The following is a 260,216-nucleotide window of genomic DNA, read 5'->3' on the forward strand; positions in this document are numbered from 1 at the left end:
CTTGCATCAAACCCAGTAATTTAGCCCAGGATGAATGCTGACATGGTTGGTTCTCTATCAGAAAGAATCAGACACAGTAGCTTTTTAGGAGAGCACAGACACTCCCTGTAAATCTTTAAAGAGAGAGAGACTTTGTGTCTTGACTGTCTTATTGGAGCTGGGCTACCTCTGATCTTAAAAGAAGAATTTAAACTACCCACAGTCCTCTCTTTGATTTTCAATTTACATGCGCTAAGTCTTGTAATCAGAGAGATCTGTGCTGTAATCACCAGTACGGCAGAACAAGACGGACAGCATTTGCCATAAAACAGGCCATAAATCAATCCAAATTTTGTGCATTTCCTTCGCTTCTGTCACGACTTGCAGCTCAACAGCATGTTGATGTCACTTCCTCTGATCGCGTTAATTGTATCGTCAGCTACAAAGGCGTAACGAAGCTTTAATAGAAAATACTATTCATAACGTTAACCCTCTACTGCAGAATGATTCCCCGAGGCAAGGAAATAATTTCTTGACACACTGGAATGTTAACAGAGAACTGAAATCTTGCAGAAAGAAGCTCTAGGTTTTAACCACAGAAAAGTGAAGGGTTTTTTGGCGCTAATTGGTGCAAATGTAGGGCTCTGAAAAGATAGTTTGTGTATGCAACCGAGTGCTGCACCAGCCACTAACTGTTTGAGCAGTACATGATAAAAGAGCAAGTTGAAAATGTAATTTGTAGGATTATTCCTGTGAGGCCCTTAAGAGACACTGGCCTAAATGACTACAGTAATGCATCATTATTACCAGGCAGCAGTGAGCGGTAGATTGAATGTGAAATCTAATTTTACTCAACTTTGTTTGGGGAAAAAAATACATATCTACATGAATTTAGCTGGATTCATTTGAAACATAGTGGGAAGGGCTCACATTACTGACTGTACTGAACTTATTGTTATTGCTGTTGATATTTATGGCTAGGTATTTGAACTTGCTTCAGCACTTAACCCATCAATATCATTCATGATCAAAGCACAAACGGAATCTCAAATAATGCGGTGTTCGTTTCTGGACATAATGTTCACCTGACAATCTAATAAATGGACCCATCTAGGGACCAAAACATCACAAGAGCTTTTCACACTGTGCTTAACCCTGGGTTGTCGTCGCATTTAAAACATTTTGCATTTATGTAATTTAGAAGCTGAGTTCTCACGTTTTATAACGGTTTTTAGGTGTTATGTTTATTTCGGCACCATTGTGAGCCTCATATGGCCACGTTTACACAGCAGTAGAATACGGTTGTCAGTACCACATCTGAGTCTTTAATACGGTTACATTTACACACAGAACGGTTATTTAGGGACAGACACGCGTACATTTTCAAGACTCACAACCATATTCTCAGCAAACATGCGCTGTATGAACAAAACAGAACTGGACAACTAACATTAGTTATTTGTCGCATTGTGCAAGTGCTTGTGTGTCTGCTGTGTGTTGCGTGTTTTCATGAGTGATTTCGATAACCAGAAAAAGTACAAAGTAAAGAAAGATCCCAAGATTCTGTTAACTTGTGGTTTAGATTGACCTAGGGTTGACAAAAGCCCTATAGACATTGAATGACATCTGACTTGGTCCAGAACACCATAGAAACTGCATAACAACAACACCCTTCCCTGCTAAAAGGTGAGTATTTTTTTCAAAGGTCAGGAACTTTCCGCGTTAGACCTGGGCACTAAGAAATGCAAAACACGACACATTCGATAGTACTCGCATATCCAAAACACAAAAAATTCACTGAAATAAGTTGATGCAACCTTACTGCATTATTTGCAACTCTGGTTTGTTTTTGATGTATTAATTACTAACCAATCTTATTTTTGTACGATAGCAATTCAGCGCAATGTTCACCATAGCCATCTCACAGTAAAGTTTGCAATGGCTGATAACATACATTAAATCTAACAAGTTTTCTAAATGACGTCTTTAGTAAATGAATGCGTCACAAAAAAAGCAGCACAGCTTCTTAATGATCGGCGTTCAACACTAGCGCCCCCTCCTGGACTGGGAGGAGCAGTCACGTCCTAAGTCACCAGACTATTTGACTATTTATTTATGGTACCCTAGGCCACGATAAAAGTACAGACAGCAGCAGGTCCATGCAAAAAAAAAGGTCCTGGGAGAAATTGTTCTAGGTAATTTTGGTGGAAAAACAGCTATTGTCTTCAAAATGTAAAAAGCTAGCTACTAGAAATCTTTATATAATGAGAATCCATTCTGTGTTGTCCCACAATACAGCTGTGACTGCTCCTAAGAAATTATGATGGACCACTTTGTCTTTATCCCTTTCTGTATTGCTCTCATTTTGTCTTTAAAGCATTTATGTGTGTATTCAGTACATTGATTTGAAAGCAACTTATAATGGTGACAGGATGTCAAAAGCTGTCAGACAAAAACAGAGGCAAATTTATTTACCAATATTGCAGTGTTTTGTTCTGCACCATTATGACTGGAAAAATGGAAAATGTTGGAAATAACTTGTTTTGATATGAAGTAGTAAAGGTAAGAAATAGCAATATTCTTTGCAGGCTTTTGTTTTCTGTTTTACACCCATGACATGATGGGGAAAAAACAATTACAGCTATGAATTAAGGACTTGTTCCTGCAACATATTAATTTGTTTTTCCATTTTAGTCAAAAGTGGCCATGCTGTACTAATTTGTTTTCTTATTTTAAAGTACTAAACTAAAATGAGAGAGCAAATTAATAAGTCATGGAATTCTTAATTTGCAGCCACTATATCTTGTTAGTTAGTTTCCACTAAGAAAAAAAAATGTGAGGGTTAGGTCTGAGTAGTTCTGCTAGTTTATTCACTTCTAAACGGGCATACCACAAATATTGATGACTTCATCCTGCGCTTGATGGGTTTTTGTCAAACCAAATGCTCACTAGAATAAGAACGCCTGGTAACACTTTATGTTAAGGTGTCCTTGTTACAGTGTACAATGTACGCATTGATGTGGTTGACAGAATTCTACTGTAAAAATACGGTAACAACATTTTAGGTTTTATTTATTCATTTATTGTTTATTTCTGTAATTTCATTAATAGATATAATGTTAATATACCAACCTATATTTTTTTTCTCTATTCTGTCACAGATTGGGTTTTGGTTCCTTGCCACAGTCACCTCTGGCTTGCTTAGTTGGGGACGCTTAATTTTTAGCGATTATCGATTTGATTACACAGACCGTCTATGCGTTTAAGAAAATATAAAGTGTTTAATCCTGTAATTATACATTGCTATCATTTTCATTGCTCTCCTATTTGATACTGTGCAGTGCTTTGACAAAATGTATTTTTAAAAGAGCTATATAAATAAATAAAAAAGTGATTGATATTAAAATCTGTTTTGTACCTTTGAAATACACTGATAACCACCAAAAGCAGGTGCTGATGGGAAAGTAACGGGATGAAGCAAAAACCATCACAAGCAGCTTTTAAATAGTAAGATATATAGAAGGTGCTCAGTGTCATTCAAACAAACACTAAACGCAGTCATGGTGATTAAAACTAAAATATGCAAAAAAAACATTCATTTAACAACAATAGATGTTAGATGGTGAACATTAGACACTAATAAACATAACTGATAAGAAAAACTAAGAAGAAACAGTGATTTTAAAGAAATGCAATGCAGGGAACTCTGGGAACGTCAATGTACAGTTATCCCCGTAAATTTTACAGGAATATAACAAGTTTTACTGTAGCATTTTCAGTTAAAATCATGGTCATGAATTACCTACACTTGTACAATGTAATTTTGCACACTTAATTTTTATTACAGTAGTAAAGTACATGTAACCTGTGTAAAAAGGACGCCTAAAAATAAAGTGTTGCTGAATGTTTTACTGCAAATCATATGCTTGACTGCAACATATTTAAATTCTCATGCTTACTAAAAAAATATCCCTCGCAATGCCTCACCCAAACCTCCAGATTCAATAAAAACATTTTTAAAGTATTCCTAAAATGCTTTAAAGTAGTTTTTGTACAATATTTTGATAGTCACATATACTAAAGATTCCTAGACAAACACAATTAGAGCCGAACATGAGCCACCATAAATCAGCCTGTCCATAGCAGAGCCTGCACTCAGGCCATTAACACAGCGCTTTCATTTCATCTCGCCTCACATCTCTCACACACACACAGCCGCTGATATACACTGGTTGTCCTGTGGGGTGTGACGCAGACTCGCATCTGTCCCCTCACGGACATCAGAAAAAATTGCTTTAGTGAAGTCTCTAGAGCTCATCTGCTTCTTAAGATGAAAGCACAGAGCTCCTGAGAGGAATAGCAGAAGCAGAGCTGGGGTTTTTTTATCAACATCAGTGTGTGCAACAGTCCCGGCGGGTGTCGGGTGTCATGCTATTTGAGGGTGATTAACATTCTGACCCGATTATTAAAAATGATTAAACTATTTATCTTCACGAGGTCATCAGAATAAAGCTTGCATACCTGTGTATAAGCCCTGTTATGTACAATAGTGTGCAGAATGATAAAATTGTGCGTTTTGATTCAAGGGGCGAGAAATGACGAAATAACAATGTAACAGCACAAGCTGAAACAAAAAAGATTTTGTATACACTCGCAATACCTGGAATACAATTATAACAGCTTTGCATTGTTTGTGGGTGATGCATCCTTTACCTATATACTGTAAATTAGATGTTTGCCCCAGCCAAAAATTATGCAAAATGAGCTGATTCACACTGGTACCTTGAATGTAAAAGCATGATGTTATCACAGTAAGATTTTGCAGCTGAGCCATTTGCATTTTAATAGTGTTAAAAAACTAACCTAACCCCTCTGTTTCAAAGCTTGCTGTCTACTGCCTACATACAGTAGGTAACTGAGGAAGCTCATAAGAGACATGCAGTAGGCAGCTGCAGAACCTGGTTCTACATGTTCCTAGGTCAACACCACTGAAGACTGTGATTAGCCAATTTGGTTTGAAGAACCGTTTTATAGTTTTTGTGAAGTTTAGGCTTACAATTAGTGTTTGGTGCTTGTACAGCAGTGTCATTCGTCTAACATTTCCTCTGATTTTAGGCATTGCTAGACTAAATGTTGACCCAGGAACATGTTGAACTCAGCAAAATCAGGACACAAGTAGGCAGCCACGCATGAACTGCGCAGATGACTAATAATTGATTCAATAGAGTCTGATGTTAGTATGTTGCTATGCTAACAATATAATTTAATAAGCAATAAGCATATATAGCACATTTATCAAGAATGTATATATATAGTTGTAAAATGCGAACAGATGCATGTATATTTAAGAAAAAATATGTTATGTTTACACATTAAACATTAAGTATATTAATATATAAATGAATAAACATACTGTGTGTATATATATATATATATATATATATATACTGCATGTGTTTGTTTTTTTACACACTTCCCCCTGTATGCAGTTTAGGTCACAGGATTATTGAATTGATTGTATTATTTACTATTTACATGTGTTTATTTCTATGTATGTAAGAAACATTATTGTCAACATGAGTGTATATCAAAGAGAACAAAGTTGCCTTTTCTAAATACTAAGTGCCAGTTGAGGGGAGAGTTGCTATGGCTACTACAGCGCGTCTTCAGTAAATAAAAAGGACTGCTTGACTCTTTTCTCTCTCATTCTTCTTTACAGAAAAGGTTACTAAAATGGCCAAATGTCAAAAATGTAATGTACATTTGTAAGTAATGGATCTGTTTCAAAGTTCCTTACCAGCTTTCACAGAGGATACAAATATACAATATGCTGTTTTTACTTTCCTGCGATCCTGTGTCTTCTATATAAGTTGTGTGAAACGTTGATAAGATTTATTTAATTGTTTATTGAACTATTTATTTGTTGTCATTGAGTATTTGTATATGTTAATACATTTATTTTCCTGATGTAAAATATTGTGTTAGTTGAAGTTTCATGCACTTTGATTAAAGTCAACAAAAAAGACTGCTTGATTAAAGACAAACTCTTGTCTTCCTCATTCTTCTTTACAAAAAAGACAATTCTCATCTGTTGAGTGGACTTTCTGTATTCCAAAATATATATAATGTAAACAAAAATCGACAGCGCTAATACAGATAGACGGTTATGGGACTCAAAATTATGCTTTAATATAATAATATTGAAACTTGTTATCATTTATATAAATGTATTTGTAATTACACATTTGTAACAATGAAGCTGAAATAGAATATTAAAAATATTATTTAAAAAACACACTACTTTAAGTGTGCTGTAGTATGTTAGTCAACACATCAAAACAAGTGCACCTCTTTAAAACATGACAAACTATGTGATTTAAAATGTACTTAAAAAATAAACATTTTGAAAAATAGACATTTTTACAAAGCATACTCTCTATGTAGGAGGCCCTTTGTTTAACTTAACTTAACTTTAAAATATACTTTTTAACATTTGAAGTATATTACAAGTGCAGATTTAATATCTCTAGCCCAGTGTGCCTAAACGACTACCGCCCTGTAGCACTCACACCCATCGTTATGAAGTGCTTTGAGCGACTAGTCCTGTCACATCTGAAGGACTCTCTCCCTTCCACACTGGACCCCCACCAGTTTGCCTATCAAGGCAATAGGAGCACTGAGGATGCAGTCTCCATCGCACTGCACTCCATACTCACACACTTGGACAATAAAAATACTTTCGCACGGATGCTGTTTGTTGACTTCAGTTCAGCATTCAACACGGTCATACCCTCTAAGTTAATCACCAAACTCAGAGATCTGGACATTAACACCTCACTGTGCAACTGGGTTATGGACTTCCTGACCAACAGACCTCAGCATGTTAGGTCAGGCCACATCTGTTCCACTACTGTCACCCTCAATACTGGTGTACCACAAGGCTGTGTGCTGAGCCCTTTCCTCTACTCCCTCTTCACCCACGACTGCAGACCTGTGTTTGGATCTAACTCCATCATCAAGTTTGCAGACGATACTACGGTGATCGGTCTCATCAGCAACAACGATGAGACTGCCTACAGGGAGGAGGTCCAGCATCTGGCCACGTGGTGCAAAGACAATAATCTACTCCTTAACACCACCAAAACCAAGGAGCTCATTGTGGACTTCAGGAAGGTGAGAAGAGGCACACATGATCCCATCCACATTAATGGGATTGCTGTGGAGCCAGTCTCATGCATCAAGTTCCTGAGAACCCACATCTCGGAAGATCTGTCCTGGACCACCAACACCTCCAGCCTGGTCAAGAAGGCTCACCAGCGTCTTTTCTTCCTGAGGAAACTTAAGATAAACCAGCTGTCCGCAGCCATCCTGGTGAACTTCTATCGCTGTACAATAGAGAGCATCCTAACTAACTGTGTCACAGTCTGGTATGGGAGCTGCTCTTGTAAAATTGTCTATACATATCCTGTATATCCTGCTCTTTTTTGTACATAACGATCTGTAAATTGTTTACACATACTCACTGTAAATTCCCCCTTCTCATCTGTAATTTAATTTGTACATATTTATCACATATTTATCTTTGTAATTTATATTTGTACCTATATCCTGCACTTGCTGCTTATTGCACTCCTGGTTAGACCTAAACTGCATTTCGTTACCTTGTACTTGTACATGTGTAATGACAATAAAGTTGGATCTAATCTAATCTAATCTAATCTAATATATTTAAGCGTACTTGTTTTCACGCTATTCCAAACTCAGCTCAATTTTTTGGAAATCTGTTTTTGGCTAAAAGGAGCCATCTTAGAAGGCTACACTTTCTGTTGTGAAACCAAGTAGTTAAAAGGCTGTCTAGGCAGCTCTTTAGGTTTTGGAACAAGAACTAATACGCACAGTATTTGATATTTGATCTATTCTGATCATGTGAATATCTTGATCCTACAGGTAAATAACAGGGTCTTACGAAGGATAGCAAAAGTGTGAAGCTAATGGGGTACACACACTCCCGTAGAGTAGAGGTGGGTGTGTGTTTGCTGCTGAAGTGCTTCAGTAATAAGAGCCAAGGGGGTTCATGTGTTGCTGCTCTGAGTGAGAGGTGTGACAGCCAGGTCTCATGAATAGTGATGCTAGACAGCTGCTCATTAACAGGAAGCCTGTCAGCCGACAGACTGGAACTGCCAACACACGCAATACACGCACCTCCACAAACAGCACACACACAAGCTGTTCGCGATCCCTTCATCTCCCTAACCTGTGGCACCTCCTGAGATGGATCCAGGCTCCTTGACTCTGAACTGACCCTGGAATGAGTCAGACTCAGCCTTTGGCATTGTTCTGCTCCTCAGCGATTGGCTTCTTCTCACCTCAGTCTAGCGCAGTAACCCTCGCTCGCTAAAAACACTCTCTAAGACTCGAGTGTTCGTTTATTCATGCCCAAGCCCACACGTCTCAGAGCGTTAGAGAGCAGCACACACGTACGGATACCTGAGGCATGAAGAAAGAACCAATAGGTCCTCGCATGAACGGCGCTGACAGAAATTTTCTATTGTTGCTTTATTGACTGAGACATCCACTGCATAATTACAGCTCAATATGATCCCTAGGGCCTGTTTCACACCACACACATAAGCATGCATATTTTCTTTGGGCATCCATATGAACTGCTTATGTGAGCGTTGCTGTATAAGCATAGGTGTACAATATATAGAGTATCAGTGCTGAGCGTACTGGATGTTTTGTCATATGCAGCACTCTAGCTAAACAAGCTGCACAAGCTGCTGAAATATGGGCAATATAAAATAATGGAGCGGGACACTGACCTCAAATAATAATACAAACTGCACCGTCTATTCAGTAAATCTGACTTTTGAGTTGTTGTTTTTTTGGTTACAATGTGTGTAAATTAATTGCCAATAATGATCACAAATATAAAAAAGCCTACTGCCTCGAGGTTAGATTATTATAATACTTTGTTGGGTGGTTGTTCTGCACGCTTCAGCTGAGTCTTTACTAAAACTAGGAAGTATAACCATATTAGCCTGGTTCTGTCAACACTGCATTGGCTCCCTATCAAACACAAAAACCTTGTTAATTACTTTTAAAGCCCTGAATGGTTTAGCTCCTTAATATTTGAGCGAGCTCTTATCACATTATAGTCCTTCATATCCGCTGAGTTCTCAAAACTCTGGCCATTTGATAATACCTAGAATATCAAAATCTACGGCAGGCGGCAGGTCCATTTTTTTATTTAGCATCCAAACTCTGGAACAATCTCCCCAACTCTGTTCGGGAGGCAGACACACTCTAGTTTAAAGATCTAGATTAGATTAAAGATCTAGTTTACACATAACACACTAATACACATCTGCTAAAGGATTGTTAGTCTGCATTAATTAGACACAATGCACAATGCACTCGTTACATCATAAAATGAATGGCATCTATGCTAATATTAGTTTGTTTCTTATTCTGTTCCTCAGTTCATATCCAGATTAAATGGTGGATCAGCACCAATAGATGACCTTCATCAGACACCAGAAGACCTAAATGAGCCTTGAGGACAGATCAAGATCAATAAGTCCTTTACACAACCTGACAGACTGAACTGGAAAATAAGTGCTGATCTGAGGAGAACTGGCCCCCAACTGAGCCTGGTTTCTCCCAAGGTTTTTTTCTCCATTCTGTCACGGATGGGGTTTTGGTTCCTCGCCGCAGTTGCCTCTGGCTTGATTAGCTAAGGACACTTAATTTCAAGCGATTATTGTCGATTTAATAAAAATTAAGTGCTTAATCTTGTTATTATACATTACTATCACTCTATTTTCCTATTTGATACTGTGCAGTGCTTTGACATAATCTGTATTGTTAAAAGCGCTATATTAATAAAAGTGATTGATTGATTAAAAAACAAATACCGATGTACCACTCCCATATAACCATTTACAATTTAAAGTTGTTACTGAAAGGAATACTCAATTTAATAACAAAGAAACCACTTCAGTTTCTGTATGTTCTGTATTTTGTTAAATATGAAATCACAATATGACCCTTCCGTTGCTTTCATGCTGCTTCTCTGTTTACACGCTGCTTATGCATGCGGTGTGAAACAACACAACAGAAACAACTCAAGATGAGCCACAAAGATTCCTAGCGCGTAAAGATAGCTTTTTATTCAGGGGTGTCGACCAACTCTTTTCCTTCACCCTCCCTTACTTTTTCATTTTGTATTTCTGTTAACTCTAGCTCTCTTTTACACACAGATGCTACGAAAATGGACCTTTTTCTCAGATTGATTGTAGCCACTGACAGAAGAGTGAGCCGAACGGCCCCTTTGACCAGACTTGGCCATCAAATAATACAGATATGAACGTCAGTGGAATAATTGAAGAAGGTGTTTTATATGTAGAAGACAGAGAGGGATGAAGTGGAATTGAATCTCAAAGAAAATGAGAAGGGGGAGCGAATCTCAGGAGACAGGCGCACAAAAGCTCCGCCATGTTTGAAGAAAATAGAGGATAATTAGAGTGGTCAGTACCTTCCCTAGACTGGAACACTTCAGTCTCTCTCTCACACACACACACACACATATATGCAATCGTACGCAGCAAAAGATAGCAGATTCTACACACGCTGACAGGCATAAATCAGTTGGCTTTTGAAGCTCCCATGAGCGGTTTATGAAACCGTCTACAGTGAATACATATCACTCTGAGGAAAAAAAAAACACTTTAGTGCCTTCACGTCTCTCTTTGACTTTCTCTTCAAGGGGACCAATTTTAGCCAATTTTGCTAAAACAGGAGAGCTCACTCACTCACTTGTGTCTTCCCTCCCCTAGTTCAGCTGTTGTAAGGGCTAAAATGGTCTCTTCCTAGTTTCTCCATCACAATTGAGGGGTAGAGAGAGCCCCACGCTGGCACACGGTCTGGAATGAAAGAAAACATTCTGTCTTCAGATCGCCTATTGATCCCAACACCAGTCCCCACCGGCCTGTCCACATGACAGTAACTAGTCTCCATGACAACAGCATTTCAGATGCAGATCCTTGTGGGCCCCACCTGTGAGAATAATAGCCCACCTATTTAGCATATAAGCATACATTTTTAGACAATATTTATCTCAGAACATTTATGAATGCAAAATATTTAGGGTTCTTCTTTAATGAAATGACTACTTTTATGTGTTTGCATTTAATTGAGGAAAACTGACAGCAGCAGAAGAATAAATTACAATAAAATCAGCCAAGTAAGAAAATATACTGTTCCCAAACAAAGGTTATTTAATGATTCTTTGGAGCAAAGAAACCTTTCGGTACCAAAAAGTTTTTTACTAGAGAGTTTTCTGGAGATTCGAAAATTTCTCAGTATTATATTATACAGTAACAGTCAACAGTTACGTCAGGACTAGGACACACTTGTACGTATGTTTCTCATAATCTTAAAAATGATTATTTTCTTTTTTTTTATTAAAATGCTTTGACAATCTGCATTATAGAAAAAAAATGGTGACTTGACTTGATTTGAAAGGTACTTGAAATTGTTGGGTCATAATATCTAATATTTTTACCTACAACTGTGCTTACAACCAGACAAAAAAAAGAGAAAAAAAGTAATGTACGGTCCTAAAATTAATTAATTTATTTGTTCATTCATTCAGTGATTCATTTATTTATTTATTTGTGCAATCCATAATTCTTTGAGTCAAATAATAATGCCTTGGGTCAATCCGTAATCCATCTGTATTATATTCTGACGACTGATGACTGTACTACTATTTTAAATAGAGCAAAATAACAGTGCCAAAGAAAAGAAAAAATACAAAATTTAAAATGTAAAATTTACAAAATGTCCTTCACAGACATTCCCTCAGACCCTGAAACACAATTCAGTGCGATGCAATACATAATTCAATATATGGCTAAAAGACTTGTGGAAAATCAGTATGGAAAACTCATTCATATTAACAAGGTACATTAGGCCTTATTTTTACAGACTTTTCTTAGAGTGTATTTTCTACAGATCAGCAGTTCCAGGTATCATCTACAGAGGAGCAGCGTGAAGCCCTCTTGGGTTCTCTGAAGCATCTGTACATCTGTCTGCCGGTTAAAACCTAAAACGTGTCTCCTTTGGCATCTACTTTTGCAGCAGCCTCTATTTTTGAGCGTGGGTTTATGCTTTCTGCTGATCTCAATTCAAAGGTTTGACAACAGAGGGACAGCGTGTGTGGAAATAAGTCCATCTCTGCCCTCTCCTTCTCCTCTAGGCCTAAATCCCTCAGTATCGATTACCCTGCAAGAGTGCAGGTAAGAGAAGATAAATAGGAAGTCAGTGGCCGTGAACGCTCCCCTCACTCACGATCACGCGGACAGCAATGGAATCATTTTCCAGCACTTACAGCCTCCCGCTGATGGGAGCTCGAACAGCCCAAATCCTAACCTTGATTCAAGGAGAAGCACCAGGACGTCCTCCGGTTACGAGCCCTTCCTTTAACCCTAGAGTCTGAGACCCTGAGCAGAGAGCTGATCAGCAGTCACAGAACCACACAGCGCTCTATACACAAGGTAAATAACGGCTGATAGCCCGCTGCGCTGGGGGCAGTGAACCGATGCACTCGCTCTTTCCCTATTTCTCTTCCTCTCGCTGATTTCTCAAAGCCGTATCTGTATCAGGAACAGCAAACTGAAAAGGCAAATTGCTTTGTCACACCCAGACATGCTTGACTACCCTGAATAATTGCACTGCAGCGCTGAAAAAGAGCTGTTTTCCTTTTATCTAATGAAGCCCTTAAGGGGAGGGGAGGTGCGGGTTGTGTACGAATATGTATTGGTGTCTGTATGAGAATGAGAGATGTAATGATAGCACCCAGCTTCGTAATATGTCGATCGTCCGGCTGCAGGTGACGGAGAGCCCTCTGGCATGCAATAATGCTAGAGGGAATAACGGACAGCACCGGTCTTCGGACAACAAGCCGTAAGATTCGCTGATGCTTCACTCCACACACTGATACCTGCAGGGCTGCTGAGAGAAAGATATAGGATCGAGCGAGAAAGAGAAAGTGAGAGAGAGAGAGAGCGATGCCAGAGCCAGGGGTTCAATCAGACCACTGTGGCTTCTTGGCCAGAGGTGACTGTCGAGTATTCGCTCTTAAACACAGAGAGGAAGAAAAAGAAAAACAGAAGTGTGAATGACCGTAAGGGACTGCGTGCAGGGCTAATGATTGCGTACAGCAGGATACGGAGTTTTTACATACGATTTCCACATAAGGACGACTGTCAGAAGGGATCGAGCTGATACTTAGATTTATATACTGTTAATTTATATTCAAATTTATTCAATTATTGAACTACAGGGGGATGTGATTAAACCTTAAAAAAGCTGAAGTCGTGTACGAGCGGATAAAAGGCTGGGTTTGCTCATTATTTTAATGTATGGCACTGTTCTATGTGGCGTATCTGTTAATTTTATGGTTTTGAAGTTGCAACTGCTCAGAATTATGATCAAGACATTTCCAAATACTGACAAATATTTAACATGGACGCCATCACAAAACAATGTTTCATGTAAATGAATAACTGTTTTGTTTTTAGATAAGATTGTTTATATCCCTATACTGCCAATAAATCCACAGACATGCTGCTGTGAGTATGTAAGAAATACTGTAGCTGCGCATAACATATAGGAAACAAACTCTACAGGCTATGAACAACATAAATGAAATCAGCCCATAGCAGACATCTAGACATTTTGCATTTATTTTTTATTGCATTTGAATATATTTAAAAATGCAATTTGTGTCTGTGTGGTAAAAGCTGAATTTTCAGCAGCCATTACTCCAGTTAAAAAAAATAACTTGCAGTTTTTTTGGAAAATGTGATACATTTTTTCAAGAGCCTTGGATAAATGTTAAGTTCAAAAGAGCAGCATTTACTGTCACTTTTGATCAATTTAATGCATCCGTGCTGAATTAAAGGATCAAAACATCCTGGCTCTAGGCTTTTGAACACTGTACTGTAGTCAGCAACTTTAACCTGCCATCTTATAATCAAAGCCATTTGAATTTATGTGAATCGTTAGAAGCAGAGGTAGTACTTTTTATACGTAAGGTGGCCCAGGTTGCTTCAGAGGGTCCAAGGAAAATTAGTGTATATAGTGTATAGAGTGAATCACAACCTAACACTTTTGACATTTCTTTCATTTTTGTGTATGTAACTTCACTTTGAGTTTAGATTATTTTTTCCACATGTCTAGTAAAAAATATGTCACCCTGAAAGAATAGAAGTAAAATGTGACAACATATCCCATATAGACACATTGTGTAATGGGTTATAACATGTGAGGAGCATGTGATATTATAACAATAAGACAAAACTCAAATAAATGACATAGTTCAAACCCACGTGAATAAATTTCACATATTTTCACACAGAAACACATTTTGAGACTCTGGTACAGTGGTACATCATGGGTAGAATTGATAGTTCACATAACCATTAGTTTTAATGTGTTAAATGTGGTCTAATTGTACTCATGGTACTATGACTGCACAGAAATGTATGCTAGGCTAAATTTGGAACGGCCTCGTCTTGCTCATCTTGAAATACAACGTCTAACGTTAATTTGACTCAACTTGTGTAGCAGTTGTTCAGGAAACCTAAACTTGACGGGAAACCACTTACTGTACTTCATAGATGATGCACAGTGGATGAGAAGCAACATCTTCTCACATTCAAGGCAAAAATCCAACATATAATCATTGAATCTAATCACCTCACAGGTAAAACGTTTACCTTAAGAACGGAAAAATTGGCATCAATGAGTTTTACTGTAAATACATTGTGAACGAAAAGAGCAAGTATCTCTCTAAGAAGCATATATTCAGTCCACATAAAAACAAATGCATTACTGATCCATTATGTACATTAACAACAATGTGGGACAAATATAACACAATCTGCAACTACCTTTGAACTTGTTATTCTGTATCTTGTATCCAGCACTGATATTTTCTTAGTATTGATTGTTTATAATTGAATAATGTTGAGTGTATGTCAAAAAAAAAGCTTATTTCTCAAGAGGTGAAATGTGATATCATTTTTGAAACTGCCAGCAGTCTCTGAAAATATTCAGAGTATCACAATTAAAGACCAAATTGTTCTTTTAAGACTTTTTTTAATGTTTTTCTGTGCTTGCACTTCAACTGGGCATCTTGGCTTGATGTGATACAGAACCAGCCAAATCAAGCTGCTCTTCAAACTGAATGTTTAGAGTTAACTTAAATAGAGATGTCTGAGATATTAGTTTAGTATTGGGCGTTAAAGTATGCTGATAGTCAGGAACAACTGATTTTCCATCGCATTCCATGCTAGCAACATTACAGTCATGGGTTCAAATCACAGGGAACGCAAACACTGCTTAAATGTATAGTACTTTAAATGTGGAGTCAATGACGACATGTCACCTCACCTGACTTATTTCAGCACAGGCTTCGTGTGTGATACAGTAAAATGTTTGTCACAACGCAGATCAGACTAAAATAACCTGCAAATGATGAACGGTCTGCAGGAAGGAATAAAGCGCTCCAGGGCGAGTAGTGAATAGTGTAAGATGCACAGTTCTGCAACTATCAATCATCACAAACAGAGTTTTTATCTGCATGGAATAAAAGTTAGGTTCACTAAACACTAAAAAGTAGCATGTTTCGGTGTTCCCAAAACAATGTATACAGCCAAAATCCGGAACAATATGAGGATGAGTTAATGATTTTTGGATGAGCAATCCCTTTAATTAAATTTTTATTCTTTTCTCCACAAGTTTTTTTTTTCTTTTAATTCAGGAATGGATGACTTTATATTAGCTGGCCTTAACTACTACGTACTTACATAAAATAAAAGGTTAGTGACAGGTTTGGTGGTATGGGTAGGCTAAGGGTGGGTTAAGGTGTAAGGGATGGGTAAAAAGAGTAATTATAAATGTAATTACAGAAATTAATTACAGATTTAATTAAAAATAGTTAAAAAAATTTTTTAAGGTAAGTACAACGTAACACAATGTAACTTGCATTGTACCAAATTATTAATTTAAATGTAAGTGCACAGTCCACTTAATATAAAGCGGGACCCAGGAATGAATTTTAACTCCTAATTAATCCATGAACTGATCACACTTGTATTGATTAAAAGTTTTAGAATAGTTGAAAACCAATTTCAGTTGACAGCACACATTTACAACTGCCTAATAAAAGCCTAAATTAAATCAGTTAATCATATAAAGCGACTGTATCTCTTCGCGAGACTTTAATTAAAACGCTCAGTTCATATGGATATGTTTTACAATGCCTTTAGAACACTTTTGGAGCTTTTAAGTTTTTATCACTTGGCACTTCAATTGAGAGCTAGAAAGATTCATTAAAAATGTCCCACTTTGTGTTTTAAAGATTAACGAGAGTTTGTAACAACAAGCGGGTGATTGTTTAGGTGAACCTACCACCTCGTTTCTCGTCAGTTGGAGTAAAAAGTGGCACAGTTTACCCCACCCTCCTCTGCCTTTCATTTGCACCCTGATTTTGTAACGCCCCAAAAGTGTCCCATTCCTCCCGGACTCTGCAGAGAACAGCTGAGAGTGAGAGCAGAGGAATTCCTCCATTAGAGTACAGCGCTGTCAGCCAGCAGGGGAAGTGCATCATAATGACTGTTTAATTACTCTCCCTTTATCTCTGGGGTATAAGAAAAACAGGAAATTTTTAGGGAAATACGGCTTCTTTCCGGGCTGATGCCATGTGTTCCGGGGCAGGTTTGCGGATTGCTCCGACGGGTTTGAAGCGATTGTTCCATAGCAGTGCTGTAATTAAACCATCAGTGACAGTTTGGAGTATTTAACTTCATAATGAGCCCAAGTGCGTGGAGTTCAGTGCTCTGCGGCTAAGCTCCTGTAATCGCTACTATCTGCTTAATTATGTAAAACCATTCTTTTATCCCCCAGCCCCTTTCTCTCTGCGTCTGCTCATACCCACAGACTCATGAAAAAACATACCCGACTTCGACTAACCTCTAAGGACGAGGCTTCACTTCCGGGGAAAACCAGGAAATTTCTGTTGTTTACCCAGTCTGCCTGTGAATCAGGTCTTGCGACGCCAGAGAGGGAGTGATGTCATAATCTCAGGAGTCTGTTAATGGCCCTTGGTTTACAAATGCCGTTGCTATGCCAACACTAATAGCCTTTTACGGAATCGTGTCATATTTGCATGAGCAATTCCCTTAAAAAAGAAGGAAAAGCATGTAATTTCACAGCACAATGACCTTTATGACCATACATCTTCAGATGGCTATTACTGTTACCCCACGTTCGAGACACAAGGGCCGCTATGGCCTCCGTCTCAACTTTGACAAGGGGGGCCACTGTCTGAAGTCCTCCGACACCAGCACACATTAAAATGACATTCTCTGGGTTGTTGAAAACACTGGAAGCCCATTCTGAAATTAAAATTAATGGGGGGAAAAAAAAACATGAAATGTCTTCTGTTTCAACGGAGCAGAAAAAAACAACAGGGAGAATTGCCGACAGCAAATAACTGCAGGTTTCGGTTGGCAGAGAAAACTGGGAGTTATGCATTTTCTCGTATCCCATTATGCTTCTTTCTGCATCCAATTAGACACAAATACGGGCTATCGAGCGCGGCCCGACAACTGTCTCGTCTCTAGACTGAATATGCGCCTGTGGTGTTCAGAAATCATGGCTCTAGATTGAAGCGCTGTGATTGTACTGATGAACGGAACAGTCTGGTGGAGTCCAGAGTCTTTCCTTAAACAATCAATCAGTCAGCAGCGGCAAACTCACAACACGCCTTATCTAAGTGCAGATATGTGTTGTTTACTCATCTGAGTTCATGGCCATACAAACAACGCATCACAGTACTTCTCTGTGAACTTTGTTTGCCCTTGCCCCGGTTGCCTTGGTTACGAGCAGGTACTAAATGTGCAACCGCCCAAGGGAGGGTGTGAAACGCCATGTTTGGTTCTGTCTGCTGCTGGCCGACGAGCAATCTGCCTCTCACACCTTCTCCTGCTGGGGCCGTAATGGACATTGCTATGGCAACAAACCACTCCTCATACCTCTTGCCCCATAGGAGGGCAATGGCTCAAAGACGTGACCAGATTTGGGCGTTTTATGCCCCAAATAAGAATCTCCATCTGCCGGTACAGTGCTTGCAGATGGGACTGAGGAATGACCAGTCGTCTGAGAGTGATGCTGCGAGGGAAATAACTGTGAGCTGCGCTGGACTGATGCTGCATTCCCATCAGAGTTAGATGTTTGAAAATCCTACTCGGTATCACCTGCTTCTGATCTTATAGCATTTTGTTTTCTGATGCTGGGAAGATGATGTATAAAGAGGCAATGCTGTCATTTGTTTTGTAAGTGCACTGCCGTCAACAGAGAAGGTTATTTAGCATGCTTTAGAAAAATGTTGTGTGAACACTGACTGACGCATTTTTATTTTATATGATTTTTTTGTGATTAGTTAATTAAGTGATTATTTAAGGAATACTGTTGTAATATTCATAGACCTTTTGATGTTACACACCTGCACCAAAGTGGGGTTTAAAAAAAATTCTCATAGTTTCAATATGCAATAACTTAATAAAACACCTTGTTTTATTTTATTTTATTTTATTTTCATAGGTTTTGTCTTGTTGGGTTTTTTTGTTTGTTTGTTTTGTACTATATTTGAATAAAGTTATATTAAAATTTTTGGGTTTTATTATTTTTAATAATTCACTTAAATGTAAAAAAAAAAAAAATTATAAATATAATTCAATTCAATTATACATGTATAAGGTATATATTTGGAGTTTGTGACAGTTTTTGTTTTGATTTGTTTTGTTTCTCCTTGGATGCTGGCATATTGCATATTGCTACTGGTTCAGAATTGCTGTTTTTTTTCTTTTCTGTTCTTTTCCTTTCCTTTTAATAACTGTTCAAAAGAAATTGCCTCTGGTTCTTTGTTAATACTTTAGGCACTGAAGCCCATTTACATCCCATAAGTAAAAATCCATGCAGTAGTAATAATCTCATAATTAGACATAATTATGAGATACATGTCAAAGTAATATAATAATTAATATTGTAATAATTTTAACTTATATCATATACTTATTTATACTTCTGACTTTTTATCAGCACTGTTACTTTTCATGTAATTTTTTCAAGCCGACTTTTTAATCAATTTTGTCATAATTTTGAACTCCCAAAGCATGATATGTTTTTCCTATGTGACAGAAACGGGCTTCCATAAATGTTCTACAGCATGCTGAAAATATATCCACATGCTGGGCCTCGCTGAGAGTGTTTGACATTTGCTTGGGAAAGTGGAAGTGACCGGAAGAATGCTGATGGTGCTGACACACAGTTAAGCTGCTTTCACATGAGGACTACACAGCGGCTCAGACATCTTTCAGACTCCAGTGCGTCTTTCTACCGTATCACGATGGGACCAAAATCAATGCACAGAAATTTTGAAATGAACAGTTATCGATCTGTTCCAGTTTCAACTGTTCACTCCTCCTTAAAATCACTACGTTGAGGCAGCCTGTTGTTGGATAACTAGTCCCCTTAATAAGAATTGTCCACTTTGTGTGTGTGTCATTTGGAAAATAATTAAGCTTTAGGCTTTCAAATGTTGATATTTTGCTAATGGGAACAACGACTGGTCAATACGGACTTCTCTGAAGCTTCCTTTTAAATATATGCAAAATCACACACAAGCACATACTAAGCTCTAGACATTGTGTCCTGCAGCCTTCAGTGTACAAAAAGACTATCTGCCATTGTTAAGGAGACAGAGAGAGGTGTTGAGAAAAATATAGATGCTTTAGCTCCATGTTCTGTTCATAGTGTGCAGCCAAGTGTGCAAAAACAGAGAGAGAGAGAGAGAGAAAGAGAAAGAACTCCTGATTTGGCTCTGCGCCTCAGAAAACATAAAACTTTTTCTGCCCACTGTGTGTGTGTGTGTGTGTGTGTACAATAAAGTTGCTTTTGTCATGCATATTTAACAATGCAGATAGATTTAGCAATCTCATTTGTGTTATCTGATATGCATCAATGAAGACTGACACTGAAAAACCGAAAGTTTCTTAAATTATATGCACTTATATCACTACTCCACAAAAGCAAAGAAACTCCAATCTCTGCATTGCAGTTTCTCCAAACTGGCATTTCCTATTACAACACTAAATATTAACTGTCAAAGATTTATGGTAAAGGCCTGGGACCTCCTCATGAACCTTGATTGCTTTTAAACAAGAGCGATCAACAAGTAGGCCTACTATGGCCATTATATATTGGCTTATATTTCCTCATAATTCATAAATAATGCACTGGGAGTGGCAGGCATTTGCACCGGAGTTTGATGCAGGAGCGTGCGTTCTGGCATCTTTGTTTATTAATGCACATTCATATTGCTCGCGGGCAAAAAATATAATCCACCCCATCAAAACCAGGACGATCAGAGCCCTACCACACACTCCACAAACATCCAGAGGTTCAGCTTCTCCTCCTCCTGTCTCTCAACATTTTTTATTCTTATTTATTTATATATATTTTCCCCAGAGGGACGCTTCATCTTACTGTGAAGAAACAGTAACAGCACTGCAGCGAGTAACATCGATGCAACTGATACAAAAGTATACATCGTACAGTACGGTAAAGACGTTGTTAGTTCTACACCATACTCAGCACGTCCAAACATAAATGCAGTTGTCATGTGTGTGTGTGTGTGTGTGTGTGTGTGTGTATTTTAGACTTTTCTGAAGAAAATTATGCTGGCATGGGCAAAACTCAGCAGTTTACCAGTGTGCCACGTTATAATATAATGGTGTTGATGTTATAATGTTATTACATTTATAATACTATAACATTTTACAAAGTATTTAAGGCCATGCGTCAACCCCCAGACATGATGATCTTATTATGATGGATCTCTTATAATATAAAGGCAGATATTTGTTTTCATATATCTGATCCAGGACCACAAAACAAGCCATATGGGTACATTTTATAGACTATGAAATTTACAAAATATCTTCAAGCATAAAAGAAAAATTTATACTATTACGATCATTTTACCCATGCAGTGTATTTTTTGGCTATTGATACAAAAGTGCCTGTGTTACTTATGACTGGTTTTTATGGCCTGGGGTTACATATGAAGGCACATTTGCAAATTAAATATTTTACATATTTAAAAATGTTAAAAATAACAGTAACATCAAAATATTTTAAATAGTAAGATCTTTTTCTGTTTTTTTTATATAATTGGTCAAGAATAAGTAAAAAAAAAGCTGAATTTTCTGAAAAGTTGTACTGCTTAATATTTTGGGGAATTTTTTTATCAGGATTCTTGCATGAACAGAAACTGTGTATTTAAAACTGAAATCTACATAAACTCTATATACACAATTACACATTTAAACTGTTACGTTTGATCAACTTAATGCCTCCTTGCTGGATAAAATGCTTAAATATCCCTGAAATTTACTTTGGCTCTGCAAGGCTTCAGCGGGCAGCAAATCTCAATTGAAGTGCTTTAACTACAAAAAAATAATAATAAAATAATTACTCAACCATTTTTGAATATTGTCCATTTCCCGTGGCCACGCGGCAAGCTCATGGGAATCCTACATTTCCTAAATATTGTAGCAGTCTGTAGACGGCCTCCGCAACTAAACAACAACTTCTCTCGGATGAATATTTAATGTCTGTTTATTTATTTATTTGTTAAGTAGCCCTGTAATAACTGGGATAATGTGCAGTAAGCTGGTCATTATCGCAAAATAACCCCCTTCAGGGTGATACAAGACACCTCTTGATCAGCCCGTCGGAGTTCTTTTGCAATAATGACCGGCTGACTACGTAGATTATCCCTTACTTAGAGACGACGCTAACTGTCAGCAACTCTCTTTCACATGCAAAGCGCCGCTAATGCGCTGCTCACAGTCTAATCCAATCATCAAACCGCCTGTATCATAATGTCACAGCTCTCCTGGGGATATGCATGTCATTTCATCCCCCATCTCAAAAATCCATTGTTTGTGCAACAGACTGGGCTGTCAATACAAAGCCTCTTCTTTCACCCTCTCTCTCTCTCACACACGCGCGCGCGCGCGCGCTGGAGCGGCTGGGCTGCATCTCGAGCAGGGCATCTCTTTGATTCCGCTCCCAGAGCGTCAATGTGTGCTGCTCCTAGCGTCGGAGCATCGCAAGCACATTAGTCACCTTCCAACCTCTGCAACTCGAGCTCAGGCAGTCGATCCCACTTCAAAAAGCCTGCCGAGAAGGGAACTGCTCGACTTCATTTCCCGCGCCCGTTTACAACGCTGACCTCTTGGTGGCGGTCACAAGCGAAAGATAGGAGACTAATCAAAAAACACAAGGCGGCTCGTTGTGCCGTGGCACAGTGGGGGTAATCTGCCTCCGTGAGCGGAATAAAGCCCAGCGCGTGCCGCCTGTGATGTGGATCGTCGCGCGCGCTCGACAGAACGTTGACAGAATCCTGCGCGGAGCTTAAGCGAGGCGGGCGAGCTCTGAAAACGAAAGTGCCCGAGTGCTGGTGGTGGTCGGGAACGCTGTCATTTCGAGAGGAATGCATCTATTCAGTGCCATGTTCCTGCTGCTGATGTTATCTACTATACCCTGCGAGGTAAGATGCCTTCGTAGCGCGCGAGATGCTGCTCAGCGCCACAACCCGCGTCGCAAATACGCATCGTTTGCGAGACGCACGGCGGCTTCTTTGATTATCAGTTTCTAAACAAGCGCCGAGTGCACTAATTAGCTCGTCGGAGGTTAATGGCCGAATCGCCGTTGAGTTGCGCGAATGAATCACGCAGGGAGGATTTTCTAAGAATCCGGGAACTCGATTAAGAGGGCGACAGACGAAAAGTTTCGCGATGAATCGTGGTCCTCCTCGAGCCCGAACGCATCCTCGCGGACGGACCTGTGTTTGCTGGAGCGCTGCTCGTATCGTCACAGAAGCACTTGTAAGAGCTCTTTTTGTTTGTTCGCCTCGAGTGTGAGATTTCCTCGCGCTGGCTGACGAGAACTGAAGTGACAGATGTGAATTGAAGTGAAGGACGGCGCATTACCTGACCTAGAAATATTCAGGCAAAATCAGACATGCGAAAATTTCACGCGGCTACTTCAGTGGGACATTTTCAGACTCGCCCAAACTGCTATGTTATTATTAGTCGTTGCCGTTTAGGTGTCAGCCGTCAATTATCAATGGCTTAACTATCAATGAATTGTGTAAAGTGCGCGTTTACTAAAGATTCAATGAAAAACTATGAGCACGTTGGTGTGGACCGTGAACAGAGCTCCGCCAATGGCGTTCGTGTTGGCTGAAGTCTCCTCGGACATTTCAGTTGATTATTACCTGTGCCACAACTTTATAAAAGCTATTTTAACTAACAGTTCGACTGGTCAATATTCGGTTTAATTTTTGATGCTGCAATAAATAGTAGAAGAGGCTGGAGAGTGCTGTGAACAATTGAGAAGGTGCTACAGAGTGACATCACCAACATGTTGTAGGCTGCATCCACAGTGTGTTTTAAAATATAATGGTTTGGATGTGAGATAAAGGGTAAATTAAGATTTCTGTTATTATAATTTGTCGCAGAATGATGCGAACGGGTGTTAAATGACAGAACTGGTGTCATCTGACTGAGCGTATGTGGATGGTTGTACAGTAAAAATGTCCAATGTACTTCTACTGCATTTGCACTTATGGGACACTACTACTACACACACGTTGTTAGAAAAGCAAGCCTTTGTTTTTTGATTTTGCTATTTTGTATTAGGCCTTACATGTTTACCATTTTGGAATTTTGGAGTGAGGTGAGAATGGGTTAGGGGTTAGGAAATAATGATTTGGAACAAGTAAATTTGATTACCGCAATACATTCATACAACAGATTTAGAACGTAATTGTTTTCTGTTTATACAATCAGCTATAGGTAGGGTGTCACAGCAGCACACGTCAACACAAATTTACAGATTTTTCAATTTCTGAAATACCTTGATTTGTAGCAGAATGAATTATGCCAAAGTTATATATATAAAAAAAGTGTTAGAACACTCCCCGGTCTTCCATAAATTTGTTAAGTTCTGCATAATAAATAATTAAGGCATTTTCTTGAAACTGTGTTTCTGTGTTACCACAGCTCGGTTGTGTTTTATTTAATTTTTTTGTCACTGGTGTCTAGTACGAAAAATGGTAAAATGTATAATTTGATACTATTTCAATTATATTCTGCTTTAATCACATGCTATTTTAATATGCTATTAACAGTAAAAAAAATAAATTCCGAATAGAACCCAAAAGCATGTGACTTCCCATTATGTGGCGTAATTAGAGACTGGAGATGATGCATTTGATTAGATGTAACCTGTGTGCTCTATAAAAGCAGTATGTTAAGCAGTCTGCGACTGATTTTAATATTAGAGGAAAGGAAATGATACGGTACAAGATGTGTGCACAGTTTGCAAATTTGCTAGTGCTGCTGTTCCAGACATACATTAGGATATGTAAATGCGAACGCATCAGTAAAAGATATGAGAGTCCTGTAGGCATGCATAGGAATGTATATTTCTGTTTCTTCACCACAAACTTCTCATAATTGGCCCAAGGGGACAATTTGTTGTAAGTGTTTGCATTAAATATTAAATGGAAGAGAGAAAAAGTGGCACCACCCATCTTCCTGATGTAGAAGTGTAGATATAAAAAATGGATGAATTCTTCTGGTGTTCCTCTATCCTGCTAGGACTTTTTCGCATGGGATGCAAAGGAACATTCACATGCATGAACCCACAAACATGCAGCCTTGCAAACCATGAAATATGCAACATGTTTAAATGAGACAGATGCACTTGTTCGCTCACGACTTGTGTTTGTTAAGTACCCATAATTCCCCAGGGCCCTGACGACCAGTGATACAGATGGGCGCCTACTCAACCTTGATGATCCCCTTTTATGATGGGGGTTACATCGCTTGCACATTTAGCACACTTCACACGTCTGTGCATCTCTGTGCATGTCCACATGTACGTGTAAATGCTCCCCGATGTGCATTGTGTCCTTAAATAAGGACAAACAGAGGATCAAATTCTATTTAGGCCATAAAACTGGATGGAACCGGGTTTAATTAGACTCTGTGAAACGTAGAGTTTAAAGCAGAATGCAGATTAGCAACAATAACAGTTTAACAAATTAAAAGCTCGTTTTGTTCTCAGCTCTCTGCGATGATTCACTCAATAATCATTAACTTGAATCAGCTCGCACACCTTTATTGCTACACTGGACGCAAAAGGCATTTTTGCTCTTTTTCCCCCTCCCCTCGGTTCATAGCGCATTGTATTATTTATAGGCAAACCTATTCAGTCGGTATCAACAGATGTGCGTTTATTAGGGTCTCATCTTCTTAATTAGTTTTGAGTGGCTGCTCGCAGTCGGGATCGGACATCTATTGAACGCTATCATTAGCGCCGCTCAAAGCGAGGGCTACCGCTAGGGGCTAACACACAGGCATCTTAAAGAAACTTTAATTAGTTTATTTTAAAACACTATTACACAGACTGACATTTTAAATCCACGCGTTTAAGCGTGAGTCATGTACTGTATATGTTGACAGGAACGAGCGACGATTCCGCAACCACACAATGACAGACATTAACCACAAATCTGCTCGCAATCAACATCTTCATCAAATGTAATTAGCTAGTGCGTTAGAGGCAAACACGTTAGCTTAGATATGCAGCTCAAGGGGCCCACTGGATGTGTCTGATCATTCCTTGCTTTAATGGCATCACAGAGCTGTCATGAGAGCATCGGATAGCTCCTTTCAGCTGGAAGGCAGAGTGCTTCCATTTGAAGCCATCCATCAATGAAATTATCATTTTAAAAAAAAAAAAAAGAAACGATATGGGAGGCTCGGTGGCCACACTCTGCCAGCCCCCAGAGACGCTGAGAGATGCAAAACCATCACTTTTAGCTTGCGAAATGAGGGGGTTGTCTGTTTACTCACTATTTAGCCCTGTTATATCAAACTCTCTGCGGGAGAGAGGTGCTAATTGGTTGCAACTGCGAGACAAAACCCTCATAAGTTGATCAAAATCTGTTCGCGGCCCGTTTTTTCACTTTGTTTCGTAAATACACCAGAGACGTGCATCAAAAGCAAATGGCTACAATTGTTTAATAAGACCGTTTTAACGCGCAGGCCTTTGAGAAATAGAGAAGCCGCTTGCAGCGGAAAGCCGCCCAGCTGGAGAGAAGTGAAATAATGTGCTTCAGACCCGCTGTTCGCTAGAAACTCTCGGCTGTACTTTGGAATTCACTTAAATGCGGTCGTTTAATAATAAGCTAGGTAGGAATTGGCTGCTGCAGCCCCGAGATTTTATTAAAAGGGAAATATGAGATAAAATGAATAATTTCAGTTAAGCTGCAGTCTGATGTAATTTCGGCTCCCCTTGTAGGAGGTATTAGTCACGCGGGGTCAAGCGAAGCTTCCTCTGGATCATATGAATGGGTGTCATTTTATTTACACCAAGTACCTCGGACATGTGTCGGCTTGTGAAATAATGTCCAGTTCGAATAAGCAACTGGTGGCAGCATGATCCAGTCAGATTTGGACAGGACAGAGTGTTTGCATGGCACTGAACCAGAGCAGGCCGGATACGAGCAGCTGCCCGGAGAGTATCACTACTTTCGGGGCACATGCCGCCTAAAGGAAGCTGTGCAGTGAAAGCCCATTCTTTGAATTATGATTGGTCCAGTCCAAGTCAGTTCGTCTTGCCCACCAGCTAAAAGGCCTATTATACACCCATTTGATCAGATGTGAGATAATGTGCACGAACCTATTAGGCCTCCTTTCTAAAGTTAGCTTGGCAATGAAAATGGTCTCATAGTAGATTTTGGCTGTTGAGAGACTAATAAATATCAGGAGCAGTGATGGTGCTCTTGGATGGCGGTCAAAAAAGGGCAGTGACGCGCACAAAGCTTCAGTCGCCTTTCAGATCAAGGACGTGCAGGCAGGTCGGACAGGATGTGCTCTGCCAGCCATCGGTCCGACTTCCAAACGGGGAATTAGACAAATGAAAAGGCCCAGGACCAGCAGCATAAATCTCTCAAACAGTACCCCAAGCACGGACAAGAGTGGCCAGCAGACCCACTGCTGCTCTGCATCCTCACTAATGCCAGCAGCTGTCAACTTGAAACTCTTGCATGGTTTCCCACTGAAGCTAGATGGGAGACCTCTTAAAGGAACACTCCACTTTTTTTAAAAAAAATAGGCTCATTTTCCAACTCCCAAAGAGTGAAAAAGTTGAGTTTTACTATTGTTGAATCCATTCAGCCGATCTCCGGGTCTGGCGATAGCACTTTTAGCATAGCTTAGCATAGATCATTGAATCTGATTAGACCAGAAGCATCTTGTTTAAAAATGACCGAACAGTTTAAATTTTTTTCCTATTTAACTCTATTTGACCCTTCTGTAGTTAGATTGTGTGCTACGCCCGACAGAAAATGTTATTTTACTAGTTATTTTAGCCTAGAAAATGCGAATTTTCATTTTCCGCCAGGCTTAGTACACCCTTTTTTTTTTTATCTGTGTGATCTGCCAGGACCTTGCTCGCTAATCTAAAGCGGGTTAAGGCTAAAAGGGATACAGCTAAAACTACTGGGCATGCAAACACCAATATAGCGTTATATTTTGTCACACTGTATAACAATAAAATGTAATTTAACATTTCAAATAAAGATTCATTGATTACATTGTTATGCCAGGGTCTAAAAGGGGCTGTTAAAATGTATTTTTCTTTGAATCATTCAAGAGATTTGTTCAAAAACGCTGATTCATTCAGTAATGAAAAAAGCAAATTGAGTGAGCCATTTAATCATTCATAAATTACATGTGATTTTGTTTAGTTGTCTTTTCTTTATATTCTTGAGAGAACCGCAAAAAAACAAACATAATTTATTGAGAATCAAGCAGCTCTATTTTGCACACAGACAGCTTTTAAATGAATACGGTTTTATGTAGCCTGCTGATTTTTGTTGGTATTCAGCTGCAGCAGTGTTTGATATTATATATATATTATTCAATTATGTTTGATATCATTTTTTAATCAGACTGGAATCGAAACTAGGAAGCAAAAAAAAATTCTGAATCAATAAACAGAATAGATGGATTTGATCAAATTCAAACACTACCCAGCCCACAATGATGTTGGGGACAATATAAAGGTTTTGTCCTTTGGAAGAGATTTTAATCTGTCGTGACTCTCTGTGGTCATTAAACATCCCAGTGAGTGTCTCAGAAGATTAGGGGTGTAATCCTGGCTACAGTTGCCATTTGTCCTTGATCATAGGCTGACCAGATGTTTCCTATTTTCTGGGTACATTGCTCTTTTTTGGTGTCTTGTCTCTGGTTTTTATAGCCAGTCTGAAACAGCTCACAATCAGAAGCAACAGATGTGCTAGAACAGAGTGGGGTAACTTCAGTCCTAGATTGTCACAGTCCTGCAGAGTTTAGTTCCATCTCTAATCTAACACACCTGCCTGTAATTTTGGAGCAATCCTGAAGGCTTTGGCTAGATTTTTTCAGGTGTGTTTGATTAGGGATAGAGTAACTGCACAATAACCTGTCAAGGAATGAAGTCTTCCATCCCTATGCTAGATTTTCCACAAGCTTGTTTTTTTTTTTAAACATACATTGTGTAATTTCATTTTTTTGAGACTCACTGAAGAGAAGACAAATTAAAAGTAACAACAACAAGGCCGCTAGTGACTTGTCAAGTTGCTGTGCACACAAGGCACACAAGATAAAATATAAATGATTAAAAAAGCCTGATAGTTATTACTTGCCAGTGTCAGTGTATTTGTAGATTACTTGATTAGAATCACGAAATAAATCATGCGATGAATCACATTTGAATTACATATTTGAATTAATTTAGTTTCACTAAGGCCGGGACAACAAGCCGGTGGCCGGCCGATATCAAGCCATATTTTAGCGTCTGTCATTCTAGTTTTTGAGGTGTATAGTTGGTGATAGTTGGACTCCTATTGGCAGATTTCTGGCAAATTGAACATTTTCGAAAACCGAAGCAAGCAAATGACCAAATCTAGAGGATCTAGAGCATTCTAAAACGCAAATAAAAGACTTCTGCCACTTGCTGGTATGGAGAGTTTTTCCTCTTGCTCATGTGCCAGACATGCTATATAGCCATTGACTATAGTTTACATGCTATGTTCAGTTAAAACACATTTTTCGGCCCAGAAGTAGACAATGTGAGTCAACACCACAGTCTGTTTGTCCACATAGGAAATCAGTGTTGCAACAAGTGTACATTGATAAATGGCATTTAGACGACGTGTTAACTATGTGTGAGTGTAACTATTAACTATGTGTGAGTGTAATAAATCATAATCATGATACTTCATTTATTAATTTACGTTAAAATACAAACAACTGGAATGACCTCCAAGCCTGACCGCTGACTTGAAATGCTTGGTTTTCATTCCAGAAACTGATCACCTCGTTCTGCTGCAGAATATAAATAAAAGAAACTACTAACTAATGCAACACAACCTTCCCTCCATCATGTGTGAGTGTTCTTCTGCATATGTATGCGAGGGCACACTTGAGCCATGCAACAATCACAGTGGAAGGTGGACGCAGAAAATAATGTTAATATTTTCACATGCGACACATGCGGGGGCGTCTGCTCATAATGATACTATAGTTGACATCATAATAATGTCACAGGCGGCGCATGAGCCGCACTAACAAGCAATGAGAAATGAATAAGCCCCCCTCCCTTTGCCCACATTCAAGTGTTCCCATTAACATTCAATTGTAATGCATTACAATCAGGTAGCGTGCGCGGATGCATGGCTAGATGAGGCGATTGAATAGCACAGCCTACACTGTGAGAGGTGGCTGATTAGGACCCACTGATGAGTCTGTATTGTGTGTGGCACAGCGGAGGGGTCGAATGTGGGCAGAATGCACGCATGTGTGTGCGTGCTAGTCCACATGTCCGGTGTGAACAGAGATGCTACCGCTGTGCGACTGTGGTGGCGTTTGTGCTGTCTGAGGAACACGAGAAGTGCGAGATTAGATTCTGGGTTTTGTCCCTCGCATGACAGTCGCGCGAATACCTGCTGCTATCAATATTTATTTCTTTATCCACATAAGAGCAGGCTCACAATGCGTGTTGACACTTCTGTGGGTCCTTACAAACACACAGGCCTCGACTACCAGCACAGAACTGTTTAGATTGCAGTTGCCAAGGAAAAGAAGAAAAACCCGCGAAATGTTTGCAGTTTTAGCATTGTGGGTTTTGGAGTCATGAGTAAAATAAGATCTGTTGTTAATAGCTCCTACTTCAACATTTCGTGCACACACAGCACATCAAGTGCGAATATTTAAACCTTGTTCCAACTAACAAAAAACAAAACAAAAACAAGCTGATTAAAATCCTATGCTTGGTAATTATAAAGATTTATGAGCAATTTTTGTAGACTTGTTAGTTCTGATTGTGAAAAGCACAAGTGTACCAGAGTCTGAGTAAAGTCAGTAAGTTTTTGATCAGCTTTTGAACATCAAATAGCATTTTTGTGAGGAAAAAAAAACAGTAAACAAATCCTTTCAGAGACAGAATAGCCAAAACACAGCACAAGGTTTTTTTGATTTACATTGCAGCTTGTTCCACAAATAAATATCTGCAGAACACTGATTGGCGTTTTCGAACCAATCAGTGTTTTCAATTGCTTCACCAAACTTGCTTTAACCCATTGGGAGCTGTGTTTAGGGCTTTAGTGTTTATGGGTGAGTCTTTGTTATTTTAGCAAATTGGCTAAAACGATTGAATAGAGCACATCATTTGAATACACCCACTGATCGGGAAATATGATGGTTATGCAGAGATACCAAACCTGAATATTCTGCCCACATAGACAGGAAGAGATCGTCAGAATGATATAGAATAATATTTTTATTATGTTATATTTAGGAGCTAGTACATGTTAAATATTTGTAAGGTTTATTATATATCTTCTGTAATGCTTTGCTAGAAAGGTGCTTTACATTTTGTGCATTAAAGTATTGTATGTAGTCCTATACCTTTTAAAATTGTTCTTTTTTTGGCATCAGTGATTACGTGAAGAGCCATTCGTGGAATATTCATGGTATATTTATGGAATATTTTCATCATTCCAAAAGCTCTTTATAGTGGAAAAGTGTTTTTATTATTATTATTATTATTATTATTATATGATTAAAATGTTCTTTACACTTAGAAAAAGGTGGTTCTTTTTATGAATTATAGAGCTAGAAATTTACTATTCTTTGGCATCGCAGACAAACCCCATTTTGGCAAATTTCAATATCTAGATTTAATGGAATAAACATTATGAGATACAACACAATTTTGTTTTCTGGTGAGCAAATAAAAACATCCGGAGAATACATTAAGCCAGCTAATCTGATTAAAACTTCCCCTTTCTGCAAAACAATTCTTGTCGTTCTGTGTACAATAATCATCAGATGGCCTTTGAACAGTCTGAGGCGACCATTTAACTAATGGATTCAGTATTTCTCTTCTACTAATTATTGGTAATGACTGAGTTTTTCCACTCATTGTTTTTCCACATGTGTGTGATTGTACCTTTTGGGGTAATCATTGGAAAACCTCGATGTGAAAGACGCTCAGAAGCTGTTAGCGAGTGAGGGTTTTATGAACGCTCGGAACATCTGCTTGGTGATTCTTTGACAGGTGCAGCGTCATTGTGGCAGCATGTTTTGGTAAATCTGCAAACTCTCACCTCCTGCGTCCTGATTCAAACCTAGCCCAAGGACCAAACAGGGAAAAAAAACATTGTCCTCATTCGCTAATGTTTCTACCTGAAAGCATGTTTGTCCCTGTGTGACACCACACTCCAGCAGGGCTCAGGGGAGCGACGGCCTGAGCTGACCACGCCAGGTGTCTTGCCCGAGCTTTTATAGGCCTCTAGGTGCCTCTGTGGATGTCGACGATGTGCAGATGTGCGTGTTCGACTGTCCCGCGGCCTAATGGAGCACCTAAGCACACATCCTCAGATGACAGCTTGAGTGAAGGGTCTGTTTCCAGCTCGTTCCCCAGGCGAGACCCCCGGGCTCTTCTCTGCCGCAGAAGGCTGTAACATTAAAGCGCTACAACTCAATCCGACCCCAAATATCTGTCACTTCCCTTTAACAGCCAAAATAAAAAGCCACTCTCTCCTGTGAGGAAAAAAAAAAAAAACCAACACAGCGTGGTCGGGTTGACATTATTAAATTACATTTAGTACAGCTGGTACATGAAATTCTTCTTTTAGTTCTGCTGAATCTGTTCCGTCACCCGAGCGGCAGATTAACAGAGCATCCTGTTCGAGCAGCGTGTCATCGTTTTCTGCCTCTCTTTCTCTCTCTTTGTGTCGGGCTACGGCTCTGTCAGCTTGGTGGCGTGAATATCAGGCATGCGGTATCAGGTCTGCCGGGCTCCCTCGGCTCTGTGGCCTTGACTCTAAGCGAAAGTGACATTTTTCTGACAGCCGCGAGAGCAGCCAGTGAGAGGCCCATCCTCCCCTGCTCTGGCCTACTATTACTGTACACACTAGTGGCACCGCACATCGTGACCAAATAAAACACGTGCACTGATGCACCCTAACTAGACAGCACACAGCGAGCGAGGGCAGGGTCATCTACGGCCGGTCTCCGGGAGGTTATGGTAATAATGGGACGGTGGGGCTAACAGCCGGTGGGATCTTGCATCGGCCGCTTTGCGTTTGCCTGACGTTGGTGTGTTGTAGTTACTACCTTCTGACCGGTTTTCCTGTGCGACCTTGCTTTCCACCACCGAATGAATCTTTTATGAGCTCTGCGATGTGGGTTTTCGGTGTGGAAGATTGGAATATAAATATGGCAGGTGCACACAGAGCCTCAAGCGGTGTGATATTAAACTCTTTATGCTGGGAACGTGCCGGATACGTGTCACCCCGCGACACGCTACACATATATGTGGTACTTATTTTTATGCGTTAGGACGCTTTTCTTTGGCACGATTTTCTTTGGCAGTGGTATCTATGCAACCGTCTCGTCTTAAAATAAAGCAATCTGCTTTTCAATTTGGTAACAGAACAATGCGCACTGTAATTTGCTCTGAAAACTCTTAGCAACAAGGCTTGACGGTACTAAATATATTGACAGCGTGTTTTAAGCCTGCTGTCTCTTTGGTGTCTCATTTGTGTCAGTCTGCATTATGTTTCGTACTACAAATAAATGTGGCCATCTGCTCGCAGTGAATTAATATGTAATATATGAAGCCCAGCCGATGGCAAATGCGACACACTACAAGGGTGCTAAGCTAATCGAGAGCGAACTCTTACGGAAAGGTCACTTTTACTCTGTCAACCAGTTCTGCTTTTGTATGTTTTTTTAATAATATTTGACACGGATCGGATCTTGTCGAATACGTGTAAACAGGAAAAACATGTTTTCACATGTTATTTGGGCCACTTTCAAACGTGAAATTAATCTGATGTCATCTGAATCTGAAGTTTTATGCATGTTTATGTGACACCAGATTAAATCTGGTCTGAAATTCCTGCAATTGATGGCAATGCAACCGAAGAAGTTTGGGGTCGGCAAGATTTTCTAAATTATTTTTTAAAAAGAAGTGATGCTCACTAGGAATGCATTTATTTGATTAAAATACTGTGAAATATGAAATATGGTACAGTAAAAAAATATACTAATATTGTGAAATATTTGTATATTTTAAAGTGTCATTTATTTCAGTGATGCTAAAGCTGAATTTTCAGTATCATTACTACAGTCTTAAGTGTCATGTGATTTTTCATGATGAGAATCATTCTAACGTGCTGATTTTCTGCTGAAAGATCAAGAAAGTAAGTGAGTAAATGACGATAGAATGTTTGAATAAACTATTGCTTTATTGTGAAAAGCACAGTTCGGATCATTTGGTACTAGAAGAATTTCAGAGAAATATTAGTTTTAACATTTTTGAAACTCTAGAAGAGTCATACATGAGATTGCTGGGGTCTGTTTGTATTTTGTACTTTTTTTGTATAGTAATGGCTCTCAATCTCAATGCAATTATTCACAAAAGTAAATCATATGTGAAACCATTCATACTTAAATGCGTCAGTTTAATGGAACATTTTTACGAGAGATTGGATTTGTAAAGATTTATACAGAAATTCGCTGTGCTTGCGCATTACGAAAAAAGGACCTTTGTAGTGAGGGAGAAACAATTGAGATATTAAATTGATTTCATTTGTCATTTTCTTTACACTAGCAACCCATTCCCCTGTCTTTTCTTTCTTGATTCCTCCCTTTTTTTATCTCCCCCTGTCCCTGTTTGTTGTTTTTCAGAGCATATTTCCCTCTCGACACCCTCAGGTGTGACAAAGCAGCATCTCCTGCAGAAAGATAACCTGTCAAAGAGAGAGCGAGCGAGATAGAGAGAGATTCGAAGGCAAGCGATGCAAATGCCGTGGAGGGAGAGAGGTAGAGAGAGGAGACTCTTTTTTATCGACATGTTTGTTCTGCCATAAGACAGACAGTCAAAGAGATACGGCGGCCACTCCGGGTGCCGGCGCTGTGGCAAACTCTTAGACAGGGCATTGATGAGGAAATGTTCCTCCCTTTCCCCGTTTCTCTGTGGCGGTGCTTGAAAGCGGACTCAGAAGTGGAATAGCGGCAGTGGCTATACCTGAGCCGGGCCCTGTACTGGGGGAATTTCTTTTCAAAAACCAAGAAAGAGAAGCACTGTCAGCCCTCATTTGATATTCTCAAAGATAACAAGCCTCTCCTGTTTCCACACAGCAGCACAACCTGCTCGCTCTGATACTTACTCTTGGGACTGACGTGGAGCACATGAAGTGCACAGACGTTACGTGTTTGAGAAGCAAGCATGCTGACGCCAGCACACGTGAGCCGCAGCAGGAGAAAAGCTCAAGACATGTCCACGCTGTAAAACATTTCCACCTGATTCATAAAAAAATTGTGTAGAAAGTATTTGCACTCAGAAATTGCTGGCACGTTTTACTGTCAAATTTAAAGGACATTTAAAAGTGAAATTTGGAAATGGAAAGACTGAAGTATGTTGCTAAAATGTAAAAAAAAAAAAAAAAAATTAAATAATTAAATTATTTTAATGAATTAATGTAATTCTACAGAATTAATCCAAAGTTAGAGATGGAAACGTGTTTAAAAAAATGGTTTAAAATATTTTTATGCAAATTTTATAATATCCAAGGTATATATTTCAAGTAACTGTGCAGTTAATTCTGATACAGAGCTTTAGAATATTTGTCCGCTCCTAAATTTGTCACTACAAAATCTGTTTTAATAATAATGATTTAATTAGAAGGGTTAAATTAACATTTGCTTATAACTAAATTGTGTGTATATATATATATATATATATATATATATATATATATATATATATATATATATATATACATAATTTAGTTATAATTGCATAAGTGCCGTAAAATTTTGTTTATTTCCCTAAATATGAGGATTGTGTCACCCTTATAGTCATGACTTTTTTAGTAGTGACAATTTTATGGGATAACACTCAAAACCATAGTGACAGTAGTGACAATGAAGATGTCACTACCGAAACGCCACCAAATTTTTTTATTACTGACATTTATTTTAGATACTTAAGAACCTAGTTAAATATGCTAATCAGCACATTGTTAGCTAGCACAGTTCTGAACAGTGGTACACATCTAAAAACTAAATGTTATGGAGTAACTCGCAAAAAAAAATGTGTTCAGTTGCAGTAAAGCTGTTGTGGATCTGCTTTCCCGAATCACTCTTTTAACTGGCACAGATTTGCAGAAAATGCTCATTTTATGACAAAGGAACATTTTACATTTAGTTGCGTGCGTTGAGGAAACTGAAATATTTTTTTCAGAATTCCATGATGAATAAAAAGTTCAAAAGAACAGCATTTATTTTAAATAATCTTTTGTAATATACTGATTAATGAAGTAATACATTTTGTAATATAAATGTGTTAAGTGTCACATGTAATAAAAATGTAATATTATTATTATAATATAAAAGAGACCTATTTAACACCAAAATTTCAAGAAAGTCCGCTTTCTTCCTGCAAGCAATCAGACTTATGAACGGCTGTGTCTAACAGCTGTATAATTTATAAATATATAAATCTGTAACAGAAATGTAATATTGGTGAATTTTAATGACTCCGAGTCTTTCATTTTCCCTAATATCCAGAGTCTGCACCAGCCCATACGAACTGGGGGGATTCTAGCCGTGTCCCCGTTTGAAATGGAGAGTGGGAGATTTTGTTCCCCTCTGTAGAAATTGGTAATCTTTTATATTATTATTACAGAAACAATATAAATGAAACGTATGATAAATGAAACCAAAATGTCAAGAAAGTGAGTAGACAGATAAAAAAAACTGATTTCAATCAGAAGATTTGCATCTTTTGAACAAAAAAAAAAACTATTCACATTTGCTGCATGTGTATTCACAACAATTTATTATGTAACCTTTTTGTTACATCAAAAAAAAACAAACAAGGGAATTTCAAGTAATGTTAGTACTAATTAGACAGTCTGCAAACTCATTGGCTTTGGTATGTGGAGAATTTGCTTGCATACATTATATGGACTCCATGGCCTTTCAAGATGTGATGGTTCAAAGTAAAATACTCTCCATGTTTGAAATGTTCTGACTTATTAATATTCTTTAGAAATGTTTGTCCTTCAGTCAGGAATATATATTAATTTAATGTAAAAGATAATTTCCTTCATTTCATTTGAGAGATGATACTTGCATCAAGTGAACTGGACCATTATAAAAAAAGTTTAGGTTGCATAACATTCTTTTTAGCTGCACATCCTCGAATATCAAATATTTCAGCACCTCCAACCCAAAAAATCTTCCCGCATTTCTGTCAGATATACATTTTTAATAAAACGGCAATATCGTAAGTAACTTTAAAGACCCTATGAAATGAAAACGCGAGGGGCCATCTAAATGCTAATGTACTGATCATTCACCCCTGCATAATGCATGAATTATTAAACAACAAAGATTTTTTTAAACCTCACAACTTTTTTTCTTCATTTATTTATTTTTTATTATTAGTACAGTTACGTGATTGCGCATTATAGTGGACATCATACAGGTAATGTACGTTTAAACTGTAACAAAATAATTAATAGTAGAGTAACTGAAGAACCGTGATCGATACACTCTTAAAAATAAAGCTGCTTCACGATGTCATGGAAGAGCCTTTTTTGTATGAATGGTTACATAAAGAACCTTTAAGGTCTTTGTGTTCCATAAAAGGTTCTTTGTGGCGACAGATGGTAAAAAGAGATGGTTCTTTAAAGAACCTTTGACTGAATGATTCTATGTGGAAGCAAAAATGGTTCTTCTATGGCATCGCTTTTTATTTTTGTCATAAAAACCACAAGGACATATAGAGAGCAACTGTATGAACGAAAGAAAACATGCCTCTCCGAACCAATTGTTAGACTCTTTGAATGTATGCTATTTCCTGCTGTGCTTGAAGTGAAGGAGGCGAAGTCCATCTGGACAATGTGTGTTACTTTATTTATGTTCTTAACAGACACTTTCCTGCCAAAGCACTTCACAAAGCACCTTTTACAAAATGCGCACGTACAGTGGGTAAATGAGTAAACCATCATCATACATCATTCACTGGTGAGATACCAACTAATAGATAATGGTTCAAAATAGCAGCAGCATTCATAATAAGTATTCATACCAGAACGTCCACTTTCTTTCTGCGAGCAGTCAGACTTACGGATGACTGTGTCTAACAGCTGTATAATTTATAGACATATAAATCTGTAACAGAATTGTAATATTTGGGTGAATTTTAATGGCTTTGAGTCATTAATTTTCCCTAATATTCAGAGTCTGCACCAGCCCATACAAATTGAGGGGAATCTAGAGGTGTTTACCATCGAAATGGAGAGTGGGAGATTTGGTCTCCCTCGGTAGAAATCGGAAAAGCACAGGGACCGAAGTGACCCTAACACCTCTAAAGTCTTCTTAAGGTCCTCAAGTACATTATCCTCCAGGAAATGACATCACTTTGGTGGGAAAACATCAGTATGAATACTATTAGCAATGATTCTGAAATGCTCTGTAGCATTGGATGGATTTTCCCACTTCAGTCCTGTTTGATAATGTTACAGAAATCAGATGTTTAATTAGGAAACTCATTTTAAGTTGGCACCCTTTATGTACAGTATATGGACTAACTCTCAATCACTAAGCAAGTACCAACTTCCCGCATCCTGTGTATTTCCTTGCTATGGTATAAAAAGTTGCAGTCTGTTAAATCGCAACACAAGCTCTCCTCTCCTGCGCATTTCATATTGTTCTGTTTTACACACAATGTTGGAACGCAAGACAAATCGGTTAATTTCAGTGCCGAGCAGAGGAAGAGTGTGCAGACGTGCTGAATCCATAATCCCGCTGAAGGGATTCTCGAAAATATAAATGTGAGTGAAAAGAAAGCGAGAGAGAGAGAGAAATAATGGCAGAAGTTGGAGAGAATGTGCCTCTGGGGTTATTATCTTAAACATCCTTATAAAGAACAGAGCAATAATTAGACCCCTATCACTCTGTCACTTTGATTTTCTCTCGCTGAATAGCACTGGCACTCCTTACAGTTTGAGTTTAATTAGAATTATATCGTTAAATCAATACATGAACCACAATGGTTCAACAATAGCATGAGAATGTGTCTTTTTACTGTAGGAAACGCTGTATTGAAAGGGGAACCAAACACAGTGGTGTGTGATGGACTTGTTTCCATGTAAAAGGCATCGATTTACCGTACACTAATGGCGTATACCGTTCCTAACTGTTTTCGTTTCAATGACAAAATGATCTGTATTTGGCTAGAATCTGGCTGAGATTCTGGATAGGGCTTAAAATGGATATTTTTGTATCCGATCACCAACAGGATTTGTTCAGATTCGCGGACTGTTCAGTTTACATCAGTAAAGCCACTCATAGTATGAATGAGCCATTTGAATCATTTTATCACACGATTTGTAAAAACAGTAATTGCAGAACGGCATTTATGTGTTATATTTATGCGTTTGACTGTGTACATATCTACTAAGAAAGAGCGTTTAAGCATGGCGCAAAAGACAACAAAGCAGATCTAACGTTTTTTTCTTCCTCAGTTTTTATTTTCAATTCATATTCACGGCATTTAATTCGCAAGTGTAACATCTCTACTCCCTTTAGCCTGAGTGCTTGAGATACCAAAACATGTTATTGTATCCATTGTATATTATTTTTCATTTAATAGCGCAGCAGCCATTTGAAACTCGGCTTCTGGTGTCATTCACTTTCCGCTATTTTTGCTGCACAAAAATAGCCATTATGCTGCTTGAAATGGAAAAATGTCATATTATTTAAATGTATAATTGTTATGATAAAGACACTCTTTTGTAGGTCAAGTAGTTTTACCATTTACTGTACTTTGCTATTCTTCTGGTTACCCCGGACCAGCTAATGAAGCTGGACGTCTTGCACATTCACAGAAAAAACATTAAGATTTTTTTTGTACTCTCAGCACATTCGGATTTCTGAGATGCGCACAATTAAAGAAGACAACGCGCGAAGCACAATCAGATCACACTTCAGAATTTATTTAATGTCTAATTAACTAAAGTGTACTCCAACTGGCAACAATGATTCACCATTGCTATGTAATTTCAAATATGTTGATTAGAATATTCCCTTCCTTCTTGTGTTTATCTAACAGTCAAATCGGTCTAACTAAATGTTTTTCTTATTCTAGTAGAATTTCTTTTTTGTTTTTAAACCATTATTTGTAATTTTATACATTGTGGGGTTTTTTTACGTTTTACTGGTGCTACTTTTTACACTGGTGATACATACAACCTTCATTCTGGATGCGATCCATCGCAAATAATCGTTTGACAGCGCTACATATTTTACATATTATTTTTGACATACAGTACATACTACACTATTTAGACCATATTCATATTTATGTCATTCTGAATATATTCAGAATACATTTATTTTAAATAATTAACATTTCCCCTTCTTCTTACGTAATTCGTATATTCTTTTATAAAATCATACCTATATTAATACAGCAGCAGGTGTATTACAGGTATCTTTTTTTAACATACTGTAACAGTTGATTAGCTACTATTTTTATTTACTTTACAGTTGCCTTCATTTCAGTTAATTAGTCGACGAATCCTCTGTAAACATGCAGGTGTCATAAAGGCCGCAGCCAAGGTGATGGTGCTTTAATTTAAGTGAGCTAAACGCTCACTAACAAGCTCCTCACAGATCATCACTTCAGCTTCATTCCAGTCTGAACGAGAGAAAAACTGCGGACGTCTGAGTGGGCGAGTTGTTTACTTTGTAATTAGTCCATCCATTTTCATTTAAGTTGATTTCTGAGCTAACTGTGGACATTACAGGGCTTTATCCTATATGTACAAAGACAACGAGCCCATCACCTCATCACCGAGGTTCCCCTTTCACCCACATGGGTGTTGGACAGTGCTAGTTTTTAATTATTTTATATTTGTACGGTCAGCTATTTTTGCATACAGTATTTTCCCCCTTGCTTCTCCGAGAAAACGCCCATGGAGGAGGGATAGAGAGCGAAATCGAGTATGATAGGGATCCTCTGATTTGATGAATGAGGCGACCGTGATGCATGTGACATTTCTCTGAGATTGAGCTTCAAGGCTTTGTCTCCCGCTGATTGCCACGCTCTCCGAGCGATACGGCTTCACTGCGATCCAGAGGTGCAAGAAGAGCAGCGGAGGAGAGAAAACACAGACACAGGCAGACAGAGGCAGAGATTAGATGTAAGCAATGACAGCATCCGAGCCATTACGCTGCGATGACGGACGAGAAAAACCCAGAAGAATTCTCGCAGAGCAGTCGCTAGCACATGCAGCGCGCCCGATCAGGGCTGCCTCGCATTCTGCCATCTTAATTCTGAGCTTGTAGCAAGCAAGGACAGATATGTCAGCACTCTGCCAGACTTGGGGGGGGGGAGGTGAATATGTCTGCCGCAGGAGGAGGCCCCCCCGGCCACTCAGACGCCCTCAGAATTCTCCTCTCGCTCTCCACACCTCTCTCCCGCAATCTGCCTGCTGCAGCCGTGGAGAAGTGGAGTTTGACAGAAACAGAGACAGAGAGCTCCTCGCAGCTTGACGTACACATTTTTCTCGTTAGGCTTGCCGGGGATCGATGGTTGCAGTCGGGCTGATACCTTTGTTGGTGCTCCAGCTTTCTGGAAAGCTTTATTAAAAATGAGTGACAGAACAGATCCTCTGCCCGTCTTTATTTCTTCAGCGGGTCAGCCGTAAACCGCGGTAGGAAGGTTGTAGCCAGCCTCGGGCCTCTCGAAAGTGTTTGTTTGGTGTGAGGGGGCTATGAATAGCTTTTATGGTTATGGTTAAAGCATCGGTTTACCTGAAGATGTCAATTTGCATGGCTTCATATCGTTCCTAACCTGTAGGACTTCCTCTCTTCTGAGGAACACACAGAATGTTGGCAGAATGTCTGTAGTGCTCTTGTTCATGCAACTCAAATAAACAGACACCGGGGCTGCTGAAATGACAAAAATGTATCATAAAAATTCATAGAAGCGGTCCGTTTCAAGTCTTCTAAGGCCATATAATGGCTTTGTGTGGGGAGAATATGTTGATATAGACCGAAAATCTTCCTCTCCACAGAAGTTTGCAAATCTCATTCGCTGGTGTACACATCTGAACTTGACAGAACATCCATTTTGTCCAATCTTACATTTGTGCATTTGGGTTTAACTTTAATAAAAAAAAATGTTTGTTATGCGCTTTTGTCATTCTCATTTATCTATTTATATATTACTGGTAAGGTTTTTGGTAACACTTTGCTTAAAGCCTTTATGTAAAATGCATTATAAAAGTAGTTTTAATACATTAACTATGTCTTGTAGTGCAGCTTATAATGCATTGTAAAAGTTACAATGAATAATTGTAACCACAGTTAATACATTATAACACATGCATTTAAAATGTGTTCATAATTTTTGGTATTACAATGTATTAATAATTATGAATCATTATTATTATTAATAATAATTATAAATAATTATATCCTCCAATAACACTTTCTAATGCATTATATATAAAGGCTTTAGATAAAGTGTTATTTAATTAAAGTTTTATTAATATTAATTATAATTTAGTAATATTTAATTTTTAATTTGTCTTTTATTTTAATACATTTTTATATATTGTATAATTTATTATTAATAATATAGTCTTTATTAGTAATTCTAGTGCTTGAACTTAATTTTTTGTTTTCAGTTAGTTGCAAAGGCAACAGTTCTAATTTGAGATATTATTTAAATTTAATTTTACATCAGCTTTTTAAATGAAAAATATTTTTTAATTACAGTAAAATGTTTATTTTATTACATTAACCCTGGTCAAAGGTCACGCTAAGCTTTTATTGGGTGGGAAAAAAAGCCAAAGTGTCCATCAACAACATTCTAAATAAATAAAAAAGGGTGGAAATTTATTTTATGAGATATTTTATAACAGACATTGACATTTTCTGATGAATATCCTTTTAATTGTGCGTTAAAGAAATTGAATCCATGCAGACACATTACAAATAACATATTCAGTATATCCGCACCATTTTCCGCTTTATTTCATACAAAGCAAATAGAACGAATTGAACGAATACTGCACTTCCTAATCCTCTCACATATTTACAGAAACAAACCCCATGCAGGTTTGACCGAGGTTAGTCATTAGACTAACACATTTAACAAATGTAGCACACCAGTGGTTCCAGTTTACTTGATGCTTCAAATTGCCAACAGAACCTGAGAGGGTCTGCAAACAGACATCTTTTAATGAGGAAACATGGCACGAAGTGTAACATATTAATAAAGGGAAATTTGTCTTCAGGGAGGACTCATTTCACATTCCCTGCATTATTCTGAATGGATTAGCAATGTGATAGCATGCTACGGAAGCAAAGCCAGGATCTCATTGTTATGGGCCATGGCTCTTCACCTAAGTGCGCTGCTAATACACTGAATAGAATGAAAAGCTACAGGAGTATTTGCCTGGCATTTGAGAAATGTGAAATTGCTGCTTACAACACTGCAAAAAAGACCAACTTAGGCTAGCATGAGTTCGCATGCTGGATCAAACTGGTTTATGCCGGGGAACCAAAACACGCTAGTATGAATCAAAACATTTTTTTAGGAAAACCGGTCTATTAAAGAGGTTTCAGATTCACGATTCAACATCAATGCAGACGTCTTTCCATCCATTGATTTAACAGGAACAGAATTTCTAATAATTCGTTTTTTATCAGCTTGTAATGTCATATGGCATGACTTCTCAAACACTTAGCATTTTATTTATGAATATATTAATTTTGTGATGTTAATTCATGATGCATCCGGAGACATTGCCACAGTCTTCATGTCATTCGAGACAGACTGGATGATAACGAAATCGGATCTCTGTATGGAGCAACGGCTGCGCGCAAACAAAAATCTCACTGGATTATTATAATTAATGGCAAAACGAATGTTTGCGAATGCAAACTGATATTTCCTACTGACACACTATACAGAAATAACTGACTGACCATTTTTAGCTGGTGAGAAAACACTAGTGTTCTAATAATTGTGGCCAGCACTGTATTTAAAAATCTTTTTGAAAATAATGGATAAAATATGCATGCATGTAAACAAACATGTTACTAATTATTACTCCGTTACATCACATAGCATTTTTAATGTTTTATTCTTAAAAAATGTATGGTAAATTGGTAAAACTTTATCCGAAACCAACATTAATATATTTTTATTCATTTTTCTTTACTCTAATATGTCACTGGCCTGCGAGTAAATATATGAACTGTGCAAAATTACAAGGTCATTGAGCAAGAAAGGATAAAGAATGTTTCTGCGTGTAACGTTTTGATGACTATGCAAACTGTCCTCTTCATCACATTAAAACCAGCCTTCTATTTTGCTTGCTTTTTTTTTTTCTTGTACTTTCCCCTTCTTCCTTTTGTTTGTGCAATCACGAAACGGATCAATGAGCTATACATGCAATTACTAAACGCCACCGGTGGGACATGGACCAAAAGAGTCCTACAGTAGCTGTGGGATTAGTAGGACAGGAGGAGTGAATGGAGACACGCATTTGACTTAGTACCATCCCTGCTTGCCTGTTTATCTTCATCTTATCTAAACTGTCACTTTATCACTTTTTTTTTTTTTTACGCCCACAACTGAAAAACTGGCATGTTAATGCATTTCACTTGTGCACTCATTAGTCACTGTAATCTTCTGTCCGACAGAACACACAAGTCTAAATGTAACCAACATTATTTCTCAGAAAGCAAGCCGTGTGTAGCAATAAACACGTTTCTAAATGCCAAACTAAACATGCAAATCCTTGTGGAAACCACAAGCTCTGGACACATTATTCATTTTGAAATTATAGAAGTTTACTCTACACTGCATTGAACGTAGAACATTTCCCATTAAGGCGCTGGTCCGGGGATGTGTTGTGATTTATACGTCCGTTGCTGTTCAAGTAATTACAGCAGCCTCCTCATTAAATTATACAGTCCACATTCACATTCATAACCTGCAGAGAAGCAATCTCTGGAAGAAAGTTCGCTGGTGTTGCACACCAGAGGCGTCTCTGAATCTGCATTGACCATCACTTCCAAACACCTTTCGGTCTCCTAACAGCCGTTTGCACCCTCACAGTAACATCATATAAACAACGACGGTTTAATTAGTGGGATTTATCGGTTTCTTTTGCCTTGCGTTAATGAGCACTCAAAGAATGCACTTTTGTCTGCTAGGGTCCAGTAGGGTCTTTCTGTGCCAGCCTCTCGACTCCTTTTAGCTCTGAAACAGTGGTAATCTAATTAGTAATTAGCATATTATGAGCACTTTTATTATCTTTTACCACAGAAAACTATGGTTGTTTATGGCTGGTTCCTGAAATGTCACTAGTCTTTCACACCCTGAGTGCTTTAGAGTATATACATGCACTGTAGCCCCACAGTCTGAGGAAAAAATGGCTTCTGCGAGACAGGGATTGGCACACAATCTTTATGGCCCACTTGATGTCACCATGTTTGATGTCCTGGAGTGAGCTTTTTTTTTTCCATCCATAGAATGCTAGAGGCCACTGACCCATTTTTCACAATCATACGCACTTATCCAGACATGTTTTGCACAAACAGAATATATGTTTCTGTGTTTTTTTGTACTTCGCTATACTGTAGGCTAGAAGGAATTCAAAACTATGTTTACATGTAACCTGTGACCCTGCTGCTGCTGAAGCTTCAAAACAGTCTGGTGGTATTATGAAACAGTATTCTGTACATTTACATTTTTATTTTTTAACAGTAATACAGTACATGCACATGAGGTATACATATATGTATCATAAATTTGCCATTTTAAGCTGAAGTGAGGATGTCTATACTTGAACGTGGACTTGCAATCCTTGGTAAATCCACTAATGCAGTGCAGGTGCTACGCCAATGGACAAAAAAGAGGAAAAAAATCTTTCACCAAATGGGTAAGCCTACCTGAATGACTCCACTGGCTAAAAGTACTTTTAGCAAATACTGTATTTAGAATATTCACCATAAACACATTTGACGCTATATTATATAGTATATAACCATATTTGCAGATTAAATACTGTCAAATTAAATACTTTAGCTTAGTTAGCTTACCGAACTGTTGCTTGTTAGCTTCATGTAATGGTGTTAAACTATACATTTAATAGGTAACATTAAGGACTATATATATGCCACAACATCGCACTGGTATTGTCGAAAGTTTGGAAACATTGATGATTTTTAAATGTTTTCTTATCTAGTACCGTATGAATTGGAAAATCTGCAACATGTAATATGGTGGCTCCAGGCCGGCTCAAGTAATGCAAGTTCCGTCTTTTAAATTAAAGAGCCAGTTGCCACTTGGTAAAGGCATCACTGTTTCCATAGTAACCGAAAGCTTGCGCTTAGGAATGCATATGCATATTGGCGGGACCAGCCTGAAATATGCTTTGGGACATGTCAGACTTGCTGATTTGAAATATATTATTTAAATGTGGCCAACAGTTTTTATACTTTCAGCATTTTCCCATTCAAGACTGAGACAAGATTTCATGCTAGGACCAATGTAAGCAAAATATGGATTTGAGGTATCAGCCCCAAATATGTTCATCCACAATGGGCCGATACGAATCTGACTGGGCTAATTTAAATATTGCCGACAATGGCCCACACCTCAAGCACATATCATTTGCCCTACCGTTAAATGTTAGCTGGGGAGTTGGTCTTGCCAAAAATAGCTGTCTGGTGAAATTGCAAAGTCTGAAGCTGCTCACTGAATTGACTTTCCTTGAAAGGAACTTTTGTATTATCCTTTTTTCTTTTGATCAGGTTTTGTGTCACTGTAACCAAAAATGTTGTTGGTCTTTATGAATGCCTCTTGCTATGGTATTGTTTGGATGCAGTTCATAGAAACAACATTCAGTGGGAAACGAAACAAATGATGCTGCCTCTATGGGAAGTTCTTTAGATATTGGTGGTTGCCACAACATACAGTGAGCCTTTACTTCTTCTAGAACCTGATAAGAAAGATAGGAGCTACAGTTGTTGGGGATTGTTAGACTTGTCCATGGTTTTTTAGATTGATATAGGAGGTTTTTCACAGCAGTGGGACCCTGTGAGTTCAGCAAGTATAAGTTCAGCAGTTCAGCACAAGGCTTTCTGTTGCCTACACCATCTGATCCTGAGGCTTTGTGGATTTCTGCTGCTTCGTGGATAACGCATCTGAAGGTTTAAACAGAGCTTACAAGCTTTGTGTAATTTCAGTTACCTGTCATGCTAATTGCCAATAACGCTGCTGGTTCATTTAACTGTGTGCCGCTTCGGTACGGAAAGCATCTGCTGAAACATAAATGCAAATGTAATGGGGATGCCAGTTTAATGTGATTTACCCAGTAGAATGTGTCAACATGTTTGCTGTTTTTGGCTCAACGTTCCCGTAAAAACCAACCATATTTATAGTTAGGTTTAGGATTGCATTTAGGAGCTTGAGTATTCATCCATATCAGCCAGTTAGGGTTAGAGATAAGGTTAGGACTATGATTGGATGCTAGTAAGGATGGTACACGGCAAAAAAAAAAAAAAAAAAAAGAAAAAAGATGTTGATTCAGGAACACATTCTGCTTGGGTAAATCAAGTCGTGTGAGAAGAGACTGAATGTTGCCGGGTCAGAAGGTGGGTCAGTCTACCATAGCAATTGTATGGAATTAAGTTGACAGTTCAGAAAGACTTTTTCTTCAGTATCTTGAGTGTTACATGCCGTCTTTTATTCTGCTTGCTCACAGCAGCCATTTTCAAAGTCCAATCTGTTATTTTTGCACCTTTCCGGGTCCAATGTGAACAATTCCCCAGGGTTTATTATTGAGGGAGTATAATCTTTTTAAATCAAATTTTGATTCTTTTTTTTATATGTTATTAAGTATGGTTTACTCTTGGTATGTAAACACTGGCCATGAGGAAAGTTTTTTATTATGAGCTTCTGAATCATGGAAGACAGATCCACATCTTTATGTTTAACCATGCTTTCATTTGAGTCTCATCAAAAAGTGTGCTTTTTTTCAGTAGATCAGATGCGCAATTACATAATGAAGTTCAGTTTTCACACATTTTACATAACCCTATATTGGTATCTTCTCCGTTATCACAAACTGTTTTTACATTGGCAGCTTTTGTTTCATGGAGAATATTTATCATTTTATCATTCTGAATGTACCGTTTTTACGAATACTAAGTAATCAAATCACAGATGTGTATTATCTGTTGTATACCTTTACATCAAATGTCCTTTTTTAGTTTTTTTGATGATCAACCTATCCTGTTTTTAATTTAGTTAAGTCGTCTTGGGCACTTTTTAGTAATGCTGCATAATGATTAATAATCACGAATATTCGTTCATCAAATAAATGTTTGTTGATATTTTCAGGTGATCAGCACCGATCGGTGTGGAGAGCATGGCTGCAGAGATAAAGTAATTCTCTGGGTAGAAAATGTGTCATTTGTCCGGGAGAATTTAAACTCTTTAACATTTAGTATAACCCATAAAGGTCAGCTGTTTTTAATGAAAAAACATAAAGAGATTTTAGGTTTTACATTGGCCATTCATTTACACAACAACAGTGTTTAGAGGGCCTGAAACTGTAAAGTTTTATACTCTGTATTAACTATAAAAACATGGATTTGTAGAAATGGAGACATCATGCATATTCAATGTAAAATAAATGTGTACATTTTTTCCATGCAAAGTACACCACAATACGGATTGATTTACTTAAAAAATAAACATATCCTGCAATTGTACAGTTGGTTTACAAAACGGGTAAAGTGTGCTAAATTAGCCTTTTTTTTACAGTTATGTGGTTAATGTTGTTTGTGTTGTCTCGTTTTAGCAAGGGGAAAAGGGGTCGTTAACAAAAAAAAAAAACGTGTTATACATGCATTTTTACGATATGTGCTAGCTATTGCCATACTGTATGGGCTTCAACGTTATGGATGAAACTGCAGACCGCTGCAGGCAAACATTGCAGGTCATGAAGTCAATGTTGGCTTCCAGGATGATAACTCACGTGACAACTTACTAGATACATTTTCCTCTGTAGCGCTAAAAGCACTCCCCTCAAGCGAATTATTATCCTAGAAGCTGACGGTCACAATTGACGTGTTTTTTTTTATTCAAAATGCGCTAATAATCTGATTATTAGGCTCCATGTAAGCACAGCTACTGAAAAAGGACCTTTTAAGTCCCATTAGCAGCAAATCCTTGGCTAATGCTGCACGTGTGCCTAGTTCGACCGATTAATTGAAAAAATCGAGCATGAGCATTGACTTAAAAGCCCCACTGGGTCATAATACTTTCCCAGAATCTTATTAGTACAGGTGCCACGTGTTACATATGGGTAATAGCTTTCCAGAGCTTTTTCCCTTGGTCTAATGGTTTATAGTCACACAGTATATGCAGAGGAAGAATACAAACTGTGTTTAGTTTCCAACAAGCATTTAGTGATATCTTGAAAACCTACACATATCATTACCAAAAAAATCATTGCTCATTTTGGCTATACAGTTTGTAGAGGTTCACTTCAGGTTATTAACACCATGTTTTGTTTATTTTAGCTTTATATCTACTTTATATCTGTAATAGTTTGGAGAAGTAATATTACACCAGTTCTTATTCAGAGAGACGTTCATTATTTTTTAAACCCGGTGTTGAGTTGCTGTGCCAAGAATACCAACCTGCTGCCCGTATAATACACTCCCTAAAAGTTTCAAGGGCCTGCAAGCCAGCTTGGAAAGTCTCGACATGGATTGGCGTCACCTTTTGACCGTTTACAGGTTAAAGGTTTACTTGCATTTTAAAATACAGCGCCATTTAAAGAGAGCGTGGCCAGCTCAAATGTGGAAGTATAGCTTTCATTCAGCTTCAAACTGAAAAGCCAATTATTTTCAAAGACGGTGTCAAGGCCAAACCCAGAAGCGCTCAGACAGGCATTTAGACGACGCTCATAACCGTGTGGGGTAACCTCAATTAACAAGCCTTCTCGTGGCCTTGCTCAGGCTTAAGACACCCAATTTTCTGTCAGTAATTAGTCAAATTACAAGAACGGAGGGGATTTTTTTTTTTTTTCATTTCCCACCACAGAACGAATGTTTGATTAGTTCAGATCAGCGGGAAGGGTCAGCGTGTCGAGTCAGTGTTCACGGGGAATGTTATTCACAGAATTAATCTCCGTGGCTGTGGGTGTAATTGGGTCATTGAGGCGCGGAAAATGCGAACGGTGATCATTGTAATCGGTTGTGAGATGAATGTGCACAGCATCATTAACTCAATGGGGAGGCAAAGCAGTCTTATTCTCACCTAGAGAGACGGGCTAGTACGCCACGGCTACGGTTTAAAGATCTCTTTCTCTCCGTGCCTATTGACTCATCGTGGCATACAGAGGGACCGGTCATAAATAGAACAGGCCAGGATGCTATTGCTATGGCTCTGTGTCCCCTCACAACAGCAGCGTTGAGCCATATTGGCAAAGGATGTGAGGAGAGCAGACTGCTTGGCTCTATTTGCAGTTATGTTCTGCCCAAACCACTGTGTGCATGTGTGAGCTGCTGCATGCATGTGTGCAAGGTTAGAAAAACATCTTGGATAAATAACAGTGGCGTTTTTATACTCCATAAGGGTGAAATAATTTCTCTGCCACTCGTGGTAACAAGGGAACTTGTGGAAGTAATGACTGGCTATATTTGGAACAGCAAGCTACCGTGCTAATTATATTACTGTATGCATAATGTGCAAAATATGCTAATTTTCTGTATGCATAGTATACTTAGATGACCTACTGCATTTGCAGTATCCCAAAGGACACACTGCGTTAAGTGCTGTATCCCAGAATGCAATGCAGTCAACTTGACCAAGCATTTCTAGTAACATTCATTTTAGATGTGATTTTTTTCATTTAAAACTAATATTAAATACGTAGCTACGGACGCACTATGTATCAGAACCGTATCTGTTTTTAATATTGTACATTATTGTTGTTTTATTTATCGAATAGATTTGATGATTGACGTATTAGCAAACAATTGTTCATATGCAATTTCCTGCTTGTACATTTTTAGATCACCTTTGCTGTCATTTAAAGCTTGTTTAAGGTTTAAGAAAAAACACTGATTGGATTTTATTGAATATCTGTTTTCATTCTGTTTTAGTATATTATTTTATTTTATTTAATACAGAAAAAATACAAAATATACTGAATTCTTAGTAGTAAAGAATTTGTATAAAATGAATCTATATCTGCTTATCGTCATCATTATTTATGAGATGGACTCCACTTGCTGAATGAAATTAAAGTTTATTTTTGCATAATGCATACACTTTCACCTTCGATTTCCTTTTTAAAATTGAAGGAGGGCGTGGTTAATGATGTCACGCTCATGCCCAAACCGTAAATCAGAGAAGATTTGGATTAAAGATTACAAAGGCAAACGATGTTTTTTTTTTTATTTTGTGGATCGACTGAAAAATAGCAATGAAAAAAACGTGTTGATTTTGATTTCACACGGACGTCAAGTTAACACAGTGACCATAAAAACTATTTGGCAAAGACACTGACAGAATCCGGCCATTATGTACTTTACATATATATCAAACAAATACGATCAATTTATTAGGAAAACAAAAAAGACAACAAGCTGAATCTGAAATACTTCTGGTTGACTCTGTACATTAACCCGGGGTAGGAGAAAGTATTTTAACATCAGAAAAATTACACACTTTAGCTTTAAGCTTCTACTCACACCCATCACTCATAAAAGGAAATTACACACCGGCATCCCTACAGCATCGGCTCTCAAAACCTCTTCTGCAACCAAAGTGCTTCATCTCACAGAACATCCTGTTCCCTGCTGAGCACCAGCTCAATAATGCTGCCATTTTAGACATATTTATCATGGGAAAGGTAACGCTGGCATAAAACAGGAAGACAAGTTTAACCAGCCAGTGGCCTCAGTCATCCCTCATTCAGCACTGTCACTGTGTTTGTAGCACATGGATAAATGCGTAACGGGCCTACATCGCCGTGCTAATATTTCTCAGAACACATAATGGGAGTTGATGTGTTCGGGGTGCTGCGACGCTGCAGGATCCAGGGCTGGCGGTGACGGGCTGCATTATTTAGCGAGATTTGGGCAGGAGTTAAGTGCTGGCGCAGGGAAAGCGAGATGGACGTTGCATGTTACGTGCACGGTGGTCTCTCGAACGGCCGCTGCACAGCACGCGCTCTCGGGAACCTCTGTTGTAAATCCCACGCCTACCAAGCATTTACTATCCGTATAACTGATCTGTATGCAACAGCCGTGGCACGTACCTGAGCTGCATGCAGATGCATCGTGATCGTGTGAGGAGAAATCTACTGTAATTAGGTTACGTTCACGCCAAAATAAAAACGCAATTTTTGGTTGTGGGCGAGTCAGCGATGATGAATGTATATTTTTGTGTCGATGCCCGCCATTAAAAACGATCCGGCACTTGATGATGTGGGAAACAGTGCCTCGTGTAGTTTGAGGTGTTTGCAAACTGAGAGTGGTGAATATTTGATGTGTTGTTGGCTGAATTCGTTGTGCGTGTGCAGGTGTAGGAAAGCATTTACAAGACAGTGACTGTGGTCTTGGACATGCCGAGCAGACACATTTATTATGGCACAGGTTCTTGAATAGTAAAACGGTGTCCTTGGAGAGGTTCTGAGGCCGTTTGGTAAACTCTAGGTCTTTACTGCCACCTGCAGGCGGCCAGCAGCACCGCGCTCTGCAGCTGAACTTCATTTAAATCGTGCGAACTGATTAAAAATGCCCTTTAAACCAGAAGCCCCGAAGGCAAGCGCCACAATCACATTTTAAATGAATGCTTAGCATCGAGCGCTCGATAAACACGGCAGTCCGCGTTTGAACAGGTGTGTGTGTGTGTGTGTGTGTAAACGCACGCGAATGCGTTCTTAAGACACGGGAGTTTATGCGAGACCGCGTTAGTGTGTAAGAACATGAGTAAGATCATTAATGAGGATGGGAGCGCTGTGGACATAAATAGCAGACTGAGAGGCCTGCGGGGCAAGAATGGGAGAAACTCAACAGCAGCTCGTGACTGCAGCACAAAATGTACGGCCGTATAGAGCCACATAGAGCTTGGGTTTGTAAATTGTGTTTACAGGTGTGTGACTCAAATTGCCACATGCCTGCATACAACAGCAAACATAGGCGGATTGAAAGATGTCTGCATAAACCAAGGGGAAAAGATTGGGCTGGTTAGCATTGGTCACTCAAAAGCCCACTATTATTATTATTTTCCTACTGACGGCCATTTAATTTTTGACGCACATGTTCAGTTCAAATGTAATTGTAATATAGTAGTTATTTTAGCTGATTCTGTTTGAGGGCATTGTTAAGTGAAAAGAGCGAACATTTACTTTTAGAAATTAGCTTAGCGGTCCCAACAACTAACAGCGTTATTCTTCTGCTGCATGAATGTAAACAGTGTTGTGTCTGATCTCATTTAATGGCCGAGATACAAGCACGCTGATTCTACCTGTTCATCGAAGGAGAGTGAAAGAAAGGACTTACCTGGAGTGGCCATCTGTTGAACAACAGCATCCTCTAGTGGACATCAGCTCAGAACAGGCTACTTTATAATGCAAAACCTCATTACCACAGACTGTCTCATAAAATGTATTCGATACTGAGAAAGACAATTTTGTGTTTACTTTAATGATTAGAAGAATGAGAAGGCTGTTTGTTCTGTCTTTACAAAATCAATTCTCACTCCGATACATTTTATGAGGCTATCAAACACAGGCCCGGGGTAATAATATACTGTGGCACTGGAGAATGCAGCAAGTGCACATCTGACAGTATTTGGATATTCAGTGTATTTCCGTATCTAAATAACGTCAGATGGACTGTAAGCATCTCTATCTTAAATGCGTGTTTTTGCTCAAACAGAAGTCTAACGTAGCATTGATGAAAACCTTCAGTTTGGTGAGGTTAGTGCACTCAGGTGGGTGAAAATGATTCGGCCTACTTGAAAACCTACACAGAGAAACATTGTTTTTGGGGTCATTTAAATGAAATGTGTTGCTTGCGCTCTCTTTGCAAGATAGCAAAGCTTGTGAAAGCTGTGGGTGAGGTATTAGATTTGTATCGTGACAGTTGCAGATCAATTTTACTGATTTTTACATGTATGGCAGATGCTTTTATCCAGAGCATCCAGTGCATTTAAGCTCTACATTTTATTTGTAGGCTCATGTGTTTTTTGTGATTATGAAACCCATTACATTATTATTGCTAACACCATGCTCTACCAGTTATATTTATACATATGATGTTTATGCTAAAGATGAAAATTTATACAAGTCTCTAAACCTGATGTGTCCTTAATGGCACACGATTATTTAACAATTAATGTGAAATAGCAATAGTTAATTGTAGCATAAATGTATATTTCAGCCTTTTTTTAAAGAAGGGGCTACTTGTACAGTGCCTTTTGATTTTATGGTCATTCTGCAAATAATTTCTACAGAAGATAAATAGTTTTATAGAAAGGACCTTCTGATTAAATAATGGCTATTTTTATGCCTGGGTACATGTTTACAAATGGCTTGTTGCCAGGGGAAAAACATGTTTTAGTGTGATTTATTTTACTGAGAAATCAGGTCATGCTGTTCAGTGTAACCTTTGGATTCCTATTGATGTGACACAAAAACAAACACAACAGATCTAGAAGCCTAGCAGCCAACAGGATGGGACTAGTTATTACTGTATAATCCACAGAGGGCGTTAGATACATGTGTATCTATGTTATGCTGTATTACACCAAGGTGGGTGTATAATTAATATTCCAAACAGAACAGCAAGACTAAAAAGCCAGGTTTGTCAAAAAGTAGTCTCATGCCAAACTCAAAAAGGAGTATTAAAAAAATATATTTACCCACATAGTATCTTCAATGGGCTTCAAAATAGTACCTTTAAAATGTCACAGTAGTTGCAGCACTCACATACAAACACATGATGGCAGTGTTGTGCTGATTTAACTCTAGATGCATCAGGTGAGTTGAGACCACACAGGGTCTCAGGCAGCTGTCACTTTTCATTGATTGCTGTCATTACGCTACAAAACTCACTCAACGTATCTGTGAGAAAACACCTGAGGTAAATAACTAGTGAAGATAAAACAAGCTATTTAGGTTATTATAATAGAGCATGTTGTTGTAAACAAAGAGTGAAGAACTGTGACATTGTGCGTACTTGATACTACTTCAGGCTTGAATGACACAGTTCTCCAGCAGTCCATCGCTCAAGGTTAAACGGCGTCCACGTGGCTCATCTGTTTAATTATGTGACTTATGTGGCTCCAGGCTGGAGATGATCGGAGAAGGCGAGAGTGGCCTGCATGGCTGGGCTGCTGATGGACTGCAGTCAGCTCTGGTTAGCGCCGAGTACCAGCTCCGTGCCCATCCGCATTCAGATTTCCCATTACTCTTTGATTAAGGGAGTGTCAGACCCACATATGATTGATGAGCTGTCGGGGGAAAAGCCGCCGACTGGAACGCCTCATCCTCTTCCTCATTAAACACTCCAGGAGTACAGCTCCTCTTCTTCACACGCATACAAACAATACACTCGTGGAGAGGGATCCTAATTTAGCTCGAGCTGTGAGCCGCCTCTGTGTGGTTTTGAGGGAAGACAAACCCTTCAAACAGCGACGGCTTCAAACAGCTGATTGTTGCACAAAGATCTGGGGGTGTGCATCTCCCCTGCCTCTCTGATTTTTTTTCGTGCTCACAAAAGAGAGGGATCAAGAGGCGCAGAGGAGCCAGAAGAGAGGAAGAAGACGGAGGGATGGATGTGGAACAAGGCTGGAGAGAGGCAGGGGAGGGGAGGGAAGAGGAAGGGAAAGAGAGAGAGAGAGAAAGAGAGAGACAGATGCAGCCAATGCGCAGCGCGGCATCTTGAAAGAGCAAGAGAGGAGAGAAAGAGAGAGAGAAAAGAAGGGAGGGAGAGGGAGCGGAGGAGTGCGAGTCGGGCACTGGCAGTCGCTCTTCGGCTGAAGAATAACGTGTGTCGTGCATCGCTGTGATGCCATCGGATCCGAGCGGCTGGTACGTGTGAGACTCTCTTGTACACGTGCAGCCGATTGTCCCTTGGCTGGAGGAAGAGGGAGGAGGAAGGTGCATCAGGTTCGTGTCCGTTCTTGCGCGCTGCATCTGGACCCCGGCGCCAGGGAGTGTGGGGGGGCACTAGGGCCAGGCGGCCGGCCGGGGGACGACATGAGCGTTCCGCTCCTGAAGATTGGCGCGGTGCTCAGCACCATGGCCATGGTCACCAACTGGATGTCCCAGACACTGCCCTCACTGGTGGGGCTCAACGGAACCACCATCTCCCGCGCAGGAACCTCGGAAAGGATCGTCAGTGTGCGTAAACCTCCACTTTTCTTACTCTTCCTGTCTGTTTATCTCCCGGCGTGTCTGTTCGTTCAACCGAATAAGCCAGTAAGTCAGGACCTTTTGTGTTAAAGAGTAGTTACTCTCCTCTGTGGTTACTGACAATCCTCAGAGATTTGCTAAAGGGATTTCCAGGGTGAGAGGCAGGTAAATTGAATGCGTGTCTGGCTTTTGGGGGTTGGTTACAGAGGAATTGATAGCTGCTGTGGGTGAATGATTCTCAGTGGGAGATGATAGACGAGGAAGTTATACCCGGTGAGATTCATGACTCCTGTGAGGATATCCTCACTTGGCAGGGGGAGAGGAGTTAAGTGCCTCATGACTGATGTCCAGGTCAAATAGAGACGGGGAGGCAGGATCGTCTCCATGAGCAATGTCTCGTCTGCTAGAGATGATGGTCCCAAGACATGAGGTTAGATTGTAATAGCATTTGAGCCAACTCTTTTATTCCAAAGAGGCACCATTTCTCTTTTTCCTACCCCCTTATGTTCTGTTTTTTAATTAAATCCACTGTACTTTTTTTGTGAGAACTGTGCGCTCTGTCCATAACAGAATTAAGTGCCTTGTGGGAGAGAGGCCGAGCCTTTGGCACTGTCAAAGCTGTCACATTTAAAGTAAAAATACAGAAAGAGAAGAACAAAATCCAAGTATGACTCTAGTTCTAAGCACCTTGTTATACCTTAAAAGGTTGTTAAGTAAGCCACGGCTGAAATCTAAACCTTCACAATTCTGCCAGTATCCGAGTAATTATATTGCATGTGCAAGTGTGTATGCTTTTGTTGGGTATTGAAAAATGGGACCAGGTGCGAGTAGGTGGAAAAGGGTGGATGGAGAGTGAGATGTGATCCCTGTAACGTTTTCTGGATCATTAATGTTGAGAGACCGCCTGGGGTATCTGCTGTGTAGTATCTGAGCATCTGCCCCTCAATAAAAGCTGTGCCTGGCCTAGCTTATGGCCAGGGATGACGCTCCATCTGGATGAGAGAGGAGACGCTGTAGGGGTCGTTTGGGTCGGTCAGGATGCATAGGCTGATTTCCATCTGTCTTAGAAGAGGACTCTACAGAAACTGTCTATCACAGCTTGGTCTAACACATTCACACTCGCTTTGGAAGACTGTTACTACTCACTACAAGATAAAAGCGGTGGGGATGAAGGTTTCCTTTCTATAGAGCTGTGTGGAAAGCTGTAGAAACGCTACAGTCAGTGCCAACACTGCTTTACATCAAGCCAGATTATACATCTAGTCGTGTGCTTGTGGGCACCCAATGATCGTGCCATAAGAGGGTTCTTGAGTACTATACATCCAAATGCAGCCACTAGGAGTTAAGCTCGGTTTGTGGGTAAATGAGAGGAAGCCAAGCAGGAAATTCAGAATTGGCTCCCTTTCAATTAATGAATGTAAATTGAAATTGAATCAGAATAACAGGATAACTGCAGTTGTATTAGGTATAGTGTTCTCTCTATCATTCAGCTTTCGAATAATTATGTGTTTTTAGCTTTGTTTTGAAAATATACCAACCTTGCTCTATCAAGCCAATGTTCAAAGTTTATATTAACAAACTGTGCTTCATTAGTCAAAAATTATAGTCGTATGAACGTCATTTGCACTTGTTTAGAATCAAATTTGAACTGCAATTCTGGATCCTATTTGCTACTTTGATTCAAATTTAATCCCATTCAGGGCGTTCTCAATTCAGGGCTAAACGCTGCACAAATCTACAGCTCAGGTTAGGTGTAAGCTCCAGAAATTTGATAATGCATATATTAAATAGCTGTAAAATGGAAACTACTTGAAAATGAGCCAAAATTGTCCGAGACATTTATTTATTTAGCTAAAGTGGCACCCATTGAAGCTCCGTTATCGGTAGTCATCATTACCCAAAACACATTAGCAGTTGTGAACTCCCCCTGTATCTCATTTCAAGCAATCACTTTAAAACATTGCCTCACTTCACCTCAAGGAAAAACCAAGGGGAAATTAGCATACGAAAAAAAAACAATCTTCCCCAATCTTTCCTGAAGCGAAGGCCTTCGTTTTTAGATTCGAGGCATTAGACAGATGTTACTCTCATGCCGGGGACTAATTTATTCTCTGTGATAAGTGTGAACCCATTCAAAGTGATCTGGCTTTGTAAAGACTCAAAATCTAATCTCAAAAGCAGCTTGCTCACAGTCAGAAAGAGAGATGCATCCCTCTGTTCTTGAGATGAGGTGATGATCATGTGAAATGAGGTGTGGTCTGTGAAGCAGAGTGACTGATGGACTCGTAGCAGGCTGCAGGGAAGCAACTTGTCTTCCATGCTACAATGAGGATCTAGGACCCTCTTGACTGTCCAGTCTACCGTCATGTCAGTGCTGCACGTTAAGTGTGCTGTATTCCATCAGCTCTGAGCAACAATCACACTGCGCTTCACTTGCTCTTTTTTGCCCTTCTCAGCTCAGCTGCTAATTCATGTGAACTCGTCACGTGTAAAGATCATCACTACACTTAAGAGGTGAAGTGTGCAATTTCTCCACTACTAGTGATACCAAACTGAAATTTATAAAATGCTGTTCAACTTTTCCCACTGCCTTTTCTGCCCTACCCTAATTTTCTCGCAATATTCAAACAGGTAATCTCAGCCGAAATTCATGGAGTTGCTTAAAAATTAAGCCGATGTTAAAGGCATAGTTCACCCAAAAATGAAAATTGCCCCATAATTTACTCCAAAATCATTCTAGGTGTTTTTCACTCTTTTTTTTCTGATGAATAAAATATTATTTATATTAAAAGATGTCCTACCTAATGGCAAAAATGGCAAAAAGTGCATTCAAGTGATACATTTGTGTAAGATAAGTATACATATTTAAAAAAATTTTATGTCATACACACGTTAATGGATATTTTTCTTTCACAAACACATCGCTTCATTTCCCTGTGTGGAGTACTTTTATGATGGATGGATGAACTTTTTGGGGTTTTAAAATCTCAACCCTCTATATCTAGGGTGGCTTGAAGATGAGATACTCAAAAAACCATGACAAATTCCTTGTAATGTAGGTTACACTTCACCTATAAGTATGAAACTACCTTTACATATGCACAGCAAGAGCAGCAGCAGAAGCCAGTAAAGAGGAATGTCTTAATACAACAATGATTGCTGGGTAAAGATTTTGTTCCATGTATGCGTGTAGGCGAATGTTGTGGCAAATACCACTGGTTCAGGGGTGAGTCTGACACTAACTGTCTCCTCGATTATGAGAAATAAATGAGAGGCGAGTGAGAAGCCGTAGGACAATTTGAAACAAACGTGTAACGAACACAAACGCTTAACAAAGCCACATGCCCATGTGGCTGATAAGAGCTGCTGTTTCTCATTTTCATGGGACCAAAATATTAAAGGAACGTCATGGAAACCGATATGCATAAATAAGCACCAGAAACAACATTCTGCTAAACTCTACTGACTCTTTGGGAATTGGAAACATGCAGCTTTGGATTTATTTTTATTTTTTTTCGTTGGAGCGGCTCAGATCTGTCTGTTATGAAAGCACCAAAACACAGTTCTGCTCAGCTGTTGCTGCCCACCAGGGATCTCTAAATGAGAAAGTGAGGTTGAAGCACTTTGGCTGCTGTCGCCACCACACACACCCACAGACGACAACATTGAGATTTACAGCCTTAGAAGGGACATCTAATCAGACTCACCTTAGTCTTCACGTTTATTTACTCTTTCTGCGCTGATACAAAAGGTCAAAGTATTGCTGATAAGCCTCGTTAGCCCCTTGTTTGTAAGATGTTGCTGCCTTGTTTGTTACCACCTGACTGTGAAAAGCTCATTTGTCAGCTTTCCGGTTTTTCAAAAATAGCTGGGTATTTTCGACCGCACTTATATTTACAAGCATATATATTAATTTTAATAAAGCCAGTGTTTGGCCAGTGCACAATGTTGATTTGGAGTGTTCTTAAAAGCATATAATGGACCTTAAAATGTTTCGTTTTTTTCTCCGTACTGCTGCCTTTGAGTCAGAGCTCAGGATATCTTAGTCTTTTAATGACTATGTTTGTTACTGTGGTGAATCAGCCAATCAGCGCTGCCATGACATCATTTTTTTGCAGCCCTAGAGAACAGATTAGGTGATTAGCTTTAAAAGTTATGCGGTCCAATAAGCTAAGATAAATGCTGATATCTAATAGGTTTCTCAATTTAATATACACTTCATGGTTCCACCTCAGAAAGGTGCTGATTAACAAGAAACTACTCTTGATGTCTTTGAAGAAAAGCTAAAAGACTGTGAGCAACCTTCACATAAATATTAATATTCCTGTAGTTAAAAAAACATAAATCACATTGATGCAAGACCCCATCAGTGCCTTCACTGGCATCTTTGCAGATACGAGGAAGCAGAACCTTTTCAGTCACATTATCAATACCATGCTCAAAATTGCTAGCTGAATCCTTTATTTCCAGAGGCAGAAGCAGGGCAATCTTTAAGAGCACAGGAAATTGAGCATCTAAATGCTCTCAGAGGGCAAACAGAGTAATATCTCGTTCGTCGGTTTTATGCTGCTCTATTTTTGTGTCTTAGAGCTTAGAGAGAGAACACTAGAAATTGTGTGTATGCAGGACATTCATGTTCATTTGCATCAGCATCTGCTTTACAAGAGTACTGGATATTTAAAGTTGTTCTCGAGTGTTATGAAAGTATATTATGACAGAAGAAGCGCTCAGAGCCATGGCAGAAGCTCACATCCATGTTTTTGAGTGGAGACAGATGCCAATGTTGGGCTTCAGGGTAATATGTAATCACAAAGCTCCACTCCAGAGCCTTATGTTGATAAAAAAGAGAGAGAATAGTAAAAAAAAAAAAAGGTCAGAAAAACGAAAGCACACTAAAGGACATCTAAGGAGAAAAATAAGGCAATTTTCTCTCTCCTTGTTACTGTGGAAACCCGGGTTCACAGAGCACCAATAAAGGTCTTTCTGTAGAAAACAACTCTTGGCCATCTCCCACACGCTTCTTATGAAAGTTGTAATAGACTTCCTGTCACTTTCGTGAAATGGAGCCTACAGATTTACGATCTCATTTACGCCCAGACTACAGTGCCGCGCTCAGAGCTCGGTCTAATGAAAACCGCCCTAGGTTCAAACCCACAGACGTCTCGGGGGCCAAGTGTGCAGCTGTAATTAGTTAATCTTTTCCGTAATGTTTTAATAGCGACCTCAAAGTAAAGGCCAGCTGGAGATCACGACCAGAAGTGGTGCGGTGAGTGAGAGGAAGCCCAGAGAGGGGAGGTGACCCGAACTTCCTGTTCTCAGTGCCTATTGATCACCTTCCGTTTTCGCAATTGGACGTCGATACCTGGGTGGCTTCTTCTCAGTAGGGAAGGTGTGGGATGTGTGGGACGGTTTCCAGCCGAGCCGGGTCTGAAGATCGAGGCTGGTAAAGGTCGAGCTGTGTGTGGGGCTCACAATGAGGGCTGGGCACGTAATGGAGCTGGTGTCAGGCTTTGGCAGCGGTTCGGCTGAGTAAGAAACTGCCACTCTAGGTCTGAAATTAGACCTCGGCATCTTCCCCCTCAGCAGCTCTCTGCTTTCACTCAGCGCTGTCACTCTCTCTCTCTCTCATTCTGTTTTTTCCCGCTGTTTCTGTCCCTCCTGCTCACACAAGCACTAGCTGCAGCAGTTTGTTATCTATTGCCCTCACACCAGGTTCTTTCCTCCTTTGGTCTGTTGTTCTGGATCTCACAGTGAAGCTATCAGTGTGCTTTTCTCCATGCCTTTCACTTGACATTTTTGTGTTGGAGTACAAAGGAGGTGTAGGTTAAGTAAACTTGGGTCTGTGGGACATCAATTAAGGCTCTCAACTTGCCGATTGTTCCCGTGTGGTCCCTAGCTCAACATTCAGCCAAGATGTCATCCCTAGTGACTGAAATGTGCCAAATTGATTTATGATCTCCCATCAGTTCTTGCTCTGAGTGCTGCTCTTATCCTTGTAATGGCTCAGAGCTCAAAACAAATTTAGGCTCCCACATAGTGTTCTGTCCAGGTACAACAAAACAGCTTTCCAGTGAAAATAAATCTTTCTGTCCACTAAATATGCAGCACAATGTAACACACTTAATAACTGATTAGTTATTAATCTGTTGAATATTTATTTGATTTATCGGTTAATCAGAAAAATAGATTTTAATTTAGACTAATAGAATTTTTACATTCTAAATCTAAAACCCATTCTAAAGCAGAAGTAAAAATCACTAACTTAAAAATTAACTACTATTATGAGGAACACATATATTCAATGTGCAGTCTATTACAAGTCACTTTACTGTGACTACAGTTAAATTTTAAACTTGCACAATTTCTAACAATAAATATTTCAGCAAAATGTATATTGTGGTCTGTTTAGGCTGTTTATGAAGCATTAAAGGGGACACAACACACAGTTTCACCCAATCTTGAGTTAATCTTGAGTAGTACTGCATCCTTCATATCTTCAAAGAGAGGAATCATGATCGTTGTCCTTTATCACTGGGACAGCTCCATCTATCAGTATCAAATGTGCAAATCCTGGGCCGAATAAAACATTTCGTCACCAAAATAAGAGGAACAGATAAACACTTGCAAAACTCTGGTGCTGCATCCACTGTTCATGTAACACTAGGTTCTTTGGGAAGCTGAACAAGGTTATCTTTCCCTCACATACAAAAACACCATCCTGTGCAGTGCTGCCGATGACGTTGATGGGCGTCGTCTTGCCCTCGTTCTCACGTGTGTTTCTCAAAAGCAACTATGGTCACAAGTTCCTTCTTTACTAATAGAGTTAACTAATGACCACAGTTAGCTAACAATGCTTTTGGAAACACAGCCCAGGTCGACGAGCTCTTCCGGGAAAAATTCTGCCCTTTATAATGTCATGAAGTTCCATGCTCAAAAAAAAACCTTCCAAAACTTATACGAACCTGGAAGGAGTGCACTGAACACAAAATTATTAAGTTATATTTTGAAACTTTGGCCAACATGAGCATCCAGCTCTTTAACGGTGTAGATTACACAGAATGCATGAAACAGACCCCCTCCCGCCTTTTTAATATAATGCATTCTCATGTTTTGGGCAGCTTAGATCGTGCAGTTTTCCAGAAGCAGCCAGTCCGTGTCCAGTATTTGCATTTTGTTTATAGAAATGCATTTTTCATTTATATAGCTGTATAGTGACATGACTGGTGGATGTTTTTTTTTTTGCATGTAACACAGACACAATTTGATCTGTTTGCAATTATTTTGTATTTTCAGCTGATAATTACAAATGATAATTGTTTTTATCAATGCAGCCCCTAATTACGTGCCATTGTAGAAATGCTCTAATGCTGCCTTTAGATGCACCTGAGAAACTCACAGAGTCGGTAACCCTGTTGCAACCCAGACACTGTATCATCTGGAGTTTCCCACCCGTAAATAGGACTTACATGGTCACTCGTGCACGAAACTTCTAATTGCGATATTTCAGACTACACTTGAAGAGCTGTCAGCCGCATAATTGCTGTCAGCCATGATTAATTTATTCCACAAGTGACTGCGTCCAATAATAGAGGTGCAAGTGAGTCATGTGATTCAACATGGCTGCCCCTTGAGGTGGCCCGCTTAATGTAGAATGCAACTGCTTTGATTCGGCATTATCTCAGGATTTTTAACTAGCTACTATTAATTTTCTTTTGTATTACTTTTTAAATTAGTATCCATTGATGTAAAGAAGGATTTTGTACGAGTGTGATTTGACTGCAGACAGGGTCTTCCCTGCTCAATGCGACAGAAATAGAAACCAAGCAGCTGACAAAATCTCTTTCTCATCATTTACCATGACCCCAGCAGTTTAGGACGACAACTAAAATGAACACTGAAGGCGTACCATATATTGCTTTCTGCTTGATCGTGTCACACCTGGTTAGGATACGCAACATATAATGAGCAGCTCCATTCACTTGCTCGTCTTCTTAAATGCCAGCAAACAAACTGTGCACTACTGACAGAGTAATTTGATCATTTGCAGGCTGTTAAATGCAAATGAGAAGTAAAAAAACAGACGTATGTGGATACACTCACCCTGCGGTTTACGGATGACAGCTCAACCATTACTAATTAAACCGTGGCTCATTTCATCTGACCTGTTTGTTCATAAATAACTGGCCTATTCCGTAACATTCACCCACATACAGTGCGAATTCTAGATAGGATGGCAATATCTGAATAAGGATGAGATGCTACACCCATCTGTGAGTGATATAGGGCATGTGTGTCTGTGTGTGTGTTTGCGTGCCCCCCGTTCTCTACTCTGCCATTAGCAGTAGATGAGAGGAAATTACAGCAGAATGAATTGGTGGGTGGTAATGAGTCCAGGGGTGATTCTAATCAGTTCTTAAATTAAAACTCAACATTTATGCAACATTAATGAACAGAAAGCATATTTATGCGAAAGCGCTGCTCCCCATTGGCTTCCCGACTCATATCTTCCACCCGTCGGATGGGCACACGTGCCACGACGATGTTTAACATGTGAGGTGCATGTACCGCACCGATGATTGATGCGACAGTTTTATCCGCTCGAGGGGCTGCGGGCGGCAGATTGGCGTATAGATTGAGCCGGAGCTCGACGCTAACCGTATCTGACGTGCTCAGACACTAAGCCGCAGGTCCATCGGGACGGGAATGAGACTGATGATGAAATGTTAGCGTGGTAATACACTCGAAGAGCGCATTCATTCAGGCCAGGGCGAGACACGCTTGGGCTAGTTTCACATCGGCTACGAGTGGTCAACCGAGCGGGCCGTGTCTCGGAGACGAACCGGCAGAGCTGTCTGTGTTCATCTGGCGGAGAAGGCTGGATTTCTGTATCGGCTCACCTGGGAAAATTCCATCCAGGATGGCAGTGCAAGTGTTTGATGATAGTGACACGAAGCACAGAAAATCACTGCTAATGGAAGCGAGGGCCCTGCTACATTCAACAGCCGCCGAATGCCAGATTGGACAGGAAAATGGCCATTTGTAACAGGTTGTGGCATTCTTATGCAAATCAACCTGTACTGTACGAGCGAGAGGTTAAGCGAACGGGAGAAATGAGGCTAATGACTTTGAGCTACACCAAACTTGTCAAATCTGAGGGTGAATCTGAACCTCTGGGAACCGTGTGTGTGTGTGTGTGTGTGTGTCAGGTAATTGTATGTGTCTGCCTCTCATGCCTTCAGGCTTTGCAAGCACCTTCACCGAACTGAGATGGGAGACTTTATGTGTGTCGTAATCTACTGGGTCAGAAAAAAAACACAGTTTGGTGTATTTTTAGACCTTTAATCTTTAATGTCATTTCATTGTGGTTTTTTTTGTTGTTGTTTCTTTTGAGAGAGAGAGAGAGAGAGAGAAAGCTAGGTTGTTACTGAAAATAGGGAGCCAATGCTACGTAAACGGAAAAGTGCTCAAGGGGAGAGACAGAGATGGAGAATAAATTGGAGAAACGGATACCGAGAGAGAAATGTTCTCAAGCCAGAATTAATCAAAACAACAATCAATTTTTTGCCTGCATCTTCAGATTCAACAAACCGATCAAATTGAAAAGACAAGCGCCATTAGATGGTTCAAATGAATTGCAGCTCCACAACGAATGAATACAGACCTTCAAAGGGATCAAACATTTGACTAGTGAAGAATTTAAGTCGAACGAAACACAACTGACGGTCAAAATCAAGAAGGCTTGAGGAACAAGAGTCGTTTTTAACGGAGAGTAGCGCTTTCAGACGAGCAGAAGATGAAACATGGCTTTGCTGTTTCCCAAAATAAAAATCACTTAAAGTTTTCCTCAAACAAAATCTCTGTGATGCTTACAGAGTAACTCATCAGAGAAATGATACAACTGCACCACAACATAAATGGCAGCAAAATTATGAAGTAGGAAAAAATGTTTTAGCATAATAATTGTTAGTTTTTTTGTTTTATTTCACAACTTCACGTTCAAAAAGCCATACATTGCTCCATCAAAATGGAAAACAAATCAACATTGAATGCAAGTCACTGCAGACACAACAGTATGATTTTCTGTAAAGCTGCTTTAAAACAATGTGTATTGTAAAAATTGTGATAATTTGTATTTGCTAAACCTGTATTCTTTATTGCCTCTGCACCTAAATTTACAAATCAATTCCTTTTGATTTTGTGAAATTACATTTGCCTGGCAGGCTAATAAAGCATTATTGAGTTGAATTGCCGTAATTTGAATTAAATTGAGTGAGCGAGAGAGTGAGAGATTGCTCAGGGACGAACGGAGCTGAAGACACAGAAAAAAAAGGGACAGATGAGAACGATAGCAAGGTGAGAAGAGGACAGACTGTGGAGGAAAAGGAGCGATGTGGAGGGAGTGAAAAAGGGAAGGAGACAGAAAGAGAGCAGAGAATGGCAGGGATTGGCAGGAGTGACAGGATGTGACAGTGAGCTCATGGGGCGGCTGCTGCTTTACTCTCCAATCACATAGTCTCTCTGTCCACTCGGTCATTTAATCTGATCGGGGAAGTGTGGAGAGAGAGAGGGTGAAGCGTGAGAGTGAAAAACACTGAAGAGGGTAAGAGAGAATGAAAACGGGAAGGTTAGAGCAGGAGACATTTTATTGCCGTTTTCTTGTAAATGCAATTTATCTTTAATGACATCCTCTATTGTTCTTTTCCAGTCCAGCTTTATTCTTAATTTAGTCATTTAGTGAAACATAGAGCTGCTCAATAACAGTCAATCACAATTAAATATAATCATAATGATTAATCATGATTTCATCAGATTGATTGCACTTTCACATATGCACAATTGACTGCGAACCATATAAAAGAAAACATGGCTGTATTACAATTAAATTTAAGCAGAATACCTCAGTAGAGATCGCTGAAGTCCAAATTGTTGGCCAGTGTTTTTAGCTCATCTGGGTTTTCTCCGTTATAGTACAGCGAGCATGTGCACATGGTTGCCAGGTTGGGAAGATTAAATAAGCAGAAAGCCAAATAAATGCATCGAATAACTGAAAAAGCTTTGATTGGAGGTAAACTCTTGAAATCCTGCCACCGCAACCATGAAAGCCTTTGGAGGCTTGTTACCACTGTAAGTTAGCACAAATGCCAAATTAAAATACAGTTCTCATGATAAATAGCCAGTAGGCAAATATTGTAGACGATTATGCCTAATAAATCGAGAGAGAGAAGCAGAAATTGTGATCAAGATTGAAATTCATTGTGCAGCCGCAGTAAAAGCTGAAATCACCAGCTTCACAGAGATAGCTAATTGTGTTCACTACAAGTTAAGCTCAATCAAAGGCATTTGTGTCAATGTTGATTACCACAATCATTAATTTCCACTTGTCCTTCCTGGCCTACAGTGAGGCACTTAATGTAAAATGGGGCTAGTCAGCATACAATAAAATATTCAATAATATAACCGCAGGAGATAAACAATGATTTAAGTTTAAAAATTGCTTTCTAATTGTTGCCAAACCAGCACCATAAACCCAACTATAAAAAATATTTAAACAGCTTTATAGCTCAATTAATACACATTTCTTAATAGAAGAATTCATGTAAGTGCCTTTATAAAAATATAAGCTTTACATTTCTGTTGTTTGCCAAAAATGTCCACCATTTACTTCAATAAATACCTAATTATCACGTCTTTTAAAGGAAACTATGAAAGGTAACTTAATATTCAATATTACTCCACAAATGTTAAAATGAGTTAAAATTTGCACAGAATGGTTTGTGTGAGATTTAGTTCTACAGTATGGATGGAAACAATCGAACCAAGTCCCTAATACAATAAAAAGCAAACATCTGTGTGTGTGTGTTTGTGTGTGCGCATTTGAGCCTGTACATGGTTTCAAGACATCCATCTCCGGACTCCACCCCCAATGAAAGAGCAGCTTTATCGATCCAAAGCAGCTCTATTTCCTCCAAGTGTCTAAGCTGATCAAAACGGCCTCCTCTCACAGATGCCACATTCTATTCCGCTCATGCATTTTGTTCTGTCTTTCTTTCGCTATCTCTCTTTTTTCATCTCCGTGTATTTCTCTATGCAGGCCCTGTATCCGAGCCCAGAGGAAGGCTGGCAGATCTACAGCTCGGCACAGGACGCAGATGGGAAATGTATCTGCACAGTTGTGGCTCCTGCACAGAACATGTGTAATCGAGACCCACGCAGCAGACAGCTCCGTCAGCTTATGGAGAAGGTGACATTCGTCTCTTACATGCACAATAACCTAAATGACACACGCTTGTTAAGAGCAAGTCCTAGCTGAGCAATATTTTGTACATATTACGCGGTCATTAAACATGGATCCAAACATTGCATAAAACTGTTCCCCATTAGAGAAAGTTTCTGAAAGTACATGATGTAAACAACCGCCTAAAAGAGGACGCGTCCTAAATACTGCTGTGAAATTGGATTCATTCTGCTGAGCCAATAGGGTGGGGTTTTTTTTACTAATCATGCTCATTAGACTAAGTCCAGGCAAAGAACAACTGAAAAAAAGTGTAAAGTACCTCCTAAATCAGAAAATGGAGCACTCAATGCACAGGGCTTTACTAAAAGCCTCACATAAATTTTGCCTCTACATGTGAGTAAATGATGTCCAAATATCATCTGTGGAACACAAAAGACTATCAAACCCTGCTGACTACATACTGACTTCCTGTGGTAGTCGGTGATGGCGGTGATACCAGTATTAAGCCAAAACATGTAATTGCTCACCGTGGCACTGTCCCTCACTTTTGTTTTGATTTTTTTCAGTAATAAACATAATTTTGTTCAGTTTAAAAGGCACTGCTGTTAAAACGGCCACTTAATGTAGAGCTGACTGACAAGAAAAATGAGGGAAAAAAAACAAGACGATGACCGATGAGTTTTAAAACTAAATGGAAATATATTATTTGAACTGTGTAATTTATAATTATTATATTTTTCCCATTATTTTACATCAATGTGTATGCCAACCATGCCTCCAAATTCGTTACACGTTTCATAATTATTTGTTGTAAAGTCTTTAGACTATACTCACTTTCAGTAGCCTATAGGCCTACCTAAGCTATTTAAAGGTTGGGCTAAACTTAAGAAGTTAGGCTATTAGTTGTTTTACAACTAGCATATGGTGTATTTTAATTAGTTTTTTTAATAAAAATCTTCTACACTGGATCTTGATTTTGCTTTTAATTTAAACATGAAAGTAAAACACGCACAGTGCTTTTACAAGCTATTTAATCAAAGGAAAATGTGAACGTAAAACTAAACGTAAACTAACAAAAAACAGCTGCTTGATGCCGAATTGCCTCAAGTTTAAAAGTGAAAGCAAAATGTGTGAGGCGCTTTTTCCAAGCTATTTTAAAGCGAAGGAAAGTGAGGGAAAGAGGGAAAACTCAGTTGCATTAAAAACAAGCAACTGCTTGACGCACAATTACCGCCGATTTGAAAGTAAAAAGTGCATATTGCTTTTGTGTTGTAACATGCTGAGATTTCCTCACTGTCACAACCCTAGTGTGAACTAAAAAAAAGATGGAAACCCTGCTAAAAAAGCAAGTGGTGGTCTTGTGTTGGTCTGTTTGGTGGAACTCAACCTTGTTAACACAGTTGATGAGCTGGTCAACCCAGTATCAAACACACAATATAACCTAGTTAGGTTCCATATGTAGTGTGAGGGAGGAAATTTGAAATATGAAAAGAAATCAAGGAGAGAGAGATGTTTTGCTACAGAGAAACTGCTGGGTATTGAGTCTGCTGATATGCACAGTTCAATCGATTGGCAGTTAAATGCAGAGTGTCCGCCGCATGTGTTAGACTCTCAGCCAGTTGACTGGCCCCCATTTCCTCCTTCCTCACCAAGCCCTCAGTGGTTTCCAGCCTCATCTGTGAACAGCAGCCCATTAAGAACCACACGTCCCCATCAACATCACGCTCACTGAATCAGAGAGAGCTTTGGAATCACACTACAATGGGAAGCAGCTGTTTGACTAGCTAATGAGCACAGCTGATGGAGGCAGAGATGAAGAGCGAAGCAGAGAAATAGAGGCTGAAATTAAAGCAGCTTGGAGAGGGATTCCTGAGAAGACAAATTTGGGACTCCAGACAGAGTGAGTCAATAAGGCACATGACTCGTAGTCATGGCCAATCTACCACAATATAACTCTACCTCAAATTCTGCCACAATCTCTGCCTCACCTAGAAATGAAAATTCTGCCATTAATTAATTAACCTCATGTCATTTAAAAGATACATTCTGAAGAACACTTCAACTGTTTTTTTTTTCTTTTTAATTAAAAGTCATTGGGGTTTTCATTGCAAAAAAGCATTTTCAAAAGCTCCAAAAAGGACACAAAGGTAACAAAATTCTGGTATTCTCAAGCAATACAATTACTTATATTTAAAAGTACACAACTTATATATCAAATAGGAACCTTAAATGTCAACTAGCATCAACTTGGTCACTTGACTAGATTGATGGTCGAAATTTGTCACCATATTTGTTGTGAGAGGGAATGAATGGATCATACAAATGGATGTGTTTATCATCCAAAATGATAGTGATACTTTGATACTTTATACTCTGTAATACTTCATGGGCAGAAACAGCTGAAATATCTGCAAAATATCGACATCAAAAATAATGTAAGTATGAAGTCATTTACAAAGCTCCAAATAGAATTAATAATGAATCCATTAATTATTATTCACTCTCAGAACAAATCAAAGCATTGATTAACATAAGCATATACACAAACTAAAGCATAACCTCAACATCAAGCTTTATTGGTTTTTATAGTCATGTGATATTTGAGGTTTACGTTGCCATATTTGATGTCATCTACTTATTGGTCAATGTATAGTGTATATGTTTTGATTTGATTTGAGAGTGATTAAAGAGTCAGTCTGTTTATCACAATCACTGTAATCACTGTAACATCCGTTTGAGAGCTTGAAAGTTTTCAACCCTCACAATACTGTATAGACAGAAACAGCAGACACTTCAAACTATCTTCTTTTGTGTTCTGCAAAAGTATTAAAGTCATAAAAAATGGAACAGCATGAGGGCCAGTAAATAATAACAGAATTTTCATTTTTGAGTGAACTATCCCTTTAAATCTTGGCACAAATGCTATCTTAAATCCTGCCTTGCCCCTCTGTCAGGGTCTAAACACCTTATCTACAATCGTATGGCAACATAACTCAACCACTCAGACAATAAAATGTGTGTGTGGCTATGCCAGCAGCTGTGAGGCACTAATGCTCCTGCCTAATAAAACGCAGACTAATGAGGACACCTGGGTCAGTCCTTCTCTGAGAGAGATGTGTTCAGAATTAAACTACCACCACCCAGCCTCTTGTGTGTGTGCAAGAGCGTGTATATGCTCAATTCTCCTGAGCAGTCAGCGACATGCATGACAAACAATAACTGAATGCAAAGTGAATATGTGATCCCACCTAACCCTTGCCCAAGTCTAAACATCCACAATCCTCAGCGCTAAGTGTGACCATTGGGTCTGACGGCTATGCAGATCAGCTAATTAGACAAGAGCCCTCATGCACATCAGTGTGGACATGAGGAGAATACCTGCATGCAATTCATGTCCTTTCTGATTCTCTTAAGAGCAGCCAGGAGGAGAGTGTGAGAATGTCTGTGTGTGTGTGTGTGTGTGTGTCTGTGGCCTCCGGGACTACGTGGGAGTATGTAGGAGCTAGAAGGTGTGTGTGCTGATCAGTAATCACGCTCCCATCTCCTGTGTGTTGATGTGGGCAAGATGCTCAGTGGGCGGTCTGAATATGTAGGACGGCTGATTTGAACTACAACAAATAATAGGCGTCACACTGTTGTGTCCTCAAAAAACATGCCCTGTTGCATCACACTAATTTGATTTTGTGTTTTGTGCTATTTAACAGGTTCAGAATATAACTCAATCCATGGAGGTTCTAGATCTTAGGACGTACAGAGACCTGCAGTACGTGAGAGACACAGAGAACCTCATGAAAACAGTGGACGGTAAACTGAAGACTGCTTCTGAAAATCCACGCAGCCTGAACCCCAAGAGCTTTCAGGTACTGAAGCATATCCAGCCAGCCTAAAAAACAACAAAACACATTAGGGGTGCCCTTTCTTCTCACAACGCCTACACTCTACCTACCCACCCTCAATGTTTGCATCATTGTTATTAAAATATGTTTCAGATTGAGTAGAACAAGGAGAACTTTCAGAGATTTTAGGAGACTATTCTTAGATTTATGCAGGGAAGGGGTCAATCAGTCAACCAGAAAAGGTCAAAACTAAAAGGATTTTTTAATTTTTTAAAATGAAGCAAAAATCTCTCTAAAAAAAAAATAGCTAGATGCTGGATCTTAATGTTGAAACAAATATGCAAATCAAGGACATCTGAATACCCCATTAATTCATAAATAATATCAAAGTGAAGATTATTGTAACAGTGCATGAGTGGTAAGTGTGTGTGCGAAGAAAAAAAACTAGAGTCAGTCACAAGTGCGCCTCTTGCGGTTAGGGGAGTAATTTACGCTATAGCCTTTACCAGCTGGACTCCATTAGATTCACCACCTATTCGGATCATTGCACCAGTGCAACTAGTTCAACTTTGCCTGTTCTGAGCAAAGCTGGATCCCGGTGACGGACAGTGTGTGAGATGGGTGTACTAACAAAGAAACAGCCTTTAACATCAGTCGCAAGTGCGCCTCTTGTGGTCAGGGGAGTAAGTTTAATCCACATCATTTACCAGCAGGACTCCACTAGATTCACCCCATCCAGGTCACGACACCAGTGCAAAAAGTTTGGCTTGTCCCATTCTGATCAATGCTTGAACCGGGGACATGACATGGCATGAGAGGTGAGCTTGTTAAAAAGACTGCCATCTTGAGATCAAGGGAGTGAGGTTTATCACACAGCCTTTAGCAGCCAGCCTCCAGTGTATTATTTTTTGAATAATAATTAGGTAACATGACAGAAGACTGAACAACATCAGTGCATGCTAAATACTATTATATATTTTTATTTAGTGACATTTAAAACTCTTTCCGGCGCCATTCCCTTTACATGAAATAGACACTGACACTAACCTTCAATACCTCTGATTTTTGGGTTTAATTGAGACATACCAAAAGGTCCTCTGAGAGATTTCAAATGCACCTCAATTATTTATACCTAGAACTTGAAGCTTGTTTCAGTAATGAGTGTATGTGTGCATGCATACAAAAGGTTATGCTTTTTTTTTCTTTTAGCTAGCAGCTGCTTTCCCAAAGGCTAAGATTCAAACCCGTTTATTATTAAAGCTTTTTATCCCTTGAATACGAGAGTGTGCTTGTAGTCCTGCACAATCACAATAGTAGAAGGACTCGCTACCAATATACAGAGGACTAAACGGAGGAGCACTCTTTTAGATGATTAACATGTAGCCGTCTGCAAAAGAGAGTGGAATGGAAGCCACAGACACTCTTCCCAGGGGTATCACTATCATTCAGAACGCACCACCACCACTTACCCATCCACCCCATTCTGCTGGGGTGTGAGTCATCTCACCAAACGCTGCATAGAAAATTATTCCAAAATGTTCCAGAAATCATTCCTCATCTATCGATACATGTTCAAAGTCCCATAACCCCCCTATCCCCTCTTCTCTCTGCTGGAGCTGTGAAAAATTTGCGAGATGTGCCAGTGTTAAAAGCACTATTTCAAAGAGTGGGAGTCTCAAAGCCTGGCTTTATTTCGGCGAGGCTGCTGATGAATGTGGAGAGCTCAAAGTCGCCTATGGCAGGGCGGGAGATTAACGAGACTAAATTTTTGTGTCTCGGAACAGGAAAATGAGATTTATGATGTGGCGCCGCAGGGCTGAGAGCAGCTCCATCACCAGATTTACGATAAACTTTAACAAGGAGGAAACAGCCCCTCCTGTGGTGAGCATGCTTTATTGATACACCTGCTGTTCACACCCCCTTTATTGATATACCTCAGCCTATGCCAGACCAGCCAGTCCGCATGGCTGCAGTAACTGATTGCCCACAATGAGCTGAGATCAGCCCTCAAGTTTTAGCTCTTTCATATACGCTTGGTCACGCCGAGGTGGAGAGCTGACAGGTTCTGATGAGTGGGCCTGTGTCACCACGTTGGACAAGAAGCAGATTGTGAGAGATTGCAAATGCATAAAATCAATATTTGGTTCTTGTGTGAGGATGCATTCAGATCCGGGGCAGGAGACCGGTCATGCGAGATGAAATATTGGAGGTGAACGTGGTGAATAGTTAATGAGTGCCCATCTAAATTCCTAAACCTTTGTGAGAGGGAGATTAACGCTTCTCATCTTTCCCAACCACCATTTCACACCTTCCTTCATGTGTTTACTTCAGGAGTTAAAGGACAAGGTTACTCAGCTGCTTCCGCTGCTCCCAGTGCTGGAACAGTACAAGGCAGATGCAAGAATGATCCTTCGGCTGAGGGAGGAGGTGAGGAATCTGTCTCTGGTACTAATGGCAATTCAAGAGGAGATGGGAGCCTATGACTACGAGGAGCTCAGGCAGCGAGTGCTACTGCTGGAGACTCGTCTGCACTCCTGCATGCAGAAACTCGGTAAGAAATCTAGCAGCAGTGGGTTTGAGTTGATTTTAGTAATCAAGAAAAGGCAGCAACCAATCTACTGACTGTGGACACACAGTATGTGACCTATTACAGCAAGAAAATAGAAAGAATTTTTACTTGTTGGATTCACAGCGGAGGACTTGTTTGCCGTGATTATTTTTGGAGTTATTTTAGAGCAGCTGCAGTAATTTCCTTTCAAATGGAAAAGCAAAAGCAAAAGCAATGGTAGGGGAGACCACATTAGGCCCAATTAAGTCAAAATGTGCTTGCTGTCCTATCAGATAAGCAATTTAACGTTAGAGCGTTAAAAACAGCCAGCTAGCAGGCCTCAAACCGAAACGTCCAAAGTTCACTTGGCTGAAAGAGTAATTGGCTTTCAGATGCATGATGAGACAAGCTCGTGTTCTATTTAGGGTAAAACTGATGACTTCACAAGAAAATCCAAAATGATGATATAACGGATATTCGTTCTGCTCCATAAATGTCACTTTTGGCAGTTTAATGCTGACTGGTTCATTGGAGTTCCTCTGAAGCCGTCGTTCATATTGTTCCCCGTGTTTTATCACCAGGTTGCGGGAAGCTAACTGGCGTCAGTAACCCCATCACCGTCCGCGCTTCAGGGTCAAGGTTCGGATCCTGGATGACTGACACAATGATTCCCAGCTCCGATAATAGGGTAAGAATGACCATGCTGCAACACTCTTATCACTCCATCACTGCCACTGCTATGATGAGCCGCCTCTCCCCGGAGACACACACTCACACACACACACTGTGACTGAGTCAGTGTTTTGGTACAGTGAAGCTGCTCCTCAGCGGTGAGAGCTGAGTCACTGATGGATGGTTCTTCTACCATTTTTCTCCCTCCCACCCTCTCTTTTCTTCTCTATCATGTTCATACTCACTCTCCCACACTTAATTCTTCTCTCGAACCTTACGTCTCCTGTCAAAGCCACAGTCCTCATATTAATTACTTCATCAGGGGGTTGGGTATTAACAACCTGTCTAGGCAAATGTTTCACCAATCAGTGCCCGGTATTACTAGCCGCCAGAGGCATCATCAGGGGGAAACACACAGGAATGCGTCCTGGGCCCAGTGATGAAAGGCAGCGTTACACCAAAACCAAAAGTTTAACTTATCTTAAATAAGCACACCTGATTCAACAGATCAGCTTATTAGTAGAGACTGGATTGGGTGATACTGGGGTCATGAAAATGCTATATTAATACAATAGTTCTTATGCCACTTTATAGGCCTTGAACTGTTAAATACACACTTTTAAGTGTCTTTGCAAGCATCCTTGTAAGCAAGTGAAAGCAAACAGCTGAGAAAGAAAATTTTGGATACGGGAAGCTCTTAAAATGACAGCAGTCTAGAAATCAAGTATACTATATCTATCTCTGTACATGTATGCTAGCATATGCATAAAGTCAAACGCAGAGCCTTTCAAAGTATACTTTATTTGATGATGTACATGTACGTGAAAATATGCTGTCGACACATGAGCTCCAAAAGGCTTCATCCATGTCTAGTGTCTGCTCCATTTTTGCCTGTTATGACCGATAACAAATATTTTTTAACTCTGTTACCCATACCCTCTCACTCATCAGACCATCTGTTGTTGTTGCAGTCTCCTCTGTTTAGTTGTTGTTGTTGTTTTTCATCTCTCGTTTTGTTTTCTACTCTGAAACAACGGACAGTTGCCACCTTGTGAAAAAACTGATTACTGCAAAATAACTCCAAATGCGCATGTGCATAAAAAATAGCATCACGCACACTGTACTCTGTCACTCACGGAAACGTTAAAAGCGAAGTTTACTTTGGGCTTAACATTCCTGTTGTCTGTCATTGATGTTAATCAAACTACAATTGAGAGAACATATCTAATTGCTTTAGACTAAAGCACATTTGTAACTACATTGAAATATAAATTTCTCTAAAATAAAAATATTCTCATGAAATAAAAGAGATATCCAAAATGTGATGTCAGTGTGTCTCCAGGAACGATGTTGAAAAACCCTAAGTTATAATCTATTCATAGGGTCCATTTGCGAAAGGGCCTACCGAATATTGTCCATGGGCTACATTAGTTTTAGCAATAGCTCTGCCAATCTCGGTAGAGAACAGGGTTGAAGAGTTGAATAAATTGTCTCTTTTTAAATTCATGAGAATGAAGTCAAAATGGAAGTAGAATAGCAGGTAGATGAGTTTAATTCAAAGACAGGTAATCTAGACAGGTAATCTATCTACTGTCCTCAAATTTCCACTATAAAAGGACTGACATGGAGAGGACAACAGGCAGTGATAATCAGTTATTCTGTTTTAAGGGGCAAGTCAAAAGTTCATCTTCAACGCTACAGTCCTTTATCTTTGGCTTTAATGATTGCATCACTCACCACCATCAATCACCGATCACGTAAAGTGGCAAATAAATCACCGCAATCAAGATAACAGTCATATCAATCCGGCAGGCATCTGAACACTCACTGTCCCTAGATTTACAGTGTCACATACACAGCATTGCAGGTTAATCTAGTAACGATCCGGACTCAAGCATCCAAAGCACAACATGTGCCATTCTTCTCAGAAGGGAACACAGAGGCGGAGATGGGCAGACCACAGTATGACCGCAGCTCCACTCGCCGATCTACAGGGACTCGTTTAGCCCACAAAGAAAATGCTATACTTAATGTTCCAATTATCCTGCCTGTCCATAAGTCACCTGCTCTCCTCCTCTCCAGTCACCACGCAGCCCCACAGTATCCTAAAAATAAAAATGCACTGCATCTCTCTGTGGAATGAGAAATGGGGGAAGAGGCAGGGATGGAGACTGCATGAGGGAGGGAGGGAGGGAGGAAGGAGGAGAGGCGGCAAAAGATAGCAGGGGAGCGTTAAATCCTCGGAGGGGCTTCATTATGCAGGAGAAAGAACATAATAACCATCCTAAATAAGCTGACTGTCTGAAGTTTCATTACGATGTGTTAATAAAGAGTGCACAGCGCATGGCTTGGTAAAGATGGGGGCACAGCATGGCTGTTGTGTTGCTGATAGATACTTTAGCCTTATACAGTGACGGCGAGTAAGGAGAAGAGAGGCAGAGAGAGATGGAGAACTGCTAACAGGATTGATTTCCTGTGAATGTGGAGTGGAAAAGGGCAGAGAACAACTGCTGCAGCCGAGTGCAGAGCACATACAGCATCTCCACTCCCACACAGAGAGCAGATCAATAGATTTGACAACACACACACACACACACACACCTAGACCGTGCACAGCGAGAGTCACCGCCGGTTACACAGGAAGAAAGGCTCTGCTGTCACTCTCTCAAAAGTAAGTCAGTAGATGGCGTCTCTTTTGATGTACTGTACTTTCATCCAGGTATAGGCTCTTTCTATTCCATTCTCGGCACAGAAATCTCAGCTTTCATTTTTAACCTGATTCCTTCTGATACATAGAGGTCAAAAAGTTCACGAGTAAAAATGCTTCTATTTTTCATTCTTGTCCAATTTAATTACTTGTAATTAATATCCTGTATGTACCCATTTAGCTTTAATGTCACCAGCAGTCAGGTTGCAAGAATGCCACAAGTTAATGTATAACATGATGATTCTTCAGCATGACAATAATCTAAAAAGGAAGTTAAAAAGGTTTTCTACAAAGGAGGTGACACGGTCATGAAACATGGATTAGTGACTAAGAAAATCCTTTTTTTTTACATTTGACTATACACTTTTATCCTAATTAAGAGATTTGTGTAAAAATTTGCTGATTTATTTAGCTTTTATTTCTATATAGTTACCATTTTTTATTAGTTACTCATTTTATTTTTAGCTTTCAGAGATTAATTTCTGTTTTTCATTTTAGCTTCAGTATTTTAGGTCTGCCAAAGTTAAATAGTATTATTTAAAAAATCTGTTGCATAATTTAGTTTCAGTTAAATTGTTTCAGTTTCTCTGTGTCGTTTTTTTATTTTTTATACTGTTAACAAAAATATCTTAAATGATAATATCACTGCATATAATAACACTATGGTACATACATAAGAATATGGTTCAGCACAATGCAAAAAAAATATGATGCACGCCTCAGTTTCCACAGTGTTCCACAGCAGCAGAGGTGATGAGGGAACATGCTTGAGAAAGGAAAAATCTATCTACATATAAAATTATTGTTCACTTTCTAAATAATATTTTTTTCCACTCTGTGACAAGCAGAACAGACAATAAAGTTCAAATTAAGCATCACAATACAAATGTGGCAAATTCACTTTTTTAAGTGATGCACTGCATCGTTCAATTTTATGCCAATTTTACTATCCCTAATACATACATTTTAATTGTCAAGTCAAGTCACCTTTATTTATATAGCGCTTTCAACAATACAGATTCTCTCAACACACTTAACAGTATGAGTGTCAGTAATGTATTAAGATTAAACACTTATTGAATTATTTCATTATTGAATTTAGAGACATCATTGTCCAGCTCAGTTCAGTTTAAATAGTATCTGTGCAATCAAATCAATGATAATCACTGGAAATTAAATTGTTTAATGCGTTCCCTGTCCATCATCACCACCGCGCTTCTACATTCTGGACTATGCTATATGCTATATGTTTGTTTTTTCTTACTTCCTTCTCTCATGCATTTTACATTGAATATCTTATTCTGTCTCAGGTGTGGTCAATGGACGGTTACTTTAAGGGACGTCGCGTGCTGGAGTACCGCACAATGAACGACTTCATGAAAGGCCAAAACTTTGTGCAGCATCTCCTGCCCCACCCTTGGGCTGGTACAGGTCACGTGGTCTACAACGGCTCCCTCTACTACAACAAATATCAGAGTAACATCCTCATCAAGTACCACTTCCGATCCCGAAGCATCCTGGTGCAGCGCAGCCTTAGTGGCGCGGGCTACAACAACACCTTTCCCTACTCTTGGGGTGGATCGTCTGACATCGACCTCATGGCCGACGAGAACGGGCTATGGGCCGTCTACACTACCATTCCCAACGCTGGAAACATCGTCATTAGCCGCCTGGAGCCACAAAGCCTGGAAGTGCTTCAGACGTGGGACACGGGCTTCCCTAAACGGAGCGCCGGCGAGTCGTTCATGATCTGCGGCACGCTCTATGTCACCAACTCCCACCTGGCCGGTGCTAAGATCTACTTCGCATATTACACCAACACCTCAACCTATGAGTACACAGACATCCCCTTCCATAACCAATACTCCCACATTTCCATGATGGACTACAACCCCCGAGAAAGAGTGCTCTACACTTGGAACAACGGACATCAAGTCCTCTACAATGTCACTTTGTTCCAAGTCATCAAAACAGCTGAGGACTAGGTCATGCAGACCTTACAAACACATTTGCTTATACACAAATGTACACACACTGATATGCCTACACACATATACACACACATTTATGTGGAGGAGGACATGACTAAAGCTTAGACTTTTTAACCGCATTCCAAACTTCATAGAGTGCTATTATTCATCTAAAGTTCTGAGGAGAGCAAGATTGGTACTGGTACATAAACTGAGCCTTTATTTTCTTTCCTGTGATGATTCAGCATGAGTACTTTCTTTTTATTTGTGGAAAAAGAATAAATAAACATCAAACTTTACCATTTTCAAGTTTCACCTTTTCATTTCTTTTTCCACCCATGATGCCGTTGGTTAATAACGGCCGCGTTCCGTAGTCAAAAGTTTGTTCGCCGAGTATTCTTTGTGAAATCTTTCACAAAGCCTTTTTCTAAACTCCAGCTGTAATATAACTAGAGATGAGCCAGGCTCCTCTTGACTGCCTCGGGAAGTGAATCCAGCTCCTGTTTGGTGTCAGCCATCCTGAGGAGAGACGTCAGTCAGGCGAAGCTCCGTGACATGAAGGGCTGAAAGGTGAGGTGGCGGAGGAGAAGAAATGAGAGACGGCGGAAGAATGAGGAGGAAAAAAAAAAAGCAAAGCATTCAGTCGGACAGATGAGGCCCCGGGCTACAGTGATGCCTGCTGCTGCTGTTGTTGATGTTTGCGCCTGCCAAGTTACAATCTGTTTCCATGTTTCTTTCGAGGCACGCCTCCTCAGCAGGCTGTGTAAAAAATATTAAATTAGAAACTGTGGGATTGTCCAACTACCTGTTAGATGTGTTCTTTATTTATATGAATATTAATATACTTCCTCTGTCTGGCTTGCAGGTTTGTCTGAAAGATCAAAATGTTGAAAACAAGCCAATAAAGTTCAATTTTAACATTATGGGCAAATTTTACTAAACAGGGTTAATTAACGCAAGAGCGAAATTTCAATTTCAGGGCCAATGTGAGGGGAAATTACTGCAGGCGATTTACTTACAATGCGCAAATTAAAGAACACAGACACAACATCTGATTTACTTATCGACCAATGCAATATACAGAGCTCAGAGCAAATTTGCATAGTTGTGAATAAACCAGCCTAAGTACATTGAAAAGAACCGGGAATTGGGGCACACATTTAAGGTTTGCTTTAAGTTTAAGTTTAAGAAGCAAATTAAAAATAACAATAATTTCCCTTGGCAAATGGTCAGCTTAAAGCAAAAAAAGCAATTACTTCAAAAGGACAGAACAAACAATGGTCAAACTAAATGGCAAAACAATAAACCTTGACTAATGGTATGATATAACTCCTTCAGCAGTAATAAAAGTGAAGGTAAAATGTTCACCTTCACTTGTCTGACTTCCTGTCTTATACAAGTAACAAGGAAGGAGAAAATCATGCAAATTCAGCAAACTGAGAGAATTTTTAGATGCCACTCTCCTCTTCAGGAAACTAGTTGCAAAAAACAGCTGTGCATAAATCTCAGGTCCGTTTCACACTGCATGCAAAAGAAGCATGTAAATGACGCAGCAGTACATTTTAACAGGACTGTAGAACTACAAAGAAAACAGAGATTTTGTGAGTTACCGCATTGATTTTTTTCCTTTAGTAAATTATGAAATGACTGGTGTTGGCCTTTAGGAATAATCATGATCGTTTTGAAAGTGAATTTGCAACCAAACGGTAATTAACTGACACGGCATGAAACTAAATCTGGTACAGTATACTGTATGATCTATTGTGTTTCCCTTTTTTACAAATATTCCCACAGTGAAAGATAATAAAGAGAAAAAGTGATGAAAAGTAGGGAAATTCATTGTCTTCGCAAAAATACACAGAGAAAATGTGAGTGAGAGAAACAATACAAGTGTAGTCCAGTGCAATAATTCATGAGGTATTGATTATTAAATCAAGTAAGCAGATTATAAAAGAACTGTGTCTGTTATCTTTCTTAGACCAGAATAAAAAGAAACTGCCACAACCCCACAAAATAACACTTTAATGTTTCAGTGCGTCAAAGTGACATACTGTGATTCTTTATTTGCAGGCTAACCTCTTACAAAGTCGAAATGTGCAACAAAAACACATTTGCATCTACATCTTCATTAAACCTGGTTACAAACATTCTCAGACTCTCCTTAAAAGAAATTTCTAATGCATCTCGGGTGCATTTACTGTATACCAGGCTTTTAATGTTAAATGCCATTCGGTCATGATCCGATCCCCCCAAAATGTATGTTCATCATCTCTAAAAGCTCTTTTTCCAGTACGTAAGTAGTTCACTGTTGTTTTATAAACTCCCTCATAAAACCCTATATTGCTTACAATTGTGCTGGTAAATACTTACCTAGTGCATTTTCAACATATTTTCTTCTTAGATCGCACAAAATGACTTCACCTGAAGTGCTACTTAAGCGTACAGTGTGCGAGCTGAAACCTGTTAATAAGGCCCATTTTCATGTGGTATAAAACAGGCTTTATGCAATTTACAAGGTAAATAATGGGAAAATGATCTGATGTGTGTCACACTGCGGTATCTAAGACTGGTGAAGAGTTCCAAATAATTGTTTCATTTGTATACGTACAGGGAATTAAAGCTTTGATGCAGCGAGGCCGCTAAAAATAGAAATCGTGCTGAGAATGCAGCAATGCTTTGAAGCCGAGCAAAAGAAATCTAAAGAAAGCTGTACCCTCTCCGTTTCTTCTCCTTTCTCTTTCAGGCACAAACATGCACCTAGGCCTCATGAATCTTGATTGTAGGGGGAACAACATTAGCACAGTCACATCTCTTATTTGAGTGCCTCAAATCAGCAGGCATCCCTTCTGAATAAAAGATGAGCCTTTAACTGCCTCCGTTGCATCTACACTGCGTCCTTCTCTTAACACTGCTCCAGCAGACTAGTGGGTAGGGACTACAGTAAACTTTCAATGGCATAAGCAAAGCTGTCTGTTAGAATCCTGCTGAATGTCTGTTTAAGCGACGGACATGATGCGATGGAGAGCGATGGACTCACGGACACACCACCCTTGTGATCGTATACGTATACTCGCGTGTCTGTGCGAGTGAGACATCGGTGTGATTCACACAACATCTTCCGCTTCTCGGTGAGGCTGCAGCCGGCCCAGCATGCACTTCTGTTTAATTAAGACTTACAGCCCAAACGGCAGGCATGACAGCTGTTTCATACGCAGCCAATTAAAAGAGCCGCAGGCCCTCCCTTTCACTGCAGTGTAAAAACACTCTGTTACTGTAAAATGGCACACTCTCCCATACACCCTTTCTTCTTCTCATTTCACATTTAAGAACAAATGAACATGCAGGACCCGCTCACTTTGTGGAAATGTGAGTAAAAATGGCAGTTTCTGGAAGGTTGTAGGACAACTTTCACTAGAGGTTGCATTAGCATGTTGCTAAGCTAAAATAGACATACAGCACTGACAAATATTGAGCCAGACAGTTTTTAATTAAAACTGAATTTCATTTGGCTTTCTTTAGAACTACATATTATTGTTGTAGCGAATTAAAAATAGTTTTCTTGTTGCAAGCCTGTTGAAAAAAACAGCATATGCATATTACCTAACCAGCACATGCAGTTTTTAACAGAGAATGCATTCTGAGATTGATTACCCTATTAAAAAAAGTTATGTTAAATATGTTTTGAGCAGTTTAAGCAGGTCCTTAGTTGGTCATGAGCTGGTTTAAGCTTGTTATGAACTAGCCCTAAGCAGGGACCTGAGCTTATGACCAGCTTAAACCAACTCATGAACAACTAAGGTCCAGCTTAAACCATCTTAAAGGTAAGGGTAAGAATTAAATATTCACAGCAGATTTGTTATTTGGCTGAGCCCTATTTGTACCTTGTACTGAAGCTATACATTTCAGTACCCAAACTTGAAACAAGTGGAAGTGAGCTGCAGTATTCAAAAAACAGTTTAATGGCTGCTAATAGAGTGTTTATGGCCAGTAAAGTCATGAATATATCGGGCCATTCACACAGAATGTGTTTTTGCACGGGCAATAGAATGGGAAAAAAATGAGAGACACTGCCTTTAAGGAGGTGTTTCCTCCCATGCCTACTTGGAGAAAACGCCCATGCTTCATAACGCCTATTAACATAACAAACCATTACTGTTACAACTCCACCTGGCATAGTGAGAGCACTTTATCATCCAGCATCACTAGGTTTCAGCGTTGAAATATCAAACATAAAGTGTCATATCTGACTCCCCTTCAATCTTTCTGCCTCTGATTGAAATAAATTTGGCGCTCTCAAAAGTGTGAACAGCTGTTTCACCTCCCCTTGAGAAAGAGGTGTAAAAGAGGACATACGAGAAGAAAGCAGGTTGGAATACGTTTTCATTCTCTTCCTTATCTCCCACGAGACGCCCCTTCGTAATTGTCCTCGTAATTGCATTTTTTTTTTACTCACATTGACTGGTACACCCAGCTCTAATTTCATTACATGCTGATTTGTGAAAGACAATAAAGCAGAAATATTTTGCAGTGAAACCACAGGTCATTTGTCTTTATAACCCTTCTGCTTGGACACGCCACACTCCACTAGAGCAATAAAACCATTACGGCTGGTTTAATATTATAAGATTATAGTTAAATCCGGATTGACGTCATAGAGGCGATGCTGCAGGTGTGTGGGTCAGAGAGGTGGTTGTGGTGTCTGGGTCAACTCGGAATCGCTTCAAGAAGAAGAGAACAAGATGAAGACAAGTTCATAGTGAGATCAGGTGGAATAAAGATGCACTGAGCCCCCATAGCGAGGGGAAAAAAAACCTTGCTGGTATGGCTGCTGATCGTTATCGGGTAAGAATAGGGTAAGCTAGGCAAGCAGCCGTAATAGGAATCCAGCTGCTCAGCCAAGCCGTGCAGTCGGTGTGATTAAACCAGTGGCAGGGCCGGAGCTTCACAAATAGAACATTCATAATCCGCCCGTGTCCGTCTCAGACAGTATTACCTCTATTTCGCTCACTCACAAACTCAAATTCTGCCTCGACCAACAGCTGCATTAAATTTGTGAGCAGACTCCATACTGTCAACTATCGAATTTCCCATACCCTCCTCTCTAATACACCTCTCTCTCTGTGGGAAATCTGTTTTCTGATGGACTGCCTGTTTTCTCCCAGAACCCCTCGAGTGTGCCATCTGTGCTCGTGTTGTTGTGGGAGTCTGCGTGGGTGTGAGGGGGCTGCATAGACGGGCACAAACTAACCTACACCAACAACAGGGCAAAGCACTATGTTTTCAACAGATTAACCAACACTTTCGATAGGGAAAACAGTCTCTGTTAGCCAGGACCAGACGTTATCTGAAGACTTGTTTTTAGTTTTTTAAGATGACTTTGTCAACATGAACTCAAATTAATGAAGTATTCATCCACACAAGTTATTCTGGTACCAATTTATTTTCATAGTCCACTTTAGACATTCTATAACTTTGTAAATACATGTCAACTAACTCATTAATTTGCAACTTCATGTCATATAGCGCTCATTTAAGTATTAGTAGACTGTATGGTTAGTGATTGAATGTCTATGGACCATTGATGTAAAGTGTTAGTGTTATTCCAAAGACAATTATATTTGTCATGATTTTTTATCTTAAAATGTAATAACCTTTTCAGCCTGGAACACAACTTTTCAGCTGATCCAATCAATTTCTGATGGATGAAGGTCCATCTTGTTTTTCTTTTCTTCGTGCATTTCTAGTTTCACTGGTAAATATGTAAAATATAGATGTGAAATGCAAATGTTGGGTTGCAAATGCTGTTTTATGTTCAGTGTGTTCAAAGGAGTTACTCTAATGTTATTGCTAGCTGTAACCAGGATCAATTTATTCAAAAATATGTAATGGACACACAAGAGGTAGGAAATTGTTTTTGACTGACAGGTTTTCAAATTCTCTAAAAATGTAGGTAGATTAATGTTTGTGCGACTGCAGACTCCGTGTGGACCTTCATATTGCTGCTGCTTTCTATGAATACAAAAGCCTTTTAAAAGTCTCTGAAGCCTCTGTTGTTTTTTTCCGTGAGAACTATCACATATGCTAGATAAAACTAATATCGTAATGGGGAATTCTAGAAATATTTAAAAACTATTTAACCATGTTCCCCAAGTTACTGTAAGTGAAATTATTAGAAATTATTAAAAACATTAAAAACATCCCAGTTCTTGCATGGCCAGCATATCCAAAAAAGAAATGTGTTAATTAAACCCTCTTTTAGCGATCCCAATGCTCCAAATAGTAATTAAACATATAAAATTAGCTTTATTTGTACGTTTTCTGAGAGGAATACATTTTTCTCTGCTCACTTCTATGAGGTGTATTATTGTGAAACATGGCTTGGCAAAATTCACAAACATAAAGCTGTCTTACATGAACGTTTAGTTAATGGTTGGGGGAAAGTTTGATGTATAACATTATATCGGATCCATGCATTATGTCTTAATAGACTGTCTTAATAGACTAACTGTCTTAATGTTAAATCAAACATTAAAAGAAAAAATGGAATGACTCATTGCGCTTGATTAAACTAGGCCAACTGTTTATTTGTGTTTTTGTTCTTCTTTTGCATTGACAACGATAAAATAAAAAATAGCTATATTAATAATAATAGTAATTATTTTCAAGAAAATAATAGGAGGAAAATCAACATTGCTTGGTGATTTTGCTTTGGAATCCTCAGAAAACTTAAATTCGATATTTCTCAGAATCAACTCTGCTGACTCTATTTCGTTTAAACTCATCATTTGCTCAGTCATTTTTGTGTCAGATTCCAACAAATCATATATAATTTTGAAAATATTTTAAAGTAGATATATTATGCCCCTTTTTACAAAATGTAATATAAGTCTCAGAATGTCTGTGAACCTTCAGCTCAAAATACCCTACAGATCATTTATTATATCATTTTGAAAATGTCTATTTTGAGTGGAAGCCGAAACATTCTGTTTTCTGTGCCTGTTTCTTTAAATACAAATGAGCTTTTGCTCCCCGCCCCCTTTTCCAGAATAAAATTGGAAAACTAAAGACATCTTTTGGTTCTGATTATCATGTTTATCGTGCTAAAATCATTTTAAACTGTACATTTTAAACCATATTAGTTTAAAGTTCTGATATACCATTTTATGATATAAAAGTCTGATATCCAGAGTGGATACATCCAAAGCAAAAGGACAGAAAGCAGCATGTGAGTACTAAACTAAGTTGTCGTACACACAAGTTTACATTTAAAACATTCGTTTTGTCTGTGAAGGTAAACAGCTGGAAAAGAAAACATGTTACATGTGTGGCAGCAGCAATATACAGTAAATAAATTAATAAATCCATTGTTCTCTTTTCTCCTCTGAGGCTGGGACTCTAAACAGTGTTCTGTGCTCGTCAAATTTTGTGATATGTCGCCTAAAATTGAGAATGTGAAAAAAAATTCTGACTCACATTGCTAACACGGGTTGCACACACATATGGCTCTCTTTCAAATCACTAAAAGGCTGTCATTCATACAGTTATTCATTATCTCACAAACGCAGTTATAATTAATGAGGTTCTCTACGGTGCACAGTGAATCTTATCTGCATCATGTCTACACTTAATGAGAGTATTCGTATGGAATGTACCTAAACAAAAACTCAGGCAATTTAAGTAATAAGTGGATTCTGTAAACGCCTTAGATTTGCTGTTAGGTTCAAGAAATCAACAGATATGTCTGTGCAAAACCATGTTGAAACAGAAACCGATCTTCAGAGCGCAAACCATGACGCTGGATAGTTTGCCAAATCTGAAATGCCATTATTACAGCTTTAACTGAGGGTGCTTTTGATTTAGTTTGAGGGGACCCTCAAGTACCCCCGTAGAACCGGGCCTGACTACACACCTCACAGGCAAAAAAAGCTTTTAAAAGTTTGAGTTTCGTTACACTTCGGTTCACACTTGATGTGTAGAAAATGAGGAAGCGTGAAGCTCGCCTTACTTTGGCACCTGTAACATTACTTAAAATGAAGTTGTATCCCATCAGTTTTAGTGTCTGCAGGAAAAGTCTGGAGCTCTGAAACAAATGACCGGCCTTTGTGAGAGCTCTCAGTGTTTCAGTGTGATTGAGTTGTTCTCTCTGCCGGAGGATTTGGAGCAGTCACAGTTCAGCAGAAAGAGAGTCTTTCCTCTCACACTAGCCCTGAGATAAATGAGAGACCTGTTGGAGAGCAAATTAGAAAAAAAAGACAGTCTGGATAGTGCAGCCACAGGCAGAGATAAGCAGGGTAGAATTCGAAGAGACAGAGAATAAGATAATGTCTAAAAACAACACAACAACTAATTTGCCTTTGCAGAGGAATACGAATTCATAGAGGCTAATCTCAGGGGCATCTCTTTAGATGCACATGCACTGAATTCATACCGTATTCCTTTTGCATTTTGCTGCTGTATAATGCAGGGGTAGCGAATGCAGCTGTCCCCCAAGTCGGCGCATAAATCTTTATTATGTCTTTGGATTCAAAGTGTCAATTCACCACACTCCCCATACATAATATATCAAAATATACATTAAAAGACAAGTGTCTGCAAGTTTATAAGCTCTGCCGGAATTTAAAACTGTATAACATCTATATTACCGAGAAGCTACGGGATTATGCTTACGTGGCAGATATCTGACACTTGATTCCCAGAGCGAAGAGTGTGTTTCCCACCATTACTCCTCCAATGTATCAAGGGAAAGTCTGTTTCCGAGCTGAACAAACAAAACACAGCTCAAGGGGCAGGGAAGGTAATAGGTGATGACTGCTCGCCCTGAAATGCCTCACGCGCACAAATTCATTAATATGGAAATTGGGGCGAGGCCACAATCACGACGCCTTACTGATCTTGTTATTAAATTAATTTCCTCCAAACAAGCTGCTGGCGCTGCTGAACTAGTCAATGGAGATTCCTCTTGTCTGTGAATTTCAATGAGCCCTATCAATTTTGCATTCATCACAGCTAGCCAGTGTCACCGGGAGAACGGCACTGCGGTCTCCAGCCTGTCACCACATCCCAACACGCTGCAGTCATCAGTCCAGAGCTCGTACGTCATTCGTCACCGCAGCATGCTGACGACGGGCCACGCAAGACCCCAGAGGCCCTGTTCCCCATCTTTCAGAGTCAGCTAAAGATTCCACTCACGTCTCAGTCTCACCCACTCTCAGACAGTTGGTTATTTTCCTGACTTCGTTGAGGGATGCCGCAGTTCTGTCTCTGAGAGCCCATTTCCCAGGCTCTTTAACGCCAATAGAGTGATAAAAGGGTGTCAGAATGGATTCCATGCCATGTTGAGAAAGATCAAATACCATTTAGAGCAACAGGTCTGCTGGTAGAACTGGACGCAGGCATGTTTTGTAATTAGTCCCCCTGCTGAAAATTCTTACATGGCTGGTTAGCAGCATATGTTGGGTTATGGATGCTGGAAATCTCTGATGGCACACCCACCGCCCAGTCTGTTCATGACCGTCTGATACATAGTCCACATAAAAATTGCCAGCCATTTCTTGATCTGGCAAGCTATATGACTGCAACTATACTAGGAGTTACAGAAAAGTCTATTTTAAAACCAAATGTAGTAGGTCACAACATTTAAAAAAGCTGCAACTTACAAAAAGCAAGTGTTTGCGCTGCCTTAAGTTTAGTCAACTCAAATACCCACGCCGTCAAAGCTGTCACTTACAGTATTACAACCTAACATTTCAAGTTGGCAATGCACAATAACGTAGGCTTTTGAGAAAGAACTCAATTATGAAGCCCTGCACATGACATCATCCACACAATTTAATTATTTGTTTCATTGTGTTTTCGCACTCAGTATAATAATTTGATCCCTTGGTTTCTTAAACTGTGCACACAATTTTAATAATTTGCTCCCTTGTGCTAGGTACTCAATAATTGGTCAAACTTAACAATCATTTTTAAGTAATTAGAAAGGTATTACATGTATTTAAACTTTGCACTGTTGGTATTACATCTACATAATGTTTACGGCTAGTACTAAGTTACCCCAAACCCTAATCCTAACCCTAACCCCAAACATATAGTGAGTGAATGTAGTTAATTACTATTACTCAGTACTTAAATGCATTCAGTGTGTACTTTTAATAGTTTTTTAAAAAAATGTAGTAATTTGTAAGCACAAAATAATAATTCATTCTACTTCCAGTCCGCATTCTAATAAACAGTAGATGCCATTCTCTTATATTGGCATCACTTAAAAGTAAAAGTGGATACAGGTTTATGAGAAGGACAAACTAATATTTTGAGCATACCATTTACTTAAAACGAGGGAACAAATTTGAAAATTGTGTACGATTTATTTTTTTTCCACTGCAAGTCACATTGTAGCAAGTAAACGTAGTAAAGTTCCAGTTGTTACTAAATGTATTATTTTAAAGATATGATTTTTCCTGTAATGAGGGGTTGTATTTTAGGAGATACTAACATTCCACTATACTGTATAATATAACTTGTTCTTGAAAGAAGCAAAATGCTGCATGAAATATTTTTCTAAATAATGCCTGTCTAGACAGTTGGTAAAGGTGCGTTCAGGGTGCAGTGTTTATTATGTATAAAGCCTCTTCTCTGTTTAAACTAAGCATTGTGCCAGATATCAAAGTCTTGTCATCAGCATTACAGCAACATCACCTCATTAGGCCAGTTGCTTGGAAACAAATAATGCTTATTATGTGGGGACATTTTTGTGTTTTATGTTTCTGAACATCTCTAACATAGTGCTGGCTTAATGTTTATGTGTTAACACAGACGGGAGGATTTTTTTATTTGGGAGAGGAGGTGAATTGTATTCATTAAAAGCAGGGAATTCTTGCGTCTTATTACAAACTTGCGCATACAGATTTGTTGACTATAATAAGAGAGAGATTTTGGCACAGTTGTAGAATTTTAAATAATATGATCCTTCACTCGGTCCAAAGCTTTATGTCTTTACTTTTTTTTTGTGACAACACACAGACAAAAAGCTGCTTTTGTCCATACAATGAAAGTCATTGGAGTCTGAAAGCCCCACTGTTAAACCAGACTGGCTGCATGCTAACTTCTCTGTCTTGAATTTCTGTATGTTGGACACTGCAAGTGGCCACAGAATTGTGACACTGCGATGACAGTTGCGTTCAGAGATTATTGCGTCGTGCATGTATAAGACAACTGTTACTCTGCTTCCTGTGCTTGCCTTCAGGTGACCTTGGGCAGTAGCTGCTGGTCTGGGACAGCTGAAGCACAGTTTGCAATCGTTAGAGCAATTACTACAAAAACAGAAGGCCACAGGGAGCAATTACACACTCGCTGTTTACTCTCCTATGCTAGAGGCCAACGGGATCGAGGGACTGCTGGCAGAAAGAAAGAAGAAAAGATGAAATCTAGCGAAAGGGCAATGAAAGAACAGGCGATAGGGCACAGGAAGAGAATAAAGAAGGCGGACGAGATGAGTAAAGGGAAACATTTTGCTGGAGGCAAAAAAATTAGGAGAAAACCACAGGATCTGATATTCGAGGGGAAAAAAGGAAATCCGATAATCAACATTGTCACACTGTGCAGCTGGATTAAAAGCTGTTTTACATGGTACATGGTGACCCAATGTTCCTAGTTTATTTCAATGAAAGAGAGACAGCAGATGGAACTGAAAATGACAATATTTGCTAAGAAAGACTCCTCAGTGTGAAAAGATGGAAATCTAAATCACACAGTCAGTTTGGAAAGGGTTCAAACATGCGAAAGAAACTGGAAAGTTGAAGAATCTGCGGGACGTGGAGCGATCTTTCTAAAGAACAGTGCTCAGTTTAACTGTTCAGATCAAACAAGTGACCCATGAAAAACCGTCACAAAAAAAAAAACGTAGATCATTCAGGATAACACACACAGTATTAACAACCAAGGGTTCCCCAAACTTTTTTTTCATACATCCTGCAAGGAGTGCACAAACTGTAGCATACCACTGTGTGTGCGTGTATGTGTGTGTGTGTGTGTGTGTGTGTGTGTGTGTGTGTATATATATATATATATATATATATATATATATATATATATATATATATATATATATATATATATATATATATATATATATATATATATATGAGCTATTTTAAGCATTCCCATTATTTTAAACCTTCCCATCTTTTAATTTGATGCATTTTAAGTAAAAAATACAATTATAGAATAAAGAAACATTACATAACATAATATTACAGTGAAATACAAAACCTACAGCCAAATGTCTTTAATCTTTATCTGAAACCTGAGAATGATGTGATGTTTGTAAATGCTGGTACAGCTTTAGTTCCTCATTTTGTGTGATGCCACACTCTGGATGGATTTCAATCAGACAAGCTCATTGTTTTGATGCTCTCTTCTATCTGTCAGCACTGATGCTGGCTTGGCTGATCCAAAGGTTGTCCTCAGCAAGGCTTAAAGAGGCAGAGGTGGAGGAGGTCAGCACTCTCACTGGTGACAGAAAGAGATGTACAGCCCCTCAATCTCATCTCCGAAAAGGACACAAGACTCTCTGCTGCAATCACAGGCTTTAAATCCATCTCTCCATCCTGACCTTTCCCAAACCGCACGGAGAAGAAGAGACGTGGGTGGGGGCGTCAGGGGGGGATTAGCAATAGCCTGGAAAATCTTCATTTCCAGTTTCAGTGATTCAAACAATTGATTATACCACTGTATCTCCTCAAGAAACGAGAGAAAAAATGCAAAATGCCTTTCCAATGGACACAGCAGTGCTCCAGCTGAGCACATAATCTCAGAGAAACACCCCAAAAAAGCATTTAGATAAACATCATGGATGCCATTTTCATAATTCATTAGCTTTTATTTGCAACTCAGCTAGAGTTACTGTGGACACCTGTGGTGGGGAAGCTCCTGATTGGGTGGGTGGTTGGATGGACGGATGGGAAAGGAGAGGGAGAGTCGACTACAACTATGGCTCAGTGGAATGAAAACTCGTTCTGCAGGGCAGAGACCCTTAGTGGCCATACATCAGCTTGAAACAAAATAAAAGATTTAGCATTCTGTCCTACTTACCATCAAACATCCTGGCATTCCCTTGTTATTTTAACAGCTCCTGGTTCAATTTTTAATGTAGGCATATGCTTATGCTAAAACCGCACCCTGCTGCTTTCTCTCGCTCTCAAGTTCCTCCAAAGACAACAAAATTCCCATTCCAAACCAACTGAACCAACTGGAAAAAAATAAAAATAAAAAGATTTGGGGGCCAAGGATCACATGCGAGCTGCAGTGTGACATGATTGCAAAGACTCACTGCTGGTTCTGGAGGTCAAAATATCAATAAAACAGCAGCAGAATTATGGACTGGGTTTTTTTTGGTTGCTGTAACTCAACTGGTTGAGGGTGGCACTAGCAAAGCCAAGGTCACGGGTTTGATTCCCAGGGAATACACAAACTAATAAAAGGTTTACCTTGAATGCTCTGCAAGTCGCTCTGGGTAAAAGTGTATGTCAAATGGATGAATGTAAATTTATGAGAGACTCGGTCTTGACATGCGAAGAGGAGCTCTCCCGAAAGATGAAAGACATTATATGGTGAAAGCTCTGGCACTCACACAGACACATACCACACATTTCTGAATGAAACATTCTGATCGATTTGACAGAGCGGGGAGATTCACAATGAACGCATTTTACTTATATTTTGTCATGTATTTCGGAGTGAAACAGAATATTCAGCTAGAAAAAAGATTTTTTCCCCATTGATAATTGATTGCATCATAAAGTTACACACCAGATCTGATTGAAAGTTGATTGTGGTGGAACGCTCTTCTGAAAATCTACTCACCCTCACACCATTCCTGTATGACTTTCTTATTTTCTGTGAAATGCATTGAATCCATTGAAAAGATGATGTTTTGAAGATATTTTTGGGGTAAATAATGTCTATGGTTATAGCTGCATCATACAAATTCATAAGATTTTCGCTAAATTGTATGTACTGTCACTGGGGTTAAGACAAATATGTGTGAGGTTGTATGAATTTGTACAAATTAGCCACCTCATAAAATGCATACAAATTGGTACATACTCTGCATGTAATTGTTAAGCCCATTTCACACAGAGAACAATAACTACAAAAATCGATAACTATAAAGATAACAATATGAGGATCCAAGTTTTGATATTTTAAACTGACATTATGATAAACAAAATCAAATCAGAGAAAATTGTTATTGCTCAACAGGTGGTGCTACTAACAACAAGTTTGTTGCTTATAGTATCCTGAATGCAAAATATATATTTTATCCTAAATACAGTATACAGGATAAAAGTGTAAGTATAAATGTGAGCCTAAATCACAAAGATCACTGGTATTGGATTTGTCTCCGTAATGAACGACAAACCGCTCTACTGTGTACTTTGCACTGTCATTTTTATAGACGCACTAAAGAAATGTGCTGTTGCATTAATGCTGATTTCTCATTTTATTGTTGATGAAGATTGAAAACTAAGTTGTTGAGGGAGACTTGCTTGACAAGCTTTTTGGCAGCGAGGAGAAAAAAGCCATTTGTGGCAATGAAAACAGAACAAAATGGAGGCAAATGTGACAATCAAAGTAGCAAAAGACACATCCCTCCAGTTTGGCACCAAATGCGGGGCGAGGGATGGCAGAGAGGATGAAGAGGAAGTGATGAGGGGCCCAAAGGAGAAAAGCGCCTGATGAAATGATTGCAGGATAGAGAAAATACAAAAAGAAGGAGATGGATGCTAGAAACACGAGTCTGTGGCACCAGCATGCTCTGCAATCATCATACCCCTCATTTCCCGCTATTCACCACCTATATTGTCTCCATCAGGAGCATCACACACACAAACACACTTACACACACAAACAGTAAAGAAACTCTCATTGCAAGAAGCTGGACCTGATTACCTATTGTGCAGAGTTTATTATTGAAAAAAAAAACGCACACACACCCTAGTCTTCCCGAGCCACATTAGCCTGGTAAAGAGAGACGCCACCAAAAAAAGCCAGCTGAAGAGTGGGAGGAAACAGGCGGCCTGCAGTTTCTATGGAGATTTCAAACTTGATCATTCAGCTACCATGGCGGGCTCAGACAGAGCCATCGAAGGTCATCATTTATTATATCTCTCATCAGACTGGTGTGTGTGAGTGCGTTCGAGGGAGTCAATGAGTTTGTTAATGTGTGACGAGATGCGTTAGAGAATCACATTGAATGCACAGCTCTGTGTACAGTCTATGAATTGTGCTTACCACGTATGGTGACTTGCGTAGCTTGTCTTCTTTGAGGAGAAAGACTGACAATAGTGGATGGAAGGGAGGGGCGATGGATGGGAGACTGAGAATGGGAAAAGAAAGGCAGAGAGGAGGAGGAGGATGAAGGAGAGCTTCAATGATGTCACTCAAACGCCGGGGATTCATTAGTCAGAGAGCAATGCAGCAACTCAGCCAGGAGATTTCACACTGGGATTTTCCATTTCCTCCCACCTTTCTTCGCTTTCTTTTCCTGCTAGGTTTCCTTTCTTGTCTGTGAACCTGGCGAGGGTCAGAGCTTCAAAATCGAGCCTCTGTTGCTCTGTCAAACAGACACCCAAATGGGTGGCATAGTTTGATTTGAACATTCAGAAGGCAAGTCAAGGAACATTATAACTTTTGGAGCTTGCCTGGAGGAGAGTGGAGTAAGATCAGATACTTTTAAATACAGGAGTAATGTGAACACCCATTTTCATAACATTGTTTGTGCAGGCTACAGTCAAAAAGAAAACACTGCAATCATTTTTTATTTGTTTTTTCATTTACTGTATATGTCGGTACAGAGTAAATTGTGATCAGCAGTGTTGAGTACGTGGGTGAAATGGATGACTGGTCAGACTTCCAAAAGGACAAATCATATGAGACTGTTTAGCTTTTTAACTGCCAGATTGTTTTGTGTTTTAAATACAACAGTCTTTTTACGATTATGACTGCAGACGGAAAGCATGGCAAGACTAGTCAGTGATCAGCAAAAAAGAAGTTCTTGAAAACTGCAAGTGAACGATAGGAACCACCGAACACTAAAAAGGACTGTGCTTAAACAACAAAAAACTACTGCAGCAAAGTGAGAGGAAATTCAATATTCACCCCGAAGATCCTGTTTCCACAAAAACTGACCACAGAGAGCTTCACAAAGTCAACATCCACGAAAGAGTTGCAACTGATACAACTTTATTCACAGACACCAATCCTGAGAACCAACATCTGCCCTTCTGATTCGACTAATATTATTAAACCACTGTGGCCAGTTTTGGAGGCTTGTAGCTTCATCAAGTGTTAAAATACCTTAACGATAAAAAAAAGAATGTGTTTGTGTTATTTTGCTCAACTCCTGTGTGTTGTCATCTATAAAAGAAAAAACCTGACAGATGTAAAATGAATGTTGTTGAATGGTGTTTATTACCCCTGGTTAGTGTAAGCTGAGCTGTTTGAAATGGATCCAACTTGTTCCTTATTTTACAGTACATGTAATAAAAAGGGAAATAATTTTGAACACTTTACTAAAATATTAGGCAGAAAAAAACATTCCTTTATGCCAAAGCTACACAACTGCACAAAGCCTTTACTAAATAGAAAGCAATCTAAAATTGTTAATGTCATATTTATTTGTTTATATAAAGCTCTCCTCCCTAAAAAAAAAAAAAAACCCACAAAATTATGCGACTACATTTTTCACAGCTTTGCCGGTGCGCAGCAGTCTGTGATAGGCACCGGTGAAAAATATGACTCATTTTATATCATAGTAACTTTGTGGGTTTAACAGGTGTATCTTATCCAAACTTAAACTTGAAAAAGAAGTCAGAACATTTTTTGTTCTGAATTCTTCAAGAGTGTTGCAATCATGGAGCGAGACGCAATGTGTGCTGCTGCATGAACCGAAAAAGGGCGCCTACACTCTAGAGAAAGCTCTTTGATCGATAGAAACACGCAAGATTCTTTTAGAGGGAATGGAAAGAACTAGTCTGTGTCAGTTTGAAATAACTTGAATGGATTTCTAAAAACAAAACTGGACCTTGCCCCTTCATTAAAGTTTGATTTAAAAAAAGAAAGAAAGATGCAGGATTGGAGGGACAAACTTTTTTTATTCATAAATAATAAACCTATGAACCAAAGCAAGAACCAAAGGATGCAGAGTCAGTGTGTACATATATATATATATATATATATATATGTGACAACACAACAGAGTGAATGGCCTCTTGAGGTCTCGACAGAAGAGCACATTCTCCCTGAAGAGCACATCTGAAAGCTACCGAACCCACAAAGCTCTCCTGCTGCTCCGACACTCTTCGCGGCAGCAAACAACACCAGTGCAAATGGTTTATTGGCGATTGTTCGCTTCAAAGCGTATTGTTGTGAGCTACAAAGGCTTGAAAGAAGCTAGAGAAGCAGAAATAAAAATGGGAGGCATCTGTTAGCGGCAGATGAGTGAAAGATTGAGGTCGTCCTCCTCCAGATCCTCATTAAGTATTGAGGCTCCAAATCGGAGTCTGCAAACCCTGCCGTTCCGCACGGTGTCAAATGTCTGATCGCTATCTCCAGCTGCAGGCTGAGGAGTCGAGCACAGGGACCTGTGTAGCTCAGAAGCCCAGTGTTCCTGTCAGACTGGAGCACAGACAGCCCGCGAGTGACTGAACAATCACAGACAACCTCAGCGCAGACTTACGCGCAATTTCCTTTCATGTTATACATCGAAATTCTCCCCTCAAGGCAGTTCTTCCTGGGGGGATTCTGCCGAGGCATTCAGGCTTGTTGTGTTTTTGACAATGAACGAAATGTTCCTCTGGCGCCGTCAGTAGCGCTCTCGCCGCACGTTACCGCAATATCACGGTCTTCATCACGAATATGTTGTGGCTTGAGATCTCCGCGGCGCTCGCCGTTTTTTATGGCATATGGCAGCTAATGTATTTCGCAGATATTGAATGGCACTGCTCTCTGCTGCTTCTTTATAGGTTAATTAAAATTTCATATTCGCAGCTTTTTATCGCCATATTGGTGTGCTAAATGGCAGATATGAATTATCGTTAGTCCCCTATAAGCTATTTATGAGAAAGCTGTTAGTCTGTGTGCTAGTGGCTTGTCGGTTGTGAATAAAACGCTCTCCCATTGAATCGTAAGTCCTTCTAATGCAATACTCCGTCCTATAGCAAATCTGAGATCGAGGGAAAAAAAGCCTTGGATGGTGAGCTGTGAAGGAGCCTGTAGATTGGACAAGCTCACTTAAGAACAAAGACCTTTAGCGAATGAGTTGGTGATTTAAACCTTAATGAATGAGTGAGTGCATTGCCATGTTTGTCATTCAGTTCGACATATCAATTACTTGCAGGGAGCACGAAGCACTGCACAAACGAAATAAAAGAAAAGAAAAGAAAAGAAAAGAAAAGAAAAGAAAAGAAAAGAAAAGAAAAGAAAAGAAAAGAAAAGAAAAGAAAAAAAATAAAATAAAAAATAAATTATCTACATTGTTTATAGGTTTATGGTCACAAGTCATGAACATATAATATTTAGATTTTCCGCTTTGGTAGATATTTAGTTCAAATCCACCACTAGTCATTAATCTACTCTCGTCACCAGTTTGTTTGTCGGAAAAATGGACATATAATATTTAGACTTTCCGCTTTAGTAGATATTTAGTTGATATTTAGCATTATGATTGGTTAGATCACCTGTCTTACTCCCTGCAATGTGACAGTCGCAGAATTTTTTTTATGGATGCTGGCTTGAAATGATGATGTTGTTGAAACAGCGTTTTCATGGTGAATACTGAGGTTCCCTGTCACTTTTGTGTTGACTGGATAATTGCGCTTGCCCCTTATTCGCTATTCTTTTTTTTTTCTAGCCTTGCCATGCTTTGCGTACGCAGTCATAATCATAAAGACTGTTCTTTTTAAAAACTCAAAACAACTGGGCTGTTAAAATTACAGCTGCTTCTGCTAAATAGGCTCTCATGATTCGTCATTTTTGGAAGTCTGACAAACCACCCAATTCACCAAGCACTTGCACTAAACACTACTTCACTGGTACAACAAACAGCTCTAAAAGATTTAAAAACAAACTGTTAAAGAAACACTCAGCCCTTATAAGGGAGTGTTTTTTTTTTTACTGAGCATGGCCAAAATGCCTGACAAAACTAATTAAAAAAAGGCACTGAGCAATGGAAGCGGGCCAAATTGGAGTCCATCTCAGAGCAACCTTATTTGGCCAGTGCATTTCCCGGAGTGCTTTTCTGCCTTCAGCAGGATACAATGCCTCATTCTCCACCCCCCGCATTCACCTTTACTCTAAGCGAAGCTTCGGGGTCAGAGTTCATTGCTGAACACTGGAACACCGGTATTACTAAAACACCAACCGCAGGGATGCCGGGGTGCACCAATGCTCGACCGTTCGGAACAATACAAAACACCTCCCCTGTACGGACTCCCGACGGGATAAGCGTCTCATTCATTCCGCCTGCCCAGGGTCATTATCGCTCATGCGCATACTCTGCAAATACTGCATGCTTGCTGTCAACATTATGACTCCCACGGAAATGGAATCGCTTCTTGCTTTAATTACACTGGTTTGCAGCAGTAAATGAAACACATAGCCCATTCTCAGAGCAATGCAGCCACTCACAGTGGAGATCTGCTTCCCCACACAAACAGACATACACACACACACACACACACGCGCGTGCCTCTCATTACACGCTACGCGCCAAGAGAGCTGGTGCACGCAGGCAGGTGTGCTGCGTTCCACACTGCCTCCAAGGAACCAGCATATTTAATTAACCTCCCAGCTGGCCTTCTACCTCTCCCAACACACACACACAGCAGACATATGCTCCTTAATTACTATGCACATTTCCGTGACTGCTAAGAAAACAGTAGATTGTAGAGTAGATAGCGACAAATACTCAACATGCGGTTAAATATGCATGCGTTAATTAATATGCGCGCTAGCTTCTGCGGTAAGAAGCCAAGGTGTGCATAGTACGCCTCCCGTTCTATAATATAAAGTTTGCTTTGTAAATGCCACGGTGCTCACTTGCATACTAATAAGATAAATTGTACACAGTACCCCGGAAGCCCTAATGTTTTTATATTCTCCATCTGTATACCAGACCTTTTTCATCCTCACAAGATGTTATTGATGATCCCCATTTCTATTTGTGCAAAACTAGGTCTTCTGCAGTAGACTGGCTTTGCCTGCGCACAGGTTAGCCTAATTAAACGCCGTTATAAAATATGGATGTTCGCCTTATAGTTAAGCTCCTTCTGTTTCGTATGGTAATGCGATTAAAGTGAATGAGAAGTGGGGGAAAGTCATCAATAAGAAAACAGGGGATGAGGCGAGCGCTTTTATGAGCGGAAATCAGCAGGAGTAGAGGCCGTGTAAAGCAGGAATTAGCCTTTTAAAGCTTCTTCCTGAACCACCATGCACTTAAATCAGTTAGCGGCAACACAGCGCTGAGTTTTCATGAACGCCTGCAGCATCTGACCTCACATTTACATTAACATCTGCCGCACTTCCCTCCGAATGACGTTTATCCATTATCTTTCAATCATTTTACGACAGCTCTTATAGTAGCTGGGGTGAAGCTAGTTATCACGAGGCATTTGTGATTAGAGATCAAATATCAAAGCGTCTAAAATATGGATTTTAGCACTGAAAAGAAGCAGGGATGGCGATTAATTATTTTCTGGTGTTCGTATAGTTCGTATTCGCAGATTGCTTCTTTTTAAACGAACTGCTTAAATTGTTTCATAATCAAACAGCTACAGACTTTGATCAGTAATGTTCTAACCCAAAAACGAATGACATGCAGCAAACCCGTGGGTCCCTAACATAAAACCATGAAGCAGGTACTACTCAAAAGGACACAAATTAATAATTAATGAAAATTTTGTAGCTGAATAACCTAATGATGGTTAATGAATTAGTGTCATTCCCCTTGCCTTAATTTAGCCTTGCTCTGCATGCATGCTCTGAGCAAAGACACTGAAAGTGTCCAAATAAATAAATAATGAAAATGTGACAAGTCGTGGGTTCTTAGAAGGGTAATCTTTGCATTCGTGTTGCTTTCAGGTGGTTTTGGACTTTTACATCATTCTCAAGAAAAGATTAAGTATTTTCATTACATCTTGAATGTAAGAGGACGCATAGCCTCATTTTAAGCAAATTATTTATATATATTAGTTCTGTCAAATGATTCATCGGATCAATAAACCATACAAGTTTTTGTTGACGTAATATATGTGTGTGTACTGTGTGTATTTATTATGTATAAATAAACATGTATGTATTTATATTAATTTAAATATATTTAAAACTATAGACATTTTTCTAATATATAAACATGGATGTATAAATTCACAGCATACACACAAATATTACGTAAACCAAAATGTTTATTTTGAATGTGATCATTGAATCATGATTGTTTGACAGCACTTATATGTGTGTGTGTGTTTGTGTGTAAGATATTTGTGTAAAATGCACAAATATTTTAATTTATTAATTCAGTTTTGTATGGGAAGGGTAGCATTACATGACTTTTGTCGGACAAAAAACATTGAGTACATGAGTTTTAATAAAACAATTTTCTTTATAAGAAACCATAATAAAAGCTTGTCAAAAGGTATTTGCTGTCACATTTTTGATTTAATGCATCCTTGCTGAATAAATCTAAATAATCTCTTAAAAAAACAAAAAAACAATCCCAAACTTTTCAAGGGCATGCAGTGTACGTATTGTATATTTTAGTTCGAATAAAATAAATGACATAGATCCACACACCAAAAACAAACAAACAAAAAAATATATCACACCATTCACCTTTCTGAATTTTTTTGTTAAAAAAGTTTCAAACTGGCAGGCTATAAATTGCGCTGCTGTCAATCAGCGTACATATTGTTTTTTCGTCGGCTGTGAGTGAGAAGATGAAGATGGATTCGCTGCAAGCACCAAATTGTGTAAGCAGACTTTGTTTTCAGTGAACATATGCCAAATTAAGTCTATTTTTCCTATCACACTGGCAGTTTGTTTTTGGTTAGTGCCCCCAAACTCCACAGACTGCAGAAGCCTGAACCTTCAGGGGGTGTAAAAACAACAGAAGCTTCCTTATTCTGTCCATTTTTCACAGTCTTCTTACAGCCAGCTGCACAGGGACTGACCCGGGCTATACATGGATTAATGCTAATTAACACGAACACTGAAGGAGAAGTCGAAACGACTTGCTTAGACATTAAATGCCGTGCATTCAAAAACTTCTCAGGGGCCAAATTAATAAAAATGAGCAGCAATAATAATGTGCTTTGCGAGCGAACGAACGGTGCGTCGCGTTTTTGCTTCTCGATTCGGAAGAGAGCGAATCCAAAACATTTGGCACCGAATTGTTTGTTCTGCTGCCAATAACGCTGATTTGAATTTTAGCGTTAGTCGGAGGACAGAGGCAGAGAGGGGAACGGGGCAGGGAACGAGAAAGAGAGGAACGTGGGAGCAGGGGCTGGTAAGTACAATCAGTCACAGATGAGAGTCATTTGTCTCAGTCTGAGAGGCACTCATTCAATTATTCCCTAACTGTTTACTCTGGTGGGGAAAGAGACATGGAGGCAGGAGTATTGATTCATTTATTTTTACACCACACCATTAAACCTCAATACACAAGCAAAATAAGATTGAATTAAGGCTTCTCACTTCCTCTGCAGCCACGGCCGAATTTAAGGTAGTGCTTATCCGGCGGTCGCAGACTCCCTCGCTCTCTTTTTCTCCCGGCGCGTGTCGGTGCACGCTGTGAGGGATAGCAGTAAATCGTTAGTTGTGAGACCGCCATAAATTGCTGACTCACGTAAAGAGATGGTGCCCAATTACACAGCGGGACTACCTGGCACTCCGCATCTAATTGAGCTGCTATTTGAGCTTTTCAAAGTAATTTGTTATTTCAAAGATTTTTTGTCCGTCTTAAAAGTGTACAAAGCGAGCCACACAGCCTGAGTTGAGAAGCCAGAAAGGAGCTTACTGACAAGTAGCTTTTACAGCCCAAATTAAGTTCTCGCTCGTGTTGGCAGCAGCTCAGGCGCCCAGCAACGTTTGCTTTCTGTTTGTGCCCTTGCATTACTTACAAAACTTTTCCATCACATAGTCTCCGCGGCTAAGAGGTCCCTCATCGTATGTGATATGTGGCCAGTGAGCCGTGCGCCTCTAAGTATAATTACTCAGTCCGGCAAAGGCGCAAGGCAACAAACCCAATTTGCCAGAAAATGGAGATTCTAAATGGAGTATCAAGATGGACGTCCAAATGGAGGGTAATAGAGCAGATGGGCTATGATGGGATTTGGAGTGCAGCGCCGACAACAACAACAACAACAGGAGGCAGAACAACAGGTTTGTTAAGCAAGTGTAACGGGAACAGACCCGTGCAGGACTGCTTTGCTCTCAGCAGCTATAAACCAGTTCGATTATAGCAAACACCACACAGCATTTTGGTGCTGGAATTTGATCTGCGAACTCTCTCAAGAAGAAAAAGAGGGAAAAACTGGTACCTTTTCGAAAGGTACACCTTTATTTCACCCAAATAGTGCATGTGCATAGGCACATTTCAGCACCTTTTAAAAGGGTGCCACTCCAGTGACAGCTTTTGTACCAAGAGTGCTGAAATTTCATATAGCAGCTTGTCACTGAGGCAGTAACCTTAAAGTACCTTATTTACACATTAAAGGGATGGTTCAGCCCAAAAAAAAAAGAAGAAAATTATTTACTCACCATCAAGCCATCATAGATGTTTGTGACTTTCCTCTTTCAGATGAATACAAATGAAGTTATATATATATATATATATATATATATATATATATATATATATAAATAATCACATCCAAATGTTTTTCTTAAGGCAAGGTAAGTTTAATTATATAGCACATTTCATACACATTGGTAATTCTAAGCGCTTTATATAAAAGAAAGTAAAATAGTAGCAATAAGAAAAATAATAAACATTAATAATAATAATAATAATATGATATTTAAATTTTTTTAAATTAATTTAAAAACAACATGAAATACAGTGCAGTCAGTTTGTAGCACAGTGATCATTCAACAAATGTCTAGATTGAAATGTGACTACTGTTTTAGTTCATCTGATCTCTTCTGGAAGCTGGTTCCAACTACAGGTATAATAGCTAAAAGCGGACTGCCCTTGTTTTGTGTAAACCCTTGGTTTTTCTAATTGACTCGATCCTAATGATCCTAAAGTCGTCTGTTGGGTTTATATTCAGTGGCGTAATAAATGTTTGTGTAATGAGTATGTTTATTATGTATACATAAATACAAACACATGCACGTATATTTTTAAGAGAAATATTTTTCGTTTAAATATAAGCATATAAATTGTAAATGCATATTTAAGTAAATATTTTCAAGATTTATACTGCATATGTGTGTTTAGATATTTAGTGTACAAGTTTACACAGCATACACACATACATTATGTAAACGAAAACATTTACTTTGGATGCTTGACAGTACGACTGTGCAGGACGTAGGCATAGCATAAGCTCTGGTGACAAATAATGAGCATGGAGGAAAACAGAAAAAAACAAGTTAAAAATTAGAACTAATGTCACTCTCTTAAAAGCACATTTACAACAGTTAATGGAAGCTAGACATGAAGGTTTATAAAGTTGTAAATATGAATATTTTTCTTACACAAATGCATTGATTCGCTTCAGAAGGCCTTTATGTAGAGCCGTGTAGAGCACCTTTATGATGAATGGAAGCTCTTTTTGGGCTTTAAAATCCACCTTAAAAAGATCCCCTAGAAAGGACCCATCTCCTAAAATATAAATGCAGCTAAATATTTTCATGTAACAATGGATTTATCTTTTATTACCTATGGATTTATTTTCACATCCAAAGCAAATTAATAAATATTAAAATACTATTAATACGAAACTGAAAATGTAATGATAGCATATCTTTTTAAAAGTACATTTTTAATTCTATCACCAACGTATACTACTTCAAAGCAGCTTTTAGAGAGCTTCTTACAACGGCTGCTCACAAAATTGCCTTACAATACTCAGTGAGAAAGGAGATAAAGGTGACATTGGTGAGGAAAACTTCTATAGAAAGACACAACAAAAGCAAAAACCATTCATGAATGCAAATGCACGCTGAAAGGAAGGACAGAGTAACACTTACAAATATATTCACAAAATTAAAAGCAGATTTGTTTGTGTTTCTTGCCACGGAATAAAATAATCCCACCGTTTTCAACCAGTCTTTAGAAAGCAAAGTAAAAAATAAAACATAATTTATTTAGGTTTAACATATTTACCTGATATTTTAAAGTCTTCACATTTTACAAAATTGACTTTCCGGTCACATTGTTTTTGGAGAAACCCCAATCCCTTAGGACCCCTTGACTCCATTTCGAAACCCCTGCTTCAGCATATTAGAGTAGAAACTGAACTAAATTAGGAAACGCAAAAGATGTCTGATGTTATAGAAGAAGAAAAGCAATGAAACTATCCATCTTCTCAGCAGGCGCCACTTCATCAGTCAAACCACGAATGCTACATAATAAATGGGAAAATTTGGCCAGTGTTGTGTAAGCTGACTAGCACACAAAGATACAGACACATTACTGGAACTTAACAATGAATTTCGTCGGACAAAATCGTAATAAAAAACCTATTTCTGTCTGCAGTCTGGAGTATTTTGTCTGCGGAGACAATATTTGCTGAAAGTTTGCACACACTAAAAGCCTGCTGTGGAGAACGGAGTTATAATTCACATCACAGCAGATGTGCTCTCCACACTTGCCTGCCAAGAGGTATTTCCACCCGTTGTTATTTTGCCACTCCCCTGTTACAGCCTCATTTATAGGCTTTCCTGCTCAGGTCAGACCGGCGGCCATCAGGGTTGTGCCGAGGGACTGTCTGTCCACACCTACCAACACAGCATCTTCTGCAGAGGTGAAGTACAGGAACTTGTCTGATTGAGAAGGAATAAATGTTTTTTCAGGGTCAGTAAAGGAGCGATGATGCTTGTGGACATTTGGGAATTAATCAGTAGCACTACAGGCTTTATAAATCAGCGTTTTAAAGGCTATAAACACTGCCCTTCCTATAAAATTTGTGTTCAGTGTTTATTACTTTTTATATATATATATTTTATATAATTTTTTTTTTTGGAATGGCTAATATAATTGTGCAGTATGTGTTGGTCAAGCATAGGATGCTGGAGTCAAGTCACATTTACCAAAAGGCAATGACAGTGAAAAGAACAAAATGGAAAACAAATATAGGAACAAGTTGCAAAATCCAATCGATGTGAGGCTAAAAAGCTCTACAAAAGACAACTGACAAAGACAATCTTAATTTAACTTCATTTTGATTCAAAGTCGATTTAATTCGGTGACGATTTAGTTCAGTTCAATAGCACAGCAAAACCCATCCAATGTAAGCAGAAGGAAATACTGTTCGAAGTTCATTCAATTCAGTTTAATTGCACTGTCAATGTTGCGTGGTTGTCATTATCCAGCTCAAATCAGATGGTGTCAGTGCAGAATATTGCCTTTTTAAACCCCAACACGAGTAGCAGATGGCGTGCTGTTGCCACAAGCTTAATCAGAATGACTTCACTGTTAACAAACTGGTTAACCTACCTTAAAGGTGAGGGCAGAAAAAAGCTTCAGTATAGATAGCTTCATAGCTTGCTTGTCAGGTAAATGTACCTTGTTTAAAGAGATAGTTCACCTAAAAATGAAAATTCTGTCATAAATTACTCACCCTTGGGTCGTGTCAAAACTCTAACACCTTAGCTCATTTTTGGAACACAAATTAAGATATTTTTGATGGAATTTGAGAGCTCTCTGCCCTAAAGTCATTGTTTTTGTTTTCTTTGCACACAAGTATTCTCATAGCTTTTATAATATCACTGTTGAGCCACTGATGGATCCTTTCAACGTAGTCCTACTCATTTCTGGGCCTTTAAAGTCCAGGTGAACCAGAAGTTTGCAACTGAGTTTATTTCCGTATTTTGATGTGTTGTTTTGCGAAGGTCTTACAGGTTGGACCTACACAAGGCTGAGTAATTAATGGCAGAATTTAAAGGATGTTTAAACATTTTCACTGTAAAAAAAAAGACAAAAATACTGATTAGGAACATTATTTTCTGGTTACAATGGTTCACCAGCTGGGACTAGATGATCCAATCTGCTCTTTCCAAAGAAAAGTCTCTTTCACGTCCACAGAAAAATAGTGCAAATTCAGCTACTTTGAAGAGCTCCTTTCACACCTGCAAAAGCAGCTTTATTCTTCCATTCAGTGGCCAGAAATTTAATATAGAAGAGAGAAAAGAATGAACAGACATTTTCATAAAATCGTTAGTCATTTCCTGACCTCTCTGCACTATTCCGTTCTTTCTCAGTCCCAAGGGCACCAGAAGAGATTGAACAGCAGATTTCAATCATACTGTATATGTGTGTGTGTGTGTGTGTGTGTGTGTGTGTGTGTGTGTGTGTGTGTGTGTGTGAAGTTGGTGAATGAGATGGGTAAGGAGATAGTGGAAGTGCAGAACAGGGTCTTTGGGGTAACTTGCTGTGCTGGCAAACCAGACTTTTGATAATAAATGAGAAAATTCATGAAATAAGATTTGAATATAAATGCTTTAGATGACAGATGGGTGATATGGGTGAATTCATCCAGAGTGACACGACATTTAATACATTTCAAGAACTGTTTTATGTATTTATCAATGCAGTGATTATTCACAGCAGATTTCCACACCGATAGCCGCAGCATGACCTTAATTTGATAAAGACCATTTCAAAGAAAGAGGGTTTGCAAAATCAATTGCTGAAGACTTCAAGAAAAGTGCCGCAGAAGCATCATGAAATGCGTCTGTACTATTTCAAGGCTTTTGAAGCGATACAATAGCACTGAGTGAGAAACAGAGCAAACTTATTACCGGGGCTTTTCCCTGAAGATACAGTAAGCAACTGAAAACCTGTTACCAGATTGAGTAAGTGTAAGTAACACAATATAGCACTATCAAAAACACAAAAAAAATCAGTTTTAAGGGTTTCTCCAAAAAGGTGTTTACATGCAGAACAAAATAGAGGTATTGGGCAAAAATCTATATGTGCTGATCAATTTAGCTTAAGCTGTTTATGACCTTAACCCAATTAAAAAAAGCCCTGTTAAGTGTTAACATGACCTTGCGCGTTAGCAGATTATTAAGCATTAACACCGTAAGCCTGAGCATGTAAAATTGAGACTCAAATCTATCCGAATCGTGAATATCTCATTGAGAGCATTTGCCACCTGGATCAAGTCCAAATTCAACTCAATTAACTAGAGGCATTGTTTCTTTTCAGTGAATAGTGACTAAAATGAATAGTTCACCCAAAAATTTAAATCCTGTCATCAATTACTCAGCATTATGTCATTCCTAACCCATAAAAACTTTGAAACAAAAATGATGTGAAACAAGCCACATCATCTTTTACCACATTTGATGCGCTCTATTTATGAGCCTTAATCATTGTTTATATTTGAATAAATTAAATCTGTTCATCATATAAAGCGATTGTGTCTCTATTGGAAGACTGGGAATGAAAAGCTCTGTTTATACTGATTATGTTTGCTAGTTTTTATACTGATTATAAGATCTCTTGATGAACTTTTTGAAGAGTGAAATGGGTTTAGAAATGGAAATGGACAGAAATCTCTCAGGTTTCATTAAAAATATCTTGATTTCTGCTTTGAAGATGAAAAGAAAGTAATCGGAGTAAATTATGACAATTTTCATTTTTGGGTAAACTGTTTTTCCACACAATTATAATGTTTGTTTTTTTTTTACTTTTCTGTGCAGTAGTTTAATTTATTTAAAATTACAATAACAGTCACAATTTTAATTTAATTTATATACAATTGTAGTCCCAATTTACTATAAATGTTTGGAAAAAGGCAAGCACATTCTTCACAAACACATTTCTTATTTGTAATGTTATGTTTGAATTGACATGGAATGACATTGGGAATGACATGGTGTGTAAATAATGACAGAATAGTTTGTTCCCCAAACAGTCACAAAAACCCACTCTGATGACAGAGAATTTCATTTGTGTCACTCAACAGTCAGTATAAATATATCTTCTGCCCACATTCAGAGAACAAATCAATCGATAGTTTCAATAAGCTGTCATTTCCTTATTCACCAACGGTTCGATCTTCTTAAGGCCGACACTCTCTGTACCACAGTGCTAAACTTACAAGCGATTCACATCACAAGCATAATTATGCGCAATGACGAGGGAGAAGGAACATGCTCCACACAATCATCCCCAAACATGAAAATCCAACAGGCACTGAATCTTGAATGAGCCTAAATTCAAAGTCTGCATTATGCATTTACCTCATCCTCATCCGACATGTGATGGGAATCCAGCAAAGCTTTGATGAGATCAAAACTATAGTATCTCCAGAGTACCGGGAAGCCTTTTCTTTTCATATGAATGGTTTTCTAAAAACTACATGGAAAGTTAAAGCAAAAAAATAAACAGTATTAAGCTTCTTCGAACCACAAGGTGTCCAAAGAATTAAACAATGGCGCCTGAAAAAATGTCATTCCTTGTATGCGTGAAAGCCCTCGATTAATAGTGTAGGAGCGCTAATTTGAATGATTGTTTGTCTGCGTCCGTTGGGTTGTGTGTTTTAAGAGCGTGCCCCTGCATGCATCTCGGCTCTTCGCTCAATATGTGATGGACCTCATTGAAAAGGCAAGCTGACAGCCATGTTTAATTTCCCTGCAATAACAGAAAATTGAACTCTCCAGGAGGACCGCCGAGCGAAAGAGCTTTTCATCACACGCACTGTAATGTTATAATATCGGCGCACGTCCCGCACATACAAACACCACACACCTGCGTTTCCCTCTCAGACGTGCTCTGGAGCTCGCTACAGCAAAAGAAATCGAGACAGGAGAGGACAAAAACAGCATTAGCCGTCAGAGCATGGGAAAAACAAGGACACGAGGGCAGCGTAATCGCCGAAATGTGTCAGAGGTGACCTTCCCCCACCTAAAAGAGCAGCGAGAAAAGCCGAGAGCGATTATTTTGTGGAACAGAGATAAAACCATTAGGCCATGGAGATGAGACCCAGCTTTATTTGTTCCACGTCCAGCTTTCCCCCAGTGCTGTATACATGTGTCGGAAGGGGTCATCGCTGATCCCAGGTCTGTAATGAGGCTAAAAACATCACCTCCGCAGTACAGCTAATGATGCGCTCGCACTGATCCAGCTTCCGTTGCTAATCGTGTTTCAGGCAGACGAGCGCAGCGCCTGATCCTCACTCGCCTCCAAACAACAACAACAACAGTAAAGGAGGAAAAAGATAAAAAAAAATACCCCCACCAACTATTTTCTGAAACTCTGAGCCGAGATGAAAGTGTTCAGGCTGTTGATGCAAATGCTAAGATGATGAATATTTATGCATATTTAGATGTAACAGAGCATGTAGGGGAACGCCGTGGAGTTGTGCGCCTCCCTCACCCTCCTGAAGCTGAAGGCCAAAACATGCGTCAAAAAACGGCGGCGTTTTAAAAAAAAAACACACACACAAGCAGATCAGTGTGCCGTCAGAGAACCATGGGAGCCGGGTGTTTGTTTAAACCTGAGTCAATAGAGCCGTTCAGGAACAGTCCTAAAGGGAGAAATACGGCGTTCCTGAATAAAACACTGAAAATCGTACAAGGAACGAACAAAAGCTGCTGTAGAGTGGGACAAAATTATATCAGCTCCATGTGCTCTGAGCACCGCGGCGCAGACAAAGACACATAATCCTGCTGTTAATTTCGAAATTTGGGAGCTGAGAGGGGAGCCCAGCACTGACATAATAATAGAGGCATTTCGCAGTGGCTGTTTAATAAGATAGGGCAGAGCTGACTCAGACCTCCTGTTTCAGTTCAGAAATGGACTATGAGTAATGGATGGGATACATGCTGAGATCTATAAAAATAGTCAAAGCGTAAACGTCATCTGGGCCAGTGCGAGCTGCATCTTTTAGTTTTGTTGCGATGTGGTACTCAACCTCGGCTAATTCAGGAGCCAAGCTGACTAATTTCTTTTGTTTGCGAGAGGCACGTGCTTAAAGCGCGCTCTAAACGTGCCCTGAATATTCCCTCTACGCTCTCAGTGTTCTGTAATATCTCTGGTTCTGTTTTTCAGCATTGTGACAACATTTACAATGAACTAACAAGCATATTAGTCAGCCCAAGCTATACTGATGGGAATCTCTTTGTCTGAATATGCTTACGTTCCAAATATCTATGCAGGGTTTTTTTTCCCCACCAAAATGAACGCATTGTTATTTTGGGATATTTTTGTGGGAGTTATAGAGTATGGTTGTATTTTTGTGCATTTCTTGCTTCAGTGAAGTAAAGGTTTGTGTGCGTTTTATTTTTATTTTTTTACAACACAACAAACACGAGAACCAGTACAATTTCCATGGAAAATGGAAAGTTATATTAGGAAAGTTATAAAAGGAAAGTTATATTAGGTTATAATAAGTGCATTGAATCAACTGATTAATTTATATGTAAATACACAGTATTTAAGGCCATCTAAAATAAAGTGGGATCAATCGGTCTTTGTAAAAATTAATAAAAAAATTTTTTTATTAATTATATTAATTTATATTAAGTTATATTGGGTTAAATATAACAACCTAACTTGCTGGATAAAGATAGCATAACTTGTGTTCTGTCCTATATGTAAACAGTGTCTGGGTTAAAAACAAATTGTGGTATTTTTAACCCATTTTATTTTACATTTTTATTATTGAGCGCAGTGTGTAAAAAGCAGCATCTCACTACACTAATGTTCTCTATGGTAGAGTAAGATGGGGTAAAATTTTTTAAAATAAAAAAGTTAACAGTTAGGCCCCAGAGATAAGACGCTGCCCTCAGAATTGGGGCAGAAAGCTTTTAATATTTAAGTTTTTTTTTTTTTAAATTGGACTGCACAATATTACAGAAATATGCAATATGCAATACCTTGTTAATGCACCATATAATTTACTTGTGTAATATTAATTTACATTATTGTTAATATATATTTAACATTTAACTTTATATAAGCAAAGTGCAGCACGTTTCATGATTTTATGGCACTAATTTGTTCGCAGCAGGTGTTGACCTAAACAGATTTTTGCAAAGTTTTTCGTATGCATATTATGATTTGTACATTTGCAGTATTTCAGTAATTGCTCTATATATCATGCTGTTAAATTTAATTCTCATTAAAATAATTTGAAATATTTTTTATGATGTACATTTTAAACATCAGATCTCTATTTTGACTGGGTTTTTGATTTGTCTGGCATTAAGAAGTTATTTTTTTCTAAAATGCAGTAAGCTTTACATTCAGTAAATTTCCATTCATGACACCTTTTTTAAAAATGACTTTCAATTACGATGTATAACAAATAAATTGGCAAATGTTTCCATTAACGAATTATGATGCATTACAACTACTTCCTAAATACGCTACAATTTTGTAGTACACGGTGTTCTTCCCAGGAGATTTCTTCCCATTCATAAACATTTTGTCCCAGGCCTAGACATGAATCCGAACCAATTTTAGCCTGTAATAGGAATAGAGATCTCCCATTCCATTAAAAAATTGCTTACATCACAGTAATCTACAGTTCTGCTCAGCGAAATAGACAAGAGCTGGGCAGCTTTCCATCTTAAAACACACACACATATTCCAAACACAAGTCCACCCACTAACGTGCCTACTTAGGATCGCTACAGGGCACAGCAGCGTTCCCAGGCGAGTGTGAGATTGCCTTATCTGGATGAGTGATAGCATCCGAGACTATATGAAGCCTGGTGCATGTCCTCCTTTTTTTTGGCTGCACAGCCGGCAGCTACATCTGCACATGGCAATTTTATCACTGCTGCAACCTTCATAAAGCTTGTCTGGGAAAAAAAAAAAAAAAAAAGACTTGTCTGGTGATAATAAAAGCATGTTTTGGAAAGTTGCAAAATTGTTTGGGGACTGTATAATCTAAAAGATTGATGCCATCCCTTGCACTTATTTTGGCTGTTCCCTTTGCCTTCTTTGGCAGAGAGGAATATGTTTACTGCAGCAACAAGAAAAACGGCACGCGGTCTCTCAAAATGCGTAAATCGTGCGTGGACACTTGACACACACATTTATTTTCAATCTGCATGCATTTGTAGCATAACATTTTTTTTACATTTTTAAAGAAATTATGCCTCTTGTGACACAAACACGTTCGTGGTACAAGATTTTAAAACCGCAGGATGCAAACAACAGGTCAAGCTGAGGTCACATGATCTACAGAAGGCCAATTAAAGAGCTGTGAACATCAAGTCTGTGCTGAATGAGAGAGAATTCCTCTTGAGATGGACTATAGCCTGCGGTCATAAATGCCCAGACTGGATAAGGTCCTCAAATTGACGTCTGATATTTGAGTCCTTCACCAGAGAGCTTCGTTTGATTGACCAACACTGTAGGACTCAGTCTGCCTGCAGGCATTAAAAAAAAAACCCTCTTCACACACACCTGCATAGGTGAACCTAAAGAAAACAAGCCTACGTCATTTCACCACAAAATCAAATGTCCTTGACAGAATTTCCGGGATTCACCAGTAAATGTTGATTTGTAGATTGAAAAGCTTTATGACTGTATCGCTGCACATTGTTTCTCAGTTCTGTTTAATCTAGTGCAAATCTCTAAGTCACTTGAGTTTTTGGCTGAATTCAAGCGCTTAACACTGGTTCTTAGAGCATTGTTTGGTGAGACATCAACACCGCATTGATGATTGAACTTTGAGCCGAGCAGATAATTGGTCTGTGTTACCATGAGTAGCGCTGTTTTGTTCCACTTTTGGTGCACAAAAATATATATCGAACATTTATCAATCTCTTGATATAGATAAAGCAAAATCCAGCCCTAACAGCTACCAATGTGTCAAGATGAATTAGCATTTTTATTGAGCCTGTCTAACTAATTTTACTGCATTCGTGTTGGTCTTTTAAAGTCACTTGAAATTTTTTATAAAATGCTGCAGTATTTATTTTGAATGATTTATCCATACACATCATTAAGGCCATGCACACACTGCATTGCAGAAGTGATAGCCATATTTAAATTTTAGTTTTGTATGTACTTAGCAAGCATAGCAAGACTCATTATGTATATTGAGTATATATTTTATGTATTTTACTACAATTGTCAGAGTCATCATGTTTTGTTTACATCTGAAGGCACTCTCAACGGGTTGCCAATATTGACACATGTCCTCTTCCACGCAGTTTAATATATATATGTCTTATGCATTATTTGATTCTCATATTCTGTAACATGCATTTTATTTTCGTGTATTTCTATATACTGTATCTCATTTAAATTGTTTTTTGAGCCTCTGCCCGACACATTCTCACACAGAAACCGTTGCCCGATCCACTGAATTCATTTTGCACTTGTTGCCAGTGGATAAAGAAGCGCTGGTGTCTAAACGATGAAATATTCTCTCATGCAGCCTAAATGTCAGTGGTGCAATGCAGTGAGCCCCAGGGCTCTAAAGAGGGGCTGAGAGAGTAAGACAACAAGTTAAAGGCAAGAAAGAGAAGATGGGTAAAGGTGATAAATGATGTAACTGCTGGGTTCATCCGTGACACACCACACTAATGCACAGTGTAGAAACCCTGAGACAACACATATGAAGATAGATGCATTTAGTCACTTACATTTATACTCCAAGTAAACACTTTTTGTTACTGAAGCCATTTGCAATGAAACACACAACTCATTCTATTCTAGTCATCCAATTAGGAGTGCATTAGTTTGTGAGTGCGTGTGTTATGAATCTACTTTTGATGTTTCCTGGAACTCCTTGAGCTACAAGGATCTACTCCAACAAATTCTCATTAGCAAAACAATAGAAATCTGCTAACAAATGGCAAAATTAGCAATGGGCTGGAGAGGCTCAGACATATGTTTGCGTCGAGCTGGAAATGGAGAGCCAGCTGCTGCGGCAGGGGCTGATGGGTAACAGCAGACAAGCCAAAAGAAGAGTGTTTGTGCGCAATGGAGGAAAAAGATTGACATTATCTGAAACCGAGATGAGCATATGAGAAATAACAAGTCCCTCCAGCCCCTCCTGTCTCTGGTCATGATATCAGACTGCCAGAGCTGATGATTCCATGCTTGGCTTCCGTCAAGTGCCTCTCCACCAGGTGCTGACATTTCATCCGAAAGAATTAGTCTACGCTTTCCACAACACCAATTTACCTTCTTGATAGAGTGAGTATGAAAACAGGTCTTGACCCACAATGTGTGTGCATCACAATAACATGGCTCAGTAAAATAACTGACTAAAACAGCAATGTTGCTAACATTACTTTTTTTTCGGTAGAATGCAAGAAGCTCAAAACAGTGTGTCCTTCACATAAGTAACTCATTTTTTTGTGCATTTGCATTGCGCAGCCTAACAACGAGCGAGCGGGGTGATAATCAATCACACTCACCTAAAACATCCTCTTTTTGAAGTAGTATTTGAAGAGTCAGATAAAGTGAATCAGTTTGTTTGGACAAGTTTCAAACTGGTTCAAAGAAAGGTTTACCAATTCATCTGAGTCCTTTTGCTGCATCTCCTTTATTCACTGAAATGCACTGGACTGTTAGCATCTCGCTCAAAAAAAGAGTTTATATATTTTTCCCACTTAAAACTTAACGCTTTTGTAGTTACATTGTATATTAAGACTGATGTATCAAAAAACAAATAACATAAGATCATTATATCAAATCACAACTTTTCATTTTCCGTCGGTCTTATTACACAACGTAACTACAGAAGACTGAAGTTTTAAATAGTTCATTTTTCAAAGAGATGCTAATTTTTGGCTCTTTGTCTTGCTATGGATCACCTGCAGGTGTGCCAGTGCCATGGTTGCCAGATTGTGGAGAAATAATAATGAAGTCCCAGTAATGATAACAACATATTTTTAGAAATCATTCCGAATTTAAACGATTAGTCCACAACAGAAATATAAGCTTAATGATTATGACACGGTTTTTATAATAACAATATTTCTTCAAGCTAAAAGGAATGATAAAAACATTGACAGTCAATCAGTATCCATCCTGCTTTTTAGAGCTTAAGCATTTGGGCTGCAGGCAACACAACTGCTGCATGTGCTTATAATTTACCTAAATGTTGTTATATAGTTTTTGTTAAAGGCATCTTTATGGTTATCATTCCTCGTGTGAATAGGCAGTGTAAAATGTATCCTTTTCAAAAAATATCTGCAGGATTTGAAACTCTCGACATCTGGCATCCCCAAGAACGATAACTTGTGGTGGCTTGTTACCAATGCAAGATAATGCAAATGTCAAGCTGAAAAAAAAACTAAATAAAAGGACAAACAGCCAGTTGGCCACTATCACACACAATAACCTTAATCGATGGAAACGATAATTAAATTAGCATTCAGGCCTAGTTTCAAGGTAACAAACTAAGTTTGTAAAAAAACTTAAAACAATAAAGACTCTCTTTGTACTTCCAAGCTATTCATATCAGATTCATTCATATTCCACGTTCGAAACAAAGAGGGAAGTTATAACCATCTACCCAACAGCAAGGTTAGGCATCTCTCAATTGCTAGCTTTTGGCAAAGCCACATGGACTTCTGCAAAACTATCATTAGCATATCCACCGCTGTGCATGAGGGCATCAGGACAGACCATTTGAGCCTTATAAATAGTGCAGTAGGTCAGTGCGGCTCTATCTATTATTTTTATGAAAGAAGAAGTGAGGACTAACGAGGCTGCAGGGTTGGAAAGGGCTCAGGAGTGGAGCTCCAATGCTGTCAGGCCTGATGTTTTCATAAAGCTCATCTCAAAGAATGCGAGCCGTTATTCCACCTCTTGAGATCATAAAAACAGGGATTATATTAATTTTCTGTCAGCCTGAGTAAAGTCTTTGCACATCACAGATTGATTTTTGGTCCAATCACGGAAGTCAAATAAGCTCCTGTGAACTTTAAAAGAGCACAATGTGTTGTATTAACAGTTTTCAGCTAGGTTTTCTTTCTCTGCTATAAGAGAAGTTAAAGAAGAGTTGACCAGAATAGAACTGTCACCCATCTTCACAGAGAGGAACGCTGATTTAGATGTGTGTTGGTTTGACAACATAAAGACACAGAAAACACAAACAAAAAGGACAAATGAAAAGTGAATCACACTGGCTGGACTACAAGCTGAAAGAGAGGTACAAACGGAAAGCAAACAAAAAAAACATATGAACGGAATAAAAAACAGTAACCTCCACACGAACTTCCTGCCACACACAAGGGAGAAAAGATGCCTGAAATAACTGTTTATATAAGTGGGAAAATAGTGCATTAGTAAATTATACAAGAATTTTAAATAATACTCAGTGGATTTCTATGGAAAGGCTGTTCAAATAATAAAAGTATGAGTAACGCTAATTAAAAAATAATAAAACCCACTTAAAAAAATAATCAAACCTATTTTTCTCAAGAGTTAAAAAAAAGTAAATAAAAATATAAATTTGCAATTACAAGAAATGAAGTTGCAATTACGAGAAAATCGTTATTATAAAATTCTAATTAACAACTGTTAAGTAACAACTGCGTAACTCTGAGATATAGCTGCAATTATTAGAAGATAAAAATCACAGTTATCAGCTACTTGTTTACTCTGAGGAAACACATGGATGCTAATAATAATGTTTGCATAAATGGCTTACAATAATGGTTAATGGTTCTGAAGTACCGTAAAAGAAAGACAATGCGGAAAAAAAAAGGATGGGCAGCATGGTACAACTCTGTAATTGATCAAGCCTTTAAATGGCAATTGATTTAGACAAATTGGTGCTAGTGAAAGTGTCTAGAAGGACAAACATCTCTGAAGGCCATCAAAGGGGAGTATTGCTTCGTAACATCATAAAATGGCAATTTCAGAGCTTTGTCAGTGTTGTGTGACACTATTCAGCAAAAATTCAATAACTTCAATAACACTGCCATGTTGCAGCGAGTAGACTCTGCCACAAGAATGAGCTCATTTCAAGCCACAGCCTGCCACAGATCGATCAGATTAACAGTCATATCAAGGCATACGGTGGAAAAGTATTGTGCATGTCATACCATATGACAAATGAGTCACGCTGAAAAAAACGAAGACAAATAACTACAATGAAAACAATATTATTCTTCTCAAACAACTACAAACCACACAATTATGTCTTTTAAATCAAGATCTCCCACCCACCTTGTTCTCATCCAATATATGACATTTCCCTGTAGAATTTCCCTTCTTTCAATGTAAAAGGGCATGCACATTATCTCTCAGAAGGTTCGCAGTAATTAAATGTAATCTTTTTTATCATGAGACCTATAAAATAAAGATGTCAAGTGCAAAACAATACCATACAGGGACAGAATATAAGGCATTACAACACAATGAAGAAAGTAATTAGCCTCTGAAAACATTGAAGAAGTCAAGTTTGTTATACTTAGAGCTGTTAATTTAATATGATAATTTTGTGTTAGTGCATACAGAAAAAATTGTGAATTAAAATCATTAACACATAGCAGTGTTTCAATACTGAATAAATCCACATATTGAACAAAACAAATAAGCAAATGACTCAGTCACATGCTTTGTTTTTGAATGACTAATCATTAAAAGAGTTACGTGCAGCCACCTACTGGCGGCTTTAGTATGATATATAGCATATCATTTCATTTAGAATTTTAATAAGAATTTATTAGTGATTTGTAAAAACCATTAACAGCACTATTTGTCATTCTAATCATAATGTAGTATACCTAAATACTTCAAATGCAGATTCTGAAAGCAATATTATTGCCAGATTATAACATTAAATGTTTATGTATACTACATTATATGTTAAATTAAAATATTCCTTTCTTTTAGTTTTTTGTAATACATGTTCAACGCTTTTTTTTCCTTTAAATCAGGCATCTTTAATTGATGCATTATAAATTTGCAATTCATTTTTATTAATTGGTATATCATTAACCGATATTACATCATTGACATTACATAATATTATATTCATTTATTTATATTCTATCAAGCAAATATAATAATTAGGATTTCTAGGCAAACTGATTCATTAATAATTGGCATTTAAATAATTCATAATGGTGAAAATGTAACGTCTTGCAGCTGTTTGCCTTCCTTCTTAACATCAGCTGAATACCGCAGTCTTGCGCTCTAAAGAGACTCAATCTGGGGCGTTGCAAACACACCCACGGACAAGAGTGACTAATCTAACAGGAGTCATACACTGTTGTGCTTATTAAAGCATCTCAACCGGGACGGGGTCAGAATATAAAACTGAGTGCATTTTCCTCTGCTGTACTACATTAATGGAAACATCAACATACACCAAACAGCTGCACAAAGCAAGGCAGCACAGACTTTGCTTCATGGAGCATGAATAAAGAGGCTGTTTCCTTTTCTTCTCTGAAATACACCGGCCCTTCTGGGTTTGGAGTGGCCCATGACCCATCGGGCCAGCGTTCAGCTCAGAGGGGCCATCCATCACTGGGCCAGGGCTGGAGCCTGGGGATAGATTTGCTCTCCCCCAGCTGACTCATCTATCAACACTGGCTCCCCTGCATACTCAAGCAACCTGGAGAGGCCCAGCAAGGCCAGGCAATGTCACACTCTTCCAAACCTGCCAAATGCCTTGAGATAAGCACAATGAAAGCAGCGACTAGACGCTGCTTTGCTGCTTTCCTCTAATGAGACGTTGGGAGTGTTGGGTATTCATATACTGTATATTTGCATGATTTATTGCATGGAAGAATGGATGTTGCTGAAAAATGACCGGGACAAATCTGCTAGCTAATATTTCTGAGCTGCACTATTTAAACACAATCCTTAATTCAATTTTGTTTGATTTATAGTTAAAGGCCCCATATTGTCAAATCTTTTTCAAAAGTGAGGTCTAGATCAATCAAGAGTAAACTGCACACAGCCTGTATAAAATAGCTGTGATTTTTCACAAGACTCCGTAAAATGTGACGTCAGATCTACTCAGTCAACGCCTTCAATCATCACCCGAGCACCGCCCACCGTCCATTACTGAGCAACAACAACATGGAAACATGTCGGAAAGGTTAATTTAAACCAGATTGGCCGAACTCTGCACTCACTCCAAGGATCTGACAGGATTGTTACTATGAGGTGAATCATATCTAAAGTGTAAGTTATAGCAAATGTCTGATTTCACAGTATTCGAAAAACAATAGGTGAGAAATGCCCGGATGGCCTACTGCTTCTGCCTGGATTTTGCAGTACGTATAAGATGGACACTTTACTATTCCATGAAGCCACAGAAGTGAAGGCGTCATATTCGGAAAAAGGAAGCGGAGAAACCAGACATGCGTTTGGTATTGGTAATATTTTAGTATAGGAATCAATTTAATATGAACTAGTAGCTTATTTTCATGTCTATCAAAAACATATTGGGTGTTTATTAGTTCTTATATAGCACAACTACCTTACTATAAATAAGAGGCAAAAGTCATAGTTAATATAAATACTGTACATTAAAGTAACTTGACATTATCATTTAAGACCAGTAATAATCGTTTTCATTTTTATTACATAATAATGGCAATATATACATGTCAAAGTTGAGCTGTATGGGAGGAACTGGGCCGTGATGTCCGTAAGAAGTGTCCAACCGGTATGTGTCATCTTTGGACAATCCTTTAGAAGGCTTGGAGTAATATATCAAGTCAATGTTTGAATAAACTGACAGTTCGGATGCCCAGATTGTGCAGAGCTGTAATAGCTGCTAATGGTGGACATTTTCTATGTATTATGTACATAGACATTTTCTATGTTTCTATGTATCTTCAGTTCACCTCACTCATTTTCAACAGGGTTTAGGTCAGAGGACTGGAATCCAATGTTTGGATTACTGTACGGTTTGAAGATCCTAACATGGCCTGTCAATAACTTGTTGATTTCTTTATATGTAGGTATTTGATAGAATCCATGATGCCATGCATCTAAACAAGATGTCCAGGACCCCAGTGGAAATATAGAAAACAAAAATACAGCAGTATATTTCATTGTACACATGCGGTACGTTTTATCACTTTGTTCACCGAACTTGAGTGTTTGCTGCAAAAAAAGCTAATTCTTTAGTTTCATCTGACCATAGAAGCCAGTGCCATTTTAAGTTCCAATCTTGTCTTATAACTGAATATGCTGAAGATTGTTTTTGAATGAGCTAGGAGAATTTTTCTAGAAATCCTCACAAATAACACCTTTTTTTATGTTTTCTGACCCCGGGACTATTTTCTACAATTCTCCAGCTGGGGTCCATGGAGTCTTTAGACACTCAAACTCTCCTTCTCACTGTGCTTTAGGACGATATAGACACAGGCGGTTTTCTAACATTCTATGTTGATTGGAAATTCCTAATTACTGCCCTGATGGTGGAAATGTTAATTTCCACTGCTCTTTTCTTAAAGCCGCTTCACTAATTTGTGAAGCTCAATTATCTTTTGCTGCGCATCAGAAATATGTTTTTTTCTCATGTATATTCATGTTCACAATCACCCTGGCGTGCTCTAAATTGTAAATATGAATAGAAATATTCTACTTATAAGAATTTCTAGGGGTGCCAATAATTGTGCCTAATGTGTATTTGAGAAAAACATTTATTTCATAATGAAAATTATAAAAACTAAAATGGGGAGCCATTTTAAATTCTTCTTATCCAAAGAAAGGTTAGATTTTTTTTGCGTTTTTTTGTGAAGCATTAACAATGCAGATTAATTTTCACAGCCTTCTTTGATCATATTTGCCAAGGGTGCTAATATCAGTGAATCAGTGAGTGGCACTTCATTGAAATGTTTTTTGTTTTTACTGAAAAACAAGCCAAGAAGAACTTCTGATTAAAAAAAAACTATTTTTGCAATCTTCTCTTTCACATGTTACCGTACTATTTCTGAAACACTACAGGAACTATCAGTAGCTCCAAGAGCTAACCAGAAGCGATCTCTGATGCAATCAGCCTGAAAGATGATGACGAGGAAGCAGAGAGCAGAATTTGCATGTGGCTTAACTCAAATCCAGCTCATAGCCATTTAATGAAGGAATGGTATCGCAAGGTTAATGACGACGCAAAGCCATTATCACTGTGCTGCTCTGGGCTGCCATGGCGACAAAAGGTCTCGGAGTGTGTGTGTGCGTGTGCGTGTATAATGTTGGCACGACAATGTGTCCCCAAGTGTCAAAAGAGAGGATGAGAAAACTATACAGTTGTCACTGTCGGATGACACCTGTATACACCCCCCCAGCACCCCACCCCTTTGACTGACAGCAAGAGGCCAGCACCGCTAGCAATTAAAAACTTTAATTAATCAGAGCTATTTAAAGATGCCCATTCATCCCCCTCGGCAGGCGCACAGACGAGAACGAAAGATAAACGGCAAAGCTCTCCCCCCTTCCCCTCCCTCTTCTTCTATCCCTGCACCTCTCTCTCTCATGCCTCCATTCTGATCTGCACGACCGGAGTGACACAATATCAGCGGCGAGAGATTTCTACGGCTTAATAAAGTAACTATATTAATCTTTAAGAGCTCAGCTGGATCATTGGAGGTCTGTAATTTGTGGTGCTTATTAAAGCAAGCGCAACTATTACTATTGCTCGTGCTTAGGGTGAGAGATTTGAGCAAATCGTTTGTGCTATAGACGTGAACAATACTTCAAACGGTTCAGCTCGTGGAGGAGAGGTGTGTTATTAGTTTTCCAATCGATCAGGCATACAATTTTTACCTGGTGGAGGATAAAGCAGGTGAAAATCCTATATCGATGGAGGAAAAAAAACGAGACATAGCTGGAGACCATATCAAAGAGACTGTGGGTGGGATATTTTGACCACCTAGCAACCGTCCAGAACTCCCTAGCAACCACCTATCAGTCTGCACTTTAGCTCGCAGCACTTATATTTTCTAAGAGAAATTTAGATGCTAACAGTTCAACAGCTGGTAGTTTGCAATTAAGAATTGTAGAACTATTTTTTGAACAATCAACATGCGTGTGATCTTTTGGAATTCGGGTTTTGTCACAAAGCAATGGTTTTGATTGAGTGGTCTCTTCAGCTTAAAGGAAAACGCTCTCGGGTCAAAACACAGTATGTGGGTGGTTCATCATTTACTGGCTGTCATGACTCTCAAATGGGACGTATAGTGACTGATGCGCTCAAGGGCTGATTTGTGCTGCCCTGTACGTGGCACGGCTCACAAAGCATAGTCTTTTATCTCTGCTCCCTTTAAACAGGGACTTCATGATGAAACTACTTTTTAAACTTTAATCAGCATTGTTAGGCAGCGAATTAATTGCTTGTTTTGTCGCAACTTGCTAATGAAAATGAGGGTGATATGGCACAAACATGAAAACACTGGCACTGAAGAGACAGATGCATTAAGAACATTGTTAAAGGTCAGACATTACCCTTAGCACAAAAACTGTGATTTTACTTAATCCATTAATTACAGTTTACCTGCAAGCACATAAAAGCCTTAATGACATTTTCACACCAGCTTAAATCCAAATTAAAAACTCCATTAGCCTAATGTAGACAGATAGACAGATAGATAGATAGATAGATAGATAGATAGATAGATAGATAGATAGATAGATAGATAGATAGATAGATAGATAGATAGCCAAACAGACTGAGATAGATAGATAGATAGATAGATAGATAGATAGATAGATAGATAGATAGATAGATAGATAGATAGATAAGAACAGACTGAGATAGATAGATAGATAGATAGATAGATAGATAGATAGATAGATAGATAGATAGATAGATAGATAGCCAAACAGACAGAGATAGATAGATAGATAGATAGATAGATAGATAGATAGATAGATAGCCAAACAGACAGAGATAGATAGATAGATAGATAGATAGATAGATAGATAGATAGATAGATAGATAGATAGATAGATAGCCAAACAGACAGAGAGATAGATAGATAGATAGATAGATAGATAGATAGATAGATAGATAGATAGATAGATAGATAGATAGATAGCCAAACAGACTGAGATAGATAGATAGATAGATAGATAGATAGATAGATAGATAGATAGATAGATAGCCAAACAGACTGAGATAGATAGATAGATAGAGATAGATAGATAGATAGATAGATAGATAGATAGATAGATAGCCAAACAGATTGAGATAGATAGATAGATAGATAGATAGATAGATAGATAGATAGATAGATAGATAGATAGATAGCCAAACAGACAGAGATAGATAGATAGATAGATAGATAGATAGATAGATAGATAGATAGATAGATAGATAGCCAAACAGACAGAGATAGATGATAGATAGATAGATAGATAGATAGATAGATAGATAGATAGATAGATAGATAGATAGATAGCCAAACAGACAGAGATAGATAGATAGATAGATAGATAGATAGATAGATAGATAGATAGCCAAACAGACAGAGATAGATAGATAGATAGATAGATAGATAGATAGATAGATAGATAGATAGATAGATAGATAGATAGATAGATAGATAGCCAAACAGACTGAGATAGATAGATAGATAGATAGATAGATAGATAGATAGATAGATAGATAGCCAAACAGACTGAGAGATAGATAGATAGATAGATAGATAGATAGATAGATAGATAGATAGATAGATAGATAGCCAAACAGATTGAGATAGATAGATAGATAGATAGATAGATAGATAGATAGATAGATAGATAGATAGATAGATAGCCAAACAGAGAGAGATAGATAGATAGATAGATAGATAGATAGATAGATAGATAGATAGATAGATAGCCAAACAGACAGAGATAGATAGATAGATAGATAGATAGATAGATAGATAGATAGATAGATAGATAGATATAGATAGATAGCCAAACAGACAGAGATAGATAGATAGATAGATAGATAGATAGATAGATAGATAGATAGATAGATAGATAGATAGATAGATAGCCAAACAGACAGAGATAGATAGATAGATAGATAGATAGATAGATAGATAGATAGATAGATAGATAGATAGATAGATAGATAGATAGATAGATAGATAAACAGATGGATGAAAGACAACATTTACAATAGCTGTTTTGTTTGAAATGTAGTACTGAAGGATAATGTTTGTATACTGCTGTTCATAAGTGCCTCATTCTCTAGTTAGGAGACTAATGTTGTGTGAAAAGAACATTCAAGAGCTCTCTCAAATGTTCAGATAGGCAATTCCATCCCTGAAAATATTCAGACGCTGTGATACAAACACATAGCGGAAATTGGTCCATTGATAAGCTGTAAACAAACCACTCAGACATATACACAGTTACCCTATGACAATACAAGAACAAGTGCAGCCACGAGTGTGACATCAAATACATCAGACATTTATACATAAAGAGCACACATGGACACACACACACACACACTTACACACCTCATCGCCACCAGCAGCTCACTCAGTGAGTCACACATGCTGACAAGGAAATGGACAAAAAAAATTGAAAGTGCCAAAACAATTCATCATTCTCCCTTGGGAACGGCCTCCGTCATGCTCATATTTCTGCTCTTTAGTATATGTCATGTTAAATCAATATTTTGAGTGCTCATGTGCCATGTTTTATTGAAGTTAAAATCATTAGTCGTTTATAGATTATACACCAGAGTAATACATGAAACCTCCAGACTAGACGTATCAAAATTCTACAGCAAAAACATCATTAATCATTCCATTAACAGAAAGCAGGTATTGCCTCCTAACAGATTTGGCTGTTATTCCATCTAAGCGCAAATAATTCTTGCTGCATGAGCTACATTCAATAAACACAAACCTTGGGGACATACATAGTCTGTAGCACAAATAACCTTGCAGTAAAACCTACAAATATTATTATACTGTGGCATTGTACTCGTCCTGACTTAAACTGCTCTGCAAAAAAAAAAAAAAAGGGGTTTTTGTTTACCGCTAAAAGTTTTCTTTTTTAAATTCATTATATATTTTTTAAATCAGGTTTATTTTTCCAACCCCATCAGGGATTTTTTCGTGTTTTATGCACGAATCTTGCGAAACGCTGTTGGATTTATGCATAAAGCAATAAGAAAGCCAATTAAGCTGTTTAATGTTTTACACCTCGTATTATATTTGTAAACTCACCTTTGACTTTTAGATATTTACAAGAGAACGAGACAATTATTAAAAAAGAATTATGTTTTTCCCTGAATGATAAGGAAAATTTAATCAGTTGTTATATGTATTTTTGCTGAGTACAGAATAAACTTGAATGCTGGAGCTGATGTTTTATGTATCTGCTTTTATAAAGTGCTGGTCTTGCTCTTACCAGTGAAAGAGTGATGGTTCCAGTGGAGGGGTGGCTTATCTTTGTGAAGAGCCTGTTCCCCAGAAAGCACTTCTTTAGTAGAGACCTATCAGTTTCAGCCAGGTTGGCACAGTGTTATGGTAAAACTGACCTTTAATGTGTTTTCGAGAGCAATGTCAAAGCATACAAATGAGGTAGTACACCGCCTGAGGAGAAAACAAAAGAGACACAATAAAAGCCTAGAACAACACAATAAAAAAACACAAGGAAATTCAAAAAGCGTGTCAAACTGACTTTTTAAGATAACTGCAAATAAAACCAGCGTATATCTATTACGAAGCCACAACCTTCTTGAAAGCGAAGAGCGCGATTATTGAGTCCGACGGTTTCGACTGTTTTCAAACACGTTTCTCTGAGACTCCGAGCCCCGCCTTAAAATCACGCCATTGGTTGACTCAATGTCGTTTGCCCGCGGTGGCCAATCGCGTGACTGGAAATCGCGTCTGACTCAAGCGAGCAGCCAATCGCGTGACTACAGGAAAACAAAAAAAAACTCCTTTAACGTGAGTAAAATCAGAACGTCTGTTATTATATAATATTAATTATAGCAACGTGGTTATGCATAAAATCAAAATTAATAGAATTGTATAGAATGGATACAATTATCCTACACGTTTCTCTGCTTAATTGTATTTAAAGCGTATTCTTTGACAGGAAATTCTGTCAATTGGTAAAATCAGGCAATTACAGATCACAGAATCCGTTGCTCGGATCATTGGATTTTGAGTCACGGATCGGATCATTATTCGGATGAGCAAAACTGTTTATTTATTATTTAAAAGCTTACTTTAAGGATTTCTATATCCCAGCAGAAACTAACTACTAAAGTCAAGAAAAAATGCATAAATTACAAGCATAGATTAACAGCCCTACAACAGCATAGGTTTATAGAACATTACAGCATATAATACATGATTATAGCATATTATACATATATAGCATTATAGGCAGTATGACAGTTACAGTGGTATTCAGGTGCAAAAATGTAAAAACTTCCCAGAAGATACTTGCATGTTTCCGGAAGTCAAATTAAGCACAGTTTATCTGATCGTCAAATTTAAAAATGTAAACATCCAAAATCTCGTACTCAGGATAGTACTAAATAAATAAATAAATCATGCATTTTGTATAATCTCTCTTATTTTGTTCATATTTTTCACAGATTCTGCAAGGGCTGCCCAAACTTTTGCATACTGTATATTCAGATATACTTCTATATATTCAGAATTACAACTATATATTCAGATTTACATTTACATATTCAGAATCATAACTGTATATTCAGATATACTTCTATATATTCAAAATTCCAACTATATATTCAGATTTACATTTACATATTCAGAATCATAACTACATATTCACATTTACTTCTATATATTCTCAATTTACATTTATATATTCAGATGTACATTGATATATTCAGATTTACATTGATATAGTCAGAATTACAACTATATATCCAGAATTTACATTTATATATTCAAAATTATAATTATATATTTAGAATTGCAAATATATATTCACTTTTATTTCCACACATTTAGAATTATAACTATATATTCAGATTCACTTCTATATATTCACAGTTAACATTTATATATTCAGAAGTCCAATTATATATTCAGATGTACTTCTATATATTCTGATTTTAATATAATTATTCAGTTTATTTTCATATGGCCTACAAATGAGTTTAATGCTTCTTTATGTAAGCTAGAGAACGCATGAACGCAGAGTATGATTTAATGCATTACAGTAGGCTGGTGTCTGTTTCTAGCAGATGAAAGTGAAGCTACTTTGGTAGTCCTCCAACCTACTTAGCCTTACTTAACATGGGTTTTCATGTCAGCGCAGTAACAACAGCTGCTTTATTGAATAGGCCAGCCATTATCTTCCTTTTCAAGACTACAAAGTGGAGACAAATTCCAATTAAGTATGTGTTCTGATACAACATAGGGGATGAGGGAGAGGAACAGCCCGGATAATTGGGTTAATTGCAAAAAGCATGCAATTAGCTCTAATTGAAGTAACTAGGGCTGTATTCAGAGGCACTGATTCGCTGCAGAGAGTAGCTACGGAGTACATCTTTAACAATGTCTTTTTAAAACAATGGTAGCACTGGTAGATGCGCGCTGCAGAAATCATTTACGACGGCCTATCAAATGTCATGTTTTGGGCAGATAATGAGATGTAATTTTAAATAATCCTCAGGGCTCCAGACACAAGGGAATTAAAAAAACGGTGCCACAGGTAAGCTGCTATCAAGAATCCAAGACATTAGACCTCCGCTGTGTCCCAATTTGCATATCTGCCCCGAATAATAAGATCAGGATGCTGCTGTCTCAAACGTAGTATTTTGAAAAACACGCAAAAAAAAAAAAAAAAAAAAAGGGTTTGTGATGGTGAAGTGATGAGGAGTGAAACCGCAAAAGCAAGAGCCGTCTCTCACACACACGCGCCACACAACTTTTAAAATGTTTGCACCTGAAAAGTAACAGGTCTAATGGATTTAATCTTTTGAATTTTTTTTCCAAACGTAAACAGTGCGTGACAAGGCAATTTTATGATATATTAAGTACCAGTACTGGAGCACTTGGGTTTTTTTTGTTTACTGTTTTAGTGCAGCAGAATGCCAGTTTTATACAGTAAATGAGTAGCATGCATTTTTAAACTAATAAAAGGCCTAAATGAACGAATGATCTTACGTGACAACGGAATGTGTTTAGAGACGGCAGTCTTTTCCTCTTGGTAGATGTACAGCTACAAAACAAATGCTAACATCATCATTTTCTGAGCAGCAGACAGGATGTCAGAGATATCAAATATAAAAATCCCACATCTGGACTGAATGGGATGTAACATTTCTAGCTACCGTCACATAATTAGCCCATTTTTCTACCAGCAGGGTAATATATAGCGTGTATAAGGCAATTTATTGCGTAATAGCGTAATATTAGCCAAAGGGTTTATAGCTGCATGCCATTGTGACATAAGAGGCTATGCTGAGTTCAAAATTGAACACTAGCCATGTTTAACGGTATAAAACTCAGTTTGACATTTTCTATCCAAATTTGATGAGCGAAAAACTTGATTTCCGTGAAATCACTGAAAAAAATATTGAAACAACTGCTCGCTACAAAAAGTGGTAGGCACAAGATCACAGCATTAAGCAGCTTACACGGAGTATTAAGTTAAATATTTGCATATGTTTAGATCTGGCGCCCTCTAGACATGCGCTGATGCTGATCATGTGGAAGAAGCTCAGTGATTCTCATTGATTTCACAGCCGAGAATTATTTAATCATTTCTAAGAAGCCCCTCTCTGTTCAGTCAGTACAGCGAACATAACTGATGCTGCTTCATCAACTCGTATGTACACACACACACACACACACACACACACACATATATATATATATATATATATATATATATATATATATATATATATATATATATATATATATATATATATATATATATATATATATATATATATATATATATATATATATATATATATATATATATATATATATATATATATATATATATATATATATATAAATAAATATATATATATATATATATATATATATATATATATATATATATATATATATATATATATATATATATATATATATATATATACACACATATATATATATATACATATATATACACACATATATATATATATATATATATATATATATATATATATATATATATATATATATATATATATATACACACATATATATATATATATATATATATATATATATATATATATATATATATATATATATATATATACATATATATATATGTGTGTGTGTGTGTGTGTGTATATATCGTTGCCATACTAATAAATTACATATTATTATTTAATTCATTTATTCATTTAATTTTCATCAAATAATTCATTTTATTTTTTTGCCTTGAAAGCTCAACTTCATTGTGAATCCTCACAGTCCTTTACAGGCTAACCCTTGAGAATACTAAAACAAACACTAAAGGGTTCAGCGGGCTCATTCACGGAATGGCCAAATATTGATATTTAGACACCTGGATCTTGTGGCTTTTTGAAAAGGCCATTTCTCCCCCTCCCCCTCGCTCGTCCCATTCAGATTCGCACGTCCGTCAAAACATCACTCTCGGAGGTTTGTCAGTCACACGACCTTGACTGGTTTTAGATTTACGCTAGAAATACGTGTCTGTTTTTGGTCTGTTATTTAAAATACGTTACAGACGCACGAGCAAAAAACGACGAGTACCAGTTTATATTTGCTGTGGAAATGCTGCCCCCTGTCGAAACCTTCCTAGTAAACCAACGAGCCGCGAGAGGTCATGATTTCACGACTCTTCTGTTTCTCACCAGTGATAAAATATACGTTTATTAAACATAATTACGAGCATAAACGTATGTAGTTTAATCAGTTAGTAGAAGTCAACCAACGTGGTGTCGCAATGATGCTGGTTTTCGTTGTTGTTTTTTTACAGCTTATTTATTAGCAAAATAAAGTGTGTGGCTAACAGTACTTAAGCTTTAATAGCGGCTAGAATTTTCCCCTCAGGTTTTAGAAGTGAGTGAGAAACTGAGCACCATTTATAAAATTAAAAATGTAAACTTTATGAGAAGGTCTTCATGTTGCTGCATCGTCGTACTCCATAGAGAATGAAATCCTTTTGACCAGATCTACCACTTTAAATAAAACAGCAACTTCCTCTTACCAGCAGGCGGCACTTGTCAGCTGTGGAAAACAATGGCGTTACGATCGCCGCTTAAAATCACGTTTTGATTTTAAGAATTTTTTCTTTGCTACGTTATGCACGTAACTGCTGCTACAGATACACCTCCCAAAATCTCTTTCCATTGAGAATTTCACCAGAAAGAAAACAGGACATGGTGTGAACTTAGAAATGTGCTTGACATTTATAAAGACAATAAAATATTGTATTCTGAGTATGGTACATACACAAAGTTGAAGGCACCTTGACTTAGCCAAACATTAACAGTTCTGCCTTGGGCTTGTTCCAAAGACAAACAAAACAAATGCTGAACACATTGGCTCGAACCCTTGCATTTAGAAATCTATTAACTATACAATCTTTATTCATCAAGAATAAAAAGCCGGTAAGACAAGTGGTGTTGTGATGCCTAAAATATATTATTTCACATATTTATATATGAAACTCCTAAATTTGCTTCTGTCGCCTAAAATAGTTTTTCCTTAACTGCGAGTACACCGTGCATTGTTGATCTATCTGAAATAACAAATGTGTGCAGTCAACTCTTATACAAATGTGATTGATTGTTTATTATACAAACACTTATTTATATACTCAATAAATTATATTCTTTTATTTCAACAAACTATTTATTGTACTACATATCCTTAGATTTGAGAAGTGTGGCTTTTTTCTGCAGACGGCGATTTTGATTGTCATAATTTTGCAGAGCATGTCAACTTGTGTAACAGTCCTAAGTAAGTTTTTTTTTAAAAAAAGAGGGAGTTATTTAATAGTACTGGGGCGCTCGGTGTTTTCTATACACAAAAATGTCACGTCTTATTGACTCATAGATGTGGTAATCAATGTTACTGCACATTTAAGCAAGCATATGCAACACTTACTGTTGTAAAACATAATTTTTGGCCACTCGGATCATCAAAGCAAATACTTCAAGTTAAAACGCTGCTGGATCTCTTCCAGCGGAGATAGTTACGCTTTTCGCTCCAGATGCAGAATCACATCATCGAGTTGCAGATGGAAGATCTTAGTGAAGGACACACTGAGTGGATCACGGTCAGACAGAATATCTCGGCTCTGCTGATAGTCTGCTATCGAAAGTCACCATCACGCAGAGACACCACAGGAGCTGATGCGTCTGTTGAGCAATAGCTGCGTTTACATGGCGTTGTTTTTCATGCAAAATAAGGAGAAAAATTATTCCAACCTTCTCTACCTCATTTACTCCCATAATACACACCCTGAGATACTCATTCATCCTTAGAGGAGGAGTGTGTTAGCTCATTGTGCAGTGATTTCCCCCTTAAATTATCTCTCAGAGAGGAGCAGCAAGCCATGTTAGGACATAATGAGTGGTAATCTGAAGCTACTCATAGTGTTTGGTATAGTGCGTCTCTGCTGCAGCGGGTGGAGAGGGGATGAGGTCATTTATTAAGAGTGATGGTAGCATAAGAAGTTGGGATGTAGCCCTCGTCCCCGTTGTTCCGGCGCACTCGTGTCCATCCGTCGCCCTTATCCTCCTCCACTACAGACAGCACCTCCCCTTCCTGCATGGAGATGGTTCCCTCGCTGGAGCCTGCAGACAGATGGAGGAGAGTCTTAGAGGGAAAGAGGTGGGTATGATATTCGCAAACGCTCAGGCAAAGCGGTGTAATCATACCTGGGAAATTGTAGAGTGCTGTGCATTGCCCAATAGGTGCGGCGAGTTCCTCTTCCTCAAAGTCGTCATCAAATTCAGTGTAGATGGCCTGGGTGGAGTCTGTGTCATCGGAGATAGCTCCAGGACTGAAAAGAGCACAGGAAAATTCTGATATAGAAACCTGTATAAGACAGCTGGCATTTGCCTGTATTCATTTCAATTCTAGATTTATATCTGCGCATACCCACATTACTAAGCAATTTTGCAAACTATGAAAAATATAATGTTCCCCTGTCTTTTGAGAAAAATAAAAGAGAAAACCTTTAGACTGGCTCCAAATGGCCCCCAAGTCTAATTGTGAATTGTAAAATGAACCGTAGGACTGTAGGCTAGCGACAGGCTCACGTTCAACGAGATGGAAAAATACAAGGAACATTTTGACTTCTAAAGCTTTTCAAGGGTTACTCCACCTCAAAATAAGAAATTTGGTCATGGACCACTCACCCCCCACGTAAAAGCTTTGTTCATCTTCAGAACAGCATTTAAGATATTTGACTCAAGGCCCAGAAAAAGATGAAAGACATCATCGGAATAGTCCATCTGCCATCAGTGGTTCACCATTATATAACTTAAATATAACAACTTTATTCAACAATTCGGCACCATAGCACCATTTTGGAAAGTATCCACTCAATACTTCATGCTTTGATTTTTTACACAAACACCGCATCTCTGTATCGCGGCTCATTTTGTGTCAATTGGATACTTTCCAAAATGGGGCTGTGAGATATTGCAACTGTGCCAAATTGTTGAATAAAGTTAATGGTTTTCTTTTATTTTATTCGTACAAAAAGTATTCTTGTCGCTTATAACGTAACACTTGAACCACTTACTTTGTTGGACCTTAAAAGTGTAATGAAACAGTCACAAGCCTCCTGATTCCTGATTTACATAAAACATCTTAAATTGAGTTTCGAAGACAAACTAAAATTTTAGTGATTAATTTTGGGGTGGACATATTTCTTTAGATTTCTGATTTAAAAATCTGTTTTATGATCTACATTGCACGTTTAATCTTATCATCTTATATAATATAAGAAAAAAATAAATAATTTATATATATATATATATATATATATATATATATATATATATATATATATATATATATATATATATATATATATATATATATATATATATATATATATATATAAATAAATAAAAGCATGTAAACCTCTTATTCAGAATAAGCTTAATCAGAAAATCATTCAGTTTGTTGAAATGAAACTGACCTGCTAGGGTTATGAGCACCGTTATTGTTCAGAGAGTGTGTTGAGTATCGTATCGAGTCTCCACGGCCCCCTGCCTCTGCGAGCCAGGACTACAACAAACCATTAATACGAGTGTGTTAAGAAAAGCCTTTATGAATCATATAAAGATTTACAAAGGGGATTAAACTGAAACCTCATATTTGTTGAGTTCTCCTCTCAGTCTTTCCATGTTTTGTGCCGTCTGAGTGATCTGAGGTGCCAAACTGGCAGGATCTCCCATCTGAGGGTTCTTTTCATACACATCTTTCATTTTACCCAGAGCCTCGCTGCACAGAGACATAAATATATTTAAGATAGCAAGATCTCGAATCTTGATCGTAACAAAAGAAAGACAAAAGAACAAACAGATATGGTTACATGTGGCACTCAACGCCACTGATTCCTCAGAGACCTGAAGAGCTTCGTAAACAAAGCCCAGACCCCGGCAACCCCCGTGGATTCAGCTGTGGTCGGTTGTCATGGCGATAGTTGTCGGAGAGACGGCATGGCAGGCGACTCACCTCTGATCCATTTCCTTCTGCAGCTCCTTGCTGATGTCATCGATCTTCTGCTGCAAGCGTTTTCTGCGCTGCTCAGGAGGAAGATGGGTGAAGCCCTCTGTGTCCACAGACTGAGGAGATGGGCAGGGAGATGGCGTCACTCACAAAAATGTACACAAACTAACAAACAGCCTCCCCTCCAACACCACAAGCCAAGCAGTGACAGACGTGAACCAGACTGTGACCACAGTGAAAGTTCAGGTTTGCAGAATGAAAAGTTGTACTGTAGCAATTCACCACCAGGGAAATCAAACCGCATGTTATAACTGTTGCACTTAAACAATACAGACTGAGTGCTTTAACAAGATTTGGCAACACGTTTATGACAAGTAAATCAAGAAGAAATGCTTAAATAAGTGAAAAAGTTAAGTTTACTCAAAGGAATGGTCTGGGTTAAATAAAATTGCACTTTTTGAATACAATCTGTGGCATGTTGTCGACATGTTGCAGACAGTCATTTTTTTTTATTAATATTTTGATGTAAAGCTAAAATATGTTACATGGAATATTCAATAAAATGTTTCATATTTGCTCAAGTCAAAAAACCCATGCTTTCAGATTCAGACTACTTTTCTAGACAGTCTGACCAATCATAACGCTGAACTTGTCATTTTTGTCTGAGTAGACTAGCGATTGTGGACAAACTAAAGTTTGTACTGATGTCTTTCTGCGGTTGAAACAAGATACCTTCTGATGTTCATGTTTATTTTGTGGTATAACAAGCAAATATAAAAAAATGGTCCATTCACATGCCACTTAAACAGAGGTACTACAGCAATCAGTCATGTTACATTAAATAGTCACAAAACAGTGTCTGAATCTCTTAAAAAAAAACCCTGAAAGCTAAGGGTCGACTGATGTGTACAGAGTTTGTAAACAGTGTGTTACATAGGTTACATATAAAAAAAAGGGACTGTATGGCTTAATAGAACGTAAATTATGTCCCTTACTGAAATATGTAGAGGAAAACCCAGGAATGGTTGATCACAGCAAATGAAAGAGCTTATAGGACCCAATGGATATAAGCACAGGCTTAAACCAATTGCCGTTCCACAATAAGCTTATATGCCCTGGATATCAGTGAAATTTGTGATGAGAAACTACTCCAGCAGCTGCAGCGTAATAATAAGCGTGGGTATGTTTACATGATGGCATAGCATTTCTTATCTCAGCCATTTGTAAGCTCTACTAACAAAGTCAAAAGACATCAGAGCTAGTGGAGAGGACAAAGAAACGTTTTTAGGAAGTTTTATTCATCTAGTTACAGGCATCTTCCCATTATTTTATCCGACTCGTAACGCTAAGAAAATGGCTAAGAAAGTCATACATCGCTTTCGTGTTGTTACCCTTCCACTGAAAGATTGTAAGGTTGGATATTACGTTGAGCAGTCAGGGTTGGTAACAACACTAACCTAATGCTGGCGTGAATAACGTAAAAATGTAATGGCTATACAATCAAAAATGACAGTTTCATATTTGAGCATTTACTCACACGGAGCTGCAGACTTGCCCCATAGACATCCACTGTACGGGTATTGCCATTTTCTGTTGTTTTTACAAACCCGAGATAAATGAGGTCAGTAGACTTAAAGGTCCATTTAACCCGGAATATTCCTTTGAGTAACCCTCAATTAATTTAAACCACATGCAAAGATTTATCAGTGCAACTTTAAAAAGATATTCAGTACAGTACACCATAACAGCCTGGCTTCGGCATCAGTGCATAGATTCTTTGTTTTGCAGTGTCTGGATCCCTGGAATGGCTTGTCACTGTTTAAAAGCCATGATGGATAGTGTACTGTAAATTAACCCAGAGGCTGCAGTGCCTTTCGTTAAAAATGGCCACCTCTACAATGAATATGAAAGATTTTCTATCATTTGCTAGTGACTGTGTGGAGGTGGTCATATGTGAAATCCTCACAGACAGAAAATTTTCTGATAAAAAAAGGGGGAGCGAAATATACATGTACACGGCAAGTACGGCCCACACCACTGTAAAATGATTACCGTGAGCTTCTCTGGAGTAAACTGAGGAAGAGAGATATAAACAGAGTGTTTTATAAGCTGGCATCACACTAGCCGATTTCTTAGAGTCTCTCATGCAGGTCACTTCTCTTTTGTTCGGGACCACATCTTACAAAAGCAACTCACAGTTACAAACACTAGTTTCAGGGTCTCAGCTTTATGGGTGACCTACTTCGTCATTAAATTCAACTGTAGGATCCTGAAGTATCAGTGCAATATCATGGGAAAATGAATCACGATACATGATTGCATTGGCACAGCCCTAGTTAGTTTCCAGGATCCATGTGTCAGTGAACGTTAAGCTCTGATTCACTGACTTGCTATTGTCCTCCTCAAATCTCATCCAAACAGCACAAATGCTGACTGTCGACTGTGATTGTGTAAACATGCATTCGCCCTAAACTTTCATGACTAATAAAATAAGAATGCAGAAGCAGAACAGTCTATTTTTATTCAAAATAAGTCATGTTTTCACAGAAGCTGACAAGCGCTTCTGGCACACACAAGTATACTACAAGCCCCAGAGGGACAAACACACATCACACTGACTTAAAGAATGAAGTTACAGCATGCACTACATACTAATTCAATCTGACAACTTCTTATATTTCCATGGTGCCCCTGTTCTTATTTCAGGAAGCTTAATGTTGATTTGCTACCAATATAGGACACTGAAATGCATGGGAATGAGAGAGAAACGTCAGAGGCAGTCGTTTAGTTAGCTTTCCTACTCATAAGCAGAGCGAGACAGAATCACTGACAGAAGAGGGTGAAAACCATTTCAGCAACAGGTGAGTTGGCTAGTTGTGACGCCAGCCTTAAATGTGTGGCAGGAAAAGGTGAAGAGGTGGTGTTGTCGTGACTGAAGATTAGTAGTGAAAGAGCTACTTCATTGTGACCACTACTCAGAGCCAGATCAGAGCTGCTGAACGCCCTAAAGAGACAGCAGCAAACAGGTTTAGTCAGTTTGCTTGATCCCTGACCTATCACACTCACCGTTCTCTTGAGGGTCCGGAAGGAAGAGATTCGGGGTTTGACTGTCTTATTGATTTCCTTCAAACAGTACGACAGGGGGTCCCGGCCAAACTTGGGGAGGGGGTCCGTTAGCGGGCGAGGGGGGGGGGGGTGTGGAGAAAGGACTGAGTGAAGACGAGGGCAGCTGGGACAGACACCAGGCACAAACCCACAGGTACACGGGGACAGGATGGCAGGAGAGGGATGGTGGGAAGGACAGGGAAGGGTAAAAAAATAAAATAAATAATAAAAACACAAATGACAAGGGAAAAGAAAGAGACACCATCAAACACCTCAAAGCAACATCAAAACAGCAACGAGGACAACACTGGAACAACCTCAGCAAGAGCCAAGAGAAGCAAGACAAAGAAAACCCAAATCCACAAGCCCCAACAACCAAATGAAAAAGCAAACAATGGCTCCATCAGAAATAAATTCTTGGACTTGTTCAATAGATTGTATGGCTTTCAAGTGATGTTGGAATGATCGTGAAGATGAGATGAATGTGCACGATTGGCACCACATGGTGAAGCTTATTGTTATTGGTCAAAATTTGATTTGCATACCGTAATAAGTGTGTGTACCATTGATAAATGAGTTATAAAGCTTTCCAAAAAAATTGAGGTGCCAAGAGTGTGTGGTGGATTACCCATTATTAACTAAACAATTCCAGAAAGTCTCATGGCAGCAAATATATGAATTAAGGCATATATTACATATGGTGATCTTCATATCATTGTGCTAATGCTAATAAGGTTCCTGTGTTTTTCAGGAAAAAAAAAAATGCAAACATTACACATACATTTAATTCCAACCAAAACCACTTGAACGCACATCTCATAAAATTAAAGATGGGCAAACTAATAAGAAATTGCCAAGAAAATTTGTGCTGTTTGCAGAGTAAGAATTGCCAAATATAAAAAATAACTTAAACATAGCTGCTATTTTATTTTCCCACCCCATTATGGATCTAATAAGTGGAGCCACTTTTTGCCCAATCAACATTCAGAGGCATCTGCTGGACTACATAGCAACAAAAATGCCTGAACATGAGTCCTAAAATTCCAGTGAATTTGCTAAGCACACAGCTCTTTTCAAGAACCAAGTGAGCCATCTACAGCGACATCCTTAAAGTTGAAACAATAGTTCAGTTAATTTCACAAAGAGTATTTGAAAAACAAGTAATGCTCACAACCTGACACAAAGAATCTGGCTAAGCTAATAACTAGCACAAAAAAAAAAAAAAAAAAAAAAAAAAAAAAAAAAGTATAATATTATTAATATTTAGACTAACCATTTCTTAAATATAAGAACTATGGCAACAAAGCAATATTTAACTTAAAATTAATGTTCAATTCTATTTTTAGGACATTTTTTAGACCCCCTTCCTGAATCAGGCATGCATTTTTTTAATGTACAAATAAATGCAGCTTTGCTGGGAAGAAGAGAATCCTTTGAAAACATTAGCAATTAATTGTAACGCTATTATGAGTGTTATAATAAATATATTAATAGAGCTGTTGTAATTATTATGATCGTTTTAATGCATGAGCAGCTGACTAGTAACAATGTTTTAGTGCAGATTTGGACAGCAGACCCTTCCTCTTCCCATTGGTGACATGAGATAGAGTGCTAAATGGTCTCTCGCTGTCGTTGCTTGTAATGATTGTAATATCTTTCTCGGGCACTTTTGAATGCCTTTACACTGCCGACATGTTTGCTGCATTAGTGTGCGCTTATATTTAAATCACATCACATCACATCACTGCTCTGCATAATTTATTCTGTCTTTTCAGTTATTCACATTTATTCACATTTCGTTTGCCAAACATTGGGTGCATCCCTAATTAATCATATGGAATTATCTATTTTTCAAATATATCAGACACACATATTTAATTCTGGGATTATTGTTGTAGGATAAATGTGATGCTGCTTTTGTAGGATAAATGTGATATCCGACACACAAATTTCATTCTGGGATTATTGTTGTAGGATAAATGTGATGCTGCTTTCAATCATGAGTTAAACAGCTTAAATGGCAGCATAATATTGTTCCCTACTTTTTCATTAGGGGTGCCTAACCTGTAGACGAGCAGCTTACTAAGTGGAAGTTTCGCTCTGATACATACAAGTATAAATATTAAATTAAGATTTGTACCAACAATTTACCACAAATTTATGGGTAAACGAATGAAAGCATTGCACTAAAAAGTATTTCCCCACAAACTGGTTTTAGCTTCTCAACATTGTGACTGTCTCAGCCGGAAAGGAAACATGCACAGTGAGCAAAAAGAGAAGCAACAAGGAATGAAGGACGATGAGTAGAGGAAAAAGGAAGCAGATTTGCAGCCCCAGTTAAAAAAAAAAAAAAAAAAAAACACACACACAAAACAAAAAAAGATGGATTTGTACAATGATTAGGACAGAAATTAAACAAGATGACTAGACAGTTAAGCTGGCAAGCGCTAAGGCTCATGTGAAAAAGGCCTACTGTGGTGAAGAAGCAGGAAACTAGATTATTGGAGACGCAGGAAATGATGTTATTAATATGAAGGTGAAGTGTTCCTAGAAAACACTTTAGACCTACATAGGCCTCTGGGACAAAGAGAGATCCATTGAATCCTAGGCAGAGTTCTGAATCATCACATGACTGAGGCGAATGTTTTAGTAATGCTTTGCCTCCAAACCTCATTTTAAGAGGATTTTTCTCCTTAACAACTTAACCAGATGCAACCGAGCATCTATCCTGATGGCACACAGTGCACAAAGGTGTCATTGTGATGGGACTGAAGGATATATTATACAGCATATAATAGCAGTAGTGTATGTGTGTTAAGGCCCATGGCAGAGGGAGAAGTGTCCCAAAGAAAAGCACAGACGCAGCAGAATGAGCACTGGGTCACACGCTGAGCTAAACAACAGAGCTGGGGCTTTTCCATCCCCACTCACAGCCAAATAGCCATGCAAAGGGTGCATACTGGAAAACCGTAAGGATCTGTGTTGGGTATGTCAGAGTGATTGAGAGTAAGGGGTGAGAAAGGGTGAAGGTGAATCGAACCATCATGCATCTTTTAACTGTGGCAGGGAGACAAAGAGTGCTTTGGATCTAATACCTTTTCTAATCAGACCACTCAAAGACTTGCTCACAAATTAATCAATGTCTTGCCCTCAAATCTTCTCAAAGTCAGTCAGTTACCTTTCAGACTGTGCCTTTCTTCTCTTATCTCATAGTAAAGAAGTGTCCAATGCGGCTCCTGAAAGGCCACCTTCCTGTAGCTTTATTCAACTTGAACCAATTATTCAAGGTTGTTAGAATCTTCCATAAAAGCACGTTGGAGCTAAACTTAGGATGGTGGTCCTACAGGAGCAGCAGTGAACATCACTTCAGAGTTAAGTACTGTAGAACCTTGCTGGAAAAATATTCTAAGAATCGCAAATGGGTTCTAGCTGGTAAAATAATAGTCATGGCTCAATTAGATCATGGGTGTCCAATCCTGCTCCCGGGGGGCCACCTTCCAGCAGAGTTAGTGGACAGAAACTCTGAAGGATGGAGCCCTTTGCAAACAGAATTGGACAGAAATTATTTACATGGTTGATCAGATGGACTATTAGCAGTTGAGACAGCAGTCTACATGGTTAAAAGATCAGCATGGACAAGCTGATGGGATCTGCTTTGGCAACCATTGGCATGGATTTTCCAGCAGGGTAAAAGACAACTTCCCATCTCCATACAAAACAAACCATTTCATGTAGTGAAGCCTACCTTGCTCTTCTTATTGAACAACCGGAATGTTTTATTCTTGTTCTTGCCCAGCAACTCTAGAGGACCTTTAGGAGTGCCCAGGCTACTGTCAGAGGAGGCCCGGTTGATGCCCTGACTGTAATCCTCAAACTCCACATCTCCTGGTCTCTCGAAGCCAGACTTGTGCTGCTCTATTAGAACCACAGAGTCCTGAAATAAGACAGAGAAGTGTCATCTACTCCATGTGTAGGCTTGCAGAGGATTGACTGCTCTTTTAAAGTGTCTGGCTTAATGCAAGGTTGTCCGATCCTTCTCCCAGAGGGCCAATGTCCTGCTGAGATTAGCTCCAACCTGCCTGATCACATTTGCCTGGAAGTTGATTAAGCTGGCTCAGGTTTGTTTAATTAGGACTGGAGCTGAACTCTGCAGGATAGTGGCCCTCCCAAAGCAGGACTGGACACCTGTGATTTATTGAGAGCAGGAAACATAAGCGATTTTCTTAAAAACACAACAGAGAACTCACATTCCTCTCGTTGACATTTGTGCCAGCTCTGGTTATGCCCTCCAGACACTTCCCAATGATGGGCATGACATGACGCTCCGTGTCTGCAAACAGGATGTAACCCTGCGCCAACTTTTTGATGCGCCGTTCATCCATGTCCTGCAGCCTCTGCAGTGAACAAACATTCATACAGATATCAGTATGCGCTCAGCAATGGATCATTCCTTCGGTAAGCTGAGACGAACAAATGTGTCTCAACATGTTAGAACTGAGGCATGTGCTTCTTACATTGAAAATAAGAGGCATGTCCGTGAAATAGAACTGATTCTGTTCTTTGTTGTACTTCTGAAGTTGTGAAGCGTAGTCGTTTTTACACTCCTCTGCTATGTGCGTTCGCATATGCGCCTGCTGTTTGGCCTACATTAACATGCAGAAGTACAGATAAAGTGAAATCAGACACAAAGAGGAAGGAGGATATAACAATAATGCATTTGGATATGATGGAAATGAGATGGTGGGATGGGAGATGTGTGTGCCAGGGTGTGGCAAGACCTGTGAAACAACAAATACCTTTTCCACGTCGGCTTTGGTAGCATTGAGGTCCTGATCGGTTTTCTCTGCATACTGAGCAGCCTTCTCTGCTTCTCTCCACTCCCTCTCAAATCGTTTTTTACTCTACCATGAAAATAACATCCAGCACATGAATAAAAGCATTTACATACACAATGCTGTTATTTGCAGCCATTACATGGGTATTTCTCCCCAAATTAAGACCATGTCAGCATTTCCTTTCAGGTTTTTCCAAAGCTATATCACGTTCTTTCTTCTACACACATATCACTACTGACTGTGACAAATAAAACAAAAGCTTTTGGCACCACTGAATTCAAGCCTGGTTCTTATTTCACTATATAGTGCACTATGTGCCATTCAACATACAGAAGAGAGTAAAACTGTATGAGTTACTGATTTTTAGATGCAGTTGCATTTGTAGAGGAAATCTAGAAAGCATTTGATTAAAGACTGAAAAGAATTTCTAAATTGTTTGTCTAATGCATATTTGATTTACTAAAATTTCAGTTCCCACAGACCATCACTGTAAGCCTAGAGATAACTGTAAATGTAACATAATATTTACCTAATTTGCAGTGTTTTATATAAACAAAAAAGAAGAATGAATATTCTGTTTAACATATTATTATATTATATATTTTGTGTTCCTTAGAACACCATATGGGTTGGGTATATATGATGGTGGGAAAGGAATGTACAGTTTTTTGGGGTATTTAAAATTTGAAACAAGAAACATATTTGAATTCTATTGTTATGTGACATATTTCTGTGTATAGCAGGATATTTCACCTGATAATACAGGACGTGACCTGATTTAATTCGGTAGTAGTAAGACATTTTTATATAGAATATTATTAGACAGCTATTTTGCTCCGGGAGGCCACTGTGTGTTCACTTACAACAGTGAGAATATCAAATTTGGATAAAACATGAAAAACATTTTCTTTTTAAAATAACATGAATATTAAATGTTAATATTAACATATGATATTAAGGAAATTGGTAAAATAGTCACGTCACATTCAACCTTATAAAGCTACGGGAAAACTTTTTGTATGCAAGAAAAACAAAAATAACACTTTTACTCAACAGTATCTTCTCTTCCGTGTCAATGTGCATTCACAAGAGTACCACTAATTTCAAGAGTACCACTGATGACTATTTTAATCATGTCCTTACTACCTTTCTGGGACTTGAACATGGTAGCTATCTATGCAGGGCCAGAAAACTCTCTGATTTCATCAGAATTTCTTAATTTTGTTCAAAAGATGAATGAAGGTCCCAAAGGTAATTAATGACAGAATTCTTATTTTTGGGTAAACTATTCCTTTAAAGCGGTTTAAAATATCTGCTCATTGATAACTAACTGGAAAATATCAGCTGCTTCCAAAGCATTTAAATGTGAGTGTCTGTTTACACAGACACAGTCTCCTGACCCTCACCTGACCAAACACAATGGCCACAGAAATGATCAGTAAACAATCATTTCAATCCCCTAGTACTACACCACAATGAGCAGAAACAACAGAGACAAAAGAGCACTCTCCCCACAGTCAGCGCTTACGCCACAAAGAGACGTAACGCAAGCCTCTAACAGGGATGTAAACTCATCAAGAGCAGTCTGATCTGGTGTTTTAACGACACACTCACCACAACAGAGTCTCCGTCACAACCTGTCACAGAGAAAAACTTACACTGTCAAGCTGCTTGTAGGTGCCCTCCAGAGACTGTTGTGCTTTCTTGGCTTCTGACAGATGCTGCACATTATAGAGAAAAAGAGAGAGAGTGGAACCGCGGTCAGTGCGCTTTGGGCTTTCAGACATAAAATAAACACATCCAGATTTGTATGTGCCACACGAAGGCTTGTCTGAACACGAACTCTATGGTGTAAAGTATGCAAAATGTAAACTCAAAAATTTAAATGTATGTTCTGAATGCATGTTACAGATCTTACTGTGAACAATTAATATATAAATTGTATTTTTATTTTAGGCCTGGGTGGAAAAACTATCTGCATTTATCAACAGTACTTTTTCACTGATAACGATAAAAATTAAAAAATGTATGCGATACATGTTTGACTGTTAAAACAGAAAAAAAAATGTTAAATTAAAAATATAGTGGTTAAATGTAAAACATTTTCTTTCTTTTTTTTAAATATGATAAATCATTTTGTCTACTTAAACCTGCCTCTTTCTTTAGATCTTCCTCCATCCAATCAACAACCAGTGAACAGAACCAAGTCCCCGTCGATAATCAATTCTACTCCAATATATGTCAGAACACAGCAAAAAAGGTCTCTTTCTACATTTTGTTTCATTGTCACTTTTCAAAGTGGTTTTTCAGGGGCTTGCTATATGGTTGCTAAGATGTTTTGAATTGATTTTCATTATTGCCATGAAACTCCTTCGACGGTGTGAAAGGACACATTACTATGTATTTGGTGCTAAGGTGCATTCAAGTGCTTTATTATACTGCCATGAGGTTGCTAGGTCTTATACAATAGTTGCTAGGGTGTTTGTTTACTGGCCTGCCTAAAAATCGTTGATGTTCTTAGCTATGGATACGCAGGTCCCTCCTTCTATGTATGTGTTTGTGGTTTTTGTCACCTATTTTATTATCTGGAAGGTAAAAATATGATCACTTACCAAAAAAAAAAAAAAAAAAAAAAAAAAACAGAGCATATTTAGCTCATAAATAAAATGTATCATTTATGTCTGCAGCAGAACCAGTATAATTCTTAAGGTTAGTCATTTGTTCAAATTCCGGACTCTAAGTATGAGCAATAGTAATAGTGATGTTTGCCTTTGGAAGCACTAACAATAAAACAGTGTTTCATAAATTCAAAGTGACAAACAAGAGGAGACAGCTGAGGTTATATGGCAAGCATCGGCTCGTCTTTATGAAGATCACCAAAGCATTCCTCTGACAGTGTGGCACAAATCAAAATGAGACTTCCACCCCAACAGACACAAAAGTTTCTTCTCAAACAAGCAGCGTGACATGTTCTCCACCGCCTCTGCTTCATACCCACAATCCCCCTCTCTGCGTCCTTCCCGGCCCTCTGTCCCACAGCATGCTTTATTTTAAGCCTGGCCCAGTTTCTCTGTCTGAATCTCTCGTTCTCTCACCATCTTGCGCTCCTGTTTGAGCTCCTGCAGGTACTTTGTGAGCTCGATGCAGATATTGATCATCATGTTCTCGGCGATCAGCTCCCTCTGGCCTGCGTAGTCGTTCATCTCATTCAGGATGTCCAGAAAGGCCTGGTGATTGGAGAACCTAAAGAAAAGCAACACCAATGAGATGCAATGTACATGGGCGGTCAACGTGACATTTTCAGTCATTTGGGAGTACCGCAATTTCAAAAATCATGCTCATTTGGACCACTTAACTTATGAATCATACATTTCAGAGCAATTTAAGAACTGGTTTGACCAAAACATACAAAAAAAAAAAAAATCATTCACACTTCATTATGGGTTGCATGCAAGTTTACTCTATGAATCAGATGTACACTCCCTGGGATTGGGATCTGTACAATTTTTTATATTTTGCATCTGTGATTCAATCATTTATCAGTGCATACACACACACACACATATACATATATATACACACACACACACACACACACACACACACACACATATATATATATACACACACACACACACACACATACATATATACACATGTATATATACATGTATATATATATATATATATATATATATATATATATATATACATACACACACACACACACACACACACACACACATATATATATATATATATATATACACACACACACACACACACACACACACACACACACATACATACACACATAAATATACACAGTATTCACTCAAATTATGTAACCAAAAACTTATATTTGGGATGTGATTAATCACGCTTAATCATTTGCATAATAATCACAGCACTAATATACACAGACACACAGTTTTTATTATATATAAACACTATGATTTTTATAAAAAGAAAACGATAACCAATAATATCATAGCCCGCTATAACAATCCAATCAGACCCTAATGAATAAAAACTATGTTCAGTTTAACATTCAAATGCGCCACAGAGGTTCAGTGTGTTGTGAATGTAGTTTTTCACTTGCGGCTGATTTAAATGGCACCTGATTTCCATGAGTGACTTCATCAGCTTTGCTTTGGGGAGCACACGTGAAGTCATTTACAGGTGTATGCCTTTCTTTGTTTGTAGAGTTCATGCGCTTTTGTTTGGAGACAGCAGCAGCCCCACAGGTACTGCTGCTCAGTCACCATATCAACATCAGACATCAGTGATCTAGTTACAGCAACTGGGGTTCTGTCAGCTTTCTTTTCTGATGTCGCGTTGTTAAGATCGTCACAGTTATGAGGAGAAATAAGTCAATTCCAACAGCTTTGGAAGCATGCAAAATTACCTGCATTCCTGCTCTTCTTTGCTGCCTCTTTTAGGGCTGTATTTCTTGGTTAAATTCCTAGCAACCAGAAAAAAAAAAAGAAGATCAACTACATCATAATAATGTCATTTGCAAGCACTCAGGTTTCAAATAGCAAAAGGTTGCGTAACGTGCCACGCTGGAGACTGAAAAATGCAGAAGTCCTGCTGGAGCAGGTGGCTGTGAAGTATTTGCATTTGGTCTTTCCAAAATACACACATCATTTTGTATTTTGGGTTTGTCACAGGGAAATTTTCCTTATTTTTGTTTTACTTCCCACAACACTAATCAGGCACAAAAGGGAGTTTCTGGAGATATACACACACTGAATATGAAAACACGATAACATGATGCGGCACGATCACAATCAGATGTTTATATTTATTTTGTCATCTTGAAGCAAGATTCTGGACCAATGAAAGCTCACTGTGGGCAAGTGTAAGAATGTAGAAATACTGCAGGAATAAAATGATCAATGACAAGAAACTACTTTTTTGTCTGGCCCTATTCATACCTACAATGGCTTGCATACAACTAGGGCTAGGTGATAAAACGATACTTATTGCGCTAAAATTTTACTAGATATAACAATAATAGTTTGAGCCCTACATTTTGGTATCTTGATGTCATTACGAATAAAAAAAAAAAAATCACATAAATAAAATACATAGAAAAGCTTATCAAGTAATTTGGCATAATCATTTGGTGATTGTTCCCTAAAAAAATTGTTTATTAATATTTAAGAAAAAACTACATTCCGTACAATAATAAAAATCAAATATTAAAAAATTAAATGCATTCTTGACTTGGGAGAACTTTGAATTTTTTTTTTTTTTTTTTGATCCGCATCAAATGTTGACTACTGCATAACTATTTAATATAAATATATATATATATATATATATATATATATATATATATATATATATATATATATATATATATTAATGTATTCAAGTATGTATGTGTGAATATTTTATTTGTTTGTTGTTTTTTTGGGTGAAAAGGCAAGGTTACTTATGTATGGTTTTATATGACTTAATAATGAAGGATATTTGTAAAAATGTATAAAAATACAGTTTTTAATTCAAGGTGGAAGGAAATATATTATTTTCACTGTACAGTTATTTACCACATGCCATTTTTCGAGATACAGTTCTTCAGCCAAAAAGGAAATAATTGAGGCGGATGTCATCATTTACTCACTCCTATGTCATTGCAAACCAGTTATTTTGAAGAATGTGGATAACCAAAAGATTTTGGTTCCTTTTGACTTCCTTTGTATTTTTCTGTCCATACAATGAAAGAAAACAGAAAGCAAAACTGTCTGCTTTTCAATATTCCTCAAAATATCTTTTTCGGTTTACTTTCACGTTTACCCTAAACTTCACTGTTATTTCCAAACAAAAAGTCAACATAAATTCAAATTGTAAATCTTGACTGTCATTGATCCGCAAACCAAGCGCTTAACAAAATGCAAAATGTCCTGCCATTTGTCACGGTCACTGCAGACAGAAGCTCACTCGCACGGGTTTCAATTACCGCCGACCGATCACAACGGCGTAATCGAAAGGGCTCGACTGCAAAACGAAAGTTAAAAAAGAAAGGCCTTCGTGCTCATTTCTTTCCTTCGTCTGCACATGAGAAGTAGAGGCGGACGCTAATGCTAAGCTGCTTTCCCCACTTTCACTCCATCCATTCACATCCTCTCAGTCATATGCTCGTCTGCTCCCACTTCCTCTCTTCTCTCACAGCGGGAGGGAGGACAGAGAGAGAGAGAGGTGGAACTCCGAATGGTCTGGCACAGATCAAGCGAGTGTCAAGGCCCAGTCATGAATGAGAAGGGGTGCAGGCGCGAATATGCTTATCCTCTGGACCGAGGCCAACGCTACAGCTCAGAGGTGCCAACAAGTTCAGTTCTGCCCCGAATAAGTCACAAGACGCGAATATTTCACAATCGGACACAGCTCTGGAGAAAACACACACCAGCGTGCATGCACATGTACACGCTAACACACAGCTCCATCCAGAACAAACTGGATATTGAGGATATTAAAGTCTCTTACCTCAGCTGCTTGGCGTAATTCTGCTCGATTTCGGTTCGCTCCTTCACAAACTTCACGTATTTCTCCACCAGGTCCAGGCCAGATTGTGTGTGTTTATCAAGGATGTCATTTTGGTCCTGCAACATCAAAAAAAAAACATCAAGAGTAAGCCCTCGAATAAACGTGTGTGAAAAACTGTAACTTCTTTTCATTTGTGAGGCACTGATCAAGATACATTTGACCGTGGTGGTCTGACGCCACTCTTCATTCTTGCACTGGTATTTCATGAAATGCGACCCTGGACCACAAAACGTTTTTTGGAATTAAAATGTATACATCATGTCTTTGTAAGGATAGGACACTATTTATCTGAGATACTACTTGAATCTGAGGATATAAAAAAAAAAATACATATACATATATATATATATATATATATATATATATATATATATATATATATATATATATATATATATATATATATATATATATATATATATATATATATATATATATATATATATATATATATATATACATAGAAATATCTAACTATCTATAAAAATATATACATATATATATATATATATATATATATATATATATATATATATAAATATATATATATATAAACAAATATATATAATTTTTACACACACAGAAATATCCTATTTATAAAACCATCTTTAAATAGTGTCCAAATGAAGTTCTTAGTAATGCATAATGCTAATCAAAAGTTTTGATATATTTATTGTGGAAAAAATACAAAATATTTTCATGAGCTTTACTTAATATCCTAATTTTTTTTGTCATAAAAGAAAAATTATTTTGAGCCATGCAGTGTATTTTTGGCCATTGCTAACAATGTGCTACTTATGACTGGTTTTGTGGTCCAGGGTCACAAATTATTATAGGGAGGCATAACACTTTCATTGTATTGATTTTTCCCATGCCATATCCTACTCCAAAAACTTTTTCTCACTATATACGTATTAAACAAGAATTGAGTGTGGGAAAATTCTGTGATAAATTTAAGAAAAGTACCATTAAGCAATAAAACAACAATCTCTTAACAATGGGTCTCTTAAAATCATGACCTGTCAGCCAAAAAAACTGGCAAATCAGCTCAGCATCACAGAACACAGTCTGATGAATAATTATGACACATGACGTGTCATCGATGTGTAGAGCTTAGCTAGGCCACATCCTGTAATGCTGAAACAGTAGATTTTAAACCTGGAAGATAACAATCCAAAACGAACCTTTTTAAACCAATGTTAACAATGTTCTCTAAACTCTGGACTTGTGGTAGTACCTAGGGTAGCAAAATCCACTAAAGGAGGTAGAGCCTTTTCCCAGTTGGCTCCTAAACTCTTCAACAGCCTTCCTGAAATGCTAATTTTTTCTATTTTCTTTGTTTCTGGCGGGACTGCCATCGCAAGCTTCAGTCTGGATCCATCCCTCACAAAGATCTGTGGTCTGATCGTAACATAAAAATTGCTGTTGATAGTGTTCACCATCTGTTTGATTACATCTCGTGAACTGCGTGATTTTTACTGTGCATTCTCCTCCGTCACCTGGCTTGAAATTGTTTTGCGACGACATGCGCTTCATTGTGGAATACACCCGTTAGGTTCTTTCCTCAGTTACTCCTGGTGTTTTCCACAATTTGAAAACGATAAACAATGTGCAGAACATCTCAGTTAACACCATAGAAATATAGCATTTAATAACCCTTTAAAAAGCTGGTTTAAATAGACACAATGCTGCCAAAAAAAGAGAACAGAAACACTTGTGAGATCTGAAAACAGAAATAAAACGGGTTTAAAGATGAATCAGAATTTTGAGCTTTCTGGTTCCAGGTAACTGTTTTATAAATTAAGTATAAAAAGTTATCAAATTTTCCTGAACTTTACTTTTAAAGGAACACCAATATATGATCTTAGGTCCACGCATTTTACCATTTTTAATCTACTTTACCTTCACTAGTCACAAATGCTCCTGCAGAAATGTATGAAACAAATTGTAAAAAAGAACTAGTAAACAGCTTTAGATTACATATGCCACCACATCTCATTAGTAGCAATGAGCATGCATTCATATAGTGCTTCTGAGGGTGGGCTTTAGGGGGATCTTGTCTAAATCATGTAATCATGAAGATGTTGCATCAAGATACACGCAGGACAAATTGCTTCAAGTTTGACTAACCTCAACCATTGATCAAAGCTCTGCATGAGAGCAGAAAGCTTGCATCTGATTATGCAAAGTGATGGCCTGGCCATACCGGCTTCCTCACTTGAATCAATCCAACTAATTTGAGAACAGAAAAAGTAAAAAGAGGAACAGCAGACTGCCCATGGATGAATATTGCAGCTTCTACAGAAACAGCCAGACTTAAAGCCCAGAAACTGTCAAATTGCAACAATAAATGCTTTTATGTGCACATATGTGCCTCTCGCAATAATCAATACATCAACTTATCGCACAATATATGTATATGACCTCAATAATTTTGGTGATGCAATATAATCGCCCAATTTCCATTAAAAAAAACACAATAATATAACAAATGTTTTATGCATTCCACTTGTGCAACTTCTTCTTACAACTACAGCAATGAGGTGCTAGTTCAGTTTTTTTAAATCCTACTACAAAACAATGTGATCTGCAAATACGGCCTTGTTTAGGGATCTGTGCCTTTGTGCATACAGAGATCTGAATGCTAAACAGGAATCGTGTTTTTCAGCAATAATGAGCACTCTTACTTTTCTCTGTAGATGAAAAAAAATCTCTATAAAAATGATTTGCGCATTTGTATTTTTTTTTTTTTCACTCGCCCTTAACATTCAAATGTTTTAAATGATTAAGAGCCAATATGCTCACCAAGGCTGCATTTATTTTCATCAATATTCAACATTTTGTAAAACATTATTACTAAACATTAATTAGTATGTTTTTTTCGGTTTTAATATATTTTTCATCGTAATTTATTCCTGCGATTACAAACACAACACATAGTTAATCGTAATTAATTCATAATTAATAAATGTGACCCTGGTGCACAAAACACAGTAGCAAAGGTATATTTGAAGCAATAACAAGAAACGTATCATTGCATGTAATTATCAACTTTTACTTTATGCTAAAAATCATTGAGTAAAGGTCCTACCATAAATATATCAAAATGTATAGTAATAATGTGCATTGCTAAGAATTTAATTTGGACAACATTAAAGGTGATTTTCTCATATATATATATATATATTATATATATATATATATATATATATATATATATATATATATATATATATATATATATATATATATATATATATTATATTTTATTTTTTTTTTTTTGCACCCTCAGATGACAGATTTTCAAATAGTTGTATGTCAGCCAAATATAGTCCTATAATAATCTAAATGAAATTTATTCAGCTTTCAGAGGATGTATACATTTTGTGGTCCAGGGTCATTAATACTAACGCCATGCCATCTGCAGTGCTGACGTGAGTTAAGTGAAAGAGTCATCAATGAGCTGTCCTGCATCTGTCCACACAAAGAACATCCCAGAGACTCCCTGCCTGTTCACAACCCTTGACCCTATAAAGTTATCTGTGGGAGGCAGGGGGTTCCTCGGGGCTTTAAACTCATCCTGCCACAGACAGGACACAGGAAGTGGAAGTCTTCTCTACTTCCTGCTGCATTTCAGTGGTGCGCAACAAAAATATGAATATCACATGCGACTTCCTACAGCATGCCCGAAACAAAACAAAAACAGACCTAGAGACTAATTTGTCAAACATTTGTCAGCATTTTCCTGAAGAAAAATATCGGAAACGGTCCCGTTTGGCTGTATTTTTCCCCTTTTCCCAGTTCCTTATTTGGTGGGGCAGTGCGTTACGTATCAAGTACGGGTCTGAACATTTGAGAGAGCTGATATCTTAAAGCACCCCCAACCCCCTCGGTGCTACCTCCATCGGCCCCGGACCTAGATATGCGTTTTGAAGTGGGAAGGAGGGAGGTGCCTTTGGGATGACATTCCTAACAAGCCAAGCCATGTCCTGACTCCACCTACTCCTCCTCTCTCCTCAAAATGGAGTCCATTAATATAGAACAAGAGAAGAATTCCCTACCCCCTCACAACCCACTCACTCGCAAAAAATAGAGTGCTTTTCAACTTCATTCAAAACAAAGCCTCAAGAGGCGGTTGTTTATGTCGGCGATAATCACAAGCTAAGCTTCTGTTTGCATGCAAATATTTATACAGCAAATTTGTACGGAAATGTTTGTGTTGACAAACTTGAAAGCCAACGCCAAAACACAAGGAAAAGTCAATAACCAAGAAATGACATTGTTCTTCAATACAATAGAAAGATTCTCAATATCATAAAGCAAAGAAATACTATTACTGTAAATACAGTTTTGAACTTAAAAACATCATCAGTTAAATTCAGCACATCATATACAACTGTACGTTTGTTTAAAGAGGTATTTAAGATATTATTTATTAATTAAATACTTTTTTTTTGCATGACAATGGGTCATTGAGAATTTAAAGGCTTATTACAATTAAAAATAATCTTTAAAGCATCCGAAAAACAGGTCAAATTTTCCAATTTATGCATAACCAACGTATTTCCGGATTGTTTGCATAAAATTCAAATGAAGAAATTAAGTGTTCAAGAGTTCCTCCAATTTTCAGTTATTTTGTCATCATTTAATAACTATCATCTAGGCAAATTCATAATACTTTGGATTTCTTAACAAAAACCATTGGATTTTTTCGATATTTATAATTCTTTGTCCACATTGAGAACCTAAATAATCAAGATTTAAAAAAAAAAATAAATTTAACAAAAAGACATTTTAATCACTTTTTAAAGCCATGCCAGCATCACGGTTCAGTTTTGTTCAAAGATGAGCAAAAACAAACAAGTTTGTGATTATTTTTTCGGTTGAACAAACTTTTACATGTAGACTAAAACAACTCCCTCAGATTCGAATCAGCAGTGACTTCACTCAAAATTCACACCAACCGCTATCATCACAATCTTAAAACCGACAGAGATCCCCTTTGAAAGCATCCACTGAGGTTATAAAAACAGTCCTGGGCATAATTTACAGCAGGGATCCTCTTATCTGTGGCATTGTATTCAGCCTAGTCTTGACCCCTCCCTTGTACTTTTCCGCTATCATTAACTCCTCCTTCCCCTAATGCAAAGCTATTCTCCCAGCCTGTGCAGAGAGTACCAGTCCACAACTTCCCCAATACGAGAGTCCACAGCGAAATGCCACTGTCCTTCGTCATTCTCTAATGACTTAATAAGGAGCCTGCCGTGGGGCATTTCTCAAGACATGCCGAAAGAATTTAAACAAACGCTAAAACCAACAAAAATTAGCCGCTCTCCTATCAGTAAACGGAAATCTTGACCTGCTAAAAATAGTTAGTGGATTAACAGCGAACGAGTGGACAGATGCCGTAGCGTAGCCATGGGAATGCCACTTAATGACTAACTCGGCCAAAACCAATTAGGCAAGACATTGTGACGGTAAACCAATGCTAGACTTATGAGAAACACTGCACGCACTTTGCACTAGGAATGCCTGAAGCGTCTACACCTGAGAAACAAGTCCTCACAAACCCCAGCTTTCACTTCTGTTTACTACCAAGCTGAAACCACTGTAATTTCCCTGGCTGGCAATGGCGTCCCTCAAAAAGCACGGAAAAAGGGAAACTTTCTAGCGAAGCGGAACACCAAAATAAACAGCGATGTGAACTGGATGATGCGTTTTTATAAAATTAGGGCAAAACTAATTAGGCTGGTGCAGTAGAAGACGGAAAGGGGACAGCGGACAGAGGCCTAGGGGGAGCGACAGCAACGAGGTCAAACAATCCCCACCCACTTCAGAGCAACGCTCCATTTACACACTGCAGGCATGTGGAAAGGTCTGACGGCGTCTGCCTTTAGCCAAAAGAGGTGGGAACCTCAGAGCGCAGATGGGACATTATGGGAAATGGGACGACTTAAAACAGGCAGGATGATGTACAGGTGACGGTGTCACGGTCCATTTCTCTATCCTACATTCGCGCTTCGACTGGCACGAAGTCGAGTAGTCGCTGGAGTCCATTTGGGGCAACAACAAAAAAAACAAAGTGTCAAGAAAACCCAGTAAGGGTCACTAAATAAAGATCTTTCTCGGGCGTCTGTGGTAAGCAGGGTCTGCTTATTAAAGCCCTCCAAATGATCTACGAAACACGCCGAAACCCAACAGCAGGCTTTGTAACATGCATTCTTAAACGGGCAGAAAGCACTTCTCATTAGCAGTACACTATTAAGCCTGCGTGAGATGGTAAACAAAGCCAAAGCACCTTTTCCAAAGCAGCCTGGGAATTGAAATAAAAACGGCACTTAGTTAAAAACACAAGTTAATCACAAAATAGTGGCACTAATGCAAAAAGCTGTTGGTCGTACCTCACATACGTGTAATTAAACAACAAAACGAATCACTCAAAGTCATCATAGCTAGCTAACCTTAATAGGATAGATAGATAGATAGATAGATAGATAGATAGATAGATAGATAGATAGATAGAGCCTATTTAATATTGAGTTTAGTCGGATACAATGATTATGGATAACGGTTACAGCTCTTGTTGTTGTTGTTGTTGTTGTTGTTGTTGTTGCTATGATTCTGCTCAACTTTAGAGTATAAGCGGATGTTCACATTCACCGCTGAAGTTAAATGTTGACAACTGACAAGTTCAAAAAGTGAGGTCATAAATATATTTCACAGTTTGCCAGGTCGCGTTTTGATGCATTCATCCTCTTCGAGGTTGCCGACAAATAACGTTAATTCAGGCACACGCGTTCGGTCGCGAAGAGCTCGGGTCGCGCCGCCGTGTGTCGGGGAACAGAGGGATGAAACTTAAACCACAAAAGTCTATCCTCCGAACTTACCCAAAGCTCGGTGCCCCAGTCCATGTTCAGCTCTCCCGGCGCTCCACTCTATCAGGCTGCGAAGTTATCCCGACTTACAAGAGTAACAGATGTTTAAAACAGGATCAAAGAACGAGAGTCATTCCTTTCCCACACATTCGCGCGCGACGCTGAACAAATCGCGACGGATCTCCGGCGGCAGCTACTTTGAGGTGGCACAAATACTTTTCGTCGCAAAGCGAGAGAAGGATCAACTGGATTTCATTGCCGCGTCACTCCCAGATCCCTAATTCTTAAAGGAGCCGCCGGATCCAGTTTCCAGCTTTCAGATCTGCCTGTCTGCAGGAGGGAGAACTTCAAAAAAACAGAGTGGAGGGGCATGGCCTTTATTAAATTATTAACACCACACGATAACAATCATTAACAAATCTTCTAAAAACATACGCCCTAAAAACATGCTGTTTATTGATTAACATGCATTTTGTTAATTTTGTTTTTTACATACGATATCATACAATGGACAGTCAGATACAGTTCAAAAATATACATAAAAAGTATATAATCTTTGAATAGTGAATCTCTCTCTCTCTCTCTCTCTCTCTCTCTCTCTCTCTCTCTCTCTCTCTCTCTCTCTCTCTCTCTCTCTCTCTCTCTGGGGTTTAAAAACTACAAAACAGGCTCCAAAAAGAAAGTAAAATATGTTGGCAAAAGAAGCTTGTTATAATTTTTATTTTATTTTCAGAAACATCTGTCCATCATTTCTGCATCATTATTATACAACTTTACTTATAGGACATGCATTAAAATGTGTTGTCAAACCTGTATTATAACCTAACCCTTGAGATTGTTCATGATCATCATCATCATCAAAAAAAAAACATTAAATGAGCAAAAATTAACAAAAGTAACATGCTATTTAACACAAACTTGTACTTCTATTTACATATTTAACTAAATATGATCATCTCTCAAGGCAAACCGTATGTAACACTTATAAAGCAAGTAACCATAATCAAAATACAGCAAACAATTTTGTCATGTGACACGTTTTAAATATTTATTTATTAGACCTACTCATCTCAAGCTTTTTTTCTTCTTACTAAAATATCATCCAAATGATTAGGCCTAGGCACACAGATGAAACGTGCATGTCGTACAGTATTAAGTTTAACATGGTACACCACAGATATTTATCAGATGTATTTATCGTAACCACCTTGATGTTCAGTGCATTGGCGTTTTTTTTCTTTTTGTTTTTATCGATGTAAACATATCTGCAGCTTCTTAAAACAAGATCAAACTCACTTATGGTCCCCGTTGCTTAAGGGCCGCATTTCATGCTGTATTTCATACCATCCTCTTGATTTTCTCCTTTTCCACATTAAGACCGCTAAAAAGATTAAAACAAACAATGCAGATACCACCACCACAGCAATCAGAATGTAGTAGGTAATGTCATCTAAAAAGGAAGGGGGAAAAAAAGTTTGTTATTTATCCTGCAATTAATAAAAGCTGTCATTTAATATTATATCATACTGTTTTCAACCTTTTATCTCCACTAAGAAGCTCTTGTAAATGCGTCCAAATTCATTGCTGGCACTGCATGTGTAAACTCCAGCATTGGTAGACGTGGCTCTCTCGATGTTTATGTGGCGCCTCCCAGTGGAGATGTTTTTATTTTTGAAGCTCCACCACACCTCAGGTTCTGGGTTACCAGTCGACGGGCACTCTAGCGTTATATTGCTGTGTTGTTCCACGATAAACTTATCTTGGCTGTCATAAAACACTGGAGCATCTGTGTTAAAAGTAGAAGTTGTCTTTGTTAATTAATTGGCAAAGGTTATTAAAGAAATACATTGTAGACCATCTCTTACGTAGGACGTTGAGGTTGAATGAAGATTCAGAAGCTCCGTGTTTGTTAAGTGCGGTTAACCTATAAAGGCCACCATCATTCCACTTGGGATGAAAGTCATGCTGGAGCATTTTCCCATTTTTGTAGAGGAAGAATTGAGGCTTTGGACATCCATCAGCTATGCAAGGCCATTTGAAGGGTGTATTTTCTTTTACTTCATAGCTCCCGTTGCAGTTCAGATTTGGAGGATCTGTTTTGGGGAGATAACAATCAACTTAAAAACACAATCAGACACAAAATATAATTTCCTGAAGAACTCTCACACTTACACTCAACAGTTATGTTCACGAAGCAACTATCAATACCGCCGTAATTGCTGGCAATGATTACATATCGGCCAGAATCGTGTTTGTTAAGAATTGTAGAGGAATTGACTGATGATGATCTGTGTGTCCAGGAGATGTCTGGCTTAGGATTACCCACAACTGAATAGGAACTTGAAGGATATGAATCCAGCGAGGTCTCTGTCAATGGTGACCAGTCGCTACAAAATGTAAATTCTGAAGCAACTGGAATAGGAGAACAGAAAAAGACATACTTATTTGAAAGAAGTTCTTGCTTCATCACATGTGTGGAGACATTAAACAATATTTTGTTCACTAACAATGTACAGTAATGTTGAGAGGATCTGATGATATTGTGGGATGAGGCTGAGGTCCTTCTGCTCCCAGTTCCAGCTCTGCTACACACTTATATTGAGCTCCATCATCAGCTCGATCTGGACGGATCAGGAGTGTAGCAGTTTCATTCACTGGAGTCCGGATGGTGTCATTATTAAAGGTGGTTTGATTAAAGGTGGGTTGATTTAGCAGAGTCTGTCCTTTGTACCATTTGACAGTGAGATACTGAACAGGAGCCACACCGAGAACGTCACACTGGAGCTCATACTCCTCTCCCTCCATCATTGGTCCGCTGTGATTCACAGTGCTGATGGACACACTGTCTGGAGTCTCTGTGGAGGAAAGATTTACACGCTCTGACACCTGCTGTGATGATGACTCTACATTTATTAGATATATCTGAGAATTAACAGAAAAACAGAGTAACAGAGAAACTTACTGTAAACAGTGACTGGGAGCTTTACTAAACACTGATGCGGCTTATCTCCTTTTTTACAGTTTATGAAGCAATATGGCTCAATGTCCCATTCTGTCAGTTCTGACACTGTCCATGTGATCAGACTCTTGTCTCTGATCATGGGCACTGCTCCCTCACTGGCTTCCCATCCAATCCCTTGATGCTGGACTGAAGTTTTGCAGTCAGCAGAAACACGGTCACCGTACTTCACAACAGCTCTCCATGGGACGATTTGAATAGGACAGTGATTTTCTGCAGAAAAGGATGTGATTGAAAACCAATGAAGCTCTATCACAGAATAACAGCATCATTTACAAATCGGTTTGGGCATTTATCAGTACTGCACTTTTCACGTGTATTAGCAAAAAAACTAGCAATGCTTTAGTGGCTTTTCACACAGAGCGTGCTTTTGACTTTAAAATCATGACACTAGGCAGTGGAATGAAAAAATCTAGTAGGACATCATCACCTTGAATGATGGTCTCTGTTGAAATGGAGTATTTTGGTTTATCTGAGGAGGACAGAGATACAATTCTCAGAACAACCGGAACATAAGGAGCAGCTGTTATTACCAGATCACTAAACACATTGTACTGAAACCTTTTTATTTGCATTAATTCATAATATGTAATATTAGATTTAAAATTTTAAATTAAATGTTCTGCATGTGATGAAATGTGACAGTCGCTTCTCAATAGAAGGACGTCGGAAAATATGAACTGAATTAAATGGCAATCCTGGAAATAATAAACTTACAGTAAACTTCAGCATTGAAAGCAGATTCTGTAGGAGGAGGTCCTTCTTCTCCCAGTTCCAGCTCTGCTACACACTTATATTGAGCTCCATCATCAGCTCGGTCTGGACGGATCAGGAGTGTGGCAGTTTCATTCACTGGAGTCTTGATGTTGTCATTAAAGGTGGTTTGATTCAGCAGAGTCTGTCCTTTGTACCATTTGACAGTGAGATACTGAACAGGAGCCACACCGAGAACGTCACACTGGAGCTCATACTCCTCTCCCTCCATCATTGGTCCGCTGTGATCCACAGTGATGATGGACACACTGTCTGGTGCCTCTGTAAATAGATTTCAAGGATATTGATATCCACAGTCGTGAGTGAATTCAAGAAAATCATTTGTTTTAGGGAAAAAACAAAAAAACTCACTGTAAATGGTTATTGGAAGATCTTGTGAACACTCCATTTCAGTAGAGTTCATGTAACATGTTAGATTCATCTCCCAGTCCGTCACAACCATAGTTGCTGAGATACCTTCACTGTTCACAACTGTGTCGTCAAATCCCCATCTAAAGCCAGTCTGATGTGTGGTGTTGCTGGAGGAGCAGTTCACCGAAAATGAAGCTCCATATTCAACCACAACATCAAAAGGGCTGAACAAAATCTCGCAGGCGTCTAAATAGAGAACACACAATTATGATAAAAAATAATCTATGTGCAAGGTAGTATTATTACAGTTCATTGAAATTAGTCATGATTCATGTAAACTGAATTTCTGCTTTACTTTGACCAAATGACTTGCTGAAACTTAAATGTGATGAAGATGTAAATGGCAAATGTGAATGAGTTTATTTCTTCATCAAAAGAGGGTTTGAGTCTAGCCTTAAATTAAGGAAGTAAGCTGATGTCATAAATAAGTAACAAGTTATAATAAGTAATAAAGGCTACCTATTTATTTTAAGAGTATTAACCCAGCATGCTTTGCATGTGGCTGGATATGGAGAGTAAATAATAAAATTAAGTGCTATTTTATGTGCTTTTGGGTGAAGGGAAACATCGGTTAATGGATAATGTCAAGTTATGTTTTACATTTAAACGTGTTTCTGTTATGTTGAAGTTTCTGTAATTACTGCTGTGCAGAAGAGCAGAGCTTATGGGTAGTTTGTGAATAACTGCATAGAATAACATGAGCAATGATGCTTTGTTTAGTGAGTAGTAGTTTTGGTAATGCCAGTGTAGTTATCTACTTGAGTTATCTAGTATACAGTCTTTTAATTGCACGGTAACTGAAAAAATCTACTTAAAATAACAGCACATTTTAGTAATAAAACTGAATGCTTTGTTTCATAGACTAAATAATTCTGTGTAATATTGTTACATTTTTTAGTAGATAGCATAACATTTTTGCATTTTTGATCTTGTACATATCTGTTCGCAATTCAAGAACCACGTTAATAGTTTTATGATCCATGTGACAAAATGCACAGCATGGTGTCCAGGATTATTAAAACATTGCTTTTTACAACTAACACATATGGGGATGAGAGTCTTTTTACTGAGTGTGTTTGTTGTGATAAATGGTGCTTGGCAACCATTGGTTTTATCATTTGCTCATGCTGGTCGTTAGGAAAAAACCTTTTTGGTACCTTACGGATCTTGAACCGCAACAGACATTAATGACAAATTGTGGTTTGTTGCTATTATTTTGCCAAACCATCTAGTAAACAACCACCCACTGTCCCTCGCAAAATAACTTCAGAGATGCTTCAAAACCATTCAAAACACTGCATCCACATCGAAAAGATCGACTAATTGATTCAATCAATATTCAGTTTACATGAAAACCCCATTTAGAGAAACAAAGGTCAGCATGTCTTTAACACTTGGGCGTTGAAAGTGTGAAAGCTACTTGACGACCTGCCTACATGTGCTCTAGTTTCTAACACCTACCACACCCTCTAATAATTTTTCAAATGTCACAACTTTGACAAATAAAAAGTCTATGGTCTCTGGCTTTAGAAATGAAGAGCAGTTGTCGAATACAATTAGAAGGAACTGTTTGCAAACTGCGATAACTTATTATTTGTAAATGACCATGGAGATCTAACCCTCGACACCATCAAAGCGGCTTCAGTGTTAATAGAAAAAGAGCTGAAGAAAAAAAGAAAAATATCTAAAAACAAAAGAAGTAAAACAGAACTTCAATAATAAGGATGAACTCCCTAGATGGTTTTCTAGGCTTAAAATAATTAAAAAGCTGAAGGGATCGGCAGAAAAACAAAAAAAAAAATAGAAGGTGAAAACTTACCACCATGGCTCATCAAGAAGAGACCTATCAACGGCTGAAGCAGGAGCATTGTCAAACAAATGATAAGCAGTGATGCTGGTTATGCCTGAGATCGATGATAGATGCAAAGATGCAGTCTCTCCTTTGGTGTTGTATGTGAAAAGGATTTATTTTCTCTTAATTGTGATAAGCATGGCGTGAAGTCTCTAAGAGTCTGACAACAGGAAATCCTGTCTTAACTCGCAGTAGGAAGAAAACCTCATGCGTGAAGCAATACAAAATGGTGCAAAATACATACTAAAATATTAATGAAAATGTTTTTTTTTTTTCAATGAATACTGTTGTAGTTTAAAGAAATAAAATTAAAAATAATTTTAAAAATATATACAGTATATATGCGATTTTCCAAAATACCACTTTTTTATTTGACGGTTGAGAAACAAAATACAATCAAATGGAAAATATATCAAAACTATTGTAAAATTACAATATTGCATCTGAATAAAAATATTCAAATCATGTCTTTGTTCCGACAGTATTAATAAAACTTCAAGACTAGATCTCTAATAAAATAACCTGAAGCTGGACGAAACCATTTAGTGCTCATTGTCACATATTTGCATAGAAATGGCGGCAAAATGTGGCACTCAGTTTAAGTACTCTCAACTCTCTGGGTGGTCTTCTGATTTGTTTCTGTGGATGTTAAGCAGGTTTGATCATCATGGCCACTTTCTTTAGGGAGTACGAGCCTCCGTGGAGCTCTGCCCAGTAAACACCATCCTGGTATCGACTTCTGTAATGGCCTCCTCTATACCACACCCCATTCAAGTTGGAGTGGGCACACATGTGGTACCACCAGCCACCCTTCTGGTAATGAGCACAGTTACCTATTGAGGACAAACAAACAACAAATGGCTTTAAGAAAAACTTGACTGACCATACAAATGATGTAAAATCCCCAATAAAATAGACTGAGCACCTGAATAAGCGTCCTTGTCGCGGTCTAGAGTGGTGAACGCTTTATTATTGTGCCATGAGAGGGAGTCTCCTGCGTTGCCTTGATAACTGCCCAACCGTAGCCGATACCAGTCACTCTCCGCTTCCACCCGAAAGCTGTCGTACTCCGCAAACGCCTGTCGTCCTTGCCAGTCTTCCATGGCTACTCGCAGCTTGTAGGTGGCCTGAGAGGTGAGCCAGTACAGGTACTCCAACCCCAGCCAGTATTCTCCATCCAGATTGCCAAAGCCATGCTGTATGTAGGCAATAGTTGTCTCATTACTTAAAGAAAGTTCATTTTGTATATTAAAATGTAATATTCATAAGGGTGCTCATGGGTGCACCTAATAGACATTATTTTGCAGCGTACGTGGCCCACAATGCCTGTCAGCTGAGAAAATATTTCTACTCGTTGTTATAGGTGTGGTATTGAAGATGGAATACACTGCATGACTGAACAGATAACCTGGACCGATTTAAAATAATTATATACTTGACAACTTTGCAAATCTTGCCACAAGTCATAAGTATTTACCCATGACTCTTTCTACACTATACACGAGTAGACGGTGACAAGTGACTGTCTTTATCTGATTGATTAATCCATTCAAACGATTCAATCAAACACACCGATTCATTCAGAAACTAAAAAAATGACTGTCTTTATGAGTGGGACCCTGATTCATTTATTCAAACGATTTGTTCAAACACACTGATTCATTCAGGAACTAGATAATTGACTGTCCCTATGAGTGAGTCATTTAATTATTTACTCAAATGATTTGTTCAAGCACATTGATTAATCCAGAGACTAGTGCTGTCAAATGATGATGATGTATCTGAATAGTTGCACTTCTCTTTCACTCACTTGCACTTCTATTCTACTATAAATTAAACAAATGACCATATGTGAAATGAGTAATAGGCCTTTTTAGCACTTACAAAGCACCGTCACAAAGTACAAAGTACTCTTACAAAGAGATTGAATTTGTTTAAAACTTGTTGCTTTGGCAGAACTGTTACGCAAAGTTCACTTAGCACAGATGTTATGAACACAGGCCTACTATAGCAACTTTATCAAATAAGTCATGTTTTGTTTCATGCACCTTGTACTGTTCCCAGGTCCTGAAGAAGTTGACAGAGCCATCCTGTCTCCTCTGGATAACGGTCCAGCCACCCTGAGCTCTGCTCTGGTCACACCAGGCCTGCAGAAGTTTGTTAGTATTGCGTGGTCGCAGCAGGTAGATACCGCTGGTCTTCTCCCCTGACTCCAGCACATGATGACAGTCATCCCACGGCCCTTTTAAAGAGACAGTATATTTTATTCAGTATTTATTTATGAATAATGTATTAAATAATTCATAATGAATAAATATTTATCAATAATTCATGTCCCTAATACAGTTTTTGAAGGTGGCAATCAAGTGAACAGGTAACTACGCATTGTTCTTTGGTTTAGGTTTGATTGGATATTATGGCAAAAACATTTAACATAAAAAATATTGCTGGTGTTTTCGGGGTGAAAACAAACCAGTGTTGTATAGTATTAGTTGTCTTGTCTTGGTGTGGAGGAGCTGGATGGATGGTAAAGGGATACGGTTCTGTTGGTTCAGAAAGCAGCAAGGTCATGACCTGTATACTGTATACAACCATCTCTCAGCCTTTACTTATCAGTTCAACATTGAGGAATTCACACTCCTACAAACCACCAGAGGAATGTGACCTACTGCACTCACTGGCACGTTGCATTTATCTGTACCTAGATACAGACTAACACCTAACAAAAAAAAAGATTTATTAAAGAAGCAAACAAACAATGTGCAAACAAATCAACATGTCAATTACAGTACATGTCAATTATGGTATGTGCAAACAATAAAAAAAAAAAAATTATTTTATTAAAAAAAAAGTTTCATTTTGAATACCTGTACCATTTTTTTATGTTATTTTACAATTAATTTAAATTCACTCTGTAAATGTTTCTCGTTTAAAGGAACAGTTCACCCAAAAATAAAAAAACACTGAAAATACTCACCCTCCAGCCACTCAAGATATACAGCAGATGCATTTGTTGCGCATTTTAGCCGGAAATTACAAGTATCTTAAAGTTTCCCTATTATTGGTTATAAAAGGCTGACATGCATGTAAATAAAAAAAACACTTTTATTTTTTTGCAACATGCATTTATTTTTACCTTATTTGTTCAACGACCCCCAAATGATTTGTTCAACGACTAATCTTTCCAAACCCCTCCGGTGATTGGTTGATTTTATTTAAGGCAGTTGCTGTGAGTTTTCAACGCTCCAAAAGCTGCATCTTCATTCAGGCCAACATGAAAATGCGAAGTGGGTGGGCAATATGCTAATGTTTCATGGTGACATCAAAATACTCGTTTCAATAACTCAGAGTTGAGAGATAATAACTCTTTACGCAGTGCACTTTCAGATTTAAAACTTTGCGGGATGTATTCATTTACTTAGAGCTGTGTTACACACTCCATTAAAAATGTAATCTTCAGTAATCCATAATAGGTGCATAATAGGTTTCATTATGAACAGACAAACATCTTTTTGCCTCTCAATACATTAACTGACGGACTTGAGATGTGTGTATAACTTGTAGTTTATTCTGCTTGGCCTCTCAGTACACTTTTAGCAATTTCTCAGTTTGAGGTGAACTGTTCCTTTAAAAAATTTTCTACACAAATATCTAACTCGAAACCCTTCTTTAATTGCAAACGTCAGCATGAGTGTGCTTTAAAACAGTCTAGTGGCTGCCGTAAAAGTGGCTGTAATTTGGGTTTGTCAAATGAAGTGGACTTGTGTCCTGTAATCTCACACCCAACTTGGTGGAGGCAAAAGCATTGCATTGTAATTCAAGGGTTGTTTCACGAAGCTTTTATAAAGGTGGTGATTAAGTTGCCTCTGCTATGTGCATGTGTGTGCGTGTGCTTATGCTAATAACACCGCTTTCAGCCTGAAAGCAGCTCTCGCAGTTCTGTGAAGAGTAATGAGGGTCACCATCTCTGATAAGGCACTGTTTGGAATTCTCAGAGATAAAGCTTCCTGACACGGGTCACTGACACCCAGGGCTTCCGAACTCCTACGTGGGAAACACGGATGCGACTCGCATCTGGGATTCTTACTCTTTTTCTAAGGCAAGGCTCATTTTTACTATTGCTCTTACTTTGGGTTAAGGATTTGAACAAACCCCTTATTGTAAATATTAAACTTTACGTAAACCATTTGTGCTGCAGACATGAATTAGACTTCAAATGTGGTGGATTGCTGAAGCATTTTTACCAAGGTTTTCACTCTGAGAATGATAAAACAGGCAAAAAGGATGCGTTCGCATCAAAGGAGGGACAACGCTGAGTCATTTAAGTAATTGTTAGGTCGTTCAGTACACTGAAAATCCTAGAAAACGCAGTTGCAACAAACTAAAAAACAGTCAAAACCGCAGTGGCAGCTACACCCCCTTTAAAGGTTTTAGGCTACCTGGAGATTTAGTCACAGGGTAACTGGTGAAAGGTATGTCTGTTGGCAGAGTGGGCAAGCCATCCAAGGTCTCCAGCAGTTCCGGAGGGCTCTGTTCCTGGTGCAAAGGGACACTTTGGTCTCTTTGGATATTTCTGGCCACTCCTTCGTGCTCTGTGTTCTCATCCACAAACTCACTTGACTGTTGAACCGGAAGTGATGTGGTTTCCTGTAACGAAATTCATGCTAAATGTGACATGGCAACGGCTGTTTGTTCGTGGATTGTCCAAACCTGAAAGCTCAGACTCACGGAGGAAGAACTTAAGAGTTGAGGAACGGTTGGATGCAAATGCAGACAGTGTTTATTAAAACAATAACAAAACACAAGAAAAAACTAATCCAAGATGCAAGACGCAAACCACAGGCTGAGCTCATTGACGTCATCCGTTAAAGAACACCACAAGACTACGGCACCATCTCAAATGGCACACTTCATGTGCTTTTACGCTCTAGTGGCTGCTGTGTACGCTGGCGTTTGCTATTTGCCGCCTAACACTGAGGCAAGCTACAAAGCAGACTTTTATCATACATTCAAAATGCCCTTTTGTAACGAAACATGCTGCCTCAGAAGAAAGCCACGAGGTGCCATTTTGGAACAGGGCCAATGAATACAGGAAACACACGGGCTACAAATAGGGGTTAACAAGACTAACTAAACACAGCTGGAAACAAGCAAACTAATAACAAGAGGAAAAAGGAACAGGAAACATGTAAAACTACAACATAAAAGTCCACATTACAAAGCAAAAGCACAGTGCCCATAGCAGATGTTCTTACCTGCGGTTCTTTAGTGGGGTTCTTGAGCTGACACTGTTTCTCTAGATGCGTGATTAATTGGCTCTGGTTGCTCACTAGAGAAGTAAGTGCGTCATACTTCTTTTCCAGGTCTCTGTAACTGCTGGACACCTGAAGCACCTGTTAGGATTTTTTGTGAAAAAAAAAAATGATTAAAAAGTAGAAAACTTAATAAGCGATGCAAATAATTTTCTCTAAAATGAATGCATCAATACATTCATTGTGAAAAACAAGTGTGCTTTATAGTGTGAATGTACACTTGTAGTGTACTTAATCTTAATATTGAGTATTTGCAAAAAATGTATGCAGATTATATAATACTATATTTTTAGTATAATGCGAAATATTGCAGGTAATATGATATCATTAAATATATTAAGTGTATTTAAAGAGACTGTACACTTTCATTACTATTTTTCACACATTTAAAGTGTGTTTTGTTGTCACACTAAAAGGTAAACTTTAAAGTATACTACTACTTAAAAATGTAAAATGAACCTGTTTAAAATGTTTAACTTCAACAGCTTCATTATTACAAATGTGTGTTTACAAATATACTGATTTTTACAAATGCCATTAACATATTTTTACTTCACATGCTTGTCCGAAAACATGTGCTTAAGTGGGTCAACAAAAAAGCTAAAATTGCTTCACTTAAGTGTATATACTAAAGCATGCTAAAATGCACTGTTTAGTCTTGCTTTTTTTAGATTATATTAAAATGTAGGGCTTTTTATTTCACATTTGGGTAAATCTGTGCACAGTCATTCTGAGACTCTCCCATCTCACTTGCATCTAGGAGAAACAACTGAGGTAATAATAATGTTTCTTTACAGTAGGGAATGATTTGAGCTACCTGGGCCGTTGCATTAAACACCAAACCCTCGAGCCTCCGTTGCTCCAAAGCCTGATCCTTTTTCTGGATGATCTCATTCAGCAGTTGAGCGTAGAGTTGGGTGATGCGGGCGTTCATGTTGACGCTCTCCCTTCGCAGAACTCGCATCTCATTGGCCAGCGCGCCCTCCTGCTCCAGCTGCCCACGCATTGTGTCCAGCTGTTCCTGCTGGCGGTCCAGCAGCGCGCGCAGGGACGCCATCTCAGAGCGGTTGACACGAGCCGTCTCGGTGCTCACGCAAAGCGCCCCCGTTAACTTCTGCTGAGGTACGATGAAAGTGTAGGAACAGCGGCTCGGCTTGTTCTCTGTCGCTCGAGATGGCCTTTTCTGACCCGCATCACCCTTGGAGGTGTCTAAACCGCAGCCCCCATCAAAAACCAGCAGGAAGACCAAGGCACAAGTCACTGGAATTTCCATAAGTGTTGCAACTGAGCCATAAGAAACAAAAAAATGCAAAATCTTAGCATTTTACAGACTGCACGCAGACTGCGTGTGAATTAGCCACCAACTGGCATTAGATTGTGTTGTTCAGACTTGAACTGACTTGAAAAAGAAGTTAAAAAGTACTAAACCACTGTGACCACAAAATTTCGAAATTGGGATTTTTCATCGTCTTATTGCGAAAACCTTTCTATTGATGTACAACATGGTTTGCTAGGCTAGAACAATATTTGTCAGCGATATTTTCGTTTTGTTTCTAGTCTGGAATCTGAGAGTGCAAATAAAATCTAAAAAATAAAAAATCTTACAAAAATACATTTTGATTTGTTTACAGTAGGAAATAAAATATTTGTATTAATGGAAGATGATCTTTGCTTAATGGCCTAATGATTTTTCGCATTAAAAAAAAAAATCTTTTTGAGCTATAAATTTTTGCTACAGTGTCACAATAAATTTTAATTTTCCAGTGAGCTAAAACTTTTTACAATTCATTTTTAACATTATAAGCAACTACTCATTAACTGAAGAGGCCTGGCTTTTTGATGCATGCCAGATGTTCATGTTTGATGATGTTTTGCCTTTTCTTGGGTTAATTAGCATGTCAACAGAAACAGGGCCTGACTCAACCTTTTATTTCATCTGATTGTCAAAAGCAATAGCTAAAGTCAATGCTGATGAAAATTACAGCTTTGGTACACATCATAAATGTCATAAGCAATTAACAAATCTAAACATTGACTGAGGCGACTACTGAAAACTCAAATGTACTAACAAATGTACTAAAAACACTCTGATGCCTATTAGAGAGTACCAAAAATGAATACAAAAGTAATGGCAGTTTGTTTAAATTTGAAGTAAATGTCTCCAAATGAATTATGAGCTATAAGTTAATAAATAATTTGGAAAGTTTCACTTATGATATTGCAAATTGCATATATATATTTAAAATATTTTGATGCTCTTTAATCCAAAGCAGCTAATATTTATGGGACATTTCAACTAAAGCTACATAACTGAAATGCTTATTTATATTTACAGTAATTATTTTTGATATGTATAAAATAAACCATGTGGAATATATCCATGTAACAAATGACATTAAGAATAAATATTTCTCTTACCTTCTAATATCACCAGATGATCTTCTCTTTTTGGATTAAGCCACTTTTTAAGCTAATGCCTTGTCCTCCAAATGATGCAAACAATATATGAGCGTATGATCTGTGCTCTTTATAACTAAAAGCTTATATCAATGAAAATTCACTGTCTTTGCCATTAATAATTGAACATGATTGCAGCAGAGGTTGCCTGGTCGGTGCTCTTCAGTGGAGACGTTCAAAGACAGTGGGCAGCGGGAGACAAACCAGACTGACAGTAAACTTTTAAAGCAGGAAGATCAGCTCTTGTCAAAGGATCTCTAAACAAAGAAGAGTGTAATTACAAACCATCCTAATGAGACCAGCCCCCGTCCTTTCTGGTCCTGTCCCCCAAACGCAAGCACACCCACCACCAAGAACGTCATTCGGACAACTTTAAAGATGATTTCCTAATATTTTGATATTTGTTTGCAGCCTCAGATTCCAGATTCTCAGATCTCAGCGAGATATATTGTCCTGTCCTAACAAAAAACGAAAAGCCTATTTATTTTACAAATAAAAAATGACCTGTGTGACTGGTTTTGTGGTCCAGCAGGGTCACATATGCCAAAATACAGCTAATTTTAAAATATTATATTTTTTGTTGTTGTTGTTTTTGCCAACAATATTAGGCCTACAGAATGTAGGAAATTGCTCAAATTTACACGACTACTTGCTTTGTAAGAAAAATAACTGTAATGCTAGTTCTGTCATGGTTGAGACTACGACTTTCTATGACTTCTGCAATTATAAGATAACGATATTTGCAAATATATACCAATATACGCACGTGCAGTAATTCATCCCGTCCAACAGACGGCGCGTGTGAAAATCAAGCGTTCAGCTTGTGCGCGTCGTGCAATGCCCTGCGCATGCGCACCCACGCCGCATGGATTTACAAGATGGGTGCTGGTTAGCAACACGTGAAGATATTTTAGATGAGGTATTCGCGTTAAAATCAAGCCAAGTTCAGTTTTGCGCTCTCATCTTGGATAGGTTTTACTGTCCTTAAAAATGGGGAAATCGAAGGTAATTATGTGTTTAACGTGCATACATACTTAAGTGCGTGTTATGAAGTACGTTACTAGTAGTCCGTCTGGTTTTGACTTTGCAAAATCTATTCATTTTATTATATGGAATGAGATTCGGTAATGTGTGTATGTATATATGTGTGTGTGTGTATATGTAGGTGTGTATATATAATATGTATGTGTGTGTGTGTGTGTTTAGCTTTATGACAAATTACAAATTAAAGGTAACAATTCGCTAAGCTACTTTTTTTGTCTCATGGACTAAGAACCAGAGGAAAGCCCGCCTGGACGCCAGCCGTGTGGCCGAGGAGACTTACTCCTCTGTGCCGCACACCTTCGTGTTTCACCGCGGGCAGATCGGCAGGAACGTCACTCAGCTCGAGGCAGACATGAGACGAGTCATGGAGCCCTTCACTGCCAGATCTCTGAAGGTGCTCCTCACAACTGCTGCTCAGCTCTGCTGTACTGTCTTGTGTTTACCCGCTGACACTGTTGTCCTGGTTTGCAGGTGCGGAAGAACAACGTCTTGAAAGATTTTGTTGCAGTGGCAGGACCACTAGGAGTCACGCACTTCTCCATATTTACCAAAACTGAAAATACTATAAACATGGTGAGTGTATGAGTATTATGTAAAAAGGATAGGGTTCAATAGTTACTGCTACATTGGTTATTTGGCTGTTGTATATTGTGTTCTGTGTGTTTTTTAGGAACTATAGTGAAGTGTGACACATAGGCATAGTACACCTGAAATGTACTGTAAATCTGTAATTTATTCACTCAAGTTGTTCTATAGCTGTATGAGATTTCAAATTCTGTTGAACACAGAAGAAGATATTTTGAAGCATGTTGGTAAAAGTTGACTGTAGCCCTTGGCGTTCATGGTTGGAATGGTTACCATCAACTGTATGGTTTCCAATATTTATTAAAATGTCATTTAATGTGTTAAACAGAGAAAAGGTTTGGAACAAGGGTAAATGATAACAAAGCCTTTTATTTATGTGTGAGCTGTCGCATAAACTTACATTTTACTTTCTTATATCTTATAACTTTAATACGAAGATTGAATTATTTGTTCAAATACAATAATACCTAAAATTACTCTTTCTCCACAGAGGCTTGCACGTCTTCCCAAAGGTCCAATGTTATATTTCCGTGTTGCAAAGGTATATAATTGCTCTACTTTTGATCTGTCTTTGGTTTGATTTCTCACATTCAAGGGCACAAATGATGACATTTTAAGATTTTGACTGTGAAGTGATGTCTTTTCAAAGTAAACGTACTGATGTGTCTAGTCTAACACTGACTATATTACGAACATTCATGTAATTTGTTCTAAAAGTAAATGGTCTTTGTTCCAGTACACCCTCATCAAAGACGTAGTTTCGTCTTTAAAGAGGCACAGGATGCATGAACAGCAGTTTTCCCACCATCCTTTGCTAGTGCTGAATAATTTTGGCGTCGAAGGCATGCACATCAAGCTGATGGCCACCATGTTCCAGAACATGTTCCCCTCGATCAACGTACACAAGGTAATCCACTCGCTCAGAGCTGTAAAATGTTTCTACACGTGTGATGCAAGTATAGTCTTCTGAGATTTGTGATGTGTACATCCAGCTGATGTTGTTGTCCTCTTGGTGGTGAGAAGCTATGAAGCTTTCTGGTGCATGTTTCGATCATTTATTTCTTGTTTCTCAGCTCAACCTCAACAGCGTAAAAAGATGTGTGCTGATAAATTATAAACCCGAGTCCCAAGAGGTGGAGTTCCGTCATTAGTAAGTGGCTTTGCTTTGCTTTCTTGTCTCCAATTTTAAAGGTGCACATGATGCAACTTCAAAACATGACTTTCCTGTGATTTTTGTTTTCAAAGTAAACGTACTGATGCATCTTCAAATGGATGCTATGTTGTGAGCTTTCTAACAGTGTCCGCTAAGCCTCTCCGTTTCCTCCTGCAGCAGCTTGAAGGTGGTGCCCGTGGGCATGAGTCGAGGGGTGAAGAAGCTCATGCAGGAGAAATTCCCCAACATGAGCAAGTTGGAGGACATCAGCGAGCTCCTCATGAAGTTAGTCTTCCGCGAGCTGGAGATCATTCACAGAATTTGATGCATGTGATGAAATGTATTATAAATAATGGAACAGTGATGTTTCAAAGTAAACGCTCTGATGCTCTTTCTGTAGAGGCGTCAATCTTTCAGAGAGCGAGGCAGAGCAGGACGGAGACCACAACATTACAGAGTTACCTCAGGTGTACTCAGGTCGTGGTAACATGGCCTCGCAGCAGAGCGCTGTTCGGCTGACTGAGGTGAAGAAACCCATCATGCTAGGCTGCATTTTAAACTAAAGCTATTTTTAAAGGGATTGTTCGCCCAAAAATGACAAGTAATTAATTACTCACCCTCATGTAGGACCTTTACAGGGACATTACAATTATCTTAATTTGTGAAGTCTTTTAATGGAGGATCAGAAGAGATTTCTGATCCTCCATAGACATTGTTGAAGGTACAGAAAGGTAGTAAGGACATTGTTAAAATTGTTCATTTTTTTTTCTCTTGTTCAACCATCTTCAACATGCACTAACAATGTTATAACTTAAAATGAGAGCTTTTTTTTGTTAAAGATCATTGATCTGAATAGGTATAGGTTAGTTTCATGACAGATATATCCGATTTACTGAGCTTTAAAATAATGTCCACTATCTACAAGTATTACCAAGTTGGAAGAGTAAGGTTACATTTTTTTTTTTTTATAAATTTTTTTTTCTCAAAGTGTTTGTGGTTTAAGGTTCAAAAAACACATTATTTTCCACATACTCTATATTTATTGTTGCTCCTCTAAGCCCCTGAATGGGTGAAGTGAGCTCTGATTGGTCAGCTATCCACTGTGTTGTGATTGGCCAAATACCTGAAGCGTGTGACGAAAATGTTACACCCCTTACCTTAACTTGATGCCTTTTTCCAGCATTATTGACACAAGCAATAAAACCTATTACAAATTGAGGCATTTGTTACATCCAGTGGGGACATGATTATTAAATGACTTGGTACTGTCTTTTTGCATCGGATACATAAGTCTACTGGAAAATAATGTGTGTCTGTTCTGCTACAGATTGGTCCAAGAATGACTCTGCAGCTGGTGAAGATATTAGAAGGCATGGGGGAAGGAAAAGTACTTTATCATTCCTTCAGTAAGTATAGTTTTGAGTAAGAGAACGTTTTAAACACCCAAACTAGTTATTATTGAGCGAATCGCTAAACGAGTCCAAAATGTGCTTCATCTGCAGTCTCAAAAACAGAGGAAGAGATTCAGGAGATTCTGAAAAGGAAGGAGGCCCGTCTGAAAGAGAAAGAAGAACGGAAGAGAAAACAAGAACAGGACATTGCTCTTAAAAAAGAAAAACGAGATCAGAACAAGTGAGTAGATCTGCTGCTTGGGTGAGTGGCGATGAAGAGCTGGATGTTTTAACCTTGGAGATCATTCATTTCCTCTGAAACATTACAGCATTTTGTATTTGGTTGCTTCAAAACAATCTCCAAAAATAACCTGTAAAACATCCCATGCTATGATATTTGTATTTGAATGTTCAAATGAAAAGTCAATCAGAATACCATAGCGACGTTTTGTTTTTAAATGCAAGTTCTATTGTATTTTGCTCCAAAAATGTTTTCTTTTCTTAAAGGCAAAAGAGCTTGGAGGGCATCAAGAGAAAGCGGCAGCAGGAAGGGCAGGAATCAGATGATGAAGTGGAGGATCCTGGGAAACTGGAGGACCAGGCTCCAGCCGAGGAGTCAGAGGACGAAGCAGAGTATTACAGGCAGGCTGTGGGGGAGGAACCAGATGAAGGTATTGTTGTAGCAAAACTACTTGTGAAATTTTACTGTTGCAATCTGGTTCTAAGTTTTTCTTTAAATTTACAGACATGTTTCCTGGTGCAAAAAGGAAGCGTGGTCCTGGAATGTCTTCAAAACCCTTTAAAAAGAGGAAGCTGTCTCCGGGGAAGACCCCTCCTCATGACAAAAAGAGGTTTAATTCGTCTGACAGAGGAAATAAGAATGGCGGAAAGCGATTTGGGGATAGAAAACCGCTAGAGGGAAGAAACGGGTTTAGGAAGAACGAAGGCGGCAAAAAGTTTGCCCAGAAAGGAGGCAAGGGCAATAGATTTGCAGGGCAGAAAAAAGGAGACGCCGGCAAGAAGTTCGGCGGACAGAAAACGTTTAAAGGACGTGGCGTTATGAAACGTCAGAAAGGTGCCGGAGGAAAAAAGGACTTTAAACACAAGAAAGGGAGAGGCTGAAAGAACTGAAAGCAAGGTTGAATGCATCTAAACTGTTTAACCACAAGATGGGAGTGCTGCTTCACCGATGTGTCACACATGATGATGATGCACCAGTCATGTAATATATCAATGCAAAAACATCAGCCAATCAGCGCTACTTTACGTCAGACTTGTGCCTTGTATAAATGTTCATAGATTTGGGTACATTTTACCAATAAATCTTTTTCAAACTACCACGCGGCTTGTGTTGCAATCGTCTCGATGCTTTAAATGTCACATGTGCCTTCCTGTGTGATTTCACTGCTGCACTTTTGGCATGAGACAGGAAGTTTGTTGACTGTTGGTACCGTTCGTGACTTGGTAAGCTTTATCGCCTCGTTTGACTGATTTTTTTTTTTATTATTAAATGTACAAGGGTGAGTGTTTATGAACTTATTTTTTTAATTTTTTTGTTGTGGTCCTTGTGCACAACAAATGTTGGGAATATGTATAGCAGGGAGTATTTAACTGTACTTGATGTAGACTTGGGTTGAATACATTAAGGTGTTTGTGCTGGATTCTTATTTGATTATCAGAGTTTCGTTTTTATCAAATTTGTGAGTGCTTAACACTTAAATGATTCAAACATTATGACAAATTGTTTTACAATTACTGCAAATTCTGAAACCCAGTAACTCGTATCTTAAACTAACACTTTCATTAGCAAAAAGAGTTCAATACATTCTGAAAGGAATAGTTCAGTTCAGGTCGTTTATTCACCCTGAAGTAGAGTACCTGTATGAATCTTTTTTCTTTTTTTTTTTTTAAGTAACCATTGATTACCATAATACGAAAAATAAATACAGAAGACAAAGGTGACACAAAACAGCCTGGTTACAAAGCTTTTTCAAAAATCTTTTGTGTTTTGTGCAGAACAACAAAATTCATACAGATTTACTTGAAAGGGTGTGCTTAAGACTAACGTGACATCTTCATTATCGTGACATAACACGCCATGAATATGATGGAGGTTTTATGCGTGTTTATGACGACTGTCATTGCGTATCATTCACTCAATTATGTAATTTTTAATGCAAATATGACATTATTTGAGAGGTCTTTATTAAATGCTAGAGTAAGGATGGGGTAGGGTCATGTTACGGTTAATTACAAATAATGTAATATTTTCTTTAAAAAATGACATAACTGAGTGTAAGACACTTAATGACAGTTGTCACAAACATGCATGAAACCTTTTTTTATGCATGATTATGTAGATGACGTGTTACCAAACAAAGAATAGCTGATTTATAGATGAGGTAATTCAAGTGTAAATAACAACAGAGGCTATTTATACCAAGTGCACATAGCGGTGGATGCTATATACACCAAGTATAAATAGTTTTTAGTTATGTGCTATTTACAGGAAGTGAAAAGATTTACAGTAGTTGAACATAGCAGCATTATTTAAGTGCTATTAGCATTTTCTACTACTTATTGCAAGTGACAATAATCTGCACCTCAGTATGGAAGTACACTATAAAACAATGCAACATATTGAGTGTAAATGTCCGTTTGAATTCAAGTTAATAAGTAGCTGCCATGGTTGACACTTTCATTTGGACAAAGCCCACCCTAACCCTACCAAATACTTTGTTTAACTTTTTGATCATTTCCTTCATTTTTATTGGAAATAAATGCTTTTTTGATGTGATTTGAAATTTGAAAGGGGGAGAAAAAGAAGCAGACGTCAAAATACGACCACCACGCGTTTACTATCTGCACCACTCAAACTGATTACGAACAGTGTTGCCAGGTCCACGAAATATTTCCAACTTAAAACCTGCCCAAATGGAATGAAAACCAGTGTCAGTCAGATTAGACCAGAAAACTGGATTCACGCAAAGGGCCTTAAAAACAGTTATAAATGTATGTGCGTGATTGCGTGCAGACACATATATGCGTTACAGTTTTTGTACTTTTCTCTTAACCATGTTATAACACGCAATGTATTTTTATGCAATCTTAAACAAGAACATGTCCTCGCTGATATTTCCTGACCCTAGTCAGAAGTACTTATGTGTACTTACCTTTTTCTCTTCTCTGCACTTGTCTCTGATGCTCTTCTCTCCAGATCTGCTGCTGTCGTTTACACAGAATATGCTTTAATACAGTAGCCCGAAAAACTAGGTGAACTTGAACCCTTGTATTGTGTTTTTGGTCAGTTTTTTCTCGCCACTGAACCTCAGAATTTGAGAATTTCTACTTCGTCTACAAAAAGTTTTTTGACGCTTTAAAAGTGCCGAAAAACGGCCCGTCATTTTTCCCGCCACTGCATTTTCAAAATTGCGCGGAAAAACCCTGGCAACACTTCGAACGACCATCTTGTGGTCTACCACAGTCACACGCTGGTGGGCGGAGTTAGTGTGCATAGCCACTCCGATCAATACTTCAGAATTCATTGCAAAAATAGATAAAATATAAAAAAAAGTACTTTTTTCTTAACGTGAAGAACATATTTTTCTTACCTGATGATCCTAGGCTTTTCGTGGAACTATGGATGTCAATAAACCTTTGTTACTTATTACTTATAACGGTGCTTTAACATGTTGTGCAGTTTACCAAACCACGAAAACAAAATCAAACTTACGAAATTACCACAATGTTACTGTAAATTTATATAATTAGCTTCTAGCATCTGTAGCCAGACGCCAAGATGAAAGGCACGAGATGGGCAGCAATGCGGCTGTGAAATATTACTTGGTAAAACATTTAGCTATGATATATTAACACTTCATAATAACTGCACACTATTAGGTAAGCATTAGTATATAGTCATTTTGCTATTTATAAAGCACTGTTCCAACGTTAACAGGCATTGATAGCAGTTTGTACAGCTATAAACAAATCTCGTTTGTATTTTTCAGGGGTCAGAGAACATCAGGGACAATGAACAGCAGTTTATTCTGCAATACTACATTTCAGATCGGACTCCTCCCGCCAATGTATGGCATTGAGATGAGCGTGGCTCTGCTAGGGAATATATTTGCCCTGTGGCTCCTGGTGACCAAAGAGAGGCAAAACTGGCACACTGGAGTAGTGTTCTCCTGTAACCTGGCCATCTGTGACATCCTATACGTCCTGACCTTGCCTTTGCTCATCATTTACTATGCCAAAAATAAGAGGTGGAGCTTTGGAGATGCTGCATGCAAAATCGAACGCTTCCTCTTCAGCTGCAACCTCTACGGCAGCATTTTCTTCATCATGTGCATCAGCGTCAACAGATACATTGCCATAGTTTTCCCCTTCTTCACCCGGAGCTACGTCAGGCCTAAGCACGCGAAGATCGCCAGCGTGCTGGCGTGGATCTTCGTGATCATCGCTTCGTCGCCAGTCCTCAAATATGCTGGAACCGAAAACGAAGAAAATCTCACTCTTTGCGTCTCGTGTCGCGACAAAAGCCTGAGGATATCACATTACAAGTACACTCTGTTCCTCGCGGTTGTAGGATGCACGATTCCGTTCTTAATCACCTTTGCGTCGTATCTGGGTGTGATTTGGGCGGTCCTGAAAAATAAAAACATAACCTTGCTAGAGAAGAAGAAGGTGGCTCTGATGGTCGCTCTGGTCTGCATACTTTACTCCACGTCATTTGTGCCCTATCACGTTCTGCAGACGTACAATAACTATCTGAAGTCTAAGCTGTTAATGAAATGCTGGGTGTATAACTCATATCAAGTGTCAAAAGGCCTGGCCACCCTGAACATGTGCTTGCACCCGCTTCTATACATGGCTGTGTTTGACAGCATACGGACCGCTTGCTGTGGAAAGAGTTCAGATGAATAACTTTCATACATCTTGGCCAAAACCTCACGCTGTGGCTTCCTGAATGTACATCAAATGCACCATTTCTGTTGATGGCTGTATCGTTTTCTTGTATGTCTGCAAACCACATACAAAATGAAAATTATTTCCTTTGTGCCACTTCTGTGTAAGCTAACAGGAACGTATCTGACATTAAACACTGACCGTTACAATGCTTCTATTTTGGCTGCAAACAATGCCAATTAAAAATGTTTAATAAAAGACTGACTTGGTTTATTTATTTAACAATGTTCTTGTTTTTTTTTTTTTTTTTTTTTAATTGGGGTATATAGGTCTCCAATATTATTTTAGACCTTTGGGATATATTACGTTCAATGTACCTAAACATTTTTCAGAAATATAAAAAAGCACATGAGAAACCTAGACACTTAAAAGGTAAAGAAAAGAAAACTGATCCACAGAACTAAGGCCAATGCTATTTCCTAATTAAATATATATAAAGTAGGAATGCATACCTCAAGATAAACAAAGTTTGCTTGTAGCCTACAGTCAATTTCACAATAGATATTGAATAAAAGCAGCTTTAGAGAAAAACAGCCTTTAAAATCTACTCTTTATACATTATGTCCTATGCATAGATACAGTTCAGGAATTTATAACCTTTGTAACCACTGCAAATTAAATTAAATTAAAAGTATTAATATAAAAACATAGTTTGGTAAAAGCTGTGGTTACTTTGACAGTTTTGTAGGTTCATATTTAGGAAGTAATTTGTATATGTTTCTACGTTACAGATGCCTTTTTAAAACTGTTCTGGAACATACTGGCTTTTTAGCTTTACTTCTATCGTGTTATTCCTCAAGAAGTCAATACTATCTAATCTGAGCAGACTTTCCCTTGTTTTATCGTTTCCCTCGCCGCAGTCCAGTGTTGCCAGATTGGGCGGGTGAACAAAATTTGGGCAGAATTGGGTGTAGTTTGGCGGTTTTCAAACGTATAAACTGTTAATTGGGAAATAATAAAAACTGGTTAAATATACAAGCACGAATGTGCATATACTGCATTCAGTCAGTCATCACGACGTTACTAAACACACTCGCACACACACCGCAAAGAGATTGATGCTGATATTGACTTAGCCAGTCAGCATTAGTCAGATCAGCAGACAGAAGTGATGATTCATAAGTGACGGCTTTGTGGCTCAACAACGGATCTGATTTGGCACGTAAGTGATCATAATGCCTAAACGTAAGTTTCAATGTATGTTTCAAAGATTGGGAGTGTTTTAACACGATGATCACTGCATCGCAGAAATCAGGGAACAGTTAAATTATTTACAAAAAAAATCATTTATATCTATGTGATCCTGTCTTTTACATTTTAAGATGTCCAGATTGGTAAATAAAAGTCCTGTTAAGTCATAAAAAATGCCAATATCCTAAAGAAATTATATATATATATATATATATATATATATATATATATATATATATATATATATATATATATATATATATATATATATAACTCAGTCCTGTTATAGCATATAAGTAACATAGAAATAGCAAATACATACTAAATAGCCAGATGGCACACATGCTATTAGCATGAGGATACTGTGATTTATTAAACATGTGTATTTTCAATGAACAAATAACATCCAAAATAATTTAAGTAACAGTATGCTGAGATTCAGTCTCTCAGACAGGGTTGAAATACCATCAAATATATTGAAAAGACAATGAGAAGACTTACCTTTGGTCTCCCCATTGCCTTGAGAGGATCCGGATAATGCAACTTTCAGTTGAAAAAAGAAATATTTTGAAATTAGGGTAACAGGAATGAGTGAAAACCACTACTAAAAAGTTAAAAAGTATCAAAAAATGTTATGCATGTGCACATGCAACAACAGTGTACTTAGTAGTTATTATAAATTATTTATTTTCATTAATTTTTTTTGCAGTTGGCAAAATGTGATGATGCTTTGTTTAATATTAAAGTGTACTTTAGAGTTAATTTTCATGCACAGTCATGGGCTGTAATCGCGCATCCTCTCCGGGCAGCCCTGCCGCGGTCCTCCGCTCGCACAGAGGCGCTGTCGCGGCGCGTCCTTTCACCAAAACCGGCCCCGGGAAACACTTCCTCTCGAGCCGCGAGACGACCGTGAAGATGCCGTCGATCGAATTCGACGAGTAAGTTCCTCGTGCGAATGAACCCGTACAGTTTTATTTACGCTTGTCACAACTTAACGGTCATCTGCTCTCTCGTGTTTCCCACAGCTCGAAGCCCAGCTGGGCCGATCAGGTGGAGGAAGAGGGAGATGAAGGTAACGTTTCGAGGCCGCACCGCAGCCTCACGCACGTGTTTAAACGCTCGCTAATTAAACCACGCTCGTTACATTGAACCATGTGAGAACATACTGTAAAGTAAAAAAAAAATACTTTACCTAAAGTGAAAGTTACAGTCAGTGAGTGTGGAGTCAGCCTGACTGAGGAGGGCAGCTGCTGCTAACTGGTGCTGAGGCTAGCGTTTTGTGTTGTTTAATGCTAAAATAATGCTATATATACACACTTGTGCTATACTGAATTACTTCAATATATGCTATAGTATATCCAACTGTAATATATTATTCACAGTGCTGTTATTCTTCTGTTATTTTACATCATATTGTGTTCTGAAGTGCACTACAATGCTAAATTGCACCATACAGTACTGAAAATTAGACAGATTATTGGACAGATTATTAGAAAGATGATAAAATAAAATATTGTTGTGAAGAGTTAGAGCTGCGAATAACACTTACGGGAGTGCGTGGTTGTTGTTTTTTTTTTTTTTTTTTTTTTTATTAATTTGTATGTGCACACAGTAAACATATTAATATTCTAGTTAATATTAAGCTAATGTGAGGTCATTACCTTGTAGGAATATACCATATAAATGTATTCATTATTATTATTATTATCGTCAACCTTTATCCATTAATTTTTTTCAATAGGTTCACTCCCTTCACCAAAAGAGACGGTCAAAGGTAACATCAAGACGGTCACCGAATACAAGATTGATGAAGATGGCCAGAAGTGCAAGGTCAGCAGAATTTCTGTTAATAATATATAGTACTTGTAGGAAAGGTTTCTGAAAAAATCAAGTTTCTTATTTTGTCTTTTGGTCAGATTGTGAGGACGTTCAAAATTGAGACGCGGAAGGCCTCCAAAGCGGTTGCCAGGAGAAAGGTGTGGCTTAATTATTGTTGTTATACTGATTTCTCCATTAAATGTATTGTTTATGGGCGATTAATTGATGTTTCATCCAATAGAACTGGAAAAAATTTGGCAACTCAGAATTCGATGCACCAGGTCCCAATGTTGCCACCACTACAGTGAGTGATGACGTCTTCATGACCTTCATCTCCAGTAAAGAGGTATGATGATGAGAATCCAATAAAGCTTTTTGCACTGATCCACATTAAAGAAATGGTTCACCCAGACGTGAAAATTAGCTTAAAAATATTCTAACTGTCATGCCGTTAAATATTGTGGATGAGTTTGTTTCTTTATGGGAACAGAGAGATATAGCATTACACCAATAAATCCTCTGCAGTCGATGGGTGCCGTCAGAATGAGTCCAAACAGCGGCCATGTTTGTGAATCGAAAAGCATGTTTGTTTATAAAGATACTTTTGCTTCTAGTCATCTCAACATTACGGTGCTTTATCCAGTGAAAAAGTAGTCCCGTCTGAATCAGGAGAGAAATATGCATTGACCAAACATTTACAATCCAAAAACGTTTTGGGGGTTTTAATGTGAGATGGACGACATGATGGACTTCCTTCACTAGAGGAAGAGTAATCATGGGTTTTATACTCCTTTTATAACCTCCTATTTTATTATGTAGAAATAAATTGTCTTAATGATGAAATTGATGGACTGGATTGTTGTGATGTATTTATCAATTGTTTGGACTCTCATTCCGACGGCACCTATTTACTAAAAAGGGTAATTAGTGAGCAACTGATGTAATGCTGTATTTCTGCATCTTTGTTCTCAAACTCATCTACATTTTGGATGGCCTGAAAGCGAGTACATTTTCAGAAAACTATTATTAGTTAACTATTCTTTAAATGAACAAGTTTGTCGCCGCGTTGCCAGATGAGTGTTTTTAAACTGTTCCGTTCTGACTTGATACTGAAGTCCCAGAAGTGTTTCACTTCTCTGTTGTACCGACGCCAACTTGAAGTGATTCTTCTGCTTGTTTCGCAGGACTTGAACGCTCAAGACCAAGATGAAGATCCCATGAACAAGCTTAAAGGACAGAAGATCGTGTCCTGCCGTATCTGTAAAGGGGACCACTGGACCACCCGCTGTCCGTACAAAGACACGCTCGGCCCTATGCAGAAAGAGCTGGCCGAGCAGCTGGGTCTGTCCACGGGGGAAAAAGAGAAGGCAGCTGGTATGCAAAATTCGTGTTGTCCTGTTATGCAAATGTCATTCATATTTTGCTTTATTAAAGCAATTTAACTTCGATATCCAGAGCCCGAACCTGCCCAACCGGTCCAAAACAAGACGGGGAAGTATGTTCCCCCCAGTCTGCGGGACGGTGGTACGCGCAGAGGAGAGTCCATGCAGCCTAACCGCAGAGGTACGTCTTTCATATTCACATCTCAAACCATGTTCTTAATCGAGAGCCTACTGGTAACGTGGTGCTGTTTTCTCTGCAGCTGACGATAATGCTACAATCCGTGTGACCAACTTGTCCGAGGACACCAGGGAGACAGATCTGCAGGAGCTTTTCAGGCCTTTCGGCTCCATCTCTAGGATCTACCTGGCCAAGGACAAGAACACAGGCCAGTCTAAGGTGAGAGATGGGAAACACTTTCATGACAGAAAGGAAAGAGAAGTTAAAGATTCACGTTGACTCATCTGTTCGGTTTAAGAACTAAACGGGAACCTTTAGCGGGATTGTTAATCTAAGAATAAATTTGCTTGCATTAGTTTTAATAACATGCCTGCGTGAACCAAGTTGACTTCTTTCCCCGTTACTCCAGGGCTTTGCTTTCATCAGCTTCCACCGGCGTGAGGACGCTGCCAGAGCCATTGCCGGTGTGTCCGGCTTCGGATACGATCATCTCATTCTTAACGTGGAATGGGCCAAGTGAGTCCTCCTTAAACCGAGCCAAAAACGAGCAACAGCCATGCTTTCTCTGATCTAATCATGTTTTCTCTTTCTTTCCAGACCATCCAACAACTGAGAGAGCTCCATTTATATATTCCAGGAGGTCTAGATTTGTTGTACCGATTTGTATCAGGCAGTCATCCAAATAAATGCATATGAAACATCAAGTTGTCTGTGTTCACTCTGGGGTTTTGTTCTGCTCTGTCTTTAATTAGCTTGTTTTCTAAGTATGTGCATTTAAGTGTTCTAGTAAAGCGATCAATGTTTTACTTAGAAATATTGGGGAAGTAATGAAAAGATCTTGAGGGGAAATGCTGATATGGCTTTGTTAAAAGTTCTCAGATTTGGTCTGTAAACAGTTTTGCTATGTAGAGGATATTTTGTCAATGTGCGAGGCTTCTGATTCATTAAGTGCTGCAGGTAAATAACATGAGGAATATAGTGCAAGAAATGGTAACAAACACCAATCTGCCAGTCTTTAATTGTAATTTGCGCTTGTTAAATACAGTGGAGAGGCAGTCATAAGATGGACAAACATGACTTAAGACAAAACCAGACAAGTCTCTTTAGTAATGGGTACTGACGCTGCTTTACTGCAGGTGACTAAACATTGCTTGCTGTTAGGGTGGCAAGAGGTTTGAAATGTTTTTAACATGGTCTTCCTTAACAGTAGTATAGTACTTGTCAATGGCCAAAACATGTTTTATAGAAATGTTAATTGATGACCGTAATATGCACCGTTGCAAACTCATTGACAGATGAAGCAGTTTCATATTCAAAAAGAAACCTTTTACTGATTATGCAATTCATAAACGACAACATGAGGAAAGTTTTCAAATGGACTACCAAAAAAAAAAAAATTCCAACCCCACATCCAAAACTTCACTGTGCTTATGATTGGCATGATTAGTGTATTAGCATTTTTGATAGGCAGTCATTCAGGACAATGCAATTTTAACAAAAAAAATTAAATAAATTCAGTGTATGAACTCAATACTTAAAGAAACCATGTGCTTTAAGTAAATTGTCCTCTTGCCCACTTTTCTCTTAAAGTTATAGTTGCAATAGCAATCTGATACATATTAAAAAAGCATAAGCTCACACTGCAGTACCTCACAGCAATCCAAGAAAGCCCAACCCAAACAAAAATAAAATTCACTTGCAGCCATTTACCAGATTTCAGACATGAAAACCATTGAATAAGAGCTTTATTTGAAATATTACAACATATAAAACTACATAGAACTTAATACCACCGTTTCAGAGTGGATAATTGCAAATACACTGTTAAAAGTCACACTTATAAATTGATAAAACATCACATAATGGCACTGCACAGACTGTCCACTGAAATGCCACTGAATTGGCCAGCTCCAGACCAGCTTATGGATAAAAATGGAATGATGCGTCACAACGCTCCCAAACACAATGCAAATGTGTGGCGGTTTTAGAGAGATGGCTTTAGTTGCAAACCTCCATCTTCTCCTGCTTCACAGGCTCTGAGGAAGAAGTCAACAAAAATTAAACCTCATTCTAACAGGGAGATCAAGTATTTTATATTTAAAGAGCAGGTCATATGGTATTTTAAAAAGGTGTCCTAATCTGTGATGAGTCCCCTACTACAGGTTTAAAATTAATGCAGGGCCAAGAACATTGTACATTTTCCTCAGAATATGCATTTAATATTAGTTTGATCTGAGAAGGTCTTTCACAAGGCTTTAATTCATTGAATAAATGAGCATTGCCAGTTTCAAATCGAACCGCGGTGCAGGTGTTTTTATAAGTCACCATTTAAGTACAATTTTGGACGTCATTTTCATTTTATCCTGCATGTAAAAAAAAAAAAAAAAATTGTTTGCAAACAAAGCTTTGGATAGTATTACAGCAGATTATATGCCGCCACAAAGTGGTCACTGGTTTTTGTTTTTTTGTGCTCATTTCACCAGAGTCTCATCACGGTTTGCTTTCACTGCACAAAACAGCATCTTGACACGTTTACACAAATGGTGGACAGATCAGTCTTTGTTCGCATTTCATGGGCAGGTGGGGATTATGCAAATATGTATACGTCACTAGGTAACATACTGGTTGTTACGGCAATTCTGAGAAGACCAGAGACGTTCTTCCTTTATCATGCACTAACAACTTTGCAGACTGTTTAAACTGAATGGCAGCTACAAACTGTAAATACGATTTTTCAAAAAACCCATGGCCCGCTCTTTAAAATGAATTAAAAAAAAAGAACCTGTAGCATTCTCCTTCATCTTTCCATGCACACACTTCTTGATTTCCAGGCCAATGGCTTTGGAGAGGGGTGGAGGCACAGCATTGCCAACCTGACAAACAAAAGCTCACGGATTAGTGTTTTTGTTTTTCCCCCGGCCAACCTCTCAAAAAGAAAAAAAGGCGGTATACCTGTCGGTGTTTATCCAAGACATTACCAAAAAAGCGGTAGGTGTCTGGGAAACCCTGCGAGCGTGCACATTCCCTGACACTCACCACACGGTGCTGCTCAGGGTGGAGCACACGTCCCTGTAAACACGAGCGTTATTGCAACAGTACAGCTCTTGACCAATTAAAGCAGTTACGATTCATATCGTGAGTGGTTAGCAATACCTGCTTGCCCATGGGCTCAGGATTGGTAACTGTGGTGCTAAAAAACCCGTCCCATTCCAGACGGCCGTACAGACCAGCCCAGTGATTGTGGCGGTTACCCGTGTGAGGCAGACACCAGGGAATCAGTGTGTTGAACTGCCTGTCTGCAGGGTCACACGGTTTTCCTAGTGAGAGATGACAACTGGTAAGTCAGGATTGAGAGAAAAATATATAAGTAAAAAACAAAACAAAAAAAACCCTACCCTCAGCACAGGAACACACTCCCCTCAGGGCACCGGTGCCACTGCGGCCATTCTTTTTGTCAGAGTGGGTGTAGCGAAGCTTTTTTGTGTTGGTGCCATCCCGCAACCGCACCTCAATATTGGGCAGATCCCTCCAGTCAGACCCAGGAGCAAGAGGAATATGGCGCATACGGGCCGCCACCAGGGCACTCATGTCCTACAACATAGAAACTGACTACTTAAAACTGCTACACCTGTGGCTTAAGGCCAAGTTCCTTTTCACAAGATTAACCTGACATTTAGAAGGCAGAAACACTCATTTAACCCTTTAAAATGACACATTATGGGTTAGATAAGAGTTTTTCCCCTGCTGTTTAACTTTCTGTGGGTCTTACAAGACGTACTTGTATCAAAGATACAGTTAAGATGTTTCCTGTAAGTCAAATGCAAAAATGACACCGTTTGGAAGTTACATGACTCATTGTTAGCTTTAGTAAATCCAAAACAACTTCACAGAGAAGGGACTCACCTTACAGATGTGGTCCCTGAGGATGGGCTGGTATTGAGAGCCCCGAATGTGCCTCTGGAACCAAGACTGGGGCTCACCATTATAGGAGATTTCCAGAGCTGCGGCTCCGTTACGAATCTCTGGGAGGTCAGACATTGTGTCCCGTACTGTGATGGTGCGATAGATGCCTCCGTTTCCACTGGACAACGACGACGACAAAAAAAAAAAAAAAAAAAAATTACAGGACAGAAGCCAGAACTTGTTCATGTGACAGCAACTGGGGTAACATCAAAATGTTTACCGGGTGACATTGCTGACATATTTCTTCTCATCAACCACCACACTAAGAGAACAAGCACGTGGGGCAAAGACATGCAAGGGTTCAGGGAAGCGGGGCAGTTTTTCACCCGGGGCTGCAGCCAGGATGATCGCCCTGCGTCTGGTCTGGGCCACTCCATACTGCCCTGCCTGCATTAAAATAAAGTGATTACAATATGCATCGCCCAGCCTTTTTACTGCTCTTTGCATAGGGGTTAAAAAGAGACCGTGCTGTCATTTATAAAAAAATAATAATAATAAATTCCCATCTATATCCTGAAGGCTTTTACAAAAAACTTTAAATCAGTTACCACATCCAAGTTGAGCATTAGTTAACTTTTTAACCTATTCACCTGCAGTGTCTTGCTGAAAAACAAAAAGTCTAACTTGCCTGTAGCACACCAAAGGTGCACTGGTAGCCCATACGAACAAGACAGCGCAGTGTGAGCTTCAGGACCATGGAGCGCTTAAATGACACAAAGTTCCTCACGTTCTCCAGAAGGAAGAACTTGGGTCTGTAGTAGTCACAGTAGCTGAAAGGGCAAAGTCAAATGGTAATTGCATAAATCAGAATTTTTCCCCAAACAGACAGAACCTTATTTTTCATAGCAAGACTTATTCTGCTAACCTCAAATACGAGACAACCAGAGAGTTCTTGAACTTTGAGTATGTGCGCGAGTTAAAGCGGTTCATGCCACTGAAGCCTTGGCAGGGCGGCCCACCGCAGAGCATCTCCACATCCCCCTTTTGCGGCAGCTTCTGCCCAAGAGAGTTGGTTTTCTCCCCAGACATCACCAGCTTTAACAGGACGTTGCAGTCCTCTGTGAAGACTGTGGTGCCTGGGTTATTTAACCTGAATGCCTGAGCAGCAGGATCCCACATCTCTATGGCCCAATGCGTCTCAGAGATATCTGGTATTTAGGAAAAGAGATTGATTCAATACTGTTACATTGTCACAATTTGGGTCACATCTTGAAGGTTAAGGTCCTTCCCTTACAAGAGAACTTCACTGTAAGAGGAAACAAATCCCTAAGAAAAAAAAGTTTTCAGAAATGTCTGAATAGAAACCCAACCTGCTTGATGGAAACCTTCAGACAGTCCACCACAGCCAGAAAACACATCCAGTGTGCGTAGTTTGGGGAGTGTCGTCTCTTGCAGTTCCTGATCCTGCGATTCCTGTGCAGCTGCTTTACCCTTCCCTTTACCTGCAGAAACCCACAATACAAGTTTTAGCATTTCTGTCACCCTATTATGATTTTTACACAACACTGCATTCATAATGGGCAACTTCATGCCAACCAAAAAACCCTCATGACTTGTCTTAGTTATAAAAAGGTCTACCTTTCCCCTTTCCTTTTCCCTTGCCCTTATGCACCGCTGATCGAGCATGATTGGGAGGATCCTCAAATGTCTTAGTCCTGGTATTGTATGCCTAAAGAAAAACAAAAAGTTAAGACAATTCTCCAATGCTTTATTGTAAGTTTTCCAGTTGAGCTGAGGCATGGTTCAGTGGATCAATGCCACCATCTTCTTGCTCTTTATCCCTCACCTCTAGGAAATAAAAACGATCAGGTCCTCTGCTTGAGTAGTCCTGCACACTTTCCACCAGGTCCTCTGCATACTCTACTTGACAGCGGCCCAGCACTTCTGCCATGTTTACAGTCACCTCTTCATCACTCCAATAGAGCTGGTTTATGTCAGAATGGTAGGCACCCTTGGGTCCTTTATGAGTGTTTTCAGGCCTGAAAGTAACAATCATGAACTCGTAAGGATATTAGAAGATAAAAGGTTGTGCTTCAAGAGACTGATGTTAGCTAAAGGATCTGCTTTATATAATTTAAAAAGGAAAAAAAAAAAAGAAGAGATTTTCACCTATAAAATTTATAGAGGCGCAGTTTGATCTCCATTCTGTCTGGCTTTCCATCGCTGCGCCTGCTGCAAAAGATTTCTTTGATGCGGCCAACACGGAAAGGCTCTGGTGCATCTAGGTTTGAGCCCTTGATGTAATCTGAGGATTTCCTATAGTATTCTGGGTACAGATCTTCATCAACATCCTCCTTCCTGTGAGAACGCTTCACTGGGCTTCCATGTTTTACCCTAAATGACAAAACATACCTTAAAATGAAACAGCTATCAACCTCTGAATAATTTTCCAAAAAGGCAGGGGAAAGAAAAGCTTACGAAAAACTAAAGGCCTCTGGAGGAAGATAGACACTGTCCCCTACTCTGTACTGCTCGCCCTTCAGGGTTGCTAAACCATAAAAGGCTTTAGAGTTGCTCTCCTCACCCTCCAGGGGTTCATAGACACTAGGCACTTCTTGAGCCTCTCGTTCCTTTTTCCTCGTGCAGCTAGCACAGAACCTGCAATGAAACGCATTAAAAAGCAATGCACAGAAAAACAGATCTGTAAAGACAGACAATGTCTAAAAGGGGGCTCACTTATACTTATGGTCCTCTGACGGTATGACCTCAGGAGGAGACTCAAAGCGAGCACAGTCACCATCATACAAGAGCTGATAAAAGAAGCTTTTTCCATCATCCTCGATCACTTTAATGTCATCATCCATTCCACCCTGAAAGCATACAAATATTAACCCCGGTCCAGTTTAGGTCATAATTGTAGAGCAAATTTTAGCATCTGTACCTCCATGAACCAGCTTTCAGATGGAGCCCTATAGAGGACGTTGACCTTGCCTTGGACAAAACTCAGCTGGATGTCTTCACACTCATCTACAAGGAAGAGCTCAAGAGGGTCCGACGACTCTCCAAGAACAGTATCGGTACCACGGCAAAACCAGTGAGCATGAAACATCTTCTCACCATCCTCCCATAACGCTGTGATCCTGTAAGTCACAGGGAAAACATTGGCTTACCAATTTAAGGCAATGTGTTGCCAAATTAAGGTGCCCCAAATAAAATTGCTTCAATAAAAGGTTACCTGGCCAAGTACAGCGGGTGTGATGGGTCATCAGGGCTGACAGAGACACAGTCTCCCACCTCCACCACCTCATTCTCCACTCGCACTCTTGTGTAGTACTCCTTCCTTCCATCAGTCTGAAAAGGACAACATTTATATTTTAAAGTCCAGGAAATGGACATTTAGGCTCTTGCTGTATGATTGAGATCACATACCTTGATGGGTTCGCCCACCCAGGTGATTTTATTCTTAGTCTGTTTTTTCTTCTTTGCCTGGGACATTTTCTTTGACTCTTTAAGAACAGGCAACACTTCCTCCTCATCCATATTCTCATCATCCTCAGCTTCTTTCACTGCCAGGTTGGGACATCTGGACAGAGCACAACACACCCATTTAGCTTTAATCCAAATGCAAGGATTGAGCTGGAGAACGCAAACTGGCAAGAAAATAAAGTGCCTCTCAAAAGGGTTTTCCTATTCTCAGTCAGTACAAAAGGGGGCAGCAACTAAACATTGTTCTGCGCTTTATTAGCATTAGTCACAGATATAAAACAAAACAGACAATGAGGCACAGCAAAAGAAACCATAAGGGCAGACTGAAAATGGTCCTTATGGTTTCGTTTGCAGTGCTTCATTGTTTTAAAAAAACAAACAAACCATGATTAAGAACTTAGATCTCACTACTTTGTTCTTACAGGACATTAAGTTAAACAGTTACTTTGCATTATATGCGCCGAGTGTGTATGTGAAATAATATATCAAACTGACCAAGTAAATTAGAGATAACAGGTCAGCTGCATTTATTATTATTATTAAAAAGAAAAAAAGAAAAAGAAAAAAAGATCGGTTCCAAACAGTTGTGTTGGTCACAGTTCAGAAGCCAGCTCTGACCATTAACTGACATTTAGTCTCAACACATGGAAAAGCTACATTTTCACAAAGCAGAAGGACTGTGCAAATATGAACACTGCCCACAGTTAGCATACCTCCTCTTCTGACAGGCCTGTTTACTTTTGCCACCGCCTCCAAACTTGATCATATCCTTACAGGCTGAACACTTGCCACAATCTGGTGCTTGACAAACCTAAAAAAAAAAAAATAAATAAATAAAAAAATTCGGCATCCGAGTCATGTGGAAATTGCAGGCACACTTCATTAATAAAAATGCCACCTACCTCACAGACACCACAACGGTGTCTCTTCACACCACCATCCTTATTGTTCTGGTCAATCTGATCAGAGAAGAAAGTGTCAAAGATTTGATAAACCAATTTAGTGGTGGTGGCTTTAGTTGGGCCCTTGCTGTCTTTTTCAATCTTGGTGGGATGTCGGATGGCTTGTCTTCTGGCTTCCCTCCTGAACAAAGTAAAATGTAATGAGCGACAAATTCACCATTTTACATACAAAAGACCACCAACAGTCAAGCAAAAATGGAGCCATGCATGAAATGTATTGCTGTCACAGGACACTGAATGGATTGACAGTCTGTCAAGACTGGGTGATGAAACTCTTACAAGTCAGTTTTAGAGATCATCCAAGCAGATCGGCTCCGTGCTTTTACAGAACAAAAAGGACACTTCATTCTTCCAGAGGCCTAGTTTTTCCTTAATGGGCAACTTGTAAATTCAAACAATGGGAGCACAAATTAACATCTGTTATGCAGAGCCATGCAAGTAAGGGAGCAAAGGGGAAAAAAAGCTATGGAAAATGTTCTTGTTCTCATCACCCACCCCTTTCAGCTAATGAAGTAGTTTACCACCAACACAGGCTACTGCAGTTGAGCATATGGGAAAAATAAATAAACCAAGCCACACACTTTGCAGAAACATCAGGCTTTACATACCAGTACAGCTGCCTGCTGCGTTTAGAAAGGTTAAAGGACCATTAGAAACATGAGGAGATCATGCAACAAGATTGAGTGAACTTTACCATCCCAGCATACCACAGAATGACTACCATAGCGTCAAGAAAGTTCACGCAATAATTTAAATTAAAAGTTGCACATTTAAACAATGTGATTGGTATGTTTTAACAGAAAGTCATCTGGTGGAAAACTACAGATTGCACTTCTGCATTTGTATTGTAGCTCAGTCAAACTGAACCCAGTGCATTATGGGTGTTGACGTTTTCCATCTTATTTCATCTCAGCCCTTTGTTAAATAACACTGATGTTTACTGCACAGCCAGCTGCTTAGGATAGCTACAGGATTTTTTTAAGTACAAGTTAAGACAACCTGCACAAACAAAATTAAGACCCATATTACCATATCCCATTCGTATCTATTGTAACTTGTTTAACTTAAGTTATAAATAGCTGGACTTCATAGAGATACAAGCTAACATTTATGAACTGTTCAAACTAAAGTTTTACTCTATAAAAAAACAAAAACCCACAGCTCGCAACTAAAATCATTGATACCAAAACTATTTTCATGAGTTGTCAGTCAACCAGTTCATATACAGCCCTGTGTGATTGACATCTTGATTTTCAAATTGGTCTAGTCAAACAAAAATTGAAAATGCAAATTCATTCTCTGCCAGCACATGGAGCTCAGAACAGAATTATAGCAGTTAACATGCCAGTTATATCTGCTTGCCAATTTGTTAATTGTCTTTAAAAAAAAAATTAGCATTGGATGTCCAAATATATGGTGTATTAAACCACTAACAGGCCCTTTGCACATTAAGAACAGACACACCCATCATTAAAAAGCTGCACACATCTGCCACCTTTTGGTGGCATTATACCAAAGACCATTTTAAATGTTCCAGGCAATCATAATATTTTCAGGTCAGTAAAACTATAAAATGCGGTCCAAAAATGTGTACACTTATTTTAGTCACAATCAGTCCATTATATCATTCATTAATCAGTGCTCATAATGACTCATCCAGACGTTTCAATGAAATCTCACCTCTTGCCCAAGGTAACACCAGCCAGCTTGATCAAGTCTCTCATACAGGGAGTGATGATTATGGGCTGCTCGTCTGAGTCTCCAGCCTCATCATAGCTCTCCACCTGCTCCACCGCAAACTGGGCATGGCGCAGCAGTGTGTCTTCTGTAAAGCGGTTGAAGTTAAGCCCAGCAGGAGGAACAGTAGTCTAAAGATATGAAGGAACAGGTCAGCAATGCTGGTGATGGGATCAGACAGAAACATACACTTGAATCAGCTCACCTCAATTTTGTTCAGCAGATCCTCATATGTGGCATCTTGGTTCTTCTGAAGAAATTCCACCACAATCTTGCTCATGTAGATCTTCTCCTGCATTAGAGCAAAAATGGGAGAGTACTCCTCACTAGGGTCCATTAAAATGTAGTCAGCAAAAGCTGTGGAGAAGAAAAGCAACAGGTTAGATATCATGTTCATGGAATAGTCCGATTAGAATGACTCTTGATTATGTCAGGGGTTTATTAAACCAAACAAAAAAAACATTAAAAACCCATACCTGTGGTAAAGCCAATTAGAGCCTTCTCCCCTCCATCAAAACCAGTGATCCACCAAGCATTGATGGGACCAAGCTTCTTGGCAGGAACCCCACCTAAAGAGAACAGTTGCAAACGGTTTCATCTACACAACCCTAACACAGCAAAAAAAAAATTGTCAGTGTTCACAGTAAACAGAATTTGGACATACCATCCATGCATGGGTTGTCATCGTAGATGGGTTTAACAGAACAGCTAAAGTACAGCTCTACATTTTTCTCAATAAGGCCAGAGTCAAATGGACACAGGTGTCCACGCTTGTCATACACACTGCGAATCAGAATTGTAAATGTTAGTCATAAATTGGGGGTGGGGAGGAGAGCATTTAATATATTTAATATTGAATTTCATTACCTGAAGTTAGTAATTTTGTGCTGAGGCAGATCTTCATAGCTTTCAAAACCATCTGCATTTGCATCGAAGAGGGACAAACGCTCATCAGTCAACATCTCTGGTTCATCCAGCTACCAAAGAGAAATCACTCTGTTAGCATTGAAGGGAACTAGTTAAAAACCAAACGTGGATCACCTAAGTTTAAAACTGCCATCATTCACTCACCCTCATGTCATTTCAGAGCTTTATGAGTTTGTCATTTTGTAATAATGTTAATGGTCCCCACTGACTTCTATAATCTCTTTTACTATGCAAGTCAAGTGACCAACTGTTTGGTTTTTCAAAATGTGTTCAAAAGTAAATTAGATTTAGAATGACAAGCGAGCAAATTACATTTTTCCTTTTGAGGTGAACTATTCCTTTAAAAACCCAATTAAAGAGACCTTGACTGGCAGTAGCCAGACAAACAAAAAAACAGCTCAAAGCATAAAACTCACAGCATCATCAGGATCTCCCTGGAAGAACTTGAGGTCTGAATCATCCAAATACTGCCTGCAGTCAAGACATTTTGGTGGAGGGGTCTAAAACGCAGATTAATGAGATTCATTTGTTGCATTAATTCAAGCAGCAGCATAAAAAGGGGAGTGAAACAAGCATCACCTTGGCTTCAGACTCAGGCTTGATCTTGCCATTAGTTGCGTTCTCAGTATCAGGCCTGAAAGAGGGAGAGGAGAAGATTAACCACAGACTCATTACATATGGAGAAAGGCTAGTTTAATTTGACTAGCAACTCACTTCTCAGCTTCTGTTTTAAATCGTTTCTCTTCATGGACCTTGAAAAGGGGAACAATTTTTTTATTATTATTATTATTATTATTATTATTATTATTATTATTATTAAAAACAAAAACTTACATCTTCTGCAATATCCTCCTCAGGCTTCACTTCTGCTACACCATTTGTGGTTTCTCCATTTAACTCATCAGACTTGCGTTTTGGGCTGTTGGAAGAAGGTTCAACACCCATTTATAAAAAGGACAAAAACCTGACGTCAACTGCCCAAGCTCAAAACTCACTTCACATTTCGCAAAAAGACAACAACACTTAAATGTTGACTTACACTCTAGAGAACATTGAAAGGATAGTTGGCTGTTTTCCAGAGTTACGCGTGACCCTGGTACTGGCTGGAGACTCTGTGGGGGAAATAAAACCATTACTAAAGACTAAATATTCTACATCCAGCACACAACGCAGAGATGCAGCTGTTGTAACATATGGAGGGTAATTAAAAGCTGTAAACCCTGCAGCTCACTCTTGGGCTCAGACTCTGCTTTACTGCGACGGCCGCCCCTTCCCTTGGGGGCGCTGGGAGACTTTATAGCATCTCCTTCCTCCTGAGTATCCATGGCTCCCTCCTTCTCGCCTTCGTGAGACCCATTTTCAGAGAAGCCGTTTGAATGTCCGTTCTGCTCCACGCCATCATCCTCTTTGACTACTCCCAGAGCTTTCTTCAGCACGGCCTTTACCTCCGACATGTAAACCTCCTGATCAGAAAGACACTCGAGTTGAAGCGCAAGCTCTCATCTATTGCGGACAGGAGCACTGAAAGGGCAGCGTAACTCACAGTGGAAAGCTCAGAGCTCTTTAACTTGTCCTCAAGGATTTTGAGCTGGTCCTGAGTATCAGCGAGCAGGAACTCCTGCAGTAACCTGAGCTTTTCCTTTACGCACTCCTACACAATGAAGAAAGAAAACAGCAGTCAAGCTACAAAAATGTTGAAACTCACTCGTGCATTTGGCTGCTGCTGCTTTTACCTCGAATGCTTAATATTAACATTTTGTCAGTTCTTGCTTTCCTTAAAATCAAATTATCTTGGCATTGCTGTGTTCTCGTGGAAAGCATTACACTTTACAACACTTATCAAATCTAAGGCATGTTTCTCAAAGATATTTGGATATAAATGGTACGATGGAATAAGACAACCAGAAAAAGAAAATTGCCACAAAAAAAAAAAAAAAAAAAAAAAGTAAGGAGATATTGAACCAGATAGACATTGGTGGCTAAAATTTTGATATTAACGTGGTTTGTTATTTAGATACCCATAAACATTTTCCTGAACTACCTGCAACAGAAAGAATCTGATGGAACATCGAAAGCGATGGATAAAACCCAGACCTCAATCCCATAAAGCTAATTTGGGACAAGCCAAAAAAAAAAAAAAACACAACAACAAAAAGGATTTATGGCACATTTAAAAAAAGCCTTTGGCTTGAGTTGTACATGGGATAACTGGGTTGAAGATCTCTGGAATTACATTAACTCAAGAGAGATGAGCAGTTGTAATTGCTGCAAAAGTTGAATAGGCCAAATATTAGTCAAACGGGCAATAAAAACTCAACTCAATTGTTGTGCTCAGAGATACCATCATGTTTCAAGCATTAAGATGAATTTGAGAGAAAAGGCCAGATTTTCAGATCTGTAGGGTGCTGTCACCACTATACGAGTTATTTGCTAACATGCCGTTAAGTTCACAAAATACATAAGGGCATTTTTGTGAGACGGCTACATATAAAAACCCCCAACAACCCCCTCACCTCATCTGACAAACTGTCTCCGCCTTCATCCAGCACCTGCAGCCTGGGAACACGAAGGTAAACATCTCGTTAACTTTGCACACCATCTAACATCAATGAATCGACATGCATTAAACGTTCACACAATCTGAAACATTTAATCACCACTCTAGTCTATCAATCTGTCCATCTTCAGATGGCTGTTCTAATCTCAGGCGAGTGGCGCAAGTAAACAAACGCATGCAGCGAAAGTCTCGTTTCGATATTAGCATCGCTTCTGACGATCCCGCCGTGATTAAAACTACGCTAAACAGCAGGATTGAGTTGTTAGAAGTCTCGTGCAGTGATTGAGCAGAGCGAGACAGGAGGCGGGCAGAGCTATTCTCGGACACGTGTATTTGGCGCCAAATGCAGTCCCGATTGACACCTGCGAGTCCGTTCGCATCAAAACAACCAGCCGCCGCGTGTTTTACATGCACACGCGAGCCGATGGCGGGTAACCTCACAGCATTTGTAGCACGGCTAAATGCTAACTACAGTAAAAACTTAACGCGTTTCACATCTCCCCCCAAAAAAAGCACGTCCAACAGCGAATGTTATGTGACGTGATCAACGTACAACAAAGCCCGCGAAGGCGCAAACTACGAAACGCAGCCCATCGTTAGAGTCGCATTAAGGCAAACGCAGCACAGTACCGTTCCTTGACATCCTCCGGCAAAGACAATGAGGTCCTGGTAGGCATTTCAAGTTCGAGTTTGATCAAAGAAAAGGACTATTTAAAAACACGATTTAAAACAACAACAGATAAAAGCGGCGATTAAGATCTGACAGTGCTAACTGCAGCGCTCACTGGAGGGGCTTTATGAATTGTCGCTAGCAGCTGAGAAATACGCGCGGGCCGCTTTTTCGCGCGGAAACGCGGGTGAGTTGGACGCTACCACTGATTTAAAGCGAGGGGGTCGAATGTGTCAAATGAGTTGTGCGTTTCTGGATTGGTTTGAAACTACTCAGTTACATTGCTTTGCGTGTATGGTAAACGGTATATTACTGTGATATATAAACTTTGAGATGGAAAGAATAGGAAACCTTTCATTGTTTCATGGATGTTTTTCTTGTGCACCCCTTCTGCGGCTTTAGAGACACAACCTGTATGGGAGGTACCATATTTTGCTTTGCTTCAGGGGTGACAATTCACTACTCATTTTAATTAACTCTTCCAATGTAAATATTTAACATTGCCGGCAAAGAATAGAAATCTGAAACCGAACCGACCAGTTATATTGGTCTAATAATGTTATATAGCTTTTAGATAGTATTCAGAACTAGAATGTATTTAGAGTACAGTCTTATGTTACTTTATTAAATATTTAAATGATTTATTTAAACACTGACATAGAAATGACACATGACCTAGCTTTAAACAAAACAAACCTAATACTAAATTAAATAAACACAGTAACAGCAGCATTACCTGCATGTTTATGCATGTGTAGTGTTAAAGTTTATTTAAATGTTTTTACTGAATTAAACAAAAGAAAAGATACTCATTTTCATGAATAACTAATTTAATCATAAACCCAAATAATTTATACAAATGTAGGATAACCTAAAGTAATTAAAATAATTAAAAAAGCAATAACAAATAAACAATAAAGAAATTAAACGTTAATATAATTAAAACGTAACAAATGTTCTATTTTGAAAACAACCACAACTTTGTATAGTTTCTTTACTAACTAAAACTTTTTTGAAAATGAAAATGAAAATAAAGATATGCTTTAGTGGCATTTCCCCCCTTTCTCCTTTTCCCCCATCTTTTGTGATTATGGCATAGCAGAACAAAACAAAGGTCATCATTGGGGCAACCATGGGCCCTGGTTTGGGGCATTTTTACAATACAATAACTTGACAAAATCATTACACAGTAACAGCAGCATTTTTCATACTGAACTATTCAAAAGAAAAGATGTCGCACAGATACTTATTTTCACCAATAACTAATTTTATCATAAACACAAAATCCTAACATCTACATAGTCTATATATACAAATATAGCATGATCAATAGTAAATAAAAGTTAACAAGGGTGTTAGTTTAGTTTTTTTTAGGTCTATTTTTTGTGACCAAAAACAAATGTTGTATTATATCCAACTCTATTGTATTCAAATGCATTATAAATTATGACCATTTTAAATACCAAATACCTTTTCAAAACCAAATTTACTTTCAAATCATTTTCGTCCTATAATCAAAATCATGCAATACTTAGTTTATCCTACAGATGGCGCAACAGGCCAGTACACTTTTGTAACACATCACGTTAGAATCCTTTCTTCTCCTGACCGCAAGGTGTCACTGTGGCACAGCAGTAGCAGTTAATGCCATGGGTGCGCGACTTCTCAGAATAAATGTGTTCTCACATATGGAGGGTGGAGTGGGAGAACAGAACGATCATTAATCACAAAGACGTACTGAAAACAACTGTATATGTTTGCAGCTGTTTCAGTATGGCTGATGTCACTTCCTGCTAACTCTTGGCCGTATTCCCAGCTGTGTTGTCTCCCAGGGCGTATTGCTGTTCCCACCCAGGAATTCTGGATATTTGACAACAACCAGGCCAGACCATCCTTAAGACCACTCAGTCAGAGTTCACAATCATTTTTTTTTTTTTTTAAAGGTCATGCCGACCCATCCGAAGACACCCTTTTTCCCATAACGCCATTCTTATTGATCTCTCCTCACACGCCCTTCTTTCCTATAAAACCCTTCGGCTAAACATCTGCACTCCCACAAAACCTCGGAACTGGCTCTTATTGGACTGTCAGAAATCAAGGCCAGCAGTTCTAAGTAATATTGTTTGCGAACAGATTCATGTCCTAGCGAGTCGGGCCTTAGCCATGTTCGTGCATGTTAGCATTTGGTTTCCTTTTTTTATTGTCTAGTCAGATTTCTGCAATAAGTGGTATTAAGCTCTAGTGTTCATGTTAACTCAATACTGCGTAGGACTGAAATTCAAAACAAATTACGTAGTTGGCATTAATCACTTCTATGTCACGCACACAACAACAGCCACTTCAGAAGTTATACTTTTTGGTGTATGCTAATCGCTAAAAACGTGTGCGAAACCCTCTAAAAATGTTCAACTACAACCTTAAAAAAATATAAAAAACAACAACAAATGGCACAGGTTTTTTTGCGTTTAATTTCTTTTTATTAAAAAAAGGAATGAACTAATGTGTATGTACCTACATTAGTGTTTGGGATTGTACCGATTTAGCACAGGTAGCTTGCTACTAAAACACAAGGCTATTGCACACAAGACATTCTATAAGTATACACAATACATACATACTGTACACAGATACATACATACTTTCATATATTTATCATATAAAACAAACATTGTTCCACAGGGTAGGCAATGTTTTACATTGAACGGAGTGATAGGGATGCTCACACAGGCTTAAACTCTTCATGCATTAAAAAAAAAAAAAAAAAAAAAAAAAAAAGAGGAGGAAGAAAAACCAAAATACATTAGGCCGGTATTGGAAGAGCTGCCAAAGTGCTTTCTCTGCTGAACTAAGGCGATCAGCAGAGGAAACTAAAACATGTTGGGATCAAACAGCAAACGATTGTGCCAGTGAAAGTGTCGGACTGATGATATTAACGTATGAGAACATCAAGGTCAGTTCATAACAACAGGAAGGAGAATAGGAAACACCGGACTTCCTGTAGTTACAGGAAGTTGAAAGACTCTTCAGAAGATTTGTGACCTATTAAAAGAAGAATTTAAGGCATGCTTAGTTTGTCTTAATCTACCTTAATCTTTCCTGTCTTATCAATGGCGTTTCAGTTAACTTTAAATGTCATTAAGACTTCACAGTGAGTGCCCATTCTTGTTGCTGCAAGCTCAATAATCAACAGGAGAACAGTGATGTTCGGTAATACTGTCGATCAGCGAAAAGGTTCGCTCATAACACTTCATTCTTAAATTCAGTTTCATTCGTCAAGAGGGCACTAAATAAAGCATACGCTGCCGCAGCGATGCTACGGCATTGTCATGCCAACACAACTGAGAAACTCGTATCAGGAATTCAGTAATCACATTCTGATTGTGCTTTCCTCTTAGGAAAAATTAGGAATGTCAAAAAAAAAAAAAAAAAAAAAAAAATAGTAAGGGACAGTCAGTTAAGATGGACATAGAGGAGTAACATTGACAATTGTACATAGGTTTGCCATACATATTAGTTTTTACACAGGTTAGGCTTTCATGCAATACAACGAAGCGGAATACTTTTATTGTCAAACGGTAATCAAGGGATGTTATGTATATCAAGTAATTTGATAAATACGTTTTGCAAGCATGCATGGTAATTTGGCTCACATGGAGTGCATTGTTGATTTCATCTGCCCACTCGAATCTCTGAACCAGTCTACTTGAGGATAGGATACAACTTGTATGTGACTTCTGGCAGCTCGGCCAGCATTTTAAAATATGCAGTCCCAATCTGCCTAGAAGTCTACAAAGTGCAACTTTGATTTTTCATGTTTTGTCAAAGAGCTTAAAAAAACATTACCAATTGGCTTGCTTTCATTTGCCTTAATGCCAAATACGTGGCAAGGTCTTATTCTGCAAAGTTTTGCAAGGACAGAAGCAACAAAGGAAACATGGGGAGTTCTGGTAGCACAGTTGTGATGTCTACTCTAAATGTCCAAAGACATTGATAGTGATTCTCGTTTCATCCATGGGGCCTCTGAACACTTCCATCTTCTGTGCCTTGCCTCCAAGATGGAGCCTCCCCTTATCTTCAAACACCCGAGCAGACGAAATCAAACGCAGGTAGTGCAGTCCTGCATGATGGGAATGGACTGATGTTCGTGCTTGTTGGTGCAGTGCTCCATCGAACTCGAGCTCTTGAGGGGTACCATGCAGCGGTGAGGAGGCCGGCCACAATTGAGCAGCCCCCAGCAGCAAAGCACCCGGAGGAACTCCTTCCTCATGTCCTTACTCCTCAACGTGTAGATGAGCGGATTCAGTGCCGAATTCAGTGTGGCGAAGCTAAAGAAGACGGCAGCATTGTTGAGGACTGGACACTGCTCCATCGTACAGGAAGTGTCCAGGAGAAGGATGGTGAAGGCGGGCAACCAACAGATGATGAAGACGCCCAGCACGATCGTGACAGTCTTCAGGAGAGCGTAAGCTGGAGAATTGGTGGCCTCTTGGTGGCTGGTACGCACGATAAGGTAGATGCGAACGTAAAGGATCACTATGGACAGCAAGATGACTGTGAAGATGGTGACGACAAAAAGGATGTAGTATCGGGAGTTGAGAGGCAGGACAGCGGAGCAGTCCTTTAGGTTATTAATACAGTTCCAGCCGATAATGGGAAGGCCTCCAAGGAGGATGGACATCACCCAGCACGTTCCGATCAGAAGAAACATGCGACAAGTTTTGTTGGAGCCATAAACTTTGACCTTGGTGATGGCGATGTAGCGCTCTATGGCGATGGCCAGCAAGCTGAAAACTGAGGCGGCCAGTGCGATGAAAGCAGTCCCTTCTCGTATGAACCACTGGACAGGCACCAAATGAAATGTCCTGGAGCCTGACAGGAAGATGTTGGCAATGTAAGCGGAGCCAGCCAGCAGGTCAGAGAAGGCCAGGTTCCCAATGAAGAAGAACATGGCCGAGTGGAACTTCTTATTGCGAAAGACGGCAATGAGCACCAGGAGGTTTTCCAAGATGATGATACTGCAGATTATGACAAATAAAATGTTCAGGGTGCTCAGGCCTTGTTTGCTCTCCATGCGGTCTTTTAATTCCTTCTGGCTCATGTTCTTGGCAATGCGATAGTGGACCTCTATGAGAGTCTTGTTGAAGTACTGAGAGTATTTGCTCATGGTGACCGTTTGGCAAAGCCCTGCAAGCAGATGGCCAGTAGTCATTCAGAGGGCAGATTGTCCGGGCTTGTCTGGGCCAGCAGGGGCACAGGAGATGAGACGCCCAGCCCGAAGTCACGTCTCAGGGGCCCAGGAAGCTCCTCAGTGTCACCTGGAAACAAACACAAATCAATTACTGCCAGGTCAAAGGTAAGAAGAGAACAATCAAAGTCAAATATAAAGTTAAAAGGGCTGTATTTTCTGCGCCAAACAGTCCTGTCCAAATCGGTAAATGTTACAGATTATCTATGTGTTCAAACAATGGAAAATGGCGGAGTGTTTGTTAATTTCTAATCATTGTTTTTGAATTAATTTCACTGACAAATCATTTTCATAATTTTTTTTACCACTGAAAATGAGACTGTAATGAAATCAAAACTATTTTTGAATGACAAAAACATTGTTGGAAGTCTGAAAGAAAAAAACCAAAAAACAGAAAATAAATTTAAAAAGCGAGGTCGATGTGAGGGAGGACTTAATTCGTTACAGGTTTAAGCCAAATCCAGTGTACGATTACTGAATTCATTCATTTCAAAAGAAGGCCAATTTTTTATTTCTTTATGAGAAGTGGTTTTATTTTATTTTGAGATAGACACATTGTGTCACAGCAGAAACATCTGTGTCTACTTTGCATGTTCAAGTCATTCATATTACCGGATGTTTTCTCATAAATTTACATTTAAAAACAAATGCGGAACTTAGACAAATGCTTAATAAATTCAATACTCTATAACTAAACCCAATTGACTAAATCTGCTACAGATCTAGTGGATTATATTCTTATATTTAGTTGACTACATCTACACTATTCAGAAAAACTATTCAGATGACAAAAATTTTGCTAAAACTAAATATCATTTTAGTCCAAAGACTATGACTAAATTGGAAAAAAAATATCTTTATATCTTGTAAACATAGCTTTAAAGACTTGTTTCTCATATTATGGTGCACATTTTACACAATCTTAGACTGCTGACTGCAGAAGCTCACTGTAAGAAACTTGAGTGTGCACGCTAGAGGAGCATCTGTGACTAGAATCTGGAGTCCTGTGCCGCAGACATCAATAATATGAAAGTCTAACAAGCTTACTTCTGGTAGTGTGCGCTAGACTTTCTCTAAAGCACAAGCAGTGGTCCTGCATTGATCAGACGCATGTTGGAAACCAAAAATAGCTCAAGTAGTGTTCTGGAATTTCCCTTCTGAGCAAAAGCTACATGCCAGAACTGTCCTTCAGCTACGATCTGTTCTTGCCGATTAAACTAAGATAAAGCGAGAGTCTTCCACACCTACACGTAGCTTTATGTAATGCTAGATGCTTACCGTTACTTATTACTTGTTACTTATTACTGTAACCGTCACGCTTTACTAAAATCACCAAAATCTTTGAAATCAGTGACTAGAGTGTAATTTCTACAAGACCACAATGGCTATAAACATTTCCCTAATCTAAAATCCCCTTTGAACTGCTGATGACTAAATAACAATATTCTTTGCATTTTCTCCGTTTAAGATTGTTTACTGAGGAATAACTGGTCACACAGTGTTGAACGTGTGAAAATTACTGGACATGTTTGAGAAAGAATGTAAGAGACACTAAAAGTGTGAGCAAGCAGGCGTGGTTACTTGTGTCTGCCCTGGCTCCATTTACAATATTAGATATAATTACAGTAGATAACGTTTTTTTGTTTTTTTTTGCTAGACAGTTGCTGCATTCAGCATTATGCTGCAGAATAAATAGTACGTATCAAATATGTAAAAGTTCAAAGTTGTCATACTGTTTACTTTTTGGCTCTTTTTGCTACACATCTGTGAAATTCTGTTCATCTGAATAGAAGTGACACTACTTTGTGGCCACACAAGTGTGGAAACTGTAATATCCAACAAATTTGTTCGTTGACATCTACATGAAAAACATGAGATACAAACTTCAAGAAATAGTTCATCCAAAAATGACAATTTTGTAATTTACTCACTTTCATGACAAACACAAAATAATTTCTATTTATTTTGAAAAAATTTAAAGAACCAGAAAGTTGTTGGTCTAAACTGACTTTCATTGTATGGAAATAAATACTATGGAAGCCAATGGGGTCCATCAACTGATTACCAGCATTCATCAAATCATCTTATATTCAGCGTAAGAAATAAACTAAATAATGACACTTGAGTGAGCTATACTATATTAAGAGATCTAGTAGTTACCAAATTATACAGCCACAATTAAAAAACAGCATAGAGCCATGACGTTTTGTCACTTTCTGTTCTTGTCATGAACTGAGTTTCCTGTCAGCTCTCTACTGTCAGTTTAACAAAAAAAAAAAAGCATCACACGGTACCTAAAAGTGAAGTCTGAGAACAACAGAATGTGCTTTAGCGTATACTTGCATACGTTGCATACCATCTACCCACATATTATACAGAAACTATAGACAAAATATAGGCTGGTGATGGTCACACAGGGATAAGATTGAAAGATTGCTCAAACGTAGTTGTTCTTGACTAACGAGGACCACTACCCAAAACAACATCAGTACAGTCAAAGCCTGAACACCGAAAGACACAAATCCTCCGTCAGAGTCACTGTAGAGACTATGCAGCCATGTGGAATGGCATCTGGAGACAAAGGCAGGAATCTGAGACATCTGTGTGTGACGCACACACCTCACTTTAACATCACTGTTTGCTGCACACAGTTCAAAACCCTTCACATACATAATCGCAGATGCCGACTTAAGTAAACATACCAGGAAGCGCGTCTCAGTCACCTATAAGAACACAATAAGCTACAGCTGCGTAGACAGTGGCACAATCCTGCTGCCAAATGCCAATAATATCCAGCAAGGCCATTTCCTTGAGCAGTAGCGGAGAACAATAGCCTCCTTGTCCAGGTTGCATCTCACTTGATACTCTCTACTGGCACACTGGTCCAAAATGACGCCAAACGCAGGACGTCCCATTCGATCTCTTTTCAAGTGAACACATTTTTCACACTGTAAACAATCAACGGTTTAGACCGTCAAACTTAAAATTACCCATCAGAATGTGAGGGTCGCCTTCTCAGAAACCGACAGATGCGTTTCAAAAAAGGTCTACTTCCAACACCCACTGAAATTTCACTCTCGGAACAGGTTTGAGTGGGTAGTTTCGCTGCTGACAACTCATGTTTGTGATTTTACTGGGCCATCTGCAAGGTCTGGGCCTCTGTGTTAATGTGGAGACCTTTGCCGCCTTTCATCTAGGGATTTGACAGCATGTGAAACCTGATGGTCTGGTTTGACGGCAATGTCGTCTCTGGCCTGCCTCACTTCACTATAACCCTCGCCCGCCCGTCCTTCAACGGGACGCCAGATTATCCTATCTAAATAATGAATCTTTTGTCTCTTCTTATTCATCATACTGAAAGATAAATGTGACCCTGGACCACAAAACCAGTCATAAAGATCTTTTTTTTTCAAAATATGGATTTATATAAAAACTGAAAGCAAAATAAATAAGCTTTCCATTGCTGTATGGTTTGTTAAGACAGGATTTGGCTGAGACGAATTAAAAGTCTGGAGCAAAATTAATTCAAAAAATTGATAATATTGCCTTTAAAGTTGTCCAAATAAAGTTCTTTGCAACGCACATTACTTAAAGGTTGCACAATTTCATCTGACTAATATCAGAATCAGCCAATAATGGCTTTAGAAGTATATTTCAGCATCGACCTGATATGAAAAATTATGCTGATGTGTCTTGCCGATAACAGAAATACATTAACTCGCATGTGCTTAGGGTGTGTTAGTGATTCGATCACGTCAGCGGTGTGACTCATTTTTAAAGCAAAGTTTTGCTTGAATGGCGATTAGATTAATTGCTTCGCACATTTAAGCTGAGAATGCACGCACAGAATGACGCATTTGGTGTATACACAAATAACATTTAGACAGTTTCTGAAAAAAAATTAAATAAAAATAATCAACTCATGAGTAAAATGATCAGCATTGATTTAAAGGTCAGAAGCAATAGCTTACATGAATTAAAAAATAAATAAAAATAATATTTATTATTTTATAATGATTTATTTTTATAATATAATGATTTATTCATTAATGGCATTAATATAGTTTTAGAACATTATGAGCTCTAAAAGATTTTCGTAAGGTTTTAGGCCATCTATAATATATTAGTATAACCATCAGCATATCAGAGCGTGATCCATTAGCGTGTATCCCTAATATGACTAATCAAAAATTAAGTTTTGATACATTTACAGCAGGACATTTACATGGAACATGATCTTTACTAAATATCCTAATGATTTGTGGCATGACAGAAAAATGTATTATTTTAACCCATCCAATGTATTTGTTGGCTATTGCTACAAATGTATGTTCCTTAATAAGGATGCACTGAAATGAAAATTCTTGGCCAAAGCTGAACAAAATGAAGCCAAACAATGAAGGCTGAGTACTGAACACGTTTTGTTTGCATAACTAAAATGGGTTTTTTTCACGGTTTTGTCTAGCTTTTAAAAGAAAAAATATACAAATTGCAAAACAACAATTTAAAAATAGTTACTTAACACACTAAACATTTCTTTAATATACTTCTAACTATACCAGCAAGGCACAATTTAACTTAAAATATAAATTAGAAAAATTTGTTGGCCATTTTCGAGACATCCTTGAATCAAGCATGTACTTTTTCTGTATAAAAACAAAAGATGTCATTGTTCGGCATAATTTATTCATTCTTTTTATTGCTAGGCCGAACAATTTTGCTTGCCGAACATTTGGTTTTACAGTCCTAGGTCACAAATAAGACATAGGCCAAGTAGACAAAATGTGACTGCATCTCCAGTAGCAGGTCTCCACGGTCCATATGGCCAACGAGAGCAGTCTTCCTGTACACAACTACGCTACTATAGGCCAAAGGAAGCGCTTGTGGTGTCAGAAGACTAACATCCTGTTCAGACATGATAGCTGACTGGTAGAGAGCAAGAAAGTTAATGTGGGAAAGGTTTGGTGGAAGCGAGAGACACGAAAACAGAGCAGAGGAAGTTTATTCGGATTCTTACAGGTGAAATACGTGCGGCAGGAAACGTGCTGAAGCGCAACAGCAAGTCGCTCGTTTTGTGGCAAAAGTGCAACGGATACACATCTCTTCGAGAAATCTACGTAGATTAAACAGTCGTGGCTCAGAACTGACTCATCACATAGGTCGCTCTTACGGTGCTTGTGACAAGCATATGATCTCGCCTCTGATTTCAGTGAAACCTGAACTTAAGACCCCAGTCTCGGGCAGGACCCCGCCCACATCCCCATGACAGCTCGACAAAGGCCCCAGGTGTTGTTTGCGCTTCCCAGCAATACCTGATAAGCCCCAATTAGTAAGCGGCGTCTGAGCAACCGCGTTTCCCACAACGCACCTGTCACCTAGCATCGGCTGAGCACCATTTGCCTCATTCTCCAGAGAGATCTCTGAGAAATCGTTGCAGGCTGCAAAAACCGTCAGCAACCGCACACAACTGGAAAAAACCCAGAAGGTACGACACGTAACCGGCAGATGTTTCACTTCAGCTTACCATTTACCAAGCTAATTTAAGTGTTGTTTATTAGCACGCTTTTTTTAAACACTTAAATTATGTCACCTATTTTACTCAAGCTTAAATGTCGACCGGTCTGCGGTCTAAGTGGATGAGTAAAGTTGTCTGTCTGCATCGTGGGATGTATAAAGTGCTTCGGCACTAATTCTACATCCTGTAGTCGTCGTGATAAGTGTCACCATCCACATGACCGCATTTTTTCACTTCTACCACAAATGCACCATTACACAGAGCTTATTCTTGGGGAATTTTATAATACAACAGGTTAATGCAAAAACAAAGTGAACCGCAAGTCATTTAAGCATTTAGGCAGTCGGAGGTGACCTTTAACAGATCGACGGTAAGGCGAAATCGGTGCGCTTCTAAATGTTCGAATGTATTGTAGGCGGACTGTAATACAAGTAATATCAAAACACAATCGGTTTATAGCACGTGATCATTAAACTGATTATACCCTGCCCCGGAGAGCTGTACAATTTCGTCATACGTAATTGTATTGATTGGCCGGCTAGGGCTGGTTCTGTAATATCAGATGTAAGAGGGTAAAAAACAGAGCACTTACAGGAGAGTGGGAGGAAACGGGGGAGGAAAATTCCATCTGTTTTGTTAAACCAAAAGAGTCAAAGCTAGTCAATGTGGAGAAGGTGATGCAACACAGTCCTAAGACCACAAAGCTCTATTCAACACGCTCTCATTCCACCCTGCTAATGACCCAGCTCTGATATGTACTTTAAAGTCGCCCCCTACTATGAAAGGAAAAACCAAATAACTCTGATTGGTTGTCTAGACGTGCTATAATGTATAATATAGTCATAGGGAAACAGCAGTACACCGTTATTACTGTACAGCTCCCTCATGAGTTTTATATCTGTTGCATTTCTGTAATACTTTTTAAGTAAGGGCGAATGCACATTCATTTACAAAAACTGATGACAAATTTTATTTTTTTTTTCGCTGTGCATTCCAATTAATCTTAATCACTGCAGTTGGGTTATGATTTCACACAATAAAAGCATGAAAAAAAATTCTAAAGAAATGAAATGAATTATGTTTTTGCAGATAAACTCTTCACATAACGCTTATTGGTTATCTGCTGATATTGGTTAGTGTTGGATATTTTATTATTTATGTCCAATTCCTTGGTTTTTACATTTAGATGACCAACTAGATAATGAATTAGGCACTTTAACTGAGATATCGTTCGCACTCTATAGCACCTTTTTGCTTAAATATACAACAAAATATATGCAGCGTTCAAGAAGTTTCATCTAAAAGGAAAAACAGTTGAATTCAAGCCAAGCTCTGTCTGTGGCAAGCTACTACAGAACTGCTTAGTTTGAAAAAAATGTAATAAAATAAATACACTACCTCTTAAAAGTTTGACACCGGTCAGCTTTTTAGTCTATTAAACACACCAAGCTGCATTTATTTGATTAAAAATACTTTAAAAACGGTAGGCCAAATATTTTGAAATTTAAGTTACTTTTTTATATATTTTCAATTATATCTTTTAAAATGTCATTTATTCCTGTGATGGCAAAGCTAAATTTTTCAAAAGAACAGCATTTAAATAAACAGAACTAGGCCTATTTTTAAACATCAACAAGTTTTTAGCTGACTCTCAAATGTTTGAACTGCAAGTGTATGTAAAAAGCACTTACAATTGTTCTTCTTCCACAGCTGTCGATGCATGTTGGTGGGATTTTATAAACTGAGGTACAAGTAAAAATTATGTTGCAATCTGACAATCTACAACGATGCTACTGTCTACAGAACCTAACTTGCATTTAACCAGAACATTCCTTCCTAAACCACAGCAAATAAAACGCAAATGGGAATATACTGCATTGTTCGTTAGTAGAAAAAAAGCTTGTGGCTGAAGCTTGTATCCACAAACACATGGAGAAACCGCTTGGTTTAGCCTAATGTCTTCAAATTGCACGCTGACCCACAGCTGAAGCTGCATGTAGCCTCATTCTCACAAGTCAAGACACATGTGGGCAGGCTGTAGCAAGTCTAGTGCTAACGCATGCAGACCAGACTTATGTGCTGGTGCCACAGCTCTGCAGCAAACCCAGAGCCTGCTCGAAACTCTTTCACAGTGCGTCTCTCCATTACAACCGCGCATCGATTAGCTCTGCTGAAACGGCAACGTTCCTAGTAACAAAGTTTATTTTTAAAGTTATTAACGTCAGTGTTCTCCTATAGCACTGAGAGACCGACTGTGATATAACCGATCGACCTGAAACCAAAGCATTGATTATGATGTTAGTAATGACGAGCAGAGCAGGAGGAAATTTTCGAAGCTTTTGCAGTGGAATCTAGATACAAATTAAATAAGCTGTAAAAATTTTTTTTTTACATTTTGTCTTTGATATCAATATATATTATAATTAGACTTTATGTTGTAACTGTACTAAAATATGTAGAAAATATTTGTATGTGTTAAGAGTATTTTAGAGCAACAAAAAATATTCAATTATTACTTTGAGTAATATTAAATGCATATGTAAAAAAAAAATATATATATATATATATATATATATATATATTATTATTATTATTATTTTATTTTATTTTTTTCTGCATAGCATTTTCATTACACCTTGTCAAAACCTTTAAACATCAAGTTATATGCAATAAAGGTGTCTTCACTAAATAAAATCCAAATGATGCTCCTAGGAATAAAAACATGCAAATAAATAAAAATTAATAATAAACTTAAAATCTAAAGTTGCCAAGAGAATGAAATACTCATTATTAATCTAATGGTTTCTGAACGGGCATTAAATAAAATAGTGGTAGTTTTTGTTGTTTTTTTATTTACTTTTCCCCCTTATATTTTCCACACAGTCTCTATTAGAATCCTAAAATACTTGCTTAATTAAAAAATAATAATAATAATAATGAATATATGTAACATTTTTTAACAAAACATATAGTGCATGTTTTGTGTGGGAGCAAGCTTTGGGAAAGTTTTAAGGAGTCTGTCCAGATTTTACTCTCCTGACTCATCGGTCCTCAGCAGCAGACAAGCAGCCTCCCTTCAAATGATTTCCATTTTTATCTCCAGGACGTGGATGAGCACCAGGCGTTTAGATAACAAAGAAGCTGTCTCAGACATCTCAGAAACAAAACAGAATAACACCCAAATGACGTTATCCGTTTCTCATCTGTACATTCAAACATATAGACACAGTCACAACACTCCAGTGTACCGTCTCAAGGCATCATGTTCATCGCAATGCTAATGTTTATTTTGTTAGTTTATGTGGAGAAGCAGCAGCTATAGTGAAGTTCTGAGGAAAAAAAATAACTCTGAGATTTAACCACAGATACAGTGCTGGTTTCACACTCAAACGTCTACTAAACGGCAAATAAATGGCAACAATCTTTGAGCGGCTCTCAAGTTCTCTACTATACAGTTTGAGCAGATACGGGTGATTTGAGAGGGTCTGCTATATCTCACGTACACGATTCGGTCCTTTCATTTACGCAAAGGCATAAAAAAGCAAAAAGAAAAACACGAGTTGCCTAAGTAAGCAACAAGCTCTGATGCAATTATATACAGCTAGGGTTGTTTCACAATCAACAGTACCTCTGGAGCACGAAATAGCATTAGACGAAAAATATTTTCTCTGCTGCTGCCATTTTTAGCTATGCATAATGAAAGACGAGACAGGAAATGAAAAGAGGAATCGTGAAATTAAACACATTAGATATAAACGTGGGTGACTGCTTTAGCATCACAGGCCAAACAATGCATTTAGGTAAACGTTTGGTACGTGTATTTTGAACCATCCCTTTAACATTCGTAGTTAAGCACAAAAGTTTAAAATTATCATTAAAATTAAATGCATTAATCAAAAAAAAAAAAATTATTTAAAATGTTCACCAAGAAAATAAACGGTCATTTGAGAAGCCCAAATAAAGTGATGCTGAGTTGATACTTGGTAGCTACTATGAAGTGTGGGTGTTCAATTAATGACTTCAAGTCGAAATCTTCAAGACTTTGATTCGTATGAGACAATCGCAATAATTATATGACCCAAATCTATAGTCCCAACCCCTCACCCAAACCAAAGCCAGCTGGTGCAATATCTAAATTTAAAATTTCTCATAAAAACTATGAATTGTCATGAGTGTCCTGGATGACATGGTCTACAGAAATGGGTTTTTAAACCCAAAGTACGCTTTGTTTTATTGCATTTGCGCACTAGAAAGGTCATTGTCATTTTCTGTCACAGAAGTGTGGGTGTCTAATATTATTGGGGTCTCTATCGGTTTGCTGCCGTTTCCGTGTGCCACTGAAGAACAAGCTGACACCAATCTACATGTCATTACTTCTCTCAATTGATTCGGCTAATTACGTCTTTGTTTTGACTTTGTGTGAAGCCCAGGCACCCTTTCATGGCCGGGAGCCACACAGACTGTGTTCTGCTATAGTAATCCGGCACGATTTGAAAAGTTTGGTGTACGATTGTCCTCGGCTGCACGGGGGAGGGGAGGAAACAGACGAGGGAAAAGAGAGAGAGAGAGAGCTGCTATTCCACTCAGCTTACATTTAGCCCCATTATTTCCTCTCAGAACATTAGTCAATACTGTGTGGCTCAAGTCTATTCTTCACTCCTTAGTCTCTTTTCCTCCCCTGCGAGGCATACATAAACAAAAGCCCATTAGAACTCACGGCTTGTGGTTTATATTTGTCATCTCTGTTTATTTGCTGATGCGTTTCTTTGCATGTGGGCAAAAGGCGACAGGAAAGAGGAGCCGTGTATGAAGAACCATAATGGAATGGAGAAACGTTTTGGAGTCAGGGTATCGCTGGACCGTGCATAAAATATACATACGTTTATACAATGTATAGAATATGCATGCATGCAAACATTCAAAGGTTTATATTCAACACAAGTAACAGTGCTATCCTCGCCACGGCTGCATTTATTTGAACCAAATTTTAATTAAAATAATAACTGTTGGTTACACTATTTTAAAAGGACAATTCTCGATATCAATAAATCATTAACTATGATTTTGCCTCAATAAACTCTTCATTTGCTAATTTTTAATAGTTAGTAAGGTAGTTATTGAGTTATAGGAATGTGTGAACACTAGTAATCCACCAATATGCCAATACGCAACTAGTTAATAGTGCACTTGCTAAAGTGCCCATGCTAAAGTGTTAGCATGTTTTCTATTTGAAGTACACTCCTGTGAGGCAAAGCTGAATTTTCAGCATCATTACTCCTCGTCTTCAGTCACGCGATACTTCAGAAATCATTCTATAATGCAGATTTAAAAATAGAAACATTTTGGTGAAAGCTTTTTTAAAATCAGGATTCTTAAAAAAATAATTAAAAATTAAAAAACAAAAAAGTGGATTCGTTTGAAATAGAAATGTTTTGCAACATCATAAATGTCTGTACTGCAATCTCAACCTAATTTAAAGCATAATTTATAAATAAATGCATTATTAAAACTAACAATTAAGCTTTCGCTAATTATTGCTGTTATTATAACAATTATAAAGTACTCTTACTCATTTAGTACACACATGATACAAGTTTTTATTTTACACAATATATTGTTCACTTTTCGCTTTAAACATTTGAAATGTACGTGGCTAATGACTGAGAAGTCTTTTCACTTTTGTGATCTCGATTCAGATTCGTGACCGATTCTTTGTCGTCCCAACCCCCTACGGTTAAATGTCTACTGCATAGATCAAAGGAAAGTCCCACAAAAGGGTGATTAAAAACCATCAGGAAGGATTAATTTAGAACAGCCATGGTCTCCCTGTCTCATTAGATAATGACCTAATGCAATAATACTTTGTTATTTAATCTACCAGAGAATTTGCTGCCTGTTAAAGCATGTCTAGACGTTCAAGGATGAGATCTCCACGCATCGGCAGAGCACAGGAAGACCCAGTCAATAAAAATTCACTGTTTTATCGACGGCAACCATATACGAAATAAAAAAAACCCAACCGAAATGGCAAGCTATAAGATAAGTGGTTCAATGCTGCAGCGGGCTACCGGATGAAAGTCAAGAATCAGTTAAAATTTAAACCACACAGGATCAAGTTTCACAAGTTCGTTTTTTCTCACACTCTTCTGCTGTTGTCCCTATATAGGAAGTATCCTTTAATGAAAAGGTCCTAGAACAGAAATCACGCTTGCTTTGTTCTACAGCCCTGCTCCTGTTCCCCCATAACGCAAACCCCACCCATGCTCATATTCTTCTGCTTTATTATGGGATGTGTGTGCGTGTACCGTGTGTGTTCTAGACAGACGAAACGCTGTCAGATCTTCGTGACAACAGTGTACCATTGTGCAAATGTGACCTGCATGTGTCAGTTGTGTTTGGGACAGTGGGGGTGTGATAATGTACCGTATGTGCTTGTGGGTGGATGCGTTTGGGGGTTGAGGGTGTGAAAACAGGGGGAGACTCCACAAAGGAAACAGGCACCCACACAGATGAACAAAGCGGTCTTGATTGCCTTTTGTGATACGATGCTGTATTATGGTCTGGTACCTTTCATCCAACAATGATGGAAGGGATAAGAAACAGGGTGGGGGAGAACTAGCCAGTGTGCCTAAACTATAACAGATCCACCGAGAGAGACTCTGGGTGTGTTTAGATTTAAATATTCTGTGCATTAAATGACGTTTCAAAAATCCATCTTCCATCTTTCCCAGACCCTACTGACATATTAGAGCAGGTCCCTTTGGGACGATAGACCGGATTGCATCACAGACTGTCTGTCATAGTAAAAATGAAAGTTTTACTTCCTTTTCTATAATCTTAGACTATAGTCAAAGATTCAGTGGCATACTTTGGTTTTCGTCAGAAGCACTATTCAAATTGAAATGCGCCTTCCTCTTCGATTTTCGAGCTGTGACTATTCTAAATGCTAATTTACATAATGATTGTATGAATTACAACAACAAATGAAATATAATACATACAATTAAAATACACTTTAGACATATTATATAAAAAGAAACTGCGTTAGTGTCAGGTTAGCCCACCTATTCAACAGTTAAGAGCTAACATTTATAATATTGTGCATTATTCAAATATAATGGCAGTCAAATTGACAAATTTTGCCCTTTTTAAACGATTACAATTGAAAACACAACTAAAATATTGGGTAGATATACAGTGCCTTCTACAATGCTATTAACTATTTAAGGAACTTTTTTTTGCTTTTATCTCAAAAGACAATATAAAAATCGAATTATTTAATTTTGAGAATAACACGTCATAATAATATGATGCTTATTATTTTACAGAGTATCAATGCCTTTATATACACGAAGAGTTCATTTACAAAAACAGATTTGATAACTTTTATAACTTTTTTTTCATTTCCAAAAATCATGTTTTGTTATCATGCGTTTTATTGTTACCTAGTCAAAATAACTCAACTGCAGTTTGATTGGGATTAACTGTAATGCACATAACGAACATGATTTTTGAGTTTTGCAAATGAACTCTCAGGGATCAAAAGCCTGAAACACACGCCGCTAGAATATCCTATATCACATTTACATTACCACAACTAGTTAAAAGTGTTTTGTTTTGGACATATCTTCATTGATCATGTCTTTTGAAGCAGGACTGCCACCGGCGCCCTCAAAAATATCTGGTGCATGTCATTTTATTGCCCATGGGGTGCGGTTTAGTTATCGATCCAAAGCAGATCAAATTCAACAAGCTAATCAGTGCTGGATATGTTACAGGGGGGGAGTCAGAAACCATATCGAGTGGGCCTATAACTGTATTACTGGCACAGCAAGCCGTAAATCTAATATATTACAGCGTCTGAATATGTTTTTCTGCAATACTGACTTTCAGGGTCTGGGTTTTGACATGTCTGTGAATTTGTTTTGTTTTCTATCACCACACATAAGTCTTACCAGCGACCCGTTCGTTCGTTGCGGGTCACTTCAGAAGACATTCGTAAAAAAAAACCCTCCTCTCATCGTCGAGGGAGACTCGGCCAGACTTACCGATTACAAAACATAAGCACTTTATTTGATTGTAAAAGAGAAGTGAGGGATCATTTTCCCTTCTAAAATGTCATTCTTAGTCTAAATGTTTACCGCAAGTTATGCAAGGCAGCTAACCGTTTCATTTAGTTTCAGTAAAAAGACGAGATGGAGTTGTGCAACATCTTTTTCAACAAATGATTGCAACAAAAAAAAAAAAAAAAAAAAAAAAAGAAGTGAATGCAACAACATCCCACCAGAGAGCAAAGATCTGGGTCATTCTCATGCAAAGAGTCCCAGTTTGGGCAGGATCCATGTCTTTCTGCCTCTCATGGACATTCATGACTTTGCGTTAGCATGAGGATGGGCCTGATCCTATCACAGATGCCACGACTGAAAGAACAGGTTTGATGGACAAAGCCCTCCTTCCACAGTTTAATCTGCCGAGCTCTAGCGAGCAATCCGGCTCTTCATTCCAGCAGGGCTTCCTCGGTGGGCTTCTACTTCCAGGTGCACAAACAAAGGCAGTCAGGGTAACAATACGCTGTCTATCACGAGAGGGAGGGTGTGCGGGTCTGGCATGCCGTTATCTCTTTCAGTACCTGCTGGAACCTTAATGCAGTTGGACAGACTGATGCCTGATAGATGTTTGAAAACCACACTCTGACCACATCACTACATATCCACCACTTTATGGAGTACTTCAAGCCACAAATCATTCAGAAATGTTTTACGGCTCACTAACACAAAAATGATCTCCAAACCTCGTTGTGGCCAGTCGAATGGTTAACATTATCATAGCACAAGAGAGACAGATTTACAGAAGAAACGTCACCGTTGCAAGGTTTCTTAAATCTTGAAACTGCAATGCTATTTCAACATTTTGGTTCTCAATTGGTTTTGCTTGAACAAGTATTTGCATGATGCCAAAGTTAGTAGATAGAAATAATCTGCACGCCACTGCAAGAAATACATGAGAAGATTTTTTGTGAAAGGCGTTCACAGCACATGAAGATTTTTATTTTTGGGTGAAAATCATACGTTTTTTTTTTTTCTTTTAATTAACATGCATAATTTCAACAATAGGCAAAATTAACATGTCATTATCATAAATGTCTCGTGAATTTTGATGATTTCGTGCTCTCTGCAGCACAAAAACACTGTGGTTTGTTAACCACTTGCAAGTTAACCAGAACTGGGTATATAGTAATATGTTATTTTATAAGGTGCTGTAAAGTTTTGTTGAGTTTTGTTCTTCTGTAGTTTGCAATGCTTTTGGAACCTGATGTGTGACCCATTTTTAGGTCACGAACCACTGGTTGAGAACGTATTAAATACAATATATTGCCCAAAATACACTTTCTCTTGCTGATCTGAAGATCTGTGTACACCTGCATCAGTGTTAAGCCGGATCTGCCGTTCTATTGTATATGGGAGATTTATATCAGTCAGGTGATGTTTTGCAAAATTAAACCCATAAATAGCGATTGTGCACAGATGCAAGACATGAATAGAAAGAGAGACCTTTAGAAGTTCTTCCATGACTCGAAACGCTATCTGTCCTAAAATGGACAAAGTCTTTCCCCTAACTGAAACGCTGCTCAGTAAATATTTAGAAAGTTTCCCTTGAGCCTTGTCTGCATGTGTCTGCGTGAGACAGACAGATTGGGCTAAGTGACCGTGCTGTATACAACATAAATTTAAGGGATTGTGTTTGTGATTGTCTCAACATTAAATATGTACGCTACTGTACGGTTGCATCAAACATGCAGTCTGAACGACCGTGTATGTGTGTGTTGCGGAGAAGGTTCGCTGCACAAGGAAAGGCAATGCACTGCTGCGACACTCCCAGTTCTTGGCACAGATACTGCTAGCTCCATATTGCCGGCTGTGAGTTGTAACTTGCTCAGCAGCAGCCTCCAAAACAGAAGGCGTTTATTTTGTCCCAGCTGCCACACCCAGCAAAAGTGTTTTTCGGCCGAGGAAAGATGGCATGATGCCTTATAACAGCACGAGCCCTAAAGCGCTGGAAACCCCGGCCTCTATTAATATCACCAAAGATGGTTTATTATTGATTGATGCGATTGGAAAAAAAAAACGCTGCACTGGTTGACCAGACACGCATTGATCACTGGTCATTCCTCCCTTAACAACAAAACATATTGGTTTGCCAATGATGACTGTGTATATAATATCTTTTGTCCTTAAAGAGAAAAGTACACACACACACACAAAAAAAAAAACTCATGTTGTTTTAAACCAGTTGATTATCCTAGCCTCTCTTTTCAAAATAATCAAAATGAACTGGCAAGCTCCATAAAAGAAAGAAATGTAAATAGTAACACCCTATTGTATGGCCATTTTGAAGCCTCTATTTTTAGGAGCGTTATTGACTAAAAATCATGATATTAGCTCTCCAGTTCGTGAACAGTTCGTTTTTGAAGTCGGATATTTTCAATCTGTATACAGAATCATTCGTGGATTTAACTGAATGAGTTCACTGGTTTGAAATGTGCAAAAAAAATGTTTTAATATTATATTTTATGTCATTTTGGAGCTTCCCCAGTCCTGATCAAATAGCACACAGAACATTCTGTAAAAATGCAATATGTTTTCCACGTAGCTAAAACAGATCTGGACCGACGCGAGCATGCGATTTCATTGTTGGGTGGTCTATTGTTTAAATGCTCTGCCTGACATAAGGGATTCAGTCTTCCTCAGTGAAGTCTCTCTCAGGATGTGCAGCAAGAGCTCTGTCTGTTGCCAAAATGCTAAATGCAAGAGTCCTTGAGGGATCGCTCCGCCCACACTGTGACCTGGCCCCACCCTTAACCCCTCATGTGACCAAACCCAAAAATCCCACACTTCCAGTTCCCACCACCGCCTGCAACATTTATTTATCTTTCCGTTTGCTTGGATAGCGTTTATTTATTCACTTTTTTTTTTTTTTTTTTTTTAAGTTCGCCTCTCATGCACAGTCCCTCAACAACGACGTCTGAACGCACATAGTGTGAGACCTGTGGGCATGAAGAACGAACCTCATTCTGAAACATGTGTTTCTGTGACAGAGTTGAACTTAAGGTCAAGAGAAAGCACCATTAGGTAAAAATCAGGCAGTCGGAGTGCAACTTCGCAAGCCAAGGTGAAAACACTGTCATAATGAATAGTACCACGGATATCTAAAGGTGAAGACTTTGCCGTTTCATGAAAGTTTTAAATTAATTCTGAAAGAAGAGGCTCAGACTGAGACAATGAGTCACAGTTAATACATTGATTCCTTGCCCGCAGAACTCTGTGGAAAGCTCAGCAGACTTCTACAGAATTAGGATGCCCATTCACAAAGCTCTTCACATGTTTGGGCTAATTTGATCATGATTTCTGCCACCAACTAGCAATTTTCGCCATGCTTAAATGCATTCCACAGAGTTACATAGGTTTCCTGGGAAAAAAAAAAGTAACTAGTGTATTTCATGTTGGCCAAAAAGGTTCAGTTCACCGTTTTTTTTTCTTAATGAATAGAAATCTAAAAAAAAAATATATAATTTTCAACTGTGAAGAGCCTTTATTGGAATGGAAAGATTCCATGGATGATGAAGGTTCTTAATGGAACTTTTATTTTTAAGAGTGCAGTGTCAAAGCACAGTGGGTAATATTAAATAAAAACACACAGCTGAAACTTCCCTCACGTTGACATGGGCTGAGAGTGTGAACGTGAATGAAGAAAGCGGGTGGTGGTCAGCGTGGCTGGTTTTGTTCTGGTTTAATGAAGCATAGCATCACATGATGCCAACGTGGACTACATGCTGCCCATATCGGCTCTGTCTACAGATCGGATCCCAGCGTGATGAAAATCTGCTGTTTTCGCTACACCCCACCATCACCTGAATAGACCCCGCTAGATGGAAACTCTCTACGCATCCATCAATAGATCCGACACCTGATCTTCCTTCGCAGCTTAATTTTCCCACTTTAGCAATGCTGTTGCCGTCCAATAACTAGTTAGATCTCCTTTAAAAAGCATGCAGAAATTCCCATGTGCAAGTGCAAAGCACTCAGTCACAGAACAGACAAGATAATGCAATCATTCCATTTAGAGCTTTTAGAAGAATAACCTGACCTCGCACACATTTCACATCCACACTTGAGAATGATGGATGGACAGCTCTCAATGTGATAACCAACGTTTCCTCTTACACGTCAGCTTATCTCGCAAAGGGAGGCATTGTGCACCACAAAAGCAGATCACAAAACATCTCAACCCCATCCTCTTTTCTTGTCCTATGGAGGGGTGTGCACTCCCAATATACAATCAGTACCTTAAAGAGGTGCTGCTGGTGAATGATGATGGTATTTTGGACTAATGGGACGGATGCATTTCATAGCATGACCTAAATTAAGAAGCCACCGCAATGGCTTTTCAATGTTGCTTTGGATTCCAGAGGAGACAAAAATCAGTATATATATATACACACAATAGAGCTGACCTACATCTTTACAATTGTCTGGTTTCATTATAAAAAAATAGCCAACACGAAAAACCTTAAAGGGCTAGTCTACCCAAAAATGCAAATTCTATCATAAATTTACTCATCTGGACAAAACCACAATGCTTTTTTTTTCCTTCCAAAAAAAAGGACACTTGGCAGTAATTTTTACAATCAAGCGCCATTAAAAACACTGGTTCTCGTGTGTCTTGCAACTGAGCGTCATTGCAGGTCTGAATGTGTGTAAGCTTGAATGACGTTTGAGAACAAACAAAGATGTTCAAAAAATAACTACGAAAATGAAAACTCTTTTCCAGCATCAAGTTTCGAACCCGTATGGCTTTCCTTCTTGCGTGGAACACAAAGAGTGATGTAAGGCAGAACAAACAGGCCTCGATTTTATTGTACGAAAAAAAAAAAAAAAAAACAACATGCGATGAAAGTGGCACAACCTTTTGTTCTTCGCAGATGAAAGGACAAGGGTTTAAAAGAATCTCGGATGAGTAAATGATGGCATCATTTACATCTGCGGGTAAATTGTCTCTTTAGTCTCAGTCACCACAAAGTAATAACTTAAGTAGGTTTATAGTAAAATTCCCCTAAACATTTACTTCCAAGAAACACCAGGCAAACGAAGTACAAGTAAATGATGACAGAACTGTAATTTTTGTGTGGGCTATCCCTTTAAGAGACAGTCGCCAGTCTCAGAGCACTCCTTCCAGAAGCATAATGCCATAATAGAGTCTTTTGTCTTATTAATGCAACTTTTAGGAACAATGCCATCCTTACAGTGACGGATGGGCAAATCCTCAACGGCTGCAAATGTCGCAAAGCTCCCTGCGAGCTCAGCAAGAGCCCGTCCCCGTTGACAAACGAAGAGCTCCTGCAATACACACGTTGAAGAGCGGCGGGGTCTGGATGATGCAGGTCAATGTTTAACCGCGCGCACGTTACACATTACATCGGCGGCCAAACATTTGCGGGCTACTTTCTCGTGAGGCATGCAAAACGTATGCGTGCCGCGCTTTATATTCAACCGACACCAGCGGAATACGCATGTGTCGAAAGCTTTGATAAGGCTATCTCGCGCAGGTCCTTATCAGACGAGTGCGAGCGAGAAAGACCACGGAGCTGACGGAGATAGAAACGTGCCGCTGTTGACAAATAAACATATCGCAAGTTGCTGTCGGAGTGTGCGTTTAGAGAAGGACCCGCGCATCTGTTTCAAGCATTTGCATAGGAGTGGTCATTAAAACACACAGCTGCATCGCGCCGCTGTGAAAATTAACGAAAAACTTTTGTAACGCTAAGGAACGTTCGACTTCAGTTAAGAGATATGATTATTTTAGCGCTGGCAAACGTACTTACCCCATGTGCGATGCCTGGCAGAGAGAAGAAGCGAGTGCCGATTGTGGTTTTAATCTTCATTTACAAAGTTTACAGGAGATTCCGTAATTCCCGATTCCGCTTGATCGAGCCTCGAAGGATCCGTCGGGAGAGCCAGAAATAACTGATGTTATAAAAGTCAAAACTTTCGCGGAGTCACTGCTGCATGTAATCTAATCATTAACGCAGCCATGCTTAAGATAAACGTCAAAAGACAAGAGAAACACTCTCTAGGTTTGCGTTCACGTCTCTGGGACGCGTCAGGTACGGCTGTATTTTCCGTTTAATTCAGAAATCGGTAATCCACGCGCTGTTCGACTGAACAACAACCCCACGGTCTGTGCGCGGCGACGTAATACACACTCTCACTCGAACACACACACACACACGCGCGCGCACGCACGCACACAGCATGGAAGCGAGCAGGATGCCTGGGTAATGATTTTTACACCCCTAATTTGCCTGTTCACGAAAATTCATGCATTACAAAAACATATATAATTGCAGACGGACGGAAAAACATGCTTTCACCACTCGATTAAAATGTTTAGGATCAAAAAGGCACATTTGTGGTAGTATTTTAGTTTCTGTCTTTAGAAATGAGCTCCAGATGTTTTTTTTTTTTTTTTTTGGTTCCACCTCCTCACTTCCTCTCAGTTCTTAGTTGTTGGGAGCCTTTAGTCTTAGTTTTTCCTCTTTTTCTTTTTCACTGGATTTTATCGTGGCTTTTATTGTGGCACAGGCATAGTTTTTACACAAATAAATGGTATAATCATGTGGAGTGATTTGGCGGTCAAGTATCAAGAGACTTGGGATTGCTATTGATTGATTTTTCATCCGTTTGCTGTCCATTGTCAGTTACACTTGGCCACATAAATGTGTCTATATGCAAAACAAATCTAGTAGACATTTTCCCACACTGTATTCACACTATTAATTTCCACAATGATGCAAATTTCGAGTGCTGATATGGTTGTTGGCATTTGATGATGTTCCTCATCCATTATTCCTCGCTTGCATGTGGTTTGCAATACTTCCAAACTTCCGTATGGGAGGAGTGATGTTTATGTATGTGGCCGGAAAAACCAAGTCGTGCCTTGCACCTCATGAGGTGGTTTGAGAATGTGTTTGTGGCGGGCATTTACACTTGGTTTCTTATGGTATTACCACCTTTTGGCTTAAAGAGCCCACTTAAGGACATCAGAAGGTTTTCTTTCTCAAATCTTTCATTTGTAAAAATCAACCTACTAATCACTATATGTTTCCTATAGCTCTTATGCCTCCTGCCTTCAACTGCAAACGTTTAACACAAAATCATCCTGTTTTTTGACCTACAACACTAATTTTGAGATTTCATGTGGTCAGGTACACGCAATTAGTCTTGTCTGACATCTGCTCATGCATGTGTTAATGTATGCAACCCTTCACTGAGTCACTAGAATCTGTTTAACGGTTCGTTATCCTTCTTTTTAGCACCATTGATGCATTGATATCCGCCAGTATCATGGTTTTTTTTCTTGATGAACACGTTTCGCCTCAGGTGTGTGCCGTTTGGTCTAGGCTTGTTTGTGATTGGGGCTATGTTGTATCGTGTTCACACACACAGGGAGGGCAGGTATGAATCATAAGAGATTTAGCTGGTTGAACACTACATTTAAATGTGCTTTCTGGTGTCAAGTTAAGTCTGGTCTCATTTTAATAAGAACCATGTGCTTAATTTCATCCTGTTGTGAAGATAAGCCCCTCAAGCGTGTATGGAAATCAATGAGTCATCAAAAATAACGTTATATCCACCTCAAAGTGATTCCTGTTTCAGTTTATGAGTGAGGTATGATTTCACCATTGTAAACAGTAAAACAGTTTGCATGTGCGTGAAGAAAATTGACTGTCAGTTTGTACTGATGCAGAAGTTTCAACGCTGTATGCTTTGACAAACAGATCGGTGTGTCTCGGAAAAGTCTGGGCGACTCTGGTTTGAACTCTACATTTCTGTCAGCTCAGGGGAGGGGTCAGGAACCCTGACCTCACTTCCTGTGGCGACTTCACAAGCCGTGCATTGTGTGTGAGAATGTGACAGGGCTCCTGGGACTCCTCCACATCTGGCAGCTGTTTTGACCTCCCCCATCCCTTTGCACCGCCAGGAAGATCTATGTATGTTCCTGGTACTCACCTCAGGAACTCCCCCAAAATAACTCCTCAAGCTCAAACTTCATTTCCACACCGTTATGTACCTCACACATGCTCAGTTAAGCTCTGACACATCGTATTTGGTCTGCCACACTCTGGTTTCCACCGTCAGGTTTACCCAGAGTTCCGGTTTTGATGTGGTTTTTGCCAACGTCTTTTTCAACTGCCTCACCCATCAGAGGACAGATGTTGGCGATCATTATAAGTTCCTCTTGGTAAAGGAGAACAAGTATTTTATTCAGAAACATTTACATTGGTGTTTTCCCATCAGTGATTAAGGAGACATTTGGAGTATAGTCAATTACTTCTTATTTCGGCTTTTGAGAATTACCACATTTGTGTCACATGGAGTTTTTCTCACGGGGGCTTGACATGTATGCGCTCTCACTAGGTGCTCAGAGAGGATGATGCTAATTTTAGATTGTGGCTAATGTTGAAAAAGTCAGTGCATGTAGCTTCCTGGTTTACATTTGAATATGATGCATATATCCTGTCATTCTGCACTAAAATGTTGTTTATTAATAATTCCATATAGTTTTAAAATGTAATTTAATAGTTTGTCTTTCCTTGTGAAAACCTTGCTATGTAACTCTTTCATGTTAGGATGTACTATAATATTGATATGATGATCTTCTTGCAAGGGACAACTTTGTAAAATATGAAGCTGCAAAAATAATAAAAGTGTTATATATATATATATATATATATATATATATATATATATATATATATATATATATATATGTATATGTCACCTCACTGTGGGGGGAAGGAGCCTGAGTTAGTTTGGAAGGCTGACAGGTACCGTCTAGAAATAGCTCACCTCCATGTGCAGCTCAGGCTCTGGAACCCATTTCCCCATTTCAATAGGGGCTGGACTTTCCACTGCCCTGGTGTTGCCTGTGCTGAGAGGCGGCAGGCTGCTTGCTCATAGCCCCCCAGATTAGCCACCATGTGTTGGAGTTCACCCTGGTGAGCGAGAGGGTTGTCTCCCTGCGACTTCAGGTTGGGAATAGGTCTCTCACTGTTGTTTGTACCTATTGGTCTTCTTGGGATCTTTGGGAGGGGTCCTGGAAAGTGCTCAGACCAGGGACTCTGCTGGGGGACTTCAACGCCCACGTGGACAATGCTAGTGGCAACTAGCGGGGCGTGTTTGGCAGGAACGGCCCCCCTGATTTGAACCCAAGTGGTGTTCTGTTGTTGAACTTCTGTGTTAGTCACGGATTGTCCATAACACACCTTTATGCTTGAACATGGTGTTTTAAACAGTACACAGTACCCTAGGGTGGAGGTCGATGATCGACTTTGTGGTTGTTTCATCTGACCTCCGGTAAGTCTTAGACACCAACTAGTCTTGATCACCAACTAGTGGTAAGGTTGGATCCACTGGCGAGGGAGGAAGCTGGACAGACTCCGCAGGCCCAAACATACTATGAGGGTCTATTTGGAACATTTGATAAAGCCCCCTGTCAGGGATACCTTCAACTTCCACTTCCAGCTGAGCTTTGACCGGATCCCAAAGGAAGCTGGAGACATTGAGTTTGAGTGGACTATGTTCTTTGCCTCCATTGTCGAAGAGGCTGTTCAGAGCTGTGGCCGTAAAGTCTCTGGTCTCTGTTGTGGCAGCAACCCAAAAACAATGGTGGACACCGAAAGTAAGGGTTGCCGAGTCATAATAAGGATTATGGTTGGCTTGTCAAACTCCTGAGGTGGCTGATAGGTACCAGTGGGCCAGGTGGAGTTCGGTGAGGCCATGGAAAATGATTATCGAATGGCCTCAAAGAAGTTCTGGCAAACTGTCTGGTGCCTCAGGAAGGGGAAGCATTGCCCTGCCAACACTGTATATGGCAGACTTGGGTAGTGGTTCCTCTTTTTAAGAAGGGGGACCGGAGGGTGTGTTCCAACTATAAGGGATCAAACTCCTCAGCCTCCCTGGGAAAGTCTATGCCAGGGTACTGAAAAGGAGAATTCGGACGATAGTTGAACCTCTGATCCAGGAGGAACAATGAGGCTTTCGTCCTGGTCGTGAAACACTGGACCAGCTCTATACCCTCTGCAGGGTATTGGAGGGTTCATTGGAGTTTGCCCAACCAGTCCACATGTATTTTATGGACTTGGAGAAGGATGTGTCCTATGTGGGGTGCTCTGGGAGTATGGGGTCTAGAGCCCTTTGCTAAGGGCTGTCTGGTCCCTGTATGACCAGAGCAGGGGCTTGGTTCACATTGCCGGCAGTAAGTCAAACTTGTTCCCAGTGCATGTTGGACTCCGGCAGGGCTGCCCTTTGTCACCGGTCATGTTCATTATCTTTATAAACACGATTTCTAGGCGCAGATGATGTGGTCCTGTTTTTTATCCCATAATTCAGTTCTGATTGGTCAGTCACTGCATCCTGTGGTCAAATATTTTTGTATAAAGGCCTTTACACTTCATAACTTTCCATTGTGCCAACTAAATGTTTGTAGTGTAGTATCAGTTATCCCTGTAAACAGAAGTTAAACAGAATATGTAGTACATATATGGTCAGAAGAAATATTATCCGGGCATGAAATACAGAACTGTGTTTACATTCATTTCCTCTCCGTAATAGAGCGAAAAACACCTCCAGCATTGGGGGACTGGCATATAGTCTTCCTCTTTTTCCAACTTGAAAACAGGCTGTGTATATTTTTAGAACATCTGTCGATTTTCTTTTATGTCATGTGCTCTGCGGTCCTGTGATCCAGTGAGTCTGATGTCTTGTGATGAGTCCACAGTCATAGCAGCACTCATCGATTAGTTCATTTTTGCATTGAATTGTTTGTTTGGGAAGTTTTTGCTCTGTCAGGTTTGCTGTGGCAATGTATAGTGTGCAGCAAAACCGCAATGTTTAAAAGGTTCATAGAAATCAACCTTAGTTTCACTTTCTAAAGGCCTGTTTTTAAACATGAAATTAGTATGAAGGAAAAGCATATTTATATCGACCCCTAGTATAGCCAGGGCTGTGAATTCCTGCACATTTGGGATATTTTGACAAGCAGTCAGAGACACAAATAGAGAACCTCCAGGTTTTTTTTTGTTGTTGTTGTGCTAAGTTAATACTTGCAATTAATACCTAGCCACTTAAAGACCAAGGGAGTTTGAGGGGCATGTTTAATGTCACATAAATTTTCACAATGAGGTTCACATTTTAAGGCAGGTTTGGTATTTGGCAACAATGGCATGTAAAGTTATTGTATGGAGCACAATCTATATAATATGTTAAAAACTAATTTGGGGAGGTAAATGGACAACATGTCCAATTCAAAACTATTTTATAGACATTGACTTTTGAATCTGCTAGATATAAGGAATAAATAAATAACAAACATTAATATCATGATTTTCTTTAAAGCTGCTTTGAAAATGTATTTTGAAAAAGAGCCGAATAAATTCCCTAAATTTAGCTTGAATTGTGTGTATGGTTATGATATCTTACTACATAGTGTCAGTCATATTTATAGCTTACATTTGAAACTATTTATCATGCAAAGTGCTGAAAATCAGTGTAAAAGTACCAAAATTGAAAAGTTAATAATGGAATACTAAAATGTGCACATATATAAACATGTCTAGCTATACTCATCTATAAGATTTAAAACACAAAATAAACAAAATCATAGCTTTTATTAAACCCTGCAGTTATGATTAAACAAGGTAGCTAAGAAAAATAGCTAGTTTTCTTTTCTTTTGGGTGAGTTATGAATAAGCATTGGGCTGGAAATTTTCCTGACCTGGCAACCCCCAACACGTCAACACATTACAGTATTATCACTATTCCACACCAAATAAAGCATGAAAGCGTTCTGTTTATTATAAGCACAAATAGCGGTTTCACCATCTACTCCCAGCATGCTCTCTCAAGCTCTTAAAACTGAATTCAAGCAAATTGGCTATCAATGTTTTTATCGTTTATTAGCCATAAAAACCATTATTCTGATTTCAATCTATGATATGGTTCGTCTGTGTTGTTCTCGCTGTGGTTGGACTTCAGTAATCTTATAAGGCTATTAAAACTTCATAGTTAAGAGTTATCATTATCGCCGTCGACCTGAACAGCCCTGTAGACACCATTTTGAGTTTTAACATTTAGTACACACAAACACTCAGTGATGAGGTGTCTGTTCTTCCACTCCTTCCCTTTCAGCCATTACGGAATGAGTAAATAATGGCACCTGGAGTCAGGATGGCTGATCTCTTTTCTCTCCTAATCATCCATTAGTGGCTTAAGTGTCAGCCGCGCCACATGTCTAACAAAATCCCTAACGCCCCCTCACTCTATCCTACCTTTTATCACCTGCTCATTTTCCTTTAAAATCCCAGCTTTGTTTTTGAGGAACGGTCCTTATGCACCCTTAACACTTTGTCGCGCAGCTGCATCCATGACTTTTCCAGATTGTTTGTCGGTTGGCGAATGAACAAACTCATCTAGCAGGTGACGACCTTCCTTCCATCAACGATTTGCCATGCTGTTTTAATTCGGATTTCAGCGACTGCATCCAAACCATTGTATATGATAATCACTAGTTGAACCCCCCCCCCCCTCGCTGACATATTATTATTGCAGAGTACAGAAGTCAGTTCCCATGCTCCAATATGCGCACTGTTTGTGTATCATGTTTACGTTGGGTTTAATTATGAGAACATAACTTGTTCAAGGCAGATATAGACAGATGTAATTCTACGTAAGACTCCAAAAGTGCTCCGTCAAGAGGAATAGGGGAAGGGTTGTGTGGCTTCCTGGAGATTAGGCCTTTATTTACAGAGGGGTACTCAAGTGTTCTTAACAAAACACAAAACTGAGTCCATTTTTGCGCTCTTCTTTATTAACTATATGACTGAGAAGACCACGTTTTCCCTAGGAGGATGGTAATACGAGTCCTATAATGTGATTTAGCAAGGATTTTGAAGTCCCAGCCAGTCAGGACTTGCAGTCGATTGTATCAGGGATTTAAAAGTACAACAAGGCTGGTTTGTACTAGTTTGATAAATAGGTAATACAACAACAGACATATGGGAAGGAAAAGAGACACCATATTTTTTCCCGATACTTTATCTTCCCAAATTCTGAAGGCAATATCTGTTGTTTTGACCTGTAACCATATGGCAGCCATCAGGGCTAAGGCCCCTTTGGCTTGGAAACCCAATACTGACAGACGTTCAGTATCACATTCATTATCTGACTTGTGCTGGATCAGAAGAAGGTACTTGAGACTAGTTCCTGTGTTCTGCATAGCTGAAAAGACCTGCATGGCTGGTCTCCAGCATATGTTGTGTTCTGGATGCTGGTCCCCAGCATGGGTGCTGGATTTCCCACCAAGCTTCTTAACTGACTTCCTTGGACTACCCTCTTCACCAGAAAACCTTGCGTGATGCACCAGCTATGTTTTTAGCGACTGTGACTTCAAGTAGGATGTGTTCATGGATCAACTTCATTGATGGTCCTGGAACATCATTCCTATTTTAGGGGTAGTTAATGGCTAGGGTTACGCCATGCTTTCACTGCACGTGAGCACTTAATCGCTGCCATTATAATCAGCAAAAGTCTCTGCACTGCAAGCACCTGATGAAGCACGCCACATTCCAAATAGCAGCTGACATAACAGTCTTTTTTGTTTTAGAGGTGTTACATAGCTACTTCAGCCATCTGTCTTAGTTTACCAAGTTAAATTATTTTTTACCTTTTATTCATTATATTGTTAAAGGTAGTTTTAATTTAAATTTCGGTCAGCACAAATAATTACAGGATATATATATATTATGCACCTTAAGGCTGCAGCTGCATTTAACTTATAAAAAAATTCTATTTGAACACTTTAAAATGCAATTTAACGTCTTGTTAACCTTTCTATTGTATAGTTAAAAATTATACTTTTTCTATTGATACAACATGGTCTCACTCCCAAAACTTCAAACATTGCCGCTTGGTCAGGACCCTTTCACATCAGTTTTTGATGCACACAGTACTCTTTCAGCGCCATTTTTTGACGCGAAGAGCGTCCGTTGTTTTCAATTGTTCGTCTTAATATAATGATTTGCATGTGTTTGTGAAAAAAGTACGAAAAATAAATATGTATTATAACTTTATACTGTCATTAGAGCATCTAACCCCACCCCAACCCTAAACCTACCCACCTCTAAACAATATAAAACACACACAGGCAAATATAAGTGCAAAACTGACACTAAGCACTATAAAAGCATCACAAACAAGTTGCGTTGCATTCCAAGTCCTTCTGAAGCCATACAATGTCTTGGCAATGTGCAAAAAAGAGAGTAAAACACAAGGTTGATGAAAATGATCCCATTGTTAATGTGCCCACATCTCATTAAAAAGACACTGTAGAATGACGCAATCATTCATGAGAATCACAAGAGCCAGCAGCATTTCACAACAGCATGACTCGAACGGTCAAGAGACACACAAAAGCAAGTAGCATTTCACATCCAAGGCTGACGTAAGGTTTCTTTTGACAAAATATTTTGAATTTGCAAGTAGAGACAACAGCACAACACATACAGACGTGGACAAAATTGTTGGTACCCTTTGGTCAATGAAAGAAAAAGTCACAATGGTCACAGAAATAACTGTTATCTGACAAAAGTAATAATAAATAAAAATTCTATAAATGTTAACCAATGAAAGTCAGACATTGTTTTTCAACCATGCTTCAACAGAATTATTTAAAAAAATAAACTTGAAACAGGCATGGACAAAAATGATGGTACCCTAGAAAACACTGAAAATAATGTGACCAAAGGGACATGTTAATTCAAGGTGTGTCCACTAATTAGCATCACAGGTGTCTACAACCTTGTAATCAGCCATTGGGCCTATATATATGGCTCCAGGTAATCACTGTGTTGTTTGGTGATATGGTGTGTACCACACTCGACATGGACCAGAGGAAGCAAAGGAAAGAGTTGTCTCAAGAGATCAGAAAGAAAATTATAGACAAGCATGTTAAAGGTAAAGGCTATAAGACCATCTCCAAGCAACTAGATGTTCCTGTGACTACAGTTGCACATATTATTCAGAAGTTTAAGATCCATGGGACTGTAGCCAACCTCCTGGACGTGGCGCAGGAGGAAAATTGATGACAAATCTAAGAGACGGATAATCCGAATGGTAACAAAAGAGCCTAGAAAGACTTCTAAAGAGATTCAAGGTGAACTTCATGCTCAAGGAACATCAGTGTCAGATCGCACCATCCGTCGTTGTTTGAGCCAAAGTGGACTACATGGGAGACGACCAAGGAGGACACCATTGTTGAAAACGAATCATAAAAAAGCAAGACTGGAATATGCCAAACTACATGTTGACAAGCCACAAAGCTTCTGGGAGAATGTCCTGTGGACAGATGAGACAAAAATCGAAGTTTTTACCAAGGCACATCAGCTGTATGTTCACAGACAAAAAAATGAAGCATATCAAGAAAAGAACACTGTCCCTACTGTGAAACATGGAGGAGGCTCTGTTATGTTCTGGGGCTGCTTTGCTGCGTCTGGCACAGGGTGTCTTGAATCTGTGCAGGGTACAATGAAATCTCAAGACTATCAAGGAATTCTAGAGAGAAATGTACTAGCCAGTGTCAGAAAGCTTGGTCTCAGGTCATGGGTCTTGCAACAGGACAATGACCCAAAACACACCGCTAAAAACACCCAAGAATGGCTAAGAGGAAAAAATTGGACTATTGTAAAGTGGCCTTCTATGAGCCCTGACCTCAATCCTATTGAGCATCTTTGGAAGGAGCTGAAACATGCAGTCTGGAAAAGGCACCCTTCAAACCGGACACAACTGGAGCAGTTTGCTCATGAGGAGTGGGCCAAAATACCTGCTGAGAGGTGCAGAAGTCTCATTGACAGTTACAGGAAGCGTTTGATTGCAGTGATTGCCTCAAAAGGTTGCGCAACAAAATATTAAGTTAGGGTACCATCATTTTTGTCCAGGTCTGTTTCATGAGTTTATTTTTTTAATAATTCTGTTGAAGCATGGTTGAAAAACAATGTCTGACTTTCATTGGTTAACATTTATAGAATTTTATTTATTATTACTTTTGTCAGATTAAAGTTATTTCTGTGACCATTGTGACTTTTTCTTTCATTGACCAAAGGGTACCAACAATTTTGTCCACGTCTGTATATCCTATATAACTACAGTGGACGGAGATCGTGATCGTGTCTGTTCTTCCACTAAATCAATGCCAAAACTTGGAATATTATTCCTTTTTGCATAAACAATGATTTAGTTGTATCTGCCTATTATATCTTGTGTTTTATTTACAGCTAGTAGGTTTAGGGGCAGGGGTTGGGTATAGTGGTCATAAATGTGTAAATGATGTAATATAAATAAATTGTGAATGTTTACATTGAAAAATCTCACCCCAACACATATGTAAAAAATGGCAATATCATTACTCAATAAATAATTTAATTTAAATAATTAAATTACCTGCATATCGACGCCAAGGGTTTCTTATTTAAAGTAAGGGAGGACCTGCATGTCAAAATTCCTGTGCATAAGTGTCCTGACCAAGCGGCAATATGTGACGAGTTGGGGTGAGACCTTGTGGATTTACATGAAGGCTTAATTTTACAATAATTGTACTTCCTCAGGTTTTTCCTATATCTCAATTCAGTTTCAGGAATTCAAACAACATCATTAATCTCAATTCCATTCTGAGGCAAAAACCCTGGTCTGTGGTTATTCATCATAGTAACACGATGTTTAGCTTCCCACTTCATGTATACACATCCTCAAGCTGCAGTGACATGTTAGAGTTAGGACACAGGATATTACAAAACTATCACCAACCAACCAACCACTACAAACTGGATTAAAGCACCGCTGCTGGTCTATATGGTTTGTGCTCAGCAGGAATCTCGTATATAGATATTAGAGAAATCAAAATATTATGCGCATTTCCAGTCCATCTATATGGATTTGCACTACTCTTGCTCAGCCCAAGGGCGAATGTACACCGGGCAAGATCATGTTCACAGCGTGTACCTAACATATGGGGCCCTCTTGACCCCTTTGATCTTCCAAACAAATGATCTATAACGGAGATCCTCGTGTGGCCTCTCTACATGGATTACCATTAGAAATCACTTCAACAGAGACTCGTGTGCTAATCCAAAATACTCCCAGCGGGACTTGTTTTCACTCTTTTTTCAGAAGATAAAATGACCGCTCTAAGGTTCTTTGAGAAGCTAATTTAGACAAACTAAACCCAGATGCACAATGCATCCAATGTTTTGCCGTCCTAATGAAGCACAGCAGTATGCAAACTGATGCATAACTGTAAAGCATTCATGCAAATTGACCCAGAACTCAAGAGAGGTCAGAAAAAGAAGTGATGGAGGAGAGAATCAAAGAAAGCTGGGAAAGGAAATGAGGGAACAGCTGGACACAAGGTTGTGCGCATGCAGACGGAGGAGGAAACGCAGTGAGGTGGATCAGTAGAGGGTGAAACAGGCTTTCTTGGAGCAGGTCATGCATGTAGCAGCAGAATCAGAGGAACATCGCAGAGATGACTGTTTTCTATCATTCAACTCGAATATTTAACTAGAAGACATTCGCAGACATTTTACCCTGTACTCACTCAAGCCGGCCTGAGGGCAAAGCTCAAAGTCAGAGGTCAATGTCAGGGGTCATCAGATAGCAGGAGGATATGACTCAGTCGAGTACAGGGGCTTTATTTTGTGTCTGCTAATGTTAGCCATCTTCACTCTGTGGTCCTCAGCTCACGCACACACACCTGCAATTATGTCAAAACCACCTTGATGTTAAAGAGCACCATTATGGCCGAAGGCTGCGGTTAAGAAATTATCGCTCAATTGGCAAAGCAGTACAGAAAATATACACTACTTTGTGTTTCATGTGACTAAAAAGGGACAGCAAAACTAAGCAAATCGTTCCATTCCAAAATAGGTTCAAGATGATTCTTAATTCAAAGGCAACAGAGTTCTTGAACACTGCTTCGCTTTCATTTCATTATATTCAGTCTGCGTACATTTGTCAAATTATATTACGTAATAATATTAAAACTGAAACTGGCCAGCGTACTTGGATTGGAAATTAAATGCTAATTTATGCATTTTCTGAGTGAAGGGAAAGATTTGTCAGTGTTTCATGCTTCGTTTCATCAGGATTTCTGAGTTTCTGTTGTGTTGGAGTGTTTGTGGTTACATTTGCACTAATGAGTGGAGCATAGGCTGTAGGCGGCTACTAAGGTAGTGTTAACTGCATCACTAATGTGAGTACTGTTACTCCAGTACATTACATTGATTAAACGTGTTAAATCGTGCTATGCTAAGATATAGCATAAGTAACATTAGTTCGAAGCAAATTGCTTTGATCAACATTGAATGAATGAATCATTAAGTATTAACTATTGCTGACAGAATAGTTCAAATGAAATTGATAGGATCTCATTAAAGTAAAGTGAGTGCACTCCATCAATGTTGGTAATAAACTAAGCCAGAACTGTCTAGTTATACGGATAGTCCACCCAAAAGTGAAAATGATGGCATAATTTAAATAAAAAGAGCTTACGGTAGCCACTAATTTCCATGGTACTTTTTTCCATATGGTGGAAAAGATTGGCTGCTAGTAACTGCTTGGTTTCCAGCAGTCTTCAGTTGTGCTCAGCAGATGAAATAAACTTAAACAGGTTTGTAACAATTTGATTTCAGGGTGAGAGGATGATGACACCATTTTCATTTTGTGGTGAACTATCTTTTAAAATAGCATTTCTTGTCCACAAACTATGCTCAAATTTAGGACAATTGTACGGTCTACCACATAGATTTTCAGTCCGAGTCTAATATACACAAAGTATTCTTTTTGTCGAGGTGCTCAGGATTTGTAGATCAAGCTGCACACTGTATTAGGTCTTTTTATTAGAAAAGCTAAACCATTGAAACAGAGATCAAGCTAACGTTGATCTGCACAATTTGCACAAAAAACTAAAACTAATCTGATTCAGCAAGTAAGAAATAGTACAGTCGCAAATATTAGTTTTCAAGCTTTAAAAATGATACAAGAGCTCAATAAAACAAACATTTCTGCTTGTCACGTCCTTTCTGAGCTCTGAAAACTTAAAATAAAAAATCACCAAAAAATTAAGGTTTGGAATTATCTGAAGATGAAGTTTTTTGAAGAACAATTTTCTTCAAAAAGTCCTGCTAAACAATCAGCAACCAGTATAATCCACAGTATTACTCCTTTTGTGTTCCACAGAATTAAGAAAATCAAACAGGAGAAACACATTTTGGGATTTTGGGGTAAACTATACTTTATATTTCTGCTGTGTGTAATGCTGTGTGGGTGCAATTAAATGAAATATTTAGTAATGCTTTGCAAATGTAACCCCTCTGTTTAGCATACCAATAAAACCTCTTTGAGTCTTGCAAAGACTAATGTAAGTATCATAAAATAACAAAGGCACCGAAAAGAGGAGACAACATGGTGTCTGGACTCTACATGTCACACTATTCTGACAGAGCTCTCAACAACTCTGTCTACACACCGGAGACCTCCTCAGGATCCAGACAGTCAGACAGAGATGTGACTAATTCTTTGCTGCCAACTACGTTCCCTGCAGTGTTTTAGTGCAGATACTTGAGAAAAGGTCTTATTGCACCAGTGGTTTTTGGACTCAGCATGCATTATTTTTTACACAATAAGTGTGATTGTGAAGGAACAAAAAATAATATCATGAAGTATTGCCTAAGGACAAATTCATTTCCAGATAAGACCGCTCAGCAAAAAAAAAAAAAGATATATTTTGCCCAGATCAGCATTCAGTGGAATCTTACTTCTGCTTTTAAAGTTTTACGGTATCCAAAAATACAATTAGTCAGTGTGAATGTTAAAAGATCTTTGATAGCCGTCAAAGAAACTTTTTGTATGAATTATGTGTAGCAGGGAGTGGACACAGCTCTGGAAAAGTTTGCTGATGTTATTACAGCTGTACCATAACTAGAATATGACTTCACAGACCACAGCTAATCAAAACTAAAAGAGCTCATTGGCCAGATCCAATCAACAGTGCAATAACGCCAGCTATTGAAGTCAAAATTATTGCCAGTGTTCGGGGGAAAGTTTAATATCTCACCAATTGGCTGTAAGGTTCTACATATAAAATTGAAACAGCAAAACGTTATACTTGCAGTTGCTATATTTGGAGTAATATAAACAAAATTAAGGAAGTATGAACAGCATAAATTTTCACCAATGTTCTTTTCCCACTAATTTTCAGATTGTAGCGACATTCATCTTATTTGAATAGATGATGAATGAGTTAAAAGTAGAACTGTTCCTATGATTAAATATTTGATTACCACAATATCAACTCGAGATGACTATAATCTATGATTAAGATGCCATGATGATTTACAAGCTAATCATACCAAACTTTAGTTCAAGTTAAAGGCCATGTTGTTTGCTATTGTTTAAAAAAATATAGTCCTTTATCTAAATCTATAGTCAAATTGCATGGATGCACTACACAATCTAAACTGATCTAATTGACCTTGATAGGATCCAGTGCATTAAATCCAGCACTGGGTTGTCTCCTCTTTTGATAATCACTGCTGATGACTCAAAGTGTGCAGGGAAAAGAGGCAGAGCACTAATCCCTGTAGACTAATGGGAGTTTCCACATCTGGCATGCAGGTCTTAAAAAGGGTGAAGTGAAAAACAAAGGATAACACCTAAATCAGGCTGGTCTTAGTTGAATATCAGCTTTGTAGTTCTTTGTCTGTTGGCTAGATCTCTGTGTGTTTATGCGTCGGCGTGTGTCTTGTGTTTATATCATACCACAAGATCTTTTGCGACCATCTACTGACTAAATTCCAAAGTTTATCTAAAAGTTTGAGTGTGGCGTTTTGCAGCTGCTGTGAAAAATGCTTCATAAATTGAGGAACACCATCACTTGATAGCCCCACAGAAGACCGCTTTTAATCATCTCGCACAGGATTCCTGACAGGGTTGTCTGTGCCGGGGCTAACTGAAAGCAGATTGCCGTTGCTGAGAGTCCGTGTTGAAACAGCGGAACGCCTTAGATTACTGACTGTGGGTGATTAAAACCGGGGGATTGTTATTTTGTTGCGTCATGCTTTGGCGTGAATGCTGACAATAATATTTTTTCTTTTTCTTTTGCCTGAGATCTCAACGGACATACATTGTTTACACTGTCTTCCACAAAAGTACCATGGTGTACCATATTCAAAAACCATTAAGCAATGTCCTTCTGTACTGTTTTCTACGTGTAGAGTCGCACAATTGCAAAGCGATCCCATTGCCAGGTCTTGCTTCAGTTGTATTCTTTACCGATACACCCCTTGTCCTCCACAAACATCCGACTCATCCTGCTTTTCCGTCTCAAGGGTGGCTGACTCCCTATGCTCTCGAAACAAATGACTCCAATTCAGAAGAATATAATGGTCAGTCTTTAAACAAGCAAACCTTTCACCTCAAAGACCTTTACCTCGCCCTTTCTGGCTGTCCGCAGTGCTATGGGTCACTGCCTGAGGCATGTCAGAGTTTACATTTAGGATCTCAAATCTCAAATGACAATCTCTTTGGCTCTTCGAGGCTTAACTCGGTGAGGAAAATGGATCCATCAGGAAACGACAGGTATAAACAGCGGGCAAGAGGCTTTTGTGCACTCAGTAGGCCTTGATAAACTTTCACGCATCTGGAGGCCAATTGATTTAACGGCCGAAAAGAAATATGGCCTCCTTCTTTCTCCAGTGTGTGCTCACCCTTTGAGCCTCCCCACGCTCCTCCAAAAAGACTCTGGATTCCAGGAAAGCTGAAGTGGACTCTATAAATCAGCCTCCCCCTGTGACGAAGGAACTTGGGGTGAGACCGAGAGCCCTCCACCCCTGCTTCAAGAGGAGAACTGGACGTCTTTTACACGCTCCCTGCCTGAATTGCCTCCTCAAGCTTTAGCGTTTCTAGTATCTTCAGTGGGTCTTTAAAGCTTTTTATAGCCCCAGCCAAATTGCCACAGAGGTGTCAATGTCAAACCACTTCAAAACCAGACTGTATTCTTTTAGCCATTAGGGGCGGTTCTTGGCTGTGGTGCCTTTACTGCCTGTAATCAGCAGAGCTTCTGCCCCCCTTGACCAGCTCTGGTATGCCTCTCCGATGGGACAAAAAGGTGATGACAGCAGCTCCAGACACAAAGGATGAAGAAGGACTAGATGCATTTGGAGTCCAGGAAGCATGAGGTTGATGTTAATGGAAGGTGATTGCGTGATTAAATAAGGTGTGCATGTTTCCACATGGATAATAGAAGAGCCTTTAACTGACACTCGGAGGAAGCCAAGCCCAAGTGAACCGTAACTTGTCCTCACATGCAGATTAAACTTCGAAAAGGCGATTAGTAATGGGCAAGGTTCAGCTGTGAATGACACATCCATCAAAGCATGTGCACTCAATAACACAAGGCTGAAATTACATACATAACCAAAAAACATCCATACACGGCCTTCTCGCAGTTCTTTTCTTACCAGGACAGGGGGAAGGGTGGGTAGGTGGTAGTAGAGACCTAGCATGAGACTTTGCAGCTGATATTCTCTGTTACGTGGCTCGGTGGGGCGGAGCTGCTCTGGCCTGCCCCCTTTCTCCTATGGGACGTACTGCCTGTGCAAACAAACCGACCCCCGGGCCTCTGGTCTAATGGGAACCAGACTTACCCCAGCACCAAGGCCCAGCAAACTCCCCTCGTTTTACACACACAGGCATCATGAGCTCCAGCTGAGGGACGCAGTCCAATTATCCCAAACAGACCTGAAACTATTCCCTCTCTATTCCCACGTAGCAGTTGGTGTTCCATCTTTTAAGGCCACTCGCTCCTGTGACCCATCAACAAATGCATGTACAGTCAGCAGAAAGCATCGTGGCTATTCTGACCTGAGCCAGATCTGTTTGTACAATATATCAGACTATCTGTCTGTCTATGTCTATCGATCTATTAGTGCTGCATTTACATATGCATTTATATATTTTAAAAGAATGTGTTATGTTCATGTATTAAATATATTTATACATAATATAAATTGTATTGTATGTTTGAGGTCAATATGATTTCTTAAAAGAATTTAATGTTTATTCAAGAACAGCACATTCATTTGATCAAAATTTATCAAAAATGGTTTCAAATACATTTAGTTTCAACACATAATATTAACATATGTTTCTTGAGCAGCAAATCAGCATATTAAAATGGTTCAAATTTAATTTAGAATAAAATAAATAAAAAAATATTAACTGTAATGTCTTTTTTAAATAAAATAAATGCAGCAAATGATCATAATGATCATAAACCCTTGTGTATATAAGAAAAAAAGGGCTCAGTGTTTTCTCAGGAAAATAAATAGAGATGGTACGTTTGAAAATAAACTGTGTATTGTGTTTTTTTTAAGGTTGAGAGAAATGGAAAAGTTTATTTTCTACCGTTTTAGGTGTTTGTTGTTTTGTTTTTTCACGGAAAGTAATGCAAAATGTTTTAGCATAAGAAATTTCATGGTTTTTTTTCAGTCATGTGTTATCTCACATACGAGTCAAGACCACCACTGGAGCCCCCTCAAAAAACAAAGGTGCATGACGCCTCTCCATAGAGTCTCTATCAGTCAGCCGTCCTAAATTTATCAGGCTTCTCATCTCTAGTCACTCGAACACCATGTTCTTTCCTCTTTCTCTCTTTTCTTCTCTAATGATTCATCTCTCTCTCTCTAGTTCCTGTTTTCTTACTTTCTCCTTTTTTATTCAGCCATCTCTTTTTCCATCTGACTTTTTTCTTCCCCACCCCCCACATCTCTTTGGTCTCCTGCTCCCCTGTTTTTCCATCCACCACCCCCATGTTGCAAAAAATTTGCTTTCAGTTTTTATCACACTGACAAACCAGTCCAAAATGTGCACTATTGTGTTTGTCCTTGGCCCAGTGCTGCTCTAACTTTCCTAGTAAGATCATGGGCTTGTGGAAGAGGCCTTGTGAGAGGGACTAAAAGACAGCAGCTGCAGAGTAATGAGTTGAGAGGCAATCTAATGTCTAATACATTTCACTAATTTCCAGCACCAGACTCCCTGGGCACAGGGCAACACAGTCCATCATGACTTCAGACTGTTCACTGTTGGATGATATGAGCTGAATGATCTCATTGTGGGGTTTATGGGTTATCTCAGAGTGTTCAGCCAGTTTTTGCACTGCTTTTTATTTGAATGGCCCATTTCGCAACTGACTGAATCACAGCACAGAAGAAACTAAGTTGGAAAGTCCTCCACAACACAATAAGCCCCTACATACGATGCACTGTTATGCAGACAGAGGGTTTTCCCCATCTCTCATTAACAGAAAGTCTTTTATACATTTTTTTAAGCCAAAAACCATTTAGACGATCAAACATGCCACTCATACTGAATGCTTTCACTGGTTTTTGGTCTACAGCCCACTTTTTGTGCTCACACTGTGTGTGGTACAGTTGTGGTGTGGTATGCCATATATGTATGTTCATTTCAAACGGTGTATGTTTTCTAAGAATAAGCGTTGGATAACATCTAAAACATATTGAGGTTTTGTAATGTTTTAATATCAATAAACGGGGAGATTATGTCTTTTCATTGTTTCCTCTGTATCTGAGCTCAGACCAGTCCTGGCAAGCTAAGATATTTTTTTCTTCTTCTATTGCTTTCTCTCTCTCAATCGGTGTGTTTTCTGGCATGGCTTTTTGGAGTGTAGGAGTGGCCTAGACCAGAATTACGCTTCCAGGGAAGTGTGAATTCATATTTTTGCGTGTATGGTATCTTGCAGCGTCAGCGGAAAGCTGATAGAAACCTGTATGCATGTAATCATCACTACCTCACTGTGGTGAGTTATTGAGCAAAGGGCAGGTGTCTGGAAAAAAACCTGTGGCTTGGTGCGTTCATATGAGCTGTTTCTTTAAGAATGTAAAGTGTAACCTGAGGCTTTGGATACCAGTTTCCCTAGTGATCTGTCTTGAAAGTATTACTATAATCTCCTTAAAGCGTCTGGAAACTCATTTGAAATCAATAAACTCCTTTGTCTCTTTCCTGTTGTTTACGATGTCTGTTTGTCTTTATGCAGCGTATTCACGTCTCTGGCTTTTGTTTTTTTTACACTTTTTACAAACAAATTAAACTGATTTATTGGATTTGGAACATATAGCATTTATTCACTGTAAAGTAAAAAGAAATTCCAAAAAACTCAATTTGAATGCTTAAAGTCAAAATACAGCTCAAGGGAGGGTTTAATAAAAAAAAGTTGGGGGGTGTTTTCAATCTTCTCCAAATTGAGCTCCAATGAATCTGCCAAGAAATGCTCTCATGAATGCAATGCATAAAAATGTGCTTTGGTAAATAGTTTGCATGTGTGTTTTTCCTCTTTATCCAGTATTCTCTTAGTCCCATACTCCTCAGATTTTAATGCATTTAACGTAAACCAATGCAACTAGGTCCATTTTGAACGAGTATAATGCTCCCCCAGTGACATTTCTGAGACATGTACCTCTGGCAGAAACAAATGAAACACAAACAAACAGTCTTGATCTCCATCAGCAATAGGGAACGAAGCTCTAGACATTCTGTTTCTCTCATTAGGGTATTATTAGACCAGACGTGCTCCATCAGTGCAGCGTGAATACACAGTATGATTTGTTCAGAAACGCGCCCGTCGAGAATACTTCATTACAACATGTCTTCTGGCGTGCTTTTGTCATTTTCCTCTTACACAGGCCTCTCTAGCTCATACAGCGCCTGCTGCCACGTTTCCAGATGCTGCAGAGCCCAGTGTTGAAATTATTTTCTTTATGAGGTGAAGAAAAAGGAATTAGCATCCAGCACTGACGATGTGGCAAGAGTGAGAGAATACAGAGTTGGGGCCTTCTAGCCCCCCCGAATGCATCTCCCAGCGCTCTACTGGCCCCCACCACCACCAGATGAAATATTCAGGGAAGTGTGGGATTACTTTCACAAGGAGAACTTGAACCCCTTGACTTCCTGCCTGGTGATGAGGTCACTAGTCTCTGAGGGAGTGTCTGTGAAATGCCTCCCGCTCAATAACGGCCCAGCCAAGGCCAGAGAAGAGCGGGGGCTGGTATAGTCAGGGACTCCTGGGAAGGAGATGGAGGGGATGAACGAGGGGGGAGGCGGAGGAGTGACGGAACTGGCCTCTGCAGGGGGGTTTGGAGGTGACTGTGAGGACTGTATCGTCCAGGCTCTGGGCGTTCAGCCCAAACTCGGTGTGATCTCACATTATGGGGTGGAAATTGTCAGTAACACTGAGTGTGAGATCAAGTTGTGATCGCCCACTGTTGCAGATGGGTCCTCGAACTACGCCTTACAGGAGGGAGGGTCCATATCGCTGATGAATATGGTTAAGTAACGAACGGCGCTGTAGTATCTCACCACCCGCCCCTCAGGCACAAGGCCTTTGATGCAGATGGTGCAGGACAAAAACTACAGAATACTAAGCCTATTGACAAATCCAAACCAGATGAAGGCCAAATCGCTCAACGCATGAATGTACTGTCTGTGCAGAGTTCAATGAAATGAACTGTATATTTGGCGTCCAATCGCAGCTGGGCTGATGTCGCTAAGGAAGAAGGCCGAGCACCTGGCACGCCACACTCCTTTTTGGTAGGGGGGGCGAGCGAGCATACAAAGCCATCTTGTTCAAGCTCGTGGTCCAGATGGAGAAGCTCTGTTGCCAAGGATGCCGCTTTCCACTTCCTTCTACAAAATGAAAATGCCAGTCCTTCGAACAAAGAGTCATACACAAATGCTTACGTATCTCTTCATCTGTTAGCTGCCTCTCACGCATACACGTTTGACCTAACACTATTTCAGACCCACGCTGCAGTGGAATAATGACGTCGCACTCTCCCCATGAGATAGGCCTTCTCTCTCAGCCCTGCATGGGCAATAATAGACTAATGCTTTCCAGATGCGCTCTTCAATGGCCGTACCCAACATTGGAAGTACCCCTCTCGCGGGAGTCCTAACGACGCCCTGGGGGCCTTTGAGAGGGAAAGGTTCGAGTCTGTAGTCTCTTTCCCTTTTTACATACACGTCTCCCACCGCAGTCACAAGCCACTGATCTCCGATCAGCACGGCTGAAGGTCAAAAGGGACAGAAAGCCAAATTCTTTTCTCAATCTGGTTTAGCTTGTATTCCGATTCCCATGCCATTTACACCACAAAGTGAACCAAGAGAGGTGTAGATGCGATTTGTAAAAGGATGGCCTTCTTTATTAATGGCTTTTCAGATCTCTAATCGTCAGATAAACTCATGGGAATGTGACCTGACCACGTGACCTGTTTGTTTTATTAAGGCTCTGGGGAGGGCAATGAGAGGCTGGGAGGCAAGGCATGGGTATCTGAGCTGTGCAAAGCGTCCACTCAAATTTCAGGGCTCAAATGGTGTGCATTTGCCTCAAATTCCTCCAATTCCAAAGTCGATTGCTCTTGTAACAGGCTGATCTTTAGGTGATGCTGTACTGGCTTTTCTCCGACACCCGTTTTCATGATGCTTCTGAGGGCTTTACCGTCGGAGACAAGTGCTGCATCTTCCCCAAGGGAGAATGCACAGCGACCTTCAAGTGCAGGTCCGCTTGACCTTGCTTTCTCCCTTGGAGAGAGTGCGAGATCTGTCTGAGACAGAGTGTTCTCACAGGAAGAAGAGAGGGTGGGATTTAGTCTGAGTCTGAGAAAAACAGGCCGGCTGGCTTTAATCTCTGCCTCAGCACAGGGCTGGAAAGGGCCACTGGGGAATGACCAAATCCACAAAACCTTTAGCCTGTTGGTATACTATGTTAGTCCTTCTGATAAAAAACAGCACCTTTCATTCAGTCTTAATATATATATAGGGCCTTCTCTAACAAATGTCAATTGAGTGTAGGAAAAAACATACAAAATATCTTGCATTAACAGAACGGAGGAACTCTGTGAGAGTATGTCCATCTGCAACACACACTGTGGAGCCCACCCAAAACAAACAAACATTAAAGGCACTCTCTCATAGTTTCTCTGAGTTAAAGTATTGAAAAGAATAAAAATAGTTCAGCATCCTTCTCAATAATAAAGCGTTTTAATTTGCTATTTTGGGTAAAACTTGTGAAACCTGTCTATATTTCCACAGGTAGATACAATCAACTACTGTGGGGGTTGTAAGTAGTGGAAACTGCTAAAACGTCTGCACTTAATCTCAGTGCACGCGTAAGTCAATCATAAATCTGTAGCAGAACTCAGCTCTCTGCATCACTGAGGTAGAGCGTAAAAACATTAAAGACATGAAAAACTAGCAGAAAAGACCTGAAGAAGTCTGTTTGACATACTTAATCATGTCCTCATGAGCCTAACCACACTTTCACGACCAGAATGGTTGTCTGAGGTTCTTGTGGTTGCCATTGCTGATGTTTCCTAAATCCTGGAGAAACATGAAACTGTTGGATGTTTGGATCACCCTATACTATTGGACAAACCGCCTGTTAGCAACCACCGATTGAACCAAATCACAGAAAGTTCATTTATCTGTGGAAACAAAAGTCACGTAAATCTGCTACGTGTATTAGCGACCGTATTGAGCGTTACCTGGCGCCATCTTGTGTCGTGAAAACAATTGTTGCTGTAAGTTTCATTTTATCAGCTGAAGTGCAAACAAAACATTGACGTTTTTCGTCTTTTTTCCTCTCTTTAGATAAAATTAAATTGTGTAGTTATTGTTTTGTTTTACTGCTATATGTGCACACAGGTAATAATAACACCTTTGCATAATTTGGCAAAATTACAGTTGAGGGAAGGCAACTATATAAAGTATATATAAAGCGTTTTATAAATGTTTATAAATGCATTTAACTAAATGAATGTAGGTTTAGCATTAGGTATTGCCATAATTTAAAACTTAAACAGCTAAAAAAAATACTTTTTAAAATGTAACCGCTAGATGGAGCCATTGTTCTGGAGATTCTTGCGTAAGGTTTTCACGAACAATTCTTGTATTCATGTGCTTCATATGAACTGCAGCTGTACATCCCCTATAAAGCTACTATTTTGCTCTAGCTGCTGGTGTCATCTGACACAAGAAAACCCCTTTCATAGGTCAACTATTGAAGGATGAACTATGAACTTCTCAAGACAGCGGTATCTTTCATGAACGTGCGTTTAGAGAAGACTGTTTACGCTTAAACTTGAATCTGTTTACACTGTTTGTTAATTAGAATATTTGTTAGTCTAAACATTATTTGTTTGATAAGTTGGACTATTTTTGCTCTTTCGTGAATTGGTTTGCATTAAACCAAAATCAGGTTTACTTGTTGAAAAAAACCCCACAACTAATGAATTAATTAGTTCCCTGAGAAATATTCATTGGTATAAGAAGTGTAACAATTTTGTTTTAATCTGCATAAAAAAAAACGAATGCATTTTCTAAATATATGTGAAATTGTCTTTAACCTGAAACATATGAAAAATAAGCAGTATTCTCATAATTGCATCACAAAAAATCTTTTCACTTATAAAAATGTCCTTTTTTAATGACACAAACAGCATTTGCCTGTGCTGACATCTTTGTTTAATAACAACAACAAAAAATCCTTCATCTGTGGAAACTGAACAGGATGTGCAGTGTAAAAAGGAAAATACAACATCACAGCAATCACATGTTTTCATTTCACAGTGTTAACTTTGAGTCATCATGTTAAGTGTAAAAGATCACAGAATGAAAGGGGATTTTGGCAGGATGGCCAAGGCTGGTAAGTGAGTTCATACCAGAAATCACGTGACCTCTCAGCAAGCCCCCTTTTCCTTGCTCAGCCAGGCTTCTTTTTAAAGCTTTAGAAGAAGAAGAAGAAGAAGAAGAAGAAGAAGAAGAAGAAGAAGAAGAAGAAGAAGAAGAAGAGAAAGGCTTGTACAATAAACCTATAAATCAAAGGATTGTCCTGAAAAGTAGAGAGAAATTATGTCACAGCATGGGCTTCAATACAGTTTCCTACATATTTTATTGTTTCGTGGACCTTTGGCATTCACCGAGGGAAGGAACTGAAATATCCTGTCACCTTAGACCTATTACGAAATCTCCGTGTGCAGTCCACTTTTTCCAGCAAGTCAGACTTCTCCTCCTCTTGTTAATTCCACGAATGCAGTGTGGAAAAAAATGTACAATTACAATAGAATTGCGTATCTGTAAGTGCCAGGATGACATTCCTGTTTGAGTCCTTGAGTGGAGGCAGGAATAAATTAATAAAAATGGAACATTCCCAAAGACCTGCTGGAGTGTGGAAACAAGCCTTTTCCCGGAAAGGACAAATTATCCTCTGGAAGAACAACTCACAGTTCAAGACCTGAGATAACATAGTTCATAGTTCATCATTTTTTTAGCCTTTTTTTAAAAAAAGTTCCTGTATTATTACCTCAGTGTTTCTGCTTTTCAGGGTGGATGTTCAGTGGTTAGGTTTTTTTTTTTTTTTTTTTTTTTACAGATGAAAGATAAAAACAGTGGACCGTTATTCAGAAATGACCCAATATTAAAGAGCTTGTGCATTTAAAGATTACAGTGTGCGGTGTGCTTATAATAAACAGAACAGTATGGTCTGTTGTTTTAATGTAGTAATTGTTATAGCTAATGTTCAAACAGGGCAGAGCGAGTTACATGCCAATGTTTCGGTGAAATCTGTATGAACAATAGACCTTAATCGGGATGGATGCCATTTTGAATTCAACATGGATGAAAATAATCAGGGATAGTCTTTAAAGAGGGATAGTCTTTAAAAATGGCTAATAATTAGATTATTTAATAATCTAAACGGCTAACAACTTTGTTTTATCGAGTTTTTATCCACTGAATGTGTTTTAGGAATATGTTTTATCATTAGTTTGTTAAACAGCAATGCAATACATTGAACGTACCATACGCCAAAAACCAAATACAGTATGGTGCTGTTTTTATAGACACTTGCCATAACCAAAAAACGCCATCTCAGTAGAGGGTTTCATATTATGTTAACATGACTAAATATAAAGAACCATGAAGTGTATGAAGTTGTGTGGGATCAACGCAGGTGAATGTTACATAGACGAAGAGAAAACAAACAAGAGCGGAGAAGCACTGTGGGACGCAAAAATTCTGACCCTGATGGTGGCTGTTTGTATCTGAGAAGTATACTTTATCGCTGCCCTTTATCACGGCTACGCCCTCGTCGAAAGACCTTCAGAGGACTCCAAATGGCTTATTTGTTTTGGCTGGAATACAGTAGGAAAAAAACAGGGCTTTGTTCTGGTTTGTATGGTATGAATTCGACCAGTCGGAGGATATCAAACACGTTCAGTTTTTAATTCATTTTAGAAAAAAATGTCATATACAGTACATCCTCTAGCAACAAGGCTCATGTTTCCGCGAGTTTGCCGCGTTCGGAACGATTAAAGTCGGCGTGTGTAACCCTCGGGCCATTTAGTGTATGCTGTCCATTTTGTTGCTGTATTATAGGCTACCTACAAATTCAAATTCTGATTAGATTTTAAAAATCGATCGTGTAGCCACCGTGTTCCACCATCATCCTGCTATCCCAAAATGGTTGTTAGCTATATAGTAATTAGTTCCATTAAACCCAACGTAGTTGGTTTTGGGCAAACATATGCCAGGATAGGATCAATGCAACAATATTCCAGTCCCCAGATTGGAATCCAGCAGCATAGTAGGGGTGTTTTTTTAGTGACTCTGTTTTATGAGTCATTCATGAGTCAGTTAAATGTAAGTCACTCTGTTGGGTATTGACGTGTTGTATAAAAGCATTATTACGTGCCGTTGGTCTGAATGTGTTACAACACCTCCCTTTCTGGCGTGCTGTTGCTTATGCAGAGACTCAAGAATGCTCTCTTAATCTGTGTTATCTACCCTGCTGTCTCAATGCATTCCTTTCTCCCCCGCCTCAGACTATAAAGCCCTCCTCTCCCTGACTTCAAAGAAATAAATAAATCTATGTTGCAGTTCTCATTAGATTTCGTTAAAATAGATGCCTCATTACGAGTTGTCCCGTTTTAACCTAAGCACAAATGTGGACATTAACAACAAAGCCTACTTTTGAGATGGCTTGTTGGGTATTAAAGCTTCGCCTCAGTTCACTGAGAAGACACAGGATACTCTGTTATTCAGAGAGAACTCAATACTCCAAAAACTCAACCTCAGAGACTTTAATGCTTCCTGAATGCTTATCAGAATCAGTCCAACTTCCCCCCACCTTTCCGGGCTCTCAAGAAACACTTTTCTTTTTTTTCTTATGTCCCCATACAAATTAATCAGATGTTCGGGAACCGTGCCTAAAACTAACAGAGAGAAATAAACGTCTGTAACTGTACCAGGCCAGCAATGATTTAAACAACATATCCCGTTCAGTATCCCATGACAACTTGAATGAAAAAAAGTTTAGCAGCTCTGAATTTCATAAAGTAGATCTAAGAAACACGGAAGACCGGATAAGACTTTAGTAATCTAGTGAATTTTCCCTATCTGCGTATGCTAACGTCTCGGTGAGACACAATGTCACATTACACGAAGAAAGCAAACATCTGAATGTGTGGTTTTATCGTGTTCATTTGTTTAAGTGCTGTTGCAAAAGCACTATTTGGTTATAAGCACATATGAATTAGTTTTGAATAAGAGTTTTGATTAGCACTAGATAGCTTACCCACATATAAAAACGTTTTTACTCACAGCCGTATTTTTAATACAGTAGCAAAGAAAAAAAAATGGGAACTCTTGGTAAATTCCAGTGTGTCACTGTAAATGTGGAAGTTATGCGATAGCTATAAGATGGAGCTAAAGTGATAGTAGCTACAAATAATCAAGGGGCATTCCAGTAATCCTCCTCCTCACTTCTTTACCAGAGGAAGGGCAGTACTGCTGACCAAACACGTGGTCATTCTCACTTTTATCAACTCACTGGTTGAAGTGTATCACAGATCTCCAACGGGAGAAGGACATCTCGTTTCTAAAGCACAGGACTTTAACGTTGTTTTAAAATGCAGAAGGGGTCGCTTTCTCTCGCCGCATCTTTTTGGGTCTTCTATATTTGGGCATGGTGTTTCTCACTAGGTAAGTGTTTTCAAACTATTTCGTTTGAACAGTCTGCAAAGTTTACAGAATGAATGCTCCGCTCGGTTTCTTAGCTCCCGTGCTCTGGATGTCACCGAGTCAACATATACGGAAATGTTCGTTGACACTAGCATTATCATGAAACATCATTATCATTATCTTGATACCTAACGTCAACAAAAGGCTGTCCCTGCCCGTCCAGTAGCATGGTAGCCTACTGAAATGCCGTCTTTTCTGAATTAGCTCACAGGTAAAGACAGCGAACAGGCAACGTTACGACTTTAAGAGCAGTCAGATTTTTTAAAACAACTTTTTAGACATTTTAATCTTCGTAACGCCGGGTTACGTTACTAGTCAAGTCCTAACGGAAAAACTCGAACCGCGTGTTGCCATGGTTACTTTATCAGCAAAACGCTTGTCTATTGTCTAGGGGAAAAAACGAGCCTGTCGGTTTTATAGTTACTTTTAAGCGCCTAAAGACTTCTGTATTATATAAGTACTTCAAAGACACGACTCTTGTTGAGTAGACTTAATGTATCTGCGTTTGGCACCGGAGGGTTTTTTTTTAGCCACCTGTAACGTTAAAAGCCTACCGGAGGAGGACGCAATACTCGCAATTTCAAATCTCTTAAAAACTTTACACAACCATGCGAGGTAAGCTGTACGTTTAAATGGCCCTTAAATGCGCTGAACGGACTGTGTAGGCTCACATTAGACACACTTTTACATTAACTTTACCTCATCAAGCAGATACAACCCCACAAATCCAATATCAAATATCCGATGTCCCATATCGCTAAACATAACTCCACCCATTACGCCCAGATGTCCTTTCCATTGGTTTTTGCACTGAGCGCTACTTGCTTTGTGAAGGATTGTCGAGGGGTTTGGTAATTTTACGCCTTTCACTTTCACTGCTTGGCCCTTTTTCAAGTCCTTGTTTATTGGGTGATAGATCAATTGAGATCAAACTATTATGAATACAAAACGACATTTCTAATCAAAAGAAGAATTCGGAAGAATAACATTAAACATTATTTTTTTTAAAATAATTGTTTACGTTTTGTTTTACTTCCCATGGCCGGCCTCTTATTATGACCCCCATCTAGGTCAAATTAAACAGAATATTAAATACATAACCTTTTGACATACACGCTAAAATTATTTTATTTATTGGCTACAACAGAGCCACGCTGTCAATAATGTAAATACTATTGAAAGAATGTATGTTAGTAGCAATACTTTTGCAAAGAAGTGGATTTTAGGCTAAATATTCAGAAGTTATAGTGATTTTGGGGAGCTGTTTTGCACGATCAACAATGATGGTCTTTGTTGTCACGCACGTTTGTTTTGTGAATTGTGGACATTTCATAGGCGTAATAGTTTTTATACTGTACAAACTGAATGTGCTTTTGTCCCACACCAACCCTACACCTAAACCTACCCCATACAGGAAACTACTAATTAAAACTCACTCTCTATGATTTATAAGCATTTTGAAAAGTGGGGACTTGAGGTAATGCCCTCGTAAGTCACCTTCTCCTTGTAATACGTATCATACACGTCATTATTCAAAGTTGTGTATGTCATATGTCACAAAAACGCACGCGTACACACACATATTTCTGAACTGGTTATATAAAAATGTTATTGTAAAAATGTGTTTAACAGGTACTCAGACTGACTGCCCTATTCAGCTCAGCCCAGAGAGAGTTGTTGTGAGACACGGCAGTTCAGTTACAGCTGACTGTAGCACTTCAGTCCAGCATGAAGGGATTGGATGGGAAGCCAGTCAGGGATCAGTGTCCATGATCAGAGACAAGAGTCTGATCACATGGAGAGTGTCAGAACTGACAGAATGGGACATTGATCCATATTGCTTCATAAACTATAAAAAAGGAGATAAGCTGCATCAGTGTTTAGTAAAGCTCCCAGTCACTGTTTACAGTAAGTTTCTCTGTTACTCTGTTTTTCTGTTCATTCTCAGATATATCTAATAAATGTAGAGTCATCATCACAGCAGATGTCAGAGCGTGTAAATCTTTCCTCCACAGAGACTCCAGACAGTGTGTCCATCAGCACTGTGGATCACAGCGGACCAATGATGGAGGGAGAGGAGTATGAGCTCCAGTGTGACGTTCTCGGTGTGGCTCCTGTTCAGTATCTCACTGTCAAATGGTACAAAGGACAGACTCTGCTGCATCAAACCACCTTTAATCAAACCACCTTTAATAATGACACCATCCGGACTCCAGTGAATGAAACTGCTACACTCCTGATCCGTCCAGACCGAGCTGATGATGGAGCTCAATATAAGTGTGTAGCAGAGCTGGAACTGGGAGCAGAAGGACCTCAGCCTCATCCCACAAACTCATCAGATCCTCTCAGCGTTACTGTACATTGTAAGATCTGTTAGCTTCTATGATTAATCTTTTTAGAATATGATAACATGTCTGAATCAAGCACACCTTTAGTTGTGTGTCAAGTTGTGTAGTAATAGGGATGTGTTTTTTAAAATATCTGAATTTGAGTAGTTTTTTACAGAAATATAAGATGCGTTACGCAGATGCAAAAGCTCTTAACCTGTGTTTTTTGGATCCTTCCTATAGTTAAACCGATCATCAATGAGACCAAACTGCCCTCCTTAGTACATGTGATTCGCGGTTATTCAGAGGAGATTGTTTGTGAAGCTAAGGGAAACCCAAAACCAACAATCAGCTGGACCCTTGGCACAAATTCAATCATTTACAGTAAAAATCTTACTGTAACCGAGTCAACACCTCACCCTGTGTCCTGCACTGCAAACAATTCTGTTGGCACAACCACCAGACATGTAACTGTCTCCATACAAGGTAATTATGCATTTGTGTGTCGTTTCATTAATCATGTTTCAGTTTAGTAATTCTGACATGAGTATGGAAAGGAATTGTGGCTTTCACAATTGTTTTGTATTTGTTGGCCTGATGTTAAACAAAATATATATTGGTTATATTAATTTTGCAAATTATGAAAAAGCTATTGAATAGTATGTTGTCAGGATAGATTTCATATAACGTCATTTGAAGTTCCTCCCTTAAAAATCACAAATGCATGTGATTGATTCTTTTTGGTCTTTTACCTTTTTGTCTCTGACTAATGCAAATTTCATTCTTCCTTCTTAAACCATTTTACATGCTTTCTGATTGTTTCACAGCATCTTTTGCGTTTAGTTCTTTGGTCTTTAACAAAGTGCTTGGTTCGCTGGTTTTGCAATACTCTGCTTGCGGTGTTAGTGGCACTGTGATTACATTATGGCTTACTATATTTTAGTTTTATGGCTTGTATCATTGTTTCGCATTATAGACTTATTTAGATTAGCATGCATGATGCAGGATAGAGAGCTATCCCACGTTTTGCTTGCGTGAATTTCATTCACTAAATTGCTGATTTACTCATAAATCTTTTTTTTTTGACACAGAGAATTACATACCCATAATATTAGTCATTGTTGTTGCTGTAGCGGTGGTCTTCATCATCCTTGTCATCGTCATCTACTTGACCCGCTACAAAAAACTCAAGAGGGGCCATTATGATGTGAAGAACCCTAAAGCACATAACGAACTCTTAGTGCAGCCAGAACAGTCCCTATGAAGGAACACTTTAGAGCAATATCTCTGCTTTGATTATGTTTCCCTGATTTTGGATCCATCTGCTGAGCCTGTCTGCAGTCAGATCAGTCGGATCAGATTGTGCTGAGAGCTTGTTGAGCAACTACAAATGGTTAAGTAGCATCCATTTTAGGCATTTATTTGATTCTTTATATTTTTATAAAGATAATATACCTATGTTGTGTGTATCAGGCATATAGATAGTTCTGAATATGTTCACTTTGGTGTCTCTCTTCCCGAAGTTAGACAGATAAACTCTTTCCAGCACGTAAACGCCTTGTTAACTGTATGCTGAAACTTCAGAAAGGAAAGCTATAGTGTAGCTATAGTTAAGTCTAAGAATATAATAATGTCTCAATTTACTGTTATTTATTGTATATAGTTGTTTTGTTGCTTTGTAAACAACAAATTCATTAAATTGAATACAATTTAACCACAAAACACTTACAGACAATGCTTTCTACAGATGATCACAAGATGAATGAATGGTTGTAGTGTGAAGTTCTACTTAAATAAGGCACCTAACTGAATTTAACTGTCTAGGTTACTAACATTAGATGATTCAGAACAACATATATACATATTTGGAATGATATATATGCCTGATATGATGTACAGTGTATGTATATATATGTTTTTCGTTTTATATATATATATATACATTTTAAATATTTATTTACATTTTTTCTGTAAATTTCTCTGATCTCTCTGTAAATAAAAATATATATATATATATATATATATATATATATATATATATATATATATACACACACACACAAAATTTCATTTTCACTCATTAATATTGTAAGATGATAAAAAATTGATAATAAAAATTTTAAAAATTTAAATCAAAAGTAAAACACTTTACCAGTTATGCACCACTAAAGTTTTTTTTTGCTGCTGTTGCTTGCAAAGACTGAGTATAGCTAGGCCTCTTTGTTTTAGATGGCTCTAAACCTGCCTGATGTACTCCGCAATAGCCCAAATGCATTTTTCATGAGCTTGCATGTATATGGAATTGGTCAAAGCATGAAACTAGTTTGTAAGCCCTAACCAGTGCAGGTTCTTTGTATGATTTTTTTTTTGCTGGCTTATGCATTGACGCCTGTGCAAATACAAAAACATGTTCACTCTTGTTTACTCTGATTTCCTGTCTCAAATAAAATAACTGAGTTTTCAGTGCATGTGGATGCGCATCATTTAAACCCCGTCAGAAATACCATTCATTCACTTTAGCTGGTCACTCGGAATTAGTTACCACTTGTTTGATTCTGTAGCTTCATTATTTGTAAGGCACACTTTACTGAAGAGCACTGCTGAATGCTCTATTCAGCTCGAGCCTGAGGGATGCACGCTGAAACAACAGATCTGTTTCTGTTAACTCCTGCAATTCAGTCACAAGGACACTTATGTGGGGTTGAACACTTTTAGGAATCTCGTGTATTTAATCCTTTCTGCATACAGTACAGTAGAGAAGTACGCATTAGGCAAGACAGTGTCTGTGGGGGTCCATTATGACTCATACTCTGACACAGAAAGCCTTGTGGGAAGCGAAGCGAAACCGTGTTTTTATATAGACCCACCATTATTTATATCTGAGCTCGAGGATGTGTCGACAACGGAGCGAAATGAGCTGAGCTGTAAAGAGCTGTGGTTTTCAAACGTGGCACTTAAGCGCTTAATGCGACTTCGCCTTCGTCTAAAAGAGAGGTGAAACGGTTTCGTCGTGACAGGGCGCAAATGAATAAAGTTGCAACGTGCACTTTTAGAGGGATGTGTGCGTGGGGGGGAGGGATGGCATTAACTAAAACAGGCAGCTATGCGAAGGAAGCCTGGGCTGTGGTTTCCTGCGATAAATGAAAGGTCCGAGACCGTGTGTTGTGCGACCGCTTGAACAGTTAAACGCCGTTGGCCGGTTAAAACGACTTCGACGCGGCGCAGCTACAACTAAAAATGACGGCGTCGAGCGATCGGATTCTCTTCACGTGTCTTATTTTGGATCTGCTATCGCTGCGGTACGCCTTGAATGGTAGGGCGTTTATAACGATATAACGATTTATATAATGATATATGATATGATATGATATCAGCACAGTTTTTTCGTGTTGAATTTGAGGAAGAGGATATAAATAAGTTAAAAGAGTGATTAAAAGGCCCCGGTCTTTCCCCCCGCTCTGACTCGCTTCTGGAAACACTTTGAGTAACACTGTTTAAATAGCGATAGAATAACGTTGCCAAACAAGATAAATAAGCCGTGTTTGTAATCATTAACATTCTGCATTTAAAAGTTTAACCGCAGCCTGTCGGCAATGCAAATATACTGTAGAGCTAAAATTAACTGTATTTACCGTTAGACTTAAGTTAGGGCTCTCCCACAGCTGTAGCATTTACGAGGAATCTTAACAGTTTAGTTGAACTGTCGTTACTCCCTCAAATTAACCCTGGTTTTATTGTAGCAAATGTGTAGTAACCATGTATTTCGGTGTATTGATTAGGCCTACTATTTATATTTACTACAGTTTTAGTAGAAGTAGTTGCTAGTGCAGCAAAACAATAGTTAATCTGTGGTTACTATAGCGGTTTAACTGTAGCGACCACGTTTTAGTAGTAACTTCTTTTTTTTCTTTTGTAGTAAAACCTGTTAGTGTGGGCTTGTTTTAGGGTTTGTAGAGGTAAAAGGGATGTATTGGAGTTGAATGTGTTGGACTTGGTATCGTAAACTTTGGTGTACTGGAAAAATAGATGGCGACTCTGTTTTGAAACTGTTGATGGTCAAAAACAATAGATACAGTGCCAAATAGAAACCTTGTGACAAAGCAACAGTTGGCTACAGTCAACAACAGGAAAAGTCTCTAGTGCTGTCAAATGATAAATCATGATTAATTACATCAAAACAAGTTTTTGTTTATGTACAGAACTCATTACTCAGTTGCCTGAATTACTGCAGGCGAGTGTCAAGTCAGCAGTCTTCCCCATGGGTTTATGGGCCTTTAAAGGCCTTCGCAGGTGTTTTGAGTTAATCAGCTGATTAGAGTGTGGCACCAGGTGTCTTCAATATCGAACCTTTTCACAATATTCTAATTTTCTGAGATACTGAATTTGGGATTTTCATTAGTTGTCGGTTGTAATCATCAAAATGAAAAGAAATAAACATTTGAAATGTATCAGTCTGTGTGTAATGAATGAATTTTAATTTCTTTTTGAATGGAATCAGTGAAATAAATTAACTTTTTGATGATATTCTAATTATATGACCAGCACCTGTACGTAATAAATATACACTACACACCTATATTATGTAAACAAAAACTTATTTTGGACCCCATTAGATGAAATTAATCTTTTGACAGCACAAAATTTCTGTAATTGTTTTCCCGTTCTATAAAATTAAAATAAATTGTATTTAGCGGTTATTTGAAGTATTTGGTCTTTCAGCTAATCTATTATGCTTAACGTGTCTTGCAGATATTTCCATCAGCTTTGTGAATCACACCGGACCAATGATAGCAGGCAAGCCGTATGAACTCCAGTGTGACGTTCTCAATATGGATCCATCTAAGAGTGTTGTTGTGAGATGGTACAAACTGAATAAAATCATCTCCACTGAAAACAACATGTCTTCAGTCAACGGCACATATAAACTCAAGATCCATCCGAGCAAAACTGACGATGGAGCTCAATACTGGTGTGAAGTAGAACTGAAATCAGAGGGACTTCACCGTTATCAAACAATGGCATCAAATCGTCTCAACATTACTGTACATTGTATGTACAATAACTTGTCCAGGTTTACTTTGCAGATATTTCAGTGGTCTTCATTTTTATCACTTGAAACCCGTCTGTGCCCTTTCCTCTAGATAAACCGATCATCAACGAGACCAAACTGCCCTCCAGAGTGCCTGTATTCCGAGGTTATCCAGAGGTTCTGGTTTGCGAAGCCGAAGGAAACCCGAAGCCAACAATCACCTGGATCCTCGGCACAGATCGCACGGTTAACAGCGACACTCTTAATATAACAGAGTCAACACCTGAGAATGTGTCCTGCACAGCAAACAGTTCTGCTGGCACGACCACCAGACATGTGAAAGTTGTATTAAAAGGTAAGCATGCATATGTTTTGGTTAACATTTACAACAAATTTTTTTCTTCTTCTTTTTTTTTTTATGGGGGTGTACTTTGTTGCACTTACATGTACTTTTTTTTCAAATATGGGGATGTTTCAAAAGTGTAATGTTGATCAGATCAAACATTCACACTAGACCAAATGTGCAATGGAAATAGTGCATCACAGAAAATGAAGAGACACTGCTGTTGCTAGAATGCATTTCAATATGTTGATTGCACGTGTACACTTGCTATGAATAATCTTTTTGCTTTTTCAAATTTGGTTCTAAAGTATGTGTTTTGTTCTGCAATTTTAACACTTGCCTGTCTAGACTATTTGTTTGCTTTTGCCTGATCTTTGTTGTGCTTCATTTCTCTCGACACAGAGGACTACCTGCCCTTAATAGCAGGACTTATTGCAGTCATTGTGGCATTCATCTCAGTCATCTTCGTCTTCATCTACTCTATCTACTACAAAGCAGCCAAGATGGGCCATTATAGCTTGAAGGATGCCAAGCCTGCTGCGCAAAATGGAAACGTAGCACAGAATGGCAAACACAACCCAATTCCTATGAAGAAACTCTCTCAGAGCAATATCCTTGCTTAGGGAATGAAGTCCCTGGGTTTGGCGCATCTCCAGAGTCCAAGTGTCCAAAAAGGGATTTTTAATCACTGGAAGTCTCTAGCCCTCTCTACTTCGTGGCTGGTTTCTTCGTGGCTCCATTATTTTTTTATTTCAAGGAGCACCTGTTCATTCGCTCCACTCCTAGATCCAGATTTTATCAACTGATAATTCCATCGCAAACTAAACTTTTTAGTTTTCAGCAATCTTAGTGGACCAGAAAAAAAGATATGTGTCAGAGCAGATGACGAAGAAGTGCTGAAGGATCTCAAACCGACGGACCTTCAGTGGACGTTTTCAGGAATCCACGATCTTGTGAATGTTCAAAGCGGCATCGCTTGAGTACTGTTTGCTTTGTACGTCATTTAAGGGAAGGTACTTGTTAAATTGTAACAAGACTGTTCTTTTGTCTCTGACACATTGGTCAGTTTCAATACCTGTGTTTTGTTAAAAGATATATATATAAAAATTATGTTTTATTAACAAAGTGTGGCAGGAGTGCATTCAGATAACCAACCAATTAAGCACAATAGTAAATATAAATACAGCCAACTTCTGTTTCACGACAGATTTCAGGTGTCCGACCTCCACCCCAACTCTTCTGGGGATCCTATCCTGTCCCAGATTGGGACATGGGGGACTTCTCTGGGAGCTCGGTGTCCTGCCTTCAGACAGTATGCTAAATAGGCACACTATTTGCTTAGTCTGATTATATGTAAGTGCCACTTGTGAAAGACACATAATTAAGTGTGTTACTTGGTTAAACAAAGTATTTGTTCAACGTTTCTATTTTGGTCAAATCCACACTTAAGAAGGTGGAAATATAGCACACGGTGACTGTGAAGAAGTGAAAGCTTGCGTAGGAGGTTTCTTATGCTGAACCTGTGGGAAAATATTTGGACCTCAGAGTTTGTGTCAGTGATGCTTATCATAGAGTATGTGTGCCAGTTTTATGGCTCAAGCTGTATAATTATGTTCAAAGCATATTAGCCTAAAACAGTAAGGACAGTTCTGTCCTCATTTACTCACCCTCATGTTGTGCTTTGATGATTTAAAAAAAATTACCATAAACATAGCCCAGACAAGTACATGTTCTGAAGCGTTTGTACGTTTGTTTTCATTTTGATTCATGCGGTCACTTTAAATTGCTGCCGTACAAGTTTGTGAAAAATGTACCTTTTCAGTTATACAAACATGAGGATGAAAAAAACGATGACAGAAGTTCCATCTTTTTAAGTTTATCACTGAATATGTTTAATTTTGATATGAATGTAATCTCGCCCATGTTCTGGTGGGTTTTAAGTTTTATGGGAATTTATACTGTCTGTCCTTGTAAGCACATGACTTTTGAATCTGATTATTTGATTTTGTTAAAAACATTCATTTGTTAAAAACAAACTATAATAAAAGAAATATTCTTTTCACAGAATCATTTTTTACACTTTCAAATAAACACTATTTACTGTGTTTTATATATTTTTTATTATTACATTTTAAGAATTTTTAAGATTTTACCATCCGATGTAGCTTAACCCATAGAAACCGCACAAAGGTGATAGGTTTTTTTAAAAGCATTATTCTATGTGACATATAAGGTTGAGTAATGTGATATTGCGCAATTGTTCGTTACCATGGCACCATTCCAAAAATAGTAGCCCATGATGCATTGTCAGATTGAATGATACATATTATAGAGTACAAACAAACTTATTTTAGTC

General features: G+C 38.7%; 10 protein-coding genes and 1 long non-coding RNA gene across 14 annotated transcripts; 5 read left to right on the forward strand and 6 right to left on the reverse strand.

Annotated features, from left to right (window-relative positions):
* The first annotated feature begins 22,180 nt into the window (after positions 1-22,180).
* On the forward strand, positions 22,181-80,505 carry olfm2a (olfactomedin 2a). 2 transcript variants are annotated; one of them, XM_043235676.1, is made up of 6 exons: positions 22,181-22,669; positions 68,325-68,474; positions 72,173-72,328; positions 74,636-74,855; positions 75,434-75,540; positions 79,542-80,505. In XM_043235676.1, exons 1-6 carry the CDS (start codon positions 22,613-22,615, stop codon positions 80,214-80,216), a joined length of 1,365 nt encoding a protein of 454 aa, XP_043091611.1. In that variant the 5' UTR covers positions 22,181-22,612; the 3' UTR covers positions 80,217-80,505. The 2 variants fall into 2 exon arrangements, with proteins under 2 accessions (XP_043091611.1, XP_043091610.1); XM_043235675.1 differs by lacking the exon at positions 22,181-22,669 and adding an exon at positions 55,706-56,221.
* Positions 80,506-105,762: 25,257 nt separating this feature from the next.
* Positions 105,763-127,104, reverse strand: LOC122342127. 2 transcript variants are annotated; one of them, XR_006250528.1, is made up of 4 exons: positions 127,006-127,104; positions 126,863-126,917; positions 126,733-126,784; positions 105,763-106,247 (listed from the first exon to the last, which is right to left on the reverse strand). It is a non-coding gene; the product is annotated as an uncharacterized LOC122342127 (long non-coding RNA). The 2 variants fall into 2 exon arrangements; XR_006250529.1 differs by lacking the exon at positions 105,763-106,247 and adding an exon at positions 126,034-126,323.
* A 4,588-nt stretch (positions 127,105-131,692) lies between these two features.
* Positions 131,693-156,699, reverse strand: trip10a (thyroid hormone receptor interactor 10a). The gene is given in 16 exon segments (XM_043235554.1): positions 131,693-133,108; positions 133,193-133,317; positions 134,467-134,555; positions 134,639-134,771; positions 135,006-135,115; positions 138,066-138,162; positions 138,164-138,228; positions 141,850-142,038; positions 142,352-142,498; positions 142,619-142,747; positions 142,901-143,005; positions 144,598-144,660; positions 146,035-146,182; positions 147,348-147,404; positions 149,432-149,547; positions 156,379-156,699. Coding segments are annotated over 16 exon segments (1,749 nt in total). The 5' UTR covers positions 156,403-156,699; the 3' UTR covers positions 131,693-132,956.
* Positions 156,700-157,067: 368 nt separating this feature from the next.
* icam5 (intercellular adhesion molecule 5) lies at positions 157,068-162,644 on the reverse strand. The gene is made up of 10 exons (XM_043235552.1): positions 162,390-162,644; positions 160,511-160,756; positions 160,103-160,420; positions 159,816-159,857; positions 159,329-159,598; positions 158,874-159,221; positions 158,539-158,778; positions 158,232-158,459; positions 157,904-158,152; positions 157,068-157,816 (listed from the first exon to the last, which is right to left on the reverse strand). The coding sequence occupies exons 1-10, from the start codon at positions 162,436-162,438 to the stop codon at positions 157,659-157,661; spliced, it is 2,148 nt and encodes a 715-aa protein (XP_043091487.1). The 5' UTR covers positions 162,439-162,644; the 3' UTR covers positions 157,068-157,658.
* Positions 162,645-162,769: 125 nt separating this feature from the next.
* Positions 162,770-170,927, reverse strand: angptl6 (angiopoietin-like 6). Its single transcript, XM_043235556.1, has 7 exons — positions 170,153-170,927; positions 168,552-169,018; positions 167,678-167,815; positions 166,862-167,069; positions 164,471-164,664; positions 163,348-163,618; positions 162,770-163,255 (listed from the first exon to the last, which is right to left on the reverse strand). The coding sequence occupies exons 2-7, from the start codon at positions 169,005-169,007 to the stop codon at positions 163,071-163,073; spliced, it is 1,452 nt and encodes a 483-aa protein (XP_043091491.1). The 5' UTR covers positions 169,008-169,018; positions 170,153-170,927; the 3' UTR covers positions 162,770-163,070.
* Positions 170,928-171,041: 114 nt separating this feature from the next.
* ppan (peter pan homolog) lies at positions 171,042-175,702 on the forward strand. Its single transcript, XM_043235555.1, has 12 exons — positions 171,042-171,196; positions 171,465-171,629; positions 171,707-171,808; positions 172,311-172,361; positions 172,557-172,727; positions 172,894-172,970; positions 173,151-173,258; positions 173,374-173,497; positions 174,301-174,379; positions 174,476-174,605; positions 174,872-175,035; positions 175,110-175,702. Exons 1-12 carry the CDS (start codon positions 171,182-171,184, stop codon positions 175,484-175,486), a joined length of 1,563 nt encoding a protein of 520 aa, XP_043091490.1. The 5' UTR covers positions 171,042-171,181; the 3' UTR covers positions 175,487-175,702.
* On the forward strand, positions 175,691-179,535 carry p2ry11 (purinergic receptor P2Y11). Its single transcript, XM_043235559.1, has 2 exons — positions 175,691-175,828; positions 178,375-179,535. The coding sequence occupies exon 2, from the start codon at positions 178,397-178,399 to the stop codon at positions 179,291-179,293; it is 897 nt and encodes a 298-aa protein (XP_043091494.1). The 5' UTR covers positions 175,691-175,828; positions 178,375-178,396; the 3' UTR covers positions 179,294-179,535.
* A 1,791-nt stretch (positions 179,536-181,326) lies between these two features.
* Positions 181,327-184,608, forward strand: eif3g (eukaryotic translation initiation factor 3, subunit G). The gene is made up of 10 exons (XM_043235558.1): positions 181,327-181,464; positions 181,552-181,598; positions 182,268-182,356; positions 182,443-182,502; positions 182,586-182,690; positions 183,529-183,718; positions 183,800-183,907; positions 183,987-184,123; positions 184,314-184,420; positions 184,502-184,608. Exons 1-10 carry the CDS (start codon positions 181,442-181,444, stop codon positions 184,515-184,517), a joined length of 882 nt encoding a protein of 293 aa, XP_043091493.1. The 5' UTR covers positions 181,327-181,441; the 3' UTR covers positions 184,518-184,608.
* Positions 184,609-185,631: 1,023 nt separating this feature from the next.
* dnmt1 (DNA (cytosine-5-)-methyltransferase 1) lies at positions 185,632-198,330 on the reverse strand. Of its 2 annotated transcripts, XM_043235264.1 has the most exons (35): positions 198,107-198,330; positions 197,433-197,475; positions 196,463-196,570; positions 196,151-196,382; positions 195,959-196,031; positions 195,754-195,838; positions 195,634-195,671; positions 195,499-195,553; positions 195,336-195,419; positions 194,860-194,969; positions 194,657-194,775; positions 194,469-194,561; positions 194,198-194,349; positions 193,936-194,123; positions 192,864-192,878; positions 192,196-192,376; positions 192,007-192,104; positions 191,237-191,390; positions 191,043-191,158; positions 190,749-190,947; positions 190,544-190,677; positions 190,286-190,465; positions 189,977-190,201; positions 189,654-189,846; positions 189,446-189,536; positions 189,178-189,309; positions 188,733-189,015; positions 188,496-188,637; positions 188,088-188,254; positions 187,808-187,985; positions 187,300-187,495; positions 187,058-187,221; positions 186,857-186,973; positions 186,687-186,777; positions 185,632-185,940 (listed from the first exon to the last, which is right to left on the reverse strand). In XM_043235264.1, exons 1-35 carry the CDS (start codon positions 198,151-198,153, stop codon positions 185,903-185,905), a joined length of 4,521 nt encoding a protein of 1,506 aa, XP_043091199.1. In that variant the 5' UTR covers positions 198,154-198,330; the 3' UTR covers positions 185,632-185,902. The 2 variants fall into 2 exon arrangements, with proteins under 2 accessions (XP_043091199.1, XP_043091200.1); XM_043235265.1 differs by lacking the exon at positions 192,864-192,878 and having other exon boundaries at positions 198,107-198,329.
* A 2,270-nt stretch (positions 198,331-200,600) lies between these two features.
* Positions 200,601-223,229, reverse strand: s1pr2 (sphingosine-1-phosphate receptor 2). The gene is made up of 2 exons (XM_043235720.1): positions 222,786-223,229; positions 200,601-203,461 (listed from the first exon to the last, which is right to left on the reverse strand). Exon 2 carries the CDS (start codon positions 203,353-203,355, stop codon positions 202,243-202,245), a length of 1,113 nt encoding a protein of 370 aa, XP_043091655.1. The 5' UTR covers positions 203,356-203,461; positions 222,786-223,229; the 3' UTR covers positions 200,601-202,242.
* Positions 223,230-249,868: 26,639 nt separating this feature from the next.
* On the forward strand, positions 249,869-259,922 carry icam3 (intercellular adhesion molecule 3). Its single transcript, XM_043233746.1, has 7 exons — positions 249,869-250,122; positions 251,794-252,069; positions 252,177-252,524; positions 252,732-252,974; positions 257,238-257,537; positions 257,630-257,872; positions 258,263-259,922. The coding sequence occupies exons 1-7, from the start codon at positions 250,050-250,052 to the stop codon at positions 258,481-258,483; spliced, it is 1,704 nt and encodes a 567-aa protein (XP_043089681.1). The 5' UTR covers positions 249,869-250,049; the 3' UTR covers positions 258,484-259,922.
* The last annotated feature ends 294 nt before the right edge of the window (positions 259,923-260,216 follow it).

This window comes from Puntigrus tetrazona, chromosome 3 (genome assembly GCF_018831695.1).
Source record: "Puntigrus tetrazona isolate hp1 chromosome 3, ASM1883169v1, whole genome shotgun sequence".
Lineage (NCBI taxonomy): Eukaryota > Metazoa > Chordata > Actinopteri > Cypriniformes > Cyprinidae > Puntigrus > Puntigrus tetrazona.

What these genes read in the sequence shown, in the direction of transcription:
- olfm2a (XM_043235675.1), top strand. Translation starts at nt 56,078, where the DNA reads ATGAGCGTTCCGCTCCTGAAGATTGGCGCGGTGCTCAGCACCATGGCC. An exon ending in CCTCGGAAAGGATCGTCAGT is followed by an intron (nt 56,222 to 68,324) that starts GTGCGTAAACCT and finishes TTCTCTATGCAG; the next exon opens with GCCCTGTATCCGAGCCCAGA. An exon ending in TGAACCCCAAGAGCTTTCAG is followed by an intron (nt 72,329 to 74,635) that starts GTACTGAAGCAT and finishes TGTTTACTTCAG; the next exon opens with GAGTTAAAGGACAAGGTTAC.
- icam5 (XM_043235552.1), bottom strand. Translation starts at nt 162,438, where the DNA reads ATGCTCCTGCTTCAGCCGTTGATAGGTCTCTTCTTGATGAGCCATGGT. An exon ending in AACAGAGACCATCATTCAAG is followed by an intron (nt 159,599 to 159,815) that starts GTGATGATGTCC and finishes CCTTTTCTGCAG; the next exon opens with AAAATCACTGTCCTATTCAA. An exon ending in CGTGAACATAACTGTTGAGT is followed by an intron (nt 158,460 to 158,538) that starts GTAAGTGTGAGA and finishes TCCCCAAAACAG; the next exon opens with ATCCTCCAAATCTGAACTGC.
- angptl6 (XM_043235556.1), bottom strand. Translation starts at nt 169,007, where the DNA reads ATGGAAATTCCAGTGACTTGTGCCTTGGTCTTCCTGCTGGTTTTTGAT. An exon ending in ACCCCACTAAAGAACCGCAG is followed by an intron (nt 167,070 to 167,677) that starts GTAAGAACATCT and finishes ATTTCGTTACAG; the next exon opens with GAAACCACATCACTTCCGGT. An exon ending in GGACCTGGGAACAGTACAAG is followed by an intron (nt 163,619 to 164,470) that starts GTGCATGAAACA and finishes GCCTACATACAG; the next exon opens with CATGGCTTTGGCAATCTGGA.
- ppan (XM_043235555.1), top strand. An exon ending in TCACTGCCAGATCTCTGAAG is followed by an intron (nt 171,630 to 171,706) that starts GTGCTCCTCACA and finishes CCTGGTTTGCAG; the next exon opens with GTGCGGAAGAACAACGTCTT. An exon ending in GGGGGAGGAACCAGATGAAG is followed by an intron (nt 175,036 to 175,109) that starts GTATTGTTGTAG and finishes TTAAATTTACAG; the next exon opens with ACATGTTTCCTGGTGCAAAA.
- p2ry11 (XM_043235559.1), top strand. Translation starts at nt 178,397, where the DNA reads ATGAACAGCAGTTTATTCTGCAATACTACATTTCAGATCGGACTCCTC.
- eif3g (XM_043235558.1), top strand. Translation starts at nt 181,442, where the DNA reads ATGCCGTCGATCGAATTCGACGA. An exon ending in CCTTCATCTCCAGTAAAGAG is followed by an intron (nt 182,691 to 183,528) that starts GTATGATGATGA and finishes CTTGTTTCGCAG; the next exon opens with GACTTGAACGCTCAAGACCA. An exon ending in AGAACACAGGCCAGTCTAAG is followed by an intron (nt 184,124 to 184,313) that starts GTGAGAGATGGG and finishes CCGTTACTCCAG; the next exon opens with GGCTTTGCTTTCATCAGCTT.
- dnmt1 (XM_043235264.1), bottom strand. Translation starts at nt 198,153, where the DNA reads ATGCCTACCAGGACCTCATTGTCTTTGCCGGAGGATGTCAAGGAACG. An exon ending in CCGGAGGATGTCAAGGAACG is followed by an intron (nt 197,476 to 198,106) that starts GTACTGTGCTGC and finishes TCGTGTTCCCAG; the next exon opens with GCTGCAGGTGCTGGATGAAG. An exon ending in GGGTGGGCGAACCCATCAAG is followed by an intron (nt 191,159 to 191,236) that starts GTATGTGATCTC and finishes TGTCCTTTTCAG; the next exon opens with ACTGATGGAAGGAAGGAGTA.
- s1pr2 (XM_043235720.1), bottom strand. Translation starts at nt 203,355, where the DNA reads ATGACTACTGGCCATCTGCTTGCAGGGCTTTGCCAAACGGTCACCATG.
- icam3 (XM_043233746.1), top strand. Translation starts at nt 250,050, where the DNA reads ATGCAGAAGGGGTCGCTTTCTCTCGCCGCATCTTTTTGGGTCTTCTAT. An exon ending in TCTCAGCGTTACTGTACATT is followed by an intron (nt 252,525 to 252,731) that starts GTAAGATCTGTT and finishes TCCTTCCTATAG; the next exon opens with TTAAACCGATCATCAATGAG. An exon ending in TCTCAACATTACTGTACATT is followed by an intron (nt 257,538 to 257,629) that starts GTATGTACAATA and finishes CCTTTCCTCTAG; the next exon opens with ATAAACCGATCATCAACGAG.